Source organism: Daucus carota, chromosome 1, assembly GCF_001625215.2.
Source record: "Daucus carota subsp. sativus chromosome 1, DH1 v3.0, whole genome shotgun sequence".
NCBI classification, from domain to species: Eukaryota; Viridiplantae; Streptophyta; class Magnoliopsida; order Apiales; family Apiaceae; genus Daucus; species Daucus carota.
The window spans coordinates 7,104,957-7,364,508 of NC_030381.2; the positions used below are offsets into that span (position 1 = coordinate 7,104,957).

Below are 259,552 nucleotides of genomic sequence, written 5' to 3' on the forward strand. Positions count from 1 at the left end.
TTTGTATATGTACAAATATAATTATATATGTATATATGTATATTTAATTAAATATAATATATATAATATATATGTATATATGTTTTTAAACATATGTATATGTATATTTATATGTATATATATTTAAATAAATATATATGTATATAGTATATGTATTTATATTTTACATAAACATTTATATATTTAAGTGTGTATATATATATATATATTATATTATGTGCATAAATATATGTATATTTATATTTATATTTACATATAATTATATGTATATTATATATATTTGAATATATGAAAATATATTTAAATATATGTATATATATATATATATTACTATATGTTTATATAAATATTATTTATATATATTTATATGTATATCTTTATTTATACATATATTTATATAATATTATGAATATAATATAATATATATAATATATGATTTGTGCCAACTCAAGATTTGAGCTAATTTGGCTAAGTAGGGAGAGGAGCAAACTCAAGTCAATCTCAGTCAAAGGAGTGATAACAAGGAAAGCTCTTACTATGTGAGGAACAACATTTGACCGAAGTCAAAGGCTCTTCCTCACTTAGAAAATACTCTAAGTACCATCTCAAGTGAAGACATGCACTCTTGAGGAGCAAACTTTGACCAAAGTCAAAGTTCGTCCCCAAGTGATGAGAGAGAACAAGGAAGCTATATGAGGAGCAACATTTGACCAAAAGTCAAAGGCTCTTCCTCACTTAGAAAATTTTCTAAGCACATCACAATGGAGTATCCACACTCTTGAGGAGCAAACTTTGACCAAGTCAAAGTTCGTCCCCAAGAGATGAGAGAGAAGAAGGGAGCATCTTCACTATGGAGCTTGAATTGGACTTAGAATATTTTCTAAGTCACATACACACAACATGGGAGCAACTTTACTTGGAGAGCAAACTTTGACCAAGTCAAAGTTTGCGCCTCCAAGCCATTCCTTCAGTGGTACACTTTGGCTCATCTCTGGAAATTCTACTAAGGCAACATACACTGTACAAGGCGTGGAGCGCAACATTTGACTTTGGTCAAATGTTGCGCCTCCTATCTATCATCCCTTGGCGCAACTTCACTTGATTATATTCCAAGTGATTACACAGTGGAGAAGTAGAGGAAGGCGCAAGGTTTGACCACCAAAGGCGCAACGTTTGACTTCTTACTTGGGAGAATTTCTAAGTGGAATACTTCTACACTGCAAGCGCAACATTTGACCAAGTCAAATGTTGCGCCCCAAACCAACATCTCCTGGCGCCAATTCAAGTACTTGGGAGTTAGATTTATTTTGTTAAATCGAATCTGTCCCGGACGAACTCAAGTCGTCCAGGACGAACTCGTTAACCATGGTTAGTTTATGAAAGCCTATAAATATGTGATTGTGGTTCTCACAATTCACATCATCCTTCGGGATGGATGGCCAAGTGCTATGCACAAACTCTCTCAAATATACACACACCCTAGCCTAGTTTTGTACCGTAAATATTTGTAGTGGATAGGGCTTGTAATATTTAGAGGAGTGGTCATTGTAGCCAACCTTCGGGTTTGGATTTGTAGCACCCTTCGAGGTATTTATCAATATACAGATATACCTTGGAAAATATTGTGTGTTAGTTTAATATCCTTAGAAACCGACCCAATAAATATCCGGAACACGAAACCCATTACAGGACTACAATTTATTTATCCGCAAGATTCGAAAGAATTTTAAATTGTAGTGAGTATCGTATTCAACCCCCCCTTCTAAGATACTTTGGACCTAACAGAGATGCTCTATATACAACAACTTCTGATCTCTGAAACAACCTGTAATTTATTCTTCATTGATGCTTGAACATATTAATGAATTTCTTTAAGTGATCCTATGATTGCTTTATTACTTGATCGTTTGATTCTGTATGTACCTATTCTTAAATCTCTCGATTCCTATATTAGACATAGTTATTGTATCCTGTCTTGTTATCATGTTGGGATATCATTATTACAATCCACGTTATATTATCCCTTACAAAGAGTTATCAGTTGATAACTTTTTGTAAGGGATAATATAACACAGAAAAATGACAACAATTATATGCATGGGTTGATTAGATAAAGTATAAATTACTTTAGAAATTAAGCTTAATTTAGCCTAATACCATAGTGAAGAACTTGAAGCCTGTCATATCTAGCTACACAACGATGGAGTATTCAACAAACCAATCTATCAACAAGACAAATATTTCCAAAAAATTACAAGTAAAGAATTGAGCAGGAGTACAACTTTTCCTAAGAATAGAAAGTTAATTTAGTTTCTATCGAGTAAAAGTTGTTAACTTGGTATATGTTACTAAGTCATGTATTCCATTTTCAAGTATCAATTTAAGAAAATAGAGTTGTGCTTAGAATTGCTATGAGATACTCTGTAAAAGTAAACATTTTATCTTTCATTTGAAAGCAACTGTGTTCTTCAACAAAAAAAGTTCTTCGATATAAAATCTCTCTGGTGGAAAAACAAACCCACCTGAAATTTTTGAAAACTCTTGTTTCATTGAATTTTTATTTATTCTGTTTATCTCCATGTTTAAAAAGTAAGATTGTATTCAACCTCCTTTCTATAATCTTTCTCAATAATTATATTGTTTGATAACAGTTGAATGGTTAAAATTGATTTTATATGATCATTTGTAATAATCATATATAATATCTACAGTGATAAGATCAAATTTTGAAAGACATTTTACATATGCACACTTATATGACTCATTTTAGTTGATTCAGATATACATTTACTTGTCCACTCCATTCCCTCCTTCCCTTTTGGTATATCTAATTGGTATTTATCCTTAAAATCAAGGTTTTTTTTTCATAAATCCCCAAGTATATAAAAGATTTTTACAAAACTTTCACTTTTCAAAATAAATTGCAAATATACTGTGTTTTAAAAAATATTTGCAAAAATACGAAGGTTGCAGATGCAACCATATGTACAACTACTAGCAACCATATGTGCAATCACAAATGCAAAATTGATAAAATTTGTTGAAAATTACATTTAGTTACAAAATAAGTTGCACTTGGTTGCAAATGGCGAAAATGAGTACCCTTGCAGGGCCGGTATTAAAAACACAAAAATAACCACAAAATCAACTAAAAACAATTACAAAATCAACTAAATTCAACCAATTAAAATCGGGAGAAAGGTCAGAGGTGTTTGAGGAAACGATCGTGAGAGAAAAGAGAAGTCGCGGGGCGAAACGACGGCGTAGAGGAGGAAACATCGAGAGCGATCGAGTAACGAAATCGCGGCGCAGAACTCAAGACGGCGAAAGGTCAGAGATGCGTATAAAGTCTTCTCCACATAATTTTTAAGAATGAGACATAGGGTTTTGAATTAGGAATTGCGTGATTGGCGCACACACACGCTGTGTGTGAGTGGTGAGGGATGAATCGAGAAATGAAATGGAAGAGATCGGTGAGTGTGTGTTGGACTTACTCTTCTGCTTTTTGTCTCTTACTTCATCGAAGAAACCGTATTTTTGCAATGATTTGAGGGAAGTAGTAATTTTGCAATAAAGATAGTAAAAATGGGTATTTTTGTCAAATTCCCTAAAATCCATAATATATAAATCATATAATTATCTAAATATCTTGCTCTACCGTGTGTTTAATAACAATCGTTTAGTTGTCGGTCGGACGATCTATTGAACATTGATGAGTTAATTATCCGCTACTCAATTATTATCTTACCACTGATCATAAGAAAATTTTATTAATATTCAACATGCTAATTTATTCTTTAATAATTTATATGGAGATTTATTTATTATTTATTTACTTATATCATGACCTGCTTTTAGGCCTAAGTTAGGTCAAACTCGACTTCACTCATGCCAACTTGAAATATATATATATATATATATATATATATATATATATATATTATAAAATCAAAAGAGGTTAAGAAAAAAAAAGACGCAATACCTTAATTATTTAACACTTATTGAAATTGATATAATATTATTACAAGTTTACAACCAGTAGAATATATAATTTATCATATAATATTCAAAAACACACACATAAATTTTAATCTCCAAAATTAATCTTTTAATACATTCAACTCTTAGTCTGAGTATTCTAAGTACTTCCTCATCAAATATTTATACTTGTCACTCGAGCCGCTTATTGAGTCAGATCATGTCTGATTTTTTTAAGTACTTCCTCATTAAATATTTGTTACTCGAGTCGCTTATCGAGTCAAATCAAGTCTGATTATTTAGTTTGATTATTGAAATCAAGTACTTCCTCATTAAATACTTATACTTGTTACTTGGTAAAAAGGTATGCGTGATAATTAATCATATTATCAGAATTAATGCTAATTTAATTCAAAAATAATGTAAGATATCACACATATTTTTTTAATTATTTTTCAACAAAATTAGATTCATGAAATTTTATCGTTAATGATTATTTTAAAAAATTTAAAAAACATATATCATACTCCCTCCGTCCCTCCCATTTCTTATCGTTTGGGTTGGGCACGGAGGTTAAGAAATATGTATAAAGTAGTGGAAAAGAGAAAGAAAAGTGGTTAAAGTGGTGGGACCCATTGATTTTTAATGTATAAAAGGAAGATAGCGGAGTAAAAGTAGTGTGAAAAGGAAAAAAAAGTGAAGAAGTGGTGGGACCCATTTACTATTTTGGGTAAGTTTTGAAATGTAAAGAATTGGATGGGACATCTCAAAAAGGAAAGTGTAAAGAAATGGGAGGGACGGAGGGAGTATATATGTAATATCCCTACTTCATTTAATTTAGAAATACATAAATTACATGTACTTTGAGAATATTATTATATTTTCGTCTTCCTCTTAAGAAATTGTGTTCAATCCCAAAATAAGATTTTGGTCTAATTCAACCCAATCATTATTTGGGGAAAATGTTTGTTAGGCTTAGTAGTTACCATGCCCAACTTTTAGTTAGTAGGCTCATGCTCAATCTCAATATATAGTTGAGACATGAGACTTGTACTCACATCTTCTCGATGTGGGACAAGTTGTTTTACAAATAAATAAGACTTAGATGATTATTTTCATCTCTACTTCTATACTTGTAGGAGCAAACTTTTTGACTTTCATGCCCTGTTTAGAAGCATAAACTTTTTATTTGAATAAGGCTATATGTAAAGCCAAGTGAAAGAATATTTGTACTTGTTTGTATTATATAGAACTTGATAAGTTCTATACCCAACTGTTAGGTCCAATCAGACGTAGAAGGGGGGGGGTTGAATACGTCTTACCAATTTCTTCGATTTAATTTAATTGCGGATAATCTTGTTTCAGTCCATGTTAAATCAATCGTAAATAAATAACTCCAGCAAGTCGGGGAATATTCTTATATTAGAAATAATCCTCGGGTGCTACAAATTCCAACACAAGTGTCGGCTGCAGAGACTACAATCACTCTATTACAAACTCTCGATAAATATGATCTTCTAATTGAACTCTCGAGAATGTGTATAGTGTGTGCACTTACAAAGTGTGTAGTTGTTTTCAAATGAAAACATCAACCTCTATTTATAGACTTTCCAACAACTAACCATGGTTAACGAGTTCGTCCAGGACGACTTAGATTTACAAAAATAAATCTAACACAGAATGTATTAGGAGTGGCGCCACTTTCATATACATATATGTGAGTATATATATATATATCAAAGTTGCGCCCCAAAATGCATGTATACACACCTGTGGTCAAACTTGGCGCCACTTTAGTCAATGGTTGCGCCATACAGGAGGATGAGTGTACATTTCCACTTAGCCACAAAACAGAGTTGATTGTCAAGCGCAAGTTTTGACTAAGTCAAACCTTGCGCTTTGACATAGTCAAACTTTGCGCCCCTTCAGGAAGTGAACCCCTGTGACTTAGAAACTTTTAAGTGAACTTGCGCTAGATGAACTTTTGTAGTCGCAACCTTTGACTTGGTCAAAGGTTGCGCTCAAGAGCGGTTCCCCTGTGTCCCTGTATCATACTTAGAAATTCTAGCACATAAGTCTTGTGCATTTGTATGAAGCGCAAGCTTTGACTTTTCATGGTCAAAGTTTGCGCCTAAATGCAACTGAGTTCCCTGTGATGTACTTAGACATTTTTACAGGTCTTTCATTTGTGCAATAATTAAATATACATATATATACAATTAATTGTGTTAAGTTAATTACTTGAATTATTTAAACTCAAATAATTCACAATTAATATATATATATATATATCTAATTAATAATTTCCTTTGGCAATAAATCCTGGAGCAGCTCGATTGACTTGATCAATTAATTCGTTGATCGAATCCATTGAATACTTTCGTACGTCCTGACGTCCTGTGCACTGGTCTGGTTCACGAACGACTCGAACTGAAATAATCCCTTGAATTCTTTGCTTGATAATATACTTGATCAGTCATTCCGGGTTAGATGTTGCTTCGATAAATTTGATTATAAATAATCAAATTAAATATACTGGAATCTTCTGGTCTTTGATACTTGATCTTCAGGCAATCTTGATAGCAGAAACATATTGAACTTTATTCTTCACTGAGGCTTGAACATATCAATGAACTTCTTTCAGTGGACGGATGCTCGTCTCAGATATCTTGATTGTCTTTGACTGTTCGTATCGAATCTCCAACCTGTAGATTCCTGTATTATACTTATGTATTGTTTCCTGTCTTTTGATGTGTTGAGTTATCGAATTACATTTACGTTACATTATGCTTTACAATCTCCCCCTATTTGATTGTTAGAGTTCGACAAGCAAATCCTTTAAGAGGATAACTCAACTGACACAATGAAAAAGCATACTATTTTAAACAGGAAATAATACTAAGTACAGTCTGGATTATATCTTACATTTTCCAGAAATCAAAAGTAAATACAAGCAGCCATTGTTCCTCTAGCCTGAACTAATCTTTCCTTGGTTTCTTGGCTCTTGCATTAATCAGCTTCTGCTCAGCTTTCCTCTTTGCAGCTTCTTCTACTCTCTTCTGAGTAAGCTTGTTTTCAATCTCTTCAATCCTTGCTGTAATGGTACTCAGTGCCACTTGCTCCAGTGTATTCTCAGGTGGAGGTTGCTCTAGATTTTTCTTCATCTTCTCTAAAGTTTGTAGGTGAACCATCTTCTTCAACTTCTTGAAAGTGACATTCATCTCCATTCCTTCAATTTTCATAATGATCCTTGATGGATGAGCACGAACTCTAGAAGTGTTGTGGACAGTCTCTACAGCTTTTCTTATCTCCAGAAGATCAACCAAATCTTTGAGCACACTCTTGTCTTCCTTTACCACTGACCACTTAACAGCTGCAACTGCACGAGTGATTCTTTTGGAATTGAGTTTTCCAATCTCTGTAAGTTGTATAGCAGTGACTTCAGAGTCTTTCTTCTTCTTGAATATTACAGATGTAGGATTGTAAGTAACAACAGGTGCATTTGGAATTTCAGGAACTTCAGGGTCTAGTGGAGGTAGTGGATATGGTGGTTGACGATTGATGGCTGATAAGTCTAATTCTCTCAGAGCAGCAAAGTTCAGACGATAGGCATATAGCAGTTCAGCAGTTAGTCTTCCCTTGCTAGTCCTTGAGCACTTCTCCCTGACTTGAGCTTCCAGATATTTCAGTATACGAGGATTGTATGTTGATAGTGCTTCATCAGTGAGTCCTATACTCTGAATCATACCATCCTTGAAGTACTTAATAACTGAGGGCTTGTCATGAATTTCAACTCCAATATCAGATATCCAACCTTCCACCATATCTCTGAATATTTCATTATGCTTTCTGCCGGTTGAAATGATCTTGTTTCTTACCACAAACAGCTCAGTTAAAGATAGATCTCTGAGAAACTGACTTGACACATGCTTGAGTCCATGGCCTTCTCTCTGTAGCTCAAATGATATGTTCACCATCCATCCCCTCCTGGGAAGAACAGCAACAGACACAGTAGAAATGATATCATTTAACACCTCGTGATAATCATGTAAATCCTTGTAGTTGTTCCTGAAGGAGTCAAAGATATCTTTTACTTCGTCATCATCATTGTCTTGAGTGACCTCTGGAAAGTCAAACACAGATCTAGCAACATCCCATTCAGCTCCATCTTTATGTAAGTTGGCAAGTCTCCTTTCCCGTCGAATCCGTCTTTGGTTTTCTAACTTCTCCCTTGCTCTCTTTTGCTCAGCATAATCCCTAGCAACATTAGCAATGTCTTGTGGATTTGCAATTTCAAATTCTTCAGCAGGAAAGATGTCATTGTGATATGCAAGTTCATCAGCAAAGACTTCAGCATCTGGGATTTCTCCTTCTTCAAGATCTTCATTCTCAGCACCAACCATCCTAATCACCCTGTCATCAACAAACTCAGGGATGTATTCATCATGAGTGTAACTGAATTGATGCCTAAGAGCAGAATCAATCAGTTCTTCAGACACCCCTGATATCACCCTCTTTCCTTTTGCTTTTTCTGCTGCTCTCTCCCCCTCAGTTGAGTAATCCTCTCTGGAAGGTTGAGATGCCAGCAACTTAGCCTCCAGGGCAGCCAACCTTTGCTCCATTGTTGATTTGATTTCTACCAACTCCTCCCGTAGAACAAGATTCTCAGCTTCTAAGTGTTGAACTTTGAATTTCAGAGCTTCAAATTCTGTCACAGATACAGTTGGAACGGCAGATTCAATTGTAGGTTGGGATTTGAGGTTCTCACTAGTACGTTCTGCAGGTGTTTCTCTCATTTCACTCAACGCTAGAACACTCAGTGGGTCAGAGGGTTTCTGTATTACTGGTTCTGTAAGTGTTTCCCTCTCACTCAAAGAATCTCCAGCTTCTGTGGATGTACCTGCAATAGAAATCTTCTTAGCCTCTTCTAGAGAGGTCACAGAAGGTGCAATGAAGGTTCGTGAGCCTTCGTCCTCGGTTTCCTCGTCAGATGAATCTGAGTCATAAGAAACAAGTTGCCGACCACTTGAAAGTGGTGAGTCCTTTGATGGATCCTGAGTTGGAATCTCAGGGTGGGTAGACACAGGGCTCGAAGGATGTGATCCTTGAATTGGCGAAGCACCCTGGTTTCCCACAACTGCCTTTGACGGCGAATGACTTTGTGACAAGTCCTCTACAACTGGCTCACTTCCTGATATGAAGAGCTCAGAAATAGATTGCCGTTCACCTTCGAGAGGTGAAGAGTCCTTTGAAGGATCTGGGAATGTTCCTCCCAGGGGGGTAGACAAGGATGTAGAAAGTGGCATTTCATCCAAGTTTCCCCCAGAAGCCTGTGAAGGCACTTGACCCTGAAAAGGATCAGAAACAACAGTGTCTATCCCTGACATGGACGACAAAGTGTTCGCAACCGTCAATTCTTCAACTGTGTGTGCAACCTCACTGTGCATTGGAATAGTATTTGGCTGAGGTGGTGAAGAAATAGACATATCTGCAGTTGTCTCAGGTTCTATTCTCCTTTCTTGACTAGGAGACAGAGCTGCAGTTTCAGAAACAATCTCCTTATGTGGTGCACTTAAGGCACTTTCTCCCTCTTTCTCAGAAATATGAAGTGGTTGGCTGAGGGGTTGAGAAGTTTCTGCTACAATTGTTTGTGAAGTGGTGCCTTGGTTATGAATTTGGGGGATTTCAAATTCAATGGCACTTGTGATAGTAGGTGAAAGCTGATTGGAATCCAAAAGATTCTGAACCCAATCAGGTGCATCAAATGACAAGTTGTCAGAGTCAGAAGGAATACCTGACTGTAGCAGTGGATTGTAGGTGTTAGAGAAAAGTTCATCAACATCCACCATTACATCAGCTGCAGTGGATTGAATAGGAGTATTCACTTCATCTTCTGAATCAGTGGAGTTGTCTTGCAATGAATCCTCTCCTTCAGATTGAGCATTGTCATCTGAGGATGTCTGTGCATCTTCCACTATCACCTCTTCTTGAATTTGAGAAGTTTGAGTCTCAGGAATGTCAGCTTGATGAGATGACTCAGGAACTTCTGCACTTTGTGTTTCAGGGACCTCCTCTTCCTGAACCACAGGATCAGCAACATTTTGAATGTGTGGTGGAGGCAAGTTCTGGTTGTTTAAGAATTCTTGCATTGCCTCCGGAAGAACCACATCCTCATTGTTAGTGTAGTTCTGGTGACTCTCCAGCATAGATATCACCCTTGTGGTCATGAAAGAGCATATGACATTGTCTATATTTGGATAGACAGCTCTCTCAGCAGGAGTCAGCATTTGATTCAGAACAATCTGAAAGAACCGAGGGTAGAGAAGTACATTCCTGTTCTTTCTTAGAGAATCCTGAAAAGCTCCCATGATTAAGTGTCCCAGATTTATCCTTGTGTTCTGTGCTATTGCAATTCCTATTTCCTGGTTGAAGATAGTAATCCCATGGAACCCTCCAGTTTTTGGTGCAAATACATGAGAGATGGAATTAAAGAAGAAATTCCATTCTCGAGGCAAGTGCTTGACGTACATTTTTCCTGGAAGATCACCATTCTCCCTCTGGCAGTGAATAGCAAAGAAAAAGTTTGTCCTTTCAGCCCTATCTGGAACAGCTTCAAAGTCTTCTGTTGGAAGTTGCAGAGCAGTGTTCAGGGTATTTTCAGTAATTGATAGTGTTCGTCCCTGAATTTGACAAGTAATACCAAGTACCTGTCCTGCATTCACAACAGAAATAGAAGACAAGAAATCTCGTAGAAGAGATTTGTTAAGATATACTGACTCTGTCATAGCAAATCTAGCAAAAGAATATTCTGACATATATCTAACCCAACGTCGATAATTCGCTTGCGTAATTAAATTATTATTCTCAACAATTGTGAAATTTGTTTTCGGAATCTCAAAATTTGCAGCCATTTTTAATTTAGAATTAAAAATGATTATAAATTTCGTTTCACGAATAAACACGAACAAATATTCACTTTATGTCACGAAAATAATTAATTAATAACGCTCCGAAAAACCCTAATTCCAAGAATTTCAGATTTCGATGAAATTCAAGTATGATGTTCTACTCGAAATTCTAAGAATTATGGTTACGGTTATGCAAATTATGGACACCTAAAGCTAGTTCAAATCAGTCCAAGAAGCTTAAAGGTTTCGAAAAACCCTTACGAGAAACGTCGATGGATCGTAAAAAGTTTTATATGAACTGAAAGCTTTCGACGAGAGGAACACGATTCTGGTCTCAGAAAACAAAATGGACAGAGTTTCAGGTGTGTTTTGTGGATTTAAAAACTCAAGAACTCGGCAGTTTGAATAGTGAAGAGAGGGTTTGCGTCTGTGTATGTATATGTGTGTACGACTGGTGAGAAGGAAATAAAGGAAACAAACGAAAACTCCAAGTCATATACATATAGCCACAGGAGATCGGGGCGCAAGTTAGTAAATGACTAACTTGCCCCTTATACATAACACAGAGGAAAGATAATGGCGCACACAGTGAAATGACGATCTTGCCCTCCATAGTAAGCACTGTGGAGGCGCAAGTTCGTCTAGACTTAGTCGAAAAACCAAGTCACATACATATACACAAGAGTGAATCAGCCGTGGCGCAACCTTTGACTATGGGAAAGTCAAAGTTTGCGCTACGAGATATAACAGAGAACACTTGCGTACATAGAAAAATTTGACATTTTCCATATTATTAAATGAATTCCGATTAACTCAAAATAATTTAATAATAGGATAATGAAAATCACAATTAAATCAAATAAGGTTTAACTAAATTAAACAGAATTCAGTAAACAAGTATTTGATAAATAATGCTGCATATATTTTAATTAAGATTTAATCAATGGATAACTTAAAATAATTTGAATTGCTTCAAATTCATTAATTAAATATAATTAAAATATGAATCAAATAAACACTAATATTCATTCTGAATATAAGCACTTAAATAATTCAAGAAAATTAATTCTAAATATCTACCACTTAGCAATTAATCACATATTCACATAGAATCATGCAAATCATATAAATTATGGCAAATAATTAAAACTAATTATCAGAAAATTATGTAAAATACTGGATGCACTTTGTAAATTCACAAGTCCTGAAAATATGGACATTTTAAAACTTGTGAACTTACGAACAAATTGCAGTTATTTCATGTCTAATTAATTAGACATATTTAACATCCCAAGTTCACCAACCAATCTAGAGAAAGTGGATTCGTCTAGTGGTTTAGTGAAGATGTCTGCAATTTGTTGATCAGTAGGTACGAAGTGTAACTCTACTGTTCCATTCATGACATGCTCGCGAAGGAAATGATACCTGATATCAATATGCTTTGTCCTGGAGTGTTGAACAGGATTGTTGGCAATGGCAATGGCACTCGTGTTATCACACAGAATCGGAATTTTATTCAACATGAGTCCATAATCTTGTAGTTGATTCCTCATCCACAAGATTTGAGCACAGCAACTTCCAGCAGCTATGTATTCAGCTTCCGCTGTAGACGTAGACACGGAGTGTTGCTTCTTGCTATACCATGACACCAACCTTCGTCCAAGAAACTGACAGCTTCCTGAAGTACTTTTCCTATCAATCTTACATCCTGCAAAGTCAGAATCTGTATAGCCAACCAGATTAAAACCTGTATCTTTAGGGTACCAAATCCCTAGATTGGGGGTTCCCTTAAGATACCTAAAAATACGCTTAACAGCTATAAGATGTGACTCTTTAGGATCAGCCTGGAATCTAGCACATAAACAAGTTGCGAACATGATATCTGGTCTACTAGCAGTTAAGTATAAGAGAGAGCCAATCATACCTCGATACTTCGTGATGTCAACTGACTTACCAGATTTGTCCTGATCAAGTTTGACAGCAGTTGGCATAGGGGTTTTGGCAGTAGATGCTTCTTCCATTCCATATTTCTTCAGAAGATCCTTGATGTATTTAGATTGGCAGATAAAAATACCGTCAGGCTTCTGAATGACTTGAAGTCCTAGGAAGAAGGACAATTCTCCCATCATGCTCATCTCATACTTGCTCTGCATTAACTTAGCAAATCTCTCGCACAAAAGCTCATTAGTAGAACCAAATATAATGTCATCGACATATACTTGTACAAGAATTATATCATCCTTATGCTTTTTATGGAAAAGAGTTTTATCGATGATACCTCTGGTGAAACCATTTTCAAGTAAGAACTTGGAAAGAGTGTCATACCAGGTTCGAGGGGCTTGCTTCAGGCCATAGAGTGCTTTGAAGAGAAAGTATACGAAGTCTTCAAATTCTTTGTCTTCAAACCCAGGGGGTTGTTCAACATAGACTTCCTCTTCCAGATCACCATTCAGGAATGCACTTTTCACATCCATCTGATATACTTTGAAGTTGGAGTGTGCAGCAAATGCTAAGAACATCCTGATTGCTTCAAGCCTAGCAACTGGAGCGTAGGTTTCATCATAATCAATTCCTTCTTCTTGTGAATAACCCTTTGCAACCAGTCTTGCCTTGTTCCTCGTAACAATACCATCTTCATCCAGTTTGTTTCTAAAAACCCATCTGGTGCCAACTATAGATTTTCCTTTAGGTCTTGGCACCAGCTTCCAAACTTTCTGCCTTTCGAATTGATTGAGTTCTTCCTGCATTGCAGATACCCAATCTGGATCACTTAGAGCCTCTTCAACTTTCTTTGGTTCTGTCTGAGACAAGAATCCAGCAAAGTTGCATTCATTCTGAGTTGCTCTTCTAGTCTGCACTCCTGTGTCTGGATCACCAATGATTTGTTCAACAGGATGGTCTCTACTCCATACCCTTTGTCTTGGCAGATTCAATCTTGATGATTCACCAAAATCATAGTTGTGTTGAGTGTGATGACTAGTGGATCCACTTTGACTTACTCCCCCTGAGCTGATGTAGATTCTATTTGATGATCCTCCACTTTGACCACTGTGACCATGATGATCATTTGTATTGTTGCCAATACTTCCTCCAGATGGTTCAGGATCAGCATTCTCTTCATTTGCATTAGGATTTCTTATATCAGCTTCAGGTTCATCTTCTCCCAAGTAGATGTCTTCTAAATTCTCAAACTCCAGAGAATCAGATTCATTTTCCTTTTGAAGACTTGGGAGTTTGGTATCATCAAATCTTACATTGATGCTTTCAATCAGCTTGTCGTCATTGATCAGATAAACCCTGTAGGCCTTAGACTCCAAAGAATAACCCAGAAAAATTCCTTCTTCAGCTTTGGCATCAAACTTTCCCAGATGCTCTTCTTTTAACACAAAGCATTTTGCACCAAACACATGAAAGTAACTCAGTGATGGTTTTCTGTTGGCCATTACTTCATAAGGAGTCTTATCCAAATCCTTGTTAATCAGGGTACGATTTTGAGTGTAGCAAGCAGTGCTTACAGCTTCAGCCCAGAAATAGATTGGAAGTCTTGATTGACTAATCATTGTCCTTGCTGCTTCAATCAAGGTTCTGTTCTTCCTTTCTACGACACCATTTTGTTGTGGAGTCCTTGGAGCTGAATACTGACGAGAGATGCCCTTATCAGTACAGAAGTCATTAAGAACAGCATTACGAAATTCTGTTCCATTATCTGATCTGATTGCCCTTACTGGTAGATCTGCTTCCTTTTCAATCTTCTTGATATGATCAATGATGACGAGTGCTGCTTCATCCTTTGAATGTAAGAATAATACCCATGTGTATTTTGAGTAGTCATCGACGATCACAAGAGCATATCTTTTCCTTGATATAGAAGGAATGTTGACTGGTCCAAACAGATCCATATGAATCAGTTGAAGGGGTGAACCAATGTCAGTCATGCCTTTGCTCCTGTGTGATGCTTTCTTTGACTTCCCTTTTTCACATGCATCACAGAGTCCTTCTTGACAGAATTCTTTCTGTGGCAATCCTCTCACAAGTTCCCTTTTAACTAAAGAGTTCATAGTCTTAAAGTTCAAGTGTGAGAGCTTCCGATGCCATAACCAACTATCATCAGCAGAGGCCTTGGTGTAGAAACACTTGACCTCCCCCTTACTTGCTGAGTCTATGTCGGCTATAAACAAACTTGATTTTCTTACACCACGGAGTGTAAGATCCTTGTTCTTCCGGTTCTGGATTAAGCAAACTTCCTTCTGAAAGATTACATCGTATCCTTTGTCACAGAACTGACTGATACTCAGTAAATTGTGCTTGAGTCCTTCCACCAGAGAGATATCTTCAATTATGACATTTCCAACTTTCAGCTTACCATATCCCGTTGTAAAACCTTTGCTGTCATCTCCAAAGATTACAATTGGGCCGGTTCTCATTACCACATCTGTGAGCAGGGACTTTTCTCCAGTCATGTGTCTTGAACAACCACTATCAAGAACCCACACAACTTTTCTTTTCCTTCCTGTGCCCTGCATTCACAAATGGATTAAACTTTCTTTGGTACCCAGACGTTCTTGGGTCCAGGTGATTTAGTAGAAACAGGATTATCAACAGAAACTGGTTTAACATGTGCTTGTTCAGGGGTGACTGGACTCTTCTCCTTTTTAGTCTTAGCAGAAGTGCTTTTAGACTTGGAGTTGGGAGTTTCCTTCTTCTTAGAAGGACTAGCAGTCTTTGCCACAGGGGCAACAGAAGGTGCAGGCATATTCATATTCATGGCAGATGGTGCAGAAAAAGATGCATTCAACATGGTAAAGCATGCAGACATCATATTCATAGCACATTGCATGCAACCTACTCTACCACATGGCAAATGAACAGCATTCATGTTAACAATATTTGGCATGCTAGAAACAGAATTATCTACTTTAATCACTTTACATGCATGAGTAAGATGATTAGTAGAATTGCAGTTATTACAAACCTTTCTAGCATTAGAATTCCTAGAGTTGGAGTTCTTAGGATCTAACTTGCCATTCCTGTTGTTCTTCTTTTTGTTGGAACTAGTACTTCCTAATCCAGTTTTATCTGAGTCATCTCTGACATTGGAATTAGAAGGTACATCTTGTGATTCCTGTTTTACTTGAGGCTTAACAACTTCCTCATTTTTCAACTCTTCCTTGATTACAAGATCTTCTTCTATCAGAGGTTCTGTTTGTGCCATTCTAAAGATAGGGGTCTTGGTGTTCTTCAGAATTTTAGGTATATTTGTTCCTTCAGGAGCATTCTCAGTTCCTGCTGAAACAAATATGCCTTCATTCTCTTTTCTTTTCTTTCTTTTAGCTCTTTCCAAAGAACTATAGTCAAGGCCAATAGCAACCTTCTTATCAACCCTTTGACTATCCAAGATCTCTTTCTGTAGAAAGGCAGAATTCTGATAGGCCCTAAGCTTAGTTTCTAGGTCAGCAATTTGAGACCTAAGGGACTCCTCAATTTCTGCACTACACTTCTCCTTATTCTCTAGATATTCAATTCTATCTTTAAGGTTAGTGTTCATGAGTTTCTCTAAAGCCAATTCATCTACTCTTTCTTCAAGTTTAGCTATCTTTAGAGAAAGACTACAGTTATCTGATTCTGAGGCTAATAAACTAGTGTGCAAGTTATACATCTCTTGACCTAGTTCATTTATAGTCTTTTTATAATCAGCAGTAGTCATGTCATCAACAGAAATTTCAGGAGATACCTGAGATGGAGATTCCTCGACAGTGTCAGCCATTAATGCAAATGCATAATTGCTCTGGACAGGTTCATCATCAGAATCTGTGTCATCCCAGCTTTTTCCCTCAGCAATGTAAGCCTTTCCTTTGTGCTTGGCCACCATTGCTTCCAACTTAGCTTTCAGCTTCTCATTCTCTTTCTTCAGATCCTCATAAGAATTCTTCTTATCATATGAGTTGCTTCTGACAGGAGCTGCTTTGGGTTTCCTGCACTCCGTTGCAAAGTGCCCTAAGTCATTGCAGTTGTAGCACCTGACCTTGCTCTTGTCATACATGTTTGGTTTGAAACTGCCAGTAGTCTTTGACCCTGAGCCTGAGTATCCTCCTTTACTCTGAAACTTGTTCCCTGAAGTTTTCTTGTACCGGGGGTTCTTTCTGAACTTGATATGCTTGAACCTTGCAGCCATATAAGCCATTGACTTATCTTCCAGCTGCTCCAGCTCTTCTTGAGTGTAGAACTCATCCTCCGGTTCTTCAGAAACTTCATCAACTTCAGCTTCTACAATCTCAGTAATGGTAGAAGGATAGTCAGCTTTGATGGATGAACAATCACTCTGAGCAACAGTGTGATCATTGATACCATATTCAACTAATTGTTGATAACCAAAGTATGGTTGATCAGCAATCAGTGCAGTGGTCTTCTGTAAGGCCATACTCTTGGATTCTGTTGATCCACCACCATATATGATCTTTCTCTGTTCAAGTTCCATCTCAAACGTCTTCAGTTTTCCAAACAGCTTTTCCAAAGTCATAGTCCTGAAGTCGCTTCTTTCTCGGATGGTCTCTGTCTTTACAACTAGATGGGGTGGCATCACAAATGAGAACTTTCTGTTAATCTCTTTCTGTGGATAAGTCTTTCCATGCAGGGTGAGTTCATTCAGTAACAACATGAACCTCTCGTAGATTTGAGAAATGTTCTCTCCAGGTATTGCCTGAAATGCTTCATATCTGGCAATTAGCATATCGTATCTGTTTTCCCTGACTTCTTCAGATCCCTCCATCAATGCCTCAATAGTGTCCCACATCTGCTTTGAAGTTTTGAGACTTAGTATCAGATGTGTCATTGTCTTGGTCATTGATTCAACAATTATGAGTTGCAGATTATGATCTTGTGCAACATATTCCTTATCAGTGTCAGTGTATTCACTCTTCTCTTTGGGAACAGACTTCTGTGGAATACGAACACCATTTTCAACAGATTCAGGAATAATCTTCATAGGCACAAATGGACCATTTTCCAGAATCCCAATGAACATGGGATTAGCAACTCTGATGTACAGCAACATCTTCATCTTCCAGTTGTTGTAGTCATCCTTGTCAAATGGAGGTACTTTGATTCCTAACTTGTGTGTCGACATTGTTATCAGATAAAATTACGATTGTACGGACAGCTAGCTTTTCAGATTGGTTACGGATCTCAGATCTGTATATCGATCAGCTAAGCTCTGATACCAATTGTTAGGTCCAATCAGACGTAGAAGGGGGGGGGTTGAATACGTCTTACCAATTTCTTCGATTTAATTTAATTGCGGATAATCTTGTTTCAGTCCATGTTAAATCAATCGTAAATAAATAACTCCAGCAAGTCGGGGAATATTCTTATATTAGAAATAATCCTCGGGTGCTACAAATTCCAACACAAGTGTCGGCTGCAGAGACTACAATCACTCTATTACAAACTCTCGATAAATATGATCTTCTAATTGAACTCTCGAGAATGTGTATAGTGTGTGCACTTACAAAGTGTGTAGTTGTTTTCAAATGAAAACATCAACCTCTATTTATAGACTTTCCAACAACTAACCATGGTTAACGAGTTCGTCCAGGACGACTTAGATTTACAAAAATAAATCTAACACAGAATGTATTAGGAGTGGCGCCACTTTCATATACATATATGTGAGTATATATATATATATCAAAGTTGCGCCCCAAAATGCATGTATACACACCTGTGGTCAAACTTGGCGCCACTTTAGTCAATGGTTGCGCCATACAGGAGGATGAGTGTACATTTCCACTTAGCCACAAAACAGAGTTGATTGTCAAGCGCAAGTTTTGACTAAGTCAAACCTTGCGCTTTGACATAGTCAAACTTTGCGCCCCTTCAGGAAGTGAACCCCTGTGACTTAGAAACTTTTAAGTGAACTTGCGCTAGATGAACTTTTGTAGTCGCAACCTTTGACTTGGTCAAAGGTTGCGCTCAAGAGCGGTTCCCCTGTGTCCCTGTATCATACTTAGAAATTCTAGCACATAAGTCTTGTGCATTTGTATGAAGCGCAAGCTTTGACTTTTCATGGTCAAAGTTTGCGCCTAAATGCAACTGAGTTCCCTGTGATGTACTTAGACATTTTTACAGGTCTTTCATTTGTGCAATAATTAAATATACATATATATACAATTAATTGTGTTAAGTTAATTACTTGAATTATTTAAACTCAAATAATTCACAATTAATATATATATATATATATCTAATTAATAATTTCCTTTGGCAATAAATCCTGGAGCAGCTCGATTGACTTGATCAATTAATTCGTTGATCGAATCCATTGAATACTTTCGTACGTCCTGACGTCCTGTGCACTGGTCTGGTTCACGAACGACTCGAACTGAAATAATCCCTTGAATTCTTTGCTTGATAATATACTTGATCAGTCATTCCGGGTTAGATGTTGCTTCGATAAATTTGATTATAAATAATCAAATTAAATATACTGGAATCTTCTGGTCTTTGATACTTGATCTTCAGGCAATCTTGATAGCAGAAACATATTGAACTTTATTCTTCACTGAGGCTTGAACATATCAATGAACTTCTTTCAGTGGACGGATGCTCGTCTCAGATATCTTGATTGTCTTTGACTGTTCGTATCGAATCTCCAACCTGTAGATTCCTGTATTATACTTATGTATTGTTTCCTGTCTTTTGATGTGTTGAGTTATCGAATTACATTTACGTTACATTATGCTTTACACCAACTTTCCATTATGGGAAGGGGTTAGTTAGTACCCTTTAAGTATTTAACCAAGTAGACTTGATTATAGTATTATATAGAGTTGAGAAGGAGAGGCATTCTATACCTTCTCGATGTGGGACAAATAGAAATGTCCAAAATTAAACCAACAAGTCCTAGTTGGTTTATACTTTTACTATGGGTTTGATGGCCCCGAGATATATAGAGCAAGAGATGATAGATCTATTATATCACCTCGATGTGGGACTAATATAGTCCAAAACCAAGTAAGTTTGTCTTAATTATTTTCTTACTTGGTTTGCTTTTAATATGGGCCTCATAATCTTGTTATATAGAAAAAGAGATGGCACATCTCTAATATTTTTCCGATGTGGGACTTTGTCAAGTTTTTGGTAAAACCATATAACTTGATTTTGTACATTCTTATGAGAAATTTATGTATTTCTCTTTATATAAAATATTAAAACTGATTTATTTGGCTTTATTTAAGCAATTTAAGCAAAGGAAAAGGGGGTGAACTTTCTTGGGTAGAAAGTGTTGAACCTTCTTAAGTATACAAATGAGCTAAGTGAGTTTTTATAGATGTTGGGGGGGAGTTAGCTCCAATATCAAATCAATGTGGGATAGTGGTAGCTTGTAGAGTAAATAGGAAACTCTCAACCCACATTGAAAAGAGAAAAGAAGGATTTTGAGAATATATAGTAAAAGCTAAAGCTTTGATTAGCAAGAACTTGTGGATCTTAGCAAGTCATGAGTAACTTGTGAATTCATTGGCACCTTGCTAGCTCCTTAGAAATTCTTTTCTTTTGTTCTTTACTCTTGTATCACATTGAGAACACAATAAAACACCCTCATGAATATAACCAAAGGCCTGGTTATTAAAAGAATAAAATATAAGTTAAGACAGCGTCACCCCGACGCCAAGTTTTCCTAAAACCAATTTCATTGTACCACATCGAGAGGAAATAAAAGAGAAGTGATATCTTTCCTTATATAAACACATCCCTAACTAACTTATTAAATAGGAAGCTCTCAGCCTAAAACTAGTAAGTCTCCTGACTTATTATTTTCATAGTTTTATTTGTTATTTATAATTTTATTATTCTTATTATTTGATTTAATTAGTAGTTATTGGGGATTTATTATAAGCGTGACTCGATAATAATAAAATAAATGTGTGAATATTTTAGGGGACGAAGTTGTTGGACTTGAGACATAAATTAGGACATTGTGCACTGTAAGTATATACTGTACTTATTCACTGTTGATGTTTTAATATTTAAATGATGATTTGATTTTGGAATGGTATTTTATTGATGAAAAACGGGTATTCTTGCATTGATATTTGATGAACTGATGATGATGCTTCCTTATTGGAAGTAAAGCTAAACCGATTGTTTAGCTGGCCGGGATCCCAACTTGATGAATTGATGAACTAATCATGCTTGAATACTCGGTTTTAATCTTATGTGAACTATTTTGCTGTGATGAACCTTTGATGATATGGATAAATTCTTGATGATTATTTTATCGAAAGATTGTTTTAGTTTCTTGGGTAAACCTCAGTTGAATCGTACAATATATGCTTACTGAGCTTTATGAGCTCACTCTTTTATGTCACTAACTTTCTCAGGAAAGAATTTTGGAGAAGGATGTTCTGGAAAGGATAAGAATGTGATGAGCTAAGGTTTTAGTGACAACGAGAGGCTTGTAGCAAGTAAAGGAAGATGCTAGTGTAATATGCTTGTGTTTGTGTTTAAGTTAGGAGCTTGTGATGTAATCTTTTGTTACGAACTTGAAGACGTTGTAAGAACTTTATATTATTAAGTGTTGTTAAGGTGGTGTAAGCATATATTAAGTTGGTTAGTTTGTTTGGCATCCCCGGGTCGGGTTTCTGAGGTCATCCCGGGCCGGGGGCGTCACAATATAACTCACATAAATGTATTTTACGTTCACTAATTAACTAACAATATTTAATATTTTCTATGTAAATTAACTAATCTAAAAGTTATTATTAATATGAATCATAAAGAAATGACAAGTACAATTTATAAGTGTAATTATTATATCAACGCATTGAACAATGTTTGTTCAATAATATAAATATAATAAATAAATCAAACAAAAGTTTTTCTATAATTATGTCTTAAACATGGGTATAATCAATCTGTCACGCCTGATTTCTGGTCTCATTCTCGTTAATTGCCACTTAAATAATATATAAAGCTAGATAAATTATTTTGATAAAGTCTTATTCTACTACAAACCATCTTAATCTACAAACTAAAAACTACAACCCAACCCACACATTTGTAAGCCCAGCCCATTACAATTAAAACCGATGCCCCTACAATAACATAATATACACGAACTATACATACAAAACTCTTACATATTAACACAAATCCACATTCTCTTTCTTCGATTCCAAGGTGCTATTACATCGTGTTATTGGTGTTTTGAGCAAAATTTATCTGTTTTGAAATATGATATTCTCGTTTACAGATGATTTCCGTTTTGAAACAAAACAAATGTGAGTTTCTGCTCTGAAGTTCATGAATATCACTAATTTATAAAGCGAAAATCACTAATTTGTAAAGCGAAAATCACTAATTTTTAAGACGAATATCACTTATTTGTACAACATAAATCATCAATTTCTATACCTATATCAACAACTATATCTAGTTTTAACAATATTAAAATCTACGACAAAGCTCAAGTTCAAGAGATTGAGGGAGAGATCTTCGAAAAAAGATTGGGGACGGGGTAGGGAAAATACGGAGATGGTGGAGAAAGAGTAGGTCTGTATTTGATCCTGACCCATTTTGATAAATCTATATATTATTATATGACTTATTTTTTGATAAATTTATTTTTTAAAATATTATTGTGCTAAATCAATATACTTATATAAAGGAGAAGCGAGGGGCGTGTAGGTGGCGCCTCTCACATCGCTCCGTTCTATTTTTCTAATTTTCTGGAATTTTTGGATGAAAAATATCAAAAATAAAAATTACTTTTTTTTGTTTCAGATTAATTGATATGGTATATATCTTGGCATTAATTAATCTGATTCTATTTCAGATTATTTATGGAATATAATAGCTTGCAAGTTTTTTAATCTAATTCTGTTTCAGATTATTTATGGAATATAATAACTTGCAAGTTTTTTAATCTGATTCTATTTCAGATTATTTAATTATGGAAAAGAGTAGCACACAAGTTTCTTTGCACCTATAAATACACCTATAAGTTGGAGGGTTTTGGATCATCTAAACACAACATACCCTCTCTCTCTCAATACCACAACCCTAATATAGAGCTTGCAAGTTTTTTTTAATTTGATTCTATTTTTGATTATTTAATTATGAAAAATAGTAGCACACAAATCTTTCTGCATCTATTAATACCCCTGTAGACTCGCTAGTGGTGCCGTTCGATGCAATGACATCATAACCCGTTTTATCTTGAGAAACTACCATTCTACACATACGGTGAGGGGGCAAATATGCTTTATAAACAATTTTGTTTGCCTATTTATCTTCTCCGTCTAATACAATAATGAGTTACATTATGATAAATCTTTTGAATGACGATAGAGATGATTGATTGACAAGAGTAAGAGTTTGTCGGATGTGAAAGTTGACAAATCCAAACATGGGAGAAGAATATACTATTGACATGATATTGATGGATGAAAGGGTCAATAAATTAACTAACGTTAGTGATATATGTTTGTTGGTTATTCTTTTATAATATTTGTTTTGTTCATCGGACGTATTTGTTGTTGTATGCAAGCTTACTATATGTTTTATTGGGCGATCGATGTATATGGCTAGATATCATCAATCAATTTTATTAAATAGACGTATGTTTTTTATATGCAGGAAGTGGTGTATATGTCTAAAAAGTAATGTTTGGAAAAGTTAATGACAATATTACTCAAGAACATGATTACTTTTTTTTTTTTTTTTTTTTTTTTTTTGAAAATGAGAATAAATCTCAACGAGCAGGTTCGGCAAGATCTTGACCGAGGAGTTCCTTTCATAAGAACATGATTACTTTAAAAACAAAACCCAACTAAAATTAAGATTCGTCGTACTTTAAATCGTTAATTACATATAAAAATTTATTATCATTTTTTTACTCATGAATTATAGTCCGATTTTGCAATTTTAAATGTTAATATTAGTATTGCATCGAGATGTTTATGATATAAAATTTATTTTATTCTACAAATATTAATTTTGAATCATTTATATAATTTCTATAATTCGCCGCAAATTTATTTTATTTTACAAATATTAATTTGAAGAAGAAAAAAAAAAAAAAAAAAAAAAAAAAAAAAAAAAAAAAAAAAAAAAAAAAAAAAGCGTGAGCAGCAGAAACGAAGACGCGCTAAGTTGGTCAAACAAGATCGGCCATAGCTTCTTCTCTCAATTACTTATTCAAACCCTAACTCATAAGCCGTTTTGGGTTTTGCTTATAGGCTGCATCGCACAGGTATGTATCCGCTTGTTTTGTTAATCTTGTGTTCTCTTGTGTTCTGATATAGTATTTATTCGATTAAATATCGATTATAATTGTTTGATTAATCTTTCTAGTTGTAGTAGGTATTTTGATAAGCAGCACTTGGAGACGAGGGAGTTAGAGTGCGATAAATATTTAAATATATTTTGATTGATTTGAATGCAAATGCCGGAAGAAGAGTTGATACAACTAAAATTCCGAATTTATGATGGAACGGATATTGGTCCATTTCGATATTCACCCTCGTCAACTGTGGCTACTCTCAAGGACAGAGTCGTTTCCGATTGGCCTAAAGGTTGCCGCTTCCTCCATATATTCTTCGTGTATTTAGTTTTCGCTACTCTGTTAGTTTATGCAAACTCGTATTTTCTAATTTATGTGAATGCCTTTTATCAGTTTTTATGTACATTTTAGCTTCTAAGGCGCATCTCCTGCATAAAGATTTGGGACTTAGTATTTTAAATAAGCATATCAAGTATATGTGTCTTATGCTTGCAAAATTTCATATATTGAGTGTCATTATGTTGGTGTTTCCATGCTTGATATATCAGTGTAAAGGTCTTTCCTTGTTTTTTGTGTGTCAGTGATTACATGTACAGTACCCGGGGATCCGCATTCACCTTCATTAGGATTATGTATCAAATTTTAAAAGCTTGATTCTTTTGTATCCCACTTTCGATGTTTGTGAGACTGTGCAAAGTTCTTTGAGTATTAAAAATTTCTGTATTAATGAGTTCATTATAAACAATAAATATTAACAAGTGGACGGTCCAGCAAATCCCCGTCCCTCACCCCCCAATCCTTCCTTTCTAATTTAGCCATGGAGCTGATGTAAAATTCAAATTAATCGAGTTTCACTAGAATCTTAAGAGTTTTGGTAACAGCACAAAGCAGGAGATGGTGTTACTTTATATGTGATGGTGTTTTTGAGCGTTGGGGTGTCTCATGTGTAGTGGAGATCTTTTATTAAGCTTCACTATTAATATTATTAATTTCGATAATCAGCATTCTGGGTTTATAAAAGAATTGAACGACTTTGCAGAAGATTACTGGCTCTTCTTGATACCTCCAATCTGAGGTCCCTAGTTAGTTAAGGTTTGACTGTTATGTTGAATATGAAAAATATTTTCATTCCAATATTTTTCTCTTTATAACCGAATCTACTTTCTCTTTCTAGGGTTTCTATGCTTCTCTCTATATTCTGATCTCTATCCCTCTCATTTCCTCTCTGTTTGTCTCTTGATCTCATCTCTAATCTCTTCTTATCTGTTCTTGACACTTGAACTTTGTGAAACATCAAAACACTTACAAAAGGAGTGAACCATGACAAAATTGGTATCAGAGCTTCAAAATTCAATCAATAACTGCTCCAATCATTTTGTGCACATCAGTCCGAGCTGAGCGAGCCTATAAGTGTAGTAATAGCAGCTGCAAGTTCATAATTTGCTCAGTACAATTCACGTGCTCTGTTTCAGAGTCTATCTTGTAGTTTTGTTGAATTCAGTACTAGTTCGTGTTGTTTCCTTTTGATTCACTATCGTTACTTAATTAGCATATACTTACAGAGGTTGAAGGAGAAAACAAAAATAGTAGAGTTTAGCCGTTTAGGTCTGATTTGGTGAATTGGATTTAGTATTACTATTTATATGTGGAATATTGTGGAATTGCTATTTGTGTTAGTAAACTGAGCTGTGAAGGTGAATCATATATATACTTTTGTTGTTGGAGTAGAAATTAGAGAACTGAGTTTGTGTATGATTTTGGGAAGTAAAACTGTTTGTGTAATTGCCTATGAAGGACTATTTTTGTAAGAGAGCTGTAGTGGATTGGAGGAATGGAGAATATAGTATATGAAGAAGGGGATAGGGCTTTCAATGAGGCTGTATTGCATATCCAACGGTATGCAGAGAAAGGACTGGTATGCAGTTGCAGGGTTGGAAGCCACCATAGATTTAGCTAAGCAGAAGATGCTGGAGTTTCTCTCGCAACACTGAAGGTTGGAGAAGGATTTGTGAATTCTACTGGTTGGTAGGATAAATTTCAAGGGCATACTGGTAAGAGGGAATTGGAGGTCAGTGCAGAGTTACTGTGGAGGATTGGCTACAGGATTGTGAGTAGTACTTAGTGATTTTTGGGGTTGAGCCGCCACAAGAAAGTAGCAATTGTGTAATGCACTTCGAAGGAGAGGCATAGTCATGGTATCAAGTTCACACTTATTAATGGTCCGAAGTCTGATTGGATTATGTTTTCAAAGCAGTTGGTAGCAAGGTTTGGAATGATGGAGCGGGATTTAGCTTTATGAAAATTTAAACAACTCAAGCAGAGTATAGTGGAAGAGTATTTAGTCTGTTCTAAAGATGTATGGAGCAGTTAAAAATAAAGATACCCTCCCTCACTGAGGACTATTTCATAGATTTTTTTTTCTAAGTGGGTTGCAGGGAAGTTCAACAAGCTATGAAGTTACTGGAGCCTACTTAACCAAATCAAGCTTTCAATAAAGCCAAAAATCACATTCCCACAGTGCAAAGTTCCAGGAAGTTAGAACTGCAGGGCAAGTATGATAGTCATTCTAAGGAGGAGACCACTGGCAAAGCAAATCTGTTGACTCTCGAAACCAGATAGTTTGAATAGACTTTGGAGGAGACACTTAAACAAGAGTATGTTCAGGGTGAGAAAGTTACAGCTGAGGTTTTAACAGATGTAAATAATGTGTAAATCATGTGGAAGTTTCTGTACATGCCATTGAAGGGGGACGGGAGTCTGACTATAGTCCTGCAGGGAGAGAAGAAGAACAAGAGTTTCTCTATATAGGTAGATGGAGGCAGCACCCACAGCTTCATAGATGAGAAAACAACTGTTCAAACTAAGCGTGTGTTGGTCAAAACAACACCACATGATGGCCAATGGAAATTACAGCCAATATGATTGTCAAGGGTTTACTAGGAAAGTTGGTAATTATCAGTTTCAGACAACAGTTAGAACCTTACATATGGGTAGTTTTAGAACCTTACGTATGGGCAGTTAGATCATCTTAGAGGGAAACCCCTATTTTGCATCCCTAAAATATAATAAAATAAAAGTAACCTAAAATATAGGGAATTAAAAAATTGATTTACTCCAATGGTGTTACCTATATTTGTTGCTTATAATTTAAAATCAATATAATTTAATATTTTAGGTAATATATGTACTGGGGAGGAGGTTTGGAGCAGATATATGTTGTATTATATGGAAATACTGATGAGGTGGCATTACAGGGAATTGCTTTTATCTTCCTTAAGCAAGGGGTTTCATTTTCTCTCTCCTAAACCGGGGGTCTAATTTTCTCTCCCCTAAAAATTATAGGGGATAGGGAGTCCCCCTGGAGCTTGATTATAAATATTAAGACTAATCCTCTAATATATGTACACCTAGGACAAATATAATTAATATGGTTGGAGTTGCTCTTATGACCTTGTTTTGGGGGTGGATTGGCTAGGATCTCTTGGCGAAGTCACCTTTGACTATAAACAATTGCGAATGCAATTTTTTCATCTGAATAAACACATCACTCTGAGAGGAATTCAGAACAATGGCAACCTAGGAACAAATGACAGCTGCTCAGTTTGTCGAAAGCTGCCAGAGCTAGGAAAGTGGTTCAATATTTTTATTTATGTGGTGGAATCAACACGAGTATTCTTGGCGTCACTTCAAGAACATAGTTCTACAATGAACTAAAAGGATAGAGAACAACTTTTAGAACATACTTGGGGCATTATGAGTTTACTGTAATGCCTTTTGGCCTCACTAATGCCCCTGTCACCTTCGAGATGTTAATGAACAAGGTGTTTGGAAGCTGTCTTGGGAAGCTCACTTTAATGATATTTTGATCTACTCAGACTGCACAGGACCATCTACAATATTTGGAACAAGTCTTTAAGATCATGAGACAACAGCAGCTATATGCCAAGAAATCCAAATTTGAGTTCATGACAGCTGAGATGGCTTACTCAGGGCTTATCATTTCTAAGCAAGGGGTGGCAGTGGATAGCAAAAAAGATTTCTTGGCCTGAACCTCAGAGTTTGAAGGCTCCAAGAGGTTTTCTAGGATTAAATTGATACTATAGAAAATTTGTCAAATGCAATGTATATTGCAAAGCTTTTAACTATTTGCTAAAAAAGATTATTTACTCTGGTATAAACAGGCTTCTGCAGCTTTTTAACAATTAAAGCAAGCTAAGACTACTACTCCAGTCCTTAGACTACCAGATTATTTTACTCAAAGAGTTTATTGTGGAGTCAGATGCTTGCAACACTGGCATTGGAGCTGTTCTAGGCCTATTTCAGCAAGGCTTTGGGAATAATGGGACAAGCTATCTCCACTTATGGGAAGGAATTCATGATAGTGGTGACAGCTGTAAAGGAATGGACTCCATATTGGATGAATAAGCACGTTCTCATCAAAACAAATCCATTGGGCTTTAAGATTTCTGGCAGAACAGAAGATTACCAATCTTCTGCATCAGAAATGGATGAGAAGGGGCTTACGACTACACCATTTTGTATAGAGGAGGGGCTGACAGTCAAGTTGCTGATTCTCTGTCCTGGAGGCATGAGGAGAATAATGTCCAGGGTGATCAGTCTGAGGCTTCAACTCAACCATGAGGACATGTTTGTTCTGAAGGACGGATTTGTCATGATGCTAGCATTAGTAATAGTATCAGTATTGTGTCATTAGCAAGTAGTGTAGTAATAGTATGGGTAATGTGTCATTTCAGTCCCTAGTTGGTTAAGGTGTGTATAAGCTCTTGTGAATCCTGTACATTTCTGTCATGTTAAATATAAAAAGGAATTCACTCCATGACTTTTTTCTCTCAATAACTGAATTTACTTTCTCTCTCTAAAGTCTCTATGCTGATCTTATCCCTCATTAATGCTCTGTTTCTTCATGAATCTCTCTTAATCTCTGCCTATCTTCTTTACTTCTCTTGTTAACTAGCTGTTCTTAACAATGAAACTCTATAAAACACATACAAAAACACGTACAAAGGAGTAAACCATGAGAAATACATTAGTTGCTCCAGCTACTCAGCATGGTTACCGACCCAGCCATCTGTACCACTGGTAGCTATCCTTACATTGCACAGGCACTTTTCAAGAAAAATTCAAAAATAATACCATAATTGTCATATTGCTTCATCTATTTGAAGTCATAAATCACTGGCTTCTTGTGTTACCTGTGCTTGTAATAAAAGTGATAGTGACTGTCGCCACTAGTGTGGCAAAAGCAGAGAGAAAATGGACTATTACTCTTCCAAGAAACCTTATGCTTCTAAACAATCATATGTAACAATGTAAGTATAACAAATCTAATTGTGTTGATCAAACTATGTTTGAGAAAGCATAACTTTTACTTTATCCAACCATTCATTTATGTAACTGTTTTTAACTTGATCCCTTGTTATTAGTGCTATAACAAGTATTCTTGTTAGTCATAATAGCACTAAACGTAGATGGCCAGGCCTCTTATGAGGCAAAAGATTTTGCATAGATCTCTGTTGGACCTGGAGTATTTGTTTGTTAAATAGAAAATTCAGGCTCTATAAACCAAAGGGTCATTTTCTGATTTGGCAAAAAACAGAAAAAATTAACTAGTACTGTAGTAAATTAGTTAGGAATATTAGTATATAATTAGAAGATGCAATGTACAGGTAAGTGACTTAGTGTTGTAACACATATTTAAGCAGGAATAATTACGAGCAGCTGCAAAGTAGACTTGAGACAACTCAAAGATTCTGGATTCTTCATTATTAGCTGCCACTAGTCACACTTTTGCACCTTTGAAGCTAAAAACAAAATTTACACTTTGACTTTACTCTGAAGTTCTATTTTTATGTCCACAATTGCTTCAGATTTACCAAATTTAAGCATCTGTGTTTTTATAAATGTTGCATTAATCTTTTCGATAATTGTTTTATAGATATCAACTTTGTTAACAGATTGAAGCTCTACTTGTGAAATTTTTACTCCAATTAGCTAAAACATACTTGCAATTACATTAGGTAAATGACCAGGGTTCCTAAGGTGTTAATGAAATTTAAAAGTTTTTGCTTCAGTTTTGGTAGTGATTAGTCGATGTAATGCAAATTTCTCTAACATGATATTTAAGTTGATTACATTTTTTGAGATAGGTTTATTTTTAATAAATTTTGCAAAAATAAATGTTGGAATTGAAATTCTTCCTCTGTATGTCAGGTCATGGAGTCGACGAACTATGCTTTAATACTTAAAGACACAGCCGCTCCATGTCTGGCTCTAAATTCTTGTAAATTCGTCTTTGTCTGCATTCAGAAGCCTTAGTTTATTGTGATTTTTCTTGTACACTTAATTATATATGAGTATATTTTGTATATACAAAGAAATTGAGTCGGGAACTTTTATTTGAATAGAATTAGATAGTGTTTAAATAATTTTATCTATCAATTTTAAGATTGGACTTCTTTGCTGAGTGCAGATGTATGAGGGATTGAGGGTAGTAGTTCAGACTAGTAGTTATTGACGATTATAATATTATTATCCCAAAACACGTTCTTATTGCCATATACTTCATTTTATGTATCAATATATATGTACATTACTGCATCTAATATCTTCTCTACAATCATTTACATAAAAATATTTTTCTGATAAATTTGATACTTGACAGTCTCTTTAAAAAAACAACAAAATGACTTCCATGTATAGTTTCATAAGACTCATAACCTTGCCTGAAGTGCTTTAGAGATCAACATTAGTTTCTTAAATCATGAAAGATATGAATTCAAAGGGAATAATATGTGTTTTAAGCTTTTAAACAAAAAAATTTGTCATTCTAACTGTATGTTTTTCTCCTAGATAAAAAAATTGCACCCAAGGTTGCAAATGATGTCAAATTGATAAGTAGTGGGAAAATTTTGGAAAACAGCAAGACTGTTTCACAGTGCAAAATGTCTTTTGGGGAGCTTGGGCTCATTACAATGCATGCTGTTGTACAACCTTCACTAGCAAAAGTGAAAACAGGTAATCTTGTCTCGTCATTGTAGTGTAATATTTGACATTGTTTTATCTCTTTTCATATTTTGTTTGTCCCTATGTGGAATTTAATTGTTTGATTTGGTAGCACCAAGTTTTTTCTACTTCATTTTTTGTAGAATATTATTTTACGCTTGTGCCATCTACTCTCATAATTCTACTTGTCTATCTGCTGTGATTCTATCAAAATTAAATCTCATATATCCTATGAATATTGTTGTGTTGTCCCACAGTAATTGCAAGTTTGCAACTTACATATAGGAAAATTGTTGCTCCCCTGTAAAATTAATGATATTGGTATATTATGGCAAGTGTGCTGATGCATGCATAAGTACATTCAGTGTGCAATAACCCTAACATCTTTTTTCTGTAAAGTTAATTATAAGAGCGCAGAAGTATTGCATATCATTCTTGGTACTTGGTAGGTGCATTGTTGTCAAGGCATTGCCTAGGCGGAAAGACGGTCAAAATTAGATAGGTATCTGGCTTGCCTGATTTTAATGGGGTAGGCTAAGTGATGCCTAGACAAGTTAGCCGACACCTAGGCTATTTTGTATCAATTGCGAAGTTACCTAACTAGCTTATATCTTGTGCACGGGTATTTTTAATATTAATTTTCTTATCATTTATTTTAATATCTTATTTCTGGTTTATATTTAAATTTTATTCTAGAGATACATTTGTGTTACAATCATAGGTTGCAAATATATTAAAAGGCTTGTATGTTTTTATTAGCCCCACTAATATAAGTTTTAGTAATTAGACCCGTCAAAGTCGCAAAACATATGTAAAAATAAATAGGCCCCTGGGGAAAAGTCACTTAACTTTTTGAGTTTTTTTATCTAAGTTCGGTGAAAAAGATTCTAAAGGCGATATAATCATAAAACTAGGGTTCATGATCATACGGATCGAAGCAATTTTGAAGGTGTTAGTGATATATTAACTTAAGGTTCAAGTAGTCAAATTGAAGCTTGAATCACTAGCAACACTCGTATTACACCAGTTTTCACACACCAGGTCCAATTCATATGGTATGTAGTGTGAAAATTGGTATTATGTGGTGTTTTCTGTTTATATATTATACGCAAATGCTAGGTTCGTTTTCTTGTCTCCATCAGTGATCAGTTATTGCTAGGGCTGTTTAACGAACCGAGCTGTTCGCGAACAAGCTCGAGCTCGGCTCGTTAAGAGCTCGTTCGGCTCGGCTCGTTAAGTTAACGAGCTCGAGCTCGAACACAAAAAATTGTTCGTTAAGTAAACGAGCTCGAGCCGAGCTTTTAGTATGTTCGGCTCGAGCTCGGCTCGAGCTCGTTCGGCTCGAGTTCGGCTCGTTAAAGCTCGAAAAAATGTAATATTTTCGGGGTTTTTTTATAATTTATATATGTTATTGGACTCAGAATTCAACATAATATATATATATATTTTAGTGATGTAAACAAAATTTTAGGAAATAATAATTTTATTTGGTTTTTAACAGGCAAGTAGAAGTTTGACTAGTACCGCTAACTAGTGTTTAATCCTAATTTAGTGTTTCAATATTTTAAAAAATATTTTTTACCGATCCAACTGTATGGATGTTAACATATATACATTTTAGTGATATAAACAAAGTTTCAAAAAAATTGAAATTATTAGGTTAGCTATTTTAAGAGTCAACTAGCGGTTTGTCCTTATTTTTTTTCTGGCTCGACTCGACTCGACTCGGCTCGTATTTGTTCGCGAACAAGCTCGTGTTCGGCTCGTTAGTTAACGAGCCGAGCTTGAACACAATTTTTGTTCGATTAAAAAGCTCGGCTCGGCTCGGCTCGTCAGAAAAAAAATTAAAGCTCGGCTCGGTTCGGTCAAAACTCGGCTCGGCTCGGTTCGTGAACAGCTCTAGTTATTGCCAGAATAGTAGTGTCCAGTGAATTGTTGGTGCATTATGAACATGTGAAATATTTGGGTTCAAGGTTCCAAAATGTTTTCACAGGAACCTGCAAATATAGAACCTCTACCTCCTTTTTTCTTTTTGTGATCTAGAGCTCTTTGTGGGGCTTCATCACATACTGATAGTTATGTGGATTAGCATACGTTTTATCTAGTGTTTATGCTTTCACCTTTATTTATTGCCCCTGTTTATTTTAATCTGAACAGAAAAGAAGATTGACGAGGCTCCTCAGAAAAACTGTGCATGTACCATAATGTAGGGAAGTATACAGGTATCATAATATCTTCGGTTCTTGGAATTACCCGGGCTATGAATATTTGTCGAAAACAATAATATGTGGAAAGTACCATACGTCAGTTTTCATAATTGTTTGAGAGCGTAACGTGTTATACCCTATGTAAAGCCGTAGTTGCAGCATTTGCTCTTTTCTGTGTACCAGAGTTCAGAAGAGGTTTTAAATTCTTTGAAGGCTTGCATTAGCTTGTACATATAAGAGGGGTTTTCAAGCCAAGCCACACTCCCAGATGCTGTTCTGCTTCTTCGTGGCATATAGTAATATAATATTATAATGTTTTGTTAAACATGTGTTCTGTTTATTTTTAATGTACAATATTAGTAGTTCTGACAAAAATCTAACATGTACAAGTCAAAAGGGTTAGGAAGAGGTAGGAAACACCAGCGCTCATCTTAGAACTCAAGTCGTGGTCCGACAGAACATCTGTGGAGCTAATCCAATGGGGTTGAAACAATTCACAGGATTATAAGTTATAACCATAAAATGTCATTGCTGTTTTTCTTCTCATATAATAATAAAAATGAATATTTTAAGAAGCCCAATGTTCTCATATAATAATAGATGAAATTATTGTTATAATTTAACGCTAAAAAATAATCTTGGTGCAAGCATGTCTTGAAGATTTAGCTTCAAATCTTGTCATCTTTTGGTGCTAAAATGGCAGATCTTATTTTAAATTTAGCTCTGAAATATATCACATTTTCAAATATAAGTTTAATTAACTTCTTAAATTCCATTTTCTTTTATTCTATTTCTCTTACCTTTTCTACTTTGGTAATTATACTCCCTCCGTCCCCCTGAATTGTATACATTGGGGGACGGGGACGCGGCACGGACTCTAATGCTCCTGTAAAGTGTAGTTGTGTAATTTATTTTTTATTATTTTTTTTTTGAATTAAAGTTTGGATGTTATATTTTTATTCAAAAAAAGAAAATCTCAAAAATAAGTTATGGAACTATATTTTATAAGAGCATTAAAATGTGTGTCGAACAGTTGAAAATGGGGAGTAATTAGTTTTTATTATAAATATAATACAATATTATAATGTAGTTCTTAGCACAAGACACGGAGAACCATAAAAAAATAGTGAATTTTGGTTTTTGTTCCACGGTAGATATCTGTTCTTGTTCCACGATAGAGTGTAATATTTATTGTTTAACTATTTAATTTTATTTGAAGATATATTTTCTTAAAATGTATGTATTTTTCAAAAAATAGGTGTTTAAGCAATTAATAGATGTGTTGGATTGATATATTATTATTATTGGACATTTTATTGAATATTTAATAATTAATCACGTCAAATAATGAGAATATTCAAACGTGTTTTAGTTATAATCAGAAAACAAATAAAAAATATTATATTTTTTTGTAACTATTTACGACACATCAGTGAATTCTTTTTCAATCAGGGGAAAATGTCACGATAATCTAACTTGATAAACTATGAAGCCTGTAAAAACAAATGTTAGAAATAAATTTTGGAAGTAAGAGCAACTTTGCCTTGGCAAGTTGGCATGGAGAGGACGGAACAATATCAGACACGACCCGAAACCCGACACGAATCCGACCCAACCCGAAACAAAATTTACTGAGACAGAAACACGAAAGTGACCCGAAAATCACCCGATTGATCCGAAATTGATTCGAAATGACCCGAAATTAGAATTCATTTCTAATAACTTCAAATTTCAGTTTTATTCAATTTTAAATGATTTTATCTTGACTCGAAATCGACCCGATTGCTGACACGAACACGACCCGTTATCTGAAATTGCCACCCCTAATTATTACACTCAGCAGATACAAATTCAGATTAGAAAAGAGAAACGAGAACAACTTCCACGATGATAATTGACAAATGAAACTAGCACAGTGCACACCCAACATGCGCATGTTGCAATACTTCAAACTAACTGCTAGAAATTAGCTCTGCTAACATATTGCAAAAGCATATAGTACCTTGTGAGAAGACCATCCTATCAAAGGTCACCTGTAATCCTGCATATGGCTGCCTAGCTAACTATAGGTCTGTTTCAATAGTTACAGGTTAGTGCATGATTCATACTTACTATTATAGGCTTATTTAGCTACTCCTTAAATTAAGGACTTATCGATTCGTTGTGATAAATATTTCACATTTACGTACTAATTTTTCGAATTAAGTTTTTAGAATGAGTTTAGTATTGTTTATATGCAGAAAATAAGTAACTTATTTCAGAAAAAGTACAATTTGAGATACTTTTTCAAAAATAAGTGACTTATTTTTAACAAATATGATTTGTCAAACGGGCTCTATGTTATAATGTATATTGTGCATTACATGTATCTTATTATGCTAAGTACATTATATGTATTTTTAGTCAAGCATTCATAACCATTATCATGGCGGTATCAAGAAAATGTGAATACAGAAATATCATAGATACAATATCTACACCTAGGAAGTTTGTCGAGAAAAATATATTTTATTCTTTATATGTATATAATAATGTGATTTACTTTGATAATTTTTCATAATTATAATGTAATCTAATCATTGTATAAGTATAGCTTAATGTAGAATATCATAGATACAGTATCTACACCTAGGAAGTTTGTCGGGGAAAATATATTTTATTCTTTTTATATATATAATAATGTGATTTACTTTGATAATTTTTCATTATAATATTATTATAATGTAATCTAATCATTGTATAAGTATAGCTTAATGTAGATATAGTTGATGGGTTCATACACCCATTAAAAGATATTTTTTTTTTCTTTTCACTATAATTTTGCGCTTAAAATTTAAAAAAAAATTCCCATTTTCTCCGAAAATTATGATGAAAATGGAAAAAAATTATTTTCACTCTGTTAAAATAGATATCGTATTCCCTTGTAGCAGTGACCACTTACCAAACACTCATATTTTCATTACACTACAAGTCAAGAAACTTTGAACAAATAAACTGTGATACTTGTTTCTGAAAAGAGAACACATAAGCTGGAAGTTTAAAAGCTGGCCATTTCCATTTATTTTTCTTTATCATTTGCATATTTGTTTGTTTTTCAAGATGTTGAAACGGTTGAAATACTCACCTTTATCCATACTAATCCTCATCAGAGAACTTATACGTCACGCCATTCTCCGACCACCACCATTACCTTTCAAACTCCCTGCACCAAACAATTACACGAGGTTCCCATCACAGGGGTTTCCATCATAGGCGTATCCTCATAGGGGCGGGGTCAGTCGACCCCCTTAAATTTTGTCATTAATTTTTTATATACTCACATGATGAATATATTAAAGTTTATCTTCTTAAAATTCTACTTTTATAATAATAAATTTCTAATTAGGGGCAAAAATATATCAAGTGGGGGCAAAAATAATTAGTGTTGCACCAATTTTCTAAGTGAAAAATGAGTATATAGTAAGTAGTCTTGTACTAGTTTTCTGACTAAAAAAGAGTATTAGATTTTGAGTAAAAACATCAGACTATTGCAAATAATGTTGGACAACGGTAAAAATTACATAATTTGAATATTAAATTTTTGTTTTCTGGGTTATTATTTTGGTATTAAACATTCGAGTTAAGGTGGACATGATTTGTTTATGTTGTGAAATGGTGAAGAATTACATAATATGAATATTAAAATTTTGTTTTCTGTGTTATTATTTTGGTGTTGAACATTCTAATCAAGGTGAGCATGACTTGTTTATATTCTGAAACGGTAAAGAATTGCATAATATGAATATCAAAATTTTGTTTTCAGTGTTATCATTTTGGTATTGAAAAAGTTACTAATATAAAACGATTTTAGAGTTGATTTTAACATAAATATTCAAAGAGTTAGCATAAACATTCAAAAAAATATATACTGAAATTAACCAGCAAATGATAATGCGCCTTCAGAATCTGATGATAGAGTTGACACTTGCTACTTGCAAAAATAGGCTGGTTCAAGTCCCTTGGTTCACTCAACATAGTAGGGATAAATTTGCAAGGAAGTCTTGCTTTAGAGTTCATGGTCTCCGGCCGTGTTTTCTTGATAACAATAACGAACTTTGTTATTTAAATCATCAAAACCAACGTTTTCTTGATGGGGCTATGGAAGAAATTGAAATTGCAAGACAATTATTTCTAAGTGACCTGTCTCTTAATCATTATAATGAAGATTGCATTGCCGAGTTGGCTACAATTTGGTATGACGATTCTCCGAGAAATTCCATTGATTTTTGAATTTATCAATTCTTGAAGCACAGATATTGTGCCTGAGTCTAGTGGGTGACGAGCTCTCCTTTTATTACTGCTGAGTAGTTCACTGAGTGTTTTGTTACTGGATACTGATGAGCTAGGACCGGATTTTGGGGACTATTTCGACTTTGATTGGGGGATTATCTTGTCCATGAAGGCTTTTGTACTAACGAGTATAATCTTGCTGAGGAGTTTCGGAATGATGTCCAAGACTTTTGTATGATGGCTCTCTGGCTGTCTTTTATTCGTCACACAGACATACATGTTTGAATGACATTTCCATTTTCTGGACATATCTGGATGGATTTTTAATCGATCACCCACCCATTGTTTATCCCACTTCCCGGGTATTATTTACTTATGCGGATGATTAAGATTATGCTATCCCCTATTGCCTAGAAATTGTTATTTTGTCACAAAAAAAAGACTGACAAATTCTCATGTACGTACCTAGTGGAAATTATTAGATTATGCAGTGCAATCTTATATGGTTAAGTCTTGTTGGAAACATTTTGCGGTGTATTTCTTTATGAGATTTTGTACATCTCCAATTATTTGAATATATATAAGACAATTGCTGTGATGACCATCTTGTAAATGTTTGATTCATATGCGTGTGTGTGACAGGTAGTTGCAACCCCTCTATATTTTATATTTGCGGATGTTTCTGGATTTGGATTATGAATTTATTTATCATTCTCCAATTTCAAGAGAGATTGCATTGTAAATTCACGTACTGGCCAAGCTCTCGAGCTTGTCTTGAATGGAATTCTGGAAATATTTGCTCAACTTTGGCTTGTTTATGTCAACAAGTATCAAGTTATCAAAAATGGAGGAAACGAGACCCCAAGATAAAGCTAAGGGTGCCTTGAATTCATCATATACAATGAAAAAAATTATCAGTCCAGTTTTGGGCTCCCATTATTTCCGTTCTTCTATCTTCTGAATCTTATAATTCTCTTATTTCTTTGTATTTTTCTTGTAGAGAAAAAGTGCAAAGGCAAAATAATGGACAATTATAATGGCAAGAATGAGGGCAAAATAACGGAAGAGAAAGGTACGTATTGACAGTTGGCTTTCAAGAACTAGAGCAAGGGATGCGACTTGGTAGCCATTTTGCTTTTCACATTTTGTTACAACCATGGTCAAGGTTACCGTGTTTATAGCTTTCCCAATGCTTTGTCTCAACTTTGATGGTGGTTACTTTACATAATTACTAAGTATATTTTCACTATTATTCTTTATTAAGTATAGTGTTCAAATTTTTTTTGAAACTGTGTGATTTTCATTTTCATTTTCTCATATTAACTTCATAATTCTATAAACGACTATTGGACTTCTTGACTACCCTATGGTGATTGGCTGAATGTCTTTTAATATACGAAGGATTTGGTTGTTTAAACACTTCGAAATCCAAGAGTACTTTTCCTATAAGTCTTTAATCTTATAATTAGTAAACTATAATAGCTATATAATTTTTAGTTTGATTAACACTCTTTTTGACATCCCTCGTTACAATCTCTCACTATAGCCGTTAGATATTTCAGATCAAATCCCTTATATATTAAATCCTGTTGCCAAAAAACAGTAATTTTTACACCCCCTACCCCAAGAGTTGCATCTTAATTACAAAAAATGCCATCAGTTTTTCCCTCTTTGTACATTGTTTCGGATAAAACAAACTCTGCCACCTAAAAGATGCTATGTTCACTTCCACTTCCACTGTGAGACCATACTCTTCAAACCCAATTTGCTCTCTCCTTTGTTTTTTTCCCGGAAACGGACTACTCTGCACAGCTTACAAAATAATCATGATTATAGGCTATTGTGCATTTTCCAGAAACTACTTCTTAAGTGTATCAAGGTGAGTTCAAATTAAAATCCTTACATGGTGTATTTTGACTTTTGAAACCTGTGATGTACTATAAGACTAATTTGCCAGTTGTAATTAAAACAAGATATATCAATTTGAATTTGAATCTGATACAATTGTATCTCTCTTCTTTCTTCATTATTCCTCCACATGTTTCTCTCTTTGCTCTTCATTTTTTCATATATTGTACCACAATGGAAGATGTGAGTCTTTCATTTTTATAATCCAAGTTGATGTATTTGATTATCTCTTTTCACTATATATTGATTAAACGATTTATTTGTTTTACAGGAAATTGACAATGACTTGAAGCTTGATAATTTCAACTCATTCAAATATGTTCTTGGTGAGTGTTGATGATGTGTATCAAATGTGTTCTTCATTTTATGTGTCTATACCACGTGTTCTCTTCATTTTCTAAAATCTGATGTTATTCTTTCTTTGAATTTGTAGCAGCAGGTGTTTGATAAAATGGGCCACTAAACTTCTTCATTCTTTTTTTAAATTTCACGTCCCTTTGCAAATCTTACTTATTTACGGTATTTGTTGTTGAATGAGAATGATCTTTCGAAAGCTTCACAACATTGAGTCAACTATTTTTATTTTGATTTTTATCGAGGTTGTGTTATATGTATCTAACAAATTTTATGTCACGTTGTGAGGTGGGTTTGGTGTTGTTTACGGGGAAGAATTGGATGACTGCACTCAGATTGTAGTGTAAAGAATGGAATTTGGGTTATGTGTACAAAAGCACTGAATGAGTTCCAAGCAGAATTATTGTTGCTGATAGGATAGAAATCGTTTCTTGGAAGTTCAAGCTGTCAAGTCAGAGTGCTAGAAGCCATTGTGTTCATGTCAAGTGCCTTTTTTGTCACACTTTATAAGTTCCGGGAATCATCCTAACTTCTCCGTTTTTTTATCTATTCCTCAACTTCTGATGTTCTATTTTTAATGAGATGGATTACATGCAATACAATGCATTATACATTTTTGTAGATAGATCACGGATTGCAAGAAATTTTATAATTACCATTACATATGTATATATAACGAACTAACGAGGTAACCTAGAGCCAATGTTTCTGTAATTAAATATTCAATGTTCCCATCAATAAGGAATGTGATGTTACTGATTTTCAATTCATAAGCAGGCCACACAACTTATACTTTCTGAAATCTAAATGCTATCAACCATATTCTATTATCAAGTAAAATTTGGTACTTCTGCATTTTATGAACTATGATAGACAACATTTTAGTAGCTGTCAGACATTATACACACTTATTAGATCACTTACACATGCTACTCAATGGTCAGGGAAAAGGAAATCCACTGCACCAAGGAATCAACTGATAGGAGTATAATGTAGTGTAACAAAAAACAATAGCGGCCACTTCACTGTAGGTGCATTTTAATAAAATCATTCTGTGTACAATCATTCAGAGTTTTCATTGTGGCATGACCCGTGGTGCAATAGAAAACCTTTATCTGTGCAATTTGATAGCAGTCTCCAATCTGCTCTTCAATCGCTTTCCAATGACTCGGTTAATTTCATTCAAGATACTGGCCAATGGGAGCTTGGTGATAGTGACTATTATTTAGTGAGGATGCTTCGACAGGTATGTCATGACATTATTCCAGGGAGTCGTGACGAAATTCTTTGGAATGATTGTCATCATGCTAAAATCTCAACTTCTGTGATTTACAATGATATTACCCCTCACAGATCCCCCCCCTGGCTCGATTTCGTCTGACATTCCTTCTCTGTACCTAAATTTGCGGTGACTTCTTGGTTAATTCTCCAAGAGAAACTTTTGACTAAAGATAGAATGTCAAGATTTGAAATGAACACTGATTCTATTTGTGTTCTTTGTGACTTTGATAGTGAGACTCATGCTCACCTTTTCTCGGATTGTCCTTACACCCGTACTGTTCGTTCTGCATGCTCTGCTCAGGTGGAACCAAATTGGAATGAATTTTTGCAAGGTCGTTTCTTGGTACATTTCTGCTCTCGATTTGTGAAACAAATTGCTTATCTTTTTATATCGGCTGCTTTTCATGCCTTCTGGAAGGAGAGGAACTCTCGAATATTTAAAAATTTGAAGTGTGATCCCTCAAGCCTTATAGCGCAAATCAAGGACAGAGTTCGGGATAAGCTTTATTCTTGCAAAGCATTTCGTAAGAGGACCTCTGAGGACCATGATAAAATTAGCTATCTTTGTTATGAAAAGCAAGAGAAAATACTTGTATTCACAGCTTAAGAACTACAGAGAGAACAATGTGTATTTACAAGACTGAACTCTAAACTTCTAACTTGCAGAATAAGAAATGAAAATACAAGATGGAATATATACAGAGGCAGAGACTAGTAACTAATCTTGCTGATGTGGCGTAACTAACTCTCCATCAACTTGTGTAGGCATAATATGTAGACTGAGTAGGCTTAGTGTGTAGGCTTGGCTGTAGTGTGCTGAGCTGGATATTCAATAGCCCCCTTCAAGTTGGGAGGTGGAAACACACCCAAGTTGGACAGTAAGGTGAGAAAATGAGGTGAAGGAGCCACCTTAGTTAAGACATCTGCTAACTGTGATCGAGTGGGAAGATAGGTAAGCTGCAACAAACCTTCCAGAACTTTATCTCGAGTGAAATGACAATCCAACTCGATGTGCTTAGTTCGCTCATGAAATACCAGGTTTTTAGCAATATGCAATGCTGACTGATTGTCACAATACAGCTCTACAGGTTTAAGATTGGAAACCCCGAGTTCTTCCAACAACCGAACAACCCAAGTAACTTCTGCTGCAGCAGAAGCCATGGCACGATACTCAGCTTCTGCTGAGGATTTAGAAACTGTACTTTGCTTCTTTGACTTCCAAGTAATTGGAGAATTTCCAAACAAAAGAATGTAACCAGTTACAGATCGTCTTGTGTCAACACAGGAAGCCCAATTTGCATCAGAAAAAGCTTGAAGCTTGAGTTTGTCAGAAGCTTTCAGTAAAATGCCTTGAGTAGCTGTTCATGCCAAATAACGCAATGTATGCTGCAAAGCTGACCAATGGCTAGTACGAGGTGCATGCATATACTGACTGAGAGTTTGGACAGTATAAGAAAGATCTGGTCTGGTGTTTGTAAGGTAGTTTAGCTTACCAACCAAAGACCTGTATGTTTCAGGATTTGAAATAAGATCACCATCTGATATAGTAAGTTTAAGATGCACTGGGAGAGGTGTACAAGTTGGATGTGAGATATCCACAACAGATTCTTCAAGTAAATCTTTAGTGAATTTTTGTTGGCTGAGCACAATTCCATCAGCACTACGAGCTACCTCTATCTCCAAGAAATAGTGAAGCATTCCCAAGTCTTTTATACCAAATTTTGCATCCAAATGTGCTTTAAGCGAAGCAATAGCCTCACTGTCATCCCCAGTAAGAATCACATCATCTACGTAAACAGCAACAATGCAGACTCGATTACCAGTGTGCTTGAGAAATAAGCTGTAATCATTTTTCGATTGGACAAAACTTTGACACAGCAATTCCTCAACTAATTTTGAATGCCATTCACGTGAAGCTTGCTTAAGCCCGTAAATTGATTTCTTAAGTAGGCAAACAAGATTATATGTATTTGGTATACCCTCTGGAACTTGCATATAAACTTCTTCCTTGAGAATTCCATGCAGAAACGCATTATTTACATCAAGTTGATGTAAATGCCAGTTTTTATTAGTAGCCAGAGCCAATAAAATGCGAACAGTACTCATATTTACCACAGGAGAGAACGTTTCTTCATAATCTATGCCATATTTCTGAGTGTATCCTTTTGCCACAAGACGAGCTTTACACCTATCCAATGTACCATCAGGTTTAAGCTTGACTCTAAATACCCACTTAGCCCCTATTGGCTTCTTGTTAGCAGGTAAAGGAACCAAAGTCCAAGTCTCATTAGCATGTAAAGCTTTTAATTCAGCTTCCATAGCTGCTACCCATAAAGGGTCAGATGCAGCTTCTGCATAACTACAGGGCTCTTTAATGGTGCACTTGGTGGAATCAGTAGGCAACATGACAAGATTGCACCAATGATCAGTTTTCACAGCAACATTACACTGATAAGAAGAAAGATAGGAAGGAGGTTTGTGTTCTCGAGTTGACCTCCTAATATTGTCCACAACAGGAGCAATAGGACTAGACTCACTAAGATCAAACAATGTGGAATGACTACTAGAAATGGACTCTATCTCAGTATTAATTGTGTGAGATAAGTTAGTATGGGATGACTGAGAAGTATCAGTGTGTGATGACTGAGATGTATCAGTTTGTGGTGAAGAAAACAAATTTGACTGAGTAGGAGTCTCAAAAGTAGAAGTTGACACATCAATAGGATCAGAATAACAACCATGTGACGAAACTGGTAAATATATGTCAGATGGAAATGAAGTAGGCTGCTTGTGCGTATGAAAGGGAAAGTGAGTTTCATGAAATTTAACATGCCTAGAGAAAAATAAAGTATCTCTGACAAAATCAAGTACTTTGTATCCCTTTTTAGAAGTGGAATAGCCCATAAAAACACAAGCAACAGACTTGGGGTCAAACTTCCCTATGTTAGGAGCAACAGTTGTAACATAGCATAGACTTCCAAACACCCTTAAATCCTCCAGAGAATCATGCTTACCAGTCAACTTGAAATAAGGTGTAGCATTTTGAATGCTTTGTAAAGGAATTCTGTTAATGAGATAAGTAGCACATAAAATGCTCTCACTCCAGTATTTTTGAGGAATTTTGGACTGAAAAAATAAGGAACGTGTTGTTTCTAGAAGGTGTCTGTGCTTACGTTCCACAACCCCATTTTGTTGTGGAGTATGGCTGCAAGTAGTTTGATGAAAAATTCCATTCTGCAAAAATAATTCTCTCATCTGTCCTTGACACAATTCTGGAGCATTATCAGACCTTACTTGCCTAATATTGGACTTGTATTGAACAGAAACATGAGCAATGAAATCAGCCATGACTTTTACACATTCTGCTCTATCTTTCAACATATGAACCCAAGTAAAACGACTAAAATCATCAACCAAAGTAAGGAATTGATTGCAACCATTATAAGTCTTAGTTTTGTAAGGACCCCATACATCCATGTGAATGAGCTCAAAAGGAGCTTTAGTCTTGCTACTACTATGTGGAAAGAGGCTCTAGTTTGTTTAGCCAATGGACAAATTTGACATATCAAATTGCTAGAACTGTCATGCAAAGTAGACAAAGCCGGTATTAAATGCAGTCTGTTGAAAGGGAGATGTCCAAGTCTGAGATGCCATAAACTTGAATCTTCTTTGATGCTCAGAAAACTTCTTTTCTCTACTGGAATAGAAACAGTTGCTGGAACAGTGTTGTAAAGTCCCCCTTGAAATTTACCAAGAAGCATTGGCTTCTCTTTCCCGGAAAGGTCCTGTAATATGCAATCCTGAGCATTAAACATTACTGAACAATTCATGTCAGTATATAATTTCTGCACAGAAATTAAGTTGTAGCAAAAATCAGGAATGTGAAGAACATTGTTGAGAAACAATTTGTCATGGACTTTAACTGATCCTGTATGTGCAATTGCAATTTTCCTCCCATCTGGAACTACTATAAACTCATTCTTACCAGTAACAGGATTATAAGTGCAAAAGAGACTAAGATCTGAACAAATGTGGTCTGTGGCACCACTATCAATGAGCCAACCATACTTAGCTGCATTATCAGCTAACAAACAGATCTTACCAGCTAAGAGAGCATGATCAGTGTGATCTTGTGAAGCATCATTAGAGCCTGATCCAGTTGATGATTGATTGTTAAGCAGAGCCATCAGTTGCTGATACTGTGTGGAAGACAAGGAAACAAGCTCTGAGTTGTTGTCTGTAGAAACATTGTTAGATGACACTGCAGCAGCTATCTTCCTATCTTTGTTGCCTTTGAAATTAGGAGGATAGCCGTGGATCTTAAAACATCTATCCACACTGTGGCCTGAAATTTTGCAATGAGTGCAATAGTACTGCCCCCTTTCTTTGCTGCAGGAGGTCCTGTGTTGACTTTAGAGGAAGTAAAACCTGGTTTAGAACCAGGTTTAGCAAAGAATGTTAGGGACTCAGTATGATTAGTCGAATGAGAGAGATTCTGATGCCTCTCCTCTTGAGTGAACAATTTGAAAACATTAGAAATAGTAGGAGGAGGATGCTGGATCAAGATGTTTCCCCTAACAGTAGTAAACTTCTCATTGAGTTTCATCATAAATTGTACAAGCCTTTTGTCTTGTTGTCTTTGAAATACTCTCTGAGTAACATTACAAGTGCACTTGTTGCAGATACAACAAGGAAGAGGATCAATTTCATTCATAGCATCCCACACAGACTTGATTTCAGTGAAAAAATTAGACACAGACATAGAACCTTGAGACAGATCAGCTAGGCGTTGTTCAAGAGAATAAAGTTGTGTCAAAGATGTAGAACCATAACGATCTTCCAAATCAAGCCAAATCTCACGAGCAGTTTTGAAGAACATCACACTAGATGATATAGAATCATCAAGATTGCACAATAGCAAGGAACATACCAAATCATTACAACGCTCCCATGCTCTGAAATCAGTAGCAGTACTAGCAGGTTTTGGAATAGATCCATCAACAAAACCTGTCTTATTCTTAGTTGACTAACTAAGCATGATAGAACGCCTCCAATTACCATATCCATCTCCATTAAATTTTGCAGAAACAATTTGTGTAACATTAGAATCTGAAGGATGAATATAGTAAACACTAGAAGGATCCTGATTAGGTTGAAGTGTAGAACGATTCCATGGATTCTCAGCCAGATTCAAACAGACAACACTTAAACGAGATTAAGCAGAGAAAGGAGCAAGAGATATACGATATTACAACAAAATCTCCAAAGAACACACAACAAAACAACATATCTCCATGGAACTAGTGTTAAACAAGCAAAAATTGATCGAGAAAGTAGATCGAGAACACCTGAATATGAACGATGCAAGCGAAAACGATGTAAAATCCAGCGAGAATCACCATTGACGCTCTGATACCATGATAAAACTAGCTATCTTTGTTATGAAAAGCAAGAGAAAATACTTGTATTCACAGCTTAAGAACTACAGAGAGAACAATGTGTATTTACAAGACTGAACTCCAAACTTCTAACTTGCAGAATAAGAAATGAAAATACAAGATAGAATATATACAGAGGCAGAGACTAGTAACTAATCTTGCTGATGTGGCGTAACTAACTCTCCATCAACTTGTGTAGGCATAATGTGTAGACTGAGTAGGCTTAGTGTGTAGGCTTGGCTGTAGTGTGCTGAGCTGGATATTCAATAGACCAGAATTATATTTTGTTACTATTTTAGAAACTGTTGAATCTTAGTCCCATGCTTTGTTTTCTGTTTTGGGTCTAGACTTTCATAATTGGCTTCTGCTTGGTGACTCATTGTGAGTTTTAGAATGTATTATTTTTCTTTTCCGCGGGGTATGCCCCTTGATGTGCATCTTTTCCTTTTTATATAATTCCACATTTAGCAAAAAAAAAAAAGTCTGGCAAATTAATACCTTTAGTGGAGAAAGATAGTGGTAAAATGCATAGACCTCAACTGTTAGACTAACATACATGATTCAGTCTAGCAAGTAATGAAACTATTCACTAAAGCTACCCTCCCAAACATCGCCAAAATAATATAAAAAAAAATAATTCGAGATTTTCATGTGTATCAGAGCTTAAACAGCAACTCGCGGAATAATTCACTACCAATACACAGAAAAACTCACCCTGTAAGCCGTTGGTTGTAATGTGACAACAAGGACACAATAGCCATGTAGTAAACTATAGCTCAGGGTTTAAAAAAAGGAAAAAATTGGTGGCTGAAGGCTTGAAGTTCTCTTGCTCTGGTCCTTTTAGATTAGTGTAAACTATAGCTAGCGTAAATGGTCGTTTTTTAGTGTCTTACTCAAGAGTGTACAATGATATCAATTTTAGATTGCTGGATTTGATTCATTAGAGTACTACAAATAAGCTGAATTTCATATCAGACTGGTACTTGATGGTAGTTTGACTGACACAGGACCTGGGTTAAAGAAAATATGTAGACTTGCTCGAAGCCTCAAAATTGGGATAGGCACCTCTTTTTGTTTTATGTTTTGTAGGAGTTTAAACTTGTGTTTGGTTTTAAAGTGTATAATTACTCCTAATTATGCACATTGTGTAGTCATTGACATCAACAATTTCTTAACATTGTCTTGAACATTGCAGAGAGTCAAGTTTTGGAAAGTTATAATCCCACAAATCCACTAGATTCAACTAAGTATCTCGAGCACTGGATTAAACCACTGGTGAAGTGCGTTATATAGGCAACTGTGATGCTACGATCTTTACACAAGGTGCTTGGTCTGGAGTTGGTTGGATAGCCAGAGACCCGGAAATGTATACTTAATGTAATTTTTTTTACCTTTGTTGTTCTTTTTATTGACAATTCTTGCACATAGGAAATATGACTGTGATGCATTTGAGTTAATATCCATGTTGTGGGGACTCAATCTTGGAAATCTTTTTCGATGTAGGGCAGATTAGGTTTTGGTAGCATCTCAACATTCTTGGAAATATACTCTCTTACTCTAACTCTCCTATCTTTCATCTAGATTTTATTATGTTTGTTCATATTTTTTTATTTTTCTTGCAGGTAATCAATCAAATATTGGAGACCTCCCACAAATCTAAATATTGTGCATGAGATTCAAGTTTTAAAAAAGAAGAAGATGTCTCGGAGATTGTCCCAAATTTTGGTTGTTGGCATAAGTTTCAATATGGCTACACTGCTTCTAAAAGTGTTTAAAGAGAAGGCAAGAGTGTTGATCTTCCTGCAATCCTGCAGAAAATGTTCATATTAGTGTTTGACCGTTTCTAAAGATTGCATGTATTGGATTTTACTTTCCTGTGATACTCAACTCCTGTTTGCAAATATACTCACAAAACCTAGAATCTGGCAATGTGCAAATATATATTTTGAAAGATAGAAAATTAAATATGCAGAAGATATAACACAAGAAGGAAGGTATAACACAAGAAAGAAGGGGTAGATTTATGATTGAACTAAAATATAATAAAGTATATATGAGTGAAATTTTCATAATGCTATTTTTTAAATTATTATCCATTTGCCCTATTCAGGAGAAATCTATAAACTTATTTAAATAGTTAAAAAAAATCTAAAAAGATGATAGTTGACAAAAATATAATATAACCAATTCTAGCAATAATAATGACACAATAATTAATTCAAGTAAACTCACGACTTAATTTGACTACGACGACATCCAATGTATTAAAAACCAGCATCTCTCCTATCAAAATTAAATTCTTGGATAAGATGTTCAACATAAGTATTTGATTCCCTTCATCCAATAAAAAAAGGTTCATATCCATTAATTCTAAATTTTAAAGAATTTTAGTGAAATCGCAGAACAAAAGGCAACAAGTAGAAGAGAAAATTTAATATATGAACCAAACCGAAGTATAATTAAAATTGATAAGAACAAAAACTTATTTGATGAATATTTATTAGATATTATAATATTAAAAATATTTAAAGTTAACGCCCATGCGTAGCGGGCACAAATACTTGATTATAATTGTTAAATCAGAATACTAAAACTGTTAACAAATAAAGTTTTCACGCTCAATTCCTGCCAACAACATATTAAATATAACATATAAACAATTAATTCTAAATACATAAAAAGATATATGATTCAAATTAATAATAAATATTTAATCACTTATATTAAAATAAAATATAATGATAATAATAAAATTGTAGTAAAAACATGTGCATCACATGAGTTTTAAAGTAGCATTAACCTTTTATTTCCTTTCTTTTGTGTTTTCTTCTTCCTTTTAATAAAATATTTTTGACATTAGTTTGTTTTTCAGATCCAAGGATTCAAAACCTTTTCCGATTTAGCCTTCTTTTTCTTAGATATCAATTCCACGGAGCTACGGATTTCTCATTCTTTCCGGTGCTTTTATCCTCGAAAATGATCTGAGTTATCTTGTAGGTTTGTTCCCCCATATCTAAGGATTGCCTTGATTTAGGTAATATTTTATTTATGCGTTTGGTTGTTAGGTTGTCATGTTTGGTTTTGGTTTATTTTGTTGTCTCACCATTTAGTGTGAGTTTTGTTATTTTCTCACCGTTTGTGTGAGTATGGTGCTTGATTTAGTAATAAAAATTGTCAGGGGATTGCATTCTCAGTTGATAGCTTAAACTGTTTGAGGCACAAGCGAAAGTGGCGAAATATGTGTGTATATCATCTTCAACAAATCACGTGATTTTATCTCCCAGAAGAATGGATTAACCAGTGATTGTTTTTGTATTTTATTTATTCGACGCGACTGTTTATGTAGATACCGTCTACCTTTTTATTATTGAATAACTCATTTATCAAAAAAAAAAAAAAAATAAGAAGGCGTTATCCTTGTCTAAATTATCTCAAAGTCTCAGCTCTCGTATCCTGGATTTTAGATACTTTTATCTATTTCACAAAAGTTAACGTTTTGTAAATTTAATTTAAAATGAAGCGAGTTTTAACAAACAATCGATCGTTATCACCGTCTTCTTTTATATATCGATTTTGATTTTTGAATAGTCAAAATTTACATGCATCATATAATTGAAAAAATAATAAATATCCTATCATTAAAAATTATATTTATTAATTTTAATACACTACTTCCAAATTTTAAAAATGATGAATAAATCATTTATAATATTTAATTAGAAATTGATCAATTTGATTTTTTTTAAAAATCAAAATAAACTGGACCGAGGGTGAACGGGGACCGAGGAGTACCTCGTCCGTTGAAATTTTTTTTTTTAATAATTTTGTTGTCATGTCTCAAACCTGCCACCACTGAAGAATTTGTTCAGTCTTCAAAACACAATTTGACTTGTCAAATAGTCTGCCTGTTCATTTCCTGCAAGTGCTCAAACATCTTCTCCTCAACTACAAGAACAAAAAAAATGGCCCCTTCCACCAGAAAAAGAAAATCTGCAAAATTAGATTCATCAACCGAAACCAAACCCAGAGCACCAAAACTGGAACCCTCAGAAACCAAAAACATGAAACCCAAACTTGAGCCCTCTGAAACCAAACCCATAACACCAAAATTGGAAGAGCCCTCAGAAACCAAACCCACAAAAATGAGACCCACAGGAACCAAACCCATAACCCCAAAAATTGAGATGGACCAGATCATCAGTAACCAAACTGATGTTGCAATGACACTCACAAAACACATTCTCGGAGACAATAACCCCTGTAACGTTGTTTTGTCTCCGCTTTCTCTGCAGCTTGTACTTGGTTTGGTTGCAGCTGGGTCTGAAAGCGAATCCTTAAAGCAGCTTTTGTCCTTCCTTAAAGCTGAGAGTACGGAAGAACTAAACTCACTCGCTTCTCATCTTGCTAATCATGTTTTTACAGGTGGGTCCCCTCCTGGCGAGCTCACCTTGTCACTGGCTAATGGGGTTTGGATTGACAAGTCTCTGTCGTTTCAGCCTTTTTTCAGTAAAGTGGTGGATGATGTGTACAAGGCTGGCTCTGATGTTGTTGATTTTAAAAACAAGGTTTTCTTCTTCTTTGTTCTTTGTTTTTTGTTTTTTAATTCTTCCTGTTATGATATATATTTTGTTAATTTAACAATACTTTTCTTAGCTTCAGTTGAGCTTAAATGTATAAGTGATAAATGCATTGTTTTTCTTCCTCTGCCTACTTCACTTGCAATATCCATGTCGAGGTATTGTACTTATTACGATGTATATTGGGGAATTTCACAGTAACCCTCTTATTAATGCCAAAAGAAAAAACTTCCTCTCTGCCAATATATTGGCTATATTGGGGGACGAGGGCTTGGCATGCATTTTAGCTATCCTCCTTTAAAGTATAGTTTAATCAATTATTTTTATTTTTTTCCTTTGAAATAAAAATTTAGTTTTTAAAGTTTAATACAGAAAAAAAATATAAAAATGAAATTATGGAAGCATACTCCATACTTACGTTAAAATGCGTGCCAAGCATTAGAAAAAACTATATACAATTGAATAAGACAGAGGGAGTACATGGATGTCCTGACATTAGGTAATTTTAATGAACTGTTCTTTAATTTATCAACATGTAAAATTCTTAAAGTTCTAACAAAAGAGTGGAGTTTATTGGGAATGGCGGTGTTAGAATAGAGCTCTTGCACACAAATTTTCTTTTCCTCTTTCCGGATCTGTATTTTGGATCTTGTCCACAGGTATAAGCCGGTTCCACCATCCACATTCCAGTATCTAGATTCTTTGTCCAATTCAATGCTTTTCCAGCATTGAGAGTATAGTCACCTTGTCCAACCAACGTATGGAACTAATACATGGTATCCACTAATTTTAACTTCCCTATAGTAACAATTTTAGTTTTACCATTTGGCACTTGATGCGGACGTATCTTCTGTTGTCTACGTGATCTTTTAGCCTACCCCATTGTGGTTCTCCAGTCGATTAACCAGTATCTGTTTTTCCTGACCATTTTGGGGTATGGTCGGTTACATTTATTTAAATACTCACACACAAGTCAATCTACTAACCCTAAACCTCCTATTACCAAGAGGAGAGGCTGGTGCTAACCACTGATGAAAAGTGGCTCAATTCCCTGGTTAAAACATTCAAATTCTTCGCTTTTTGTTGAACAAGTTAAAATCTATGTCCACCTAGGAAGCATGAGTGTGGGTGCGGGTACGGGAGTGTGCGGTACAGGGATATGGGAATTCGGCAAATTTAAAAATATGGGGATTCGGGTGCAGGGGGATTCGACAAATATTGATATTTTAAAAATATATATTATGCATGTATTTCAAGAGTTACATATATATTTAAACCAAATAATCAAATAAATAAGCTCAATATCCTTAACAATTTATAATATAATCATTTAATAACACAATTATTACACTATAAGGTAGTCAAGTGATAAAATATTTAACTAATCACATAATTAATCATTAACAAGAATCCCCGAGTATCGAAGAATCTCGGGGAATCGAGTGCACGGGGCGGCGGGTGAGTGAACTGTGAAGTATCCCTGCTTTCTAGATGTCCACCAAACAAACTACTTTGGGTTCATGGGTTCCTGGGATGGCCTCAAGGCAACTAGCCACTGGGTGGTCAATTGTTCCTCGGCACCTGGACTGCCTTTTGGGTTTCCAACTCGAACATTAATTACTATGAGCTCCATGAAATTCTCATCAGGAACTAAATCTCACATTAAGCATCTCTGCTTTTTGGCTAGTATATTTTTGCTTCCACTTTTACCAATGGATTTGCAGAGCTGAGCCTTATTTATTGTAGCTTTCCTACACATCCAATCTTTCAAGAGTTTCATCAAATATGCTGCCGTTATATTTCTTAACTCTTCTATTATCTAATACTGTAACAGAATATTGATAATATTCACTTGCAAACATCTTTCGCAAGAATCATAAAGATGCCATTTCTGGAGATTCAGAGGTCTAACCTCAATCGTACAAGCTATGCTTCTCCTATAATACCTTCAACGTATCCCTTTCATATGTAACCTAATTAAAAAATGCTCATCAATGGATAATGTATCCTTGAGGCCCATATCTTTTCCATCTCTTATTACGGTCATTGAAGTGCTATCAACTCTAAAGTTGAAGGAAGGAAATATATATATGAAATCAGGCTGGACTACTTTGCATGCCAAATTGCACAGTACCTTTAGGCTGTTTGATGTTCTTTTTGGTGTGTATATTCTTAGAAACATCATTGTAATTGACTAATTGTAGCCTGTCCTTTATCCATAAAAAAGGTAGTGAGCCAAACCAAAGTGAACTCATGGATTGAAAAGGAAACCGATGGCCTTGTCAAAGACACTGTTCCTCCTGATCTACTTGATAATGAAACTAAGAATTTTTTTTGCCAATGCCATCTATTTCAAAGGATCATGGGTTTACCCATGCTATGCGTGGGAAACCGAAACATTTGACTTCTACTTGCTAAACGATTGGTGTGTTCAAGTTCCATTCATGTCTCTGGAACTAATTAGTCTATTTTAATTTTGCATACTATTGAGAACTGACAAACTAGGGACTTCTTATAGTATCCAAAATAAAAGAAAGAGGTACAGAGAGAATTAGCTTAGTGGCTTGCTGAGCAAAGCAGGTCTCTCCATGCTAGAATATAGTATTGCAAGTTGAAGTTAATTATTCTGTATGCAGGTTGCTACACTTTTTGATGTCATAAAAGTTTCGACTTTGTGTGCACATGAATGTATTTCCATCTTCAAGACCATTATAATTATAAGTTATAACTGGTGCTCTTTTTCATACTTGCACAGGCTAGTGAGGCAGCGGAAAAAGTGAACTTATGGATCGAAAAGAAAACCTATGGCCTTATTAAAGACACTATTTCTCCTGATCTATTTGACGATGAAACCAGGATTGTTTTTGCCAATGCCATTTATTTCAAAGGGTTTTGGGCTAATAAATTCGATATGTTGAGTACAAGAAATGATGACTTCTACCTCCTCGATGATAGCTCTGTTCATGTTCCCTTCATGACCAGCACTACAAAATATTACTGTATAAGTGCCTTTGACGGGTTTAAGGTGTTGGAACTTCCATATAAACGTGAAACTGACATGCGGGACATTTCCATGTACTTCTTTCTCCCGGATGCAAAAGACGGATTGTCAACATTGGTGGATAAACTTGCCTCAGAATCCGGATTCCTTGAACGCCATATTCCAAGTGAAATGGAAAGAGTTGGCCAGCTTCGTATTCCCAAATTTAAAATATCATTTGAATTCGAAGCATCAAAAGCATTAAAGGAACTTGGAGTGTGTGCACCCTTCATTCGAGGAAGACGTGATTTTGATAGGATGGTGAATTCTGTGTACGATGAGCTGCTTTACGTTTCAGGTGTATTTCAGGAATCATACATTGAGGTTAATGAATCAGGCACAGAAGCTTGTGCTTATTCACGAATTCCCATGTGTGGAGGTGGTCCTCTTCCTGTGACGAAGATTGACTTCATTGCTGACCATCCATTTCTGTTTCTTATCCGAGAAAACAAGACCGGAGTTGTGCTATTTATCGGACAAGTCCTTAATCCTGAAGCTAGCTGGCCTCGTTTCTCTATAGATTATAATACTATTTTTGGGAATCGTTAATCCTGAAGCTAGCTGGCCTGATTTCTTGATAGATTTTTGTGCTGTTCATGTGACAAGTCATCCTGAAACTAGCTGGCCTGATTTCTATGTTGATTTTTAAATATTTATTGGCCAAGGTTTGACAAAACACTTTCCTCCATTATGTTGGGAACGAAAGTGAACGTACATTTACCTAGTATTATCAAAGCTTTATTCTATAATCCTATAGGTTTTCTTTTCTCAGTTTATTATATGCATATATAATCTGAGGTTCCTGAGGCCATATAATTTCTCTTTGATAGCTAGCAATACTTGATGAGAATACAGGGCCTGAGGACGACCTCAGGGTTGTTGCCTGAGGTTATAAAGTATACTGTGACCTGAGAATCAGTCTAGTTGCAAGTCCTGTGAGTTCTCTGCACCTCCCCTATTACCTGAGTTTTCTTTTCCTGTTGCAGCGGTATTGCCTTAATATTTGCATTATCATTTCTATGAGCTTTTCAGAGTCTTCATGATATAGGGTAGACAGTATACTTCAATAGACTGCATACTTGATTATTTATTGATTTTTATTTATAGTTAGCAAGAACAACAAATTCGCAGTGACACTTTGTGGAAAATCTTTTTTCATACAAAATTGAGTTTTTATTTTTTACGAACACACAGGGGTCGTTTAATTTAACCCAGCATTTGCCATGAGATGATGAGAAGTTCTAATTTGTTAAAAATAATTTTGATAATATAAAATGGAATCTCAGAATATGTTAGGAATATTAGTAAGACTAAAATTGATTTGATTTCCGATTGCTTCATCTTACTTCATGTCAAAGATGGTAATGGTAACTAACTAGTTGTCCTTATAAAGATTAGGCTAATTGCAGAACACCTTCTGTTAAACTATAGCAAAGATTAGTCTTCTCTCCGATTTCGATACAAGTTGTTCTTGGCTTGATTATGCAGCTGGTCCTTGTGCATATTACTTGCGGATGCAAAAGACAGGCTGCCAGCATTGATAGAGAACACAATGACCAAATTTAGCTTTCTTATATAAGTAGAGGATTACAAGAACTAGGGTCTGCAGTATGGGGATCATTGGAGTGGTCAGATGGCATTCATAGAGTAACAACTCCAGTCAAATTGTACACATATTCAGTCTTCGGAATCAATAATACACTATCAACAATTCCTGCAAATATTTTATAACAATTCCAGGTTCCGATATTAGAATTTTTTCTCTTTTTAATGTTATAGTAATAATCATCTTTATGAACAAGCATAGAAAACAAAAGAAATTTGGAGACAAAAGTAAATTTTAGGAGAACAAGTAGGGCTGTAAAATGATTTAGAGAGTATCAAATCTTATTAGTTTTATTTTTAATATTTTTAAAATTAAAACCATAATTTAAAACATTCTTCCAATAATTTTGATGCTAAAAAAAATTATGTATATTATATTTTGATATTTTGAAATAAGTAGTTCTGAAACCTACTTATAGTATATTCGAAACTGGGAAAGGTATATTCGAAATGTAAGATAATAAAACCATCTTTTCGATATCCTATATTTTCTGAACTTAATTTTTCCCTCATATATAAATAGTGAAAAAAGCCGCGCTTCGCGGCGGCGTGATAAATTTTGATATGAATCAGAATTACAATAGGATAAAAATTATTTTGAGTCATCTTTTCATTAAACATATCACAAATAAAAAATATTATAATTGATATAAAAATTTGTTTAAGTGATCATCCTGTCATACACAATACTAATAATAAAATTAGTTCGAACCCCCCTCCCGTCAAAGACAATATTAATCCATAATTATTATTTTTATGATAAATTAAATATTATAATTTAGATCAAAATTAGTTTGAGCCGTTCTCTTGTCTAACACAATACTTATAACAAAACATTATAATTTAGATATTAGTTTGAGTCGTTTTACTGTCAAACACAATACTAATAAAAATTATTCTAATTATGACAAAATTAAAGATTATTTTGAATTGTGTAACAAAAAAATTATATTTTAACATAGATAAAAAATTATTTTAGCGACTTTACCGTCAAACATAATACTAATAGAAAATTTATTATTATTTGTATAAAAATTAGTTTGGGCCGCCTCCCGTGCCCGTCAAACGAAATACTAATCAAGAACCATTTAGATTATCATAAAATCAATATATGATACCTATTTTTTATATATTATTTTATTTGTTAATTATTTTTATTTTTTGATTCCTATTTATTAATTAAAAATTATTATTCTTTTATAAAAAACAATTTAGCGACTTTCCCGTCAAACATAATACTAATAGAAAATTTATTATTATTTAGATAAAAATTAGTTTGGGCCGCTTCCCGTACCCGTCAAACACAATACTAATCAAGACCTATTTACATTATCATAAAATTAATATATGATTCCTATTTTTTATATATTATTTTATTTGTTAATTATTTTTATTTTTTGATGCCTATATATTAGTTAAAAATTATTATTCTTTTATGGTTCTAATTTTTGTTGCTATCAGTTTTTTTTAATGATTATTATCTTTACAATCCTTTGTTTTCTATTCGAAATTTAAGAAAATTATAAGACTAAATCGATAATAACAATTGTACGTATTACCTTACAAATCTTAAATATAAATTGTATTTTATCTATGATTTTGTTAGTTTGAATAAATATAATCCTATTTCTATTAGGATTACTAAATAAGAAAATAATTGTCTCATCTTTAGAATTCAATAAGAAATACTAAATAAGAAAAGAATTGTATCATCTTTAAAATTCGATAAGAAAAGAGTTGTATTACTTTTAGAATTCTTGAACCTGATTTTTTGAATTATAACTATATTTTCTCTCCGAAATTTAAGAAAAATCAGAAGACTGAATCGAACAATTCTAGAGACGCCCGCATACTCCTTTATATATATATACTAGTGAAAAAAGCCACGCTTCGCGGCGGCGTGATAAATTTTGATATGAATAAGTATTATAATAACATAGAAATTATTTGAGTCATCTTTCCGTTAAACATATCACAAATGAAAAATATTATAATTGGTATAAATATTTGTTTAAGTGGTCATCCTGTCAAACACAATACTAATAATAAAATTAGTTTGAACCTCCTTCCCGTCAAAGACAATATTAATCCATAATTATTATTTTTATGATAAAATTAAATACTATAATTTAGATCAAAATTAGTTTGAGCCGCTCTCTTATCAAACACAATACCAATAACAAAACATTATAATTTAGATATTAGTTTGAGTCGCTTTATTGCCAAACACATACTAATAAAAATTATTCTAATTATGATAAAATTAAAGATTATAATTGGACAAAAAGTATTTTGAACTGTGGTCCCGTTTTAACAAAAATATATACTATAACATAGATAAAAAATTATTTTAGCCACTTTCCTGTCAAACATAATACTAATAGAAAATTTATTATTATTTAGATAAAAATTAGTTTGAGCCGCCTCCCGTGCCCGTCAAACACAATACTAATCAACATTATCATAAAATCAATATATGATTCCTATTTTATATGTATTATTTTATATGTTAATTATTTTTATTTTTTGACTCCTATTTATTAGTTTAAAATTATTATTCTTTTATGGTTCTAATATTTTTGGTATTAGTTTTTTAATGATTATTATCTTTACAATCTTTTATTTTCTATTCGAAATTTAAGAAAATTATAAGACTAAATCGGAAATAAAAATTGTACGTATTACCTTACAAATCTTAAATATAAATTGTATTTTATCTATGATTATTAGTTTAAATAAATATAATCATATTCCTTTTGGCATTCCTAGATAATAAAAAAATTGTATTACCTCTAGAATCTGGAAAAAAAAAGAATTATATTAACTTTTGAAATCCTTCAAGTTGATTTCTTTTAAACATAATCTTATTTCTTTTAGGATTACTAAATAAGAAAAGAATTATGTCATCTTTAGAATTCAATAAGAAATATTAAATAAAAAAGAAAAGAATTGTATCATCTTTAGAATTCAATAAGAAAATAATTGTATCATCTTTAGAATTCTTGAATCTGATTTTTTGAATTACAACTATATTTTCTATCCGAAATTTAAGAAAATTCAGAAGACTGAATCGAGCAATTATAGGACGCTCGCATCCTCCTGTTATAGAACTAAAAACGAGGGTGAGCGATTCGTGCTTTGGACTGGTCTCGGTGCGAGATGCCTACGTATCTTCTGCGTGGAGAAGAATCAAGTCCAAAACGTAGTTCTAGTTACGAGGGGTAGAGCCCTTTATATAGGCGCTTCGGAGTCAGAAGTCGAATGGAAGCATGTTTCCGTGTATCAGACTTCTTATCAAAGTATGCCTCGAGGCAAGAGATAAGATAGAACTCTTATCCTTCCGTTGTTGATATTTACTCGAACTCCAGGATGTTTATCCGCTAGAATCAGATGCATTGTAGAATTTAGACTTGTAACTGGACCTTTAACTGGGCCTTTACTAATTAATTACGAAATTAATATCTCAGACCCTATTTAACTGGGCTTTAGTATTCTTGGGCTTTTAACATCCAATAATAATCGAATATTATTTCCGACCCATATCATTTGCCCCCCAACTTTCGACAAGTTTTGTAGAAACTTTTCAAAAGTTGCTGAGACCTTATCGGCTTTCCGAGCTTCATTCATTACGCGAGAAAGCTAACTTCTGTCAATTCTTATCACCCAAGGTCTGAAGTTCCATAAATAGCGCAAGGATCTCACCGATCTTGACTACCCTGAAACAATTCGAGAGATGATTCGAATTGACTGTATAGTAAAGATAGCTCTGTTTCGTATTCTTTGGGATCGTACTTCATTTTTGATTGGAGTACCGGAAGACATGAGTCTTTCTTTTGACTTTTCGAGTCGTTTTCATGACACTACGAGTCTTTTTATTGGTACAACAAGTATTACGTTTATTATGGTACTTTCGAGCACTTTTGTATTTTTTTCAGGGCTAAATTCAAATTAATTGGAATTTTTATGATTAAATTCCAATTTTCTAGAATTTTTTGAGCCTTTAAAGAATTTCCAAAATATTTTTTGAAATTAAAATCCCAATTTTACTATTTTCCCTGATTTTTCAGGAATTTTTCTTGTATTTTTCCAAATTTTGGGGAATTTTTTGGGTATTTTCATAAATAATTAAATAACCCTTTAATAAAACCCATCCCTCTCCATGAGATGCTTCCTAGGCGTGGGTACCCCCGCCAAGGAGGCATCCAATGAGCCACGCCTAGGAGACTCGTCTCCTGGGCGTTGCTGAGTGTTGTTCCACATGTTTTAGTCTCCTTGGCGTGGCTACACCCGCCAAGGAGGCATTTTAGCAGCCACGCGTAGTAGGCATGCTCCTAGAATCGGTCATGCCTTTCCAGAGTGAAATGTCTCCTAGGCGTTGGTACACACGCCCAGTAGACATAATTTGGAAGCGCGCCAAAAAGTGCTTCCTTGGCGTGGTTGGACAATGCTTTCTTCAAGTATTGCTTCCTTGGCGTGGGTACAACCGCCAAGGAGACATAGTGCTGTACCACGCCTAGGAAATATGCTTCCTGGGCGTGGTTGTCTTCTGGGCCTTCACAGGCTTGATTTGTTATGCTTCCTAGGCGTGGGTATCCCCGCCAAGGAGACATAGTGCTGTACCACGCCTAGGAAATATGCTTCCTGGGCGTGGTTGTCTTTAAGGCCTTCACAGGCTTGATTTGTTATGCTTCCTAGGCGTGGGTATCCCCGCCAAGGAGACATAGTGCTGTACCACGCCTAGGAAATATGCTTCCTGGGCGTGGCTGTCTTTAAGGCCTTCACAGGCTTGATTTGTTATGCTTCCTAGGCGGGGGTAACCCCGCCAAGGAGGCACGTTGGTATTTCGTAAATAAGGCATTTCGATATAATCGTCTTAGGAACATGTTACCGTTATAGGTTGTGGGCCTTAGTCTATAACCTGTCAGGCCTATATAGCTTATTTTTCTTTATTTTTTGCGTGTGTCTCCCAGAATTCTTGAGATCCTTCTAGAATAGGTTCGAATTTTTCAAGTCTATGGGCTTCCCGCCTTTGACAAGGCTTGATGACCGGCCCAAGGCCCATTCTACTGGCTGTAGCCAGTTCATTTTAGGGTTTACCGGCAAGTGAACGGGTTAAGCTTTTTCTATATAATGTGTGACTTGGGATTTCATTTCTCATTTCACACAATAGTTTCCAAGTTCAAGAGCTAAAAATCCTCCCAAACACTCTCAAATATCCTCTAGCTTTTAGGCGAAATTTCAGGCGAATTTCCGGCAATCTTCAAAGATCTTCCAGATTCCGGCCGATATTCAAAGTTTTTCCAGTTTTCCGGGCGATCTTCAAGGAATTCCCAGTTTTCCGGGTGATATTCATCATTTCTTCATAATTTTCTGGGTTTCATACCTTCATCCGAAGAAGATCAATGGCCGATTCTGCATCCTCACAGCAATCCCAGCTTTCGCAGCAACCTGCAGCTCGTTCGCGCGCCAACCGAGGTAAAAAATCCATCGTCCATGCTAGTGTTGTTTGTCTTAGGGATTTACTAAGTGAATTTGGTCAAGCCTTTCCCAATCTACTTCACTTAGATGCTTATAATTATCCCACTAAGCTCACCCAGAAAGATATTGATATTATGAGCAAGTTGTTTGGAATAGAACACCCTTACAGGGCCGAGCTCCCAGGCCCAAATGACCGGGCTTGCTACCCAAAGCCCGGGGCAATTAGAATTTACAAAGAAACCTTCTATGCCGGTTTTAGGTTGCCACCTCCTATGTTTGTTTATAGGCTTTTAGCCGAGGCCCGGGTGTGTCCGACCCAACTCCAGCCCAACGGCTGGAGGTTTATACATTGCTTTATGGTCCAATGTAAGAAGCACAACTTGGAGCCCAGCGTGGCTGTATTTAGATATCTTTTTAAGTTTGTGAACGCCCCAAATGATGAAGGCTGGGTCAAAATCCAATATCGGACTTTGGGCCGCAGCATCTTCGTTTCTGACTCGGCCCCTGATTCTCTTCCGAATTGGAAGAAACAATGGTTTTATTTATACATGGAAGGGGCCGATTGGGCCGACTATTTTTACTCGGATTTCAGCCGGGCCGAGGACGGAACGATGCGGTCCCTTAAGTTGGGGGTCGAGGAAGAGGCTGCAATTAGGGTTTTGACGGGGGACAACCTCCACCATTGCTCGTTGCTCATCTCGGAGGCCTCCCTCCAGTTACATGGGCTTAGCGATTTGGGCCCTGAGGGTATGCCCCATCTACTTGTGTTTTAATAAACTTCTCTTTACCTTTGTAAATTGGGCTTCTAACCTTTCTTGTTTCTGATTTGCAGCCCAAGTTGCTTTAGGAAGCATATTCAAGAAGCGCGAAACCGCCGCTTCTCAGGCGGTGGTTACCGAAGTGCCTCGCGAGAAGAAGTCGCGAAAAAGGGGAAAGTCCCCAGTTATCGAGAAGGTTCCCGCCTTTCTAACTCCTCGCGAAGTGACCGTCGAGGAGGACTCAAGCCCCTATGTGGTGGAGTGGGGCCTTCTCAAGAAGGACACCGTAGTGGGGGATTCTAGGGCCGCCGCGGAGTGGTCCAGAAATGTGATCACCCCACGGGACCGGGCCCATGTGGTCGAATCATCTGAGGACCTCCAGATTGAACTCCTGGGGGCCCAAGCAGTGGCCACGGTAAGCCCAACTTTGTATACTTTCTTATTTAGAAGCCTTTTCCTTCCTTAGACAAATTTTCTAACTGCAAAATTTCTTTGCAGGTCAACACCTACCTCCAGGCTGCGGTTCACAACCTGAAGGCGGTTAGGGCCGAGAAATCGATCGCGGAACGTGACCGCGATCGTTACTTCGAAGCCTCAACCGCCAACTTCGAGCAGTTTCGGAGGGTAGAGGCCGAGTTAGTGGCCGAACAAGAGAAGGTCCGCACCTTGGAGGCGGAATTGGCGCGAGTCCGCAGAGAGGCGGTGGAGGACTTTAAAAAGTCCAAGGAATTTGACGACCTCCTGGTCGCGGAGTTCGACGCATCCTTTCCCGAGACCTTCAAATCCTGCTGGGAAAGGATCATAGAGGAACTCGGCTCCCAGATCGAGGGAGTCACACTGGAACGATTCCCTGTTCCGAAGCTTCCCGGGGAGGAGACCCCTTCCCCGATGGCGGTCGAGGACCTCGGGGATTCGCATCCTGTGGACTCCCAGACTTTGGAGATTCCAACCGAGACTCCCGTGATCCAGAATTCCCACTCGGATGAGATGGATCTTGGGAAGGATGAGGAGGCCCAAGACGAGGCCCGGGACGAGGCCCAGGAGAAGGAGGCCTGGGGACCAGAAGCCCAGGACGAGGAAAAGGTCCAGGAAGACGAGTTCGATGATGGCCTTCCTTAGACTAGGTTCTTTTTGGCCCTGCGTGGCTTATTTTGTAATTATTAAATTATCTGAATGTTTATGCCCCTCGGGGTCTAACTTTATTAACTTATTTATTTAAGTTGCTTTTGTTTCGTACTTTACAATTTGTGCCTTTAACATTCCGTACTTAGAATATTTTAGGCCATCTTTTATAAGATTCGCCAATTCGAACCTCGAAATAGTCCACTTGGGATGAATCTAAGTGATTCGCACTTAGAATCTCAAGACTCCAAGGTGTCTTAGGATGACCCTTCAGGGTTAGTTGACTTTTGATCGTCATATTTGGAATTTACTTAGTACTTTTTCTCAGCTTTAAGCCCGTATCCTTTTTCAGGATGTTTTATTTTAAGCACAAATCAACTCATAATACTTTAACAAAATCAAGGCTAAAATCCTCGGGACTTTTATTAATACCATAGTAAAAGAGATTAACTAAGCTTGAGTTCAACTACATGGCAATGGTCGACATGACCTTATTCCTGTGATACCTATTAACTCCTACCTTCATATGATAAGTATTAGATATAATATATCTTCAAGTTGGTGGCGTGCCAACTTCTGGGAACTTCAACTCCTTCCAGGGTTTGAAGTTTGTATGAGCCATGGCCTGTGACAGCTTTAACTTGGTAGGGCCCTTCCCAATTCGGAGCCATCTTGCCTTTGGGACCTACTCCAGAAGCCTCAACTTTTCTAAGTACCAGATCTCCTTCCCTGAAGTAACGCTCCTTAACCCGTAGGTTATAGTAGTAGGAAGCTCGTTTCTGGTTTTCCACGATCTTAGCATGAGCTTCGTCACGAATCTCATCAATCATATCAAGTGCAAGTCTCATACCTTCTTCATTGGCTTCTGGCTCATACTGCTGGACCCTGGAGGATGTATGAGTGATTTCAAGTGGCACCACTGCCTCGGCTCCATAAGCCAGTTGAAAGGGGGTTGCCCCAGTTGAAACCTTGCAAGTGGTTCGATACGCCCATAGTATAGGGAGTATTTCATCGGCCCACGATCCCTGGGCTTTCTCAACTCTTTTCTTCAGTCCATCAAGAATTATCCTATTGGCCACCTCAGCTTGTCCATTAGCTTGAGGATGGGCAACGGAAGTGAAGCGTAATTCAATCGAGTAATCCTCACAATATCCTCTAAACTCAGCATTATTGAACTGAGTCCCATTGTCGGTAACCATGACTCGAGGTATTCCGTACCTGCAGATAATGTTCTCCCACACGAATTGAGCAACTTGCTTGGTGGTTATCTTGGCCAACGGCTTGGCTTCAATCCATTTGGTGAAATAATCAATCGCAACCAATAGAAACTTTCTCTGCGCGCTAGCAAGTGGAAACGGTCCAAGAATGTCCATCCCCCACATTGCGAAGGGGATAGGGGTATTGATAGATGTCAGCATCTCAGGTGGCTGTCGTACAACAGGTGCAAACCTTTGACAACGATCACACTTTTTCACATAGTCTTGAGCGTGCTTCAGCATGTCTGGCCAATAGAATCCAAGGCGGGTCACTTTATGAGCCAATGCTCTTCCACCAAGGTGTTGGCCACATACCCCTTCATGAACTTCTCTAAGGGCTTCTCGAGCCTCATCAGGCCTCAGACATCTCAAGTAAGGGATCACAAACGATTTTCTATATAAGATTCCCTCAATGAGTACATATTTAAGGGCCCTTACCTGTAATTTTCGTGCTTTATCAGCATTAGGTGGCAGATGTCCGCTTCGTAAGTACAACTTAATTTCATCCATCCAAGTGGCCCCTGTGTCAATGGGGGCAACTAACTTTGCTTCGATACTCGGGGTTCTCAAAACCTGATAGTAAACGCTTCCTGAGCATACCTCATCGTCGGAAGATGCAAATTGTGACAGGGCATCAGCCTTGGTGTTCTCCTCCCTTGGCACATACTCTACCAAGCATTCTTCGAATAGTGCCATCTGGGTCTTTACAATCCTTAGATATTTTAGCATAGTCTCCTCACGGGCTTCAAACTCACCATTCACTTGGAAGACTACGAGCTTTGAGTCACCACAGACCTTCAAATTCTTTACCCTCAAGGTTCTGGCTAGGCCAAGCCCAGCTATCAATGCCTCATACTCTGCCTCATTATTAGTGGTTGGAAAGTCAAGCTTAATAGCATATTCCACAGTAAAGCCATCAGGGCTTTGGAGCACAAGTCCTGCACCACTACCTTTTGTTTTTGAGGCTCCGTCAAAAAATAGTAGCCAATATTCTTTAGGTTTTTCTTCCTTAGTAGGTTCTTCTACCTTGTCTCCTTGCCCCCCGACTTCCTGGTTGCTAATGGTGCATTCAACTAGGAAGTCAGCTAAGGCCTGAGCTTTAATCGCCGTTCGAGGTTTGTATCGGATATCAAATTCTCCAAGCTCAATGGCCCACTTGATCAATCTTCCACTAGCCTTAGGGCTATGTATAACATTCCGGAGAGGTTGGTCTGTCAGGACTTCTATCTTATGAGACTGAAAGTAAGGTCTCAACTTCCTCGAGGCCGTAATCATGGCCAAAGCAAACTTTTCGATCACTGAGTAATTGAGCTCCGCTCCATGCAGAACCTTGCTCACATAGTATACTGGTTTCTGGACTTTGGATTCCTCCCTTACCAAGACGGCACTTAGCGCTTGTTCCGAGACAGCTAAGTATACATACAGGGTTTCACCATCAATGGGTTTCGATAGAAGAGGTGGCTCTGCCATGTACTTCTTCAGTTCCTCAAAAGCTACCTGGCTCTCTTCTGTCCATTCGAAATTTTTAACTTTCTTTAAGGCTTTGAAGAAAGGCAAGCACTTGTCTCCTGACTTGGATACAAACCTTCCCAAAGCTGCAATTCTTCCTGTCAGTTTCTGAACATCCCTTACACTCTTTGGGGGTTCCATATCTAGGATAGCTTTTATCTTGTCGGGATTGGCTTCAATACCACGCTTTGAGACCATTAAACCCAGGAACTTCCCAGAACCGACCCCAAAGGCACACTTAGCAGGGTTTAACATCATCTTATGCGTCCTCAGGACTTCAAAGGCCTCTCTAAGGTGTTCAAGGTGATCCGCTTTGTCCAAGCTTTTCACCAACATGTCGTCTACATATACCTCCATAGTCTTACCAATTAGATGCTTAAACATCTTGTTTGCAAGGCGTTGGTATGTTGATCCTGCATTCTTAAGTCCAAAGGCCATAACCAAATAACAAAATACACCAAAGTCAGTGATAAACGATACCTTGGGTACATCGTCCTTGTCCATCCGGATCTGATTATATCCGCTGAAGCCATCCATGAAGCTCAGCATCTCATGTCCAGCGGTGGCATCTATTAACGTGTCTATCCTTGGAAGAGGGAAGCAATCCTTGGGACAAGCATCATTCAGATCAGTGAAGTCGACACACATCCTCCACTTTCCATTGGCCTTCTTGACCATAACAGGGTTCGCCAACCATTCTGGAAATTGTATTTCTTCGATAAAACCTGCTTCCAACAACTTATCGACCTCCTGTTTTATGGCTTCTTGCCTTTCAGGGGCAAAGTTCCTTTTCTTCTGTTTAATAGGCTTCCTCTCGGGGTTTACATTCAACTTATGGGTCATGAACGAAGGATCGATACCTGGCATATCAGCCGTCGTCCAAGCGAAAACATCACGGTTGTTCCTCAAGAACCTCACAAGCTTTTGTTTCAAATCTTCATGGAGTAATGCTCCAACATACGTGACCTTTTCAGGTTCTTCTGTATACAATTGGATAGGAACCAAATCTTCGGCAGGCTTGCCTCTCCTTTCCTCTTCTTCTCGGACATCAAGGTCCTCTATAGGTAATACTTGCCCCCCGGCTGCTCCAGATCTTAATGCCCCGATATAACAGCTTCGGGCCATTTTCTGGTCTCCCAATTCTTCTCCAATTCCGTTCCTAGTCGGGAATTTAATCTTCATGTGGTAAGTAGATGGGATTGCTTTAAAAGCATGTATTCCAGTCCTCCCAAGGATGGCATTATAAGTTGATGAGGCTTTAACGACCAAGAAATTTACCATGCACGTGGCTTGTCTGGGTTTGGTACCCATAGTTACCGGAAGTTGGATCATGCCTTCAATCTTGGTTTCCACATTGTTGAAGCCATATATAGGCATATCCGAGGGTGTCAGTTGAGTATCGGAGTATCCCATCTTCTCATAGGCATCATAGAACATAATATCCACCGAGGCTCCATTATCAATGAGTACTCTCTTTACAGACGAGTTTCCAATCACTGGTGTAATTACTAAGGGGTCATCATGGGGGAATTTTACCTTCTCAAGGTCGACGTTATCGAATGCCATTGCATAGTCAATTTTTGCCCGCTTCGGAGGTTCTCCAACTATATTCATTACTTCCCTTGCATAAGCCTTTCTTGAATTGCTTGAAGTGCCTGCAGCCGTAGGTCCTCCGGAGATTACATTAATAACTGGCCCTCGAGGCTGAGTTCTTTTGTCATCGTTGTCTCTCCCACGATTATCACTGTCTCGATGATTCTTGTCTCCATCCTTGGTAAATTTGGATAACTTGCCTCTTCGGATCAAGAACTCAATCTCATCCTTCAACTGCCGGCAATCATCGGTCTTATGTCCTGTGTCTTTGTGGAATCGGCAATATAAATCCTTGTTACGTTTCTCCGGATCGGTCCTTATAGGCTTCGGCCATCTAACACTTTCGTCCTTCTCAATTTCCAACAGGATTTGACTCCTAGGGGCGTTAAGCCTGGCATACTCAGTAAACCTCGGCCCCAGCTTCTTTTTAGCGGGCGATTTTTCCTCATCATCCTTCCGGGAGTACTTATTCTCAGCATTATACTCCGTGTCATTCCCACGTTTCTTGAAGTTGGTATTCGGTCCCTGATTGTTCTGGGATTTTCTCAAACTTTCCTCCGCCTTTATATACTTTCCGGCTCTCTCTTGTAAATCATTCATATTGTCCGGAGCCCTCTTGGCTAGGGATCGGCGAAAATTGTCATCAGTGGTGCCCTGTTGGAGGGCAATCATGGCTACCTTCTGATCAAGGTCTGGGACCTTCAAGGCTTCTTTGGTAAAACGATTCATATACTCCCGGAGTGATTCGTTCTTACCTTGATGCAAATTCATTAGGGAGGCCGAGCTCTTAGCATGTGTTTTGCTTCCAACAAATTGCCCTATGAAAGCCCTGCTCAAGTCAGCAAAACAAGAGATAGAATTAGGGGGTAGGCGACTATACCAATGTTGGGCCATCCCACTCAAGGTTTGGGGGAAAGCACGGCACTTGATTGCTTCAGTGACGGGCTGGAGTAACAAAGCGTTCATGAAGGTCCGAACATGATTAGCGGGATCACCCGTGCCATCGTAAGCTTTTATGGTTGGGAGCTTGAATTTTCGGGAAATCCTTGCACCCATGATTTCTTGCGTAAAAGGGGGAACCGGGTTATCAGGATCGCCTGCTGGTAACAAGTGAATTTGATTCATCACGGTTTGACGAGGGTTTTCATCCCTAGATTCCGGAGGTTGCATCCTTGCCTGGTCTCTTTTTAACCGTGCGATTTCCTCTTCATAGGCCCGGATCCTTTCCTCATAAGTTATTGGCCCCCGGGGCTCATTAGTTTCTTGCCTATGGCGGCGTCGACGGTGTCGATCAGCATCTCTCCTCCTTCGAGGGGGCGTATCATGCTCCTGCTCCGATTCGGAAGAGTCGTAGTCAGTTACATGCACATAGTCATCTCTTGTGCCTCCACGGGTGGTTGTCGTGACGGTTGAGTAATGCGTGCCGGCATCGGTGACGGTTGCAATTACTCGAGTCAGAGGGGGCAGCGAGCCAAAAGTCAGGGGAGTAGTAGTTTGAGCAATGGTCGTACCAAGCGGGAGGGTGGTAGTTACAGGGGTTGATTCAGTCGAGATCCCGGTGGTGGTTCGACTGCGTGGAACATGGATTTCAGAACGTAGTCCGGTTGGGTTCGTCATGGTTGTTGTTGTTGTTCCCACAGACGGCGCCAAATGTTATAGAACTAAAAACGAGGGTGAGCGATTCGTGCTTTGGACTGGTCTCGGTGCGAGATGCCTACGTATCTTCTGCGTGGAGAAGAATCAAGTCCAAAACGTAGTTCTAGTTACGAGGGGTAGAGCCCTTTATATAGGCGCTTCGGAGTCAGAAGTCGAATGGAAGCATGTTTCCGTGTATCAGACTTCTTATCAAAGTATGCCTCGAGGCAAGAGATAAGATAGAACTCTTATCCTTCCGTTGTTGATATTTACTCGAACTCCAGGATGTTTATCCGCTAGAATCAGATGCATTGTAGAATTTAGACTTGTAACTGGACCTTTAACTGGGCCTTTACTAATTAATTACGAAATTAATATCTCAGACCCTATTTAACTGGGCTTTAGTATTCTTGGGCTTTTAACATCCAATAATAATCGAATATTATTTCCGACCCATATCACCTCCTTTATATATCGCGCTTCGCGGCGGCGTGATAAATTTTGATATGAATTAGAATTATAATAGGATAAAAATTATTTTAAGTCATCTTCCCATTAAACATATCACAAATAAAAAATATTATAATTGATATAAAAATTTGTTTAAGTGATCATCCTGTCAAACACAATACTAATAATAAAATTAGTTCGAACCCCACTCCCGTCAAAAACAATATTAATCCATAATTATTATTTTTATGATAAATTAAATATTATAATTTAGATCAAAATTAGTTTGAGTCGCTCTCTTGTCAAACACAATACTTATAACAAAACATTACTCCCTCCATCCCATTTTAAGCATCCTGTTTTGACTTATAACGGTCAAATTGACCAAATTTGACCAAGCATAAAAAACAAATTCATTATTATTTTGAAAAACTAAAAATTACATTTTATAGTATATTGTATGTATTTTATAATGACATAATTTTTTTTACTTTTAAAAATTATATTATATGTGTAAATCTCAGTTAAAATTTGGTCAATTTAACCATTCAAAAGTTAAACAGGACACTTAAAATGGGATGGAGGAAGTATAATTTAGATATTAGTTTGAGTCGTTTTAGTGTCAAACACAATACTAATAAAAATTATTCTAATTATGACAAAATTAGAGATTATTTTAAATTGTGTAACAAAAAAATATATTATAACATAGATAAAAAATTATTTTAGCGACTTTACCATCAAACATAATACTAATAGAAAATTTATTATTATTTGGATAAAAATTAGTTTGGGCTGCCTCCCGTGCCCGTCAAACGATATACTAATCAAGAACCATTTACATTATCATAAAATCAATATATGATACCTATTTTTTATATATTATTTTATTTGTTAATTATTTTTATTTTTTGATTCCAATTTATTAGTTAAAAATTATTATTCTTTTATAAAAATTATTTTAGCGACTTTCCCGTCAAACATAATACTAATAAAAAAATTATTATTATTTAGATAAAAATTAGTTTGGGCCGCCTCCCGTGCCCGTCAAACACAATACTAATCAAGACCCATTTACATTATCATAAAATTAATATATGATTCCTATTTTTTATATATTATTTTATTTGTTAATTTTTTTTATTTTTTGATGCCTATTTATTAGTTAAAAGTTATTATTCTTTTATGGTTCTAATTTTTGTTGCTATCAGTTTTTTTAATGATTATTATCTTTACAATCCTTTATTTTCTATTCGAAAATTAAGAAAATTATAAGAGTAAATCGATAATATAAATTGTACGTATTACCTTACAAATCTTAAATATAAATTGTATTTTATCTATGATTTTGTTAGTTTGAATAAATATAATCCTATTTCTATTAGGATTACTAAATAAGAAAATAATTGTCTCATCTTTAGAATTCAATAAGAAATACTAAATAAGAAAAGAATTGTATCATCTTTAGAATTTGATAAGAAAAGAGTTGTATTACTTTTAGAATTCTTAAACCTGAATTTTTGAATTATAACTATATTTTCTATCCGAAATTTAAGAAAAATCAGAAGACTGAATCGAACAATTCTAGAGACGCCCGCATCCTCCTTTATATATATATTAATTGATGATTGATTGATTGATCGTTTATAAAATGAACATAAGACCTGTATTATACTACCTCCATCCCAAATTAGATGACCCCGTTGACTTTGGGCACGTAACTTTTGGTGCATTGACAGTCTACTTCCGAAATTTATTTTTTTATTTTTTCTTTTATAAATAAAAATTTTATATTTTAATTTTTATTTACAAAAATAAAATTTTGAAAATAAGTCATATAGCTATACGGTCAATGAATCTTAAATTGTGTGTCAAAAGTCAACGGATCATCTAATTTGGGATGGAGGGAGTATGAAATATAAACTGAGACGCGTACGGGAGAGTCCGCGTCGATTAACAACACGGGATAGTCCGTGTCATAAGCAATCACGCGCTGGCTTGATTTGGATAGGGTATACGGAAAGAAAGACTTGTGCGGCCAGTAGTTCCATATACTCCCTCCACAAATGGCTGGGATACGGAGATCAAGAAATTTTGTAAAAATAAGTAAAGTTAGATGAAAAGTGGGTATAGTGGTGGGATTCATTAATTTTTAATAATAGATTTGAGATAGTGGAGGAAAGTAGTGGGTGTAAGTATTTATATTACGGTTTTGACACGGAGAACAAGAAATTTTGTAAAAATAAGTAAAGTTAGATGAAAAGTGGGTATAGTGGTGGGATTCATTAATTTTTAATAATAGATTTGAGACAGTGGAGGAAAGTAGTGGGTGTAATAGTATTTATATTACGGTTTTTCTATGGTGTGCCCATGGGCACATGCTAAGCGCGGAAAATTTTGTGTTTAGATCATTTTGATTGGTTCCTCTCTATTGATAATGATGGACCCCTGCAAATACACCAACCACACCAATCAAAATCTCCCAAATATACCAATCAAAATCTCCCAAATATAAAAATTTCTGCGCTTAGCATGTGCTCATGAGCACACACTAGACAAACCATTTATCTTATTATAGAATTGAGATAGTGGAAGAATGTAGTTAGTGTAATGATGTTTTATATTATAAAAATTTACTATTTTTGGAATGCATGGGACTGTGCCAAAAAAAACTATAACACGTCCCAAAAAGGAAACTGTATACAATTCATTGCGACAGAGAAGTAGTATTTCTCCTCTGCGCCTATAGATAAGGTTCTTTTACCAACGCCACATTCAATTTTAGTTTGGCAATGGCTCAAGGAAACTCTGATTTGCTCAGACACTTCTGCTGGACCTCTCAAAAATCCCTAGAAAACCAAGCTGATGTATCATTAACCCTAGCCAAGCACATTCTGCTAAACAGAGGCAAAGATTCAAACGTAGTCTTCTCGCCGATTTCGATACAAGTCATTCTTGGCATGATTGCAGGAGGTGCCAGTGGCCAAACCCTAGATCAGCTTCTCTGGTTTCTCAAAGCTTCAAGTATTGAAGAAGTTCATTATATCTATTCACATATTGTTCATCTTGTTTTCGCCAATGGCTCGCTCCCTGATGGCCCTAATCTGTCAATTGCCAATTTTGTTTGGCTCGAGCAGACTCTGTCTTTGAGACCATCTTTCAAACAGGTTTTGGATACATACAAGGCCTCTTGTCAACGGGTTGATTTCAAGAACAAGGTCAGTGTTTTTCGATCTTTTTCGTACTCAGCTTCTGTTTGTGTTTGTATGCCTAATTTTTAATGTTGCATCAATATGTGGTGATGATGATAATCAGACAATTTACAAAAATTGTATTCGGTTACGCCGTAATAACAACTTAGTGGCAAATTCTAATCTGGTGTTTACATGTGCAGGCTGAGGAGGTTAGAAATTTAGTGAATTCATGGGTTGAAACAGTAACGAACAACTTGGTCAAACAGATTCTTCCTCCTAATTCTGTTGGCAGAGATACTAAGCTTATTTTGGCCAATGCCCTCTATTATAAAGGAACTTGGAGTTCGGAGTTTGATGCATCTAGAACAATGCACTTTGATTTCCACCTCCTTAACGGTCAATTAGTTCAGGTTCCTTTCATGACTAGGACAAAGAAACGCGAACTTAGTGCTTTTGATGGTTTCAAAGTGTTGAAACTTCCCTATAAACAAGGTGGGACTCAAAGTAGCGGTGAACCTTCCTTTTCCATGTACATATACCTCCCAAATGCGAAAGATGGGTTGCCGGCACTGGTAGAGAGAGCTGGGTCAGAATCTGGATTCCTTGATCGCTATATTCCATATCAAGAAATTAATGCTGGAATGTTCTGGATTCCGAAATTCAAATTTGAATATGAAATAGAACTGTCAGAAGCTTTGAAGAGTTTAGGGCTGGCCTCGCCCTTCGACCCAAACGTAGGTCTGATGCAGATAGTGGATAATTTTAGGCCACTCTTTGTTTCGAAGATATATCATAAATCCTTTATTGAAGTAGATGAAAGTGGAACTGAAGCTGCTGCTGCAACCGTTGCTGTCATGCTTCTTGGAGGTTTTGCACCTTCAAGGCAGGAGTTTCGGATTGACTTTGTTGCTGACCACCCATTCTTGTATGTCATTAGAGAAGATAAAACAGGAATTGTGCAGTTTATTGGTCAAGTACTGAATCCATCAGCTACTTGAACTGCTTCTAGCAAAGCTGTATACAGGTACCTAATCCTTCAGAAACTTAGAACTGCTGTTAAGCAAAATGTTAAGGATTTTATTATAAACTAGCATATGAGCCCGTGCATGGCACATGCCTCAATCTCAAACTTAAGAATATATGTCATAATACAAATACTATATGTCTATATGTTCCTTATTGCACACACACACACACACACACATATATATATGCCCATCAACATCACAGAGCTCCTCATGAATTGAGTCTACATTCTTCATTATATGTATTCAAGGTTTTTTCGGGATTTTAGTTTATGCTGATTTTCAATATAGATATGGGAACATGTCTTATAAACTTCAAGTTGATTATATTAAAGTTTCGGTTTGTCTAGTGTGTGCCCATGGGCACATGCTAAGGTCGGAAATTTTTATAATGGGAAGATTTTGATTGGTGTGGTTAGTGTATTTGCAGGGGGGGTCCACCATTATCAAGAGAAATGAGCCAATCAAAATGATCTAAACATAAAATTTTCCGCGCTTAGCATGTGCCCATGGGCACACCATAGAAAAACCGTTAAAGTTTTATGTCTTTAATATCTCTAAAGTTATCGAAGTTCAACAATTTTTATATGTATGGCTGTAGAGCATTCTTTCTTTCCGAATCCAGAATGGTACATGATAAGTATAAATATTGAAAGGATTGGTTATAAGTAATCAAAGTAATTGCAGAATTCAATTCATGATAGCTGTAGATTGATCACACATTGTCTCGACCTCCGGTTTACTCATTATATTACATTCTATCAACTGTGTAATCACATATGAAAGGTATAGTGGTTAGGCTGCTATTTTGATGCTAGAAGCGCGTGACATCCATCTGGAACACTCTCAAACCATTTCATAATCCTCTCCTTTGTCAACTAAATCATAATGCAAACCTTTTTCTTCATTTAAAACAGGTTAATAAAAGAGTAATTAGCACTTTCTGCCTCTTTTCCATAGGTGTTTTTGTGGTTCATGTCACAATATTGCAAAAACTTTGCAGGGTTATAAGTGCATCAGAGATTTTATCTTATTTTGGTATATAAGGGTATGTGCACTATATATCCTTGTGAATCGTTGTCCATGATTCTTTTCTTGATTGCAGCTGGTTCCAGTGGCCAAACCCTTGATCAACTTTTCTCTTTTCTTAAAACAAAAAATACAGATGACTTTAACTCTCTTTATTCAGATATCATTGATCGTGAATTCCTCCTTGGGCGTTCCTTGTTTGTTTTCGGCCAATGGTGTTTGGCTCGACGACTCACACTCATGCCTTCTTTGAAGGAGGTAGTTACCATCTTCTTTTTCCCTGTTAAAAATACTGATCAATGATGTCATCAGGATTTGGTCATACAACAACTGGAAGAAAGCTATAATATGTGGACAGTACCATACGTCAGTTTTCATAATTGTTCAAGAGCATAATGTGTTATTTCGTATGCAAAGCCGTAGTTGCAGCATTTGCTCTTTGCTGTATATCAGAATTCAGAGAGGTTTTAAATTCTTTCAAGGCTTGCATTAGCTTGTAAATATATATAAGAGGGGTTTTCAAGCTAAGTCACACTCCCAGATGCTGTTCTGTAATACAATTTTATAATGTTCTGTAAAACATGTGTTCTGTTTATTTTTAATGTACCAACTCGCGATACTAGTACTTCTGAAAACAATCTAACCTGTTGAAGTGAAAAGGGTTAGGAAGTAGGAAGAGGTAGGAAACCCCCAGCGCTCTGGTAAATCTCCCACTCCATGGCAATGTATGAGGACATAGCCTGATAAACTTTAAAAAGTTGCTGCCTCAACCCACCAAACCCTTCCAAGTTATACTCATCTTAGAACCCAAGTCATGGTCCGACTGAACATTTGTGGAGGTCATCCAATGGGGTTGAAACAATTCACAGGATTATAACCTTGATATGTCATTGCTGCTTTTCTTATATAATAAAAATGAATATTTCAGGAAGCCCAATGTTCTAATCTATTTTGCATGGTCATAAACACAAGAAAAGATCCGACACACAGATAATGTCCAAAATAGCAGAGTTGGAGAAAATAGCCCCAAGTATCATTTATTAATGCCGGATACGCTACACGAAATAGTTTTCTGTTTTTTTAACCACAATAAAATGTTCATAAAATTGTTTCATGAATTAAGTAGTTTGAGTTTTAAAAATTAAAAAGAAATTTTGTTGGAACAATCATTAAATTACAAAATCTACCATAAAAAGTATAATAATAATTACAAATAATTAAAATTGCTATCAAATTAAAAAAATTATGTAATGATAACCAAATTTTGATATTTGATACTTATGATATTTTATCGACAGTTTTTTTTTTTTTAAAAAAAAAGATGAAATGTATAAATAGAACGAGGAATGGCAAGAAATCTTCTATCGACAAGGTGTAATTCAAAGAGCGCAAGTAGTATATTTCCTGAATTGGATGATGTAGTGTGGTTAAAAGGCCAATACACTTGAAGGTAAAAACCACAGTAGTGGAATAATTGAATGCAGGGGAATGAATATGTCATTGCCACGGTAGATCTACTATGTTCCACAATCTGCCATAGGACATTCACATGTCTTTGTTTGTTTCTTAATAATAATAATATACAATAATATCGAGAGCTAAAAGAAAAAAGATCTCCCAAGCTTTTGAATTGTATCACTTGGTTATCAACTACAATTCATGTCATCTACTATCCTCCAGTCCACACGAGTGAGTTCTCAATCCACATTGATCTTACTATATACTTGATTACTCACTCAAAAGCAAAGCACAGAATTTAGCAATGGATTCGATTCTACTTTCAATATTTTTGTTATTCCTAACAATTATAGTCCCCCTTCAAGTCGAAGCACATAAAGTTGGTCACCGTCTTCCACAAATCACAGTCATGGGGATCGTCTATTGTGACATTTGTTCCAATAACACCTTCTCCAGGAACAGCTACTTCCTACCAGGTCATTATTATTTTTGTTGTTAGATTTATTTTATATACAGATATATGCTGCTGATTTACAAGCAACTTCAAATATAGGTGCTGAAGTGAAAATAGAGTGCAGGTTCCAAGCAACTTCTCCGAGAACAAACGAGCAGATAACATTTTCAGTGAACAGAACAACCAACAAGCATGGGATATACAAATTAGAATTAGCAGCAATCGACGGAATCGAATGTGCGAGAGAGAATGCAATAGGGAATTTATGCAGGGCAAGCTTGATAAGAAGCTCAAATCATGCATGCAATGTTCCTGGCTACAAAAGCACCACGGATGAAATCACTATCAAATCACAAGCAGCAAATCTCTGTATCTACAGCCTCAATGTAATGAATTTTAGACCATCGAAAACAGATATTGCTTTGTGTGGGAATTAGACTAGTACTACTGCTTTCCAACTTTCCCTCTTTGTAATTCATTCTTACCTTGTTAGATCTATGCATTCTTGTTGCCTGCGTAATCCTCTCTTCCTATCAATATCACATAGAGGTAGGTGTTTGACTATGTTACGGGTCTCTTGATAGATTTGACAAATTTAGTTATTAGCTAAAACAAAAAGGTAGACATGTCTTTGATTTTAAATAAAGATTTTGAACAGGCAATTTAAACAAATTATGTATAATTTCTGCCACATGTATTGTCGCTTCATTTAGGGATGCTGGGTATTTATTGATTCAGGGATTGTCAGCCATTTAAACAGTTCCAGAATAAATGAGGGCTAAACCATGTCGACATTTTTTTATGTAAATCATGTCCACATTAAAACATAAAATTTAAATAAAAGCAATAACCTATATAACTTTCAACCGAGTGTAAACTTATTAAACCTTGGCCTGAATATTATAAGAATGCACAATCAATCCAAGCAGACTACCAGAATACTATTTAAATTTGCTACATTCCCACACTTACTGCAAAGAATAATGGTCTCGGAAGGAAAAATGAACCCCTCTGATACATCATCATGCCTGGCCACACTTGCTTAAACAAGCAACTCCTTCTTCCAAATAGTCCTCTCTATTTATCCAAAATTCCGGGGCATCCTGTTAGGAGAGAATTTTTTGTAATTAATTGCAGAAAGTGTTATATGATATCATCCAGACACTGTAAACCAAACCCAGAAATTACACTATTCAAAGACATCAATTAAAATGAAACCAGTCAAAGAATGCGACTTTTATCAGTCTCATGTGATTTACGACATGTTCATTGTTCTCAAACTCAAGAATCGTATGATGGTAACAACTACCAGTATGTTTGCTGTTTCTGCTGTGCGCTAGGATAAAAACAGGGTGCAAAAGGGCTTCATCGTACTAACCTTCATAATTCCGGCAAGAACTGCACCTCCAAGGTACACCATATGCTTCCTCCGTGGTGGATCCTCTATCCTTAAGCGAAGTTTCTATTCACCATGATGCAGTAAAAAATAAATTTGAAGACCAGACCTTGCAAAGAATTTCATTTAGGGTACACTAATATACAACATCCACGTATTATACTTATATATGATAAACCAAATAAGAACCTCTAATGATCAAATTTGGCTTTATTCTTTTCGGTATACATCTTCCCATAATTTTAGGAAATAAGTTTCTAATGCAACTATTTATAGCACTAAGCTGCCTTTCTAAGAATTACTGAACCATATTTTGCTCAGTTAAAGGCTGAATTATGTTAATTTTGGCCCGAATCTTAGGCTTTGACGTGAGGTTCGTTCTCTCTCCAATTTTCATAGCTGAAAAACCTTTACAAGGGACTCACCACTGCACAGTAAAACCCAGGCATGAACCGCCCTACTAGACTCATCATTCATAATTGTTAAAAAGCAGTTAAGCACAAAAGCCTTCAAAGCTAAATCCTAGTTCAAAGTGTGCAATCAATTGAAGCGAAGTGTGCCAAATTTAAAAAGTAAAAATAAAAAACCAACAAAAGATGTTACAACACAACGCAACGATTATATAACAAAAAGTAACACAATGTCTAGGGCAAACAAGTTCTGAAAGTAAAAGGAACAATGCACAATTTGTTTTCACAATGATAAACAAAAATCATTCCCTAATTGTGTCCGTCCTTAAAACTATTTTCCTCTAAAGATTCAAAAAATCTACCTCGCAGTTGGTGCGTCTCAAATTTTGTTTATAAAGGTTGCCAGCCACAATTTAAATTGTAGTCAGATAGTTTTTATGCTAGTTCTTCCCACCTATAAGAGTTTTCCGCATCCCACTTGTTAGTACTTAAGAGTTGCTTCTTGAAAGTAGTTGACTTGTCAAACCAAAGTGCAAACTCAGTGCTCATCTAAGCTTTAAGCTTAAGAGGATGTTTTTTTAAATCTGACTAGACACAGAGTGAATTGAGTGATTTTGCAGTAGTACACGCCCCAAGGAATTTTTTGCAATCTCGGCAATCAAACACAAAATCTCAAACTTTTGTATGCTCTTGATGAAAAAAATATGCACTTCACAGTCCTAAGCCAACTCCTTGGAGTTCTCTGGCTCTGTTTAAACTTATCTTTGATAGCATTGCTGGTACTCTTCATAATTAGATTTTAAGTTGTTTTTCCTAAATACTGGTTGCTACTTCTGTGTAATCAACTATTTTCTTCTGTGAAGTTGGTAGTCTCTTAGTGTTATATTTTAATTTCCTCCTACCTCAAATTTTATTTGAAGGCAAAATGTATATAAATGCCTTGAGAAATTTCGGTCTCTGATTCTATGATGATATATATCTGTATTGTCAAGTCTAAGGGCAGCCTAAGATCATTGCTGATGTCATGGAAAATCTATAACAATTTTTAGCTTTTTTAAGGGAATATGTTGCATTTGAAAGGAAAAAAATGGCCCCAAATATAGTAATTTAGGTGCATATCTGGAGCACGTGCATAATAAGACGGTGACACACACTACTGATTTCTATATCTATTTCTGACATAGAAGGAAGTACGTCCTGAAGCAGCAGAGCGTAAACTTCCTATATACATCAGTGAGGCCTAAAATTGCACTTTCATGATCTCAGATAGTAAGATATATGTCTGACATTGAGGTGCATTCCATTACATGAATGGAATATAAAGCATATCAAGCACTTTACAAAATTTTATTTATAATCCAACAACACAGTACATTAATATGCTAGAGGGCATTTTTCCTGAGAGACATGAGAAATAATATATCGGCTTAAGCCAGTTCAGTCAAGCTAACTAATTCCATTGCTGCTGAAAACAAACCAATACATATACCTTCTAATCGTACAAAACTGCCAAGCCCATGAAAACATTTTTTTAAGTGTATCATGAGCATATACCCATTTTATAGTCGTTACCTGAAGACCTATTGCTTTTCATTGTAATTTTACACTTAAAAAGCATATTAAATGCTGGAAATTTGAAAATTTCCACAGCATGCCCCACAGCCCCACTGCATAATAAATAAGATATATGTCCTTTTCTTTTTAACTTGTAAGGATATAAAAGTAATGATATAAGCTAATTAATTACATATTGGTGTTTCACTGCTAATCCTTGGTCTGTGCAAGAACTTTGAAAGCGACTACTAACAGGGAGGGAGCATTAGTTAGGGATTTCTGGATTGCCCAATTAATTTGGTCACTAATCACAGTTTTTCTTAGCATGGATAATTATATCCTATATATAATTAAATGAAAGGAAATTAATTTGGTTGGTTGTCTAGTCGTCATCAGGGACAAAATTGTCATATTAGATCCCTCCCAGCCATTGTTGTCATGGTGCTCCACTAGTCGACTGGTCGGGTTGAGAAAATCGACTTCGACTTGTGAATTGTAGACTAGTCGGTCGACTTGATTGACTAGTCGATCGACTTATCGACTAGTCGGTCGACAATCACAAAATTCAATTAAAAATTAAATTAAAAAAAAAACTATGAACCTGCTCAAAATCAACAATAATCAACATGTTAATCTAAGTTTATAGATCTTGGTCTGTGTATGTGTTTATGTATACATAAGTTAATTATAACTGAATATACATGTAGTATGATCTGTTTATATATTGGTATGTTAATGTTTGTAGTGTGTTAATGTGTGTATATGAAAAGGGAAAAAAGATATGTTTGTAATTATCATATCTATTTGGTGATTGATATACATATGAGAATTGGAGTGTTAGAATGTTGTTATAGGAAACCACGTATATAAGATATATATTAATACATATTATTTAATTAATTTTTATTAACTTCTTGACTAGTCAGCGACTAGTTGACAAGCGACTAGTTGACAAGTTGGACCTCTATCAACTCGACTCGACTTATCGACGTGACAACCATGCTCGTAACTATAAAAAAGTAACTTGGTGTAATTGTTAAAAGAAAGGAAATTAAATTTCATTATTAGAATTGGATAAATATTAATATAAGTTATTTATATCTAATAAAATAATAGAAATAAATAGAAATTATTGGTAGTAGTTTAAAATAAAAATATAAGTAAATGATTTAAAAAAATTATTCTAATATTTTTATGATATGTTTGTATTTAAACTAAAAGAATACAAGTATACAATTGGTGGTAATATTAAATATATAATAGTATACTCACAAATGATATTGAATTGAATTTATAAAATTATCAAAAGAACAATATTAAATTAAAAATTCATATCATAAAAATTACCCGTGCTTTGCATGGGATATAAGCTAGTGTATATGTATTATGCAGTTAGAAACTTATTCATCCTATCAGTTTTCACAACCCAATTAAAAGCCGAAAGAAATTGGAGACTACCTTCAGTCCATCTTTGTTCCCTTTCAAAACAACATCAAGATACCGATCTTGAATTTCTTTCTCAAGGCTGCAGAAAACAACTTAAATGTTTATCAAAACAGAAAACCATGAAAAATCAATGGATACTGGTCAATAAACCTATAAGAGGAGTATCTTGCATAAGTATCTTTATAGAATTAGAATTAAACGATAAGGTTTGGTCACTACTACATGGCAATGGCTAGAAAGGGCTAGTAATGAGTAATCCATGTTTTTTATCAAAAGTTAGAAGTTAGAACTTTCTTAAAAATGCAATTAAAGGTATATAAAGTCAATAAAACTTTAGTCTTTTTGTTGTGATAATTTAACACGTAAAACTTTAAGCAAACTATAACTCATCTCTGCATTAGTGAGTGCAGAAAGAAAAATATCAAATGAATCACGTTATCTGGAACCATGTTTACGGAAGAAAGACCAAAATGCTTGCTAAGTAATACCTTTCCAACTCTTAATAATTCATATTCAAAATCATTATAACAAATGTAGGGCAAAGAACACTTGAGCTAATTGCTTACCGACTAGGTAAACCAGGATACATAGTACTCCCTCCGCTCAACACTATATGTTGGTAGAGCTGCAAAAGATATAATAATAAATTCAGTAGACCACAGAGCAAGTTGTAAAGTGTTTAAAAATTGTGATAAGGAAATGGCAACCATAAATAAGGCATCTTAATATAACTATTCAAAAACATAATTTAAAGTGACGAACTTCAAAAAAATCTCAGATAACCCCTAAAAGATCTACAAGAGCAACACAATTCTGGACTGCATCAGTGATTAATGGTACTAAGGAAACATCTTCACTAAGATAAGTGAATTCGCAGATTTTAGAATTTAAGGCCTCTCCACCCATATTGTAAAATTATTTCAGAATAAATCAGATGATAAACTATCCCTCTACAAGAAAAAAGTAATAAATTTGTCGATATTATTACCATCATCCGATTGTCGATGTCCATTTCCTGTATGCAGCGAAATACCATGTCAGCCATTCCATCCCCTTCAACATCAATTAGTTCCTACAGGAAAGAAGACATCTGAATCTTACAAAGATGCTGAATATATTGACTATGGCAAAATTGCATGAGCTCATAGGTTACGAAGATATATCACTTTCAAAAGAATAATGGTTCTCTTATTCCTTATCAGGACTTGCATAAGACACTCATATTATTTTGTACGTTATATTCATACTCAGGATCCAAATCTGAACATATTTGTTGCCATCACTCTTTTCTTTGGTACAAATGTCATGAATTCATAGTTGGGTCATAAAAATGTTGTTAAATTGAACCAAACTGAAAATATATCAAAACAACAAGAACCTCACCATTGGTTTTTGTCTTTAGAAATCACAATTAAATATCCTGGTGTATAATTCCATATTACATCTAAACCTCACCTTGGTTCATGTCATCAGTCTATCAGAATACCAAAACAACCTATTTAAACAAAGAAAGCCTATTTAAACAAAGAAAAAGTATCAATTCTGATGTTATTGACTTTGAGGAACAGTAGTGGAATTTAGTCAGGGATTAGTAAGGGCAATTTGGTTTGCAGGCATTTCAAGCATATAAACACAAGGCATTCCCTCTCTAATTTCTCTCTCCACTTCTATCTGATCTCTCTAAATCCCTCTAATTCTGTATATTTATCTCTATTCTGCTTGTTATCTTGCCTGTACAACTAAAAAATAGCTTCAAAACTTTTCAGGGACTCACTAATTCCTGACAAATTGGTGCCTGAGCTGAATTTATGATCAGCTACTGCTTCGTTAGTGCTGCGCTCTGGAGACAACCCGTACGAAGTTTAGAGATCCATAATCGAAATTGTTTTCATCAATAAAGGCTAAATCAGTTCAGGTGCTCTATTCTCGTCTAGTACTACTAAGACTTGTGATTGTAGCTTAGAGTATTGTTGATTACTTGAAATTTCGCTATTTTTCTACTTGTTTCTAGTAGTTATAGAGATTTCAGTGTGTTTCACAACAGGAAACTGCAAAAATAGTAGTTGTAAATTTGTTTTACTGGTTTACCGAGTTAACTCGGTGACTGAGGTGTAGATTACTGAATATTGTGTGTATTGGAATTGAATTGGCGGTTAGAGGTGTCATAAGTACTTAGTTGAAGCTGAATTGATTTAGGGTATACCGGAAGAAATGTGTAATAACTGAATGTGGATTGGTATGTACAAGTGTTGGTTATTTTGCAGTAGGGATTACAGTGTACAGGAAGTGTTTGATTGATTGTCACGGAGATAATTGTGATAGCTGCAGAAGTAATGGCTTCAAGTAATATTCCAGATTATATAACATCCCAGAGCAGGATGATAGAGCTTACAATGCACTTATGCCTGAAGTGCAACAAACGTTTCTGTGGCATAGGGAGTATGCCAGTACCAGGTATCAAAAGATTGAGGAAAAGTTCGAGCTTGCGACTTGTTAGAGGATTGGGAGCAGTGTCCAAGGTTTTGAGAAGATTCAAGGGCTGCGACTTGTTAGAGGATTGGGAGCACTATTTCTCAATGTACAAGGTAAGGGTAAGTATAGCAGGGTTGCTTTTGACCAAACCAAACTCTGGGTTGAAAGACTGTCCTACTCAGTTTTCTACTAAGGTTTGGCAATTTGGAGCAGGAACTAATATTTGCGATTTCAAGCAGCTTCAACACAGAAGTACTCTCGAGGCTTATTTCAATCAGTTTGAAAGATACACGGAGAAAATAAAAATAAGAATGCCATTGCTGTCAGAAGGCTACTTTGTTGAGAGTTTTGTGGGAGGATTGCAAGAGGACATCAAGAACATTGTCAGACTCTTTATTCCTGCAACAGTATAACAAGCCTTCAGAATAGCCAGAGGTTGCATCAAGTATTCTCTTTTTGTTAGGAATTCCAAGAAGGTAATCTCTGGGGTGACAACAGCCAGTCTCATCTGAAAGGAGGATTGTCATACAAGAAAACACCAGAACCTACTGATATCATCAGACCTTCGGTACTCCAAAACCAAAAGGCAGTATCGGCAGGGATACTGTTACTGTCCAAGCTCACTGTATCTAGTATAGAACAATTAGAAGATGAACACTTAGACAATTCTACAGAAGTTTCAGTGCATGATATTAAAGGAGCCACCAATAACAAAACAATTACTCTTACTGGCAAAAGAGGAATGAAGAAAAGGTTCACCATATTGATTGATGGGGGCAGTACACATAGTTTCTTAGATGAGTAAGCTGCACCAGACTAAGGTGTTACATCAAGAAGAGACATTAGACTAAGGTGTTACATGAAGACATTACGTATGAAGGTAATGGTTGCTAATGAGTATAATTTGGTCAGTAAGTATGAGGCTTTAAGATTTACATGGCAGATGGGCAAGCATGAGTTCCCAATTGATATTAGAGTCCTCCCAATGGGTAGTTATGTCCTAGTCTTGGAAGTAGATTGGCTGGCAGCCTTGGACCTGCCACTTTTGACTTTACTAAACTCACAATTATATTCGAACAGGCAGGGTATAAAGTGGTTTTGCATGGGAATAGTCAACCAGAAAAGCATCTATTAAGCTACCGAGTGCTGATGCTTTTGTTAGATCCTGCCGGGAGCAAGAAAATGGTTTCATGTACTTGCTATAAGCAAAACCATAACCTTCTAATGACATCAGTAAGGAGGTACCATCACTCTCACCTGATAATTCCTCCAGTCCAGGGCAGTTGCGGCGACCTCCGTAATAGTATTCAGATATCTTCCAACCACTAGAAGGCTTACCAGCAGTAAGAAGTACATGCAATAGACCTACAGGAAGGGTCACAATGTTTCTCTCAGGCCATACATGAATTCATTTGACCAGTAATTGAGACATAAAAACTCGTCATTGAATGTTGGATTCTGGTATAATCAGGCGTACTAGTTCTCCATTTGCTTCTCCAATTCTATTGGTCAAGAAGTATGGTTCTCGGAGATTTTTAATAGACTATAGAAGGCTTATTCTTTGACCATCAAGAACAAATTTCCTGTTTCACTCGTCGAGGACTTTGAAGGTTCTGTGTATTTCTCAAACTTGGATAGCAGGGCTGGTTACAATACAGTGGGGATGGAGGAGAGAGATACTGACAAAACACCTTCAGGACACATTTGGGGCATTGTGAGTTTTTGCGATTTCCTTTGGGCTCACTAATGGCCCAGATACTTTTTAAAATTTGCCGAATCAACTATTTGGTCCATAATTAAGGAAATTTACCTTGGTTTTCTTTGATGATAACCTATTATATTCCAAATCTGAGCAGGAGCATCTATCTAATTTGGAAGAAATTTTTAAATCACGAGGCAACATTGGCTATTTGCTAAGCTGACCAAGTGACGGATCAGGTGGTTTATCTGAGGCATGTTATCACTAGAGAAGGGGTTATGGTGAATTTTGCCAAGGTCGAAGCCATGTTAGATTGGCATGTCCCAAACCTCAACTGTTAAGGCATTAAGAGGTTTCTTGGATTATGTGTTACCACAGAAAATTTGTGAAGGGTTATGGAATAATAACCAAACTTCTCACAAATAGATGATTTTTAGTGAGATGATGATGCTACTAAGGACTTCCAAGCTCTAAAACAGGCCATGACAACTACTATCCTACAACCAAATTTCACTAAAGGGTTCGCTTTGGAGATTGATGTTCAAATACTGGTCTTGGAGCTGTGCTGACTCGAGTTGGCAGACCCCAGATTATTTTAGCAAAGGCCTTGGGAGCTATGAGACGGGCTATATCCACCTGTGAAAAGAAAATAATGGCACTTGTCACTGCAGTTAAGAAGTGGTCTTCCTACCTTATCGACAAGCATTTCTACATTACGACTGATCATTGGGCCTTGAAATTTCTCACTGAACAGAAGGTGAGTGATCAACTCTAGCAAATTACTTAGTAACTTATTGGGGTTTTATTATACTGTAGTATACATAAAGGGGACTGAGAATACAGGGGCAGATACCCTATCAAGGAAGCATATACAGCCTGCGGATTCAATAGCCCAGATTCTTCTGAGCAGTGCCATCACGAGGACAAGCTGGATTTCAAGGACTGGCTATTGTCAGGAACAGTAGTGGAATAGATTGTTATTATGTCTGTAGTTGGTACCTGGGGTTTACTGTTTGTAAGGGCGATTGAGTCTTTTGGAGGCATATCAAGTGTAGGCCTGAATACAAGACTAGAATGTACTTCTCAGTTTTATGATATGAAAAACGGAATCATTTCCACAGAACTCTTCTTTCTCACTATAACTTGACTATAACTGAATTCTCTCTTTAGGTTATCTACCTCCCTTTCCTGATTCTACTGTCTCTCTCTGTCTCATCTTCTATCTGATCCCTCTAATTTTTCCTGTCTCTATTTTACTTGTTATCTTGCTTGTACAACTAGAAAATGCCAAAAATAGCTTCAAAAATACTCAGGAACCCACCAATTCCAGAAATTGACCAACCAAGCTGAATAGAAAATATATATTGGGCTTTTCATCAGAAATTATAGCATTCAATTACAAAATGCTAAATATTACATTACACTAATAAGTATACTATGCTTAGTGTTTATATACAAACTTTCTTGGCCTACAAACACTACTACCTGTATAATTCACTAATAACGACAAGGGATGCACTTAAGTGTAAGTAGTATTCAAAAAATATTTGAAACTAAAGAAAATGAAAAACATTGTTTATATCAAAAAATTATTAATTATTAATTTGTATAATACATAAACTTTGTATTTTAATTAATACAATGCAACATCATATATACTTTAGTTTCAAATATTTTGGTGATTCATAACGCTATTTGGGGCCTCTCATATCAATAATGGTGAATTCTGGAGGTTTCTAGAGTCTGTATGCTAAAAGGTTTGCAGTGGGACATGCCCATGATTTAATGACTTCCCAAAAGTTTTACTTTACTTTCAAGTATAACCTAAAGGTGGCAATTTATTTAGTGGCGGCGATTATGAGTACAACGTAGAGCAGGAAGTCACTACTGTGTATATACAATCATATTTTTTTAGTAATCTTTGTTACAAATTGAAAACAATCTCACATTTTCATCTAATACACACACGAACTTTTCTTAATGTTATACACATGTATATTTGAGCTTTCTATATATGAAAGAACTGACGTATTTACTTCCAACTTTTTTCAACTGAATGTCTTACAGGTGTAAAAAGAGCCTCAGGGGCCTGAAACCTTTCAGTGCCAACTTTAATGACTCTTCCATCTGGGAGCTGAAAAAACAAGATTTCTATTTAAATCAGAACTAACTCCAAATATTCAGATTAGAAAACCATATGTGCATGTAAATAGCAAGATATATGAGAAGCCGACTGCCAACATACAAAATCCAAAGGAGAAAACATCAATAATATAACAAAACCAACCACAAATCAATATTCTCTGGCTAGACAAGGCTTGAGTCATCAGACATTATAGTGATATAGTACACAATCATTAAGTAATCAACTTACAGTATAGTTCTTAACAAGGATAGTGGTCTCAAGTCCTAACTGATACTCCCTTTTGTAATCATAACTGCAGCAAAACAAAACTTACATCACAAGTATAATCAGACAAAGAACAGAATTTGCTAAAAACACACACACACACACACGCTCACGCACACATATATGAACTTGTCACATGCTTACCTTAAGTAGCACAGCTTCTCCTTTATATCCCTAACAGTCTCAAAATCAGCACTTCTATTCATAGCATACCTTCAAAGCAAGCAACATGCAGGTCAAGAGGAGGGTGTTCTAATTACTTTATAAGAGCAAGTCCAATAGGTTACCTATCTCATTACTTATTAATAATATAAAATAATGAATCCTAGTGAGTCTTAGTGATCTAGGTAATCTACTTTTAGTGTCAACTCCAATAGCAATCCCTATATTTGTTCTCTTAAGATTATTTTAATAATAAATTTGAGAGAGAGAATGGGAAAAGGAGGGAAAAGACAAAGAAAGAAGGAGAGAGATGATTATGTTATTAATAAATATTAAATAGGTAATGGCTAGTAGTTACTTATAAATAGGTAATGGCTAAGAGATTTGAGGTTGTGCTAGTGATTCTGGTAACCACTAGGATAGTGTTGGAGTGCATTTTTTTGACACATTACTTAAATGTGAGTTTAGGACATCATGTAGGTAACCTATTGGACTTGCTCTAAACCCACTTAGATCAGAACAATAGAAAGGCTCACCCTCTTCTCTGAAGCAAGTCAACAAGATAAGATGTAATATGCCTTCCAGCAACATTCATTCTTTTGGTAAGATGAGGAAATGAGTACCCATCAACAACAGGAACCTGGACGAAAACACAAAGTACAAGTCAAGTATTGTAGGCTAACTTACTAGCGCCTACGGAGAATCTCACTAGTAGTCAATGCAGTAATCTCAGCAAGGAAATGCACAAACATCCCATTTGAAATACTAAACGACCATAAAATTGACAGAATAGGATTACAATCAGCATATATAGAGTGTTGGTTACAATAGAATGGAAAGATAAGACAAGATAAGCATGAAAGCAAATAAGGGTAAGTTACATAACAGTCCAACAATCTACCGTCTTTAAGAGATAGATTCAACTGGGAAGAAATTATATCACAAAAGCAGTCCACTGCAAATTGGATTACTTTAATAATATAGTTCAACAGCAAAAAGAAAGATTGATTTTGGCAATCTAAATTTTTAATTTTGGAGAAGAGCAAGTTCATGACATAACTAAGTATATTGTTTGACATATTTTATCAATAAACTGTGAACTATAACAACGCAAACTATTCAATATCAGATTAGTGCAGTTAAAGTATCTTTAATGCATGGGAGTAACTCTGTTTCAGTAATTTACCACGTGGGTGACACCATCACCAGAATCAATGACAAGTCCAGTTAATAGACCTGAAATTTTGACAAGAAAGATAATCACATTTTGGGTTGTTTCGATATTTATCTAAAATAATATCCTGGTTATAAATTTTGCACTTTATAACGTATCAAGGAGTTCAAACAGGTCTGAAATTCGCTCCTAGCCTTAAAAACAAAAGGAAAAAAAAACACTCCTCGCATATCCATTAAAACTACCATTTTTAACATTTGACCTTTAATCATCTCTCTAAGCACCTTGAGCATATAATGTCAGAACAGCCTGAATTTGTATGAAGACACCAGCAAAATTGTACTTCTCAAACATAGTCTCAACCTGTAGTGTGAAGCAAAAATCAGGTCTAGCATGGAAAAATACCAATACCCCTACTAAAAGATTGCAAAATTAGATAGCCAGGATTTGAAGGAATGTAAAGAGGTGGTGAACCATTTTTTCGCGGTTTTTGGATGGATTGAGAGGCGGATCAGTGAGTAGGATTTTGCATTCTGCTGGATCAACCTATTATATAAAAGAAACAAAAGTTAGGTTTGTTATGTATTCAACACTCTCCTCTATCCAAAGTGGAAGTCCTATATGAATTTTTAGCCCTTGTTCAATTGACAATGCATACCAATGACTCAGTGAACATATAAGCAGAATAAATAGTTATCCCAACATTTCGGATTGTACCGCATAAATGAGCAGGAAAGAAATGGAATGATGTACCTTGAGTTCACTATAAAATACATGGTCCCATACATGCCCCATATCGTCCCAATTTTGCACTATACCATTGTTGACCGGATACGAAATGTCCAACTGATGCTGCCATTTCAAACATGCTTCTCCAACAAGAGTGTCCTGGATGCATATAGTAATAATAATAAAAATGATGCAAAATACACAAGTGAAATGAAGGTTGGATCCTACTAACTTGAAGCTCTTGTTCCATAAGTGATTCTTCGTATCGAAGCATTGGCCTGCCAACGACACAGGGAAAGACTGAAGTAGGGAAATTCTCTCCGGCAAAACCACACTTAACATACTGCATCAGATTGAATCAAATCAAAGAGAAGCGCAATTGCAAATATATATTATATGTACATGAATCAAATATGTATGTACCCCTGTTCCATTGTCGCACACCACCACGTTTTTGCTGTCCATCTTCTGATCTGATTTGATTTCTTGCCTCTTGCTGATGATCTTTCTTCAATTCTACTCCATTCTAAAGGACCTTGGGTCTCCCAAATTTAGGCTCCGTTTGGCAACAAAAACGCACCTAGAGTCCCTTTCCTTTTAATTTAATACTTCTAACATTATTAATTTATAATTTTTTAATAAATTCTAATAAAATTAGTTAAAAATAAATGAAAAAAAATTGTAATACTATCTCATGTGATCGTGGTGAATTCTTCAACGAAATAAATAAATCATTTATATATGAAACATGCGAGAGGAATTGTTTGCGGCTGATGTTTCATGGTCAACTTTCATATTGTTAACGTCAACCAAAAAATATAAATAAAATTTTCTGAAATGAAGTCTTTCACATGCGAGGTCGGTGCCCAACCCTCTACATAAACAAAACCGTAAAAGTGGCATGCAAATTATTCTAAAAAGAATAGGGAGTCATGGTGGTAAAAAATTAAAAAAAAATAGGGAGCCAATATATCAGTTACCAAAGTCTCAAAAAATATAGGATCTCTTTGATTCTGTTATTCTGCCTCCACCTGCCTAGAGGTCTCGTGGAAATATTTTTCTACATCAACTGGATCTATGATAGTATAGTCAACACTAGAGTTAACAGGAGGAACTATATTGACAAGAGGAACGATGTTACCAGAGTGAATAGATCGAGAATCCATAAAACCAGAATCAACACTAGCATGAGATGAAACTTCTTTAGAACAGGCATCACGGCAAGAACTAGAACAGTAAGAGATCGACAACACTCCGATAGCAACAAAACCCTAGAAAACACCAAATGAAGAGTAAAATATGGAAAAGCTCTGATACCATATAGAGTTTCTAACCGAAACTAAAAACAAACAGCTAAACATTATGTAAACGCAATGAAACTATGTACAATCCACAAACTCCGTTAACAAAGCTTAGCTGTTTACAGTGTTTCAGAATTAACAGAATTGAGAATAGTTTGCTATGACCTTGATCTTATATACAAAACAGAAAACAGAAACTAAACATAAAGTTTGACTTTGACTTTACGGGTGACGGCCCTGACAGTCACTATATTCAACAAGAAGGCCCATAAAGTCACGACTGGAAAAAATGGCCCTGGGATGTCACTTCAAAACGCCGCTTGAAGAAGCGTTTTACGTAAAACGCCGCTTAAAGAAGCGTTTTAGCTAAAACGCTGTTGCGGTTGGCCTTTACCATAAAACGCTGTACAAAAAATATATATGTTTTTTTTTGAATATGTCAATATTTTTTTAAAGACATTAAAACGCCACTTGAAGGAACGTTAGGGGCAGCAAAATGCCACTTGAAGAAACGTTAGGGGTAGCAAAACGCGACTTCGTACCACGTTTACAGTCTGTTTAATAAATTTTAAAAATAAATTAAAACGACACCAAGGCTGGCGTTTTGAGTCAATACGCCTCTTAGGGCATCGTTTTCGCCTTTGAAACGCCTTTTCAGGTGGCGTTTTAAACATGAAAACGCTTTTTAGAGTGGCGGTTTGCTGTTTAAAACGCGACTTGAAGTAGCGGAGCAGGTCAGTAGCTCAGCTACATAAATCAACTTTCAACACATACACTGTTACAAGCACTAAGATTAAAAAAAAAATTATTCAACACTTTTATCAATAAAAACGTTAAACTTAAAATAATAACGAACATAAGTCTCCAAATTTAACATCTTACATCTCATAAGTACAAATAAAAGTCTTCAAATTTAACATCATTACATCACATGTCTTAAAATTGAAACTAAATGCATAAAAGAACTAGTCAAACAATTCAATTCTTTCCGCGAGCTGCTTGAAAATCCATTGCATTCTTAAATCTTGTGGACTTTCTTCTTCCCTTCTTCTTTGGAACCTCTTTATCATGTGTGACTTTTGGAAAATCAACAAGTCTTAGCCAACGAGCATCCCTTTTGCTTAGTATCGGTTCGAATATACCATTATACACTTTTGCCACATTCTCCAACTTATAGCAATCACCTACAAACCTCTCATGACTCAAGTTCAAATAGGCACAACAAGCAATCAAATGAGAACATGGAATGCGATAAGTTTGCCATTTACCACATGAACACATGGACTCATTGATCCGGACGGTATGACTATTATTTCCCTTTTGGCCAATCTTCCTAGTAACCACTTGAAACAACAACGAAACTCGATCAAAAACTTTCACGCTATGACCACCACCACGTTTGATTGATTGACTAAGCATCTTATTGGCATGCTTTGTAAACAATTGCCCTTTAGATAATTGGGATGCAATTTCCACCTGTCTTTGGTCAAAATAGCCAACCGTCTTCAAAAATATCTCCCTTACCAAAGAACTAATCGGAAGGTTCCTACCTTCAATAATTGCATTGTTCCAACTTTTGGCATGATTGGTGGTCATGATACAAAAACGTCTTCTCCCGTCATGCACTAGTGATCATTTCTCCAATGGTTCATCCTCAAACCATTTGGCCGCTCTGGGCTCCATGATCAAAAGTTGCTCCTATAACAAATCAAATTTCTTCTCTTGAACTTGAGGAGCCAACTCAACTATACTTTAAATTTTTGTTTATATAGAAGACAGTAAAACGCCACTTCGGGTTACGTTTTACTGGAGATATAAACGTAATTGAATAATACGTATTTGATATTAAAAGAATAAATTTGTTTTACAAAACGTAACTTCGGGTTACGTTATGGGTGATTTAAAATATCTACAGAGGAAACGTGGGTTTGTCTGGCGTTTTCGTTTCAAAAGTAAAACGACACTTGAAGGCCCGTTTTGGAGTGACAATCTGGGCCATTTTTTTAGATCGTGAAAACAGGGGCATTTACTTTCAAAAAGAAGACAGTGAGGGATTTTTCTCTGACTTTATTGTACATAACTATACGCTCTCAAGAAAAGTATTAGATTTTGAGGGGAAAACATCAAACTACTAGTATTGTAAATAATGTTATGCAACGGTAAAAATATAAATAGTTTGAATATTTAAATTTTTTTTATGTGTTATAATTTTAGTATTGAACATTCTCATGAATGCAAATATGACTTGTTTATGTTGTACAACAGTAAAGAATTACATAATATGATTATTAAAAATTGTTTTTGGTGTTATCATTTTGATATTAAACATTCTATTCAAGGTGTACATGATTTGTTTATGTTGTAAAACGGTAAAACATTATAAAATATGAATATTAAAATTTTTTGCAAAAATAGGTTGGTTCAAGTCTCTTGGTTTACTCAACAAAACATGGATAAATTTGCAAAGAAGCTTTGCTTTAGAGTTCATGGTCTCCGGCTGTGTTTTTGATAACAATAACGAACTTTGTTATTTGAATCATCAAAACCAACGGTTTCTTGATGAGGATAAGAGGATGGAAGAAACTGAAATCGCAAGACAATTGCTTCCGATTGACTTGTCTCTTAATCATATAATGAAGATTGCATTGCCGAGTTGGCTAATACTTGGTATGACGATTCTCCGAGAAGTCCCGTTGATTTTTTGAGTTATCATTTTCGAAGCACGAATATTGTGCCCTCGACGATCTCATTCTTGACTACGCGAGTCGAGTGGGTAACGAGTCCCTCCCTTTATTACTGCCTAGTAGTTCATTAAGTGTTTTGTTACCGAATATCGGTGAGATAAGACCCGATTTCAGGGACTATTTCAATTTTGATTTGGGGGATCATCTTATCCATGAAGGATTTTGTACTGACGAGTATTATCTCGCTGAGGATTTTTGGAATGTCGTCCAAGACTTTTGTATGACGGCTACCCGGTTGTCTTTTATCGTCAACACAAACATACATGTTTGAATGACATTTCCATTCTTCAGACATATCCGGATGGATTTTTAGTCGATCACCCGCTGTCTATCCCACTTCCCGGGTATTATTTCCTTATATGGATGATTTAGATTATGTTATCTCCTATTGCCTAGGCAATGTTATTTTGCCACAAAAAAAAAAAGACTGGCAAATTCCCATGTACGTACATAGTGGGAATTATTAGATTATGCAGTGTAATTTTATATGGTCAAGTCTTGTTGCAAACATTCTGCGTTTGATTTGCTTATGAGATTTTATACATCTCTAATTATTTGGATATATATAAGACAATTGTTATGGTGACCATCTTGTAAATATTTGATTCATATGTGTGTGTGCGACAAATAGTTGTAGTCACTCTATATTTTATTTTTGTAGATGTTTTCAGATTTGGATTATGAATTTACGTATCATTCTCAAGTTTTACAATTCCCAAGAGAGATTGAATTGTAAATTCACGTACTGGCCAAGCTCTCGAGCTTGTCTTGACTGGAATTCTGGAAATATTTGCTCAACTTTGGCTTGTTTGTGTCAACAAGTATCAAGTTACCAAAAATGGAGGAAATGAGGCAATTTATGCCCCCAAGATAAAGCCAAAAGTGCCCTGAATCCATCATATATATTATACAATGAAAAAGTTATCAGTCGAGTTGAACTATCTTCTGAATCTTTTAATTCTCTTGTTTCTTTGTATTTTTCTCGTAGAGAGAAAGTGTAAAGGTAAAATAGTGGACAATCATAATGGCAAGAATGGGGGCAAAACAGCAAAAAAGAAAGGTATGTATTGATGGTTGACTTTCAAAAACTGGAGCAAGGGATGCGACTTGGTAACTGTGGCGCCCTCCAAACCCGGGTCAGAAGTTTGGGGTCCACATCTCAACATAAACCTGTAATTAATGATATAATATATATAGTGACCCTTCACTGTCCTTGGATCGCGACAGGTTAAAGTATAAAACAAGCCACAACACAACTTTAATTATTACAAACCCAAATCCCAAAATAAAAACTTAAATCTTACAAGCTTACACGCCATTTGTGTCTCGTTATTCAAACTAGTACATATATGAAAAGCCAGGTGCTGCTGATAGCTCTCTTCATCTCCTAGCCTGGAATCCTGACCTTACTACTAGCCTGAGGGTCATCGTTACCAACTTTCTCTGCCTTCACTGGAAAGAACATAAAATACCGCAAGAGTGAGCTAACCAGCTCAGCAAGTATAACAATATCAATTTAAAATATTAATCATAAGCTGAAGGAAACCAGTGTCTCAAGGAATCAATCTCAATACCAAGATTTGTTTTTAGAACATTGATTAGAATTGGATATTAAATTTATTTTTAAAAATCAAAGGTTAGGCTGCTGATCAGTCAGACACTAACCCCGAGCAGGTCCCACCATGCTCGTTTACTGGATCCAAGGCACACATTGGCCTAAAGCGACCACTCATCTGGTCTGACCATTCATTTGGTCCAAGTTTAGAAAACTATCCAATTCTATCACAATCAAGATGATCAACAATATTATTCAACAAAATAGAAACATCAACATCATGAATAAATTTTTTTGAAGCAGAAGCAGACTACTATTCAAAGTGTCTCAGATGGATTTCAAAGGAGGAATGAGAAATATCTTCATGGTTTAGCAAAGAATCAAATATTGCCTCATAGGATGGCAAAGCATATCAACGTGTAGCATTTATATGAAGAAGGGTTCTAGGTTCACAAAAAGAATCCAAGTATAAATGAATGCTGTTAAGATCAAGAAACTGGAGTTTATGGAAAGAATCAATCAACTGTAAGGTATATGTCATAACAGATGTTATTTGGGGTCGATCAACTGGTTACGGTCTGAAAGAAGAGTGATTGATAACTGGTTGAGGTATCGAGGGTATATTTTTGAAATGAAATTAGGTTCTTATGGTAATCATTTAGAAGTTTTAAAGATGGAAGGTTTACAATTGAAATAAGTTTCGTAGCAGGTATCAAAGAATCGGTCAAAGGTTCAAGAATCAATAAGGTAAGTAATCCATAATATAGTTCAAGAAATTTGGTTGAAGGTTCAAGAATCAATAGGATAAATAATCCATAAAATAGTTCAAGAAATTTGGTTGAAGGTTCAAGAATCAATAGGATAAATAATCCATGCGATAATTCAATAGGTCACAGGACTTCATCAGAAAGTTCACTAAATAATCACAACAGATACAACATATAATTGAAGGAAAGTCTGAGGGAACTTGCCTTATATAGCTGATCTCAAGTTTCAACTACGCTTGCTCGCTATACTACTCTATCACCACTTGCTTTCCCTTCCTACGTCTCGCTTCTTCTGCTAATCACAACAATTCTTTATCAATATATGATCTCATACTATTCTTATCATCCTTTATTCGAAACGAGCTTCTATCTACCCTTCGTTTCACCCAAATCCGATTTACGGATCAAAAGATATGTCAAACACAATTTTATATCAATCACGTAAATACATCACATGTCAATCAGATAGCACATAGCACATATCACATAAAATATTTAATAAAATGTATTTTTCAAAGGAAGTTTGAAGTCAAACGGATTTTTCTGGTATTTATTATAAATTTTTAAACATTTTTCGGAATTAAAACGGTCAAAGAATCATTTTATAAATAAATAATCCATTTCTGGATACTCGAAATCAAGTCCGAAATTATTTGAAATCAATTAACGAGCTTCAATCATATTTTGGAATAATATTTTAAAGCTCGAAACTATTTTTCGGAATTTTAAAATCATTTAAGAAAATATTTAAAATAATTAAATCCAATTAATAAATCAATTAAAATCAATTAATAATTAATTAAAACAATTAATCAATTAATAATTAAATTAATTGACTAACTATAATAATTAATTACTAATTAAAATTAATTAATAAATTAAATCAGATTTATTTTTGAATTAATAAATAATTAAAAACAATTTTTGAAATTAAAATAAATGATTTTCGAAATTAAATTTAAATCAAAAATCATTTTTTTAAAACTTTAAAAAAAATCCAGGGTTTGAATTGCAAGTTTTGAAAACTACAGGGTTTGATTTGCAACTTTGGAAACTTCAGGGGTCTAAATGTCAAAAATGAAACTTGGGTGGCTAAACTTCACCACCTCCAAAAGTCCAGGGGCCAAACTGCAATTTTGCAGCCGCCGCCCCTGGCTTCGCCGGAGGTGGCGATTCCGGCCACCAATAGCCTCCAAATGGTGCAGATATGGAGTATCAAGCCTCCCCAACTCATCCATACAATCGATTTCACCAGAAACGGCCGGAATCAACCGTAATCGATCGAAGAAACTCGCCGTCGCCGGCGAGTTTTCTTTGAATCGATTCGTTCGATTCACGAACCTCAGCTAAGATTTGAAGCTATGTACACGTTCCTGAGATCACAACCAACATGATGGTATCATCCAATTTCACTTCTACCTCCTAGATTAAATAACCCTAATTTCCAATTGAAAACATTCATCGCGCACATAAACCCTAATTCCTGATTTCGAAGATTAAACCTCAAATTGAACACGTTATTGAACTCCAAATCAAGCATATGATATACCAAAATGATCAGGAGAAGATTATCTACAACATACAATCATCAAATCACACAAACAACTTCAAAATCAAAAATCCCTAATTTGAGATTATTTACTTCGAATTTAAAACTCAAAATCCAAACCCACCTGATGTTGCTGCACTGATTTTGATGCTAGATTATGATTCTACTTGTTAAAACCTTCAATTTGAGTCCTTGAACGCCAAAATCCGAGTCCGATAACGCGTCCAAATCCTCGTTTGAATCTCAAGAACACGAAGAACTCTCTCGGGAATTTCTCGGTTTTAACTGGTTTTATGATTTTCGTAATGAAATAAAGTACGGTTAAGGATATTTATACTTATAAATAATTAGTACCCCTTTGGATCATATATGGCATGAAAATACAATGTTTAATAGCTTTATACTAATAGAACGGGTCCAATCGGTACCGGTTTTCGAGATAATCATCAAAACGGGGCTTTTAATCCGTCATTAATATGCGGGTCCCACCGTCATTATGACAAGATAAGGATAAGTATAAAATATCTAGTTTCACGTCTATCGATACAACCGGATAATTATCGAATACCGAAAGATTCCGCCGGACCGGCTCCGGAACAAACCGTACTCCGGATCGAAAAAGTCAAAACATGAAAAGTGTCCGGAATGTTCAAATTAGGCTAAAGGTGAATTTTGTTGAAATTTTCGAGAAGTAAAATCTCGGTACCGTTGCAGGTTAACGGTTTTCGAAAAATTAAAATAATTAATAATTAAATATAATATACGTAATTAAATCCATAAATCAAATATAAAATATTACGACAACACATAAATCGATATGAAAATATCTAAATAAACTATATTTCGTACTGAACATATAAAAATTGATATTCCTCAATTTTAATTAAGAATACATAACTAAATTAATAGAACAGGAACCAATTAATTCACAGAAATTCATATAAAATTCATATAATATTCATTAATCATTCAAATAATTACACGAATAATCCCAGATGTTACATCCTTCCCCCCTTAAAAGGATTCTGTCCTCAGAATCGCTTAGGTAAACAAATGAGGGTACTTTTCACGCATATCACTTTCTAATTCCCAGGTTGACTCTTCAACCTTCGGGTTCCTCCACAATACTCTTACTAACTTCACTACCTTATTTCTTAACACCTTCTCTTTTCTATCTAGGATTTCCACTGGCATTTCTACATACGATAAATCAGCCTCGAGTTCTACCGGCTCATACTCTATCACATGTTTCGAATCGAGATTATACTTCTTAAGCATCGATACATGAAAGACGTTATGAATGTGCTCCATTTGCGGGGGTAACGCCAATTCGTACACTACTTTGCCTACACGTCTCAAGATTTCAAATGGCCCTACGTATCGGGGACTCAGCTTGCCTTTCTTTCCGAACCTGGATAGTCCTTTCCATGGTGACACCTTCAGTAACACTGCCTCTCCGTCTTCAAATTCTACGTCCTTCCGGAATTGATCTGCATAATTTCGTTGACGACTCTGTGCCGCAATTAGTCGTTTCTGAATAATTTCGACGACTTCTTTTGTTTGCTGTACTAATTCTGGTCCCAATACTTTGCGTTCTCCGACTTCATCCCAATATACTGGTGATCGACATTTGCGTCCGTAAAGAGCTTCATAAGGAGGCATCCCAATACTTGCGTGATAACTATTATTGTATGCAAATTCCACCAAGGGTAGATGTTCGTCCCAATTGCCTTTGAAATCGATTGCACAAACACGTAGCATGTCCTCGATTGTCTGAATCGTTCTCTCACTTTGGCCGTCTGTTTGTGGATGATATGCCGTACTCATATTCAATTTAGTGCCTAAGCATTCTTGAAAACTTTTCCAAAATCTTGAATTAAATCGTGGATCTCTATCTGATATAATGGATACGGGGACTCCATGACGAACTACAATCTCTTTCAAGTACATATGAATTAATTTACCCAAAGAGAATCTCTCATTGATCGGAAGAGAATGAGCTGACTTGGTTAGTCTGTTCACTATAACCCAAATGGCATCATGGTTTGCTTTAGTCCTTGGTAATCCTACAATGAAATCCATAGCAATATGTTCCCACTTCCATTCTGGAATCTCTAAAGGTTGCAATAATCCACTTGGTCTTTGGTGTTCTGCTTTCACTCTTTGACACGTATAACATTTGCTCACCCATTCTGAAATCTCTCTTTTCATGTCTGGCCACCAATAGTTTTCCTTTAAATCTCTATACATCTTAGTGCTGCCTGGATGAATTAAATATTTGGAATTGTGTGCTTCCTGCAATATGTCATTCTTTAACTCTGTCACTGGTGGAATCCATATCCTGGAAGAAAATCTAAGAATGCCTTGATCATCTTTCTGTGTACATAACTCTTCTCCCACTAACTTGTTCACATCCTGATCCATTACCTCTTCCTGGCACTTCTTAATCTTCTCTAATAGCTCTGGTTGGAAGGTCATGGTATACAATGCTATCTTTACTGGTTCATGAATTCTTACTTCGATTTCCAACTTTTGAAACTCCTTATATAATTCCTCTGGCACAGTCAATACGTTTAACCTCTCCTTTCTACTTAAAGCATCCGCTACGACGTTGGCTTTTCCTGGATGATACTTAATCGTACAATCATAATCCTTAATCAACTCTAGCCATCTCCTTTGTCTCATGTTAAGCTCCTTCTGGGTAAAGATATACTTCAAACTTTTATGATCTGTATAAATCTCACATTTTTCTCCGTACAGATAATGTCTCCATATTTTTAATGCAAATACAATAGCTGCTAACTCCAGGTCATGAGTGGGGTACTTTTGTTCATGAGGTTTAAGTTGTCTAGACGCATACGCAATCACTTTATCATGTTGCATCAATACACATCCTAATCCTTTATAAGAGGCATCACTATAAATCACAAAATTTCCTTGGTCATCTGGAAGGGACAATACTGGTGCTGACACTAATCTCTTCTTCAACTCCTGAAAACTTTCCTCACACTTCTCATTCCATATGAACTTTTCATTCTTTCTAGTTAACTTAGTCAGTGGGGTTGCAATTCTTGAGAAATCCTGTACAAACCTTCTATAGTAACCTGCTAACCCCAAGAAACTCCTGATCTCTGTGGGGGTCTTTGGTCTTTCCCAATTCATTATAGCTTCAATCTTTGCTGGATCTACCTTGATTCCTTCAAGACTCACTATGTGTCCTAAAAATTGAACTTCTTGTAGCCAAAATTCACATTTAGAAAATTTTGCATACAACTTCTCCTTTCTTAGTATCTCTAAGGCTGTTCTTAAATGTTCTGCATATTCCTCAGCTGTCTTAGAATATATCAGAATATCATCTATAAAAACAATCACAAACTTGTCCAAATACTTCTTAAAGACTCTATTCATTAAATCCATAAAAGCTGCTGGTGCATTCGTTAATCCAAAAGCCATCACTAAAAATTCATAATGACCGTACCTTGTTCTAAAAGCTGTCTTAGGTATATCCTCAGATTTGATTTTGAGCTGATGGTATCCTGACCTAAGGTCAATCTTAGAAAAATATTCTGCTCCTTTCAACTGGTCAAACAAGTCGTCAATACGGGGTAAAGGATATTTATTCTTGATAGTAAGCTTATTAAGCTCTCTGTAATCTATGCATAACCTCATACTTCCATCTTTCTTCTTTACAAACAACACTGGTGCTCCCCATGGGGATACACTCGGTCTGATCACTCCTTTTTCCAATAACTCTTGTAATTGTTTTGCCAATTCTTTCATCTCTACGGGTGCCATCCTATACGGGGCTTTGGATATCGGCTCCGTTCCAGGTGCTAAGTCAATTGCAAATTCTATCTCTCTATCTGGAGGAAGTCCTGGTAACTCATCCGGAAACACGTCTGGAAATTCGTTCACTACAGGAATATTTTCAAGTTTTACTGGTTCCTGACTTTTATCAATTACATAAGCAATAAAGGCTTCGCATCCTTGACGTAACATCCTCTTTGCTTGAATCATAGTTAAGAACTTCTTTACTTGCTTTTGTCCTCTAAACGTTATTACCTTGTCGTCTGGTGCCTTTAGTATTACTTTCTTACTTTTACAATCTATCTGCGCACTATGTTTAGACAACCAATCCATCCCTAAGATTACATCAAACTCCCCCAACTTGAAAGGTATCAAGTCGGCACAAAACTTATTTCCTAAAATCTCAACTTCACAATTAGGACAAACTTGATTAACGGAAATACGATCCTGATTAGCTAGCTCTACATTCATAGCCTCATTCAACAATTTAACCGGACAATTCAACTTATCAACAAAAGCTTGAGAAATAAATGATCTAGTGGCTCCGGAATAAATTAACACCTTAGCATTTAAAGAATTTACGTTAAGCGTACCTGTCACCACATCAGCATCTTGGATAGCATCTTTCACTGACATGTCAAAAACTCTTGCCCTAGGGGGCTCATTCACTTCTGGAACAGTTCCCATGATTCTAAGTGCATTGCTAACAGGGGCTGGTGTCTTGCAGTCTTTAGCCATGTGTCCTGGCTTTCCACATTTAAAACATGTATATCCTATGGCTGGAGTCTTACTTGTTGAGCCTCTATTGGTCTGATCCTTTATCGCCGGCTGGTTCTGACATTCTCTTGAGTAGTGTCCTTTCTGGTTGCATTTAAAACATACCACATTCAGTTTATTACATACTCCTCCATGTCTCTTGCCACACGTTTGACATTCTGGCATTGAAGGCCTTTGCTGATTGGCCTGACTTCCCGTAAGAAAACGTCCTCCTTGTCCACCACTGCCTATTCTCTTGAAATTGGGATTTCCTCCTACTTGAAACTTCCCTTTCTTATGGAACCTCCCTTGATGAGATGATCCTCCTCTATTTTCTGGCTTTCTCTTCTTGTCCTCTTTGGACTTCTGAAACAACTCATTCTCAGTCTCCGCAATCATTGCTTTCTCAACCACTGCCGCATACGTCTCTAATTGCAAAATAGCTAACTTGCTTCTAATCCAAGGCTTTAGACCTTGTTGGAACCTTTTTGCTTTCTGCCTATCTGTCTCTACATAAGTTGGCACAAACCTAGCCAATTCCGCAAACTTATTCTCATATTCCACCACAGACATATTTCCTTGTTTCAACTCTAAAAAGTTCAACTCCATTTGATCTTGAAGAAACCTAGGAAAATACTTTTCTAAAAACAATTCCTTAAACCTCTCCCAAGTAATCTCAACTGTACCTTCCATATTCTTCACAGATTCCCACCAATACGTTGCTTCATTCTTTAAGTAATGACTAGCAAACTTTGTTTTCTGATCCTCACTTGCTGGAACTAATTCAAAACACTTTTCCATTTCTTTTAACCATGTTTGGGCTGCAACAGGATCTGCTGAGCCCTTAAACTCTGGAGGATTAACTGCCTGAAAAGTTTTAAAAGTTACCCTAGGAGTCTCTTGATGTTGCTGTTGTCGGGTAAGATGAGCAGTTTGTTGAGCCAAAATTTGAATTAGTTGGGCCACAGCAGGATCTACTGGGCCTATGTTGACATTCTGGTTATCATGGTTATCATTGATGCTGTTGGTGCCTTCAGGATCACTGTTGGCACGAGTATGTCTTGTTGGAGGCATTCTGTAAAGAAGAAACAATTTACTTAGTCGTTTTAAATCAAATTCTCTTTTTATAAAAAGTTTTTAAGAAAACAAAATTATACATTTTTGAAAACATTTTTGAGATTGTTTACTAAATAAATTGCATGCTTCTTTACAGAATGTAAAGCAATAAAAGAAAGGTTGCAATATTATCACAAAAGTTTATGATCGGTACTGAAAGTAAAGTAAAGTAAAAACAAGTGCGATAAAGTAAAGGACAAGACTGTAAATAAAAGATGCTGATATATATAAGTCAGTGCTGGAGATACAAGCGTCAAGCGCTTCGTCAAAAGTAAAGTACAACAACAGCAACAACAAGGCTATCACCTAGTCAGCTCGGTTAGTCTATATATACATGTCAAAATCTGCTGACAACCACAACAACATACCCGTCATCTAGTCAGCTCCACTAGTCTATATACATACATGTCAAAATCTGCTGACCTGATACATACTACACACTACACACTAATGTACCTGGCACCTCCGCTCTACAACTACTATCATTTAGCTCCCAGGAAAAGTAGGACCTCCAAATGTGTCCAACTCTTTCATTATCCAAATAGCCCAGTCTGCTAAGTCACCATAACCCTCAGCCACGGTATTAAGCTTTGCCATCGCATTCATTCTTACATCCACAATCCTCTGCCTCAGCTCTCGTTCAGCTCTACTAGGGTCCATCATCTGTATGATACGCTCCATCTCTCTGACCTGCCCAAGTAAGTACTGACGCTCCATCCTCATCGCCTCAAACTCATGATAAGGAACAGGGTCTGATGCAGGACGGAAAGAAGTGTGGATAGAAGAACCTCGGGTGGAACTAAGGGTACTGGGTGGGGGTCCACGTATAAAAGGCCTAGCATGATAAGTCGAGGGTATCTTTCTGGATGGAACAACTGCTGCTGCGGCCAACACATCCTCTAAAGAGGGTGAAACAGGAGGGCGAAGCTCAGGTCTCTGAGGAGGTGGGGGTCCATTAACTGTGGTGTCTGAATGTTGTGAATATGGAGGAATGATAGGGTCGGACATCATAAATATCTGCAAATCAATATAACAGAACACCTATAAGAATTCCTGATAGCACAAGAGCCTACTTCTCACTAATACTCACCTCTCAACGTTCTATCTACCTATCACTCATTTCTAGTCCTAATCTTCTACCCAACCTAACAATCTAGGCTTGTTCCATTGACTTAAAACCTGTCGCTCTGATACCAACCTGTGGCGCCCTCCAAACCCGGGTCAGAAGTTTGGGGTCCACATCTCAACATAAACCTGTAATTAATGATATAATATATATAGTGACCCTTCACTGTCCTTGGATCGCGACAGGTTAAAGTATAAAACAAGCCACAACACAACTTTAATTATTACAAACCCAAATCCCAAAATAAAAACTTAAATCTTACAAGCTTACACGCCATTTGTGTCTCGTTATTCAAACTAGTACATATATGAAAAGCCAGGTGCTGCTGATAGCTCTCTTCATCTCCTAGCCTGGAATCCTGACCTTACTACTAGCCCGAGGGTCATCGTTACCAACTTTCTCTGCCTTCACTGGAAAGAACATAAAATACCGCAAGAGTGAGCTAACCAGCTCAGCAAGTATAACAATATCAATTTAAAATATTAATCATAAGCTGAAGGAAACCAGTGTCTCAAGGAATCAATCTCAATACCAAGATTTGTTTTTAGAACATTGATTAGAATTGGATATTAAATTTATTTTTAAAAATCAAAGGTTAGGCTGCTGATCAGTCAGACACTAACCCCGAGCAGGTCCCACCATGCTCGTTTACTGGATCCAAGGCACACATTGGCCTAAAGCGACCACTCATCTGGTCTGACCATTCATTTGGTCCAAGTTTAGAAAACTATCCAATTCTATCACAATCAAGATGATCAACAATATTATTCAACAAAATAGAAACATCAACATCATGAATAAATTTTTTTGAAGCAGAAGCAGACTACTATTCAAAGTGTCTCAGATGGATTTCAAAGGAGGAATGAGAAATATCTTCATGGTTTAGCAAAGAATCAAATATTGCCTCATAGGATGGCAAAGCATATCAACGTGTAGCATTTATATGAAGAAGGGTTCTAGGTTCACAAAAAGAATCCAAGTATAAATGAATGCTGTTAAGATCAAGAAACTGGAGTTTATGGAAAGAATCAATCAACTGTAAGGTATATGTCATAACAGATGTTATTTGGGGTCGATCAACTGGTTACGGTCTGAAAGAAGAGTGATTGATAACTGGTTGAGGTATCGAGGGTATATTTTTGAAATGAAATTAGGTTCTTATGGTAATCATTTAGAAGTTTTAAAGATGGAAGGTTTACAATTGAAATAAGTTTCGTAGCAGGTATCAAAGAATCGGTCAAAGGTTCAAGAATCAATAAGGTAAGTAATCCATAATATAGTTCAAGAAATTTGGTTGAAGGTTCAAGAATCAATAGGATAAATAATCCATAAAATAGTTCAAGAAATTTGGTTGAAGGTTCAAGAATCAATAGGATAAATAATCCATGCGATAATTCAATAGGTCACAGGACTTCATCAGAAAGTTCACTAAATAATCACAACAGATACAACATATAATTGAAGGAAAGTCTGAGGGAACTTGCCTTATATAGCTGATCTCAAGTTTCAACTACGCTTGCTCGCTATACTACTCTATCACCACTTGCTTTCCCTTCCTACGTCTCGCTTCTTCTGCTAATCACAACAATTCTTTATCAATATATGATCTCATACTATTCTTATCATCCTTTATTCGAAACGAGCTTCTATCTACCCTTCGTTTCACCCAAATCCGATTTACGGATCAAAAGATATGTCAAACACAATTTTATATCAATCACGTAAATACATCACATGTCAATCAGATAGCACATAGCACATATCACATAAAATATTTAATAAAATGTATTTTTCAAAGGAAGTTTGAAGTCAAACGGATTTTTCTGGTATTTATTATAAATTTTTAAACATTTTTCGGAATTAAAACGGTCAAAGAATCATTTTATAAATAAATAATCCATTTCTGGATACTCGAAATCAAGTCCGAAATTATTTGAAATCAATTAACGAGCTTCAATCATATTTTGGAATAATATTTTAAAGCTCGAAACTATTTTTCGGAATTTTAAAATCATTTAAGAAAATATTTAAAATAATTAAATCCAATTAATAAATCAATTAAAATCAATTAATAATTAATTAAAACAATTAATCAATTAATAATTAAATTAATTGACTAACTATAATAATTAATTACTAATTAAAATTAATTAATAAATTAAATCAGATTTATTTTTGAATTAATAAATAATTAAAAACAATTTTTGAAATTAAAATAAATGATTTTCGAAATTAAATTTAAATCAAAAATCATTTTTTTAAAACTTTAAAAAAAATCCAGGGTTTGAATTGCAAGTTTTGAAAACTACAGGGTTTGATTTGCAACTTTGGAAACTTCAGGGGTCTAAATGTCAAAAATGAAACTTGGGTGGCTAAACTTCACCACCTCCAAAAGTCCAGGGGCCAAACTGCAATTTTGCAGCCGCCGCCCCTGGCTTCGCCGGAGGTGGCGATTCCGGCCACCAATAGCCTCCAAATGGTGCAGATATGGAGTATCAAGCCTCCCCAACTCATCCATACAATCGATTTCACCAGAAACGGCCGGAATCAACCGTAATCGATCGAAGAAACTCGCCGTCGCCGGCGAGTTTTCTTTGAATCGATTCGTTCGATTCACGAACCTCAGCTAAGATTTGAAGCTATGTACACGTTCCTGAGATCACAACCAACATGATGGTATCATCCAATTTCACTTCTACCTCCTAGATTAAATAACCCTAATTTCCAATTGAAAACATTCATCGCGCACATAAACCCTAATTCCTGATTTCGAAGATTAAACCTCAAATTGAACACGTTATTGAACTCCAAATCAAGCATATGATATACCAAAATGATCAGGAGAAGATTATCTACAACATACAATCATCAAATCACACAAACAACTTCAAAATCAAAAATCCCTAATTTGAGATTATTTACTTCGAATTTAAAACTCAAAATCCAAACCCACCTGATGTTGCTGCACTGATTTTGATGCTAGATTATGATTCTACTTGTTAAAACCTTCAATTTGAGTCCTTGAACGCCAAAATCCGAGTCCGATAACGCGTCCAAATCCTCGTTTGAATCTCAAGAACACGAAGAACTCTCTCGGGAATTTCTCGGTTTTAACTGGTTTTATGATTTTCGTAATGAAATAAAGTACGGTTAAGGATATTTATACTTATAAATAATTAGTACCCCTTTGGATCATATATGGCATGAAAATACAATGTTTAATAGCTTTATACTAATAGAACGGGTCCAATCGGTACCGGTTTTCGAGATAATCATCAAAACGGGGCTTTTAATCCGTCATTAATATGCGGGTCCCACCGTCATTATGACAAGATAAGGATAAGTATAAAATATCTAGTTTCACGTCTATCGATACAACCGGATAATTATCGAATACCGAAAGATTCCGCCGGACCGGCTCCGGAACAAACCGTACTCCGGATCGAAAAAGTCAAAACATGAAAAGTGTCCGGAATGTTCAAATTAGGCTAAAGGTGAATTTTGTTGAAATTTTCGAGAAGTAAAATCTCGGTACCGTTGCAGGTTAACGGTTTTCGAAAAATTAAAATAATTAATAATTAAATATAATATACGTAATTAAATCCATAAATCAAATATAAAATATTACGACAACACATAAATCGATATGAAAATATCTAAATAAACTATATTTCGTACTGAACATATAAAAATTGATATTCCTCAATTTTAATTAAGAATACATAACTAAATTAATAGAACAGGAACCAATTAATTCACAGAAATTCATATAAAATTCATATAATATTCATTAATCATTCAAATAATTACACGAATAATCCCAGATGTTACAGTAACCATTTTTCTTTTCACAAATTGTTATAGTCATGGTCCGGGTCGTTGTGTTCATAGTTTTCCCTATGCTTTGTCTCAACTTTAATGGTGATTACTTTACATAGTTACTAAGTACATTCCCACTATTATTATTTATTAAGTATATTGTTCAAGGTTTTTTTGAAACTGTGTGATTTTCATTTTCTCATATCAACTTCATAATTCTATAAATGATTATTGGACTTCGTGGCTGCCCTGTGGTGGTTGGCTGAATGTCTTTTAATATACATAGGATTGGATTGTTTAAACACTTCGAAAGCCATGAGTATTTTTCGTATAATTCTTTTGGAATCGTCATATAATGCTTTCCCATTATGTTGTTAATGCAATATATTTTGTTTTCAAAAGTACAGTAGACCGGGGTCTTTTTGAATTAGAGTTATTTGGTAGGATTCCCGTCTTACGGAAAATAAGTTAATATGAGAAGTTACTTGACATTGTATTTCAGGCATGTTTGTTTCAGAATACCTGGTTTTGTCATACTTGTTTTATTAGAAAAACCTTGCAACTCTTTGACAAATTGTGGAGATACATGAAATCATTGCGAGAAAACAACTAGATGGAGACCATAAGCTAGGTCAAGTGGCTTTTGGTGAAAAACTTAGCCTTTAGACTGTTGTTCCTTAAAACGTTACCTTTAAAGTTAGTACACGTATTGTTTATATGGTCAACTGGGGTAAATCATCGTAGAAAATTCTAAAATCCGCTCCTCAAAATCTAAATCAATCACTGCTATGCTACACACTTCTTCATATTTGGCTCTTGCACATCATTCTCAGTTTGCTTCCCAGCCTGAATTTCATCTTTGGACTTTCATTGTCTGCTGTTCCTTGATGTAACAGTATGCTTTTGATAAAGATTATGCTCGATGCAAGAAGTACATACCAATAAAACTATCTCTAAGTGCCAATTTCATAAGTAGTTTTGCAATATTTATTGACCGATAACTCATCTGAATTATTCTGTTTTAAAGTGTGTTTCTCTTTTTTGATTAGAGGTTTGAGTTTGTACAAGATATTTTAGTGCAACAAGTCATTTCTTGGGTGACCAACGTGTATTCATTAATGGACTTGTAAAACTAATGCAATCTTATATGTTAGATAACCTTATCATACAATTTTATATGTACACCATCCCCTTATTTAGTGAGGGTCTCAAATATTCGTAACTTCAAGATTTTTATATGAGGGTCTTATAATTTGTTGCTTGTGTTGAGATTTACTATACATTACCTATCTCATATTGCTTGTTATTTACTATACATTACCTATCTCATATTGCTTGTTATCTTGTCTAGGTTTCTTTAATGCATTAGATTAGTTGTAGTCTAAATCTTAAAATTGATATGTTCGGTAATTTAATTATTGATACGTGAACTACATCAATGCCTACAAAAAGTATATTCTTATTTTTAGTGGCCTTTATTCAGGTGAAATACTGTTTAGTGCTTTACTGTGTTGTACTTTGATCGCTCAACTGAGCTTCATAACACTTAAATATCGTAATAATATCGTATGGATATGTCAAATGTGAATAAACTTTCACAATTTTCATGCTGGATAATAAAATGTAGATGAAAACACATGTCAAGAAGTTAATATTTGTTGAGTAAATTGAAATTACAACTAATATCAGTGATCATGAGAGTATAAATACCGTTGACCCAACTGTTGAAATTGAGCTTGGAAGATCTGCGCGACACAAATTAATTTGAAAAGTTAACCTTCGAATGGCTCTCAAGCTTCTAATCATGATCGGTTGGTGCATCATAATACTCTACTGTATTTGGCCATCTCTTAAAAGTTGCGGTAATAACGGTAAGGACTAGAGCAAGAACACAAAGAACGATGTTGGTAAAGATAAAAGATTTAATTTCTCAAGCAAAGTGAGGCCTTTTCATAAAGCATTTCTTTGCTAAATTGATATGAAAAAAAATAATTAAGGTAGTGTTCACAATGAAGAATCATGACCTATGACAATGATGAAGAAGAGAGTTATTACTCCCTCTAGTCCATTATATAAGGCGTTTGAATTTTTACACGTATCCTTAGGAGTTTTGACCACATATTTTATGGGATAAATATCAAGTAAGTCACTCGTTTCGTTCAAATGTATCAATTGAGTGACTGATTTCCAAATTGACTCAAATGAGATACTCATTTGAAAATTTTGTATCAATAATATCACTCCATCGTTAGTCGAAATTTTGAAAATATCATATATTGAGTTTCACACATTTTTTATGAATGATATTACATCCAAATGAAAAATTCCGAGTTCTACTATTTTCGCTAATATTTTTAGATTTTTAAAATTTTATCAACTATTTATTTTTAATTTTTTGGTTGTTTTATTTGATTTAAATTAAAATAAATAAGAGATAAATTTTTAAAAATCTAAAATATTATCTAAAATACTAGAATTCAGAACCTTTCCTTTAGATGTAATATCATTCATAAAAAATGTACGAAACTCAATATATAATACTTTTAAAATTTCAACTAACGATAGAGTGATATTTTTGATACAAATTTTTCTAATAAGTGTCTCATTTGAGTCAATTTGGAAATCAGTCACTCAATTGATACATTTGAACGAAACGAGTGATCTATTTGATATTTATCCCCATATTTTATATTAGTATTTTTAATTTTTTTTTGAATAAAAAAAATATATACTATAGTTTTATTCAGAAAAAAAATTATAAAATATTAATATTTGCTATGTGGTCAAAACACCTAAGACTACGTGTAAAAAAATTAAACGACTTATATAATGGACCAGAGGGAGTATACAAAATACTAATTTAATGTTTCACGCGGTTGGCACTTGGCAACATTTTCAACTAAGTGGACAAGTATTATGGAAAAAAGATTTCTTTCAAAAGAGACTATTATTGTGAGACGGAGGGAGTAATAACCAACCAAAAAACTTCGGAATTTAAAACCAACATGAGACAAACGCCATAGAACTAATAAAAGGGAAGATGTTGTATTCCTCATATTCTTAATGATTTAGGGGGTGTATTCGAATGAGATTTTAATGAATTGTTTTTAGTCTATGGATTACATTATTCCAAAATTACCCTTCTTGAGAGTTATATAATAATTAATGAGGGTTGAATAAGAGTCTACATTAATACATTTATTTATTAGGAGTAAAAGTGAGAAAATATAATCTAATTAATGTTTTTTTAATATGCGTAATTTTGTCAAAAACACCTATATTGTGGGACTTGAGGCTCCCTCCTTCCCATGATACATTTCTCGTTTGATTTTTGTTTAGTCAAATTCATTATATTTCGATAAAAGTTTATATGTATTATAATATTGAAGGAAATAGAATATATTATATCATTGAAAAGCACATATAGTATACTATAAAACGAAATTTTTTATTTTCTAAAATATAAATATTTATTTTTTAATATTTAATCAAAATTTGGTTAATTTGACTTTTTGAAAACCGAAAGGAGATCGAGGGAGTACTTATATTTAATAATCGTAATTGTTTGTCATAAATAATATGTTTCAAAATGAATATAATATGATATATTAGAGTAAATATAATAACAAATGTTGATATATTTTGAAATCTTTCATAAAAATAAATAAAAAAAACATTGAAATTTGCAAGGAGGAATGCATGTAAATGTAAATGGGTCGGAATAATAGGGATATAGAGTTGGGCTCGGGTGTTTAGGGCCTTTTTATATGATGCGGTATCTAGGGTTTATACATACCACTTGATCACTACCCCCGCCGTTGCCTAAATCCTAAATCACACACACAAAGCTTTACTAGTCGCATCTCTGGTCAAATGGTGAGCTGCTACTCGATCTTAATATTCTCGATCTGTATTTTTACATTCTTATTTAGTCGAATTTTTTATTTGTTAGTAAACGAAATGTTTGTTGGTCTGATTTGTAGGCTCCAAAGAAAGGGGTTAAGCCTGTAGCAGCCAAAAAGAAGGCGGTATGGATTTTTTTTATTATGTTTGTGTGTGTTTATTTGGGTGCATTTATCATATAGTGTTGGTTCTTAATTTGCTAATTGAGTTTAGAGCAGAATATACGAGAAATTGTTGATTATTGAGTTATGTGAAATTAGGATAAGGTGATGAATCCGTTATTTGAGAAGCGCCCAAAGCAGTTTGGGATTGGAGGGGCCATTCCCCCGAAGAGGGATATGCATAGATTTGTTAGATGGCCTAAGGTTGTTCAGATTCAGAGGAAGAGGATGATCCTCAAGCAGCGCTTGAAGGTTCCGCCTGCGTTGAATCAGTTTACGAAGACCCTTGACAAGAATCTGGGTCAGTTACCACTAGAACATTTTTTATAACTGATTGTTTGAATACAATTTTACGTGGTTGGAGTCTTTCGAATTGTGGGTATTGTCCTTTTTCAGATATAAGCTGTCATGTGAACTTTTTATCGCTTCTATTGTCGAATTGTAGTTGAGGATTTTTTTTTAATAATGAAATACTGAAATTTGGATGAAAATTCGATGTTGGGACCCTATTTTCATTACTTTGTATGTCAAAAGACCTTGTGATCAAACAAAGTATTATTGAGAAGGCTCATGAATTAGAATCTTTTTGAAAGCAATATTACGATCATTCTTTATAAAAATTAGTCTGCTTTGGATACTCTGTAATTTTGAATGTAAGAAGCTTGGTTTTGGTTATAAGTTGAGACACTTTGAGTACTGTGGAGTATGTTTTCTTGAAATTGCATTGAAGTACTCAAGTTATCAAGGAGGCCTTTTCTTGAAATGAATCGTCTTTAGTTCATCTGGATTTATTATTTGTCTGTAGTAGTATAAAATGTTGATGGCTAAGTTATACCATTATCACTCTTATAAAAATGCAGCAACAAACCTGTTTAAGATGCTTCTCAAGTATAGGCCAGAAGATAAGGTTGCAAAGAAAGAGCGTCTGCTGAAAAAAGCCCAGGCTGAGACTGAAGGGAAAACTATTGAATCGAAGAAGCCAATTGTTGTGAAGTATGGTCTGAACCATGTTACTTACCTTATTGAACAGGTTTAGTTTACCACACTTATGTGTTTGGTTTTCTATTTATTGAACATCTGCTTTGAGCTATTTTCCAGCTGACACATGGCTGCATTTTGATATTGCAGAACAAAGCACAATTGGTAGTTATAGCTCATGATGTTGATCCAATTGAACTTGTTGTCTGGCTTCCTGCACTCTGCAGAAAGATGGAGATCCCGTATTGCATTGTGAAGGGTAAAGCACGTTTAGGAACTGTAAGTGCCCCTCGTCAAAGCCTTTCTTTATTATCAGAAGGTTATTTTACAGAGAAAAGTTAGCAGTGTTTGAATTTATGTATGTGTATTTTTGCCAGATTGTTCACAAAAAAACTGCATCTGTTTTGTGCCTGACCACTGTGAAAAATGAGGACAAGATGGAGTTCAGTAAAATATTGGAAGCTATTAAGGTGCGTATATAATCAGTTTTTATGTCCTTATTTAACAGAGGATACCAACTGTCCCAGCTTTAATAATATAAATAGAACTTAAACATTTTTTTGGTTTCTGCAGGCCAATTTTAATGACAAATATGAGGAGTACCGTAAGAAGTGGGGAGGAGGTATTATGGGTTCAAAGTCACAAGCCAAAACAAGGGCCAAAGAGAGGATCCTTGCCAAGGAAGCTGCACAGAGGATGAACTAGAAGCTCTGATCTTTTTTGTTATTGCAAATCTGTTGACTTGCATAATTTTATATGGATAGAATATCTGCAAGAGGTCATATTTGGTCTAGGCACAATCATGACACTTGCATGTTACTTTTTTGCGTGGGATTTAATGGATAGTTGGCTCTTGCTTAATTCCATCTTTTTTTTATAAAAGGAGTTTTATGGTAACCCTCTGAGGGTAACTGTAGTTTACCAGACATTAAATACAGTTTGATCTTAATATTTGGGTCTTGTCTGGCAAATACAGTGGTTAAACATGGGTATATATAATGAATGAATTTGCAAGGCTGAGGACATATGGTGGGCTAGGAGCTCCAGGACTATTGTCATATATATGACTTTGTAAGCTTTGGAGATTATAAATATCTGCTATCTATAAAGCTCAATTCTCTCTATATTGATGAATCTTCGAAGTTCATAGTCCACACCTCACTCCCGTGTGGAACCTTGAAGTTAGTAGGAAGATGAATCTCTTAATCTTACTAGTTTCACTAATTGTGAGAACTCTTTTTGTATATTATATGCTGTGCATTTAAAAAAAATCATTTTAGATTAATCACTTGCTATTTGGTACTTAGTCTTTGCATTGTTCACTTTCTTTCTTTTAATCATTTCATTACTGCAATTTAAGTAGAAACTGGGAGCTCCCTTCATGAGCCGGTACTTGACGAATGAGTGAAACTTAAATTTGAGGTTATGAAAATTGTAGAAGTGAAGTGAATATCCAAAATTTAATAGGGCTATAGACATTTTTTTTCTAGGTTCCTGAACTATAAATATCAATTCATAAGTAATTCAACTCTTGATTTTTTCCTATATGGGTCTTTCCGTTAGGTCTAGTTTGACGCCGTTAGTTCTTCTTAAGTTCATGAGAATCAAAGATAACTTTGAAGGTGATTCCGGTATCTAAATTTGAAGCTTGAGTAATCAAATTGCTCGTTTTTCAATCTCCTATCCATCTATACCATCAAAATTTAGTCTGGTAATTTCCGAATTTTGAGTTGAATATTAGTTTTCATTTTAATAGCTTTTATTCGAATTATAATGATGTAGATTGATAGATCGTGTGAATATGAGTATGTTCATATAATTTTCGTGTTTTTTAATGTTCAAGGAAAATTCGAGCTCACCGGATTTGAGCTTTTCCGACCATGTTCGCCGGAAAAACTAACGACGTCAAAGCAGATCTAACAGAAGGACCTAAGTAGGAAAAAAATCAAGAGTTGAATTACTTATGAATTGACATTTATAGTTCAGGGACTTCGAAAAAAAAAGTGCCTATAGTTCAGGGACTTTAGAATTAATTTTCCGAATTTAATATGAAATTGATTTGTTTGAACAAAAGTTAACAGGCTTGGCTAACTTGTGCCCTCAGGGCCAGAATAACCGAACCGAACCGTACATATTCGGTCCGGTTCGGTTTGGATTTTTTTAAAACTCCGGTTAATTCGGTTTTCGGTTATAACCGAACTAAAAGTTCGGTTCGGTCCGGTTTCTGAAAACAGAAGTTCGGTTTAACCGAAATAACCGAAGTTTTATATATATATTTAAATCATATTTATATATAATATTAATAATATTTGTATTTAATAATAATAATAATAGATAAGGAACATACATCAACGCCGGTCACCCTAAATTCCTGTCACTGCCCAGACCACAGCCCCCGCAGCTCCACTCCATTCTGTCCCAATCGGCAATCTCCGTAGTCCATTCTCCAGATCGTGATTCATTATTCAAGCTTAACATTCAGTTCTTATTCAAGCTTGTGTTGTTAAACTAGATAAGTAGATTTGCTGCAACATTCTTTCTCATCTATGTTGGACCACTGGCCATTACTCCGGTGCCGGATACAAGTTTTTTTTGTATATATATAAAGTTCGGTTTTAACCGAACCGAACTGAAAAAACCGAAGTAATTACGGTTCGGTTCGGTTTGGTTAGAAACATAAGTACGGTTCGGTTCGGTTTCAAAAAATATGAAAGTTCGGTTTTCGGTTATTTCGGTTCGGTTCGGTTTTCGACCGAACCGACCGTTTGCTCAGCCCTACTCAGGGCACATGTTTAGAGCATATTTCAAACATTCATACTTATAAAAGTAAATTTTATATTTTGTTTATTCATGTATTGTATTATAATTCTAATCTTTTATATTTTTAATAATGTAAAATAATAAAAAATCATAAAATTATTATTAAATATTAAATTGGTTGATTTTAGTTAGAAGGTTGATTTTAATTAGAAAATTAGTGTATATGCAGGAGGGCCTCAATTTTATTTGTGGGATGAAATCAATTAAAAATTGTCATATAAAATATGATAAAAATATTATTCTATATTCTCACATTTTCCTGAAATAAAATATTATTTTATTATAAATATAAAATTTGAAAGATAAATCAAAAAATAAATATATAATCAATATTTTGATAAAGTTTGAGTGATTATAATCATACAAACTTAAAGGATAGCCAATGACGTTAATTATGACTGGTCACAGGGCCGGCTCAAGACTCTTGGTGCCTTAGGCGAATCAAATTTTTGAGGCCTTTTTTCGCAAAAAATAAAATAAAATTTGACATATGCTTTTCCTTTTAACAATATTATACTATAGTTTTTTAATATTTCATAATTCTTTGTTTCATCCTAAATTTTTTTATTAAAACAATTGTTTATAAATTGATAGAAAATATATTGTGTAAATAATTGATATATCTAATTAAATATGAAGATAAATATTTTACTATTTAAATAATTTCACTGTAGATAGTTATGTAGTTATAATGAAATTTGTGAATTTAATTTAATTTTGATATTTATTGACATTTTAGCAAAATATAGAAGTTAAATTTTCAAACAAGTACAGAAATTATAAAATTAACTATTAATTAGTTTTAATAAATAGTAATTAGAATTTTACAAATATATTATAATAAAGCAAATTAAGTAAATATAATTCTATGTTTTATAAATTTAAAATAGCATTAAAACTACAAATATTGAAAACTGAAAAATTGATAATTCATAAATACAACTATATAATTGAAAGTACAACTACAATAGAAAAACCGAACTTAAGAAATTATAATTAGTCACATTAATATAAAAATTTTATTTTTGTAAATCTCATTCATAAATAAAATCATTATTTTTTTATAATAAAATATAATTTTAATTATATATATATAACTAGAGGCGTTATGTAACTAAAATTATATTTTTTGGAATTTTTAAATATAAGCATATATATATTTTTCCAATTTTGAAATTACAATGAAAATATATACTCCCTCCGTCCCTAAATACTTTTCTTGTTTGTACTTTTCACGTTTGCCAACACACACTTTTGATCGTTAATATCTTTCATTTCGTAGTAGCATTAAATATAAAAACTTCACCGTATTAAAGTACTCGTGAATACGAATCTAACAAGATCACTCATGACTATATTTAGTTTTATAGATTAGATGTAAATTAGTAATTTGTCTCATGTTATGAACAGTACCGACATTACAAATAGGAAAAGAAAAAAGATACGGAGGGAGTATATAATTTTTGGGACTTTCAAATATTGGGGGCCTTAGGCCACCGCCTAAATGGCCTGTATGGTGCGCCGGCCCTGACTGGCCATTCCGAAAGTTAAATGGATTGGATCCTTTATTACATGTGTTATTATGAGCTTGACATGTAGCTAACTTGGGGTCACTTATAGTCTACGCCATATTCGTCCAAAATGTATCCATAGTAAAACCAAATTTGAAACTCAAATTTTTTATTTAAATTATAAGTGTTATATTATTTACACATGTTATGTATGATTACTATTCTATTAGAATTTAAATTATGTATAAATATGGTTGATTTTAGAATTATTTACTCCCTCCGTCCCTCTGAGTAGTATACATTGGGGGACGGGGACACGACACGAATTTTAATGCTCCTGTAAAGTGTAGTTGTTTAATTTATTTTTAAAATTTTTTTTCTGAATTAAAGTTTGGACGTTATATTTTTATTCAGAAAAAGAAAATCTCAAAAATAAATTGCGGAACTATATTTTATAAGAGCATTGAAATGCGTGTCGAGCAGTTGAAAAGAAACGTATACAATTAAATGGGACAGAGGAAGTATAAGATTTTAATATAAAATTAAATAATTCTCCATAGAAGGATTGTCCAGGTTAGCGATCAATAACTTTATTTTATATAATTATATAAGCGTCGATAACTCTTTAACAGTTGATCACAAGGCATCACAGATGACTAGTCTGATGATGAGCTCTTAAAACTCCGTATCTCTACTGGAGTCATTTTTCATGGAAGGATATAATTATAAATCCCAAAACACAAACAAAGAGACTCAAATTAATATTCGATAATAATCTTATATCAATCCTGGTAGTATATATACCAGTATAACACATATCTTTTTGCAAGTTGATGACCAGAAATAAAAATTTACGAGACAAACAGACGATATACCTGAAAAAAGGCCCTGAATGACCGTTTTTCTGGATTTAATGCCCTGTTTAACAAAATTTGAAAAAATGGCCCCAATTAACAAGTTAAGACGTTTAGCAATTAGCGTTTTGGATAGGGTGTAAACGCTACACGAAGTAGCGTTTACAAGTTTATTACTTTTTTAGTTTTAATACGCAGCAAACAAATAAAACAATATAAACAGGGAAAACGCTACACGATTAAGCGTCTTATCCCTACCTCAAGACGCCTCACGAAGTAGCGTCTTTAAGTTTTATATATATATGTATCGGCTTTTCAAACTTACCGGTCACAGAAGTGAATTAAGTGAAGTGAAGTGAACTGCTGTGAAGTGAACTGCTGTGAAGTGAAGTACTGATACTGATATAAATACAATTCAAGCTGATATAATGGATGTTAATGTAAGTTTACATTCCTTTGAAGATTTGCAATTCGATTTATAGTCTTTATTTGTATTTTCAAGCTATGTGTTCTATGTGTTTGTTAAAATGTCTATGTGAATTTTATATATGAAGCAGTGGTTAGAAATAGTACTCTAATATTTTAATGTATTGACTGCTTTATTCAGTACTAATACTGCTCTATTTTGAGCTTATAGAAGTTGTGCTCACAGGCCTTGGCAGTTTCTTGTTAAAAGTAAATCATGAAACTCGTGTGGTTTTGATAGTTGCGTGAATTTATGATCATAGCAGATAGTTGCGTGAAACTCGTGTGGTTTTGATAGTTGCGTGAATTTATGATCATAGCAGATAGTTGCGTGAAACTCGTGTGGTTTTGGTAGTTGCTATGATCATTGCAGAATTTAGTTGCATTTGACAAACTTAGTTGAAGTAGTTACACTCACGAAGCATGGCCTATCTTGTTGCTACCACATATGCAAGTCCTGATCTTACATAAGTATTAACACTTAAAAGACAGGCCTATCTTGTTGTTGGCATATATATTGACAATATTTTGCATTAAAATATGTTTTACACCGAATTACTTTAATAATCATAAGCAATCAAACACCAATTTAGGCATGTGATTATACAAATACCCATATTACATTTCTTAAGGCTGGATGATAGATAGAACAATGCGATAGCACAGATTGGTATAAGCAAAAGGGTACAAACTTAGTTGCATTTAGTTTCTTATTTGAATTTAGTTGATAGAGCTGATCTTAGTGATACAGTTCAAATTTAGTTGCAGCCTTATAGCATTCATATAAATACTTGTGTGAAGCTATGATCATTGCAGAATTTAGTTGCATTTGACAAACTTAGTTGATAGTTGCAGAATTTAGTTGCATTTGACAAACTTAGTTGCATTTAGTATCTTATTTGAATTTAGTTGATAGAGCTGATTTCAGTGATACAGTACAAATTTAGTTGCAGCCAAACACAACAAATAATCCTAGAAAACGATGAATTTGGCTAATTAAATAGTTAATTAAATAGTATTTGATTTAGTTGCTAATGAGCTTTCAGCTTTAGTTGTTATTTGGCTAATTAAATAGTTAATTAAATACCAAAGTTAGTATGATGTGTTGACTTTGTATATTCATTCATTTTCTTCACAGGCTATTATTAGAGACCAGGGGCCTCGTGATCCTACCCTTCTACACTTACAGGAGACTCATAGGTCTCGAGCTGTTTGGAGAGCTGGTGGTGCGCCTTTGCAGACGTTCAGGCGTCGTGACGCCAACCAGTCTGATATGAACATGGATGTTCGACTGATCCCCATTATACAGGCAGCTGGTGTTTATGGGTTGGCTCGGGTATCCAGTCTGCAGCTTGATTGGAGTTTGATTCGTGCTCTGGTAGAGAGATGGCGACCAGAGACACATTCATTCCACTTGCCTATTGGAGAGTGTACTATCACATTGCAGGATGTAGGTGTTTTGATCGGGTTACCTATTGATGGACATCCCGTGATGTGTCCTTCCTCCCCTCCACCTGGACAGACTTGGGCGTCCACCATTGGTCAGATTTTTGGACGGGTTCCTCCACATAACGTTTTCAACAACGCGAGGATACGGCTGACATGGTTTGAGGGTCTCACTCCACCAGTATTACGGGATGATGCAGGGGTTGAGGAGGTTAGGCTTCTTGCTAGGTGCTACTTGATCCAGTTGTTTGGGGGGTCCATGTTCACCGATAATTCAGGTGGAGCTATACACTCGATGTGGGTTCATTTCCTTCGTGACTTGGATGCCTTTGGAGGTTATGCATGGGGTCCAGCTGTTCTGGCCCGTCTTTATAGGGAGTTGGACAAAGGTTGCACAGCAGGTACTACGGGGGTAGCTGGATGCCTTACCTTACTCCAGCTGTGGGCATGGGAGAGGTTGCCCACTCTTGCCCCCGTTCGGACCACAGTTCCCTTAGTGGATGTTGCTTTCTGGCAGGATCAGCTCCAGGGACCACATGGAGTCAGGTACGTAGTAGCTTTCTTTTTACTAGTTTGTCTCTTTCAAGTTTTGACATGTCTTTTCAAATTGAGTAATGTGTTTTTTTTGAATTCCTATGATGTGTGTAGGTGGCTTGTTGGACATTCCTACCTGGAGTGTGATGGACGCACCGTGGGTACGGCTCGGATGGCATTGGATGGGCTTGCTCCAGGTCAGTTCATTTGGGAGCCTTATGTTGGCTTTATTGACACACTCCCAGACTACTGTTTAGCCGGCCGTCCACTCTGGCGCTATCGCGGCCCCATGGTATGTGTTTACATAGTCGAGCCGCATCAGCCGGACAGAGTCGCTAGACAGTTTGGCATGATCCAGCATATTCCGGATCAGCCGCACTACTCCGCGGAGCATCATGCTATGACGCTGAAGGGCCAGAAGGTATTGGATTATGCAGTGACACATCAGCCGAGTATGGCACTCTGGCATCATCGTCTGGAGCATATATTTACTGATGACTTGATCGATGGTCATGATACAGTCCCGGAGTATATGGATTGGTACCTTCCTAGGACCGTGAGGTTCGTTAGTCACTTGGGTGCATTGCTCATCGGCCTGGTAAGTATCTTTTCACTATTATATTTGCACTTTCCGTGACCTCATTCCTGTCTTTTCCTTATAAGTAGTTGTGGTATTAGTTGTATTAGTTGTCATTCTTTATTTCATGAATTCTAGTACCTGATATTTGTATTTGTATTCTTTCTATTTCAGGGAGTCTCGCTGCAGGCTCTAGCAGATGGTACTCGACATCTCCCAGATATGCACCAGATAGCCACTCAGAGTCTACAGGCTATCCGAGATCGGCATGCATACGTGTTTCATCAACTTCTAGTTGAGGAGCATGAGGCTGTACATGACGAGGACGAGGAGGATGCTAGAGATAGAGGAGGCCGAGCTGGTGGTGAGAGAGGCCGTGGTGGTGGGAGGAGAGGCCGTGGTGCTGGCAGGGGAGCCCGTGGTGCTGGCAGGGGAGGACGTGCTAGTGGCAGAGGTGGTCGTGCTCATGGCAGAGGAGGCCGAGGCGGTGGACGACTAGTTGATGAGCCGATTGATGATGCTGATCATGCTGATGAGCAGGATCATGTAGATACAGGCGAGGATGGTGGACCTGAGTCTTCGACTGCTGCTGCTGCCACAGCTGGCGAGTCTTCTGCTGCTGCTGCTGCCACAGCTACTGCTACTCCCCCTGTTGATGCTGCTGCTGCCACAGCTACTACTACTGGTGCCGGTGACTGGTGGCCTAGTTTTTCTCTAGGCCTAAGTTTGCCTTCACAGCCAATACCTGAGCAGCAGACTTCTCAGATGCCAGATACCAGTACAGAGCATCCTCCTCCTGTTGTGCAGCGTCAGCACAGGATTCGGCCTTGGCATGGTACACCAGAGGTACCCCCTTTTGACTTGGGCAGCTCTTCACAGTCTACACAGTCTACACAGCCTAGTCAGCCTGGTACGCAGCCTAGTGTACCCCCTTTTGACTTCTTTTATGTTCGTCGGTCAAAGAAGGAGAGGAAGGCTCCTGATTGTGGTACTGGTTCACATAGGGGATGATGATATTTGTAGGTTTTTGATGACATTTCTAGTGATAGGATGCTGAACTTGTGATTTATGATAGCACGGATCTTGTAAATATTTTAATTTAATGTCTTAAGTTTCCGTTTTAGTACAACGTTATTGTTTTAATAATTAAATTGGCCGACGGTTAGGGTTTAGGATTGAGGGTGTAGGGCCGGTAGGCCCTACTCCCTCGAGCCTAAACCCTAATTGAGCGAGGCTGAAGGGCAGAAGGCCCTGAAGCCGAGACGTTGGCGGAATAAATAAATTTACAACCGTTAACATTTAGGGTTTAGGTTTGGGTTTTAGAAAGATTAATTCATACTGTATATTAAATTGGCCGACGGTTAGGGTTTAGGATTGAGGGTGTAGGGCCGGTAGGCCCTACTCCCTCGAGCCTAAACCCTAATTGAGCGAGGCTGAAGGGCCGAAGGCCCTGAAGCCGAGACGTCGGCGGATAAACCCTAATTAAGCGAGGCTGAAGGGCCGAAGGCCCTGAAGCCGAGACGTCGGCGGAATAAATAAATTTACAATTGTTAATTCAACAAATGTGTTTTGTAATTAAAACGAAATTTCATATGCCCTTTAAAATATGAAATGCAAAGACAAATGGTAAATTATAAAATTAAAACTGAGAAAATTACAAAATTATTCAATATACATCACAACAAATCATTTTTAATTCAAACAAATGCATTTTAAAATTAAAAGAAATTTAATATGCCCATTCAAAAATCAGTGTATTAAATAAACCAAAAAATAAAATATTACTCAACTGAAAACGCTACTGAAAGTAGCGTTTTTAACCGAGTTATATACGTTAGACGCTTTGGCGTCTAGCGTTTTAGTTTAAACCAGCAAAACGCTTTTTCTAATAGCGTTTTCTGGTCATTATATAAAGTATAGACGCTAGTGCGTCTAGCGTTTTGGATTTTTCCCCCCAGTATACACACTGCCAGTATACACACTGCCAGTATACTCCCATTTCCCCCAAATTGCAAACACAGCTGGTTGTGCCCTGATTCACCCAAAATCTGCCCTAACTCATAATTAAAACATTCTATAGATACAATCATGGCTTCCGGTTCGGGTTCGGGTTCGGGTTCGAAAGCTGGGAATACGGTTGTTGGATGGATATACAATGACGGTAATATTATCGAATCTCAATTAGAAGGTTTTATTTATGATAAACCTGTTTCAAAGCATGTTAGGCTAGATTTGTCTATGAATTATGCTAATTTATGTGCTTTGTTACATTCCAAGTTGAAGATTGATAGTAGTAGTAGGTTGAGGATATTTTATAGGTCTAAAAATCCCGATAATTTGAAATTCGGGATTATACCTATTGAGGATGATGATGATGTAGAATTAATGTTTGGTGTTGTGGTGTCAAAAGGGATGCCATTTTTTGTTGAACTTTATGTAGAGAAATTGTCCTGTGATGGAAATTTGGTAAGGAGTAGTTCGAGTGTGGGGGAGAAGAGTAGTGGGCGTGATTCGGGTGGTAGTCATTTTAGACATGACCAGGATGTGGGTGATAGCTATATGTCTGTTGATACTTCCCATTTAGAGAGGATGACCTCATTCGACGATGTCGAGGTTGAAAATAATGAGGTCCCGTTGGAGTTGAAGGAGGGAAGGTTATTTAGCACGAAAGAGGATTTGATGCATGTGGTGAAGCAATACCACATTCAGAATCACTTAGAGATTGGAGTGATACGATCAGATCCGAGTAGTTGGTATGTTGCTTGCAAGTATAGAAATGATGGTTGTATTTGGAAGTTGAAAGCTAGAAAGAGGACTTCACATGGTAAATTTCAAATCATGGAGAGTGTAGGACCACATAGTTGCTTGAGCACTACCATCACACGAGACCATCCAAACTTGACAGCCTCGGAGATTGCTGGAGTGATTAAATCTCAAATTGTTGCTGATCCGACAATTAAGGAGAAGGTGTTGTTATCCACTGCTAAAGATAAGTTTGGATATGAGCCGGGACGAAAGAAGATTAGGAATGCAAAGAAGATTGCAATGGAGGATATTCATGGCTCGTGGGAAGGATCATACGAGGACTTGCCATATTTGATGGAAGCTCTTCAGTCCTTCAATGTGGGCACGAAGGTGGATTGGTGCTTTAGGGAGGATGATGCAGAGCAACTAGAGGTATGTTCTATCACCGTTTAATTTAATTCATTTTCATTAAGTATTTGGACGCCGTTATTCATTTTCTAATGTAATGTTTGTTATTTATTTGGAACAGGAAGTGACATTTATGAGATTGTTCTGGGCTTTTAAGCCATGCATTGATGGCTTCGAGTATTGCAGACCCATCATACTGATAGACGGGACTCATTTGTATGGACCATATCCGGGTGTTCTTCTGAGTGCAACAGCTGTAGATGGGTTTAGTCACATTCTACCATTGGCGTTTGCTATAGTGGAGTCGGAGAACAACTCTAGCTGGGATTGGTTCATGGATAGGTTGAGGAGTTTGGTGGTTGGTCGGAGGCACGGGATATGTATCATTTCTGATAAACATTTAGGGATCATGGCAGCTATGCAGAAGGAGGGATGGTGTGAGCCACTTAATCATCATCGGTACTGTGTGAGACATTTTGCCACAAACTTTGCCACCAAATTCAAGAAAGCTGGATTGAAGGATAGATTGGTTGAGTTGGCATATCAGGTCCAGCCTAAGAAATTTGAACTACTATGGGGGGAGTTGTTGGCACTAGAGCCCCGAGCACTTGCATGGTTTGAGGACAAACCAGTAAGGAACTGGTCACTGGCACATGATTACGAGCATCATCGTTTTGGCATCATGACTACCAACCATGCTGAGAGTTGGAACAAAGCAATTGTCGACGCTCGGAGGCTCCCGCTTACTTCATTGGTACGAGTACTATTCCATAAGACGGTTGAGTACTTTGATCAACGTCGTCTTGAGATTGCAACACAAGTATCGAAAGGTCAGATTTTCACCAAATATGCATCCCATTTTTTGAACCGTGCTGTAAGACGTTCCACGGGTCATAGTGTGAAGATATTTGATCGGGGGACTTGGTTATTCCAAGTAGTTACAAGGAAGGATGGTTTGAAAGGGGGAAACACACACACGGTTCGTCTTATGGAGTCTAGTTGTACTTGTGGAAAATTACAAACTTATAGAATCCCTTGCTCCCATGTCATTGCATGTTGTTCACATGTGAAGATGAACTTCCATGCGTTTATTGGAGATTGGTACAAGTTAGAGAACCAATCAAAGATTTATAATGGTATCTTTGAGCCAATTCCAAACAAGGGTGATCCTCGATATCCTACAGAGCTTGCTTTCCCGAGAGTTGTGCATGACCCCGATATGGAGAAGAAGAAGGGGCGAAGAAAAGCAACGAGATACAAGAACGAGATGGATTTCCAGAGCCGGGGAAAGCATGGAGGGACTTCATCGAGAGAGAGTTGATTATGTAGTTGTTTTTATTGTTGTAGTACTATGGTTCAAGTACAATTTGATATGGTTGTTTGAATTTTGCGAAAATTGTATGAATGATTTATGATATGAATTTGGCTTATGTTATTTATGTAATTTACATTGAATTAGTTTATGTTGTTTAATATATTTACACGGGGAAAGCGTTTTGGTTTTTAAGTTGAATTTGGTGTGATTTGGTTTTTTAAGGTGGAGTGGCAGTAGCTTCTGGCCACTGGCTGTGGCACAGGAATTGACTCAAAACGCTAGTAGGAATAGCGTTTCCTGAATCAAAACGCTTCTCTCTGTAGCGTTTTGTTTTCTAAACAATTTTCCTGAATCAAAACGCTTCTCTCTGTAGCGTTTTGTTTTCTAAACAATTTTCCTGAATCAAAACGCTTCTCTCTGTAGCGTTTTGTTTTCTAAACAATTTTCATGCATCAAAACGCTTCTCTATGTAGCGTTTTGGTTTTTAAAGACAAAAAGATACTTCGTGTAGCGTTTTAGATTTTAATTATTTTTTGCAAACAACCGAAACGCTATTCAATGTAGCGTTTTTGTTTATTTTGGCCGTGGACGCTACGCGATGTAGCGTTTTTGTTTAAAAACAAAAACGCTACTGCAGAATCGTCTCTATTGATTATTTTGGGCCCTGTTTTGGGTATTTTGTTATTTGGGGCATTTTAACCCTAAATCTGGTTATTTAGGGCCCTGTAGATTTTTCCCCAGTAAAATTAACTTGGTACAATTTTATTTACAAGTTTAAACAAGACATCCGATTACATTGAAGAAAGAATTACATGCAGCACATGAGTAACATACATGTTAAGCTACTTGCTGAGGAAATTTTATTTACAGCTTTGAACAAGACTTCCATAATACTCGAGAAAGAATTACATGTTCACGCATTGCAGACATGTTTAGCTACTTGATGAAGGTCCAAAGTACATGCAAATGGGAGGATCAATCCTGAATATGGAGAGCACGGCCGAAGGTACCGTCCATATGCCATCACCGCATATTAGCCCCGAGGCAACAGCACCAGCATAATCTTCTGAGCTCTTTCTATTCACTCGCTCCCAGACAAACAAAATAACTGTTCCGACAAACATGTCGATTGCAAAATAGGCTCCGATATAAAATGGAACTGCCATTGCCATTGGTATAGGAATGAACTGGGAAAACTTTGTAGGGGTCACATCCCTTATCAGATTTATGAGTAGAGCTGCCACAAAAAATCCACAACACAGAGCCAAACAATGCTTTGGAAGCTCAGAAAACCCCTCAACTCCAAGGATGGCCATTTCTCTAAAGATGACGGCATATGGCGCCTTGTAGGGACTATCTGGGGTCCCAATTTCGAAAGCACTCCAAAACAACCAAAATGTGAGGGGTGCAATGATGCATCCCATAGCTGTTCCAATTAGTTGACTCACAAACATAGACTTGGCTGAAGATAGTGTAAGATACCCAGTCTTGAAATCTTGCATGAGATCAGCTGCGGTGGACACAATTGACATCATAACTCCACAAGAGGCCAGGCCAGCTACTACACCTCCATCACGTCCCACCAATGAAGCAATGATAAAAAGACCTATCTTCCCATATGTTGAAGCCAAGCTCCAGTCTGTGAGCCCAGTACCATATGAATTGCAGAATGCAAGGGCAGGCGCAATAATGTAAGCGCAAAGGACTAGATACCACTTAAGGGGTGGAAATATTTGTGGCATCACAGTAATAGATATTGCTGCTAGACCAACATATCCAGAAGCTGCGAACCAGTTTGGTATCCCATCCTTCAGAAAAATCATATCTTGCTTTTTCTTCTTCAGTAATAAGATAGAAGTCTCACTGTCTGTTAAACATGGACATGCAAAGTCAGTAAATATTTTGAATGCAAGTAGCAAGTCATTGCTTTCCAATTCCCAGACTTAACATTGGGCATGATATGCCAACTTGCTATGAGTCCAAGGCATTTAATAGGGCAGCAATGAGTATATGGATCATTTCTAAACATAAAATTTGTTGCAAGTTGTAAAATAACTAACTTCTCTTTATTGTTTTCTTTGCTAACTGAGTCAATACATACTCTTGTTCCTTGAGATAAAATAATCTTGTCTATTAACAATATTCTGGCCATAATTTTCAGGTTGTCCTTTAAACTTAGTAAGTCCTAAGAATGTTAGTGTTTGTCAAGTGAGCCGAGGGCTTTCAATATCACACTCAATCTCTTTCAACCTGTGCACTCGCCAACACATTGACCTGATTGACTAGTGCTACAAGCCATATAGCCACAATGGTCATCATAACCTCTTCCCTCATCAGTCATTAGTGCTTACTGGGTTAATGATAAGACTATATGCGTATGGAAGTGGTGATCGTCATGTCAGGCCTAGGAAGCTTAAGCAACCTAAAATCCATGTAACTTCTTGATATTTGAATGGTTTGGATCTGGAATCTTACATTCCCCGCAGTTATGTGTTCGGCACAAAGAAGTGAGCCCATGGGTAGTTTTATTAGATGAAAAAGATTGATCATACCTTCTATAAAGTTAAGATAACGAATTAAAAAAAAAAAAGAGTTTTAATCACATATGACTCACCAGCAATCTCTTTTACAAGAGGAAGATTTTGTTCTTTTTTGTTGATCTTAGACACTTCCCTGATAGTAATGGCTATTATCTTTGTCAAATTGTATAGGCCATCACCCAGAATTAGAGCAATAGATATGAAGACCTAAAATTGTAACAGTCAAAATAAATCAAGTTAGAAACTAAGTAAAAATAGAAGTTCCACAGTATTCTGGCAAAAAACAGTCACTTAAAAGTTGACCAAGTAATTTTAGCAACTGGTCCCAGTCAATTGGAGTTAATTTTTAAGCTCAACAGTAGTAACCCAGGATATAAGTCAAAGAAAGGCAAACATCCTAATTAAGCAAAAATTGACAGTTGGGAAAAAATATAAGCTCAAACCTGAAGACAGTGAGAAGACTGGTACTAGTGAAACATTTGCTCACGCATTTATTAGTTGCAACACCTATCATCGTGATCACACACACACCCACACACACATATATAGTACAGCAATAACCAATAAATGTTTTAATAAGATTTCTAGATCCCAATACACCCAGTGCCAGAATATTATACTAAAAAATCACCATTACTTGGTTCCATTGGGGGAAACTACCTTGTAGCCATAAAGACCCTTAAAGTCGTTGCTGCCTAGGTCAGCTGGATACCAATTTCCAGCATGTTGAGAAATAAAGGGCCAAAGTAGTCCCCAAGATATAATTGCTCCAAAAAGAACTGAGCAATTAACAATGTGAGAGCATATAAGACCACATCCAACATAAGTTGGACTGAAGTCAAAATAAAACCTGCATTACGAATGATAAAAATGTCAAAGATTAGTAGTCTGTGGTCCTTTAGCGATGTATAAATTCTGTTTTATTACACAGAGAAATCCTCCAAGATGTGATGCCTTACATATTATAACTTAACACATAAAAAATTCCAGGATATGCTCCTACATATATTACCAGTTCTTGTTTAATTTAACAACATTGAGCTGCACTTGTAGATACCAACACAGAACCATTGTTATTAAAAGCGAGAAAAAGCAACAGTTAATCAAGAAGCGATAGGATGCAAGGCAATATAGTTGGGAATCAACAAGGCAAAGCAATTCAATAAAGTGGTCTCTTTGGTCGCATTAGCACCTCACTTACACGATAAGTTGAGGCAATTGATTAATCAAGGTTTTTTGTAAACAGAAGGATACATTAGAGAATCTTAATAAGTTATATTTTGAACTCATAAAACATATCGGGCAAGCCTTAACCCATAATTTTAAATTTTAAACTCAATCATTACCATAAAGAATCTAAAGAAGCTATTTCACGTCTCCTTGTACCCTTTAGACTTCCACAAAATCAAAAAGTAATCCTTCAATCTCTAATTTATACTCACACACCAGTAAAACTAGTGTACATTGCCGTCTTGTGTGCAAACAACTGCCTAGCATCACCTTTAGATTAAAAAGACATTCCCATTCTAGCCTTATATTTCTTTTTGACTCATACGTATAGATCTAATAGACTATTTAGTAACTGATACTGCCCTGTAAATATCCGAACTATAACATCACAGTGATTATCCTATACGTTGCATGTATCAGAAGGCAAGAGGCCAAAAGTTTAAATCCTCGTGCTTAAAAGATCTAGTGCATTGCAAAATTTAGGATAACGCAAAAAAAAATAATATGTAGAAGTATAACAAAAAAATCAAAGTTATTAACAAATGGGTTATAAATTATAATTGGAATAAGATATATATTTTTGTCACAAGTAACAAGTGCCCAAAGCTTCATAAAATTGCGAGTGTTTTTAAAAAACAGAAAAAAAACTTACGTGTTTTTGAACAGTGCCAATCCTAAACTGGGAAAGTTATCAAAGCCGCATGAATCGCCAATGCCACTAAAAAACCATTTGAAGCAGCTAAAGCAAAAACTCATGCTCAAATACTTCCCAAGACAGCTTACCTGTTTCCTGTTTAAATAACACATGTTGTTAGGATCTGATAAGAGAGTTCTCATAGAGCGTTAAAACAACCCATCCCCCCTCCGCTAATTTCAGTAAGTAGTAAATATCACAACTATAAGTGATAATCTGTGCAGCACAGATGGATAGAACCCATGTTTTTGTCCAGGAGGACATGGATTCAATCCGTCTCGTGCATTTTTTTCCCTTTTCTTTTGCAAAAAGCAATTTTTCTCTTAGTATTTCATTGTTTGATTATCTAAAAGTAGCAATTGTCGTACATGCATAATTTTTCAAAAGTTTTCATTTTTTGACTTTCTAGCTGTAGCATACATGTCATATAAGTAGTCTCGGATTTTAAAAATATAATTAACCGTCACTGTACATACATATGTCAAATATAATTCTTTTTAACATATGCTACAAACCAAACGAGAAAACAAATTTAACATACGGAGGGCTGACATTCGGAAATTGCCACAGAAATATATTAGGAAATCTATTATGAATCAGTGCAAGAGCAGGACAATGTGAAGCATGTCACCTGCATAAACCACGAGGGAAATCTGTCCACTGTCCAGCTATCTAAATATATCACGATTGACTTTTCTTAAATTATAATATCATTCAGGGGATATGATTGATATCTGACTTTCTGTTTAATATTTCAAAGTTTGTAATAGTTCATTCACTAAATGTAGAACAAGTAACGATTTTAATGCAAATAATCAAACTATTGAAAAGAGGGTTATTATCTTTGTGGTATTGCTGGTTTATTTATGATACCATGTGTCTGATTAAATTAATAAGGATTCAGCACTCGAGAAACTTTTTATACTAATTTAAAACATGCAAGACACTTACCCTGCAAGCTCAGCTCCAGAATTCGTGTGGAAGCTATTGATCAGCATTGCTGTTGCGGTGCCACTGGGGTATGTAAGCTTATCATCCATGACCATTATCTGAAATCCGAATTATATTAAAATACACACACACACAAATCAAAGTTGGATATAAAAACTGAATTAATTAATGGAAAGGGTTACCCATCAAGATAATTTACAAAAAATTTATATTTACTTGCAACAGATAGTTAACAGATAACCGTGCGTTCAGATCTAGCATGAAAATTGTATTACAAGTGTTTTTTATTATGAACATCTTACTAGCAACATTAGCAGTCAAAAAAAAGAAGGATATAGCAAGAGAATATACCTTGCGAAGTGGAACAAGACTGAATAGGCCAAGAAAACTGACGACAAAAATGAAACCCATCATCCACAACAAGCCAGGGTTCTTAACATCCTCTGCTCGGTTACCAGGGTAGTCCACACCAATTAATTTATACGTTCTCTCATCCAGTGCAATCAAATATGACCCAAAACCACCTGCCATAGAGTAAAAAATACATTTCAGATCTCTAATGATCGGAAATGACTTCACAAGTAATTTCCAGGAACCAAACTATATCTTCAATGACAAAGTGCTTTAATTACTAATGCTACAGTGATTTCTTTAGCTTGTGGAAAAGCAAATGGAATAATTGCTGAACAGGACTAGAATTAAGTAACACAAGACATATACTACTAGGACGTAAGTTGGATATTTAGGTTATAACCATGATTGTTCTTGTTACAACAGTATGTTGAGTGGATGAGAGTCTGTGCTAGTCGACAGGTTTTAAGGAATTTTAGTTAGAGTTGAAAGGGGGAGGGTCCAAAATATGGGTTGTGAGACGAAACTAAGGCAACAGTCAATTGAAAATTTTAGAATTTTTCACTCAACCACATTGTCACAGTATTTGGTGTACCTATAATTCTTACAACATAGAACCAGACACATAGCAAAATTACACACATGGAGAGAAAAACATACAGATATGACTAGCAATATCTATTTTACATCATAACGTGTCAATTTCACATCATTCCAGAACTTACTGAAATTTGTTGAAAACAGATAGCTACATTGTCAAAGAATTTAATGATCCTAAAATTCTTACAACATAGAACAACACACATAGCAAAATTATACACATGAAGACAAAAACATATAAGTAGGGAGTGATAATATCTAGGTTTAAGTCGTAAACCTGTAAATTTCACATCATTCCAAAAATTCCTGAAATTTGTTTAAAACATATAACTAAACTTCAAGAGAATATAATTTTAATAAACCAGTCCTTTCATTTATGTCCATGTCAATCAAGTCATATCATGCATTCCTGAAATTTATCACCAAAATCGAGCTGCATTCCGGAAATCGCTCACACTCATAAACACAAAATACAAAATGATGCCCGGAAAATAGTTGTAATGAATAAAGAAAAAGATAGTTTTATGTGGATTAACAGCAGAAACCCCACGCCCCTAAAGGGTTCCAACCAGATAAGAATCACTACCCCTAAATCAATATATAATAATTAAACTTTAAAACAAATTACAATTTGATTAATTCCTAAAAAATTACATTAAAAAGAATACAAACTATCTCTATCCTTTGTTAGGCATCACAAAACAAGTTACACACAAGCAAAAACATAAAACAATTTCACCATTTTCAAGCACAACCCAACTTAAATTCACATCAAACTGACCAATATCCACAAAAAGATACAAATATATATACTAAAGCTGGAGAAGGCATACCACTAAAAGCAAGGCCATAGCAAGCAACAACACAAGTCTGAATAACAGTATTCTCCTGTCTAGTAAAGGGCTTGACAGAAAATCCCAACTTAGTCAAAAGCTCAGTCCAAGACTTAACCATAAAAAAGCCCAGCAACCCAGCAGCAACATTGAGAGATGGGATGATCCCAACTGTGAGATTAAGCTTATGAGTGATTATACAAAACAGAGTACCCAATACAGCACTCACAACCAACCCTCTGATCGTAATCTGATCTTGCCATTCTGGGATGATTTCTAGATCAAGCTCCTTGATCTTGGCAGTATGATCATCATGTTGAATCAAGGGCTCGGATATCTCTATATCTGAGGTTCTTTCAGTACCCATGTTGGGTTATCAACAACACAGAAAGTGTTTGTAAGAACAAGTTTGGGTTGGGTTGAAAACAAGAGACTTATTGACCCCTCTTGTCTTAAGTGGTTGAAGATATGAGATCCAGATTTGAGAATCTGAATATACTCTCGTCACTTTGTGTAATTATTCTTTTAACTGCCAAGACGTGCGTGGCGTACGGGTTTTACAAGATACTCCCTCAGTCCCAGCCAATTCTTTACGTTTGGTTTGGGCACGGAGGTGAGAAAAGTGGGTGAAATGGTGGGACCTATTGGGTAGTGGTGGGACACATTGACTATTTTTGGTAAGTTTTGAAATGTAAAGAATTGGATGGGACGACTCAAAAAGGAAACTGTAAAGAATCTGGTGGGACGGAGGGAGTAAGTAAAATCGAAATTGAGCCGTGCAAGACTGTGCCTACTTTCTGCAATTTTTCTTCCTCTTATCCAAATTTTTTATTTTTATATGTGCAACCAATAATAATCCTCTATCTCCTGTCTTCCGTTTCTTAACGATTTACATTCCTTTTGATTATTTATATTTTAAAAACTTTTCAAATAATATTAGTTATAATATAAAAATCAATATTATTCACCATTTTCATATATATACTTCTCGTACATCAACCATATATTCCGGGTGTATTCGATTGAGATTTAAATTATTGTTTTTCATTCATGAAATCTGAGGGTATTCAATTAAGATGCTTTAAAATTCATTAAAATCTTGGGATATTCAATGGAGATTTTAAAGTATGCTACAAAGGTGGTATGATTTTAAATTATCCTTTAAAATCCGAAAGTATTCAATTAGGATTGTTTAGAATCCATTAAAAATCTGATGGTATTCAAATGCTGATAGTTTTTTTTGAATTTCATAAAATGATGGATTTTGTGGGATTTCTTAGTGTATTTTAAGTTTTTTGAAATCCACTAAAATCCAAGAGGTTTTGAAGCATTTTCCTTAAATCCTAAAGACTCTCAACTCTACCACATTTTATGAAGAATCCGCACAAAATTTAAATCACATGTAATTCAGTAAAATCCATAGATAAAAAACAATCTATTAAAATCCCAATCGAATACACCCCTTAGTTACTTATCATTTTATCTATTAAAACAATCTATTAAAATCACAATCAAATACACCCCCTTAGTTACCTATCATTTATCTATTATTTTTCATCTTTCATAATATTTCATATATTTTTCATAATCTCATTCACAATCTTAGATGTAAATAATTGAATGAAAGTGAGGGGATTATATTCTATATTTTGCAAAAATATTTTTATCATTTTTTGATATGTGTGAAATTATTATTAATAATTAATTATATTTTAAATGCTTATATTTCATAAAGATACCATATGATAGTATTGTTACTAAACATTATATAATTATCATTCCCTCCTTCTCAACTATTTTTTTAAACTCTCCTTTTTGAGATGTATCATCCAATTATTTACATTCTAAAACTTACCAAATATAGTAAGATTTTATAATATAAAAATCAACTATTCCATTACTTTTCTCCACTATACTTATTTTATAAATTAAATATCAATCGGTCTCATCACAATCTTCACTTTTTTCTTAATTTTTAATTCATATTTTACTTATTTCTTAATCTCCATGCCAACCCAAATGTACACATTTGGGCGGGACGAAGGGAGTACTTATCTTTTGCTATCTAATTTTTGATGTTTTTTATTTTACATCTAATCTAGTTAATGTGTATATGTCGTGTATATATCATTATAATTTTAATAATAATGTTGAAATTATGTAGAGTCATGTGTGAGACGATTTAGTCACCATCATCCATTTTAAATCATATAAAGACAAAATAGCAATGTTTTTTTTAAAAAAAAATATTTGCAACAAGGTGTTTAGCTAAATTTGCACACTTTAATACACACTCGTTATAGACACACTAATTACACATAACTATTTTACACAGACACCAAAACACAGACACCGTTGCGCCATTGTTGTGACACTCATCCCAAGACAAACCCTCCGAAAAACCGGCGTGCTTCCACAATTAATCACCGGTGCTTATACTTTTTGACGATTCGTAGTGAGGTAATAATATTATACTCTTTTGAGGATGAATGAGCTATAAAAGGGTTTTTGTTTCGATTTGTGATTTTACACTATTTTTTGATTCAAACTGAGTGTTATATTTTTTTATTACTAGGTTTCAAGTGATTTTAGATAATACCTAAAGTTCTAATGGAGAATACATCCGGAGGTATGTAATTTATTCGTTGTAATTTACTGATTTGGTGATTAAGTTTGTTCAATGATGTGTTAGTTAATCTAACTAGGATTTTGTCAATTCCGAATTGGTTTATTGTTGGTTTCGTGTTTTGAAGTGATTTATTCTTTGTTTAGAGATTTTCTGGTATGTTTGATGTTGTGGTGATTTTATTCCTCTCATTTATTTATGTTTGTTTATACCTTCTTTTATTTAGTATTTTTAAGTGATTTTATTCTCTATTTGGAGATTTTCTCTTATGTGTGTGATATTGTGATGATTTTATACCTCTGATTTATTTACCTTTCTTTATGTTTGTTTATATCTCTAGTTAATTAGTATTTTGAAGTGATGTTATTCTTTATTTGGAGATTTTATGTTATGTGTGTGATATTTTGTGTGATTTTCTAGTACCTCTTGCATGTGATGTGTGATATTCTGGTGATTTATGTTTGACTGATAAACTCACTCAAAATATTGCTTATACTATGTTCAACAAAGACAAAACTATACTTGCATTGACTTCCCGTATTTTGTCAATGATTGGCCTGTGTGAGATTAGAAGCTGCCTACAAACAACTTAAACTTAAATTTATAAGAACTGATAGGCCTTAAAATTGGACAAACTTATACTAGGTTGCTTTTACTTGGTTTGAACGCGAGTAGCTGTGGGACTAGGATTGTACTTGGTTGGGATTATTAGCTGCACAGTCTACATGCGTCATGACAACTAGCTTGGAAGTCCAAGATTAGACAGTTAAAGAACTAATTGCAGGCATAAAGACTGTAGAATGTTGAGGGATAAGTTTGCAGTTATATTGGTGTAATCTATCTATCTATTATATTTATAATGCTGCAACATGGACTTTGATGGAGCCAATTAAATCATGTGAAATTACAATTATACCCTTTTTATTTATTTATATCTTATTACATGTACCGTTCCAACCTTTCGGCCCTTCCTCTTCCCCATATCATTTATTCTGCAAAACAATGATCGTGAATCATTTATCCACGGTGATCAGCCACTATTGCGCTTCGTTTGGCGACGCTGAATAACAATGGAACCGATTGAGATTGATGGCTTCGGCTTTGGAAGCGGCGATGAGGTCACAGAACATTCTGAATCGCAGTTGAACATTGAGCTTATCAAGGTACTGTACTATACTATATTTCATTATCTATTTATTTTAGAGTTTATAGTTTAATCAGTAATCATTGGGTAATTGAACTAGAATACGAGTTTAGCAGGTTTTATTATATTTCGATTTTGTAGTTTAGTTACAAATTTTGATAATTAAACTGGAATAAGGGTTTAACAGATTTCAATTTTGTAGTGGAGAGTTGCAGATTTTAGTTTAACAGATTTCAATTTTGTAGCAGAGAGTTGCAGATTTTAGTTTAATCAGTAATCATTGGGTAATTGAACTGGAACACGAGTTTAGCAGGTTTTATTATATTTCGATTTTGTTGTTTCAATTTTGATAATTAAACTGGATAAGGATTTAACAAATTTCAATTTTGTAGCAGAGAGTTGCAGATTTGCTCGAAATTCATCATGTTACCTCCTATGGACTAGATTATCTGAAGAGCTGATCTTTAATGCTATTCATTTTTTGATAAAAATTGAAAATGAGTTGTATGTGATGTTTCGTCCCACTCTTCAGGGCCTGAGTCCGTGGTCGAAAAAACTATAACGGATTGGATTAATGAGGAGCTTCATGATGACTCATTTAATCATGTGCTTGATTTTGTTTCACTGAGGAAAAGGCTTGTGGATTTTGTTGATCGTTGACTCATGTTCTACGCAGTTCGGAGCTGATTACTGCAGCAGTTTAAGCAAGTGAGTTGGCCAGCAGGACAAGAATTTGGAGTGATTGACAGATTAAAAAATGAGAAAGCAAATGATGTGGCTTGACAAGGCAAATGCTCTGGCACAATGTATGGCTGCTATTTCCTTGCTTGTTTTCTGAAGTTTGAGCAGGTGAGCACAAGACACAGCTCACTATGTGGCAAACTGAACAATCATTTACCTTAGTGAATACACAGTGACATAGAGATGATGATCATTATTTCTGGTGTGAGGATATTCATTTTTGATTGTTGAAGTTCGGTAATTTTACAAGAATTAATATTTTTGGAAATTTTATGCAGCTATGGTGGAGGCTGGAGGCACCGGTAAAATGAGTGAGCAGTTCACCATCAGATTATATATAGAGCTTAGCATGGCCAACATCACCACAACAATTGCAACGACTTGAAGCTTTTAATTGATGTCGTCAGTTCCTTGCTTCATCGCTCTCTCGGACATCTTTTATCGCTCAAGGTTTATACATTTCCAATTCATCTCTCCATCTAATTTACATGTCTCTATCATTATTTCAGTTTCATTTTTAAATTCTCACGGCATCAATAGCTTGCTATAACAGCTCACTAATCACTATAATTTAATTCAGCATTGTTCTACTATCTAATTTACGGTATCTCTCCCGCGCACATATTTGATCGCCTTTAAACTTTTTTTGCTAAATAATAAATTTGGCGCTGTTTTTTGCATCCTTCTCGATGTTAACTCATCAGTTTGATCATGAAAATATGTGGTATTTGATGTTGTGCATGTGTGTGCATTAAATTTGAAGTACAATTATATGTCGATTATCATGGCCAAAAGATGATGTTCTACAGAATGGTTTTGCTTTAGCAATCATTATACACTACACACTTAGCTAAAGTCGATAAATGAATAGTTTTAAAATATAGGTTACTTGACTTTTTAACACAAACTGTTAAGTCTTTAACCATATAGTTACAATCATTGTTTTTTAAAAAATTGAATAAAAATATATGATTAATATTATAATTCAGAAAAAAATTTAGAAAAAAAAATAATCATAGCTATGCAATTAAAAAACTTAGAAATGTGTGTCAAATGTATATTAATCAAGCAACTTATATTTCAAAACAGAGGGAGTGCATCATAGCAGGACGGAAGACTTTTTAAATGTATTTGCGGTGGACAAGAAAATGTGTGTTCAGCTTTGTGTGTTTATGTAATTAATCAAGTATGTTATGTCGTTGCCACAGTGGATGCTAAATTGCTATAAGAAGACCACAATATCTACTTAATTCTTGCATAAATTAATACACTCTGAAAATAGGATTAATTGGTAAGCTGATATGCCAGACAAGCATCAAGTCAGATGGAGATGTGTTTCATGAGGTCTTCAGTAGCAAACCACACCCAACACACACGTTCTGAAAATAAACACGTAAACCACGTATCTTATCTTAATGATATCCCCATCAAGCACAGGGCTGAAAAATGGGTGTCTCACTAAAACAAGAAGGGTATGGGAGTGATGGGAATGGGAGCACAAATTATGAGTTAGTGAGTAAGTAAAGTTAGTGCACAAAATTCCCGATAATAACGAGTGGCCAACTCGAGTAATTTGAAATCAAGAGAGCTTAAGATGAAGAGAAATTTTGTTTATAAAGCCCTTTGAAAATGGTCGATTAAGACTCGGATGATTGAAGCTAAAAGAAACCACTTACAAGATTAATGCACGAAAGTTCGCCGGAGAAATTCGTCGGAGGTTCGATATGATTTTAAGCACATGAACGAATTTAGGCAGCCCTTCAGGAGGTCGAAAATAGTGGTTTATGAAAATGCTAAGATGAGCGAGGCTTGGTTGGGTGGAACGAAGCTTCGGGGTTTAAAACCTTGTATATATCGGAATAAATGAAGAATCGAAGGTTTTAAAGAAGAAGTAGAAGAAGTGGGCACTTGAACAAACTTTGGGAGAGTGTTTCTTCTCTAAAATCTCAGCATATATTTGGCTATTAGCTTGGGAGAAATGAATGGGGGGAGAGTGGTATTTATAGGCAAGATTGGGTGGGTTAAATGTGAAGAAAGTAGAAGTAAAAATGCAAATGGTAATTTAACCAAACCTTGGCCACCACTGAACTTTGTCCCCTTGTCCCCTACACCTAAAAAGGTGTTCTTGACCAGCATCTTGGACTAAAAATTCTGTGCAATTAATGCACTAAAAGACAGACACGCTTTACGAAATACCGATAAAATCCGTTACAATAAAAACGCGATATTTCGAACGTGCGAAATAAATTATGGAAAAAATATGATAAATCTTAGAATATTATAAAATGGCATTCTGGAAATTTTGGTAATTTTTGGTCAACCCTAGCTTGGTCAAACGTTCAGTCAGTTATCGGGTCGGCAGATGGAAAACGCTCCGAAATGAAAGTTCTCGGAAAATTATGAAAATTTAATCATGCACTAAGAATAATATTTATTTGGCTAATCTCAAGTTTCAAGTCATTTTGGTAAGTGAAAGTATTTTATTTGAATTTAAAACGATAAATCATGTTTTCGGGTTTCAAATAAAATACGATAATTCTTTTGAAATTATCAGAGAGGGATTATGGCCAAAATTAAAACTTGAATAAATACTTAAAATATATTCTCATAAAGATAAAATACTTTTGAGGGACGGGAATAATCTTAAGGTATTTAAACCGATATTCTAAGATAAAAGCCGTTTTATGAAAAATCGAAACACTTCGTCTTTTGAAAAATACAAAAGGATACTTGACGAAGGTTTTAATACCAAAATACTTAGAAAAATTTTGTCCATGATAAATCATGATTTTGATACGTTGAAAGAGCTTTCTAAGTATTGCGAATATTTTTCTCCGAAAAATACTGAATTTGAGAGACCGGGAGAAAATATTCCAGAAGAGGTATAAAACTGATATTAATATTTTTAGAGACAAATATTAATATGGAGAAAATAAATCCTTCCTTGAATAAAATAAATCTTGAGGAATGATAGATTTAATAATTTTTGAAAGATTTAAACTAATTTATTCCGAGAGATAATAAATGTTTAAATATGGAATAAATTACTTTAAATATAAATTTTGTAAATAATGTAACATGAGTACTCTTGAGAATATCAAATATTGATAGTCCTTTTTCGAGATTCATGTAATTTAATGTTGCAGTAGCAAGAAAGAGATAATCGTAGACTCACGATATGTCTCGGCGCCACTACTGCGTAATCAGAAAAATTTCTTTTAAAATACATATATTTTGATGCGAAGAAATATTCAGAGATTAAAATTACTTGCCGAAGATAACTTTCTACTTTTAATTAATCAAATAAATTAATGACCTATTTGGGAGGATTACTAGGTGAATTAATTTTAATATTTGTCACAAATACCGAAACAAATATATAAATAATTATATATCGAAGATATTCTTTCAGTATCGTATTCAACCCCCCTTCTACGATACTTTGAACCTAACACTTGTTTTTTACTCCGGAAGCAATTTATTTTTTTTTTGTCAAAGAACGTACTCGCATTACTCATAAAGTTTCAGAAGAGATTACATGATGAATAAACTCAGGGGCATTTAACTGCCATTCTCTAGACTCTGACATAGAATATGCTATCCTTGTAAGAGCATGAGCCGCACCATTCGCAGATCTACGAGCAAAACACACCTCCACTTTATCAAAGTGGTGAAACAAATCAATACAATCCCTAACAATAGTCTCAAAACATGATCTTCCGTTAACACCTTTGCATGCTCTCTCCAAAACTTGACAATTAGTTTCAAATACACATCTTCGAAAGTTTTTATCCTTAATCCAAGACAATGCTTCTTTCAGACATAAAGCTTCAGCCTCCCTCAGAGGTATTAAGCCCTCTCTTCTCATACTTCGAACCATCAAGAATTGGCCATCGACTCCTCGCACTACACTCATCATCCATATGCATCCGATACCTTCAAACAATGCAACATCGATATTAATTTTAACCCAATGTTGTTGAGGTTTCACCCATTTACAGATTGCTACAGGAGCTCTCACATGACTTAGCTCGGACACCTTCTCACATGACTCCGGAAGCAATTTACAAAAATTAGATTAAACTTCTTGAAACCTGTCTCTTTGTGAATACGATCTCGTACTAACTAGTCTATGCTAATAACATACACCGTGCACTTGCCGAAATTAATTTAAAACACATCAAAAAAAAATCAAGTCAAAAAAAAGTAGTTCTAGTTATGATGGGTAGAGCCCTTTATATAAATATCTGAAGTATTATAAATAGAGTAAAATTCTGTTTTAGAGTTGGTGATGGATATAAGTGTTCTTTGATCATTATCTTAGTTAGTGGTGATTATTCAGGATTCTTGGTCATCTTTAAGAGTTCTAATCTCTAAGTAGTTAGAAGCCATCTAGGACTCTTAGAGATAAAGCTCTAGATCCTTCTAGTAGTTTCCTAGTTGGGCCAGAAATTTCAGATACGGGCCTTGATGAGGCTAGGGGCTCGTGCCTTGAGATTTGACAATCCATATACCTCAATTATGAATGTTTAGTGGAATTTAACTCAATCTTATTAATTAATTACGAAATTAATTATATTGTTATTCCATGTCTTTATTAAATGGACTACTTTCCTTTTGTGCCTTCTTTAATTATCTATAAAATAATTGGGGTAATTACAGAGCCGTGCCTGAGATTTTATGTGCCCTGTACAAAATTTTAGACAGGTGCCCTATAATTAAAATAAAATAATAAAGTAAATAAAATACAAAAATTAACTAAATATCTTCTTTTATAATATAATTTAAATATATCGAAAATCAAGAGATAAATTACAAGTACATAATTAATATGATGTAATCATTATAAACAAAAAAACAATGACATAAACCTAATTTATATGTAAACCTATTTAAATTTTATATAAATATGTAATTTAATCAATGAAATTTTATAAGTTAATATTTTTCATTTAATATGTAAACATTGCATGTAGTTATAAAATAAAATAAATTAATCACCTAAGAATTGAATTACTAAAAAAATGATAAAATGTAGAAGTTGTCTACAAAACCTTAGTGTTCACGGTTGTATTATATTTTAATGAAATAAGTAAGACTAGTAGTCTATATTAAATTATTATGATTAATTTTAATCTTTAAGATCAATATAACATGTTTTAAGTTTACTTATAATCATAATCGATAATTAGTTAGCGTGTATTATTTTTTAAATTTTATTCTATCTGCACTTTTCTTTTTTGAAATGAAATTATAATTACTTTTTTTCCAAGACTATATATTATGTGCATAAGACACTAAAAAATGAGCCCCTCAAAATTTTGGGCCCTGTTCCGTTGAACACTTGGAACACCCTCAGGCTAATTATAACTCATATCAATATCCATGGAAGAGAAACAATGCTTTTTCAACATGCAGAGCTTTTCATACTTATTAATATAAAAAGAAATGAGGAGGGTGGAGATGTGTAAAAATATTAAATTTTCAGAGAATGGTCAAGAGGCTGTTAAAGGAATTTATTCACAAAATAACTAAAAATGTACACATTGAATTTCTTGAAATTATTTTAAGTGACTTTGATTTAAAATTTGAACTTCTTTGAAAATTAACCACAACAAATGTATAAGGAATCTCTTCGAGTTGTTTCAAGTGACTTATGATCACTTTGTTAAATACACATATACCGCATTTCAAATCCAACTCAAACACAAATACAGACCCTAATATTCTCTTAACCAGGCATAATCATAGATGAAAACGTTTTTCCTCAGTAATCCAAACTCAAATCAGATTATTTTTTAGAGCCAAATTCGTGTCGATAAACTGCTAACCAAATATAACATCTCTAGAGTTTTTATCGACTCATTTACATCCGTTTTCATGTATAAGAGCATCTCCAACCATCTAAAACCCTTGGCTAAAAGGTGAGTTGGCATACTTAAAATAAAAAAATTTAGCCAACAGCTTCAAAAACTCAACTCCAACCATGCTCAGCTGTTGTCTATAAATTTAGCCAACCTCCTATGGATGACTAAATTTGTCGAACCTCTACAGGTCTGTAAGAAAATCTGTAGGAAGATTGTACATCATTTATTACCATATTGAACTGATATATTCTATTTTAACAATTTAAAATATTAATAACATACTATTTTTAAATTATAGCCAATCAATATAGCCAGTATCATTGAAACAAAATGTGTTACAGGTTCAACAAATTTTACATAATGTCTTACAGGTCCAATTTAGCCAACGATTATAACCAACGCCGTTGGAGATGCTCTAACGCTGTCGAATGACTGCGATTTAATTTGACGGGAAGAAAAACAATGACAATGGCAAGAAAGAAAAAGTAAAACAATGATAGAGAAGACGCGGGAAGAATGAAAATTATAATCCTATCAAAGAAGAAGAATGAAAAGGATACTCCTTAGTCCTTAGTAGAGCACTATTTTGAAAGAACAAAAAATGAAAAAGATGGTACTCAAGAGGATGCCCCATATAGCATTATTATTTGGTGTTTTTCGACACATCACAATTAAATCCAACACCAAACCTGCAACACTTCAAGAAATGGCAATGAGTTGAAGAACTGATAGCAAGAGTATCTCGAGAGTGTTCCGTCACATGAGTACCTAAAATATAATATAATTTTTTAAAATATAAGTAATAAAATGTTATTTTATTCCGATGATGATATCTGTACTCATATGGATCCTGGTTGTCAGGACAGGTTATTTAACACACATTTTCAGGGACGTCGGATCTATATTTCAAGGGTCCAGATTAAAACTTTGTCTTTTTAAGTATTCGCTATAATTTTCCGCGGATAGAAAAAGTTCTTATCCGCGGAAAATCATAGCAGACCCTTGAAATACAGATCTGATGGTAATGGAGCTGTGTGTTAGATAAAGTCTCTTGACAATCAGTTGTCAGGGACCAAAACCCATCAAATATAATATATAATATATAACATATTCACATGTAACCACAGTGGAAAATCTAATGTAAATAATCAGCATCCCCGACAAATTGATCAACATATCTGCAAGTTACTTGTTTGTTTGATTATCAAGTGAGGAGCAGGTACATATCCCTTTTGTCTTTTTATTCAACAAAAGAGGCAACTATACTATCGTTTAGTTCATCGGAACTTAATCTTTTTCTGCTCACATAAAGTTTACATGAAAAAGAAAAAGGAGGCCAAAAAATCTACATGACATTTCCATCTGTCAGTCCTCTCCTGGGATGAACAATAATTGAGATATTGACATGATTTTTTGCAATCAAATTCTGCAACGTCGTCTTTTCCATGCTTGGACGTCGAATAACAGAAAAAGGATCTGTTACTATCAGATGATTCTAGTAAAGTGATGACCCGTCCCTGATGAAAGTTGATGTTAAGTCGAAAAATTAGCTGCTTCCAGTATTTCTGCAGATGAATATCCCTGTCACAGACTCACGAGACTGTCAACCACACCATCATCAACAGAATTAAGTCACACTTGCAGTATAATTGCAATAAACCTAACACAAGAAGTGACTGACTCAACTTCCTAACAACCGAGTAAACTTAGGGGCTGGTATTGTATCATGACTTTTAATAACAAATTTTGGGAGGATGACTTCAATGGATTTTATAGACTTTTAATGACTCTCGTTGACTTCTTAAGATTTCAAAAACAATTCACGACTCCTGAGACAATGACTCATTTAGCATCTTAGATAGCATCAATTATGAAAAGCATACAAAACTTAGACTTAGACATATGATTCTGTATACAAGATGTGCTAAGGAGTTGCAAGTTGCAACACAGGCAGCAGCTACATAGTAGAGAACTTACCGCTTGACGCGTATCATGCACAATCAGACAAGCACTTCCTAGAGATGGGTTTCCAGTTGAGCATCACTCATTGTCGTCAACTAAGACCAACTCCAACAAGAGATGTCAATGCCACATTGCATGACACCTTTGTGAGCATTCTACTGGAATTGTGGGGATGCTGGTGGGAGCTGGCTTCTCATAAAGTAGGGTGTCAACTTCATTTGTGATCCCAATCATAAATAATAGGAGCTGGCATCTTATAAAGTAGGGTGTCAATTTCATTTATGGTCCCAAACATGAGCAATATGAGCTGGCATCCCATAAACTAGGGTGTCAACTTCATTTGTGGTCACATTCATTAATAATATATCATGAATAAAAGTTGACATCTATGGGTGCCGACCATTGCCCGTTTAATGAAAGATTGGATGTTTAAAATGATGTGGAAGTGAGGAATATGATAAAAATATTGATATTTTTCATTATTTGGCAAAGTGGTCACACCTCGAGGATGCCAACAATTGGAGTTGCTCTAAAGTACCAATGTTGTGATCCAACTAGAAAATATAAAAAAGGAAAGGACTCATCAGAATCGCAATTTACAAATTTAGGATCATCTGAAACACAATAGTACAGAGCACTAGATTTTGTCATGACTATATTTCTCAGCAGATAGAGTAATAGGTACAGTTGCTAACTATCAGGACGGATACAACCTACCCCTACACACATTCTTAATGTTGTAGCACAATTAAGTGATCTATTGCAGGTATCGCGCATAGTTTCGTTTTGCATGTCAGCACATATTAAGTAGTAAGCACAGAAGAGTCCCTTGGCTCAAAACTTACTAGATACCCCTCTTTTGACAATAGGAGGTTGACAGCTTAAGCCTCTGGTTGCGGACATGTAAGAATTTATATTTCTGCAGGTGACCATTTAGAAAGAGAAGTAAATAGAGCGACTGATAGCGATCCAAAGGGGAGGTAATGTTACGCTTTTGACATTAATTATTAAAGTACTTCTTTCTTTATGATATTTATATATCTTGCAAGTATATAAATGTTTTAGCCCAACCTGTTGTAAGATATCATTACATGTAGCGCAAGAATTTCTATCACAAAGTGTCAAAGACTGTTGCTAATTTGCTATCGAATTGCTTAGACACCTAAACAATTCAAGGACTGGTTGATTCTTACTTACTTTGCTAACTTATTATTGAGCAACCGACAACTTCTAAACAATTAAGAAATATCCATAAGAATCTATATTCACCAGGGAACTTGGACATATAGCTTCCATACACCCCTCTTCATTATGAAACACCTTACTGAAAGCTAAACCTGTAAAAAACTTGCAAGGGCCTCCGTTGTACCCTATTGACTGAAGTCTGGTTCATTATGAAATGACCCTTCCATCTCAGCACTGTTCCTTGTATTCCAGCAACACCTTTCCAAATAGATTTATAAGTATCTGTCGACTGCAATTACCTATCATCTATTGCAGGAGCCAACTATTAATGTAAATCTGGTGAAACTATTATAAATTGTGTGATTTGCCCCGGAAAAAAAAAACATCTGGATACAAGACTAGGCAACTAGCACTCAATTAGACATTCACATCTGCTTATACTATTGTATTACTTAGTAAATAGTTTAAAAGAAAAATATGCATAACCAACTCCAAGCGAGCATCTCCATGGAGTAGCAATATCCCCAACATGTGGGTCTTAATTGACTGCCCTATTCGTTCCGATGACACAGTTTTGACAAGGAACAGCCAACAATAATATTGTAATCTTCTCTACGTTTCTCTCTGCTTATTTCTATCTTAAACACTTCTAGCAGTTCGTGGTTTCCTATCACTGACAATCCACAAGAAAACATCCTCCAACTTATTCATGTCTATATTATAAATGATCCCATCACTACACCTCCTTCCTCAGCGAAACTAGTTTATCATTAACTACTGCAACATTTCAACATGAAGGTCAGTCTATGTTAATCAAATTTACCTTACATGTGAAGCCTCTAAGCATCATATTTCACTGTATGCAGGTTCTAAATTGGATGTACCGGAAATCAAAGCAAGACAACATTCAGCCATTGAAAAAATTATCAATTGGTATGTCCACCTTACTCAATCCACTGTATCTTATTCGTACCTCTTTTCATCAACTTTTGCTCCAAGTAATAAGGAGATAAATATAGATAAACTGACCTAGGTCAGGCGCTTGATACTACTCCACTTCAAGAATAGCTTTGCGTTATATTACTAACCATTTTATTTACTGTTTCAGGGAACTCCTGTTCTTGTCTCTCTGCACAGCTGCCATTTGATGAGCCCCAGTGGCGGACCCAGAAAATTATTTTAGTGGGTTCCTAATATAAATGTTAAAATAAAAAGATGTAATAATAATTATAAATAATATGAAATACATTAATATCAGAAATATTTTAAACTTTAAAATTGTTTCCTATAGTGTTTTCATCAAGAATTTAAGTGGGTTTTAAAAGATTCACCAGGAGTTCAAGAGAAGTTAATTTTTTAAAATCCTACCGAGAGGATCAAAGGGACAAAGCACGAGCAGCAGAGATAGTAAATTCTGTTATTATTTTTAAACGTGATAAACTACTACTACAACCTTTTCTTTTGTATTGTGTATTGGACTGTGTAATATTCTTTAGGCTTCTTTATATTAGTGGGTTCCTCATTAATATGATAGTGGATTCCAAAAATAAATTCACTGTAACTTATTTCTTAAGCTCAGGCCCAAGTGGGTTCCTGGGCACCCATTCCCTTATATGTCGGTCCGCCCGTGATGAGCCCCAATACCATTCAGAACCAAGCTACACCTCTGCACACACAAAGCAGAACAAATGGGAATGTTCAAGATATTCTAATGGCCTCAAGGCAAAAGAGGAAGAAGTGTCTGAAGAAGAATCCGCTGTCATGATGTCTGAGCTCTTTCATGGTTTTCTAACAATTGGAACCCTCGGTGCAGAACCTAATGTTGCAGAGCCTACAACACCAAAGTTTGCTATATCTTGTCAAAGTGCAAATGAAAAAGAAACTTTAGTAACAGAGACTGAGTTAAAGCTTATAAACAATGAACTAGAGAAATTTTTTGAAGCTGAAGCAAAAGATGTTGATTATGACTCATCAGAAAGGAGCAGCTTTGTTAGCACTATTACGCTCGGTGGTTATCACATCGAAGAAACTGATGCCCAAGAAGATAAAAACATGGTGACATGGCCACTACAACAGTATCTTTTTAGTTCATCGATTGAATGTCCAGAAATAGGAGCAGAGGTGAAGAAAGAAAAGCGATCACTTGGGGACCTCTTTAAGAATGATTACAAAAACCCTGAGCAACAAAAGGAACAAAATGAAGAAGGCAGGACGGCAACTAAAGGAACATGTGCCTTAAAATTCATGAAGAAGATGCTCGGAAAGATTCATGGTACCTCAGGGGGCAGCAAATGTTCTGTTAATGATCATGCTGCTGGCAATGTTTCAACCAAGAGGAAACTCCCTAAGGTTGGTCACCTGATACTGCATCTCTTATCCTTTTAGTTTAATTGCATCAAAAAAAAGCTATATATGCATATAGTTATGCTATATATCCATTATTGGATGAAAAAATGGCAGTTATCGTATAAATGTAACTGCCAACAGATTGATTCTAGTATGCGTTTATTAAGAAACTGAATCAGTAACATATGCTGAGTCATAGTCATTCTGGCTAAAGATTTATTAGGAAAATTAAGGGAGCCTGGGTTTCTGTAGTTTCTGATTTTATTCTGTTGAACCTATGTTTAAACCATAAATTGTACCAATGATCTTAGACTATTATGAACCAACAAGCAAAAATCACAATGATATAATTCCGTTGACCAATATCAAGGAGAGGGTCATAGTACTAAGTCAAACATTACTAGTAGACTAAATTTCATGTTTCTCTGTGTACATGCAGGTCTTAAGACTGTTGCAGAAAAGGATTCATCCAGAAATATCAATATTTCCTGTCCAGAAAATGAACAAGCCACACAAGTATGAGGACAGAACAAAAAAAGAAGATAGAGCTGTGACAATCCTAGAAAAACGCAATCACAAGTTTCCTAAAAAGACTATTTTGAAGGAAAATGTAATATCTGTTAGCAATAATCATGATAGCTTTGACAGGAGCCATTCAGCCGGAGATGGGGGACACTGGATTAAAACAGATGCAGACTGTAAGTACCAATTGTGTTCGCAAACAGGGGGTGCTATCATAACTTGGTTAAACTGAACTCAGACTCGAAAAGCAAAATATAATTCATTAGAATATAAATACATGCCCACACACGAATATATAAATATATAATAATAATAACAACAATAGAGATATAGAATAATTTTTTGTCTAAGATGACATTAATAAAGAAATGAAATCAATTAGTTTGTTTCACACTCTACTGTTTTCATTGCAGATCTGGTTCTGGAGCTCTAAAGGGCCAAACAGTACTGTTATGTTGTCATCTTTGTGATTTACGTGTGATGTGTGAGTGTGTGATGTGTGAGTTTGATCGCATGGTTTATCATTTTAGCAAGTATCATGTCAGTGATGACGTATGAGTCATAGTGATCTCAAGTCATCGAATGACAGTCAGCAAGAAAAGCTATATTGTTACGATCAAAGTGATTCTGGTCATGTATGTAACTAAATTTGAGCTAAATGAGCAATACATAAAACCTGTTTTACCAGAGCGATGCCCACAGACCTTGAGCACTTGAATTGCCCCGAGCATCTGAATTTTCATTAGGCCCCCCATTTCTGCACACTCTGTTGAAGTAACAGACTTCACTCATTCATTTTTCAAAAGGGTTAATAATCAAGTGTGAGCTCGATATATCCAGCTGGTCACTGAATTCAAAACGGTCTCAAATCGGTCACTCATGAAATCTCAAAGTCCACCATACCACTTGATCGGATCATGAACCAATTAATCTAGATCTTTTTAGTATCTCCCATTTAAAGCAGAAGTTTGGTTTTCGCTTTGAGAATATGTGGCTCAAAGAGGAGTGGTTTACAAAAGATGTGACAAAGTTCTGGAAAGACTTGAATCATTCTCACCTTGTTCCCAAACTGATCGCAGCAAGTTGTTTCAAGACTCCTGTTTCTCTCCTTTTCAAGTTGTTTCACACTAACGTTTCACTTTCATACGTATCAGGACTGCATCCTGTTGTATTTGTTTCTCTTTCATACTCCGTTTAGTTTGGCACTGGCAAGTTTATGCCCCAACGATAGGCACCACTCTCGACCCAAAAAGGGCTTTCGAGTGAGGGGGAATGTTAGAATATAATATGATCCTGCTAAGCCCTCCTCCTAGAATTGGTCACTTAACAGCACTTTTCATCATTCGAAACATGGAACAGTGTCGCACGTACGATTTTATGCATCTTCCCTGTCCAGCATTACTCACCAAAGTATTTTGGTGTTTTAATTGAGTTAGACAAAACTGACTCAATTGTGATAGTTTTGATAATCATTTGGATTTTTCATCTTCCGATGAGTTAATATTTGTTCATTTTGCTGGTCCTTCATCTTCAGCAGTTCCTCCACCCAATGTTTCTTCCGAATTCACTTCTCCTATTGCTTCTTTGATTGAGAAAGTGGATGCTAATACAGCTGCTATTCAATCCTTGTCCTCCAAGTTTGAAGTTTTTAATACTTTTTCTCATTACTCGATGCAGACTATGGACTCGATCACTTCGCAACTGTTAGTTTAAAAGCCTCACGATAAGCGAGTGGCTAAAACCCTTGATTTTGAATTTGGGGTTGTAAAGATGCAGGGCCGTCGCTGCACGGGGTATCTGATTTTTACAACAACATTTTTTCTAATTGCACAGCAATTTTTAGCATTCCCAAACATACCTCACGATGTATTGTAAAAATAAATAAAAAATAAACATATTGTTTTTCTATAAAACTAAAACAAGTTACTTAAAATAAGATAAATAATGTTATTAAATAATCAGTTATTCTAGCATTTTAAACAAAATTAATATATGAATTTTGAATGAATTCAAGTCTTATTCATTTGAGATATATTTATATTTCATTAAAAAGAATGAAATTTATTGTACATATGAAAAAAAAATATCATATGTAAAAAACATTATGAAAACATTTAATAAAAGAGTAATTGTTATATAAAAAGTAAAGATACAACATAAAAGAATTTAAAATGCAAATAGATATAATAAACTAATCTATAACATTATGTAATTATTTATCTATAATAAATAGAAATAAAATAAATATATAATTTTCAATTTAATTCTCTAAATTTATTTTTATTAAATAAAACATTGATTTCTAAATTTTGAGCCCGTGTAATTTTGAGGCCTTGTGCCGTCGCCACTTTGCACACCTCAAAAGCGACATCAGGAATGCAGTGAAGGCTTGGGAAAAGGAATTCTCAAGCAATGCTCTGAGTCTTGATAGATGTTATGTAATGGAATTTTAATGATTTGTATATCTGAATGGATTATTATGCATATTTAAGATTTGTGTGTTTAGTTTTTCTTTATAGATTTTTTTTATATACAGAACACAATACGGATTCTTTGTACTTAATGAGTATTTGAGTAATTTTTGGCAAGGGGAGAGATTTGTTTATGATTGTTCATCATCGTAAAGAGAGGGAGATTGTTGTTACCCTATTTTTTAGGTGATGAATGACTTAGGCTGATTATAACTTGACAAATGGAACTCTAGATGCTGGACATGGGCCTTGGTACTTGCGAAGGAAACTTTAAGATCATGTCGGAGGACGAGTACGAGGACTGGTTCTGGGAGGGAGATGAACAGCTAGTGGAGCACGGGGTTTAGGTGGTAAAAGCAAAGGGTTAGGGTTGAATCATCTGCCCTAATTTTCTTCTTCTTTAATATTTATTTAAGTACTTATTTAATTATTAGGGGTTTGATGTAGTAGGTTCCATCCGGATCCGGTTCATGTCTTCAGGCATGTCCTATCAATTTTATGTCTCTCTATGATCGGGTTTATTTTGTAATCAAGGTCTAAGTCGTTGTAAAGGCCTTGGATTTTGGCGAATTTATATATATTATTATTGTCATTAAAAAAAAAAAACTTGACAGATCAACTTTATAATGTTTTAATAACGGCTCACGCCACCTATCTTCTACAACTAATATTATACTCCATCTATCTCATATTATATGTCTTGTTTTGACTATTGAAAAGTCAAACTGACTAGACTTTGACCGCAAATTACATATATTATCCGACTTAAAAAGATTAAATAATCTTACTTTATTAGAAAATTAATCTAATCCCCTTCAAAATCCATTTTTCAGATTTTTAAAATAAATAATAATTTTTTTTTAATTAATGGTCAAAATTTGGCCAAATTGACCACCTAATAGTCAAACAGGAAACCTAATATGAGATGGAGGGAGTATGATTTTCCTTTTGATAACCCATTCTGTTAAAGAGAATATAGTTCAACAGACTTATTCATATCTTCTTATCCCTTTAACAAACTTAATTATTTATAATTTTAATGTTACCATTCAAATCTTTAACAACTTATCTTATAACAGGTTATTCTTTCTAACTTATCTTCATAACAGACTTTTGTTTTTTGACGTTCAATTTTCAACTTGATTAGTCTGTTAAATAAATTCAAAATACTAGTTGTTTATCCTAACTATTATATTCAAATTGCAACAGCTATATTTTATAGGTTGTATATGCATGCAATCTGATTCAACAATTCAAATGACTGAGCAATCATTGTGAAAAACGTCTTCTTCAAACAAGCTCTACAAAAAGATCATATTTGTTCAATTATGAATGATACATTCTACAAGTTGTAATTTATTTTTTTTATTTTTTATTTTTTTTAACGTAGGAACCCGCAGCCGCTACTGGGTAAACCCACAGGCTCACGCAATAGCCTGCAAACTACGTGAACCAGGTAAACCGCACTTAAGCGACAGGCTCAGCTGGTCCAGGAGGCATAATCACAAATCCTTCTTCTTTCGAGAGTCGGACCTATGACCAAGAGGATACAAGTCCCCTCTTTAACCAGCTGAACCCACCCTTACGGGCGTGATTTATATTTTATATTACTTGTGTCGAATTGTGACAATAGATAGGATTACAAAGCATAAGCCAAGGTGGCTAGGTAGATGATCTGCTTGGTGACATTTGTGTCAAGGGAAGGGTTCTTCCTGGAAGGCCTTATGTTTGTAATCTGTAAAATTGTAAGTGTGTTATTATATTAATAATAAAATAATCTCTGTGCTAGTTGGCACAAGGACTTGGACGTAGGCCATAGATCAAGAATAAAGGCCGAACCAAGTAAAAAATATCTAGTGTCCTTGCTTTTATATACTGTCTTTATTTATCTTCTATTTATTCATTGCCAGTTAATTGAGACAACATGACAAACAAAGGAGACAACCTCATTAGTAATTGAGACAGACTCATTTATGGAACAGTTTAGCTTATTGTGCCTATTCGAATTTCAGATATGAGGTTACATGTGTTTATAGAGCAGTGTTTAGAATATGTTAAAATTTTCTTATAATAATTAAGTGCTTATGAGGTTTAGGTCAGGCTTTCGATCAGATTCTATCTGGGCTTTATTTAACTATAATTATTTTAAATATTCCCATATTTTTCAAAAGACGACACACCCTAGGAATTATTTTTGATAAATCATTAAAAATATTTCATTATGCTCATTTGTATGAAAACATATGTCATTTCCTATTTTCATCATTTATCCGATGTTATTTTTCAAATTATTCTTATTTTACTTTATATTTCAATTTTGTATGATTTTTTTTTCTTATTTACACATTGTAAGGAGGACATATGTAACATATTGAATAGGCTATCAGTTACAAACTCTTCCACGAATATTGTCCTCGTAGGCCATGAATAAGAAATAACCTCCAAGTAACATTTATCTTGTGAACATGGGTCTCATGCATATGCTTAGTAGAACATGGGTATGCTACTCCCTCTAAGTATTTTTTTTTAACCCGGCCTAGGATAACTATTCGCTAGGTGGGTGTTTACACCCAATTTTGAATTATTTACTTAACTTTTTGTTTGGATTTTTTTTTTTTGTATTTTAGGAAAAAAGAACTCAATCATAGATAAAACTTGGACACGAAAATCCCACCGAAGAAGCCTTGATTAAGCCATGCCCATGATGAATGCTCCTTGGGATTGGTCTTTTTCTTTTATTTTATTATAAATAATATTTATTTTAATTTTCTTCTTAATGGATTAAATCGTTAATCAACCTCGACATGGGTACGACCACCGAGAAACCTCAAAAAAATTTCCGTTCAGATGATCTCTCTTCAAAATGGATCTATATCAATACTTTGGAGGCCCAATATTCCATATCTTCGATCGAATTCTTTTGGAATTTAGTTTGCTCAATAAGATGATTGACATAGTAAAGGGTATATCTTACAATAATGAACTTTATAGTTAATGCCAAACACCTAATTCAACGGGATCCATATGTTTCGTCATAACCACTGATTGGGATTATCTTTGTACTTTGGTCATTTGGCCTATCATGTAATGTTTTTTGTTATTTACAAAGAATTCTCCCGAATTCTTTAGAATATGTGTTTAAGTAAATTGAAATCTACATTCATATTTGTGTATGTGTTTGGAAGTATTGATTTTCAATTATAAGTTTGTATTATAATTTAGTTCAAGGAGAAGTGAATGTTATTACTTATGAACTAACAAATATAAAATGTCACAAAATATTGAAATTTGCCTGGTTGGATACCAACAAATATATTATCCCCCAATTTACATTTCAAAATTTTTATTTAGAACTTATTATAGACATATCATCTTTATATATATATATATATATATATATATATATATATATATGACATTTGTTGCAGCAAATAATGAAGAAAATGCTCCAAAAAAGATGGACTGGTGATACATGCTATGCAGGTAATAATTTTTTAAATAATTTTGTTTGTGTAGTACTTGTATATAATGTTGCAATATTCTCTTGATAGAGATAAGAAAGACTTTTATTTTAACAACAGACCGGATATATGATATCTGGCGACGATCTTAGAAGGAAAAAGAAGGAAAGTATGTGCTCGAATATTGTTTGAGACACTTGTAAGTTTTTGTACTTTCCTTACACTGATCTATTGAATAATTGATATCTTGCATGTGGAAATTAATAAGTTTCAGGTGTTTCCTTTTTAATTTCAAAAAAAAAATATCTTTATTTTGCTTTACTTTTAAAATAATTATATCATATTTGGATTGTGTAAATTTGCTTGTTTTAGGTTTTAAAGAATTGTGGACTTGTAGATGTGTAGCAAGAAAATCCATACAAAGACGTCGTTTTGACAGTGACACCAAAACTTTTGAATGAACTATTTTTCACCTAAGTTCATGTACCATGTCCTACATCCCCGTGTAGCATGTTCTCGCATACCATATCCTAATGGTGAGAAGTTGACTTCATGGAACCAGAGACTTCTATATTGCATGCTTCTTTTTCCTTTAATATAGAACTTTTTTCCGACGGTGATTCATGAATTAATTATGTGTACTTGCTTGAAGAAGTTTCGGTCTCTCTCTTTGATGAATGGATTTTTATTTCATATGTATACCACATTGGAAAAACTTGTGATGTGTAAAAAACTTTCTTATGTATGCTAAGCATATCTTGTGAAATGTGATCATTGTATTAATGATTCAATAGCTAACCAATGCCTCTTATTTAATCAGCTTCTTCCCCGTCACCCTAGGGTTTTATAATCAGACTCCCTGTGATTGGATTATAACTCCATGTGTTACAAATTAAACTGATAAATAAATATTTTGCGTATAAATGAAGGTATATTAAGTAATGAAAGTGATAAAAGTACCAACAATGAACATGATGTCGGAGATGGGTATTAGCTCAAGCGGCAACCAACAAGATTAGTGCAGAGGTTCCCACCTCCACACTGCTCATCAGATAAAAGTTATGGAATCATATGAAATTATTTTATAATATTTTCAACTATTCCCACATTCCTTAAAATTGCGCACACCTAGGTTTTTCCCAATTATTTTAATAAATCATTAGAATTATTTTATTATATACATTTGTATGAAAACAAATATTATTTTCTATTTTCATTATTTTCTCCATGTTATTTTCCAAATTATTCCTAATTTTTCTTGTTATTTTCACTACATTTGGAATTTTTTTTTGGTTTATTTACACATTTGTAATGAGGTCATATGTATCATACCGAAGATGCTATGAGTTCAAACCTCTTCCACGAGGACAATTTAAAATTTAATTCAAAGTATGGTTTACAATTTTGAGAGACGACTTCCAAACTAACAAAATTTTCGCATGCCCGTCAAATAATAAACATCTAACAAGACTCCCTAACTATGTAGTAGGGTAAGTCGGAGTCGTTCCTACAAAGACAAACGTATCAAACACTAGTTATTCTCGATTCAATCCAACTAAACAAGTAACACAATAAAATTTTCGCACGAGCTGCATATTTCGGAAAAAATTTATTTATTTACTCATTTTCAAGTGAGATACACAATTCTGAAAGATTTTACAAGGAGCATGTGTTCAAGAAAAAACTATATATCGACATCTTTCAATCATCATTCTTATTATATTTTGGATTGAGCTAGTAAAATTGGTTGCATATATTATTGCGGTAATATATATTTCAAAAAAAATATTTCAAACTTGCGAATTGAACTTGTCAAGTAGGGCAGCCTGGGAAAATTTGTAAACCCCGCAATGCAACACCATCCAAAAAAGAGTTAGCATCCACCGGATACCAAAGGCCCCTCCCTCCTCTTCACGAAAGAGTCGAACGAGTACAACTTATTTTATCAAAGACCCCGCTCTCTCGTGAGCATTGGGGTAATTTTACATGATTGAAGGCATGTCAATGTGTCATTCACATTTGTTTATGTTTGTCTATTTGAAACGAAGACTCGCCATTGCTACATTCTACGCGGTTACTTTGACACTTGAGGAATGTGTACGCCAATTCAGGTTCTGTATAAAATGCCAAGGTCCTAACTTGATAATGAAGTCCGTAGTGGATTTTCAAATAATACAACTCAGATTTTTAATAAATCTTGGCAGATTTATATTTGATACTGGTCCTTCTATGATGACATACTTGCTTCCACGTACTTACTACCAGCACTGTAGTGCTCAATCCATTTACTGATATTTTAAATCGAGTTGTTTCAGCGACTACAAGAATTTGGAAGCTTGAAAATTTTAGTTTCCCACTACAACAAGCTGCACTGAAGAACTGAGGTTATTGTTATGCCATATCCTGTCATAGCCTATTTTCATATTTATCTTCTAATTTCTTTTGTTAATTCATATTAATAATTAATTACTTGACCACAAGTAATTATCCTCCCTCTGAAATGAGGAAAAAAAATCAACTATTACACATAATATCTCCAAATGATATCTCTTAAATCAGGAAAGATATCATAAGGCGAAGATTATATCAGATTAAAATCAATTAATCGGATATGAGATAGGACTAGCTTATAACCCGTGCAATGCACGGGCGGTTAACATATTTGTTATTTTATTATATATATTTTAAAGTTACCTAATTTTATTGTAAAAATAAAATTATGATAGAATAACATGGTTTAATAAATTTTTTACTTAACAGTTGGATAAATTCTTCATAGTTAAGTCCGTCAAATGGCTAATTGAAAATTATGGAAAATTTATAAAAAGATAATATATTTTAGTTAAAAAAGTAATTACCATGTTTATCAATGTTATTTTAGAAGATTGAGTTTTTTAGTCAAAAATATAAAAAAGTAATATATTTCAATTAAAAGGATTATCTGGTTATATAGATAGGCCCGTACCATGGCCCAAATTAAAAAGAATAATTGGTTATATAGATAGACCCAGAATAATTGGTTATATAGATAGGCCCGTATTTTGACCCAAGTACTGACCTACCAAACTTTTAATGTTTCAGTTTTAAAAGGATTATTATTAATTGGTTATATAGATAGGCTCGTACTTTGACCCAAATTAAAAAGAATAATTATTTATATAAATAGGCCCAGAATAATTGGTTATATAGATAGGCCCGTATTTTGGCCCAAGTACCGACCGACCGACCAAACTTTTAATGTTTCGGCTTTAATAGTATAGTTTAAAAGGATTATTATTAATTGGTTATATAGATAGGCTCGTACTTTGACCCAAATTAAAAAGAATAATTATTTATATAAATAGGCCCAGAATAATTGGTTATATAGATAGGCCCGTATTTTGGCCCAAGTATCGACCGACCGACCAAACTTTTAATGTTTCGGCTTTAATAGTATAGTATAGAAGTATAGATATCCGAGACAAATAAATATTGTAAAATTATCGTGTGCCAAGCACTCACAATCTCTTTGGTCGGATGAATAGCTTAAAAAGCAAAAAGGAATAGTTAATAGATGAAATAGGGAGAATTTAGTTAGGCCCCACACCTCATCCTCCTATCAGTGAGTCCGAGTCGGGACTGAAGCAAACCAACCATCTCTCTCTCTCTCTCTCTCCTCTCTCAATAGCCGTCGGATCGATTGAATTACAGGCGTCGCTCTCTCATCGCTCCTAAAAAAAGATATAGAATAGGTAAATAATTAATGGAGCTGCAAATTAAGGTAGCTCAGGCGGTTCAAGTACTGAATCACGATGCCGAGTCATGTAACCGAGTTGCTGCCAATCAGTGGCTCGTTCAGTTCCAAAACACGGATGCTGCTTGGGAAGTCGCTTCTGCGATTCTCACTTGCGATCATCATCTTCCTTTCGTCTCCGATTTCGAAGCCGAGTTCTTCGCCGCTCAGATTCTCAAAAGAAAGGTTAACTCAAAACTATTTACTTTCTCGATATTCGTGTCGCACTGTCTTAATTACCGACTTGTATGAATGAGATGCAACCTGGTTTAGTTTATAGCAAAGAGTAATGTTATTTTTTCTAATTATTAAAGCACTCACTTGTTTATTCCCTTTCTGCTGGACTCATTCTGCCCACTTTTTTGCTTCATTCCGTGGACAAAATTGCTGCCATAATTAAGATTCTCCCCGAAGAAATTGGAAAGGGATAAAATTTATCCCGAAAGTTTGAGGTTCGAGTATCAAAACATAAGTTCAAATCCTAGAGGGCCTAGACAGTGCAGGGATCATAATTCTTAGCTTAATATATACCTAAAGTTTAGTACTTTTTAGCAAATCACGAATTAGGTAAGATATATACATACATGTACTGGGATGTAATAAAAAATAGTATAACTAGCCTATTCTGGAAATGCATATCAGACAGTCTTAAATAGACATTTTTAATTAAAGTCGAATCGCTCTAATGCATCACATTGAGATGAGGAACGATCTGTTTTCTACCAAAGAGGAATGTAAGTAATTTGGATTATTAACTTCATGTCCATAAAGCTTTTACTACAGTAACATTTCATTATGCGTTTATATATTTTTGAACATATGTTTGTTTCTTCGGATTTCTACTTTGCAGTTGCATTTTTCTCTGAATATATACTTTTTCTAGTCTTTAAGTCCGTTCGTGGACTGATTCTCGGTCACTTTTTGGTTTATTTACATGGGATAAATTTTATAGAATACAATCCATTTATTAAGGGTTAAGTATCAGAATATGAGTTCAAATCCTACAGGACCTATAGGGTGCTGGGATCATAACTCTTGCAGAAAAGCTCGATCTTACAGTATTTGAGTTGATATGATAATAAATTTTAGATTTTGCATCCAAAACTAATATAGGGGGAATGTTTCTTTACAGATCCAAAATGAAGGAAATCATTTGCAATTAGGAGCTAAAGATGCTCTTCTTAATAGCCTTCTTGTTGCAGCTAAAAAATTCAGCTCGGGCCCCCCGCAGGTTCTTCAACTTACTTGGCAGGCTCTTTTGGTCATTGTTGTACTAGAAAAGGATGCTCTTTCTGTACTGATCTGTCAGAAAATATTTCAGTAGTAGTGCTGCTTCTGTTGATTGATATAATCTAGTAATCGACTGTCATGTATATTGGAATGTGCATGTATATTGGAATGTGCATTTTTAGCGTGTTGGAAATCCAAGAAATCAATAAATCTGATCGGCTCTTTTATCTTAATAACAGCTCTTAACACAAATTTGTCTTGCTCTCTCCGCTCTAATACTACACATGATGGAGCACAGTAAACCTATTGAGAAGCTTTTTTACAGTCTTCAGAATCTGCAAAGCCAGGAAAATGGCAATATTGCTGTACTGGAGATGCTAACTGTCTTGCCTGAAGTTGTAGAAGACCAAAGTACATATATTGGGCGATGCTTGTATGGCCAAGAGGTCAAGGAATTCAAACTAGAATAAATTCTTATTATGCTTTTATGACATTTATATACGTACCATATTATCTTTATTTCTAACATAAATTTTCTTTTTGTATGCAGCTTTTGTCACATACTCCGATGGTTATTGAGTTCCTACTAAAGGAATCTGAGAAATATATTGATGGTGTTGTCCAACTACACGAAAGGAATAGGAAGCTTCTGCGATGCTTACTGAGTTGGGTGAGTCAGGATTCGTTCTTACATTTATAAAATGCATTTCTAGGTGAAAATTTACAACTTTTTGTGGTTTAAATTATATCCCTTGTCTTGTCTTTTGAGACGCAGGTTCAAGCTGGTTGCTTGTCTGAAATTTCAGCCGCTTCATTGCCAGCTCACCCGCTTCTCAGTTTTGTATTCAACTCGTTGCAGGTAAATAATGTTAGTATTTTGATATATCTTAACGTCTGGCTTGGTTGATTCTGACAACAATACTTATTTTTCCCTCATTACTCTTGGTAGGTTTCCTCATCATTTGACCTGGCCGTTGAGGTTCTTGTTGAACTCGTGAGCCATCATAAGGTATGCATATGCCATTCAACATCAAAATTGTGGATAGGAGGGTACTGCAGTGTATATATACTAGGAGAGTCTTCGGATCCCATAGCTATAGATTGATTGATTCCATTTGGATGATATTTTTTCTGTTAGTAACTGGGATTACAACTACTCACAGAGGAAATAGATAATACTACCTAGCATAAAAAATAAAAATAATATTGTGCGAGTATGGTTTTTGAATTTTGGAGTCTTATTTCATTGGCTTGTTTGTGGAGAACTGGAGATTAACATTATTTGCGTTGGCCCTTCTCCTGTAAATCGGAAGTACTATAAATCTCAGTCTGTGTTCAGAAAATACCTTCAGCATATACATATAGTTAGCGAACAATTGAATTTTCTTTGGCACATACTGTGTATAGGTCATAGCTCAAACATAATGCATGAATATGAAAAGTAGTAGCTGGTCGTATCTTATTATGCACTTGTAGTTTAACTACTGATATCTTATATTCCTTGTCTTTTCTTTCTTAGGGGCTACCACAACTTCTGTTATGTAAAGTTGGATTCTTGAAGGAAGTGCTGCTTCATCCTGCTCTTAATAATCGAGATGAGAAAGTAATTGGTGGCATTGCATGTTTGATGTCGGAGATTGGTCAGGCTGTAAGAATCTCAGTTTAAATGACAATAAATTTATTCTGTTCCACATTAACACCCTTCTTGTCGAAGGTTATATTATTATATTTCAGGAGAGTTATTTATTATTATAAACAATTGTGTTGCCTTCCATATACTAGGCGCCTTCACTAATTGTAGAAGCAAATCCTGAAGCACTTGCACTGGCAGAGTCACTGTTGAGGTAAGATTTGGACACTTGAGTAGATATTGTAGACTCATTAGACTAAATTGTTACTCAGTATAGTTCAGCATCAGAATACTATGCACCCGGACGGGTTATGTCTGTAGTTGAGTAAAATAACTGGAGTTAAAGGCTCCTCTTTAGTTGTGTTCTGTCATTGGGTATAGCATTTTGTGCCTGTTCATTTCTTCCATGCATTTATTGTCTTAAACACATTTGTTTTGTGGAGCCATTTGTCTTTTAACTTTTTCGGCGTTATTAGGAGATCAGCTCATTTGATAACTTTAAAACTTGCTATTCTTCATATAAAGATATTGTTTAGTATTTGTCGCCGCTCCCAAGCCAATTTAATTGTAGCTTCTCATGATAATAGTCTTTGTTTCACCTCCAGTCCCCATTTTTGACTTCATCAACTAGGAGCCTGTTTGTCCCGGCTTTAAGCCGGGACTTAGAGCTGTAATCAACTTTAAGCTGAAAAATGTCTGTTTGTGTAATAAGTCAGAAGTCGGTTTAAAGTCAGAAATAAGCCAGAAGCTGACTTAAAGCTAGAAGTTAGTATTAGGTACTTTTTTCAGCGACTTCATTTTTTTGAACTTTTTTTTTTGATAAAAATTACCCCCAAGTCATAAGTTACCCATAAATCAATTTTATTTTCATTTTTATATTTTTAATAACCTTTAAGTCATTAATAAGTCAAAATTAGCCAAACAGACATTTTAAGCTCCCAAGTTATCACCTAAGTCACGTTAAGTCATAAGTCACGTTAAGTCATAAGTCATAAGCTCAGCCAAATGGGTTCTTCGATCTATTATTGGTGCAAAAGGCCATAGACATGTAAGGTTTGTCCGCTAAGTGGTGTGTGTTGTGCAAGTCTCTCTAAGAGCCTCTTCCAGATAGCTTCTGATTATTGCATGGCTGTTCTACCTTTTATTGGATGATGTATTAGAAAGTTTTCACAGCATTAGGACCTAAATCTGCAATTGTACAATTGTGACAGTTGTGTGGCATTTCCAAGTGCAGACTGGTATATCGCGGATTCCACTTTGCCATTCTGGTACCATCTTCCTTCTGATGTTATTATATGCTTTTAATATTTTCTGAAAATTGTAATGGGTAGTTAATTAAATGTTTCATGGATTCTGACATTACAAAGTTCAGATTCTGATTGCAATAGGAAAATATTTATTTAAAGTTCTGATAAAGCAACGTTGATGATATTCTCGTAGTTCCCCTTTTGAGTATGATGACCCCAAAAGAGTAGTAATTCTTAAAATTATGCTTACATTTAGGGGAAAAAATTGAGTATTTGCTAATGGTTGAGATACAAATTCATTCCAAGTGTATTGTTGATTTCAACCAATGTATTGAACTGTATGTATGTTTCTGGCTAAACCTCTAGCATTTATGCAAATCCTAGTATTTAACAATATGATGTGTTCAAAATTATTGGCACTAAAAAGTAACAGCTGCAGATTTTTTCATGCTTAATTGATATGTTGATATGTGCACCTTGTATGATTGGGGTTTCAGTTTTAACTTGAAAATTTATCTTAATTTACTGCAGGAGTAGTATCGTGAGCAGTATACTCGAGCTTGATATCCATAGTGAAAAAAGGAAAAGTGTTGAGGATGTGTTTTTTTCTATATTCACGGCATTATTTGATGCTCTTGTTTTGCGTGCTCAGGTTATTATTATCATCACATTTCTAATTTCTTTCTCATACATCATTATAATTAGCAATAATTATTAATTTTATTAATCGTTGCATTTTAGTCATCTTCATTATGTTTTTGTATGATCAATGCACTATCTTTTATTGCATACTCTAATATTTTGGTTTATTAACCCTCAAGTTACTTAAAACTTTCTTAAACGGTGCCGCAAAGGGGCATTAAACTGAGGGTATGCCATGGCAGACCCTCAACTTTCAGGGCATGTAGTTCATGTGCGCTAGGATTAATGGATTCTAATAAGTTGGTATTAAGGGCTAAATGAGATCCAAAGGCCATGGGTTTGAAATTTAGTTCTCAAGTATTTCTTTTGGGATACCTTTAATTGTGAGATATATGACATTTTATGTTTCACATTTGCTCTAATTTCGGATAATTGCAAAATGAACTTTCCTGTCTTTCAAAGGCAAGGTTTCAACTTTCAAGTCCCATACCCTCCCAACATGCTATTTTGGCACACCCTTCCTAAAAACCTGCCTTTGTCACTGCTTTCATAAAACTATTTCATTATGTAAAGCCAAGTTAAAGAAATATAAAGTAATTATAACTTAATTTATAACCAAAAGTAGAGACTGTCCTCAAGAAACTACGATATGAATTAGTATTTCCATGTTATCCTAAAAATGTTTAATAAGTGATATATGGATCTAAGGTTATTATTTATTTATTTGCTTTTTCATAAGATATGACCCACCCACCATTTTGGTGTTTCTTGGTAGTGTGTGAATTGTTTGCTAGTTTCGTTTCTAATTATTTTGACCGAAGTAATGCTGATGCAAAATTTCAAAATATAGCAGTACACTGGTGATATAATAATTTGACTTGATTAACAGTTAAGAGATGTATGTTCCTTTAGAACAGTTTTTCTTTTCCAAATTGACATATAGTCTTCTCAGGTGGATGATTCTACTCTGGATGATGCTGACGAAACAGTAGACCTTCCTGATAGCCTTTTGCAATTTAGGTCGAATTTAGTTGAAGTGTTGGTGGATATATGCCAGCTTCTAAAATCTGCTCCATTTATACAGAAGGTTATTAATTTAGGCCATCATGCTCTTTTTAAATTGGTCTCTGGTCTTGGTTCTATCTTTCAAAGGATTTGTTTGTTAATTTTGGACAATTTAACACTATCATCTTTATGCATATCAAAGAGAGTCATCCTTATGCTGATACAGTATATTTTCTTATTAAGGTTCTTTTTTTTGAATGACAAATCATATTGAAGTTCACACTTTAAATATTCTAGACATTAGGTGCTTGTGTTGCAATTTCTCTTAAAAGTTTTTGGGGAGTGTCTGACAATAAATGAATCAGACAGAAAACCAAATAATCATAGTTCCTTGCTCTTCTTTACTCATATTTTTGGTCCAATTTTAATATTGTGATAATTTCTTTCATGCTTTTTGATTATATCATTTCTGTTTCAGATATTTTTTGGTAGTTGGGTGTCTTCAAACTTGCATATTCCGTGGAAGGAGGTTGAAAGCAAATTGTTTGTTCTCAATGCGGTTAGTGAAGCCAACTTCATATTCTATTATGCATACTCCACTTTAACACACACACATGCACCGACAGTCCCACCAACACATATTGGTACCCCATTTTAATATTTCTCATGTAATGATTCTTTTTTTTGGTGCGCAAGTTTATTCCAGCTTAAAACTCTTTTAAAATTCATTCACATTTGTAGAGTATGCTACTAGATGTCCTATCTCTTCTATGATTTCTCAAAGGACCAAAGAAACAAATTATTTATGTATACATTAAATTATAGTAATCAATTTTTCCTATGGAATCAAAATAAGACACGGGCACATTCGCATTCTTTTCCACGGGAGAATGTCTGCTTATTTGTAAAATATGGAAGGACCGTTCTTGAAGTAGAAAATGAAGAGGAATAGCTGGATGCTTAATCTGCAAGTAAAATGTACTTGCTACGTCTTTTGTTGAAATATAAAAAAGAAAAGGTATTTATCAAATAAAAAAGAAGTTGCTTTGGTTTGTTAGTCTGCATTGTCCCTAAATCAGATGAATTTATCTTCTTAAAATCATTTGTCTGCTTGGTTCAGATATTTAGGATCAGAGATTGGAAGGTTTACGTGATTTTGACATTTCAGATCCAGAATTCCAGGGTAGTTGTATAATGCTCTACATGCATTTATATGAATCAGTACTTTAGAGTATCAATTTAGGTACCAGACGAGGCTGAGGATGTCGTGAAACACGGTGATAAAATACGTGGACCTGGTTAACAAAGTAAAGTTGCTCAGATTTTGTTGTTCATTTATCTTGGTATATCTTATGTATATTTCTATATTCTAGTACCTTACTTAATATAAGGGTCAATAACCACAGTCCATTTGGGATGTCAATCTTGGGAGCGTACTCTTGGGTCTTGACTAAGGAGCCCTCGAATTATATAGAGTAGTCTTTGCTTTTCAATTAGTTATCTGTTTCACTTGTAGAAGTTCCTATTTTGGCTTACCCCAATCTCTTCTTTGTGATAAGATGTTATGCATTTTGTGTAGCTGTTATGTAAGAATATTAGGTCCAACATATTCTAGTCATGACATTGTATTGGTTCTTGCATAGAAACATGAATCTTAGAGCCAAATTCTTCGAAGTTATTTTGTCCTTGCTCTCGCAGTCCATTGTCATTAAGAATGAGGCTCTTGTAATATTGGCGGTTAGTCCAGAATTGCGCAACTTTCAGAATGTGTATGATAATCTATAGTCCGAATCTACTTTGCAAATATGGTGTTTTTAAATTAGATGCTCGAACAATTTGGCTAGCTAGTAAGTGCAAAAACTGTAAGAGAACTACAAACATCGTTTCTGCATATGTTGCCTACCGGAAGCCCTTGTGATATTATTTTTGTCAAAGAATTGTGATTGAAGGTTGCAACTTTAGATCGGTAAATGGCGAACTTTCTCTATCCATTTTTTACAATGTTTTGTACCATTCTCTTCTTCCAGGTTGCTGAAGTAGTACTGCAAGAAACGCAAACTGTTAATCTTTCTGTAGTTACTCACTTGATGACAATCTTAACTAGTAGGAATTCTGAAGAACTCAAGGGCTTTATGTGCATTGTATGTCATATGATCTCCTATTGGTACTTCTTAATTACTTTGTTTTCAATTATTCTGCTGAACTTTAAAGTTGTCATCTGGTCTGTAGATGTAGAAGGTACCTTTTGATATCTGAATTTTTTCTACTAGGTATATAAAGCAGTTGCTGATGTTGTTGGTTCATATTCCAGATGGTTCACGGCTTTCCAGACTAATGTTAGATCATTACTGTAAGAATCGTTTAATGTTATATTATAGTCACAAATGAATCATTATAAGGCTGGTATATTATGTCCAACAATGCCTGTGTTTTGTATTGATATAAAACTCGGCAACATATATGCAATAATATATTTATCTTCTTCTACTATATTAATAATGAATAACCTTACTTTGCTTTGTGCCTAGTACTGTGGACACATTATTCATCTATTTGCACTGTCAGATTATTTTTTGCAACAGGAATTTCCAAATCAATGTGTTCAAATGCTTGTGCTTTGGCATTGCGCAAATTTTGTGAAGAAGCAACCATTGTAATGTTTGAGCCTTCGGACCTGGACATTTTGATCTGGATAGGAGAGGTTTGTTACTTTCCTTGACGATCTCTTTAGGCGTGAATCTTATCAAGTTGATCTGTGTAGTTTCCAAACATATGACATTATTGACGTTTAACATCTTAAAACAGAGACCTTTTAACGGATAATTTGCAAATAATTCAGAATCTATGTTCGCAGAAGCATGATAATCTAATTATGTTGATATGCTTATTTATTCTTGTTACCTCTTTGGTTTGATAGGGATTAGAGAAGAGTCATATATCTCAAGAGGATGATGAAGAAATATTTAATGCCATTGCTGTGGTACTTGCTTCTGTTCCTAATAAGGAGCTTAAGAACAATTTGCTGGTCAGATTGCTTTCTCCCAGTTTTGAAGCTCTTGCAAAACTTGTAAGGTCTCCTTACATTAATTATTGTGCTGGATAATTAAATAAATCTATCACAATTGGCACATACGTAACATACTTTTTTGCTTGCCACCTTGTTTAACTAAAAGATTTGAGTTTGGTCTGATGTATCTTCTATTACAGACTGCAGAAGATTCCCAGAATTCCTTGAGTAGAAATAACGGTATAAATACTAGAGAAATTAACTCAGCCGCAAGAGGATTGTACAGGTATGTACTTCTGATAGATTTATTTGCCAACATAGGACATACTGTCATAGTCTGGGAAAGCTTTGTTTTGGGTTGTATAAAAAGATTTTTTCTTATGGAGTGACAACTAGAACTAATTTTAGTAACAGTCAGGAGTTATGAACTCCACTGTAAAGTTTCTAGACTACGTTGGGATTTATAAAGATAGAAAACTGATTCATCTTAACACAAAGATTTTGTGTCTTGAAGTATATACCTGTTATTTTTATAAAAGGTTTTCCAAGGAGGCGACATAGTGTCTTGGCATACTGTGGTATCTAGGAGAGATTTGTTTAGACATGATTTAAATGGGTCAAAATGATAACTTTAGCAATGACTTGATCTATTTTACTGAACGACATAACTTCTCCCCAGTTATTAAAATTTTGTATGTTGTTTGGTATGTTGGTTCTTTTATTTCATTCCTTTCTTTATCTTCATCTTTCTACTTCTTATATATAGTAGTTATATATAACTTTTATCTATATAATATGTAATTTGCAATTGAGAACACATATTATGTCCGGAGAAATTTATTCTGTAAAAAAGTTTACTATAATTCATGTATATATCTATTGCCATCATGAATGTGTATAAACATTATAATTATGATTATACTTTTGGCCAATTATGTATAACTACAGTATAGCATTTAATTATAGAAATGGGATGTATCTAGTATATTCTGGGAAGGGTATGATGTACATAGCCTTACTTAACAGAGTAGAGAGGTTGGTTACAGGAAATAACCCCTGACATACTGCTTAAAGAGTTCAACCCATGACCATTTGGTCATGAAAACTTAACCACTGGCCGTCTCAAATCCTTGTAGCATTTAGTTATACAACTACTATTACATGTTTTAACCATTATAAATGGTTTGTTTTATATTGCTAGGTTCTGAGAACTTGCCACCTAGCCATATATATATGTGTGAAATATTGGAATGGCAATAAGAACAAAGCTAATTACAGACACATATAGACCCACACACAAACATATGTCAGCATGCATTAAAAGTTGAACATATATATGTTTATCTATGCACTATGCTTGTAAATTTATATGGTGAATGCAATATGGCTCTGGCGTCCTGGCATAGTAACAACAATGTGTCTTCTACTGAAGACTTTCCCTTTTCTGTTATAAGTTTTAGGTAGACTAATATGGTTGCATGTCAACTTTCTCCTTGCATGAAAAGTTAAGTCTAAATATAGTTCAGTTATCATAACTTTTGGTTTCAGGATGGGAACTGTATTTAGCCAACTTGCATCACGGGGTCTTGTTGGTTGTGCTTTAGATGATTCTATCCTCATACTGCTAGGGGTATTCTGGCCTCTGATTGAGAAACTTTTTTGCTCAGAACACATGGATAACACCAATATATCTACGGCAGCTTGCAGGGCTCTTTCACAAGCAATTCATTCCTCAAGTATTCATATCTTTAGTTTCTTATAATTTATCACTATGAAATATACTGTTTGGTAGATGGAGGTTTTGACATGTTTGGCCTTTTAGTTAAAACTGCGTATTTTAAGTTTTGGCATAACTAAATTTTCAGGCCTACATTTTGTGTCACTTTTGCCTAAAGCATTGGATTGTCTATCCACAAAGTTTGTGTCATCCAGAAGTCACGATTGCTACATCAGAACAGGTTAGTCTTCTTTCGCAAGACAACAAGTTAGTGATTTGTGAGCAAATCTATTGGTAGAAACTTGGTAAGTTTTGAATTTCTCACAGATACAGTATGCACAGCAACCTCATCAGCATGAATTAATATTGATCTTACACACACAGAGGCACGTGTATATGTATATGATGTAAGGTTGAAGACAAAAACTGCGACTTGACAGTATGAGTTAATTACACATTCCCTCCCTAAGCACTTGATGCACCTAAGCTGAGATACAGCCCATGTAACTGTGATACATAAATGCTAGAATGTTGTGTCTGGCTGTCAGTTTCTGTTAGCAGTAGTAGTAAATAGTAGTAGTAAATCTTACGATCTCAGGAACAATCTTACTATACATGCAACTGCAGAACCGTTCATATAAAATTGTGTTGGCTTGTAAGTTGCGCTCGAACTTCTCGACATCAAATTTGCTATTTCGAAATGACATATTTTTACCTATTATAGCCCACTTATTGTTTTTAGAAGTGCATTTGATTGAAATGATTTTGTCTGGCTAACATTCCAAGGATTTTTGGAATGTTTGGCAATAGACCGCTCAATGTTAGCAGAACGTACCAACAATGCATGGGATACCACCATGGGAGAGTGATGCATACAAATAGTCTCTGCCCTTAGTTTGTGTAGAAAGGCACTAGAAGCATGATCTTTGTGTTCCTATAACTGCAGTAGTATGTTGTACATTTAGTGCAGTACTATAAAATGAAAAATAATGTCCCCCACTGCATCACTTTAACAACAAACATAGAGGTTCATCTCTTAGGCTAGAGCCAAGTTACATCTAAATTTTGGATACTACTGAATACGCTAAAATGTGTCTACATACTCAGGAAACAGTGTCCAAAATTCAATGTTAAATTATAGCCAACAGACGACATGCATTTGTGTGTTTGCTTTTCTTTATAGTCTGCCAAACAGAGGCAAATATGGCTGACTAGACAATACATTCTTGGTTATAGTTTTTTAACTTGAGTTAATAGTGTATCTTATGCAACATTCAGTATAACCATGTGTTGACTTAAGTACTCCTTATCTAGCTGCTGTTGCTATTGAAGAGTTTGGTGGTAAAGAGGAATTTGGACCTCTTTTTATCAGTACTTTTGAAAGATTTACATATGCAACATCAGTGATGGCTCTTAATTCTTCATATGTTTGTGACCAAGAGCCTGATTTAGTGGAAGCTTACACTAATTTCGCATCAATATTGATTCGCAGCTCTCCGAAGGTCAAATCACCACTTCTCTCTCTCTCTCTCTCTCTCTCTCTCTATATATATATATATATATATATATATATATATATATCTCTATTTCTCTATCTCCCTCTCCCTCCCCCGCCCCCGCCCTCCTGCCCTCCCTCGCTCCCTCCCTCTCTTCTCTCTCTCTCTCTCTCTCTATATATATATATATATATATATATATATATATATAGGGTTGCACTCCAAAAAGAACACTTTAAAAAAAGAACATCACAGAACACTATCATAACACTTTATTTTTCACAAAGAATGATTTGTTCAGATTATAATTGTATAGTTAAACACCATTTAAACTTAATATATGAAATCTAACATCCAAATTCATCCACATTATTACTATGAAAAATTATAGAATCCAGAACAGAATTTAAAATAGAATCCAGAATAGAATCATATATATATATTTTCTGCACGAATAATTTTACATAGAATCATGTTATTTTTAACCCAAATTTATTGTTAAACATGAAGGATTCTATTATAATTCATAAAAAAAAGTCAATCAACTTAAAATTTGAAAGTATTTTAAGCTTTAGATGAGATTCTATATTTGATTCTAAAGTGTTATGTGCTGTTCTTTTTTGAGCAATTCCCTATATAACTCTAGAAAGAACACTTTAAAAAAATATTAACAAAGAATACTATCATAATACTTCATTTTTCATGAAATATAATTTGTTAAGATTATAATTATATAGTTAAACACCAATTAAACTTAATATATGAAAGACTGAAAGCTAACATCAAAGCTCATCCAAATTATTAATAGTATAAGATATATATAAGATATTATAGAGTCTGGAACGGAATCCTAGATAGAATCATATATAAATATTTTGCATGATGCATTTTACATAGAATCACGTTATTTTTAATCCATATCCATTGTTAAACGTGTTAGAATAATATTATTATTCATAATGAAAGGTTAATTAGTTTATATTAAGAATGTAATTCAAATTTTAGATGAGATTCTATATTCGATTCCATAGTGTTCTTTGTTCTTCTTTTAAGTGTGTTGTTGTTTGAGCAATGACCCCACACACACACATAGGGTTGCGCTCCATAAAAAACACTTAAAAAAAAAAGCACAGAACACTATCTTAACACTTCATTTTTCATAAAAAATGATTTGTTAAGATTATATTTTCATAGTTAAACACCAATTAAACTTGATATATGAAATCTAACATCCAATCTCATCTAAATTACATTAATATTATAGAATCAGAATGGAATCTAGAACAAAATCCAGAATAGAATCATATATATTTTTTTCATGATTAAATTTTACACAGAATCTTCTTATTTTTAATCCATATTTATTGTTAAACATGTTAGATACTATTATTATTCATAATAAAAGATTAATTGGTTTAAAATTAGAATTTAATTCAAGTTTTATATGAGATTCCATATTCGATTCTAAAGTGTTCTTCCTTATGCAATGCCATATATATATATATATATATATATATATATATATATATATATATATATATATAGGCTAACATTCCAGAGAGGGACTCCTTATATGGAGTTACATAGCGCGCCACTATAAATCATCAATTTTATTATAAATTCTGTTATAGAATACATATAAAACGTGATTCTAATATAGAATACTATAAAATATGTCTATTTTAAGTAATTTAACACTTAAAATTTGATGAAAAAAAGTATATTTTCGAAACTGATTCTACAACAGAATAATTCTTGATGATTATTATTCTGCTATAGAATCATGTTGAGATATTGCATAATTTTAGATGATCTTTGGAATAAAAAAAATTGTATAACTTCGTTTTCGGTTTAATAATCAAAATTTGCAATTATATTTCATAAAAAATATATTAGAATATATATTATGTATATATTTATAATGGTGTGCTACGTAACTCCATATAAGAGGGTATGCTATGGAGTGCTACCCTATATATATATATATATATATATATATATATATATAGAGAGAGAGAGAGAGAGAGTTCTATGGAGACCACTTTTTTTGGAGACCGTGGAGACCACTTATGTTCTGCAAGTAAAATATTGCATAAAAACATTGCAGGACTCATAATTTTGCAAATCAAAGTGCTATAAAATACATGATTTTGTGAAGTATGTTCTACAAATATCACTAATTCATTAAAATTATTGAAGAATATCTATGTTCAATAAGTAGATAGTGTATGTTCCGCAAATTGAACAAATGTTCTGCAAACTAAACATATTCCGTAGGATAAAACATTTTGTAATATTTTACATGCAAAACATATATGAAATTCAAGATTTTAAATGATATAATGATCTTTGTACAACATGATTTGCAAAATTATGAGTTTTGCAATGTTTTTATGTAATATTTTACTTGCAGAACATAAGTGGTTTATAAAAAAAGTGGTCTCCATAGAACTTAACTCTCTCTCTCTCTCTCTCTCTCTCTCTATATATATATATATATATATATATATATATATATATTGTGTCTGTGTGTCTGTGTCCGCACACACACTCAGACACAAAATTTACTGTATCAGTATGTTAATAAAGTTAACATATAACTAGATTAACTTGTCAACGGTCAAATTGTTTCAGGATGTGTTAGCTTCTTCTGGGCCTGTGCTTGAAATGTCGTTTCAGAAAGCAGCCATATGCTGTACCGCTATGCATCGCGGAGCAGCACTATCAGCAATGTCGTATATGTCGTGTGAGTACGGAAATTACATCGTATGTTTTTCATCTGTATAACAGATTACACACACACACATATATATGCAGGTTGAGGTGTCTATGGTCTTTTTGCAGGACATTATATTGTATTTTAAAATGATATAAATTTTTTGCATAATCAATTTTTTAAAACATTTTCATGAGAATGAAGAAAAAAGTTGTGTTATGCAGAAAAACTTTTCTAAAAATAATTATGTAATTTGCAAAGAAACATCACATTCTGCTGAAGAACAATGTCTTTATATATTTTACAAAAGAAAACATTGTGATGCAGTATAACAAAATATGTTCTGCAATACAACGAATGAATACAAGTTGTTGATCAAACAAACATCTCAGGATGATATTAGTTTTAAGTTTTAATTGAAATTACAGTTCTAAATTGATTCTAACCCCTATATATGTATTTTTAAGTGATGTCTTGTTTTTCTTTCTTAATATGTTTTTGGGCTTGTAGGTTTCTTGGAGATTGGCCTGACTTCTATATTGGCTTCTGTAAATTGTATCCCTGAGGGATCATTTGAAGCCATGACTATTCATGTCATATCTCATAGCGGAGAGGGACTTGTATCAAGTGTAGTGTATGCTTTACTTGGTGTTTCTGCAATGTCAAGGGTAAGAAAAAAGGAAAACATGAAGACCTATATTCTTTTGCATTTGGTTGGTTGTAGAATAATGGTGGAGGAGATAGTAGTAAAAGTGAGAGAAAAGGTTAGAGATGGAAAAGAAGGGTGAATTATATATTAGCGGAAATGATAGTGAAGAAGCCATATATCGTAAATAATAGATGATAAAACTTTCGAAGGACATTTGTGGGAGAAAGAAATGAACATTGATTTGTATATCGAAAGGAATGAAGCTAAATTTAGTGAGGGTTAATGGATGAGAAAAGGATATATATGCATACTATATGTGTGTGTGTTTCTCTATGAACAATATAGCCCGAGTTCTATTCTCTTCACACACGATTCCAACTCGACTAAGGTGACTTATGGAGAGGCTTTTAATTTTATATTATCATCAGAATCAAAATTTTAATTTAGCAAAAAAAAAAAAGAATCAAATTTTAAATTTGAGAGAATCAGTGGGTGTATGGGTGGTGCTCCTAGTGCTAGAAAAGGTTGAGAGCTTGACACTCACCTTCTCCATTCCTTAACTGTTAAAAGTTTGTCAACATCCTAAAAAGCGGGAAAAGTTACTTTATTCGATCAATATATTTCTGGATACCTGTAAATTTGAATTTAAGCTCTCTGAAGAGGACAAGAATTTTGCTACTGTGATGCTTGCAGTTAATACTATATTTGAAATTACTTTCCATGAAGGACCCAAATCCTGTCGACTAGTTAAGATTGTTTAATTTCATAATGTAAAGAAGAGAAACACTTGTGCACGCCTATAATTGGTGAAGGCCACAAATAAAGCACCTTTCGAACTTGCATTGTATTTCATTGTCATCAATTAACTTGATAATTACTAGCTTGTTCTTCATCTATATCTCCCCTAAATTCCTACACAATTTCCTGTAATTCTCATAGGTTCACAAATCAGCGACAATATTGCAACAGTTGGCTGCAATATGCAGTTTAATTGAAAGGACGATGTGGAAGGCTGTACTTTGTTGGGAGTCTTTGCATAAGTGGCTTCATTCTGCGGTCAGTCTCTCTTCCAACAGGGGTGGCCCTGATGATTAATGTTTTTTTGCATTTATGATATGATAGCTGACTAAAAATTACCATTAAATGATTTGCATTGGGGTATCTGTTAATATTTTTTATATTTTATCTATAATTTTAAATTTATATTGTTATAATTACTGTAAGTGTTATTAATATTTGGGCAAGAAAAGATAACATAATAAAAAATAGTAAAGCTAACTAGCGAGACCCGTAACAAATGGTGTGAATTGCTTGAGCACACTTTTTACCATTTCTTTTCATTTGTTCATATATTGGTTCAGCAAAATAGCTTATCTATTGTACAGATGCATTTACCCAGACGGTTTTTAGGCAACTGTCTAAGCCATGTCTATTTGTTATGTGTTATTATTTTTTTTTGCTTTTTTCAGCTTGAGATGGTCAACTGTTCTGTTTATAGCAGGTGCAGACTTTGCCACCTGAGTATTTAAGGCAGGGGGAAACAGATTCGTTGGTGCCTATATGGTTGAAGGCTCTTTCTTCTGCTGGTTCAGATTATCTTGACAGCATTAATTGTAACGGAAGAAAAAATGAGTGTGCCCATATGCAAGGAAAAGGAGGAAGGGTTTTAAAACGACTAATTCGGGAATTTGCTGATAGTCATCGAAGTGTTCCCAGTCTGATTTAGTCAACCAATAGGGCAAGGCTAACTAAAGTTGCCATTTACCTTAAAGGCTTGTGACATTAGTCACCACTCACTATAATATTTAACAGGTTCTTGCTTGGTCATTAACGGAGGTGATGCAGCGGAGTACATTCTGCTGCAGCTTTTAAGCCAAAATCTTGGCTGATCAGCACCTAAGTAGGTTCTATTGCAGATTTATGGTATATTTGACGCCCCACCTAACCCTGGGGGTATCTTTCCAGATCCCCTAATTAACATTTAAATGAACCTGTAACCCATTGATATCGGAGGCACTACAGAAACCGAAATCTGAGGCCAACAGGATCGTGTAACAATTGATCCTTATTTTTGTCTTTGCAGGCCTCTTTACCTTTGTGGTATATATGTAAGAGGGTTCAAATACCACAGGAACTATACAACAGGAAGAAAAAGAATCAGAGATTCTGGGAAAGTAAGATTGCTCTGCAAGTGGTTGGTGCTCATATACAATTTCCGTAGTTGCTTGTTACACTAGAATCTCTGTGAACGGTAAAGTGACAAAAGAAGCTTTGTATAGCAGTTAGGTTCAGTTTAGATGTTTCAATGTTAGATTTTCTTCTCTTTTGTACACGAAAAATGTTTGTTTGATTACAGTTTAAGGCAATTAAATCCCAAGTTGTCTGATTAGAAAATAAATGTCTAATGATAAAAGGATTAATTATGAAACCACACTCCGAAGCTGCTGTTTTCAGTAATAAGCTTATTTTGGATGACTTTTACTTAGGGGTGGCAATCGTTTCGTTTCGTATACTTTCGTTTCGTGTGTTTTTGTGTTTCGTGTACTCGAAGGTGAAACCCGTATCCGCCCGTTATTAATTTCGTGTACCTAATTTGAAACCCATATCCGATCCGAAATGTTTCGTGTATATTATATATATATATATATAATAATAATATATTTTTAATCAAAAAATAGATTTAATATATATACTTTTTCATAATTTTATTAAATGTGAATTATATATTTATACTTGTATACAACTCTCTATAAATTTGTTAATGTATCTATAATATATATCCACACATACATATAAATATATACTTTTACACAGTTATATGATAAATATATCATAACATATATATAATAAATATTTCGTACAAATATTTCGTGTATTTCGTGTACCCCAAATGAAAACTCATATCCGACACGAAATCTATCGTGTAAGTTCGTGTTCGTGTACTTTCGTGTTTCGTATATCAAAAATCAAAACTCATATCCATTTTTTTCGTGTCGTTTCGTTTCGTGTTAGCGTGTTACGTGTCAAATTGTCGGGTTTACTTTTACTTGGAACTTTGATGTGGTTCGAAAATAATTCAAAATAATTGAATTTGTAAATTTAATAATTATATTCCTGTTACATATGTGTTATACATATATTGAACATATTTACGACCGTTTTTTAGACAATAACGTGATTACATATTCGTAATATATGGTTTATGTGTTTTTCTATAGATCTGGACATAGTATTAATGTATATTTATAAATTAAATTGGAGTAACATTTTTATTTGATTCAACATGAAATACCTTACGACAAAGAACAATGCAATTGGGGTTGAGCATTTGTTTGAAGTGGATGGCTGCAAGATTCCTCCAAGATATTTCTTATATATAATTTTTCAAATAAGTTTAATTACAACAATCTGTTAATCATTTTTAAAAAATCTAGGATCTTTAAAAATTTTCGGGTGTAATTTTTTGTTTTATATTAATATCTAGAAAACTATGCGACTTTAAGATTTCAAATATTTTACGCTCCGCTTCATTTTACAGGAGTAGATAGAAAAAATTCTATCTATTGATTACTTTATAGCTTTTAAGATCTTCAAATATTTCAGAGTGTAACTTTCATTCATTTTATATTAGTAAATTTGAGAAGCTACACCTCTTAAAGCTCTGGTAATGTGGTAATATGACTATATTATTATATTAATTTTGAATAAATATTTAAAAAATTGTTGGAGTTATTTTAAAAGCTCCGAGAGGTGGTTTGGTTGCAGAGAGGGCATGTGGTTTGAATTAAGAATCCATGTGTTTAGTTGAATGCTGAAATGAGCATATTTGATTTAAAATATTTTTAAGTAAATAATTATAACTAATTTAAAATAATTTTGAAAAATATATTTGAATCATCAATTTCATTTGGTATTATTGATTTGAATTTAAGGATATAAATAAAAATGAAAATAAAAGAAAAGAAAATTGATTTCTCGAACTCATGTTTCATACCCATCTCTTCCCTCGGATATGATCGTATCTTGTAGGTTTGAGTTATGGGTTTGAAAAAAAAAAAAAAATCTACTTTGTAAGTTTGAGAAGTACGGGCCGGGTTTGAAACAAAAAAATATTCAACCAAATACGATGTATGTGTTTGGAATGACCGAAGCTTATACCTAATGCCAGAAAAACATGAATTAAACGACTCTGATCAGTTAGGAATTAGGATATAGGAATCACGTTGGAACTAGGATATCATAGGTTTCATTTTTAAATATATATGTTCACAAATGATTCGAAATTATTAGTTCAGGTTCATATGAATATATTATATGAAGAGTATTGTGTTTATTTTTATTAGTGTTTTCTCTACTGTATTTTATGCAAAAAATATGCGGATGTCCTAAAAATTGAATTTTATGATATTTGTTTAAGATTATTCCAACACATTTATATCTAAAGTTATTTAATGTTTGATATTTCATTTTGATGGTTATAATGAAAATGATATTTTTAAGAAAAAAATTAAGAACATGCTAGTTTATACTATAAAACTGTTTGCTAAATATACAAGCAGCTTTTCTGAACAGCAGCTTTTAGCTGGAAAACTGCTTTTAGAAAAAGCAGGTCCTCCCATGCTTTTGGAAAAAGCTGCTTTCAGCTTTTGCGTGAAGCTGTTACAAATTTCACTATCAAACCTCACTACAAAAAATATTTTTTTATATTATAATTTAAAATAAGCAAATATCAAAAAAATTACCAACAGTTATCTGATTTCTACAACAGCACTTTTTTTACCAACACTTTTTCTGACCGAACAGCAATTTTTAACAGCACTCCCAAACAGACCCTATATGTGGCTCATGCAATGCGGTAAATTTTATAATTATTTTGAGAATAATTAATTTATCTAACTCTCTCCTTTTGGATTCTAAAAATCCATATTTTATGGATTTGAGTTATGAGTTTGAGATTTCAATTGAGATTTTAAATGATTTATTTAATCATAAAATATAGACGTATCAACTTGGATTTTAGAAAATATATCAAAATTTTGAAATACTCAATTGTAATTCTAAATTATCTGGCCTATTTAGGAATTAGGATTTCATTGGAAATTTTGAATTTGATTTGGATTATCTGGCCTATTTAGGAATTAGGATTTCATTTCAAATTCTGAATTTGATTTGGATTTCATTTGAAATCCACACATTTCAAATGTTTGTATCAATCTGAAAATTTGAAATAAAAATTCAAATTCTATCATTTAAAATCCAACAATGCATGTTTCCAAATGACCCCTTAAAGAATTTGATTATATTGGATTTCAAATTATACTTAAAACCCAATGATACACAATTGAAATTATTTAAAATCTGATTATATTCAAATATTGATTGAATTTTTCAAATTTCATAGAATGAGATTTTATAGAATTATTCAGTGTATTTTATGCTTTTTGAAATCCCACCATAATTCCTGAAATTTTGTAGCATTATGCGTAAAATCTAAAAACTCTATATCTCAACAATTTAGCAAGAATCCCTATAGATCAAAGTCAGATACAATCCATCAAAATATTTTGAACATTGTTAATCCATTAAAATCTCAGTTGATACATCCCGTTAATTTCAGTTTGGTGGTAAGTAACATTAACAGACACCACACTAGTGTCATTCAGATTTTAAATTTTCACTTTTACAGTAGCAATATAATGCCATTCCATTAAAATCACATGCACTGTCTGCATCACTACAATTCACATAAATTACAATAAGAAATCAGGGAATCTTAACATGTTTAAGCCAATGGCATCCAATTCATTTAACTATTATCAGGAGAGTAATGCCCTTTCAAGTAGTTCCTGCAACTCTCCACTCTGGTATGCTTCTGTAGAGCAAAAGAAAATAAAGGATATAATCAAATAGTTCAAATAGCTAAAGAATATGAGTACTGCTATCATCAATCCAAAGAAGCTAATACTAGTCTGAGAGGACTATGAACAACATATAAGGTATTTTTGACATTGATAGAGATCATCCTAACAAGTGTCCAAGTATAAAGTAGTCTAAAGGTATTGGCATTAGCTTTTTCCAGTATGGCGAGTGCTGTAATAAAACAATTGGTACTGGCACCAAATATCATACACCACATAAACAAAACAAATATCCACGTCTTCCTGTATACTACACATAACTGCCAAGAAAGTATTGCCCGACTTATTAAGTTGAATGTAAAGAATAAAAGAGAATACTGCTAGCTTATTGTCCAGAGATGAACATGTTAATTGTCAAAAGCAGTTGCATATTTTAACTGGATAAATGGCTGGTTCTCACTGCCTGTAAAGCTTGTGAAACATGTTGCTATTATGGTCAAAAAAGAGTCGACTGTTTATTGTTGATAATAATAACAAAAAACCTGGTGTAGTTGAATTAATAGACTGAAGTATACAAAATGGGCGCTTCTAGAAGTTCAGTATTGCAATTTCTAGGTGCTAGAAGTAGAATATGAGTATTGCAGATACGAGACAAATAAATTTTTCACTACACAGTATCTTTCTACACATACAAACGTATTTTGCGGATTCAGAACTAAAAATGACACTTACTATTTTAATTAATTAGTTTAGATCAGTGACTCAATAAAGACAATTATGTGTATATTGCTAATACAGAATCTAATATCGCGATTGGGAGAAAAAAATAGGCGTGCTTGAATATATATGTGAATATAAAATACCGTTACTAAGTTAAAAAGTTGATATTTGTGTAGTTGGAGGAAGAAGAAAATAGTACCATGTTTGGATCCCACAGTTCGGAGGGTCAATAAAATCTTTTGGCAAATAAATTTAACTCACAGAATACTGTACTGGTATACCAACTTACCAAGTAACGAACTTGGTGTATTTCAGATATGCCTATAAATTTTCTAAAATCTTAACAATAACACAACCCACCACAGGTCGGCCCAAAAGTGCTAGCAAATTGGTATACATTAGTTATTTGCTTGTGCTCATAAAGGGCCCAAATACTCTTTAACTAATCGATGTGGGATGTTACAGTTACGCACGTATGTCCAGTCTTACATGGCTAAAGCTCGACGCTGAGATATTTCTTTAAGATTTATTTACAAAACCAATAACATTGAGTTGACTTTCTACCCTAAGTTTACATTCTCGATCAGCAAATTCTACTACTCTATAGTAACAGTGAATTAATTATATCCTAGACGAGGCTGTAAAAATAGATATATAGCAATGATATAAGGATAAGTAACATAACAGACTTGCCTATGACAATGTCGCAACCGCCAAAGAACTCCCCGTCAATGTAGAGTTGGGGAAATGTTGGCCAGCTGGAATATTCCTTCAATCCCTGACGTAAAAGCTCGTTCTCTAGAATGTTTATAGTTTCAAAAGGTGCATTCAAGGACTTGAGTATCTGCACAACATTATTTGAGAATCCACATTGCGGGAAGTCCTTAGTTCCCTTCATGAAAAGAACGACCTTCTCTGATGTAACGACTTTATCCAGAGTGGTCTTTAGCTCAGGAGTTAAAGCTGCACATGATGATAGTAATACACGCAGGAAAAAACATCCATGATTATCTCAAAATCCATTTGCATAACCAAACAAAATCAGAAAGAAAGAAAAAAACACAACTACTAGATGATCGAAAGCATTAGAAGTTAGCTAATTATTTTTGTCAAAATTTACTACACAACTAGTAGCTCAAAATTTACAACGCACGATTCTGATTAGACCTATCAGCAATTGAGTTGCACAAGACTTATTACATTCTTTTTTTGCTCAATCAAAATTTGAAACATGTGCACAAAGTCAAATTGTGACAACTGACAATCCATCCATATGTTTTAATATAACAATTTAGAGAAAGAGAGAGAGCGAGAGGGAGAGAGAAAGAGAGAGGGAGATAGGGAGGGAGGGAGGGAGAGGGAGAGAGAGAGAGAGTCTACCGGATAAGCATCGAAGACGAAGTGTTTGTGTCCGAGATGAAACAAGAGGTCTACCACCACCAACGGCGGAGGTGAAGGGGAGCTGCGATGGAAAATTGGACGGAAGGCTTCTTATAGACGACCACGGTGATGGTACCGATTGACGGAGATTAGTGAGGGACAAAGACATCATCGCCATTCAACTCCCCAAATGCCCCAACGCACTGATGATGATGATGATGATTGGACTGTCTTTTTAGTGAATGTTTGAAATTAACTTTTTATTTATTATATCGGTTTGGCTAGTGTGGCCACATGCTAAGCGCGGAAATTTTTGTATTTGGGAGATTTTGATTGGTGTGGTTGGTGTATTTGCAGGGGGTGCACCATTATATAGGAGCCAATCAAAATGATCCAAACACAAAATTTTCCGCGCTTAACATGTGCACATGAGCACACCATAGAAAAACCGTTATTATATATAGAAGAATTAAATGTCTAATTTATCAATAGCTCCGTTCCAAAAGTCGACTAATAATCGACTAATCCGTGTTTCGTAGTTCGTCGAACTAATTAAATATTTGATTATTTAATTAATCATTTGATTAATTCATCATCAATCCAATTAATTCTCAAATAATTCTTTTCTGTGACTTCATCGATTAAATCTGATTATCACTTTTTATAACACTACTCTAACTAATCATAATTTGTAATTGAGTCACCAAATTAAAAGAGTTTTTAATTATATCATGAGATTATAATTAGCTTACGATCACAATATTCAACTTTAAAATACTTGCATAATTGTTAAAATGATTTTTAACGAAAAAAGTTAAATCATAGCACATCAACTACAATATAAGGGACATATCAGTATACACATCAGATGTAAATTTTTTACCTTTGTTACAAATCATTATTATCGGAAAAGAAATGTCATCTTTATATATTCATTCAGGTTTTTAATCTTTAATCTGTATCCATAATTTTAGTTTAGAAGAAATCATTTGGAAAAAATATTTAAAAATATTATAATTTTATTACTATTCATCCATATTGAGAAATTTTGGATTGCAAAATTTGGTATTAGTACAAAAGTGAGTGTGTTTCAATTTTAAATCTAATTAGTGTAAAATTTAATATTAGTTGATGACCTGATTAAAAATTGAGATAAAGTTGACCGTTGAATTCACAATTAAAACTTAATTTTTCTTTTAGGAATTATAACAGAATTGACAAAAATAACCATCTTTGTAAGGCCTTAATTACGTAGATTATAATAACGATAACTCGATCCGATTACAAGACATGAAATAATGAGTAAGTCTTATACAAAAATCGACAAATTGAAGAATAGGTACATACAAGATCACATAATCAAGTTAACTGAAGCAATCGAAGAATCACTAGAAGAAGTGCATTAATATGTTTGGGTCTCAATAGGAATAAAGTACAATTGTTTCAGGAATCAGAAATTGTCTACCAATTCGGTATGAAGTGCCAGTTAATTCCAGTATCATCAACCAGATTTTTCATAATCAGAACTTTAAGCAATATTAATCCGGAATGGACTAATCAATGTTAACTATGGAACGAAGTTCGATTTAAGTGTTAGTCGTTTTGTGAACCAAACCAGTGCATTAAACGTCAACGTCAACACGTACGAAGTTGTTCATCGTATTTATTAGTTGAAGAATTAATCAAGTCAGCAAGACAATTGTTCCAAAATTAAGCCTTTCAAATGTTTCCTGAAGTCAACCGCTTTCAAACAAAGTCAAATTAGAAAGTGACGCCAAAGTTTATATATATACCTTTAAATATAATAGATATATTTCTATTAGGGTCTGCGTTTGAATTAGAACGGGTTGAGACTATTGGATTTTGCAGCAAGAGGAGTATTGTAGTATGGGAGTCAGTCGAACTCAAATCGATATCGGGGAGCCACCCAAAATAGAAAAATCAAAGAAGAAGGAAGCGGGAACTTGTGCTTGAAAATTGCAAGATCAACAACATATTGAAATTATATTATTCAACTTATATAGTTTGTATTGTCTTTTAATCTTCTCATGGATCTTTTCTTTTTGTTATATATGTTATGATTGAAATTGACAAATATTTATTGTTATATATATATATTTAGTATTATATTTCAATCTTATTATGGATCTTTTCTTCTTTGTCATATATATTATAATCGAAATTGGCAAACAATTACTGTTAGAAGTCGCTTGAAAGTCCTAAATCTTTTGAGAACAATATAATTTTAATTTTATAAATTAATACATAGATACTCTTGAATTAATTGTGATTTATTGACATCCAGTTAAACTATATGATTCATTTATCTATAGAAAGTAACTTTTTTTTTTGATTCATGAGAGTAATTGTTTCGGTATGTATTCATTTTAACTTTTTATATAGTCCATGAGAAAAGGCCTCAGGAGCACAATTTCAGTACATAATGCCCCAAATGTCATTGTCCAGGGAATTGGCCTTTATTGTCACTTCAAAACTAAACTTCAAGTCGAGTTTTATCCTTAAACATTTCAGGGTTCGCCTTTGGGTTTTAAAATGACTTATTTATACTTGAAATTAAATCGACTGACGGTTAGGGTTTATGATGGAGAGTTTAAGGGGCCCTAAACTCTCGAGCCTAAACCCTAATTAATTCGAGACTTTGGGGCCGCCGAGGAACCAGTGTAATAAAGTTGATATTAGAACTTGAAATTAACTATTGTTTGCATTTTAGGGTTCACCTTTGAGTTTTCGAATGATTTATTTATACTTGAAATTAAATCGACTGACGGTTAAGGTTTAGGATTGAAGGTTTAGGACCTTTAGGCCCTAAACTTTCGATCCTAAACCGGTAAATCCTAATTAATTCGAGACTTTAGGCCGTGAGGCCCTAATGCCGAGGAACCAAATTAAAAAATTAATCTTAAAAATATTAATTAATATTTTAGGGTTCATATATGGGTTTTAAAATGATTTATTTATCTTGAAATTAAATTAATTTTAAAAAAAATAGTATTCAAAACTCAACTTTAAGTTGCGTTTAGGGGGCAAAACGCAGCTTAAAGCTGTGTTTTTGAAGCAAAAAGCCATTTAAACTGACGTTGCAGGGTGTTTTAGATTTTTTTAAAAAAAGGCATGAACGTGAGTTCAACTCACGTTTTCATTGAAAACTCTGTTTCAAGCAACGTTTTTATTGCTAGAACATGAGCGGCAATAGCAGAAGTCACGTTTTGGAATGACACTCAGGGCCATAATTAAGGCGGCCATTCTGTTAGTAATTGGCCAACACCCATAGTCCATCGGACTATAAAGATAAAAGTATCTGTTTACGTGTTTCATATCAAGTTCTATATAAGTATTTTCAAAAACGTTTGTTATTGAATCCTATTGCGATGGATATGCATATTTTCCAACGTATTTCTTAGGTTCTTAAAAAATATTAGCTTTAGTTTAATATTTTATTTAAATTTTAAATAAATACAAAATAGATCATTCTTTGATCTTAACAATATAACTGCTTGAATAATTTATGCTTGGTGTTGAACGATATCCTTACTTTTTCTACATTACAAACAACATAAAAAATTTTAAAATTGATATACATCACAATCTTATGTTTATTTGATATTATTCATACTTTTTCCACTCATAATGTGAGTGCCTCGTTTGTTATCTGGTGATGACACTATATAATCACTGGAAAACTTGATACCAAATCCAAACGGATCCGGTGATTCAGTTGACCATTGCATTTCTATGGTTTTCGTCATAATCTGGAAAAGTTGAATGATAATCTCACAGGGGGGACTGGAATATTGATATAGCATCTTCTGGTTTCCACCTAACCTGCCTTGCTTTAGTTTTTGTGGAACTAGATAATCTTGGAGTGTTTATCAATAAATCAGGAATCTTAATGATCAGCCAATGCAATAAGCTGATCAACTACATTTGGTTCCGCTAGTGTACTTGTGTCCCCAAGCTCGTCCCACTGTTTTGATGCAATTTTCCTGAGGATTCTTCTCATGATCTTTCCACTTCTAGTTTTTGGAAGTCCAGGTGCCCAGTGGATCTTGTCCGGAGCTGCAAATGCTCCAATCTGAAAAAACATTCAAAAATTGGGTTGACGTATAAACTTATACGTAATTTGAACTGGCAAAGGATAGTGATAACAAATATTTTTAATCCTAGCAACCATCCTAGCAACCACTAATAGATGATCAAGTCAATGGACATAATATAATCATTTTGTTATAGTAAGTGATAATACAAAGTCGCCAAGAAATAGTAAGGGCGACTGCAAAGTTGATTTCCTTCTAAAAAAAGTTCATTACTTATACCAAATTAACTCTTCTAAATAGGATTAATTTTAATTTAAGGTAGGGATGTACAATAGAATGTAGGATCAAAAAGAGGCTTTAATCCCATATACACACTTGTGCTCTTTCTCATATAATTCGAATGATATTTCTTTTCAAGTTGTATCTACAAGAAATATTTAAAATTTACTCCAATATTGTTAGCAATATATCTTATATATCTATGTATACACAAATTATTTTAAAAATCCAATATATTAGATTGGGGATAAGTTCTATGGAGACCACTTTTTCATTGGAGACTTGGAGACCACTTATGTACTGCAACTAAAATACTCCATAAAAACATTGCAAAACGTATTATTTTCGAATCATGTTCTACAAATATCATTATTTTATTGACAATCTTGCAAATTTTATACATTTGGCAAATAAAACATTAAAAAACATATTATTTTACAAAACTATGTTTAGTGTGCAGAACATTTGTTGATCTTGCACTTGTTTAGCATAAATAATTTTCAACATCTTCAATGTAATAGTGATATTTGTAGAATGTACTTCGCAAAATAATAAATTTTGTAGTGTTTTAATTGCATAATATAAGTGGTCTCCAAGGTCTCCAATGAAATGGTGGTCTCCATAGAACTTTTCTCCTTATTAAATTGTTGCTGGTATAATCTTGATTAATTAATACTCAATCTCATTTATTTCTTTTATATTTTTTTTGGCTAAATAACCTCTTGTATTTAAAGCGAAAATGAAGATTTTTTTTAAAGGTGGTGAAAATAATATTTGATATATATCCTGGTGATAATGATATCTATTAAAAAAATGTATTTTTAATTAACTCATAAATTTTCTCCACCCAACAATCTCCTAGCAATTATTAGAGTTTTATTATAATTAAACCACAAAATTTAATATATGTCACTAATATATTAAGCATGTAATCTATTTAGCAATGATAGCGGTCCGGTCCGGTTTGGTTTAGGTGAGGAGTCAAACCATAACAAAATCACATGATAATGATGGTTCTCTAGATCTTCGAACCAAACCGCAACTTATAGCCCAACTAAAACTGTTAAGTTCGATTTAAGTCGGTTAAATTTGACACATTTTTCATTTTTTTATCATCATTATTTTTTGAATAAAATTTTAAGAGCACAATCTCGTATTCTAACTTTCACTCTTTTATTACTTAGAACATCTCCAAAAATCTCCTAATTGGTTACAAAATATAATATAAACAATATGGCTCATACCAGGTTAGTACTTTACTAAGAGTGTCAATTCCAACAATGCTCTTTATACTTGTTTATCTGTTAATATTGTATTTATATTTGAACTAAAAAGAGAGGGAAGAGATGAAGAGTAGTGAATGAATCGGAGGGAATGAAATTTTTTATTAATGAATAACAGTCACGTGGAGACTCTTAAGATAGAAGAGATAATAGTCTCTTAAGTTTATAAAGAGCCTCTAAGAGTCTCTTGGAGATCTATTTGAACCGTGACTATCTATTTTTCAACTTAAGAGCCCATATTGAAAGCCCACTTGGAGATTCTCTTATGACTTGCAATAGAATTACTATCCTAATGAATTAAAATAGTCCAAACATCGCGTATGACAGTCTAATGAGTAATAACTAAACTATTAATTTAGTTGATACAATAAAAAATTTAATAATTTTAACATTATTATAAAAAAAAGATAAATACAAGATAATTGGGTGAGGTTCAAATCAGAACCTATATTAGAGTTAGAACTTAGGACCGTAGACATCCGTCAGATTTATTTGAAATCTATGGTTATGATCTAAAGGGCATTTATATTAAATCATTTAATATCTTCCCTCATTAAAGCACACATTATGTTTTACATTATATTAAGTAATAAATTATGTATCATATTTTACTATTTGAGGAAATATATCACACATGATATAATTATGGTATACTATTGCAGTATATCTAAGTAATAGCTAAAATAATCAACTCAATTCAAAACTATGGTTGTGATTTCAATCTCAACCATATAATATATATTGATCTAATGGTCCTTAGCGAGTTCTAATATCTAACAATAACTTGGTTCTATCTCGAACCTGACCCTAAATAAATTTATGTTTCTAAGTTACTATTAATATGTCTTCGTAAGTTAAGACAATGCAATCAATCTTTTGAAAGTTTATACATCACCATAAGAAAATCCCTAAATGCCAACTGAATAAACACTTTCTTATATATTCGGGGAGAACAGGGCATTTTTCATGTGTTGGGTTTTCGTACACTATTACTCCCTCCGTTCCAATTTACATGTCCACTTTGAAGAAAATTTTTTGTTTCAAATTACTTGTCCATTTCAACTTTCAATGCAAAATCATATTTCTAAAGTCAATTCTACTCCACATATCTCTTGTTTATATTTTCTAGATCAATCTCACTCCACATATTTTGATCATTTAATGCAATTAATTTGTGAACAACCACTTTTCTTAAACTGTGTGTTTTTTTAAAGTGGACATCTAATTTGAAACGGAGGGAGTATCATTTATCAACAATTGATTTTTATACTACATTCGGTACATGAACAATTAATTTTTACATGATTTTACAAATTTTGTGAAAAATAAGTTTGAAATGAATTTTTTTCTCTCAGATATAAAGAAATATTTCATATTAGTGGGTATGACAAAAAAACCAAATAAAATAATTTAATAATCGGGAAGTTCATAACAAGATATATAGTGTACAAAAACACAACACAATCTTTTTTATCAATGATAATATAAAATAGTACTTCAGTGCAATTGTAATTGAACTAGATGAAGATGAAATTTAGTGTCTTTGATGTAAACTTTCTATTAACCAATTTCTGGCATCCAAATATTGTTTATTCCAAGTGTGTAAGTGCTTATATAAGCCATATCTCCTGTATAAAAAAAGATCTAGATCATTTACTTTTTCCAAATTTTATGCCTCTTGTACTTCTCTTCTTTACTCCATTTGTTCAACATCCACAACCACTTCAAATTTCATAAGTCAAAACTTTTACACAATTCTCCTTCATGCAAAACTTTTTGATGGTTTCGTGTATATTAGAATATTATTGCATAGCAATCAAATTCTTAAATTTAGACTTAACAGTTAACACATTAAATATGTGCAATGCTTATATGAACTATTGATTAAATATGAAAATATAATATTTTCAAAGTTAAATAGGTTTAGAACTCGTGACATTAATTTGTAAAATTTTATCAATTATTAGATAAGAAAGTGAAAATATAGAATGTTTTTTAAAGTAAACAAAGAAATGTTAATAAATTAAAAATATTAGAGATTGTAATTTTTTTAAACTAAAATTATATCTTTGAGTAATAATATTTTGATTAACTTTAAGTGCGTGGATTAAATCAATAAATAGGATTTATTTAGTTTAATATTTTAGAGAATTTAATTGTAGGTCAATACATAATATTGTAAAAATATTATCTTGATAATTAATAATTGATGGATAGTTCATAGTACTGCCCTTGTCCCCCTCAAACCTGCGTTGTTTATTAAAGTTTACTATACTATTCTTCTTTCTAATTCAAATTTTTAAGAGGTAGAAGTGATTCCGAATATATTCAACATCTATTAAAATATCTGCATTAGAAAAATATACAACATTGTTAGTGTCTTTAATATATCAAGCTGAAACAATTTGTCACTCTTCAAATTTTATTTGCCTACATAAAGTATATGCCTGAAATTAATCAATTCCCACATCTTTTGGTGTCTGCACGCTTGTACCAATTTTTAATACACATAAAACTAAGTACCCGGTCTGAAGTTCTTTTAATTGTGTTAACGGAGGGATTTCGTGATAACAAATCTAAAGGTTGCTGGAATAATCGAAAGAGTGAAGATAAGCGGTTTTGGGTAGGTTCCTCAACTTGTTAGATGTATTGGATTTTTATTTCAAGATGTCTGCGTACAGAGATCAAGCCAACAGTGTTCTGTTAGGGTTTAGGTTTTTACCCCAATGATTGTTTATATTAGTTATATATTTAGAATTAGTTGATTTTATCTTTTAATCATATTCGCAGGAAATCTTTCGAATTTGAAGGATATCGGAGATATTGTCTTAAATTGATTAGAGGATATTCCTCACATCAGAGAAAGGAAATAATTAACTTGGGATTAAGGATATTTATTAACAAATTATTATTAGGAAACTTTGGAGATGAGTAGATGACATTTTACTTATTGCATAAACAACAAAGTGAATCCTACACATGTTTATAATTTAGTGGTGTATGTGTGTACAACATAAGCTCAATTGATGATTCAAAAAGTTGCACTAATATACTGATTTACTATAAGTTAAATCAAAGAAATCCCATATATAGGTGCATTTCGCAGAAATTTGTATGGATATCTTGTTTAGGAATTATATAGCTAGAAGCTGAACAATCTTACATACCTGTTTTCTTACTGCAAGTATTAAACTTTTACGAAGCTCCTCGCTGTATGGAACACCCTCCGCTAGAGTGACAAATGCATATATTCCCTGTCCTTTGACCTTGTAGAATATACAATCAAGTTTTGGTTAAAACAATCACTTCTATGGCAGACATACATGCTGATAATGCAGCACAGACAACATAGTACCTCATGCTCAACACCAACTACAGCAGCTTCAGTACATTGATAGTGAGAAAGTAGTGCAGATTCAACTTCTGCAGTGCCGATTCGATGCCCACTGTGGATGTTATAGAACAAATAAAATAAATACATAATCAAAGGAAAGCCTTCATAATTAATTATACAGGAATCAATCCCTTTTATGAAACATATGCGAGGACAACAGGGATGATATGAATATGTCCTCCTGTGAGTTACGTCCAGTGCAGCAGAATACGAACCATCAAAGATGGATGATAAGTAGCATATATCAGTAAATTAAATAAACATGATTGATTGAGCATTGTCATAGGTGCCCTTAAGACCACTTAACACCAATACAGTGAATATACCTAACATTAATAACATCATCAACTCTTCCGGTAAGCCAGTAGTATCCATCCTTATCTCTGACACAAATATTGAATTCTTGTTAGCACAAGCATGCTACGGATAGTCAAATGTCTAAACATAGTAAAGCAAGTAGCAAGCAACTGTCAGATGTTCATGCAATGAAAAACATTCATTAATCTAATACCTGCTGCATCCATCACCGCTAAAATAATATCCAGGGAAGGGCTTGAAGTACGCAGTTTCATATCTTTCATGATCACCATAAAGAGTTCGGAATGCCCCAGGCCATGAACCTTTAATGCACAGATATCCGGTACACTCGCCTTCAAGTTCATTACCCTTGTCATCAACTATGACTGGCTAATGTCACATGGGAGGGGGGGGGGGGGGGGGGGGGGGGGGCAGGATGAGTTGAGACTATGAGAGAAATTTTTAAGAGAATTCAATCATGTCCAAAGAAAATGCACTTTCCTCAGTACCTGAATGCCAAAAAAGGGAAATGTAGCAGAACCAGGCTTCTGTGGCCAAGCACCTGGTAGGGGAGTAATCTGAAACAGCAAAAATGGTTACAAGAATCATATGCAATGCTATAAACAGGTCCAATAAATCAAAGCTACAGGAAAAATAAGCAATACATACCATGAAGCCACCTGTCTCTGTTTGCCACCAAGTATCAGATATTGGGCACCTGGAGTCTCCAATCACATTATAAAACCACCTTTACAAAAATGGGCAACTTTTAGAATATTGTCGTTTGACTTCAAATTATGACTATTTCAGAATAAAATAACAGCTTTAACCATAAATATACAGATGCGCAAGTAAAGTACGAACCTCCATGCACTTGGATTGATGGGCTCACCAACACTTCCAAGAACACGTAAAGATTTGCGCGAATAACGAGTAACATGCTGCATTCTCAAAGAATTTGAGTTAATATCTGGACTTACTATCTGATACGACTAAATAACATCAGAACTAGAAAATAAATGGATTGTGCTATATGATATATAATATGCAATATAGGTTATGATCCTCTTCAAGAACTTAAATTTTTAACTGGAACAAAGGAAAAGTGGGAACCTAGGAGGTGATCCACATTGTTTGGTGTGCGACAAACTGACAGTGATAGAAAACATCAAATCCAGAGTTAGGGCTTATCATTCTTATCAAGTGAAGGTAGGTCCCATGTGTCAGGAATCATGGGCCAAGGTACTATTTACATATATCTCACACAATACTTTGTCTTGCACTAAGCCGGGGGTCTTCACGGAAACAGCCTCCTAACTCTTCGGCGTAGGGGCATGGTCTGCGTACATCTTACCCTCCCCAGACCCTGCTCTTAGCGGGATATACTGGGTATGTTTGGTTTGGTTTGTTTTATTCTTATCAAGTGAAGTCTTTAAGGTTCACTCTTAAAAATGCTTAGATCCCCAAATCACTTATATGCTACAGTACAAAACTCTAAATGTATGATGGTCTACTTCTAAATTGAAAGTAAATATGCCAATCGTCTATCACTATCAGTGGTGGGTTGGTCTTGGCTGCTTTTAATCACACCATTTGGCAGTGAAATGTAATTAGACATTTGTTACATATCAGCATCAATTATGACATCGGCAATCTTATGTCAAGACAACATTATTATGTACTTGGTCACTGTAGCAACAGTAGCAACAGTAGCAACCAACTTTCAATGTCCTATATATTGAGGCTCTGGCATCCCTTTTAAATATGAAATAGAAGTCTTAATAATATACATTTAGCGCTCTGCCTATATCTTCTCTTCTCTCTACTATCTTTCCTTTATCATATTCCGCATTTCTCATATTCTCTGAGATGGTATCGGAGCGGGAGTACGGAGGAGGAGCATTTTTCAGTTAAAGCTTTGTTGTTTCTCAAGCGAAACAAAAGCGACCAGTTAGAGATCATCCGATCTCATCCCAAACACATATTCAAAATCAGAAACCATTAATACCAGTGTTGAGCTTCACGAGGCAACTCACTATATAAAGTTTAGTTTGAAACCAGCACCAAGCTCTTTGTCACGTGCCTCGGATCAACCTGCCTCTAGTGCTCACGTGCAACACGCGTCGGCGTGTAGAGCATTTTCCAGTCAGCTTCCATGAGATCCTCCATCAGAAATGCGGAAACTAATAAAGGAATGATTGTAGAGAGGAGAGAAAGATCTAGGCAGAGGACTCAAATGTATATTATTAATACTGCTAGTGCATATCACTAGGGGGGCAGAGCCTTAAAATATATGCCATATAAATGCTACACTTGCTACAGTAACCAAGTACATAATGATGTCATCTTGATGACATAAGATTGCTGATGTCATGAGTGTCACTGTATTGACATGCCCCCTTGCTCGGAATCTCATCTTCGGATGAAAGAAAGACCTTTCTTGGGATTCGAAGAGTGGACCTTAGTCACCCTTGAGCATAATCTAAACATCCAACTTGACCCATTTAGGACTGCCCCATCTTGAGATCATGTAGTTCAGAATTGTGGGATATCGGGACTTCCATATCCAAGAATCCTAATTATTTTAGAACTAAAAATAATAATATCAATATAAAATTTTGGGCCCGATTAAAATAATATGAACATAGAATTTTTTTGAAAAAAAATAAAATGGTATATAATAATATCACTTTAATGTTGTTACTTTTTTAGTAAAAGTGGAAATTAGTTGAAAATTTCATAATCTCCTTTAAACAGTTTGAATGTTAATTGTGGCCTTGATTATTTTATATCATCTATGGGTGGCCAAGTTTGATGCCGTGTATTTTGGTTATTTAAGAGGCAATCAAGTGCCATTTTGTTGGCTTGTCTATTCTATATATTCTTGAGTTAATTTTTCCATATATTATACTTCAATATTAGTAATTTGAAGTTTAAAGTTTTTAATTTTAAAATTTATGTGACTTTTATATATTTATTATATTGTTACTAACTATCTACTAATTAGTGGTGTATCTAGCCAAAAGGGGTCCCCTTTGGTTAAATTATAGTTAAAACTTGTAATATTTATTTTGTTGAATTATTATACCGATTCCAATCCAGGTATATTCTAATTTGTTATATTATTTCAGTATAATTACTATTCTGACAATATTTTGTTTATATTTTCATGTTTTTTCTATTTTCACAGACATAAATGTTTTATTATTTAAGTTTTCGAAGACAGTTTTGCATTTTTTTCTCGATTAGATGATAAACTTTCTTGAATGGATGACCATTTTCATGAGTACTATTCATTCATGTGAAGGTGATTTCCGTCAAACAAAGAAAAATTCTTTCTTAAAATTAAAGGTTAAAAGTGTTAACCATATAAATGAACAATTATTTTGAACCAGATCGTATTGTGGTTTAGGTTAAAATAATATAAACATGACATAAAATAATATATACATGACAAACAAATTTAATAATTTATTCATGAAAATTTGCACCAGATTTAAATATTAAAAAATATTAAGTTTGTAATAAGATAATATATTTATATGTTATAATAACTTATACATGTCAATCTGTATTAAAGATACAATCTGATTCTAATTTTTATTATGTTAACTCTTGTTCAATATTACTTGTAACATATTATATTTAGTAATTCTCATTTGAAATTTAACCATATTATACTCTAGATATTTTATTGCATATTTATAAGTTTGTTTCTATCCTCCGTATCCTATTACAAATTTAATTCTCAAGTTACTCATAATAATATTTATCTACAAGTACGATTTAACCATATTATATATCCTGACAAAAATTCCATATTATGATCTATATGTTCATGTAAGTTATTTTTTATCCAAAATTTACTTAGATTATATTGATATACAAAGCCCTGAGACAACCCTATAAGATACTGCATTTCCCATTAGGATATATTTGAAGGAATAGGTACTAAGAGAATACAAAAGAAAGAAGCATCACATTGATAGAAAATGACATAATGGACACAGGGGAAGCAAAAGTAGGGCATACTACACTGCCCAAGATGTTTTCTTACAATTTTGACCAGTTAAGAACTAAGATAATAATTGTGCTGAATAGCGTGCTTGGCAGTATGTGTGCGGAGTCTATCAAGTGGTCATGAAGCTACTGTATTCAGCTATAGTGCTGATTAACATATATCCGTTCATGATTATTGCATTAAACAGTTTAAAAATGATTCTTTGTACCTCATTTCCCTCGCGCATAAGAGACCGCACCAGTGTGGGGGCAGTATAAAGTAATGTCACCTTGTACTTGTCAACGATTGCCCAGGAGCGCCCAGGATCTGGATAATTTGGAGCCTGCAGATTAATATGCCCATTTCACTAGAAGTTGTAGAACATAGACTCCACTACTGCACACTATACAGTTGCAACATGAAATTGTATACAATTTCAAGATGAAATTACAATGTTAGTATGAATGGATATGCAAGATGTAAAGGATCACACCAAGGCAGGTTAATGTTTCCGAACAGGTTCAAATAGTCCAACTGTAGTTTTTAGTTTTTACGATAATACTCTAAGCTTATGGGTGCAGATACTAGGCATATAATACAAATATGACAAGGATATCCTATTTTTGAATTTATCGATGTAGATCATCGACAATTTACTACTACCTCTCTCCCAAATTAGATGAACCGGTTGACTATGGACACGCATGTTAAGGTGGATTGACCACATAGCTCTGGAAATTATCTTTCAAACTTTTTTTATCAATAAAAATTGAAGTATCAAATTTTTACTGATAAAAAAAAAGTCTAAAAAAATTTACGGAGTAATGTAGTCAATCCACCTTAACAAGTGTGCCCGAAGTCAACTGTGCTCATCTAATATGGGATGGAGGGAGTGGTGTAATAATGAAAAGTATTCAATAATACAGCATTAGGACAAAATATGGGAATTGAATGGACGTTAAAAGGGTCTGTAGATACCTGATCATTCAAAATTAACCACTAAAATGTTTCCAATAACAAATTCTAATAGAAATTGTTATGTATTCAGATATAGACGAGGGTTATCTATACTATATACCCCTAATGGTGTCCATGCTTTCACACAAACCCTCAAATTTTAGGAACGTATCCCCAAATGAATTCTGTTTCCCAGACAAAATGGAAGGACACCCAAAAATTATCATATTAAACACCCACATTCTCCAGCATTTTTAAATGATAAACGATATTAATTTAGGATTATATAACTGTAATGGAGTAAATGACATTTAAAAGTATTAGACTACCCAAGAAATTTTGAATTACCCCTTCAAAGACAACTACTGTTGCTCCATTAAGCATAGGTCCATAAGTAACATAACTGTGCCCAGTAATCCAACCACAATCAGCAGTACACCTACAATGCAACGCATAAACAATAACACAGAAAGATCATATAAACTTCCAAATACGAGTTTAAATGTGAATGCTTATAAAATGTTCTTGGTTTTACCAGTAAACGTCTTCCGGTTTATAATCAAAGGCGTACTTAAATGTTGTTGCACTGTATACCATGTAGCCTCCTGTAGTATGCAGTACACCCTTTCAAAAGTACCCAGCTAAGTTAATTAGGACACTTCATATATATCAGGAAAAACAATGTAGTCATTTAACTTGACGAGGATAGTACCTTTGGCTTTCCTGTGCTCCCACTGGTATAGAGCAGAAAAAGTGGATCTTCCGCGTCAACCCACTCCACTTCGGACATAGTTGGATATTTAGGCACAACATCCTGGATGACAGATTGTTGAAACAAGGAAAGTAGTAGTCAATAATACAGATGGGAGTTGTAGGTAATTAAATTTATGGGTTGAGAAATGAGGCCCAGCTAGTTGTGCATCAGTAATGCAGTTCTTTTGGAACAAAGTTACTACAGATGTCAATTATTATATATGATCAATGTTACTTGAAGCTTCTATTATGATAAATTATAAATAAGAAAACCTCTAAATATCACTGCTAATATTTTTAGTAAGATGGTTTATTGTCACTGTTTACTCTTCCAGGCTTCCAGCCTTTCATTGCAACTTAAAAGAGAAAAATAATATTTTAAAAATAATACTCCCTCTGTCCCTCTCATTTCTTTACAGTTTTTACACACTGCTCGACACGCATTTTAAGGCGCATATAAAACATAGTTCTATAATTTATTTTAAAAATTTTTCTTTTTTGTATAAAAATTTAAACATCAAACTTTTATTCAGAAGAAAAAAAAAAGCTCAAAATAATTTATTGAACTACATTTTACGAGAGCATTAGAATGCGTGCCGAGCCCCCGTCCCCCAATGTAAACAAATGAAGGGGACGGAGGGAGTAAATAATAAGATTTCAGTAGTTACATAAAGTAAAAGTACAGAAATTGTCCCTCGCATACAGTAAAGAAGATCATGTTCTTTACTCACCTGCCACCAGACATCTCTTCCCACTTGCCATCCAGTAGCTTCTCTCTTCATTGCTGGTTTATTTTCATAGGTCAAGCATACACCTGTGTTTGAAAATGTGAATCAAACAATAAAACAAAAACCAGAGTAAAGGTGTAATAGTATATAAATATCTATCCATAATATTTATACCTATACTATCTGTATTATACAATGCTATTATGACTAGAACATTTAGAGCAAGTCCAACAATGTTCTACTACATGCCTTATAAATATAATAAAATATAGTGTCCTAGTGCTTTAAGGCATGATTTTTGTGTATTAACTCCAACAATATGCCTTATAAATGTGTCTTATAATTAAAATAGTATTATATTTGAATTATAATTGGAGGGAAGGGAAAAGATGAGAGAGAAGAGATGTGTAAAAAGTGAGGGAAAGAAATTTTTTATTGATAGAAGTGAAATAGGGCATGCCTAGTGATGCCTCAAAAATAAGGCACTTGGTGGATGTCCTAGTGTTTTAAGGCACCACTAGAACATTATTGGAGCACTCATTTATAAAAAATGCCTTGAAATTTTGTTTAAGACACTTGTTTAGGATACTCTTGGACTTGCTCTTAGTTTGTAGTTTGGTTAGGTGGTCATCAAAAATAACCCGTTAGCTCATAATTGATTAAATAGAAGACAACTCTTATAAAGAATCAAAGTAGCATTCCATATTTAGAAGGGAAACCAAAGGGATCAAGTTCGAACCCCTACAAACATACATTTATATTGTTAATTGTAAAAATAGGTGTATGGTTTGAATCTCATCAATCATTATGTAAAGAATGTTATAACTATATGATAACTAGTGTTATAATATATTATTCCCTGTTAAAACTATAAAATATTATTTACATTAGAATTCAACTTAATTTTGTTCTATTTAATATTTATTATAACTATATAATAATTAATTTAGAATATTAATTCCCTATAATCGATTATTTACATTAAAGTTTAACAGGTGTTGGCCCCCAATCCCATTATCACAATTTGAAATATGAATGCCCCAAATATAAATATCTGAAAAAATGGCCCCCAAACGCTACATCATGTAGCATTTTTGATATTAATCGAAGACGGCACTTCGTGTAGCGTTCGCAGGGGTTAAAAGAACAGAACGCTATTTCGTATAGTGTTTTGTGAGGGTTAAAATAACAAAAGGTTACACGATGTTGTGTCTTGCTGGGGTTAAAAAACAGAACGCTACACGAAGTAGTGTTTTGCTGGTGTTAAAAGAACAAAAGGCTACATGATGTAGCGTTTTCTTCCAAAATTGGAAACACTGGATTATCCAGCATTAATAAATTACATTTTGGGGCAATTTTTCCAATTCTGTTATTTTGGACATTACTTGTGTGTTTTGTGACATCTGGGGAATTTTTCACAAGTTTAACTTAAGTGGAAATTTATTATTCACATTAGAATGTCATTAAAATTATATGTAATTTTTAAAAGTAAATTAGAAATTTATGTAATATTAAAGGAGACCCGTACATTGCATGAATATTACAAGTGGTAATCAGTGGCCAATATTATACTATATATTATAACGAGATAGAATATATTCGGTTTGTAGTTTGGTTGTTGGTCACTCAAAAGATAACCATTAGATCATTAATTAAAAAGAAGACAACAGTTTAATGCAATATTTAGCAATAAAAGAATATCTTAGACTTTAGCATGAAATTAAAGGTATAACAACATACAATTATGTTGTTTATTCTAAAGAAGTAGATAATATGTGGAGTAAGGCAATACAACAGCTTGAATGTGTTTCGTAATCTAGAGATTATGCTACCTGATTCTTAGGGTTTAGAATTAATATACCAGATTCTTTGGGATTAGAATTAAAATACCAGATTCTTAGGAATTAGAATTAACTCAGAATATTAACAACCTCTGTATATGCCTATATACAGAGGTTATGTTCCAGGACTATGTTACTCCTTTACTAACAACTTGACAACAATGACAAGATTTTAGTTACAATCTGATTGAGTTATGTTATGTTTCCACTCTTCAAAAATGCAATAATCATGTTTTCTTTCCTAAGACCTAACATATAAGATTCATGCCACAAGAACATCAATGGTTCAAGATGTTAGAAATGAAATGCAGATTTCATATTGCATGCAGTGTTTGAGTTCCATTAAACTAAATATATAAATAAAATATAGATATTGTTATATAGCATAGTAATTTTACTCTTACACCTTTAGAGCCCGTTTGGGTAAACTTAAAATAATGACTTGTGACTTATAGTGACTTAATGTGATAAGTGCGGAGCTTAAATTGTCTGTTTGGGTAATTTTATATTAAAGGTGACTTATAAGTTATTAAAAATGTAATAATTAGAAAAAAATTGATAGAATATTTATTTGAGTGATGAAATTGACTTTTATGATATAAATCATTATAAAAAAAAGTTATTCAAAAAGTATATTCTACCAACTTCTGACTTTAATATTTTTTACTTAAATTTTTGACTTATTATACAAACAGACATTTTTCAGCTTTAAGTCGATCATGACTTTAAGCCCTAGACTTAAACACAGGGAAACGCGCTCTTATTGATGTCGATTTCCTTGATTAGTGTTTTGTGGCAAATACTATTTCTTGCATTCATATATTAATAGATAAGAGTATCATGTCAAGTTGTTGCAAGTCATAACTAATTTATATGTTTACCATCCGAAAAACAGATTTTGTACTTCCTCATTCTATTATGATTAAGGGCTTCCAATACACTATAAGAAGCTGAAAAGAAATAGCGAAATAGAATAATAATGAACTAACAAACCAAACAATAATCACAAAAAGGATTTAAGTATAGCATATAGTTCAATCCCAAGCATGCAGTATACAAATGTATATGAAGAAAACCCATGTACTTGAACGTTCTTTAACCCAAAAATAAACGTACCTAAAGAAAACCCATGCTGGGATGATTCTGCGAGTGCAGCGTCAACAATTTGTTTGAGATTTATCAGCTTAGACCCCCGCATGACAGCATTGCAAGTTATCATTACCTTCGGTTTGCAATCATTTATTCTTTGGGCAACAGATTCAGCAGAGAATCCAGCAAAAACAACCTAAAAAAAAAAGCTTGCAGCAGTTGGATATTTGCTAGTTTCATAGGCAATGCAAATGTAAACAGTAGAAATCTAGTAAGAAACAACAGGGGTTCTGTATTATACCGAGTGGACTGCACCGATTCGAGCACATGCAAGCATAGCAATTGGTAACTCTGCTAACATGGGCAAGTAAATTAAAACAGCATCACCCTTTCTGACACCGATATCTTTCAAGTAATTAGCAAGCTGCAGGGGAAGACATGAAACGAAACCATTATTAAAATCTAGCTACATATGATTCTATGAATATTTATGCACAGGCAGTCTCAAGTTGAACCTGGCAAACCCTTTGGAGAAGCTGCGTGTATGTCAAAGAGGCATCCGCACCAGGCTCGTTTCCCTCCCAATAAATTGCAATTTTGTCTCCATTCCCCAACTCAATGTTTTTATCCAAGCAGTTGTAACATATATTGGTAATACCACCCTCGAACCACTGAATTATGAGCCCAAAGTTTAGTGGGGGAGGGATAAGAAGAATAAGGAAGCAAAACAAAAATTGAGAGAAAAAGACCTTAATGTTGACATTGCCTTTCCTAACATCAAGATTCCCAGAGCAGACAGCAGGATCCCATCTCGATTTCCAGTAAAATTGAGCTGCAATATCAGACCAAAACCCAGCTGGGTCCTCCACTGACCTCTTGTACATGTCCATATACTGTGCCAAAAATACAAATTAAGGATATTAGCAAACAACAAAACTTTAAAAAAAAAACAGAAAGAGATCGAAAAGCTTGTGTGTGTGTGTATAAATACAGTGATGGGCAGAAATGTCGTCAGACTTAAATTAAGCGTGAATTATCAAACAGATCACCTACATCACTCAGAATGTATCAAGCACTTGACCGACAAATTTTTGGTCTCGTTTGCATCACTAACTTAAAACAAGTGATGATATCGTTGGCATCACTAATTTAAAACACGCTTAAAAGCAGAGAGAAATGAGAAATAACAAGTGATGATTATTACTGAGAGAAGAAATAGTGAAAAGTGGAAATTGGTGAATACAGAAGAGAGAAAAGAGTGAAAACCTTGTGAAAAGAGGGGACGAGAGCTTGAGACGAGAAATCATGACTAGGAAGACAAAGATCATCTTGCTCAGAAGCAGGAGCCTGGCCCAGTACGAGAGCGTTAAGCTGATGATGATGCTGAGTCCTGGATTTTCCTCTTCTGCTTGCGCTGCTAGCCTCAACATTGATTTTATATAATCCTCCAGGTAGCTTGGATTTGCTGTCACCATTATGATTTGGATGAGGATTATAACAAGAGGAGGAGTAGTAGTAAGCAGAAGCTGCTGGAACAGTAATCATTTTGCAAACACTGCTTTGCTGCCTGGATTATGCCTTTTACATATGTATATACATCGGGGGACGGGGACGCGGCACGGACTTTAATACTCCTATAAAATGTAGTTATGTATAAAATGTAGTTGTGCAATCTATTTTTAAAATTTTTCTTTTCTGAATTAAAGTTTGGATGTTATATTTTTATACAGAAAAAGAAAATCTCAAAAATAAGTTTCGGAACTATATTTTATATAACGAGCATTGAAATGCGTAAAATGTAGTTGTGCAATCTATTTTTAAAATTTTTCTTTTCTGAATTAAAGTTTGGATGTTATATTTTTATACAGAAAAAGAAAATCTCAAAAATAAGTTTCGGAACTATATTTTATAAGAGTATTGAAATGCGTGTCGAGCAGTGAAAAAGAAACGTATAGAATTAAATGGGACTGAGGGAGTATATCTTTTTTTTTTGCTTATTTACGTAAACCGTTCATTCCTGTTTTTACTTGTTACTTTTTTCCTTTTATAGCTTATTTTTTCCCTTTTCTGACTAGCAGAGTAATATTACGTAAATAATATTTGATATAAAATGACATAATAATAGTTGAATATAGATTAAAAAAAATTTACGAAAGAATATTCTTTGTGAAAATAAAATACTTACAAAAAGCGGCAAGAAGCGAGGGAGGAGGAGGTGTATAATAAAAAAGGGGTGGACCACAGAATTGCCCGGCGATTCATTTGAGAAAGGTGGAATTGTCGATAGAGTTTGGTGGATGATTGCGATAAAGTGGTTTTGTCACTAGCTAAAACTCCATCCCTTTTGAGGATAATGCACGACTCCTGCCTGGTATCAACATCGGTTGGTTGGGGCAGAACAAGTTGCGGCAATGCATACTAGTACTCCCTCCCTTTCTTTATTCTTTTCCGATTTGTGATGTCGGTACTCTTCGTAACATAAGATAGATTACTAGTTTACATCTAATCTATAAGACTAAATATAGTCGTGAGTGATCCTGTTGGATTCATATTCACGAGTACTTTAATATAGTGAAGATTTTATATTTAATGCTAATACAAAATTGAAGATATTAACGATCAAAAGTATGTGTTGGCGAACGTGAAAAACACAAACAAGAAAGGTATTAAGAGCAAGTCCAACAGCTGCCTTATTTAGTGTCCTAAGTCATAATACAGGGCATTTGATGAAAAAACTTGATCCAATAATGTCCTAGTGATGCCCTATATCACCAGGACAACCCATTCAAGCCCTATTTTTGAGGCACTCTGCCCTATCCTATATTTTATAATAAATTCCTACCAACATTCTCTTTCTCTCTCTACTTTATATTATGTTTAATGATGAAAGTGAAATTTTAATAATAAAATATTAAACATATAGTGAAAATAAGGCACATTGTGGGAATTGAAGTTGGTAGAATAAGGCACATATTTTTTATATTATATTTAAGACTCCAACTAGGACACTGTTGGACACTTGGACTTGCTGTAAGAGACGGAGGGAGTACCATGTTTTGCTGAACATATATAAATTATGCAAAATTTTTAATTTTCGCAAGTGTATTTAGAGTACGCCTTCTTCGTAACCAGCTGTTTTGCTGAATTTTATAGTGACAACTGACAAGCGCTTGATCTTAAAAAATACTCCCTCCGTCCCCTTTTACATGTTCCTTTTGAAAAAAAAATTTGTCTCAAATTACTTGTCCACTTCTCTTTTCAAAGCAACTTTTTGTATGTTTTTTCAAAATGTAACAACTTCCAATGTTTGACTAGCATATATATATACACAACTCTATCTAATTCATCACATTTATTAGGGATATGTATGAAAACAAGATATCCACCTAACATTTTCTTAAGATGCGTTATTTTTTCAAAAGGGACAAGTAAAAAGGGACGGAGGGAGTAGTAATGGAACATGTCACGGGTATTATTAATTGTTTTGAAAAAATAGTTTTTATATTAACTTCTCGCTTATTTTGAAATAAAAAACACTAGAATTTAAAAAATTTACATGATAATTCATGTTTGTTTTGAAATCATCAATCAATATATATATATAAAGGAGAATGCGGCGTCTCTAGAATTGCTCGATTCAGTCTTCTAATTTTTCTTAAATTTCGGATAGAAAATATAGTTATAATTCAAAAAATCATGTTCAAGAATTCTAAAAGTAATACAACTCTTTTCTTATCGACTTCTAAAGATGATACAATTCTTTTCTTATTAACAAATCTTTAAAGCAATAGGATTACTAGCAATTATTGATAAAATACAATTTATATTTAAAATTTGTAATGTGAGTTAATACAATTTTTATTTTCGATTAGCTCATCATCACCATCTTGAACGATCAGTATATACTGATTATCACAAACTTAATTGTATTACTTGAAACAAAAAAAGGATGGCCCTGTGTTTTATTTATTCAATTAGCAATTATTAAACAAATATAATTTAAAAATACAATTCTTATTAGCAAAAGTTATAAAATTTATAATCTGATTATATTAATTTTTTTTCAAATTATATATCTAAAAAATAAAAACTAGCATATTCTAGAATCTCAAATTGTCTAAACAGGTTTGTAGCGCTAAACTCATTTTTCTTAAATTTCTGATAGAAAATATAATTATAATTCAAAAAATCTGATTTAATACATTTCTAAAGATAATACAATTCTTTTCTTATTGGATCCTAAAGATAATATTCTAGAATCTTAATATTTAGGAATCATAAAGATAATACAATTCTTATTTTTTATTTATACATTAATATACAAATTATTAATGAAGTACGATTCTTATTTTAAAAGATTATAAAATTTATAGTTGTAGGGATGCAGGGTGTCTCAATGACTCCGGTTCGGACCACCCACAAGAATTTTTGCTTACTATTGAGTATTGACCAAGGCCCAGGCATTTCAGAAAATTCTCTCTTATCAATAGCTGCAACGCTCCAGAACTAACATTCAAGACTGAGAGTCGTGCTTGCATGTCCTCCCAAGAGAGAGTCTTAAAGCCAATACAATTCTTTTTTTATTGGATTCTAAAAATAATTAAATTCTTTTCTTATAATTTTCTCATAAAAAATATAATTATAATTTAAAAAATCAAGTTCAAGGATTCCAAAAGTTAATAAAATTCTTTTTTTTTTTTGGATTCTAAAAGTAGTACAATTTTTTTCTTATTTAGGAATCCTAAATTAATAAGATATATTTATTTAAACTAACAATCATAGATAAAATAAAATTTATATTTAAGATTTGTAAGGTAATACGTACAATTTTTATTTTCGATTTAGTCTCATAATTTTCTTAAATTTTGAATAGAAAATAAAGGATTGTAAAGATAATAATCATTACAAAAACTAATAGCAAAAAAATTAGAACCATAAAAGAATAATAATTTTTAAATAATAGGATATATAAAATAGGAATCATATATTGATTTTATGATAATGTAAATGATTCTTGATTAGTATTGTGTTTGACGGGCACGGGAGGCGACCCAAACTAATTTTTATCTATATAATAATAATTTTTCTATTAATATTATGTTTGACGGTAAAGTGGCTAAAATAATTTTTTTCCCCAATGTTATAATAATTTTTTGTTAAAACAGGACCACACTTCAAAATAATTTTTATCCAATTATAATCTTAAATTTTATCATAATTAGAATAATTTTTATATTTGTTTAAACTAACAATCATAGATAAAATACAATTTATATTTAAGATTTGTAAGGTAATGCGTCCAATTTCTATTTCGATTTAGTCTTATAATTTTCTTAAATTTCGAATAGAAAGTAAAGGATTGTAAAGATAATAATCATTAAAAAAACTAATAACAAAAACATTAGAACCATAATATAATAATAATTTTTAAATAATAAATAGGAATCATAAAATAAAAATAAATAATAAAATAAGGAATCATATATTGATTTTATGATAATGTAAATGATTCTTGATTAGTATTGTGTTTGACGGGCACGGGAGGCGGCCCAAACTAATTTTTATCTAAATAATAATAATTTTTCTATTAGTATTATGTTTGACGGGAAAATGGCTAAAATAATTTTTTATCTATGCTATAATATCTTTTTTTTAAAACGGTATCACGGGTTCCAAATAATTCATATCCAATTATAATTTTTAATTTTATCATAATTAAAATAATTTTTATTCGTATTGCGTTTGACAGTAAGTAGACTCAAACTAATATCTAAATTATAATGTTGTATATTAATATCTAAATAAGATAATATTTGTGAAATTCTAATGTTAATTATTCAATGAATATGACTCAAGTTAAGAAATGACCGTGCTCAGATCAGGAGACATAAGTTTGCAGCAAGCCGTGTCTAAGACATAAGTTTGCAGCAAGCCGTGTCTAAATTCACCACCTATTCCTACTCTGCTTCTAATCTCTAGATGGCTATAACTTGCTCTGACTTGGCCCCGGAGATTATATACGAACCAAGGAAGTGTTAGATGACCATTTGAAACCTATTGTCAATGTTAAGAAAAGGAGGAAGATAGTGTTGTTGGATGACGAAGATGATAATGAAAATGGAGAAAAAGATTAGAATTCAACCATTGTTAAGAAGATTAGAATTCAACCATTGTTCTCGGCAACGCTATCTTTGAATCTAATATTTAGATAGGAAAACATTACCTCCTCCCAATCATACAATTTGAGATCATAACTGGTTATTTGTTTTAATAGTAGATAGTTTATTTTACACTACATTCATCTTTTCTCTAATTTTTCCAATTTTATGACACAAATATTACAAGTTTCGTATATTATTCTATTTCATAATTTATGAATAGATATTACACGCCGCTTCTCTAATTTTTCCAATTTTATGACACAAATATTACAAGTTTCATATATTATTCTATTTCATAATTTATGAATAGATATTACACACTGCCGCTAAGTAATCACATCTTATATCAAATGGCTTGTATGAAGCAAACAAATTCTACGATAATACACCTTAATATATCATACATCTAAAGATTCCTAATAGTTTAATAGAATATTAAATGAGGGCCACTTAAACAAATTTTTATATTAATTATAATATTTTTTTTATTAATGATATGTTTAACGGGAAGATGACTCAAAATAATTTTTATACAATTATAATATTAATTCATATTAGAATTAAAAAAAATTTCATGACGCTAAACAAATTTTTATATTAATTATAATATTTTTTTATTAATGATATGTTTAACGAGAAGATGACACAAAATAATTTTTATACAATTATAATATTAATTCATATTAGAATTTAAAAAAATTCATGACGCCGCCGCGAAGCGCGGCTTTTTTCACTAGTTAAACATATTAGAGTTAAGAATAAAAGTTATTATACAGTAGTTAACTAAGACCGTCTCTCATTATTTATATATATTTCTTATAAATATACGTGCAAAGATTACATTTTATTTAGATAAATAAAAGATAATTAATTTAAAAGGCAACTTATGCAACTTCTTTGGTCAATATCAAAATAAAGAAGATAAAAAAGTTCAAATTACCCTACATTTCAAGAAGCATTAATTGAACATTTGTTAGACAAATATATTACTTCGGAACTATATTTCATATATATTATTTATTTTTAGTTGATTAAAATAAGTAATTTTCTTTGATTAAGTGTACTCGTTCAGTCCCTCTGAGTAGTATATCTTGGAAGACGGAGCACGTATTTTAATAATCCTGCAAAGTATAATTTTGTAACTTATTTTTAAAATTTACATTTTCTGGAGAAAAATTTAGTTAAACGAAAAATAAATTACATGACTATATTTTAAAAGAGTATTAAAGTACGTGTCGAGTAATGAAAAAAACATATACTATTGAATGAGGCATAAGGATAATATTTGTCTTTTTTATTATAAAATTGACCAAATTTGACCAAATAATACACATAAAATTAATAAAAATATATAAAATTTGTACCAACATACATTTTATCTACTTTAATACGTATTTTCCAAATCTTGTAAATTATAAAATGATAAAAGTTAAATGATAGTCAAATTTTGGTCAATTTGACCACAAAAAAGATTTGGGACAGAAGGAATATACTTATTCTGATTTATATTAATATGATCTCATCTATTATTGTCGAAGATCAATATATTAATGCAAATAGTTGGAATAATAAATTATTGATATATAAATTTGACCAAAACTTAGAACAAACAGACAAATATGCCCGATAAATTTAGACCAACATATGAAAAAAAAAATACCCAGCTTGCAGAGTTAAAGATTACCTTAAAAATATTAAAAGAAAGAAAATGGTGCATTCAACATGGAAAGTCTTACCAGACTAACAAGCTGATCACACAAGAGTAAACAATTGTTAACTTTTTTAGAGGGACATGGTGCAGAGAGATGTATATATGCCAATCGCCAGTGAAGAATGGGCACAAGTGATAAACCACATAAGAAAATCAAACTTCTTAATTGAAGCCATGGAGAGGAAGAAAACAGATGAACACTGCTGGAGTAAAAAGTAGAGACCCTCTTGAAAAGCTTATTAATTTGGGACAACCGAAGAACTGAGCTTTAAGGGTATGGGACCTCAGGCTCGGGGAAGGAATAACAGATCCAACATTAGAGTCAATTCTACAAAGATGCATGTAATGAATTTCATAGTTAATTTATCCCCACTATGCATGCTGACAGAAATGCCCTAGGACAACTTCTTGATGGATAAACTGGAAGCAGTATACAAGGCCCTTTTATTCTGAACCTAATCCCTAAATGCTTTCAGTTTAAAAATGACAGAACATTGGCTAATTCTTCAATTTCCTATTTGCTTGAAGCAAAAGTAAAAATCAGATAACTACTAGACGACACTCAGCTTATCAGGCAGCACAATGTTACTAACAAAATAATTTGCCAAAAACAAAGAGTATATAAACATAATAAATATAGGGGACTTATCAACACAGTGAAACTTTATGCATTAAATATAAAACCATGACTAATTTTCTCTCGTAAATCAAGCATATATGAACGAAGCACTTTATCCCCAAACTCCTACAACTTTAAAGTAATAAATGAAGATTCCATACTCCAAACAGCACAGAGTAGGGACCACACATACTCCTTTAAAGTTATGATACTTCCTAGCTACTAACATAACAGAAGTCTGTCATCAATAATAATGATTCATACTCTAATCTGTCATACTGTTAACTGTATAAGCAAGCAGAAACTATCTTCACAATATTATACATATATAATATTTGACCAACAACGTATAGATTCATACTTAAGATTATATCACTGCGAATTCACACAACAATATACAATGACTCGGTGTATCCTAACTACCTTTTTTGGTTGAAAACTACAAACACATAAATCAATTCCCCAAAAAGAAAATGAACACAATATTTCAATGCAACCTCTGCATAAGCCATAAAAAGCTAAATACGACTCTTATACCAAACAAATGGTCCCAACAACACCAGATTCTGGGATATAGCACTTGTATCAACTTCCCAGTTACTAAGACTTTGACAAGTCGCTTTTGGTGCATTAGCAATAACACTATCAAAACTATTGACATGAGAGTAATTACCGAGGCCAAACTGATAAATTTCCAAGAAAAGGAGACCAATTTATAGAAGAATTCGTTATAATGTGATATGTGAATTCCTAATGTTACCATGATGGCCCTGTGACTAACTAGTATATAGGCATACAATACAAGATTACTGCCCCAGCAATATATTTAAGACTAAAAATAAAGTTTTAGATGCACATCCACCACGTAGAGATTAAGAGACTGCATATAACAGCACAAAGATATCAAACGGTAAAGTAGAGGTGTTCACTTTCCTGTATAGGCAAAAACATATATCTCAAAGGCTATGTTATGATCTGCTATTTTAGTTAAGAGTTAAAAGACTATCACTTGGAGGGCTGAGCATTAGTTAACTAGTTGATCCCATTTTATTAAAAAAGTACTAGTCAATAATGTTAAATTCAAATCAAGTGTTATGATCAAGCCAACTATTTTAAACTGTCAGATTGATATTTTTTTGACAGATTTAGAGGAAAGATAGAAAATGGAAAGGTAACTGAGATGTCTATGGAAAAAGGAGGCTTCTATGGAATGCTGGCTTATGAATACAAATTTGTATATTGTGAAAAGGTTGTCAAGCCCTCCTGTTAGAAAATAACACACACACATGTATATTACATTTACAATGTCATAAGCATCTGTCAGAGAAAAAAAATTATTCGAGTGGTTGATTTGGCAACTTGATCACCACAAGTTGGAGTACAAGTGGATGAGAGGGGAAGGCCAAATAATAACACAGAGCTTATCAGCTTGCTATCTATTTGTTAATATCTTCCCCAGCTAGCCCAAACTTGCATGTATAACTAATATCTTCCCCAGCTAGCCCAAACTTGCATGAATAATACTATCTTTATCCACACTTTAGTACTAATCCACATTGGATATTTGATAATATAGTACATACAGATAATAATACTAATCGACAGTCAGCCAATTCATTAGATCTAGTCTTTAAGCTTGTTTCTCTAAACAGGCTATAGAGTATATCATCTTCATCATGCATGACATCTTCATTCTAGAATGTGAAATGCGATTACTGCAAATGCATAAAATTTAAATATACAGGGATTATCGATATATCATATATCTGGAGTTGCAGGTAAGATTTTAGGAAATGAACTTATTTCCTTATTAATACCACAATTAACAACACAAAAAACCCTACAATTTAACATAGATATGTATATGCATATATCTAAAATATCAACGTAATGCATCTGGAACTTTTTACTATGTTTCATAAGACTTGTTAGCTAGCTGTAACCATAAGGTATTATTCTGTTTAGTGTCTACCATAATATATTATGCATATGACATATATACATATATAATACAATATATAGTAAGAACAACACGATATGCTTGATTATGTTAAGAAGAGCCTGGGTTTCATGTTTGGGTAAAGAAAAGTCCAAAATATAGCCCTGTATATTGGTTGCAGATTTGCACTTGCAAAAGGGCAGAGGAGCATACACATAACTATCAGTATTTGAACTACTTAAATATTTGTTTCAGAACTTACTGCGATACATTCTGGGAAACAGTAGTTGTATCAACTTCCGACTTACCAAGGGTTTGACAAGTCTCTGTTGTGCACTTACACTAACACTGCCAAAATTATTGACATGGGAGTGATTACTAAGAAAATTATTAAAGGCCAAACTGATGGTTTTCAAGGAATGGATACCAATTAATCATAAGCATTATCCTAATGTGATATGTTGGCTCCTAGTGGTAACCATGACAGCCCTGTGACTAATTACTAATGTGCATACGATACAATGTTATTGATCGGACAATTATAATTAAGAAGATTAATAATCAAGTTTTAAATGTATATCCACCAAGTACAGTACTAAGAGACTACATAAAATACGCAAAGACACTAAGTGGTACAATAAAGATGTTAACTTTTGTGTATAGGCATAACCCCCCACAAGGGATTCACAATGAGTAGCTAAAATCATCACTGCCATAATAAAAACCACAAAAGTCTAACTCAAACGCATAACATTGTATATAGATGAGTGAAAGTGATCAAGCCTGGGTTCCGGTCAGCGCTTTCATCTGAATATGATTAGAGTCAGTAATACTAGAAGCTGAAGCAGGTATGACAGTAGGCAAAGCTTCATAGGAGCCGAACCGGCTACTCCTAACCCCGAGCATCTTAGCAACAAGAGCATAAACAAGCAAGACAATAATCATGACAAAAAAGACATGAACTAGAAACATCAAATCGAGAATGGCCACAGCCCTAAACTTGGAATCATCCAAATCACACCTCGTGGACCCCTCAACACCGGTCACAACATCAAGCAACTTATGACAACCTTGAGGCACAAAGGCATCCACATAAAGAGTCAACCCCGTCTGCATTGCCCAAAAGCCCTGTAAAATGAGGGAGCCGCAGAGCAGCACATCCGCCACAAAGAGCTTCGGAAAGCAAGCAAGCAGGAACGACAGCAACGACGAAACCGCAGAGATTTTGGCGGACACCGAATCACAATGCGCTTGCAAATCAGAGATCTGGAACTGAGCAGCCGACGAAGAAACATAGTACTGGAAGAAAAAGACCCCGGAAGCAAGCGCGAAAAAGAGATCATTCGAAAAGGGAAGCAAAAGGGTCGTCTCGGAAAGCAAAATAGCGAGACACAGGAGAATGAAGAGAACAGAAACGGCGGCGTATTGGAGAGAGATGAATTTGTGAACGGGAGTGTTGCCCTTTAGGAGAAGATCAGTGTGGGATGAAATTAGGGTTTGGTGGAGGAAAGAGAAGAAGAGGAAGACGAGAGAGAGATAGAGTTGAATGTATTTCTTGTAAGAAGAAGTAGAAGTGAAGGGATGGTAGGGTTTGGCAGAGTAATGAGAGGGGGATTTGAGATAGTTTTTGACGGTGGAGATGAGATGGTATGTGCCCATGGAGATGAGTCCCGTGGTTATGAATGTTTGGTACAAGACGGCGGTTTCTGCCATGAATCCTCCCAGATAGACAGATTTTTCTGTGCTTCGATTCCACTATCTATCATCTGCGCTCCGATCACCTTCTCACCTTGTTTCTCCCCAAACTCTTTCTTTTCACTTTTTTTTATTCATGCTACCTACTTATTTTTATGTCATAATACCTTTTATTTATCTGCAACTTCATAGGGTCTTATTTTATTCTTTTATAAATATTTATTTTATTTTGAATTATAATATTAAAAAATTAATATTTTTGGTGAGATTATATAGCGAAGTATATGACAACGAAATATATGACAGCTTTCGGCAAAAATTGAAAAACAGTTTTTTCTTCCAAAAGTATGGGGAACCTGCTTTCCTCGAAGTAGTTTTTGAGCTAAAAAATGTTGTTCGAAAAAATTGTTTTCGGATTTAGCAAACAATTTTTAACCTGTTTTTCAGCCAAAAGCTATTGTTATTGCCCGCAACAACAATGTCAAACGAAAGCTTATACTACAAACTAGAAATCGGTTATTGTACCAGTATTAGCCTGTAATTATTCGGCTTTTTTGAACTAAATCAATACATATATACAAATCAATCTATCATCATAGTCTCATTCTTTACTTAATCACACACACACATATACAAGCTGGGAGTCTATTCTGAAAACATCTTCATTTTGTTGAATGAGAGTAAGACTGCGTGCATATTATACCTTCACCAGATCGTGCGTTAATGGGGATATACCGGGTACATTTGTTTATTTATATATACAAATCAACCTCCGATCACCATCATTATCGCTGATTTTGGATGTTGTATCCAAATTTTAGTATAACAATATTAGAGCCCATAATCAGGTATTGGCCCAATTCGCCAAATGGTGATAGGTTTTGGGTTCACAATGAAGCTATTTTCTATTAAGAAAATGGGTTCATAAAGCAGGTTTTTGGTTGACAAAGAACCTGTTTGACAACTATGATGTTGGAACTATCTAGGAAACTCCAAGAACGATTATAGAAGCTCATTGGTAGAGCTCTATATGGATAGCCCAGAGGTACATAACTTCTGGTGAAGCTGCAGAGAAGTTCTTGGTGGCTTGAAAACCTATTTAGGTTCGATTATGAAAATGTTACTTGAATAGCTCCTAAGGTGAATGTAGAGATTTGTTTATGGAGCTTCACATAGTTAGTTTAGAGGTCCACAGTTTCTGTAGGAACATATGAGGTACGTAGCAAATAGCTTCTTGTAGGCCAAAGAAGCTGCCAAGAAAGTCCTATTAGAAGACAAAGAAAACTTTCTAATCTTTAGGAACACGTTCCTAGATATATTCTAAGATGTATTTACTACTAATTTGAGGATAATAACGAGGAATTGATGACAAACTTGAACACTAGAGGCTGGGTACATCGAGGATTATGAGATTCACAGTCCTAGCTTCACGAGGACTCCAGAAGCTCCCCAAATACTATGAAATTAGTGTTTAAATGAGAGTTATCTACTAGAGACCTATTGTTGAGGATATAAAATTATGAGAAAACATGACTTAAAGGACAAATCATAGAGGTTTGGTGAAATAGGACTACATTGAGTTTGACTCCCTATATAAAGGGGTATGTAGCCACTTTACAGGAGAGGACGAATCATTCTTGTGAGGTCGAGAACACCCTAAACTTGATAGATACATATCTCTAGTTGATTTAGAGTGACTGTGCAGAGAGTTGCATCACTCTATTCACCGGAATCCCACAGACGCAGCTCTTATTGTTTATTGTACACATCTTGTATTGTACAGAAGGGTGATCGTGAACCTCTTTCAGGTGGTTATTTTCTTCTTGTTTTCCAGTATATTCAGTCGAGGGTGTTGTTACATTCCTCTATCAATACTTTTTTGATGCTAGAAGAGGGGCTCATCATAATAAAGAGGAAAAATGTCGAGCAATCCAAAAAATGATGAAAATCACCAGTTCGGGGAGAAAACTCCCGTAACGAATGAGGATCTTTTAAAAGTAATTAATGGTGGTCAAGCGAGTTGACGATCTTGAGAAGTCCTCGGAAAAGATGAAACGTTGGAAAAGAAAGATGTGAGGTGACTCCACGAAATTCGAGTTTTTATTTTTTTAAGAAGATGATGATCGATTTGCTGGGAAAAAGTCCGAACGGCATGAAGAAGGTTCTCCATGATGTGAAGCTTCACCACAAAAAAGTCTTAGTGTTTTTGATATAACGGAAAGGAGGCTCACTTATGAAGATCTTCGTCACATGCTTGATCGAACAGACCAATAAAGGAGAAGTCAGTCTCAGCCTCGAGGTTCTTATGTGTCCAGAAGCCGCCCATCCGAGAGGATACCAACCCGTGGAAGAAGAATAAGCCTATCAGAGAAAAACAAGGCAGTAGCTCACATCGAAGTTCGGTCAGAAGGAATGAAAGAACTGCTAGCCACAAAACAACCACGAGTTTTGAGGTGATATTCGATGGGGAGATGAGAGCTACCAGATGGGTGACTTACGAAAAGTTTTGGAGAAACTCAAGGAAGGAAAGAGAGCTCAAGTCGGGCTAAATATAACTTCCTATTTTCTCAACATGTACGTGAATCACCTCATCCCAGGACCTATCGTAATATTGGGGATCTCAAGTTTAACGAACAAGGAGACCCTGTGAAATTCATTAGCCTCTTTAATACCGAAATGGAGGTGTACCAAATTGAGGATCTCACAAAATGTCGTTTACTAGCTGCTACACTCAGGGTTGAAGCACACCAGTGGTTCAAGGGATTGGCAACCAATTCCATAAAGTCCTAAAGGCATATGGTAAAGGCATATTGTTTGTTCAAAATCGGGTAATCTAAATCAGTCAACAAGTATGAATTCTGATGATAATGCAGAATTGTCTCGTATATCTAGTAGTGAAGGTAGCACAGTTAGAAAAAGGAGGAAAACAGCTACAATGAAATGTGATTGCACTGCAAAAATTGTGGTAAAGTATGATGGGAAGAAGGAGTATGTTATTGATCGTTTCATTGAAGGTCATAATCACTCGATGGCATCTGATTATGCGAAGCAATTCTTACGTGTTAATCGCAATATGAATGCTGTTCAAAGAAAATTTGTTGTTGATGCTGCTAAGTCAAATATTGGGGCATATAGGGCACATAGTCTTTACAAGTCGTTGTGTGGATCCTATTCAGATGTAGGCGCAACTGCGAAAGATTTTCAAAATTGGATGAGAGACATTAAATTGTATATCGGAAAGAGAGATGCGGATATGTTGATTGAGAAGTTCAAAACAAAAAGGGAGACAACTAATGGTGGTTTTTTTTATGAGTATGAGACTGATCCAAATGGGCATTTGACTCGAATTTTTTGGGCTGATGTGGAAGGTCGTCAAAGTTATGAAGTTTTTGGAGAAGTGGTTTCTTTTGATGCTACATATCGTACAAATAAGTGAGTTCTCAAAATTCAAATTATCTATTTATGTGTTTATTTTGGTATTGTTTAAAAGGTTTTTTTATTGTTAATTCAAATTATCTACTATAAGATGTCGAGTGCCATCTGTTATGCGAACTTTATGAGCAACATCTTGGCTGCATTATAGCTCAATTGGCCTTAATATCCTTCGACCATTAACTTCTGGCTAATCAGTTCACAAAGATGTAGCATATAATAGTCTCAAACGAGCCAGGAAATTGCTAGAACCGGATAGATATAATATTACAACCACTACCTTATCTCAATTTAAGTCCTGATGTGTGAGATTAAAGTATAATGAGATAATAGTTATGTTTTGATTAATAGTACAATGATGTTTGCTTGTTATAGGTATGGTATGGTTTTTGTACCCTTTATTGGGGTTGATAATCATTGGAAAAGTGTGACATTCGCTGCTTGTTTGCTTAATCACGAAGATACACCAAATTTTTCTTGGGCCTGTGATATGTTACTAAAAGTTTTCAAGCGGCCTCCAAAATGTATAATAACAAACCAATGTCCAGCAATGAAAATTGCAATTGCTGAAAAGTTTCCAGATTCTATTCATCGTTATTGTATGTGGCACATTATGCAGAAGTTTCCTGCCAAGGTACATTTTTTTGATTCTATTCTTGATTCTTCTTAAACACGCACTAATTGCACTTAGATATCTCATTATGCCTCGCTTAACTCAGGGTTCTCGCTTAACTTATGGACTTAGAAACTGATACTTTCTGTTCTAAATTAATCATTATATCTATGTTTTATTTGTCAAATAGTTACCCTACAATTTCCATATCATTATATGACCTCCATTTTTATCATATTTTCTTTTATTTTCTTCCATAAATTTAATCGAATACAATTATTTAAGTGGTTTAAATCATCTTCTACTGAGAAAGATCCTATTGAAAATTGTTATGTTCATGCTTGATGTTGGACTTAGAGAAAAGTTTGCAAGAGTTGAGCCATTTAACCATATTTGAAAATATCTAGCAATTATAAAAGAGACCATTATGATCTGTTGTCGATTAATGTACAAATTATCTTAAATTATCTTAATACAGAAAATTGAAAAAGAGTTATGTTGCCTTTTTCATATGATTTGAGCTTGCTTTCGTTAATATTATAATCTGTTACAACTTTTTAGTATCAAAGATGCTATTTGTTGCTGGATTGAGTAGTTGACAATAAAGTTCGGCAACCAGTAGTACCATTTCCCTGTTTAGAACTTAAATAGCATTCAAAACTTTATTATAAACAACACCCGATTAATTATTGATATTAAAAATAGACTGCACCATATACATTATTATTTTGACTAACAATTTTCTTTATTTTTACATGAAGATTGGTGTTCTTTTTTGTGCAGAGTCTGAATTTATGAAGAAGTTGAATAAGTATGTGTGGTCTTCTCATTTGACAGTTACTGAATTTGAAGCAGGATGGTCTAGTATATTGAAGGAGTTTCAATTGACTGAGCACATTTGGCTGAATGAGATATATGAAATGAGGAAGTCTTGGATTCCTGCTTTTTTTAGGGATAAACCGATGGGAGGGTTATTGCGAACTACATAAAGGTCAGAGAGTTCAAAATTTTACTTTAATCATTTTGTGCAAAAAGGGGACACACTTTCAGAGTTTTACATGTGCTACGAAAGTGCGATTGATAAACAGATTCATGAAGCTAAAAGTCTAGACAATAGAGATACTTCCATCCCGAACCTTACAACAGAAAAGTTAATCGAAAAATATGCAGCTCAACTTTACACGAGATCGATATTTCATAAGGTTCAAAAAGAAATTAAAGCAAGTTGTTTTCATATTCAGTTGGGTGGACAACCAATGATAGTTGATGGAGTCAACAAGTATGTTGTCAAGGATAAATTTTTTCAGGATAGTTTGTTTGAGGTTCAATTGTCATTTTCAACAAATGATGTATCATGTTCTTGTCAGCTTTTTACAAGAGTTGGATATTTGTGCCGCCATTGTTTTTTTTGTCTTGCCCTTTGGGGGATTGAAGAGATTCCACAACAATTCTTGTGTAATCGATGGATGAAAAATGCAGTAGATAGATTTTGTACCTTGAACTTGGGTAATGTGGTTGGAAGTAGTGAGGGGTGGAAGACTAGAGACACGTCAAAAAGGATTTGGAATGTATTTCAACGATGTCTCGGAGATGCATGGAATGATAATGATTGTATGCAGTTTTTACTAGAAGAGATGGAATCATTGAGCATTAGAATGAAGAACAAGGTAAAGAATCCATGCTCATCAAAGGATGACATACTCTAAGAAATGTATGGTGTTAGACCTTCAAGCTCAGTCACTGTTCATCCACCATTGCAAAGCAACAACAAAGGCTGCCGCAAGAGAATTATGGGTGCTGCTGAAAAAAGTTGTGACGACAAAGACAGGCCAAAGAGGCTTTGCAGAACATGTAATTCATTGGGGTACCATGATTCCAGAACCTGTCCGTTGAAAGCTCAACAACTTAAACAAGATAAATTACCAACTCAGAATCAGTAGCATCAATATGATGCAAATTATGTGTTTTCAAATTGAAAGCAGACGTCACTAGACTATATATTCTGGAAAGGGATTTTAATTAACTTTTGCTATTGTCATTTATGACTTTCATTTTGTATATTGAAAAAACTTTTTGATAATTTCTATTCATATTATGCAGTTCTAATCACAATAGAAGCAAAGTTCTTTCTATCTCCTCCCTTCCCTTTGACTATAAGTCAAACTTTTAGGTATTACTGTAACTTCACTTGATTTAAATGGTGCCAGCAATGTAGCTTTTTTAGTACTGGTTGTAATCTGTTTCAGTACTACCCTTGTGAGGTGTTGGCTTAGAGAATCCAAACATAGAGTAATTACCTTCTTTAGCTGGCTACCTAATGAATGCTCATAGGATCTTGCCAACTTCAGGGCTTGTTCCAATGTTCCAATGTAGCTGGTTTAGTAGTCTGATCATAAACATAGAGTAGTTGTGATTCTTTAAGTGTATGACTTAATGTTTGATCCTAAATTTTGTCTATCTGTGTAGTTTTATATATTTGATTCTATTTATGATTCTACATTTCATATTAGACATGTATTTTAATCATGATTCTATTGTAAATGAAGTTTGAATTAGTTGATTCTATTCATGATTCCATTAGCTTCTTTAAATTCATTTAGTACATAGAGTACAAATTTTGTAATCTCCCTAAAACTTTAAATCTTCTGTCTTCCTTTCATATATTCACTGTGCTAAGCTGGGCTTTAGTATCCTTATATATTTCTCAAAATAATACTCTTGTTGGGATTTTTAATAGTGAAATTGATCAAATTTTGACTTAAATATATTACATAATTAAGGCGATTCGGCCCTTCAGCCGAGACGTAGGCGGAATAAGTTAACTTAAAAGCGTTAACATTTAGGGTTTAAGTTTGGGTTTTAGAAAAAATAATTCCTACTGTATGTTAAACTGGCCGACGGTTAGGGTTTAGGATTGAGGGTCTAGGGCCGGTAGGCCCTACTCCCTCGAGCCTAAACCCTAATTAAGGCGAGGCTGAAGGACCGAAGGCCCTGAAGCCGAGACGTAGGCAGAATAAATTAACTTAAAAGCGTTAACATTTAGGGTTTAGGTTTGGGTTTTAGAAAAAATAATTCCTACTGTATGTTAAATTGGCCGACGGTTAGGGTTTAAGATTGAGGGTGTAGGGCCGGTAGGCCCTACTCCCTCAATCCTAAACCCTAATTAAGGCGAGGCTGAAGGGCCGAAGGCCCTGAAGCCGAGACGTAGGCGGAATAAATTAACTTAAAAGCGTTAACATTTAGGGTTTAGGTTTGGGTTTTAGAAAAAATAATTCCTACTGTATGTTAAATTGGCCGACGGTTAGGATTTAGGATTGAGGGTGTAGGGCCGGTAGGCCCTACTCCCTCGAGCCTAAACCCTAATTAAGGCGAGGCTGAAGGGCCGAAGGCCCTGAAGCCGAGACGTAGGCGGAATAAGTTAACTTAAAAGCGTTAACATTTAAGGTTTAAGTTTGGGTTTTAGAAATAATAATTCCTACTGTATGTTAAATTGGCCGATGGTTAGGGTTTAGGATTGAGGGTCTAGGGCCGGTAGGCCCTACTCCCTCGAGCCTAAACCCTAGTTAAGGCGAGGCTGAAGGGCCGAAGGCCCTGTAGCCGAGACGTAGGCGGAATAAATTAACTTAAAAGCGTTAACATTTAGGGTTTAGGTTTGGGTTTTAGAAAAAATAATTCCTACTGTATGTTAAATTGGCCGACGGTTAGGGTTTAGGATTGAGGGTGTAGGGCCGGTAGGCCCTACTCCCTCAATCCTAAACCCTAATTAAGGCGAGGCTGAAGGGCCGAAGGCCCTGAAGCCGAGACGTAGGCGGAATAAATTAACTTAAAAGCATTAACATTTAGGGTTTAGGTTTGGGTTTTAGAAAAAATAATTCCTACTGTATGTTAAATTGGCCGACGGTTAGGATTTAAGATTGAGGGTGTAGGGCCGGTAGGCCCTACTCCCTTGAGCCTAAACCCTAATTAAGGCGAGGCTGAAGGGCCGAAGGCCCTGAAGCCGAGACGTAGGCGGAATAAGTTAACTTAAAAGCGTTAACATTTAGGGTTTAGGTTTGGGTTTTAGAAAAAATAATTCCTACTGTATGTTAAATTGGCCGACGGTTAGGGTTTAGGATTGAGGGTGTAGGGCCGGTAGGCCCTACTCCCTGGAGCCTAAACCCTAATTAAGGCGAGGCTGAAGGGCCGAAGGCCCTGAAGCCGAGACGTAGGCGGAATAAGTTAACTTAAAAGCGTTAACATTTAGGGTTTAGGTATGGGTTTTAGAAAAAATAATTCCTACTGTATGTTAAATTGGCCGACGGTTAGGGTTTAGGATTGAGGGTCTAGGGCCGGTAGGCCCTACTCCCTCGAGCCTAAACCCTAATTAAGGCGAGGCTGAAGGGCCGAAGGCCCTGAAGCCGAGACGTAGGCAGCCGAGACGTAGGCGGAATAAGTTAACTTAAAAGCGTTAACATTTAGGGTTTAGGTTTGGGTTTTAGAAAAAATAATTCCTACTGTATGTTAAATTGGCCGACGGTTAACAATTTAATATACAATTTGTTTTGTTCTTTTTTATTCAAATTCACTGCATCTTTATAAATAATAAGTTATATTTTTGTAGTTGTTTGTTGTGTATTTTATTAGAATCAGTAATAGAATCCCCCAAAAAATTTCAAAATAGAGTCATTTTTATCATTCTCCCAAGCAAATCATAGTGGAATCAGTAAAAGAATCCATAAATTATATTTCTACAATTTCTTCTGAAAAAATCATTAATAGGAACATACAAAAATTTGATCACCATAACTATTAAGCTATTAAAAATCCAAACAAGAATATCATATTAAGAAATATTATATGTAATTACCATAAGTAGAATCATTTACAGAATTTATTCCAAAAATATCATTTACCATAAGAATACCATAAGTAGAATCATTTACAGAATTTACTCCAAAGGAACAAAGTTGTATCACTTCTGTTATGACCTCCAGTCCTCCACCAGCTCTATACAAATTTATCACTAATATTTACTTGTTAATTTCTTGCTAAAGTGCAATTAATGTCTAGCTGCATCTGATTTCGCAAGGAGTTAGCAGTTGATGAAATGATTTTGTGAGCATAGAGTTGTCTGGCCTTGTGTATCTGTCTCGCTTGAATTTGCTGAAAAAAGTAGATTGAAAATATATTAGTCCCAAAATATAACAAATAATATGTTTATGGTCCTTTAAATGAGGTAGATGTAGCAAGCAAAAGCTTAGAGTAGGTGGACTAAACATAAACTAATTTGTTGCTAAAGTGCTTGTCAACAGCATGTAATCAAGCTCAATGCTTTGGTACTGTGTTTTATATTGTTCAAATAAGATTAAACATCTGCTTGTTCTAGAGTATATACTACCTAAAGGCATTTTTAGCAGATAAATATTGAAATGCTACCTAAAGGCATTTTTAGCAGTTACATAGTTGTGAAAATGTGAAATCCCAACAATAGTAAAGATAAGAACCAGATAACTACGCCACATAACTACGCCACATAACTTTTAAGAGATTCTTGTTTCCTGTTTTCATAATATTTTATTTTATGTTAGGAAAGTATACAAGTTCAACTTAAACTACATGTCTCTATTTTAATTGAGGCAGTGTGACTAAATGTTATGGCAGAACAGACCTATATCATGTGTACAATGTTGATGCAACTCATGATTTTCCAACCTAACATGTTCATAGTCTTACCAAGTGTAAGCTGCTAAAAATCATTTCATGCACTAAAACTGAAGGTAAGTAACTTCCAAAATAATATCTAATGTCTAACCAATGAAATTACTCAGAATAGCTTCTTCTTTTCTGTAGTACAACACTGTATATTGTATTTAAAATGATAGAGTAGTTGGAGAATGACTTAAATTTGGAACATATGAAAAAGTATCCATGTTTACCTTTTGAGTTTCAGGAGCGAATTTTGAATCCCAGCTACGGACTCCATTCCCTTTATAGGTCTCCATGTGGCGCATTGCAAAGATTCCACAATCAATAGAATTGTTTGTCGTGCGCCATTTCATCTGAAGTCGTGTGATTTCAACATTCAACAAATTTCTAGCTTTCACCTCACTAACATTCATCATGTATTTTACAAAATTCTCTTTCTGCAAAGAGGGTTTACAAAACCAATTAGAATGATTTTTGTGTATTCGAATCAAAATCTAATACATGAATTAATAAGGATATACATGATACAAAATATATTGCATAATAAATAAAGAATATCAAGAATATGCCATACCAAGTTTTGCGGGTAACCATCATAAATGCTTGTAATTGAATCTCCTAAACAATTGTTGTCCAAAATCTCAATTGCAGGGTTTTTTAAATTGAAGCACACCACATAGAAATGGTTGATATAATGGATGGGGAAGAAGACCTGCATTTCATTTTGACATCTTAAATATAGGCAAAGAAATAAAAAAATTAAAGCATAGTGATAAAATAAACACATAGTAACACAAGAAATTTAATGAATCATGAAATACCAGATCAACATTGCTGATGCTCACAGAAAATTGAGCAAGTACTTCATTAAAATTTGAACAAAACCTCTTGTACTTCATTTCACTCGAACTTAAGCAATCGGGATCTTTTTCATCATGAGTAGGGTTGATTTCGTTTGTTCTGGTCATTGTATTAAGTTGTTGACAATAAATTTAAAGAATATAAGCAAAAAGAAAAAAAAGGACAATGGAGATAAATAATTATTTCCATTACTGATAAAAACATTACTTAGCCAAAAGAGATAAATGCACAAGCAACAACAGTTTTATTAGATGATGGACTCATGTAGCAGTTGATCTATTAACTAGGAATATGAGTACTCTGTTCTTGAGGTTTACTTAGGATTGCAAATTCCAATATAGCATCCTACTAGGTAACAGATGCATGATAATATGTAAAATCATAAGGTCCTTTTATTTTTTCAACTCTATTGTATGGAATTGTAATAGAATTTAAGATAAAACATTAAATATAAAAAAATCAGGACAATAGAGATTATTACTAATTTTAAATTCTTTTTAATACCATTGTGTATGTATTGCAAAAAAATCTCCTCGGAGAATCAAGTGATCTGAACCTCTCATCATCATTCAAGATACAGGTGAAAGTATCCACAACAGCAGTATATATTTGACAGCCATCACGCAACGATTGAAATTGTTGCTTCAAACATATATAATGTCCATTCCAAAAGAAAATTTGTTGACTGCAATGCAAGAAAAAATATATATATTATAATCCTATTTTGTAGACAAAATTAACACTATTATTATAAATCATAAATTCAACTTACAGTGGCAAATAATTGTTTGCATTAAGCCAACACCAAGTGTCTTCCTCCACTTTTGACAACTTTAACTTGTCAATGTCAATGGTTCGCTGACGAAACGGTGATTTCTGAAATTCACCTATTTTCATTTCCCTCCTTGGCCTTTGTCAAACATTCATTTGATTTATGTTAGCTTTTGCATTTTCCAAATCATTGCGTTCACAACTGTCAGAATTGAGAGATTAGCATATTACTAGACATGAGCAGTACAAGGCTAATTGAGAGCTACAACTGTCTAAAACACAAAATAAGCCTACTAGTTCATTCTATATTTTTGTTATCTAATTGGGCAAATAAAGTGAATAAAAAAGAAAAAAAACAGAAACTAATTAAACCTTTTATCCACTATTGCTGGTGCTTTTTTGATGCCAGAAAATTGATGCAACCTCTCAAATTGCTCTTCAAGTTTCTCCAATTCTGAATTGGAAGGGAATAATGCCCGTGCAATTTTTAAATTGTTACGGCAGGATGTTTGCAAAGTTTCCATTTGTTTAAGTTCTTCTTTGATCAGTTGCATTGTTTCCTACAAGATTGAACAATAAACGATTGTAAGAAGAGAATAATGTGAAAGGGTTAGAATCCAACTATAAATGTATGACTACTTACATCTTCCTTTATAAAATCTTCATTAACGTAATCAGCACTTATGTCTCTAGCAACAGACATGATTGCTATGTCTACTGTTTTGTTAGTGCTAACCATTTGAAATAAATCATCAACTCCTTTAATTGTTTCCATTGGGGTATGAAAGTGCTGACTTGTTACCAAGCTCTATAATGCAAAGTACCACTAAGTAAACATAATTACAAAAAAAATAACACACAAACATTTATATTATTATCAGTGAAAACAAATGACAAATACCATTTCACTGGTCTTTTTATCATCCCGATTAAGAACGTGTTCAACTCCTGCAGTTGTAGTTGTAGTTTTTGGTGAGACTATAACATCCTTAAACAACAGACAACAAATTGTTAGTATCATCAATAGATGCACCGAATTTAAAGCTATGATACACACGAGAAATAAATAAATAAGGAAAAGGAATGATATTACCGGAGGAACCAATGCTTGTTGGTCTGGAATTGAATTTTTTCCTAATGTCGTCCTTATATCACCTCCAATTTCAATTGAAAAACCACCAGATGGCAGAAGGGAAGCAGGCATACTACAAAAAATCAACAAAAAATTTATTTACACGCACAAATATATACAAATTGATATAACATTGATTCATGAAAGTTTTAACTTGTTTCAATTTTGAAAGGGTGATGAACAAATAAAATTACCTGTTGGACGTAGATGTTTTGTTTCTATCTGCTTCTACTTTGTCTTTGCACTGACCCTTCAAATCTTCAACTTGCTAGAAAAGTGTTATCATAATTAATGGATTAATGATGAAAACAGGTATGAAGATTAAAACAGGTATGAAAACAGGTATGAAGATGAAAACAGGTTTGACCGTTTTCCAGGGTCTCTATTTGCATAATATTTTCATTTTCTCACCTCAGTTTCTTGCTCCCCAATATTTTTAGTACCATCATCTTCCTGAGAATCGTCTAATTCCTCACAATCCGCCTTCTGTAAAAGAGATTATATAATTCATACTTATATAACTATAATCTGACATTTATACGTGTTTCAAAGTAAAAACACAAGAACAAACAGAAGTAAGGAAGCATTAATACCGAAGTAAGAAAACCAAGTACAAATCTGGTTAACACTTACAATAATTCCTTGTCCAAAAGAATTATCCACATCTTCAGTGGCTTCTCTTTGCAATATTATAGAATTTTTCCATCCTATAAATGAAGGTCTTGTCTTCTCAGCTTTTATGAGATCATTTTCTACTTTCTAAAGATAGAAATACTGAAACATTGGAAAATTATTCACGCATGTAAATGATTTTACTAAAAACAGAACGGAATTAAAATATAGAGACAAAGGTTTAGAAGACTTACAATCAAGAACACCAATGATCCTGTGTAATACTGTTCTATTGGATCTTGTAGCCAAGCTGTTGACGCGTCTCTCAACCCTTTCACAACCAACTTTTACCAATTAAATTTCACGGCATCATCAAACGATCCAACAAACTCTAAAATTTCTTGATTCACATAAGAACCAGTGTGGGACCTAAAAAAAAGATTAGACAACAAAACCATGAAGTTTTGTTTGAATTGTATATCAGCATCCCTGGTTTTTTTCATAGCAGAGAACACCATCTTCTCTGTCACTTTATGTGGAGCTATTTTCTCTGGAAATTGTGATCTCCACGCATCCAACTTTTCTTTATCAGCAGCAAAAACAACATCCCTGTTGCCTTTTGGAAACCCTAGAACATCATGTACATCGTCCTCCTTTTTTCTAATTACTTGGGTTCCCTTGAGATGTAGCACATTTTCATAAGGGTCGTAATACCAAAGAACATTTACTGCCAATTTTTTTTTTGGAATTTTATTCATACAGAATAGTAGTAAATCACCAAACCCCGCATTTTGAATCCATTCCTTTTGAGCTTTTGAAAGTTGGCTTATAACTTTGGAGAATGTGCTTGCACGAGCTCTTATTTTTATCTTCTTTGGAATTAAATTTCCATGTTCATCTTCTCCATCTGTTTCATCCTCCAACGAGTTATCACTTTCATCAGGAAGCTTTCTCTTTTCTTTCTTTTTAGGCTGCAAAATATATTTATACAAGAGTGTTAAATCAGTCAAGTTGACTTGGCAGCAGAGGGTGTAATATTTTAGCATAAGAGGAACAATATCCATATAGGAAAAATTAACATGCATCTTAATATATTTTCTATTTTCACATTCTCAGACCATATAGAAATAATATTAATAATTAGGACATATGCACTTGCACATTCTTTTAAAGAAATAGTGAAGTTGCTGACCTTATTTCTGTTCACTTGATTTTTTTTGCATTGGACTCGTCTTTTGTTTGTCTGCGATTCAATTTTCCTCTTTTGGCCTCTTGTCATACTCCTTCGATCATCTTCTTCCATTTTATGTTTGGTACGTCTTGCAGATTTACGTGGACGAACTCGCTCCATAACAGAATCACATGGACTTTCAAGTTTTTCAACTCTTGCTACTGTCAGTTGCTGAATAGGAGATTGTTCTTGTCCGTCATCTTCTTCCATATTATGTTTGGTACGTCTTGCAGATTTACGTGGACGAACTCGCTCCATAACAGAATCACATGGAATTTCAAGTTTTTCAACTCTTGCTACTGTCTGTTGCTGAATAGGAGATTGTTGTTGTCCGTCTGGTTTTTCAAGCTCTTTTCTCTTTTTTGATGATGAAGCAGCGGTATGAAGTTTAATGACTTCATCATGTGCTTCCAACTCAACTTTATCTTCAACATGGATTTGAACTGCAGAATCTTCCTTATCTTCATCCTGTATTTGAACTGCAGAATCTTCCTTATCTTCAACCTGTATTTGAACTACATAATCGTCCTTATCTTCAACCTGGATTTGAACTGCAGAATCATTCTTATCTTCTGATCCAAAGGCTTTGAAAATGTTGAAGTTATTCTCATAGAATAACTTATATTCATCTTCCTTGAACCAATACTTGCTTAGCTGTCAAAATCAAAATAAGTGAGTTCTCAAAATTCAAATTATCTATTTATGTGTTTATTTTGGTTTTGTTTAAAAGGTTTCTTTATTGTTAATTCAAATTATCTAGTATAAGATGTTAAGTGCCATCTGTTATGCCCTCGACATCTTATAATAAGTTATAATAAGTTGTAATAAGTTGAAGCAACATAGAGAATGAAAGTGATCACTTACAAATCCGGGATAATCCTTATGGATATTAAACCATATTGGACTATCCATCAAGAAACGATACATATAGTACAGAACATAATAGCCACATTGAGTTCCATCCTTCTGTTGTGGAACTTTAGGACATTTGAATGGAATATTTGCTATATCATCATCATTCAATTCTGGCTTCCATTTTTTATACATTGCAGAGACGAATCTGGTACATCATAAAAGCACAATAAATACATATTAATTAGATGTGGAACTGTACAGTTTGTTGTTGCAGTCAAAAGAAAAGTTTTATATCGCAACAGAGCAAACAAAAATTAAGAAAATAATTTTAATAATTTGAGGGAATGGGGGAATTAATAATTTTAATCTACTATGCTTCTTATCTCCTGTTACAGTTGTACAGCTTATGCAAGATTCATCGGTCATCTGCCTTCTGCAGAATAGATTTATTATCATTTTACTTGCAGGAAAATTATATAAAACTCTTGCAAGCAAACACTAGAAAAATATAAAGGATGGCTCTAGTTCTACGCAATCACTAAGAATTTTGAATGCCCTTGTTAGTGTAGCATCTCGACCCTTAACTACTAGAATGTAGTGAATATTAGGCATCTTGCCCGTGCCTGGGTTATTTTTAGTGCCGCAGCTTTCCAAGCATATAACCATTCTACCTAGGTTGCAAGTCATACATATCTCAGATTAATAGCTCTATCACCTTTAGGTTGCAAGTAATATTTACAACCACATGGTTGTAACATAAAGGGTGGCAGGTTAACCAGAGCAAAATAAACACATAATTTCTTAGTATTTTATAATCCTTTTTAGTGTACCCTTCTAAACAATTGACTCTAGAAACATGTATATTATCATACAATGCTGCTAGTCTATCCAAAGGCAGTGGTAAAACAATCTAACAAATGTACCAAACATTCAATCAAGCATAGAATCATTAATTACTTGACACAAATATACAAATTCAGCAAAATAGAACATAGAATCAGACGGGAGCATTAAAATCTATAAAATCATATATAGCAACAATCATCTCAACTTATCTTCTTTAACCAACTGTCTCACAGTTCCACAAGTAACAAAGTATTAGATCCCAATTTCACCCCTCAAAGCAACATTATTTTAATAAAAGTATAAAACTAGACTGAATATTAATTGCACAACACAAACACACATACCCTAACGTGTACTAACATAAAATCATACAATTAACCACCTATTTGAGTTATCCATATTAGGAACACACTCCATTATGAAAACAAAATTCAGAGCAATAAGCCTTATAACCAGTAAAAATGATCAGAATGCTCATACTCAGTCCAAACCAAAGGTACAACAAATGCAGCCTAGACAACATAATTAAAATACATAACTAATAATGTAGAATCATAAACAGAACAATATATACCACCATACACATACAAAAAATTTATTACTACTAGTATAAATTAACAATTAACAAACCTTCTAACTTCTGGTTCCATGTTTTCCTCTCTTATTCGCAGAGAGTCCAACAACAACATACATGGACTCTTGGATTCTGAATTGAAATCCTCTCCCAAATTGCAGAGGATTAACAAAGTCCAGTGGTTCCTGATCAATGTACATTTTAAATTAGTTTAGGAATTCAAATATTCAAAAAATAAAAATAAAGCAAAAAAAAAACACATATATAATTTTTTTAACTTACGATTTACAAATTGGAACAAAGATGTATCTGTGTTCCAATCTGTCATTTTTCAGCATCCAACGAACAACTTTTTCTTTATATTTATCTCCTTCACAAAAAATACTATACCAGATTGAGTCCACAACGGAGCAATTAAAACCGCACGAAACAGCAATTTTATCCCACACCTCACTACAAAAAAAGTTGTGGCACAGTTAATTATCGGAGTAAGAAATACTAAATTTACACTTTAAATTTGAACACTATTCGAAACCTGGCATATCGATCAAATTGAAATGTGGTTAATTGCTCAGTGCGTCGTACAATATTTCTTTTACTGCTTCTTTGACTTCTGCTGCTTGATTTTAATTTTATTTTAGATTGTGTACCTAATTAAAAACAAAATTTATCATTAATAAGGAAAAAAAGAAGCTAATGGAATCATTAATAGAATCAAATTAATTCAAAATTCATTTTAAATAGAATCATAATTAAGATACATAACTCATATGAAACTGTAGAATCATAAACAGAACCTAATTTATAAACATAGAATCAAACATATATTCACAATTAATCCAGAACACCGTATAATTCTATTTGGACGCATATACTTTGAAATCACATAGATACTCGGTTGGAACAACTTTTGAGTGGGAAATGAAACTGAGATCACTAGGCCCCATGTCCAGCTATTTGTTAATCTTCCCTGATAAGTTTAAGTGTTGTAAACAGCTATCTAACTCAGCTTATGTTCAGGTTTTACTTCAGCTTATGTTCAGCTAGCTAGGTGTAGTTGGCCTTGAAAAAGGTAATAGGTTTTACTTCAGCTTATGTTCTCCTGATTCTGGCCTTTAAGTTCTCTGCATTCTAAATCTCTACTGTATAAATGATGGACTTCTATAGTTAGGTAATCACCTCTATGGAAAAGTCTGTTCACTAAATTGGATAGCTATTCTGGTTTAACACTTTTTTTGACCTGTTGAACACCCACACACACACCCTCGACCTCTTGCACAGGGGATTAGTGCAACATCACTAGCCCCAGAGGACTTTACTATATTTCCACTCGCTATGTGTGCAAATCATAGACCCCAAATCCATAGAGGACACAATCAATTGCATATCTAAAGATATTCCCAGAATTTATGTACTGTACATTTCTTACTATATATTTTAGCACTTAATAACATATATTCTCTTGTTATAATATAATCTTATACATTGAATCAACAAAACAAAGCATTTCAATCAACAAAACTGATTCAAACTTCATTTACAATAAATCGAAACCAAAATATATAGAATCAAAACATAAACTCTATAGAATCAAAATCAACAAAATAAAATCGCATAAAATCAAACATTCAACCAAGCATAGAATCATTAATTACATGACACAAATATACAAAATCAGCAAAATAGAACATAGAATCAGACGGGAGCATTAAAATCTATAAAATCATACATAGCACAGATTATATATACATTAAAAACTATAGAATCACAGATTATATCACAGATCGAAAAATATACATTAAAAACTGTGGAATCACATATAAAATCGAATATATGTACAAAATCCATACAATCAAACATAGAATCATACCTATATGTCGATGCATTTTGTATAGAGAAAAATGAAGCGGAGAGAGGTGCTGAGAGAGAAAAATGAAGCGGAGAGAGGCGGTGAGCTCAGAAAAATGGAGCGGAGCGAGGCGGCGCAGAGGCGGTGATGAGGCGGTGAGAGAGAGGCGATGAGAGGTGCTGAGAGAGACGCTGAGCGGAGAGAGTCGAGCGAGAGTTTAGAGAGAGAAACAACGGTAGTAAAGATACATCTCAACGGTACGGTAATTCTCAACTGTTTTTCTTTTTCATTAATGTCAATTTTATCTCCTACGTACACGTGTTCATTTAGATTAATGGCTCAGATATGTTCTGTGTTGTTCTTTTTTTAAAGTGTTCTTTCTAGAGTGCAACCCATATATATACACACATATATAATAGAACAATTATAAATATAATATATAACTATACGATAAAGACTCCGATTCGGTATAAATCTTATTTTTTATATTAAATTCTCAATAAGTTTAGGTGAGTGACAATTTAATTATATAATAAAAATTTAAATTGTGTCTATTTTTTATATTTATATTTTAAAAATATGTGAGGATATGTGTACATTTAGATATCAAGATAATCTGACTTAAAATATAAATAAATATAAAATTTAAATTATTTTTTTAATACAAAATAATCTCAATTTAAAAAAAATGAACAAAAAGATATAACATACATTTAAAAATATAATTTAAAGCAACCCGTGCTTTGCACGGGTTAAGAAGCTTTATATATCTAATAGAGCAAACTTGAGTAATTTAATTCAAAATGACTATACTACTTTTTGCTCAAAATACATATTTTTTTATGAGAAATTCCATTTAGTACCATTGTACTTTTGGCTTTTCCATTTAATACCACATGACTTTTTGAACTTCCGTGTGGCAACACTGAACTATTGACTTTGTACGGTATATGCATTTCCGTTAGACAAAACGTTAGTAAGCCGTTAAAAAAAATATTTTAGTTAAATAAGAAAATAGAAAAGATTAAAATAAAACGTATTACATATTTAAACATATAAACAAAAACAAAACAAGATTAAAATGAGTAAACAGAGGAAAAAAGAGGAAAAAAGAATTAGGGTTGGTGGCGACGTGTTAAGTTAAAGTCTGGAAGGTTGAGGTCTTGTCTTGAACAATTGGCGCCGGGGATAGGTGGGAGATGAACGGCAAGGGTAGTGATGCTGTATCTGGATTTGGTGGTCGGATATGGCGAGAGAAAGGTCCGAGGGAGTGTGCTTGGTGGTGGTCGATTGTTTTGGGAGTTGATTTTGGTGGCTGAAAAGCGCGTTAGACAATGGTGTGCTGAAAGAATGGAGTTATGGAATTACAGGGGTAATAAAGAGGGATGATGTGGGTATAAATAGGTGTATGTTCATATCTGTGTGTATGTTGTAATTAGAGTCCGTGTGGGTGTAAATCGAAGGTGGCGGCGTCAGATCGTAGTGGCGGAGACAAGCTAGGGTTTGAAGGGATAACAGAAATATCCTAATTTCATTCACCTCTTCTTGTAACTTTTCTTTTATCCTGGTTTTTTTTTCTTCTGAATTTAACTGTGTAACTAACGTTTGTTTAATATAATGCTATGTTAAGTATGAAGTCAATAGTTCAGTGGTGCCACACGAAAGTCCAAGAAGTGATGTGGTTTCAAATGGAAAAGCCAAAAATACAATGATACTAAATGGAATTTCCTTTTTTATATATATAAAGGTCATTATTGACTTTTAACACCAACGTATTTATTAGACATTAATGTCTAATTATTAATATACATTAAATTACTTCATATTTAAAACTCCAATACATATATGTATAATATATTTATATTTATGTTTTAATAATAATAAATATATATTCAGTGTTATAAAAAGCGGGAATCAGAAAATCGACAATTAATTAAAATGATTAATGGGATTTATTCAGAATTAATTTTATTTTATATATGTAAAAATAATAAATATATAATGATTTTTAAAATTTTAAATTATCCCCCACAAATTTTGTAAATTCTAATATTCGGTCAGATTTCCAAACAATTAATCCAATTTTTGTCCAATTAGCCATCGATTTTAACCGAATCTTGTCAAATTCTATTATATATCTAATACAACAATAATGAGTAATTTAATTCAAAGAGACTAATCACATTTAATTATAACAAATTTGAATGTCATTTCTTATATCAAATTTTCAATAATTTTAGGCGGGTGATAATTTAATTATATAATAAAATTTTAAATAGTGTATATCTTTTGTATATATATTTTAATAAATATCATAGTGAGGATATGAGTACATATAGATATTAATATAATATGACTTAAAATATAAATAAATATTCAATTTAAATTATTTTTATAATACAAATAATTTCAATTTAAAAAAGATGATCATATATCAAAAAAAATGATTTAAAACAGAACGTGCTTTGCACGGGTAAGAAACTAGTAATAAGGATTTATGAATATTAGTGGAGAGGATCGATATCGAGGTTAATTAATTTATAAGGTGTTTTTATAATTATAGAAATTTATCGTTTTGACTTTTAGCATGTGTTTTATGTGAAAAAATGACATCGTTAGTAATTATTTTTCAGTATTCTTCTAAATTAAATGTTTGAAATTTAATTTTATTTGTAAAAATATTACTAACAATAATTTATGAAATTTTTGTACATACTATGACAATAAAAATTAGGAATCGGAATCGGAATTAATTAATAAATGTGCTGATTAAGGATTAATGAATAATCATCGTACATAGATAGAGATGATTTTAAGTATCGGGAAAGACCCGAATAAAATAAATTGAGAATGGGTTGTGCATTCATCAATCTCAAATCACTGCTACTTGTCATATGCCTGCTGTTGCTTTCTTCCCATGATGTTCTTGCAAAGTCTCGTCGCCCAATTTCTGTATGTTTTTGCACTTATTTAACTGCTTTCTACTTTATCATCAATATGTATTCTACTCAATAATTACTCGTTGTTTGTTGTTATATTTCAATTGTAGGAAACTGAGATCCGAGAGAAGAAGAATCGGTGCTTTGAAGATATTGACAAGTATGCCTAAATAAAACCTTTTTATTCAATTTTATGAATTTTCAAGATTAACATTTTGTCAGTTAAGTGATATTTATATGTATTAATCCATTTGTGTTGCAAAGTGGTTTATGGGGTCAACAGTGCACGTCTTCGATGATAGCCAAGGAAAATTGTATGTTGCAATGTGTGTCCCCGCCTTGTTATGAACTTGTCTATGAAGGGGATCCGGTTAGGAATCGATTAACTTAATATCTATTTTATATTGATTTTGTTGTTGTTCTGACGCGGGATTCTTGGTTTTTGTATCCTATCAGTTAGAAGAAGGGGAGAAAGATTATAGCAGGAGCCAGGAGTACAAGTACTGCATGCACAGGTTACTTTCTATTTGCTTTACCAATCTGATTGCTCTAATTAATGTTTATTTTCTTTGTTTCTTTTGGCTAATTGATTGCAATGAACTTACAAACTATTTTGCGGAATTTAACGAGGCATTCTAGAACAAGTATAATAGAATACGTAGGTGATAATAAACCTAACATAATAAATATATCTATGTAATATTGCAAGCAGGATCAAACATTGAACTTGTACAAATTACAACAAACCAAGTTAGTTAAATGAGTGACGAGACGCCAGAATCATGTGCATAGCATTGTTCTATTACTCTGCCTAGTATTGGTGTAAGACACACAGTCCATTCCGGTTCTGTAACTACGTAGATGGGTATTATAATATATATTCATGCTAGTGCTAACTAGACAAAAAATTCACTAGCTATTTGATTGTTAGTAATGTCAAGTACTCTCTACATCAGGGTAGCTGTCCAACTACCCCCTTTAGTTTGCAACTTAATTTACTGGTTACTGTTTAGGTGACTATATGGTAATGCTCATCTTTTTAAATAATGATATTTCATAACACACTTGACACATAAAAAGCCCAGCAGGATCTAAGGCAGCGACCTTAAAATATGTACACAAGTTGGTAACTAGTCAGAATTTAATAGAAGATAAACTACCGTGCATACCTCTGCTTAAAGGAACACGAGAAAAACCCAACCAAAATAAAACAAGGCCCTATAAATAACATAAGTTGACTTCCCATAGAATTTGTCAGTATGATAGAATTGGGTAGATATTAAATGTTAAGAGTGTTATTTAATATTGGTCAAAAGTAATTTGATGGGCTACCAGCTGACACGTCATTTTATCGCTTTGAGTTTGGTGAGTTGCTAAGAATGGGGCTATAGAAGTACTAGCAACAAATATCAGGCTATTAATCGTAGCTGCTGGCTATAGGGAGAAGATGTCTTTGTCGGTTCAAGACCTGTTTCACTAAAAATAAGTTCCCACGAACTTATACTCTATTTGGAGAACTACCCCCAGCTTTGTCTTTCTAATACCGCCAAGACAGCTCAGCTGGGGTTCCCTTTATGTTTCTTCTTTAGTTTCGTAATCTCTTCTTTGATTTCGTAACATTCTCATCGACTTAGCATTGTGTTTAGCTGTTGCTGCTGAACAATTTTTCTTACAAAATTTATGTATAATTTTGCAATAGGATAGGAAACTGCTCCTTTTCTCTAGGTTAGAGTAATAACCTTAGGTATATAATCCTGTATATGTTGTACAGTAACAATATAAATAGAAATAATAGATTCATTTGTTGGCAAATTAACTTGTTTAAACACAGTAATTTGAAGTATATTACATAGATTCTCAGGCTATGGTTGTTTGGAAGGACTCTAATTCCTTGACTATATGGATGTGTAGTCATCCCATCAAACATTAATCCCTTAAAAAACCTACAAAGTTTTTAGGGTGATTATATAAACCCACCCTTTCATTAAGTTATATGATCCCAAGGAAATAAACTAAAAACTGTATTCGTAATTTGCAATATGTTAAGGTAGAAATGCGATGGGGATAATTTAAGGTTGGAATATTATAAAGAGCTAATAAGCTAGTCCAGTCCTGTGAAACAAACATAGCCCTGGTGTTGTCTTGTGTTCTTCTATAGACTGTAGGGGTGATACTTGTTTGTGCTAGAAAGTAGAGTGTCTTTTAAAGCACAATTAGTGGGAGGGGAGCCGGGGGGCGGCAATTTCTTTTTTCTTTGTCTGTAGTTCCAAGATCCTGTACTCCTTACTTGTTCTCTCATGGTCATCTATCATCCTTTTGTAAACTCTCTTTCCAAGCTACTAAGTACGAACTAGCAACTACAACTTGTAGCATTCCATGGACTTCCTTCCCATTATATGATTTCCTTAATTGCATGTGTAGGTTTATTATTTACAGAACTAGAGACAGATTAAACGTTTGAAAAGTTTTGAATACATTTCACCTAGCTGAGCCCAACTAAATATTGATGTTGTCATGGTGGTTCCATTTTTTTCAAAATTCAAATGTGGACTTTTTTCAATTCCTGAGCTTCTTGTTAAATATTTTGAACTCAAGCGACTATCGATATAACCCGTCATTTAATAAACTTACAACTTGCTAAACTATGTATGATGTATCCAAAGAAAGTTATAAAATTTTGTGAGTTGTGAGAAATCTGTAAATAATTTGTAATTGATTAATTATCATCATATGTTTTATTGAATACACGAATTTGTAATATGTATATATATAAATATATATATATATATATATATATATTTATATGTATATACAAATATTCATATTTTAGGTCAGAAAAACATGACCTCAGCATTAAATACAAGTCAGATCAAACAAAAGTCTTTATAGAAAACAAATGCTAAATGACATTGCATTGAAATTAAATGTGGCAATCGTGTCGTGCACTTGCGTATTGTGTATTTGAATGTCAAGCATATTCACGACACATAATTGTTTTCAAGTGGAACATTTAATGGATCATGCACTGACTCGGCTCATTTACAAGTGTTTTACTATTACGAGTGACTTTGGGGTGGTCTGAGATTATTTTAGTGTAATCATCATACTGAATTCTGAGATATCGTATGATATATGGTATCTTACAAAACCGTTAATATCATTCCCGGCCTGTGTATTTTAAATTATTCTGCGGTTGTGAACTCCCCCTAATGCAACTGTCCTAACTCGATTTTTTGTTGCAACTCTAACTTTCGACCTTTGATAACAAAGGATGAGGGAGCATTGGAGATTGTGTCCGAATTCTCTGCCTAAAGGCCCTAAACTATTTGTAATAAGATAGTAACCAAACTGTTTGTAAACATAATATGATCTTTAAACAATATGTCATCATAAAAAGCATGAAGATCTGCAAACATGAAATTGGACCATGTCCCTTTAGTTGGATTTGTAAGAGCTAATTGATATACATATTAAACTATTTGTATTGGTATAAATTGTTTATATTTACATTTATCTGCAGGTTATCTCTAGGGGAGAGCATAGATGGCATTCGAGGTTCCTTTGACATGTAAACATGGAAACACGAAACGGTAGCTATCATGGGACACTCAGATGCATCAGCAGTGAGAGTTGCATATTAAACTGAAAATGACTAGGCACTGTTCGCCATTATGATTAGTAGTTAATGTGCTTTGTATGAATAGGCATCACGTCTTATTGGTAAAACTGCAAAAGAAGAAACCGAGTAGGGCATAATGCAAGAAACATTTTCAACTCTTTACAACTGACCAGAAGAGATTTGCATTGTATCTGTTTATTACCAACGGATTGACAAATATGTTGTGCTGTAGTATCATGTGGTTGCAAGATTATTGTTGTATCTTTGTCATACAACTATACAAGTGTGTTAAATGTTTAGTTTGGAGCCTATTTTATTTTTATTTATAGTTTTAAAATAAGTTTGGACAAAAGCAAACACAATCAGGATAATGAAGAAGACTAGTATTACAATCTGGTACCAACTCTTCTTTTTATCAATATATTTATACAATTTATAAAATCATTATAAACGAAAACTAAAATCTAGTATCACTACATTTCTGTATACATTTATCCTGCTCAAGTTAAACTGCCTTTTTTCATAGTCTCTCCGAATGTATTTAGCTGATGCATGACCAAGCAGAGGGTTGCCTGTTAAACCAAGTTTTATGAATTTGTTTGTGCAACACATCCTGCCCTGCCAAAAACTTTTCTCATATTCAGAATTGAATTTGTATTTAGAACCCTGAATGCTGCAGTACCTTAGTAATTTCCCTTGCTAATCACCTGCATCAAATCCATCAGAGGTCCTTCCGCACCTCTACAATTCTGGAAGGGGTCATCGTTTACCCTCACCACACTGAAATCCAAAACCTGACGATATTGTTGTCTCTACGCCTCAAATTAATATTTAATAAGAGCAGGTAATGATGCATGAAGTTCAGCCAGACACTGAAAGATCCAGTTGAGTAGTTGTTCTTTCGGTAGTTCCAGAAGGAGCTCTGCCTGTTAATAGAACGAGAATTATGTAATTCCAAATATATAATAGGCATATACAAGTTAATATATATTCGTATTACATATTTAAAGTTTGAGTATGATTTGTGTTCAAGAGATCAAGGGCAATAAATCGTCTAGGCAGATACCACCTTGGTTACGAGAAAGCATTCTGTCATAAAGAACTTATAGCTGTTAATATTATAGCATTTGTACTTCGCCATAAATGATAATTTAGATTTCTAGATTTAAGGCACCCGAACAAGGAATTCTGAATACAGAGGATGACTACTTGCACTGCAAAATTACCTCTAAAAGAAATATTTGATTAAATGATTTACTCTAATTCTCACACTGTACGAGCGGATGAGCCACTGTGTGCAGGTAAAAAAAAAAATACACGATGTGAAGCCCTATATACATATGAAGTGCAAACATACCAAGAGTGCACACAAGTTTTAACATTCAGATGTGATGAAGTGTGTGCGCGATATTATGTTTGCATATGTTTTATGTACAAGTACATGATTATACCAATTAGTGTTAAATTATCTATAGATGTACCTATATGCCAACTAATACCTTTATTTGACCATTCTCAAATACTAGAGAATTGCGGTGCATGTCAGATGTCATTGAATCCGTTATCATTTTGTAGACCTTCTTACTCATGTTTGTTATCATCCCAACCATCTTTCCAGAAGCATATATTCTGGAAACTCCTAGATCTGCTGCCATTCTTCTCACATAAAGTTTCTTTAATAAAATTTCCATGGAGTAAGGCTCTTTTCCATACTGTCTTCGTAGATTCTCTGTAAATTGCATTAAACTCCAAATGTCTTTTTCAGCAGCTTTCTCAGCCTCATTAATAACTTCCACTGGATTCTCTAGATAATTAATATACTCAGACGTGAGATGAGGTTTTACATTCATATCAAGCTGAGAAAGAAAAACGGATATTAGTGGAAACTGGTAAGGGTTATGACAAACAGAGATTATTCTATTGCGAAAATTATGTCAGTAACAACATCATCATACCAAAACTTCTTTCTTTCTGCATACAGATATGTTACACTCAAAAAACAATTTATGTATCTTCTAAAGTACCTCGTTTCTTTGAAGATTCATAAGAGCCTCTTCACATAAACATGAAGCTGCATAATGTTTTTTGTTTAACATAGTATTTCAATTCTACAAATTATTAACACACTAGAACCTACAAAACATTGTATCTTTATATCATGTAATTTTTGTTGGTAAATTAATGATGCACGATTAATACAATGAGGAAAGCAGAGGTAACATTTGTCTACTATGATCACTTAAATGTAAAATTTCACCTCAACGGATTGGTATGGAACTGAAGTCAAACGATGCTCTTCCACCTAGAATCCAACAAAAGAACTCTTATTGTTAAAGCTCTAATGGGAAATCAAATAGGGTAAGCCAAGACAATAATACAATGAACATAAATAATATAACATCCTGCAAAGACATCAAGTAAGAAACTGTCAAAACTGGAAAACAAGGTTAGTTCATTAAATCAAAGACAATATAACAATGACCTTAACACCTTCAGAGATAGATCACGCAGTGATCAAACAAAACTGTAAGTGAAATTAATTTCACGACCCCAATAAAAAAAAGGAAACATTCAACTATGTAAACTAAAAGGGGAAATTAGGTTCACTCAGCCAATGCAAGAAAATTAACAGAGTAGAGCCTTGCCCATATCACTTATATTTGTCATGCTATAGAATATAATAAATGGGACTCTAGTTTTAAATGTGCATTTTTAAAGCAGAGGGAGTAAAACTAGAAGATAGCAGTAAAAGGGATAAGGAGGGGTCATAGAATGACTTGGGTGCATCAATACACACATATTTAATGCAAAATGATACAGGTAGTATTCAAGAACAAGACCTACATTCGATAGGCTCTCGAAAAGCATTTCAAAGAAAAGATCAATGCCGACGTTTCCAAGATCCCCTGTTTGTTGCTCGCCAAAGATATTACCAAATCCTCTGATTGCCATATCTCTCTCAGCAAGATGAAAACCTTGTCCAAGGTCTCGACACTCTTCAAGAGCTGTCAGTCTCTCCTGAAGCATCAAAGTTGTGAATATAGTTCAAGCCAAATACAAAAGAATAATAAATGGTTTCCTAAAAGTAAAAGACAGGCCTGCACTCTTCAGCTATAAATGTAATTGATTAAATAGATTTATACCATTATTTCTTATTTTAAGTCACATTTGAGACATGTATCTAACATCACTCCAAACCAATTTAAAGGACCCTAAAACGAAGCTCCTGCCGCAGAACTACAAACACTGGGTTGCATGTGTTATTTCCCTACTATTTCACTCAATCCCAATCTAGTAAATTGTCCTTGAGATGATCACTTAATGTAGCAGCTGGTGCCTGCTAGCATGTCTGAATCTGAATCCATCAAATGCAGGATCCCTAAGTTTCTTGAGACTGCTTTGATGCTTCAGGAGACAAGGTAAAAAAACTAAATTCTGCACACTGTTTTACATATGTTAAGCAGTCGTTCAGTGAAACTGAGCCTAACAGTCTCGCTCCTCAAATTAAAGGCCTCACAACCATACGCCATAGCAGTGTTCACAGCTTTTTTGGCATGTATAGCCAATTTTCTTCAAAAAAAAATTTCATGAATGTATTAGTCTCATTGTTAGGATTATGCGCTTAAAGTTTATGCTAGACAAAGATGATGAATTATTTTACTGAATTCAACAATTGATGATTCCATTGTCAAACAGTGATAAAATTTTAATTTGTTGGAATTTTCCTACATCTTAGAATTAATGCTCTCTTGTTCCCCAGGCACAAGATTAAAAAATTATATTCCTATAATTAAGAATGACTACTATTTAAAATAAGTTTCATGTTTTTAAATGCAACAATAATATATTGATATATACTCACTAGTAGGTAGCAAAGCAATTAAAATGATGCGATACAATTCCATTTAATACCTGAAAACACAAACATACTCTTACTTTGCTTGCAAAAATAAACAAACGTACCCGTGCTTGATCTGAAAGCAATGACTTGTCAGGGTAAAATAAATAGGCATGAGCTTCCTTATCTGCCCGCCCTACTCTTCCACGCAACTGTCAAAGAAACCAAGAATATTAGTTTTTGAAAGAGAAAGTAATTCACAAAATGATTAAGTACATCTTCAAACTTCAAACCATGATTTCAATTTAGGTATGAAGATAATGTGCAATCAACCTTTCCCGCTCATAAAAAATGCACTCCTTGATATTATAACAATCAGCTTTATACTTAGTTTCAACTACCATAATAGGGTCTTTCTAGTGTGTGCCCATGGGCACACACTAACAACTACTTTTTGTTGAGGTGGAGGGTTTTTGCTGGTCATGATTTTTGTGCATATGCAGGGGTCCATGATTATTAGTGAGGTTTTAGCCAATAAAAGCTCTCCACCTCAACAAAAAGTGGTTGGTAGTGTGTGCCCATGGGCACACACTAGAAAATCCGATCATAATATTAACATCTAAGTAATTAAATCCCAAAAAGTGGCAAATGGTACAAGTAGAACCTGATACAACTGCGAAAGGCCAAATTGCTGGACATCCTGGATAATGATAGTATTCGCATTCTGGATGTCTAGTCCACTTTCAACTATATTTGTGCATAGAAGAATCTTGACATCACCTCCTGCAAAACTTTCCATGGTTTCCTCAAGTTGTTTCGAGTATTGCTGTCAACATAGATTCAAAGTAAATATCATCATACTTGCTATGAAAAGTTAAAACATATCAGCATACGTAACATGTCATTTCTGTATGTGTGCCTGTGTGTATAGGGAAGAGGTACACCACCAGTGGTTGCTACAAGAACTGTTTAGGGAAATTTCATCTCTGCTCACTAATCTAGTCATCAATAGATTGAGGTTAACACAAACAGAAGAGAACAATAAGCACTGGTTTCTCAACTATTTGATGCTAACATTTCGTTTTATCACTGTTTCGTGTTGTTCAATCTGGGGATTCTTGCCGAAACCGCCTCTCTACATTTCCCAATAGGGGAAGGGTTTATGTACATCTTACCCTCCCCAGACCTTGCTCTATGAGCGAGATATATACCGGATATGTTTGGTTTGTTTTTTAGCTGTCATAGACTGCAAAGAACATTTACACATATTATCCAAATATTATTGTCTACTCAAAGAAAGGAAGCACAGTTTAATATTGTTCCAAAGGCTATGTAACCTACTGTAGCAAAGAGAACAGGATCATGTTTGTTGAAGATGAGTGTAGAAAACAATCCAGAAGCAAGACATGGCAGGCAATGACAACAGAAGTGTTAGGTATCAAGCCATTAAAATGGTAGTATGGGCTTGGGTGATCCAAAACATATATGGATGTATGTTTAGAAAATTATTATAAAAAGTATGTCTTTGTCACAAATATGGGAAGGATTGTCGGGTATCAACCCAGTATGAATTGGATTCTGATTTGAGTTAGATTTCAAAATTGGATTCTAATTGGAGTTAAGTATTTCAAAATTAGATTATGATTTAGCTAAATTTGAGATGGCTATATATACATAGTCATATTGTGTTTGTTATGTGTGCTCAAGATGTAGACTTAGGTATCGGTTGGGAGCAGATACTTGAGTATTGCTAGGCTTGATTTATTGTATTATTGATAACGGTTTTGATTAATAATACAAGTTGGGACGTGAATTTTCTGCATCATATATTGTTGTGTGTGTGCTTTGTATTAGAAGTTGAATCTCGTATTTTTATCCCTAACAAGAAGTTGATAGTCACCAATTAAGTTCTTGGGTAAGCTCACAAACATTGTGCATGCCTCTTCTTGATAAGATGGCCTATAATACATATCACATCTTGGACTTGGACTAACATAATCCTGTCATAAGTCATATGCAGTTAGACTCCAACTTATAAAGTCTGTAATATTGCCCTTCCATGATAATAAAGACTGTTTTAGCTCATTATGGTGTGCATCTCCCATCATTCTTCCTGAGACTGCCTGGAAAGATCTTGCTTCAGTAGGATCTGCCTACTCAGACCTAATAAGATTCGGTGTTCTGAAAACATGCGACAATAAAAAAACAAAAGGGCTCATGACTCTGGCATGATTCTGCCTGACAGCCTAACAGAAACTAGGATTGGCAAACACTACTTTCTAGTCAGTGCAATCTGATTGTCTGTAATACGTGGTACAAGGGAAACCTGTGGCTGGATGACTGGATCGAATCCTTCAAAATGGAAATACCCTCTTCTTCCAGCCGCAGGCTAGCTTGCAACCACTACCATGAATTAGATGTCTAGTGTGTTGTCAATTAAGAAGATTCTTCTATATCTAATTTCTCGGACTTGTTTCCTAGGGTATACACATTAGCACATGTACAGTGATTCTCTTTCTTTGACTTATTTCAATGTATCTAAAGAACATTTTAAAGGAGAGTCTAAGAGTCCTTCTTCGAGGATTCCGAACAACAGAAAACATATTACAGAGAGCTCTTCAAGAACAATTTACTTCTGCAGATTTAGTTAAAAGAATTTTATGCTAATTAAGAGCAACTTTGGAAGATGAGATTACTACAGTACTATCATAACCTAATTCTAGTATTATTTTGTGTCTAAGATAAGCAGAAAGGGGGAGTCATTTTCAGAGATTAAATTTCCCCTAGATTGTATATAGAAACTGGTTCAAATCCTACAAACTGTGTCTAGTAGCAACTGTTGCTATGGATCAAGACCCATATATATAACTGCAAAGATTTTGACAAACAAAACAAGTGATTTCTAACACTAGTGATGAACACTGGTGACAATTTAACTCATACATATACATCCAAAAGAAACTGGGTTTTTAACAGAAATAATATATAGGTCAACTCAAGATAAGTCATAAACCTTTGAAATTGACAAAAGATTACCTTTCCGTGGGCAACAGCTACTTCAACTTCTGGTAATGAATGCTGAAGAAACTCCATAACCTCTTCGAGCCCTGTGTATGAAGTTAAATCCACACAAAAAACAGAAGCTTTATCATAAGAAATCTGTAAGTGAAAATTCGTATATATTGCGAGTAAGGGGTAGGATTTTACCTCTCTACTAAACCTTTGTTTACCTAATAACCTCTATACAGTACTGGTATATTTTCTAAATTTCAGCATAGGTATTAGATTCACAATCATACGTTACTCAGAAACCAACTACTGACTGGTTTTCAGGGTTACCTTTAATACGAGGCAAAACATAGAAAACCTGGCCACCTCGATCCAGCTCATACTTGATTGCTGATAGTACTTTCTCAGCACTGTATGCTGCAAGATGCGTTTTAATAGGAACTCTTTCGGGGGGCGGTGTTGAAATTAAACTGGCAAGGAAAAAAAAGCAGGATGGCATGATAATAGTTTCTATGATCATTATTATCCATCAAAGAAACTAATGCACAACAAAATCGAAACAATCAAATCTGTTCAAAGTATGTTACAACTTAAGTATTATAAATGTCAGGGAATAAACTCCGGCCTTTACCTAGCATCACGAAACCCAGTCAGTGCCAAATACAGGGTTCTTGGAATCGGTGTTGCAGACAGCGTAAGAACATCGACAGTAGTTTTAAATGAAGCAATCTTCTCCTTTTGTTTCACACCAAACCTCTGTAAGAAAAATTTATATACAGATGTCAGGGTATTTGCATATGTTTAATAGTGTAGCACAGAAATCAGACTAATGCACAGGTAATTTTAAAATTATGTTAGTGGCTTTAACCATTTAAGATACTAAGATCTCAACACTGATGTCCCACACGAAAACTTCTTTTTTCTCCCTTGATAATCACAATGGATTGCCAAAAATCTTAGTCCAGCAATCTTGAATCAATAATATAAAGTTTTAATAGAAAATCAATTAAAGAAGCCTCATACATCTTGACCACAAAACGACAGCTATATGTGGTGCTGCTTGATAAGACTGAACAAAAATTGTTACAAGAATGAGTTCAATGGACGCAACACTTGTACACCAATCTTCTTTCTTAACTTTTATAACCTACCCTAATTTATTCAAGTTCACTTAGATTAATAACTCATTCAGCTAATTCAGTCTCTCATGTCTTAAATATATCCAAAACAAAATACAATCAATAAATAAAAATTTCCCCAAACACTTAGAAGTTTCAGCCATTTATATCAAAGTATGCTATCAAATGTTCTTCAAGTGCAAGATATTTACTGATCCACTATCCCTGTTTATCGCCTCTAATAATAATAGGGCAGCTGCTTATATATGTTCACCGCCTGATATTGCACTTCTGATGGTAATGGTTCATGTGAAAACAACGTGCCTGTTTGGCAACAACTTTTATTTCCATCTTCTGACTTATAAGTCAGAATCAGCTTATTCGCACTGTTTGTGTTAAGAAGTTATGAGCCAACTTCTAAATTATAAGACAGAATCTGAGAAGTTAAGAATCCTAACTTCTTTTAGTAACTCTTTTTTTTGAAATTTGACTTTACACAAGTGCAGAAGATCACTTTAAAAAATAATTTATAATATTTTATTATTATACTAATAACTAGATTAGTCCCGTGCAGATGCACGGTTTTAACAAAAATATTATTATATCGTTTCTAAAAAAACAAAAATATTATTATGTAATATTAAAATAAATTATACATATATCATTATTTAAATGATTGATATATTATATTGTATGTCATTATTTTTGTTGATTATGTCTTCTTATTTATGAAATTAATATTTTTATTAATTTGAAATATAGAAATGATATTAACAATATATTAAAATTAAATGTTACCAAATTTTTATAAGTTTTTCTTCTAAACAAAGCACATATAATCATATTATAATCGGAGGCAACACAATTTGCTATATAAATTTAAAAAAATTAATTTAATTTCATTTGTTATTATATGTGTGTGTGTGTGTGTCTAATTTACTTAGGATTCAAATTTGATGATGATCTTTTGTTTAACTATTATCTTTCAATATTCAAAATTTAAATTTAAAATTTTTATAATTTTGTTATTAAATATTTAGTAATAATTATTTTCAAATTAAATAATATGTATATATTAAAAAAGTAAAATTTACTAAATTTAAAGAAAATTGAGTTAATATTTTGGATAATTTAAATAAGGCTATTCTGAAAGCACGAGTGAGGTCATATTCAAATTTACATATGTCGATAATAAACGGTACAAATACGATATATTTAGTTATGAAGTATGATAAATCATATACTATATCTAAATTAAATGATTGATGATTTAATTCTGATCTTAACTATAAAATATCATCAATATTTTAGATGTAAAATTTATGAGAAATAAAATGTCTAAGTTATGATTATACATAAATATAATGGATATTTACTGCAAAATGATTATTACTAAAATATTTACAAATAATACAATAAATATCTTATGAATGATACTTATAAATGTATTCGGTACAATATAAATTTATAAGATTACGACTAATTGAAATATTTAAATGATGATTAGAAAATGTCGAAAAAATTTATCTTAGATTATAAATTTGTTTGATTATATAATATTGTACATGTTATAATACTATTTTATATTGTTGAATGTAATTAATAGATTATTTATATATTTTAAGTTGAGATTTTTTTTATAACATTCAAATTTATTCGTTATATTTTGTTTTGCAACATAAAATTGTTATATACTATTCAAAAAATAAAACACATGTTTTCTTTTTTAGGTTGTAGCATGTGCTGTTTTTAACTCTTCGTTGCTACCAGTAAATACGTCTCACAAGAAAATTTGAAAAGAATATAAGCACGTATTAGTTTGTCGTATCTTTAGAATTGTTGTATTTTTTAAATATGCTAATTATAATCTAATTATCTATTCTTCTGTTCCATCAAATTCTTTACATTTGCATTTTGCATTCAAGTTAAGAAAAATATATAAAGTACTGTGAAAGAATTAAAAAACATGGTAAAGTGCTAGGGGCCATTAATATGTAATTGACATTTTAAAAAGTGTATGAAAGTAGTGGGTGTTTTAGATTTTATATTATATATATTTAGTACTTTTACAAAGTTTTGAAATGTAAAGAATAGAGAGTGACAGGAAAGTGTAAAAGAAGACGAAAGGAGTAAGTTTATATAAAACTTTACTATATTACATCAAATATATTGATCTTACTAAATAATAGTAGCTTTGATTTCCGTCAATAAATGTGTATATATATTATTAGGAGCAATATTAAGAATCAAATTTATTTTGTTCATTTTGTTTGTAAGATATTTAATAATAAAAATAACAATAATGATTCAGACTAGAAATAGTTAAGAAAATTAATATTTTATAATTAGATGTAGATGCATGTATATAATTTATTATGGGGACATTAAATAAGTTAGATGCATGCAAAACATTTATTCTTAAAGCTTTGAGAAAGAGACACGTGGACAATGACGACATCAGCGGTGTTTGTTTTAGTAATAGTATAGATAATTATAGTTAGTATAATTATCAGAAAATAATACTAACCTAAATGTTTCACACTTAGAAATCTTGGTTTGTTTAGGGTCATAAGACGGGAACTGGAAGAAGGGAAGAATTGATTTTCTATAGAGATACCTATGTTCTTGGGATTGGTAATAGTGCGAAAATGTCAAGATATAAGATATTATTTCTATGCCTGGAAAAAGATGTCATGTGTAATCCTCTCTGATCTTGCTGATAATCCATCCTACCAAACAAACCCTAGTCAACATTCCATCCTTTTCATTCTTTGGTCTTTCTTCCTACAATAAAACCTCTAAAGTTAATCTGTCTAGGTTAATATAAGTTATCATTTTCCTGTCGTGACCGGCAAAAAAAAATAAAAAATATCGAGATAATTACTCAATAATTTGTAATTTATCGAGATTCTACTGTAATTCTTACTAGACTCTCTAAGCAAAAAGTTAGATAAAGTTAATATCTGAGCAAAAAGTTGGATAAAGTTAATATCATCAAAACTATACTTGAGGTGCAAGCAAATGGAGGTGGTAAGAAAAGTATCCTACGCAGATGATAGCATAGAGGCAAGGAAGAAAACCTGTTCTTCATCAACAACAAGGAGGCCTAAGTTATTATACACCACACGATCCCCAAGAAGAGCGTGAGTCCCAACAATAATATCAAGATCCCCATCTTTAATCATCCGTAGATACTCCTCTTTGACTGATTTCGTCTGCATTCTGTAACAAGTTAGTTAAGACACAGCACAAGTTCAATATAGGAAGATATATGAATATTCATGAATCATCCATGATTTCAGAAGAATATAGAGAGAGAAGCAAAAGAAGGGAGGCAAAAAAATAGAATGGGGGAATATATTGCTAAGCAAAGAATAGAAAAGTGAGCTGTGACAGACTTTAATTGGCTCCTATTAAGAACTCTCTAAAGTTCCGCTAGGTATTTACTTGATTTTATAAAGATTTTCTTAATGCACACTGCACAATATAAAATCTGACATCCAGGCTTAGTTTAATACGCCATCTAAATATTGATTAAATTTGAAAGAATGTGCATAAACATAGCAAACGTGTATACTGTAAATGACGATAGACTTACTCCACGTCAACAAACACTCCGTATAAGAATCCAAGACATAGATAGCATACCTGAAACCTGCTTAGCAGTCCAACCTTGACACCATGATATCTAGAGAAGCGTGCTGAAATAACATCAAAATGCTGTTTCGCTAAAACAATTGTCGGTGCTAATATCATAGCTTGCTTTCCTGCTGAGACCACACAAATGATGGCACGTAGTGCAACTTCTGTTTTACCAAAACCCACATCTCCGCAAATAAGTCGATCCATTGGAGTCTCTCTTTCTGTCAAATCCTTTTCAACATCAATGATAGCCTGTTATGAGGGGTCCAACATGAAAGACAAAATCAGCATCCAACATTAAGGTCTATCCAAAAAAATCAAAATTTATTAGTTAACTATTTGAATAATCGATTTATACAAAGGCATTTCCCCTTAGCAAGATTTAAACAGTCAAAACAAGGACTGTTGTTTTGAAGAATGTAAAGAATGAAATAAAAGGAAACCAAGAAAGACCTTTTCTTGATCGGGAGTTGGATTATAAGGAAAGTGTGAAGCAAATTCAGACATGGCAGCGGTCCTAGGATAGGCGGGCCTTTTTTGTTTGAGCCGGTGCAGATAAAGCTCCATCAAGTCAACCACCATTTTTTGAACGGCAACTTTGCCCTTCACCCTTCTCTTCTCCCATGCACTAGTGTCATTTAATTTACTCAAAACCCGGGGTTTTTTATTTTCATTGGGACTGCATTATGAAGTAATCATTATCAAAGACATTTTAGAAAGAATGGTAAAAACAAATGGAAATGAGCACATAATCCTCAGGGTTTACACACACTCATAAAAACCTGGGTGTTGAACAGAAATAACTGATTTTGTTAAAAGTTAGAATGGACTAGTCAATGATCTAATAATTTAACAGATATTCATAATTATCATTGTTTCCTCCATAACTTGGCGTGTGTGCTATAAAGAGTAGATAAGGAGAGTAATGGTGTACATACAGATTATATCGATAAAGGAAGCGAGAAGCCTGATGAACCGGAAGCTTCGCCATAGCATCCGCATACTCGATAAAAACATACTCAACAGGAGGCTTAGAATGACCCCTAGCCGCCACATCAAACTTAATTCCCACGAAACGCCCAATCCCAACTTTCTTATGGACAACATAATCCCCAGGACAAAGGGTATAAGGATCAACCTTATAACTAAAAGCATGATCAGGAGCGGCTTGTTCTCTGTTACTCCTCAGCTTGTCGAGTCCTCTCTGCTGCTGCAGCTTGACCAATTGTATATACTTGTCTGCCTCGGCCGAGTCGACGACATTGCTTCGTCTCCGCTTGCCGCCTTGGTCTTGCCTTATCCGGTGGTTGAGCAGGGAAATTGGGTCGTCGAGGGAGAATGTGTTCAGGGCTGGGGCTGCTTTGGTGTAAATACCGAAAATCTTGCTTGTGTTCTTCTTCTTGTTGTAAAATGGATAGAGGAAAGTGTTTGTTGAGGTGAAGAAAGGAGAAGGGGGAGGAAGGAGGTCTGAGAAGAAAAGGAAAGAGGGGTTTGTGTTGGTGATGGCCATTGTGGCTTGCTCTGATTCTCACTAAATCATTTGTGTTTGTGTGCCCACAGCCATGAATCGCAGCAAGACAGAGAGGGATAAGGGGTGGGGTGGGGTGGGTTTAAGAGGGGCTTTGCTTGCCTTATCATTTCTCATCTATTTATAAGCGTAATATCCCGTATTTTGTATAATAACTGGCCTTTTTTGGCCCGTGCTACGCACGGGTATTGATTCTTTGATTTTTTATCAACTTAACCTATACTTTCTGTCGTGAATAACCCCAAATCTGACGGGTAATATGCGCAGTCAAACTACTTATTTATGATTTTTAAGTTATAAAATTTAACATGTTTATTAGCATTTTGGCCCCTGCTACGCACACGGGTATGATTTTTTGTTTTTTTTATCTAATTAACCTATACATTTTTTATTAACAAACAGTATGATATGAGATATAAGTTATGAAAGGCACGTATGTAAAAGTTAAAATACTTGAGTTATGTTATTGGCGATCAGATGGTTGTAGATGTTAAAGATAATACTCCCTCCGTCCCACCGGGATGTTTACGTTCACTGTTTGCACGCATTTTGAGACTCTTATAAAGTATAGTTCAATAATGTTTTTTTTTAATTTTTCTTTTTTTGAATAAAAGTTTAAACGTCAAACTTTTTTTCAGGAATTTTTTTAAAAATAAATATATAATGTAAGTATACTTTATAGAAGCCTTAAAATGCATGCCAAAAATTAACGTAAAGGACCTGGTGGGACGGAGGGAGTATATATGAATGTCGATTGAAAAAAAGTAATATCACGAAAAAATGTTTATAACGACGCGGACTATATAAATCTTTGTATTTGGAAACATGACTTAACCTGATTATCCAGATTATAAATCTACCATCCATTCCTTATTTATTAAATTAAGGTGAATATGTTGATGATAGAGTTTCCACCCGTCCTTAATAAGAATTGATAAATAGGTTAAGAAATAATTAACCTTAAACATCAATAAAAGAATACATATGTAGTCATAATTCAGTTACATTACTATAATTTATACTACAATTATTGTCTATACCGAAAATTGATAGTAAGAAGATATACGTGATAAATATCTATATAATAGATACTGTATTGATTTTATAACAGAATAGATTTTTCATTAGTATCATTGATATAACCAAATATTTAATATAATAATAATATTTTAAGTTCAGAATAAAAATTTATAAGTTTATGGATCAATAATCAAATCATTGTTTGTATAATTAATATAATAAAAAAATAGGTAATTGTTTCTAAAATATTTAAAAAATTCATGAAAATAGTAATGACTATATAATTAAGATTTCTCGGGGTCGCCTAACGGCGACCCCTCGTATCTTAAATAAAATAACGAAAAATTATAATAAACTATATGCAACAAATTTTATTGTTAAGTTATTTAAATGAAAATATGCTCATTTATCTAATTTTTATTTATAGAAAAATATGCTCATAGCATTTCGGCCCGTGCTACGCACACGGGTATGATTTGTTTTTATCTAGTTAACCTATAAATTTTTTATTAACAAACAATATGATATGAGATATAAGTTATGAAAGACAACGTATGTAATAGTCAAAATACTCGAGTTATGTTATTGACGATCAGTACGTTGTAGATGTTAAAGATAAAATATATACGAATTTCGATTGAAAAAATAAAATCACGCAACAGAAATTACGACGACACGGACTATATAAATCTTTGTATTTAGAAACATAAATAATTCTTAATTTAACCTGATTATACAGATTATAAAGCTTCCATTCATTCCTTAATTATAAAATTAAGGTGAATATGCTGACGCTAGAGTCTACTCCTTCCTTAATTAATATTAATAAATTGATTAAGAAATAATTAACCTTAAACGAATACATCAATAAAGAAATACATAGTAGTCATAATTCAGTTACATTACTAAAATTTTATGCTACAATTATTGACTATATTTAAAATTGATAATAAGCAGATATACGTGATAAATATTTTTAATAAAACAGTTTTCGTATTGTTTTTATAACGGAATAGATTTTCATTAGTATCATTAATATAACCAAATATTTAATATAATGATAATTTATAATGTTTTGAATAAAAGTTTATAAGTTTATAGATCTATTATTAAATCATTATTTGTATAGATAAAATAAAAAAATATTAAGTAGTTTTTTCTAAAATATTTATAAAAGACATGAAAATAGTAATGACTATATAATTAAAATTTCTCGGGGTTCGCCTAACGGCGACCCCTCGTATCTTAAATAAAATAACAAAAAATTATAATTAATTGTATGTAAAAAAAATTATTATTAAGTTATTTAAATAAAAATATGCTTGGCCCGTGCTAAGCACATGAGTATGATTTTTTGTTTTTTTTATCTAGGTAAGCTATACATTTTTTATTAACAAACAATATGATATGAGATATAAGTTATGAAAGGCAACGCATATAAGAGTCAAAATAATTGTGTTATGTTATTGGCGATCAGTACGTTGTAAATGTTAAAGATAATATATATATTTTTTTTTTTTTGGATAAGCCAAATTTATTAAAATAGAAAACCACCATACAACGATTGAAAAACAATAAAATCACGCAACAGGAATTATAAAGCCGCAGACTATATTAATCTATGTATTTAGAAACAGAAATAATTTTAAACTTAACCCTATTATGTAGATTATAAAACTTCCATCCATTCCTTAATTATAAAATTAAGGTGAATATGCTGATAAAAGAGTTTCCTACCTTCCTTAAAAAAAATTGATAAATAAGTTAAGGAATAACTAACCTTGCAGGAATACATCAATAAAAGAATATCATGCCACAATTATTGCCTATATTTAAAATTTATAATAAGAAGATATACGTGATAAATATTTATAATGAAATAAATTGTGTATTGTTTTTATAACGGAATATACTTTTCATTAGTATCATTAATATAACCAAATATTTATTAATAATAATTTTTTATGTTTGGAATAAAAATTTATAAGTTTATAGATTTATTATTAAATCAATATTTGTATAGTTAAAAATTTATAAGTTTATAGATCTATTATTAAATAATAATTTGTATAATTTACTGTATGTAAAATTTTTATTGTTAAGTTATTTAAACTTCTAATATGCTCATTTATCAGATTTTTATATAAATAAATATATACTCATAGCATTTTGGCCCGTGCTACGCACACGAGTATGATTTTTGCTTTTTATCTAATATATAAAAACTTCTTAATTAAAAGTTAAAATTGTTGAATGAAAAAATTCTTTATTATTCGAAAACCATAACTGAAAGTGTTAATTTGAAAATTGAATGTGGTGAAATGGAAACTACACAAATTATACGAAAAAACATTGTAGTAATATATGCTAAAATTAGTGAAAATTAAATTAAGTTTGATTACGTTTTCTTATTTGCATATGAATTATAGCTTGCTAGATCCATATATATGGAAATTTTAAAAATCTAATATATAAACACTTCATCATCAAGAACTAAAATTGTGGAGTTAAAAAGTGTTGCATTGATATGAAATTATATAAAAAAAAATCTAGATTTGAAAATTGAATGTGGTGAATATGGAAACCAGTACATATATTAGAAAAAAAGATTGTAATAATAAATGTCAAAATCAGCGAAAAGCAAATAAACATTGACTGCCTTTCCCTATTTACATATGAAGGCTTGACCTATTTATCCGAAAATTTAAAAAGTCAAATATATAAAAACTTACTTATCGAGAGCTAAAATTGTGGAGTGAAAAGATACTCTATTAATAATGCAATTATAACAAAAAAATCTTGATTTTAAAATTGAATATAATGAACATGGACACCGCATAAATTAAACAAAAACGTATTGTAATAATAAATGTCATATCAGTGGAAATCAAATGAAGTTTGACTTCTCTATTCGCATATAAGCTATAGCAATCCAGATCCATGTATCGAAAGTTTGAAAAATCTTGTATATGAAAACTTCCTTATCAAGAGCTGAAATTATGGAGTGAGAAAAGACTCAATTAATTTGAAATTATAACAAAAGTATTGATTTGCTTATTGAATTGCTAATGTATATGGAAAGCCACTATATTTTATACAAAAATGGATTGTAATAATAAATGCCAAAATCATTGAAAATCGAATAAATTTTGATTATGTTTCCTTATTTACATATAATTTATAGCAGGCTAGATTCCTGTATCTGAAAATTTAAAAAGTCTAATATATAGAAACTTCCTTATCAAGAGTTAAAATTGTGGAGTGAAGAAATACTTCGTTAATCGGAAATTATAATAAAAAGTTGATTTGAAAATTGAATATAGTGAAAATAGAAACCGCAAAAATTATACGAAAAAATATTGTAGTAATAAATGCTAAAATAAGTGGAAATCAAATTATGTTTGACTATGTTTTCTTACTTGCTATGAGTTATAGTAGTGTATACGTATGTATCGGAAAATATAAAAAAAATTAATACATAAAAACTTTATTATCAAGAGCTAAAATTGTGGTGTTAAAAAGTGTTCCATTGATTAGGAATTATAACTAAAAGTATTGATTTGGAACTTGGATGTATTGAATATGGAAACCAGTATATATTATACAAAAAAGGAGTGTAATAATAACGGTCAAAATTAGTTAAATCAGATATACTTTAACTATTTTTCCTTATTTAAATATGGGTTATAGCAGGCTAGACCCATGCATCCAAACATTAAAAATTCGAATATATAAAAACTTCCTTATCAAGAGCTAAAATTATGGAATTAAAAAAATACTCTATTAATTTGATTTATGACAAAAAGTCTTGATTTGAAAATTGAATATAATGAACATGGAAACCGCAAAAATTAAATGAAAAAGCTTTTTAGCAATTAATGTCAAAATCAGTGGAAATCAAATAAAGCTTGACTACCCTGTTTGCACATGAGCTATAACAGTCTAGATCCATGTATCCGAAAATTTAAAAATCTAATATATAAAAACTTCGTTATTAAGAGCTAAAATTGTGGAGTGAAAAAAGACTCCATTAATTCGAAATTATAACAAAAAGTCAAGATTTGAAAATTGAATATACTGAATATCGAGACCACTACATATTATACAAAAAAGGATTGTAATAATAAATGCCAAAATCATTGATTCATGTATCTGGACAGAAATTGCGTCATACTCACTCTCTGTGTCTCTTGTCAAAAACAATGGCACACGATAAAAAGTTAACAAAAAGTCTAGATCAATAAAGCAGATGTTGAGGAAAAGTGAATACAAATCTTCACACGATGAGCATCCGATGGTGGCCAGGACGAATCATCTCTGTTCAACAGTTGTAAGGAAAACTCAATAACAAAAAGAGGCTCAATAAATACAGTGAAGGACATATATGCATCATCATAATCACTATCAATACGAAAGGAAATTATGCAAAAAAATTAAAAAAATTAATTACAAATTATCATGTCATCTATAATAAATCAAAATAAATTGAATCCAAAAGAATTAAAAAACAAAACACTAAGATTACTTTTTGCACAACACAAATCCCAACACGAAGAGTTAAAAATGATGTTCAAAAAATAATCTCAATTTCTATATCACAACACAAATCTTTCATTTGCACTAAAGTGTTCGAACCTTTTCTCAAATTCCTGGAACATGAAATCAATAGAAATCGTGATGACGGATCTCTCAGCTTTTCTCTGTAGCAAATTATCAAACACGTTAAGGGCAAAATCATGTACTGATTATGGTACCTGCAGCGTTCAAACAACAAACTTCAGATGCCGTTTAAAAATAATAGAATGAACAAATATACACAATGTAGCAAATATTGTAAATTAAGATGGAAATAGTGCAGACTTATTTCACGGCCAATGATGTTATTCTCTTTTTGACTTCGAAGCATCGTCGCAAGAGGACTTTGACGGATACTACCTGATGCATACACGGATCAACGCGATTTGTGCAAGATAAGTACAATTTGATTATACAATATAGTAAATAAGCGCAAAGTAAAATCCGTGGATAGAGAAATTAATGTGTAAAGAAAGCCAAGATCAGTAGTACTACACCAAAATCGACCGAGAACACAAATCAATTCGAAAGCCAAGCAAGAAAACATACTTGTCGCGATTACAGGCGTGGAAGAAAGAATGATGATTTCGAATGTGAAATCCAACTTATCTGCTTTGATCTAATAAGAATATCATATGCAAATAAGTAGCAAAGCTTAAATCTAAACTGACTTCGTGATTAGTGCACGATTCAAGGATTTGTGATTAATGCTATTTTTAAATTCTGATCTTAATATGATGATCCTGATATGATTTGAATGAGCTCGTAATGAGTGGCTTGATCGAAAGGATTGCATTCAATGCTGCGCTACTGATATGGTAGGAACATGGTGCATATCCAGTATTATCCGGGTCGGGTCACATAAAGATCCGAAATATCTTTTCATAGTGTTAATTTGAATGAGGAAGATGCTGGGTCGATCCAGAGCTTAATGGGTTGATCCAAGAGCATGTGAAATTACCATATCAGCTTTAAAAAATGACTCATGCTTTAAGAAGTATATAGATATTAATTCTTTACTAATAAAAAAGATTAAAATTAGATTATGATTGGGATTTAAAATTGCATTAGAATAATGGTCTATAAAACAGTATCACTGCTCTATCCGGTCAGATGCAAAAAAATGTCTAGAATTCTTTTGGGGTCGTTTGGTTGGGGCTTCTCTGGTATCAGGTATGGGTTTTGTTCATTCCAAACTCATACCTGATGTTTGGTTGAAAATTTTCTTTTATCAACCCCATTCCTCAAACCCACAAGGTATGAGATTTTCATACCCAAGGGGGGAGGTGGATATGAAACATGGGTTTCTGGAATCAAATTCTTTTTCTTTTATTTCATTACTATTTATATCATTTCATGTAAATTATTAATACAAAATGAAATTAATGACTCAAAAATGTATGTAAATATTAATTTAATGATATTTTAAATTAATTACAACTAATAACTAATAAATATTATAATTCAATCATATTTATTCCACCACTCAACCAAACACTTGATATCAGAAATGATACCTCAAACCCATACCATCTTAACCCGATTACTCATTCCAACCCCATACCCCCTCTCCAACCAAACGACCCCTTAAGTGTACCGTGATCCCACTAGACCCCACCCCGATCTTACTGGACCTCACTTACACTGCTTCTAGGTTCTACCCTCTAGACCTATTTTATATATTTATATACACAGGAACTTTGGACTCCAGAAACATAGATTATGGGGCCGTTTGGGTTAGCTTAAAAGAAGTGACTTCTTGCTTAAATTAAAGAAGTGGAGTAGAAGTGAGAAGTAAATAAGTAAATAAAATGTTTGGAAAAGAAGCAGAAGCTCTGAGAGAGAAGCTAGCATTCTCAGCTTCTTAAAAGT

The 259,552-nt window shown here is 34.0% G+C and overlaps 18 protein-coding genes and 2 long non-coding RNA genes across 39 annotated transcripts; 11 read left to right on the forward strand and 9 right to left on the reverse strand.

The window, feature by feature from the left end:
- Window positions 1-23,976: 23,976 nt before the first annotated feature.
- On the forward strand, window positions 23,977-33,720 carry LOC108204841 (membrane-anchored ubiquitin-fold protein 3). Of its 7 annotated transcripts, none has more exons than XM_017374477.2 (5): window positions 23,977-24,135; window positions 24,237-24,457; window positions 30,397-30,466; window positions 31,036-31,200; window positions 33,346-33,720. In XM_017374477.2, exons 2-5 carry the CDS (start codon window positions 24,368-24,370, stop codon window positions 33,396-33,398), a joined length of 378 nt encoding a protein of 125 aa, XP_017229966.1. In that variant the 5' UTR covers window positions 23,977-24,135; window positions 24,237-24,367; the 3' UTR covers window positions 33,399-33,720. The 7 variants fall into 7 exon arrangements, with proteins under 7 accessions (XP_017229966.1, XP_017229969.1, XP_017229970.1 ...); XM_017374480.2 differs by having other exon boundaries at window positions 30,397-30,448; XM_017374478.2 differs by having other exon boundaries at window positions 23,981-24,135; window positions 24,246-24,457.
- Window positions 33,721-50,496: 16,776 nt separating this feature from the next.
- LOC108205454 (serpin-ZX) lies at window positions 50,497-55,011 on the forward strand. Its single transcript, XM_017375420.2, has 2 exons — window positions 50,497-51,210; window positions 53,978-55,011. Exons 1-2 carry the CDS (start codon window positions 50,608-50,610, stop codon window positions 54,809-54,811), a joined length of 1,437 nt encoding a protein of 478 aa, XP_017230909.1. The 5' UTR covers window positions 50,497-50,607; the 3' UTR covers window positions 54,812-55,011.
- Window positions 55,012-72,377: 17,366 nt separating this feature from the next.
- Window positions 72,378-75,518, forward strand: LOC108204892 (serpin-ZX). Of its 3 annotated transcripts, none has more exons than XM_017374559.2 (3): window positions 72,378-72,886; window positions 73,063-73,886; window positions 74,993-75,518. In XM_017374559.2, exons 1-2 carry the CDS (start codon window positions 72,461-72,463, stop codon window positions 73,858-73,860), a joined length of 1,224 nt encoding a protein of 407 aa, XP_017230048.1. In that variant the 5' UTR covers window positions 72,378-72,460; the 3' UTR covers window positions 73,861-73,886; window positions 74,993-75,518. The 3 variants fall into 3 exon arrangements, with proteins under 3 accessions (XP_017230048.1, XP_017230049.1, XP_017230047.1); XM_017374560.2 differs by having other exon boundaries at window positions 72,383-72,886; window positions 75,077-75,518; XM_017374558.2 differs by having other exon boundaries at window positions 72,423-72,886; window positions 74,891-75,518.
- A 1,011-nt stretch (window positions 75,519-76,529) lies between these two features.
- LOC108204659 (major pollen allergen Ole e 1) lies at window positions 76,530-77,348 on the forward strand. The gene is made up of 2 exons (XM_017374202.2): window positions 76,530-76,850; window positions 76,928-77,348. The coding sequence occupies exons 1-2, from the start codon at window positions 76,679-76,681 to the stop codon at window positions 77,263-77,265; spliced, it is 510 nt and encodes a 169-aa protein (XP_017229691.1). The 5' UTR covers window positions 76,530-76,678; the 3' UTR covers window positions 77,266-77,348.
- LOC108204657 (actin-related protein 2) lies at window positions 76,703-90,879 on the reverse strand. 2 transcript variants are annotated; one of them, XR_001803841.2, is made up of 16 exons: window positions 90,704-90,864; window positions 90,513-90,623; window positions 90,305-90,439; window positions 90,026-90,097; window positions 89,836-89,914; window positions 89,564-89,613; window positions 88,914-89,017; window positions 88,360-88,428; window positions 88,180-88,243; window positions 87,871-87,939; window positions 82,623-82,706; window positions 82,201-82,259; window positions 81,647-81,713; window positions 78,207-78,290; window positions 77,801-77,931; window positions 76,703-76,843 (listed from the first exon to the last, which is right to left on the reverse strand). XR_001803841.2 is itself a non-coding variant. In XM_017374201.2 (15 exons), exons 1-15 carry the CDS (start codon window positions 90,743-90,745, stop codon window positions 77,851-77,853), a joined length of 1,170 nt encoding a protein of 389 aa, XP_017229690.1. In that variant the 5' UTR covers window positions 90,746-90,879; the 3' UTR covers window positions 77,661-77,850. The 2 variants fall into 2 exon arrangements, 1 of the variants encoding a protein (XP_017229690.1); XM_017374201.2 differs by lacking the exon at window positions 76,703-76,843 and having other exon boundaries at window positions 77,661-77,931; window positions 90,704-90,879.
- An 8,358-nt stretch (window positions 90,880-99,237) lies between these two features.
- On the reverse strand, window positions 99,238-103,332 carry LOC135150632 (uncharacterized). Its single transcript, XM_064087306.1, has 4 exons — window positions 102,597-103,332; window positions 102,259-102,338; window positions 100,601-100,893; window positions 99,238-99,607 (listed from the first exon to the last, which is right to left on the reverse strand). Exons 1-4 carry the CDS (start codon window positions 103,330-103,332, stop codon window positions 99,238-99,240), a joined length of 1,479 nt encoding a protein of 492 aa, XP_063943376.1.
- A 9,202-nt stretch (window positions 103,333-112,534) lies between these two features.
- On the forward strand, window positions 112,535-114,723 carry LOC108220824 (large ribosomal subunit protein eL8y). Its single transcript, XM_017394723.2, has 7 exons — window positions 112,535-112,696; window positions 112,804-112,848; window positions 112,984-113,185; window positions 113,745-113,914; window positions 114,013-114,141; window positions 114,240-114,332; window positions 114,436-114,723. Exons 1-7 carry the CDS (start codon window positions 112,694-112,696, stop codon window positions 114,565-114,567), a joined length of 774 nt encoding a protein of 257 aa, XP_017250212.1. The 5' UTR covers window positions 112,535-112,693; the 3' UTR covers window positions 114,568-114,723.
- Window positions 114,724-118,926: 4,203 nt separating this feature from the next.
- On the forward strand, window positions 118,927-123,171 carry LOC108217297 (serine/threonine-protein phosphatase 7 long form homolog). Its single transcript, XM_064091693.1, has 4 exons — window positions 118,927-119,487; window positions 120,651-121,504; window positions 121,607-122,090; window positions 122,244-123,171. The coding sequence occupies exons 1-4, from the start codon at window positions 119,476-119,478 to the stop codon at window positions 123,078-123,080; spliced, it is 2,187 nt and encodes a 728-aa protein (XP_063947763.1). The 5' UTR covers window positions 118,927-119,475; the 3' UTR covers window positions 123,081-123,171.
- A 986-nt stretch (window positions 123,172-124,157) lies between these two features.
- Window positions 124,158-126,543, forward strand: LOC108217307 (uncharacterized). The gene is made up of 2 exons (XM_017390146.2): window positions 124,158-125,246; window positions 125,344-126,543. Exons 1-2 carry the CDS (start codon window positions 124,158-124,160, stop codon window positions 126,541-126,543), a joined length of 2,289 nt encoding a protein of 762 aa, XP_017245635.2.
- Window positions 126,544-127,278: 735 nt separating this feature from the next.
- On the reverse strand, window positions 127,279-134,267 carry LOC108204422 (probable metal-nicotianamine transporter YSL6). The gene is made up of 7 exons (XM_017373840.2): window positions 133,737-134,267; window positions 132,304-132,476; window positions 131,953-132,050; window positions 130,960-131,097; window positions 129,738-129,927; window positions 129,152-129,284; window positions 127,279-128,404 (listed from the first exon to the last, which is right to left on the reverse strand). Exons 1-7 carry the CDS (start codon window positions 134,101-134,103, stop codon window positions 127,470-127,472), a joined length of 2,034 nt encoding a protein of 677 aa, XP_017229329.1. The 5' UTR covers window positions 134,104-134,267; the 3' UTR covers window positions 127,279-127,469.
- Window positions 134,268-137,254: 2,987 nt separating this feature from the next.
- Window positions 137,255-139,613, forward strand: LOC135152074 (uncharacterized). Of its 4 annotated transcripts, none has more exons than XR_010291205.1 (5): window positions 137,255-137,525; window positions 137,755-137,819; window positions 137,899-138,355; window positions 138,526-138,697; window positions 139,556-139,613. It is a non-coding gene; the product is annotated as an uncharacterized LOC135152074 (long non-coding RNA). The 4 variants fall into 4 exon arrangements; XR_010291204.1 differs by having other exon boundaries at window positions 137,256-137,525; window positions 137,902-138,355; XR_010291203.1 differs by lacking the exon at window positions 137,755-137,819 and having other exon boundaries at window positions 137,260-137,525; window positions 137,902-138,355.
- Window positions 139,614-146,922: 7,309 nt separating this feature from the next.
- Window positions 146,923-150,816, forward strand: LOC108213329 (protein LAZY 1). Of its 2 annotated transcripts, none has more exons than XM_064091705.1 (6): window positions 146,923-147,056; window positions 148,128-148,194; window positions 148,370-148,406; window positions 148,890-149,610; window positions 150,047-150,305; window positions 150,543-150,816. In XM_064091705.1, the coding sequence occupies exons 2-6, from the start codon at window positions 148,140-148,142 to the stop codon at window positions 150,560-150,562; spliced, it is 1,092 nt and encodes a 363-aa protein (XP_063947775.1). In that variant the 5' UTR covers window positions 146,923-147,056; window positions 148,128-148,139; the 3' UTR covers window positions 150,563-150,816. The 2 variants fall into 2 exon arrangements, with proteins under 2 accessions (XP_063947775.1, XP_017240610.1); XM_017385121.2 differs by lacking the exon at window positions 146,923-147,056 and adding an exon at window positions 147,898-148,059.
- Window positions 150,817-159,621: 8,805 nt separating this feature from the next.
- On the forward strand, window positions 159,622-177,603 carry LOC108204297 (transportin MOS14). Of its 5 annotated transcripts, none has more exons than XM_017373660.2 (24): window positions 159,622-160,019; window positions 160,966-161,064; window positions 161,303-161,509; window positions 161,614-161,733; window positions 161,839-161,922; window positions 162,013-162,072; window positions 162,583-162,711; window positions 162,846-162,907; window positions 163,905-163,961; window positions 164,472-164,592; window positions 165,535-165,669; window positions 166,066-166,146; window positions 167,615-167,728; window positions 167,858-167,937; window positions 168,153-168,288; window positions 168,505-168,654; window positions 168,795-168,880; window positions 170,143-170,330; window positions 170,460-170,552; window positions 171,626-171,813; window positions 174,442-174,553; window positions 175,034-175,191; window positions 176,112-176,228; window positions 176,674-177,603. In XM_017373660.2, exons 1-24 carry the CDS (start codon window positions 159,804-159,806, stop codon window positions 176,896-176,898), a joined length of 3,018 nt encoding a protein of 1,005 aa, XP_017229149.2. In that variant the 5' UTR covers window positions 159,622-159,803; the 3' UTR covers window positions 176,899-177,603. The 5 variants fall into 5 exon arrangements, 4 of the variants coding, with proteins under 4 accessions (XP_017229149.2, XP_063947778.1, XP_063947781.1 ...); XR_010291242.1 differs by having other exon boundaries at window positions 159,668-160,019; window positions 174,442-174,573; XM_064091708.1 differs by having other exon boundaries at window positions 159,668-160,019; window positions 176,671-177,047.
- A 3,255-nt stretch (window positions 177,604-180,858) lies between these two features.
- LOC108208339 (monothiol glutaredoxin-S14, chloroplastic) lies at window positions 180,859-183,375 on the reverse strand. The gene is made up of 3 exons (XM_017378867.2): window positions 183,131-183,375; window positions 182,444-182,713; window positions 180,859-181,044 (listed from the first exon to the last, which is right to left on the reverse strand). Exons 1-3 carry the CDS (start codon window positions 183,306-183,308, stop codon window positions 180,989-180,991), a joined length of 504 nt encoding a protein of 167 aa, XP_017234356.1. The 5' UTR covers window positions 183,309-183,375; the 3' UTR covers window positions 180,859-180,988.
- Window positions 183,376-186,705: 3,330 nt separating this feature from the next.
- LOC108204871 (acetyl-coenzyme A synthetase, chloroplastic/glyoxysomal) lies at window positions 186,706-203,452 on the reverse strand. Its single transcript, XM_064091717.1, has 18 exons — window positions 203,073-203,452; window positions 202,556-202,699; window positions 202,322-202,477; window positions 202,108-202,230; window positions 201,834-202,002; window positions 198,880-198,962; window positions 198,108-198,209; window positions 197,931-198,019; window positions 197,744-197,834; window positions 196,668-196,781; window positions 193,303-193,379; window positions 193,108-193,186; window positions 192,948-193,016; window positions 192,653-192,828; window positions 192,468-192,524; window positions 192,103-192,193; window positions 191,915-192,013; window positions 186,706-187,223 (listed from the first exon to the last, which is right to left on the reverse strand). Exons 1-18 carry the CDS (start codon window positions 203,349-203,351, stop codon window positions 187,038-187,040), a joined length of 2,184 nt encoding a protein of 727 aa, XP_063947787.1. The 5' UTR covers window positions 203,352-203,452; the 3' UTR covers window positions 186,706-187,037.
- Window positions 203,453-212,775: 9,323 nt separating this feature from the next.
- Window positions 212,776-214,075, reverse strand: LOC108208078 (uncharacterized). Its single transcript, XM_017378562.2, has one exon. It carries the CDS (start codon window positions 213,947-213,949, stop codon window positions 213,014-213,016), a length of 936 nt encoding a protein of 311 aa, XP_017234051.1. The 5' UTR covers window positions 213,950-214,075; the 3' UTR covers window positions 212,776-213,013.
- Window positions 214,076-222,903: 8,828 nt separating this feature from the next.
- LOC135151049 (uncharacterized) lies at window positions 222,904-224,358 on the reverse strand. The gene is made up of 3 exons (XR_010289497.1): window positions 224,236-224,358; window positions 223,892-224,098; window positions 222,904-223,118 (listed from the first exon to the last, which is right to left on the reverse strand). It is a non-coding gene; the product is annotated as an uncharacterized LOC135151049 (long non-coding RNA).
- Window positions 224,359-225,040: 682 nt separating this feature from the next.
- LOC108217325 (uncharacterized) lies at window positions 225,041-228,916 on the reverse strand. 2 transcript variants are annotated; one of them, XM_064087894.1, is made up of 11 exons: window positions 228,230-228,916; window positions 227,292-228,008; window positions 227,059-227,199; window positions 226,837-226,911; window positions 226,620-226,693; window positions 226,387-226,498; window positions 226,195-226,281; window positions 225,937-226,101; window positions 225,666-225,853; window positions 225,295-225,495; window positions 225,041-225,207 (listed from the first exon to the last, which is right to left on the reverse strand). In XM_064087894.1, the coding sequence occupies exons 6-10, from the start codon at window positions 226,495-226,497 to the stop codon at window positions 225,438-225,440; spliced, it is 609 nt and encodes a 202-aa protein (XP_063943964.1). In that variant the 5' UTR covers window position 226,498; window positions 226,620-226,693; window positions 226,837-226,911; window positions 227,059-227,199; window positions 227,292-228,008; window positions 228,230-228,916; the 3' UTR covers window positions 225,041-225,207; window positions 225,295-225,437. The 2 variants fall into 2 exon arrangements, with proteins under 2 accessions (XP_063943964.1, XP_063943962.1); XM_064087892.1 differs by having other exon boundaries at window positions 226,195-226,498.
- A 6,261-nt stretch (window positions 228,917-235,177) lies between these two features.
- On the forward strand, window positions 235,178-239,249 carry LOC108204491 (uncharacterized). The gene is made up of 5 exons (XM_017373958.2): window positions 235,178-235,344; window positions 235,442-235,491; window positions 235,596-235,701; window positions 235,788-235,846; window positions 238,852-239,249. The coding sequence occupies exons 1-5, from the start codon at window positions 235,243-235,245 to the stop codon at window positions 238,901-238,903; spliced, it is 369 nt and encodes a 122-aa protein (XP_017229447.1). The 5' UTR covers window positions 235,178-235,242; the 3' UTR covers window positions 238,904-239,249.
- A 69-nt stretch (window positions 239,250-239,318) lies between these two features.
- Window positions 239,319-252,173, reverse strand: LOC108204490 (ATP-dependent DNA helicase At3g02060, chloroplastic). 2 transcript variants are annotated; one of them, XM_017373957.2, is made up of 13 exons: window positions 251,496-252,173; window positions 251,011-251,236; window positions 250,564-250,809; window positions 249,996-250,130; window positions 246,429-246,553; window positions 246,128-246,267; window positions 245,825-245,895; window positions 243,453-243,614; window positions 242,914-243,000; window positions 241,795-241,968; window positions 241,208-241,252; window positions 240,450-240,806; window positions 239,319-239,876 (listed from the first exon to the last, which is right to left on the reverse strand). In XM_017373957.2, the coding sequence occupies exons 1-13, from the start codon at window positions 252,065-252,067 to the stop codon at window positions 239,775-239,777; spliced, it is 2,442 nt and encodes an 813-aa protein (XP_017229446.1). In that variant the 5' UTR covers window positions 252,068-252,173; the 3' UTR covers window positions 239,319-239,774. The 2 variants fall into 2 exon arrangements, with proteins under 2 accessions (XP_017229446.1, XP_063947795.1); XM_064091725.1 differs by lacking the exon at window positions 239,319-239,876 and having other exon boundaries at window positions 240,558-240,754.
- Between the last annotated feature and the right edge of the window lie 7,379 nt (window positions 252,174-259,552).

Excerpts from the sequence above, each read along its gene's own strand:
- LOC108204871 (XM_064091717.1), bottom strand. The coding sequence starts at position 203,351 with ATGATTACTGTTCCAGCAGCTTCTGCTTACTACTACTCCTCCTCTTGT. Across the intron at positions 196,782-197,743 it reads CAGTAGTTGTCTTTGAAGGG|GCTCCAAATTATCCAGATCC; the intron begins GTAATTCAAAAT and ends ATTAATCTGCAG. Across the intron at positions 193,380-196,667 it reads TTATGCGCGAGGGAAATGAG|CATGTTACTCGTTATTCGCG; the intron begins GTACAAAGAATC and ends TTGAGAATGCAG.
- LOC108204892 (XM_017374559.2), top strand. The coding sequence starts at position 72,461 with ATGGCTCAAGGAAACTCTGATTTGCTCAGACACTTCTGCTGGACCTCT. Across the intron at positions 72,887-73,062 it reads GGGTTGATTTCAAGAACAAG|GCTGAGGAGGTTAGAAATTT; the intron begins GTCAGTGTTTTT and ends TTACATGTGCAG.
- LOC108204490 (XM_017373957.2), bottom strand. The coding sequence starts at position 252,067 with ATGGCCATCACCAACACAAACCCCTCTTTCCTTTTCTTCTCAGACCTC. Across the intron at positions 243,001-243,452 it reads GCCTTTCGCAGTTGTATCAG|TTGCGTGGAAGAGTAGGGCG; the intron begins GTTCTACTTGTA and ends TTTCTTTGACAG. Across the intron at positions 240,807-241,207 it reads TTCCATACCAATCCGTTGAG|CTTGATATGAATGTAAAACC; the intron begins GTGAAATTTTAC and ends TTTCTTTCTCAG.
- LOC108220824 (XM_017394723.2), top strand. Across the intron at positions 112,849-112,983 it reads TAGCAGCCAAAAAGAAGGCG|GATAAGGTGATGAATCCGTT; the intron begins GTATGGATTTTT and ends ATGTGAAATTAG. Across the intron at positions 113,915-114,012 it reads TTACTTACCTTATTGAACAG|AACAAAGCACAATTGGTAGT; the intron begins GTTTAGTTTACC and ends TTGATATTGCAG.
- LOC108204659 (XM_017374202.2), top strand. The coding sequence starts at position 76,679 with ATGGATTCGATTCTACTTTCAATATTTTTGTTATTCCTAACAATTATA. Across the intron at positions 76,851-76,927 it reads GAACAGCTACTTCCTACCAG|GTGCTGAAGTGAAAATAGAG; the intron begins GTCATTATTATT and ends CTTCAAATATAG.
- LOC108204657 (XM_017374201.2), bottom strand. The coding sequence starts at position 90,745 with ATGGACAGCAAAAACGTGGTGGTGTGCGACAATGGAACAGGG. Across the intron at positions 89,018-89,563 it reads GTGATGGTGTCACCCACGTG|GTTCCTGTTGTTGATGGGTA; the intron begins GTAAATTACTGA and ends GTTTTCGTCCAG. Across the intron at positions 88,429-88,913 it reads GACTTGCTTCAGAGAAGAGG|GTATGCTATGAATAGAAGTG; the intron begins GTGAGCCTTTCT and ends CTTGCTTTGAAG.
- LOC108213329 (XM_017385121.2), top strand. Across the intron at positions 148,195-148,369 it reads ATTGAAAAAATTATCAATTG|GGAACTCCTGTTCTTGTCTC; the intron begins GTATGTCCACCT and ends TTACTGTTTCAG. Across the intron at positions 148,407-148,889 it reads CTCTCTGCACAGCTGCCATT|TGATGAGCCCCAATACCATT; the intron begins TGATGAGCCCCA and ends TCGGTCCGCCCG.
- LOC108217307 (XM_017390146.2), top strand. The coding sequence starts at position 124,158 with ATGGCTTCCGGTTCGGGTTCGGGTTCGGGTTCGAAAGCTGGGAATACG. Across the intron at positions 125,247-125,343 it reads ATGATGCAGAGCAACTAGAG|GAAGTGACATTTATGAGATT; the intron begins GTATGTTCTATC and ends TATTTGGAACAG.
- LOC108208078 (XM_017378562.2), bottom strand. The coding sequence starts at position 213,949 with ATGGCAGAAACCGCCGTCTTGTACCAAACATTCATAACCACGGGACTC.
- LOC135150632 (XM_064087306.1), bottom strand. The coding sequence starts at position 103,332 with ATGTCTGTGGTGGAATATGAGAATAAGTTTGCGGAATTGGCTAGGTTT. Across the intron at positions 102,339-102,596 it reads AGATGCTGATGTGGTGACAG|GGATGGATTGGTTGTCTAAA; the intron begins GTACGCTTAACG and ends ATGTAATCTTAG. Across the intron at positions 100,894-102,258 it reads TAAAGGCACCAGACGACAAG|AAGGAGCTTAACATGAGACA; the intron begins GTAATAACGTTT and ends ATCTTTACCCAG.
- LOC108217325 (XM_064087892.1), bottom strand. The coding sequence starts at position 226,497 with ATGCCTGCTTCCCTTCTGCCATCTGGTGGTTTTTCAATTGAAATTGGA. Across the intron at positions 225,854-225,936 it reads AAGATTTTATAAAGGAAGAT|GAAACAATGCAACTGATCAA; the intron begins GTAAGTAGTCAT and ends TCAATCTTGTAG. Across the intron at positions 225,496-225,665 it reads CCAGCAATAGTGGATAAAAG|TTGTGAACGCAATGATTTGG; the intron begins GTTTAATTAGTT and ends CAATTCTGACAG.
- LOC108208339 (XM_017378867.2), bottom strand. The coding sequence starts at position 183,308 with ATGGCGATGATGTCTTTGTCCCTCACTAATCTCCGTCAATCGGTACCA. Across the intron at positions 182,714-183,130 it reads TCGTCTTCGATGCTTATCCG|CTTTAACTCCTGAGCTAAAG; the intron begins GTAGACTCTCTC and ends CATCATGTGCAG. Across the intron at positions 181,045-182,443 it reads CGGTTGCGACATTGTCATAG|AAGCATACCAGAGTGGAGAG; the intron begins GCAAGTCTGTTA and ends TTTGCTCTACAG.
- LOC108217297 (XM_064091693.1), top strand. Across the intron at positions 121,505-121,606 it reads CAGGGACCACATGGAGTCAG|GTGGCTTGTTGGACATTCCT; the intron begins GTACGTAGTAGC and ends TGATGTGTGTAG. Across the intron at positions 122,091-122,243 it reads GTGCATTGCTCATCGGCCTG|GGAGTCTCGCTGCAGGCTCT; the intron begins GTAAGTATCTTT and ends TTTCTATTTCAG.
- LOC108205454 (XM_017375420.2), top strand. The coding sequence starts at position 50,608 with ATGGCCCCTTCCACCAGAAAAAGAAAATCTGCAAAATTAGATTCATCA. Across the intron at positions 51,211-53,977 it reads TTGTTGATTTTAAAAACAAG|GCTAGTGAGGCAGCGGAAAA; the intron begins GTTTTCTTCTTC and ends ATACTTGCACAG.
- LOC108204422 (XM_017373840.2), bottom strand. The coding sequence starts at position 134,103 with ATGGGTACTGAAAGAACCTCAGATATAGAGATATCCGAGCCCTTGATT. Across the intron at positions 129,928-130,959 it reads TTGGCACTGTTCAAAAACAC|GTTTTATTTTGACTTCAGTC; the intron begins GTAAGTTTTTTT and ends TTCGTAATGCAG. Across the intron at positions 129,285-129,737 it reads AGGGTCTTTATGGCTACAAG|GTCTTCATATCTATTGCTCT; the intron begins GTAGTTTCCCCC and ends TTACAATTTTAG.
- LOC108204297 (XM_064091708.1), top strand. The coding sequence starts at position 159,804 with ATGGAGCTGCAAATTAAGGTAGCTCAGGCGGTTCAAGTACTGAATCAC. Across the intron at positions 167,938-168,152 it reads ACTAATGTTAGATCATTACT|ATTATTTTTTGCAACAGGAA; the intron begins GTAAGAATCGTT and ends TTGCACTGTCAG. Across the intron at positions 170,331-170,459 it reads ACAAGCAATTCATTCCTCAA|GCCTACATTTTGTGTCACTT; the intron begins GTATTCATATCT and ends CTAAATTTTCAG.
- LOC108204841 (XM_017374477.2), top strand. The coding sequence starts at position 24,368 with ATGATGGAACGGATATTGGTCCATTTCGATATTCACCCTCGTCAACTG. Across the intron at positions 24,458-30,396 it reads CGTTTCCGATTGGCCTAAAG|GTCATGGAGTCGACGAACTA; the intron begins GTTGCCGCTTCC and ends TCTGTATGTCAG. Across the intron at positions 31,201-33,345 it reads ACTAGCAAAAGTGAAAACAG|AAAAGAAGATTGACGAGGCT; the intron begins GTAATCTTGTCT and ends TAATCTGAACAG.
- LOC108204491 (XM_017373958.2), top strand. The coding sequence starts at position 235,243 with ATGGGTTGTGCATTCATCAATCTCAAATCACTGCTACTTGTCATATGC. Across the intron at positions 235,492-235,595 it reads TGCTTTGAAGATATTGACAA|TGGTTTATGGGGTCAACAGT; the intron begins GTATGCCTAAAT and ends TGTGTTGCAAAG. Across the intron at positions 235,702-235,787 it reads TTGTCTATGAAGGGGATCCG|TTAGAAGAAGGGGAGAAAGA; the intron begins GTTAGGAATCGA and ends GTATCCTATCAG.